The 248507-nt window shown below is 40.6% G+C and overlaps 4 protein-coding genes and 4 long non-coding RNA genes across 20 annotated transcripts; 5 read left to right on the top strand and 3 right to left on the bottom strand.

The window, feature by feature from the left end:
- Positions 1–33715: 33715 nt before the first annotated feature.
- LOC140705622 (uncharacterized) lies at positions 33716–51015 on the bottom strand. 2 transcript variants are annotated; one of them, XR_013543300.1, is made up of 3 exons: positions 50877–51015; positions 38689–48776; positions 33716–37105 (listed from the first exon to the last, which is right to left on the bottom strand). It is a non-coding gene; the product is annotated as an uncharacterized LOC140705622 (long non-coding RNA). The 2 variants fall into 2 exon arrangements; XR_012085056.2 differs by having other exon boundaries at positions 33716–48776.
- Positions 51016–51139: 124 nt separating this feature from the next.
- Positions 51140–150799, top strand: PHLDB2 (pleckstrin homology like domain family B member 2). Of its 9 annotated transcripts, none has more exons than XM_078389838.1 (20): positions 51140–51270; positions 71332–71438; positions 75617–76953; positions 105199–105582; positions 109147–109290; positions 110329–110466; positions 125296–125424; positions 128946–129101; positions 129636–129746; positions 130197–130286; positions 132011–132154; positions 133729–133902; positions 135965–136099; positions 138327–138426; positions 140906–141113; positions 142174–142264; positions 143790–143936; positions 145842–146061; positions 147125–147210; positions 147900–150799. In XM_078389838.1, the coding sequence occupies exons 2-20, from the start codon at positions 71393–71395 to the stop codon at positions 148038–148040; spliced, it is 3981 nt and encodes a 1326-aa protein (XP_078245964.1). In that variant the 5' UTR covers positions 51140–51270; positions 71332–71392; the 3' UTR covers positions 148041–150799. The 9 variants fall into 9 exon arrangements, with proteins under 9 accessions (XP_078245964.1, XP_078245965.1, XP_072850042.2 ...); XM_078389839.1 differs by lacking the exon at positions 51140–51270 and adding an exon at positions 51566–51826 and having other exon boundaries at positions 130197–130262; XM_072993941.2 differs by lacking the exon at positions 51140–51270 and adding an exon at positions 51566–51826.
- LOC144588004 (uncharacterized) lies at positions 84449–85805 on the bottom strand. Its single transcript, XR_013543299.1, has 2 exons — positions 85343–85805; positions 84449–85209 (listed from the first exon to the last, which is right to left on the bottom strand). It is a non-coding gene; the product is annotated as an uncharacterized LOC144588004 (long non-coding RNA).
- LOC144588003 (uncharacterized) lies at positions 94234–95590 on the top strand. The gene is made up of 2 exons (XR_013543298.1): positions 94234–94696; positions 94830–95590. It is a non-coding gene; the product is annotated as an uncharacterized LOC144588003 (long non-coding RNA).
- A 3181-nt stretch (positions 150800–153980) lies between the features above and the next one.
- LOC140705624 (uncharacterized) lies at positions 153981–161414 on the bottom strand. The gene is made up of 5 exons (XR_012085058.2): positions 160990–161414; positions 160561–160682; positions 155156–159932; positions 154727–154848; positions 153981–154120 (listed from the first exon to the last, which is right to left on the bottom strand). It is a non-coding gene; the product is annotated as an uncharacterized LOC140705624 (long non-coding RNA).
- A 1054-nt stretch (positions 161415–162468) lies between these two features.
- Positions 162469–167987, top strand: ABHD10 (abhydrolase domain containing 10, depalmitoylase). Its single transcript, XM_020810037.3, has 5 exons — positions 162469–162637; positions 164620–164803; positions 165018–165129; positions 165612–165749; positions 167302–167987. The coding sequence occupies exons 1-5, from the start codon at positions 162538–162540 to the stop codon at positions 167632–167634; spliced, it is 867 nt and encodes a 288-aa protein (XP_020665696.2). The 5' UTR covers positions 162469–162537; the 3' UTR covers positions 167635–167987.
- A 13383-nt stretch (positions 167988–181370) lies between these two features.
- TAGLN3 (transgelin 3) lies at positions 181371–193961 on the top strand. Of its 3 annotated transcripts, none has more exons than XM_072993948.2 (5): positions 181371–181466; positions 183158–183339; positions 184313–184487; positions 190101–190203; positions 193385–193961. In XM_072993948.2, the coding sequence occupies exons 2-5, from the start codon at positions 183160–183162 to the stop codon at positions 193524–193526; spliced, it is 600 nt and encodes a 199-aa protein (XP_072850049.2). In that variant the 5' UTR covers positions 181371–181466; positions 183158–183159; the 3' UTR covers positions 193527–193961. The 3 variants fall into 3 exon arrangements, with proteins under 3 accessions (XP_072850049.2, XP_078245970.1, XP_020665709.2); XM_078389844.1 differs by lacking the exon at positions 181371–181466 and adding an exon at positions 181507–182551; XM_020810050.3 differs by lacking the exon at positions 181371–181466 and adding an exon at positions 181507–182821.
- Positions 193962–213666: 19705 nt separating this feature from the next.
- On the top strand, positions 213667–248139 carry LOC110088636 (transmembrane serine protease 7). 2 transcript variants are annotated; one of them, XM_072993954.2, is made up of 18 exons: positions 213667–213917; positions 216016–216217; positions 220416–220546; positions 223231–223298; positions 224103–224296; positions 225840–225878; positions 227472–227700; positions 228404–228534; positions 235278–235390; positions 237302–237408; positions 238797–238933; positions 240947–241054; positions 241167–241277; positions 242254–242370; positions 244002–244179; positions 245738–246006; positions 246760–246896; positions 247780–248139. In XM_072993954.2, the coding sequence occupies exons 1-18, from the start codon at positions 213867–213869 to the stop codon at positions 247948–247950; spliced, it is 2493 nt and encodes an 830-aa protein (XP_072850055.2). In that variant the 5' UTR covers positions 213667–213866; the 3' UTR covers positions 247951–248139. The 2 variants fall into 2 exon arrangements, with proteins under 2 accessions (XP_072850055.2, XP_072850054.2); XM_072993953.2 differs by lacking the exons at positions 213667–213917; positions 216016–216217; positions 220416–220546 and adding an exon at positions 220756–222449.
- The last annotated feature ends 368 nt before the right edge of the window (positions 248140–248507 follow it).

Below are 248507 nucleotides of genomic sequence, written 5' to 3'. Positions count from 1 at the left end.
GGCATGCAAACACTTCCTGACATGAATGCCTTTATTAATCTCAGTGCCATGCCCTACAGAGCTTAGACTCCATGCATTTAAAACCACCGGTCTCATTTTAAAGGAGTGCAGTGGGAAGATCAGTTTGTTTATTTCCCTGCCACGGAAATGATGGATTGAGTACTGTTCCCTGGAAGTCATTTGAGGGCTAATCCAGGAACAAGGGCAGCAGGCAAAGAAGAGAGATTAGATGTAACTACTGTAGTTACAAATAACACAACCTCTTCTAGCTTCTTATTTTTTTGTGTAGCAACTAATGTAACTAGTAGATATAATGTTATATCTAGGTGTAAGTAATAATACCCAAGTGAATTAGATGTAACAGTTAGTTACTATACAAGGGAATTTTAGAGGCATTTTGACAATAATCCAAATGGACTGCTGACTTGGGGCCCATTACAGGGAGCATATAATGTCCCTGCTACAACAACTGCACCGGCTAGCAGTCCATTTCCGGATCCAGTTAGAAGTGATATAAAACCTTCTACAGTTTGGGTCGAGACTATCTGAAGGACTGTATTTCCCCATATGAGTCTTCCTGTTCCTTAAGATAATCAAAGGAGGCCCTTCTTTTCGTCTGTCTTGACCCTTTTATATTTCCCCACTGTGCCCTGGTCCCTTACCTCCCCAGAAATTTCAGCTCTTAACGGGCTGCTTCTTGTCCTTTGAAAAACCAGAACTTTGTCCTTCAATGGCTATTCCAGTGCAAATGTATTCACTCTTTCATAATTTCAAAGTAATGCAGAAATGTTCAGATTCTAAAGAACAAGTTCCTCCCCATTGTCCCAAGGTTAAAAGTAAACCTGCTAAGGATGAACTGTGTCTATAGTTCTAACTCAGACAAAACCATGTTTCAGATCTCAGAGTTTCAGGAACACTAACGTTTAAAAAATGCGTGCAGGAAATGAAATCAGAAATGGCTAACAGGAAGTAATCCAAATTCCGTTACAGTGGAAATAATTACAAGACTAGTGATGATACATAAATGTGCAAGCCATAGCCTTGGCCACCCTACACTGGTCCAGTAGATTGGACTGCAGGATCCAGTGATCCATTAAAGGAAATAAGACTTTCCTGTGATCCCTCCAGGCACCCCATTCTTTTATGGCTCCATGCCTGAGCAACTGTATTTGCAAATGGAGCCTGGGCTTCCCTCCTAGTGACCAAAAACAAAAGGTAGCAAACTAGCAATTTGAAGACTGGGTCAAACTCGCCTTGGGATCAACAGATGTCCTCTATCTCTTATGAGAACTCTTCTCCTATTGAGGTGTTAGCTGTATCACCTAGTTCTGCCCTACCAGCCTGATTTATGCTGTGGTCTGTAGACCTCCCAGAGCCAGGAAAAATGTTTTGGAGTGGATTAAGCAGGTGGATTAAAATTCTAGGGCCTGAGAAAGGTCATGTTCTGCAGGGCAGCACAAGTGCTAGCCTTCTGTGTATAATCTTGTTTTACGTCCAAAATGCTTGGCTCTGAGACAATTGTTGGCCACCTCAATGCTTTCCATTTTCTCATGCGTCTTTTTTTTTTCCTTTTGTAGCTGCCTGAAACAATCTCACAATAAATAGTTTTTCCTCAAGGGCAGGTCAGACTAGGAACCCTGGTATGAAGGGAAACATTTCTGAAGTCAGATATCATTGGCACAATGGAATGGCCTGTAGATATGAAGAAGAAGAAGAAGAAGTAGTAGAGAGAAAGAGAAAGAGAGAACAGCATGCCCAATGACAGCTTTTTACTCTGCCAACACTCCATTGCTGGTAGAACTCCAAGAAAGGGGGAAAGTATTGGATTGAATATGCAGAACATAAAAGAAAGTGCAAATACATTACTTTTTTGTCAGATTGTAGGACAGTCAGTCAGTCCACTGGTTATGGCTGTCACCAGAATATCAACAGCATAATGTATAAGGAGAGCCAGCCAACTGCCATTCCCCTGATAGAGTATTCATGTATTCCAGTGGTCTTACAAAGATCCATGGCTATGTAGAATAAGTCAAAAGAAAGGGAATTATGTCTTCCTGTGAGTACAAGCTTAAATTACTCCCAAAGCTCCATCCCAATTCACTTAAAGATCAAGAAGAATTAGATAAGGGGGAGAAATGTGTAGATACTGCCAGAAGCATAGGTGTTCTGATATTAGTGATAATGCTGTAATTATAAGCAGGGAGAGGGGGTAATTAGGGAAATAAAAAGTACACCTGGAAATATGAGGCAAACAAGATTGAATCAATGAAATGTTCCAGCCAGACATTTTAATAACTTGCCTATGTTAGAGTCTAACTACTATTAACAAGGTTTAACATAGTGGCTGCTTCTGAACAGCCAGCTTCCAGTGCCATCAATTCTGTGATGTCATGCACATATGAATAGGCTGTGGCATCCACCCAGGTCATAGTAGGCATCCTTCAGTCTCGAGAGACTATGGTAACGTGCTCTGAATAGAGGTCTTGGAACAGTGTCTAGTGTGGCTGAGAAGGCCAATACGAGAGTGAAAATCCCTTCCACACTGAAGACAAATACAATCTGTCCCCTGTCCAGGTCCCTGATTTTGCTAGTTTCAGGACTGCCTCTTCGCCTCAGCCTGCTAGACAAGTGTCTCTTTGAATTGGGAGAGGCCGTGACGCACCACCTGCCTCCAGGCTGAATGCTCAGATGTCAAAGTTTCTCATCTGTTGAGGTCCATTCCTAAGGCCCTTAGATCCCACTTGCAGATATCCATGTATTGCAGCTGTGGTCTCCCTCTGGGGCGCTTTCCCTGCACTAATGCTCCATACAGGAGTTCTTTTGGAATCCGACCGTCAGCCATTCTCATGTTGGCTTGTGCCAACATTTATGTTAGGAATATTCATATGCTATCTGCATAGACCTTTGAGATTGATGCGGAAGCTTCAAATGGTGCAAAATGCGGTGGCCAGACTTAGTGGGATAAGAAAATACCAGCATATCTCTCCCACTCTGGCTGCCTTGCATTGGTTGCCCGTGCGTTTCTGCATTGATTTCAAAGTGTTAATGATGACATATAAAGCTCTAAATGGTTTAGGATCTCGATACCTAGCGGAACACCTTCTCCCACCTAGATCTACTTGAGTCACTTTCTATAGCCGGGAAAGACAGCTGAGGGGCCTAATGCTGAGGGAGGAAAGAAAGAACAAGAAACTGGGCCTTCTCAGCAGTGGCCCCTTGACTTTGGAACAGCTTGCTGTCAGAGATTTGCCTGGGACCCTCGCTGGGTATTTTTAAGAGCCAGTTAAAGACTTGGCTCTTTAGGCAGGCTTTCCTTCCTGTCAATAGTTAACTTTTACTTCTTACCTTAGCTTTTTCCTCACATTGCCCATTTTGAACAATACTAATACCATTGACTCAAATTGTTTTAATTGTTTTATGATATGTTTTACTGTAAGCCGTCCTGGGTAGACATTGTCTGGAAGGGCGGGATATAAATAAATAAATAAATAAATAAATAAATAAATAAATAAATAAATAAATAAATAAATAAATAAATAAATAAATAAGATAGATAGATAGATAGATAGATAGATAGATAGATAGATAGATAGATAGATAGATAGATAGATAGATAGATAGATAGATAGATAGATAGATAGACCGACCAATGGGGCAGAGTCAAGAGATACATATAAGAGACTCAGCAGGAGGAGGGAAAGTTTTAGTTAGGGAGAGAGGGAGTTTGAGATTAGTTGAGGAAGTTTAGGAGTTTGGTGTGGTTTTGGAGTTTGGGTGGGGAGAGTGGTGGTTGAGAGTGGATAAAGGAGCATCTTTGTTTAAGAGTTAACAGCATTGCTTGTCCTGTCAACCTCTGTAAAAATAAACAATTTCTATTTGATTCTTTTAAAAATGGCACATTGCCTGGACCTCTATTATTAATATTAAACAATGTTGAGGCAATCAACTAGTGGCAGCTGAAAGACATGTAATGTGAGCTCTTAGTTTGGTGAAAGAAGCAAGGGGCCACGTGTGGAATCGTGGCATAAGCATTTTAATGAAAATTAAAAGAAGAGGGAACACACAGTGAAAAAACACAAGAGAGTAACAATGTCCTAATATCAGTTCATGAAGAAACAGAATGATTGTACAAGAAAAACTTCATCTAGAAGCACCTTGCATCAACAAGCAAAGATTATGGTAGTAACTGGGTCAGCTTAAGAACACAGTGACGAGAATACGAGAAGCCATAAGCAAGAATAGGCAGGAGGTGGAAGAACATCCCAGTGTTTAGGCACTGTCATTAAGCAAGGATCTTACTAACATTATGACCTGAATCCCACTGAGAGTCTCATCTAGAGTAGACCCAGTGAATCAATGAGAGTTATGCAAGTGTTGATTTATCAAGGTCCTATTGAATCAGTGGACTGAAGAATAATTGTATTTAAACCTAAATGGACGTTGCAGCAACCTGAAATTGGTTGTAGGCAGGACCCTTATTCACCGGATTTATCACTGAGACTGTGGTTGTCTTACCCATTCTCTGATACTCTACATAAAATATTCCTCAATGAAAGAACATTACAAAATAATTCATCCACTCAGCCTTGACACAGGGCATGAAAAACCAGGCGGTCTGTAGAATGGCACTTGAAAGACTGGTACACAGAAAAGATCACAGAAAATAAAGACATTATTTCATTCACAAGCAAGAAATGCTGGTTCAAAGCTTGCTAGGCAAGAAAAATGAAGAGATGGTTTAAGGCATTAGGCAGCTCCAGGTCATCCAGGCTAGCAGCTGAGATGTCACCTAGGGAAAATGTCAGGAGGAGACATTTTTGCTGCTTTTTCACTACTGACAACATCTAATACTATATCAAGGCTCAACCTCAAGATCTTCAAAATGGCTTGACCCAAAACGTGCACTTTCTTGTTTTTGAATACCACTCTTTAGCACTCTTTGGGGTGCTTCTGTGTGGTTTAGACAGTGGCCATACCATGTACAATGCAAAACAGCATTTGGAAAGGCATCAAGAAATTTAAAACAAATTATACTAAGCACAGGAGGACGGATTTTCGTCTTCATGATAATGTATAGGATGGGGAGATTTATCCTATATCTGTCCCAGTCTGATTTGACTGAAGATTGCACTGACCCCATACACTATTAATCTTAGAAGAAGACAACAACGGGGTGAATTAGCAGACAGGAAAGTCAGAAATAACCACTCCCTCCCTGCATGATGCAGGCTCATGACAATTGTCTACTCTGTCTCCTTTCATACATTTGGAAACAAACAGCTCCCTGAGATGCTTCCAAGTGTCCCTTTGAGCATTCTATATAGTTGAACCCTGAGGCTCTCAAGTGATATGTGGATTCAAAAAAAATCAAGAGGGTTTGTCATTTGTTTGTTTCCTTGGTTGCTTGTTTGACTATTCTGTAAATTGCCTTGCGTTGCTGGGCACAGAGAAAGGCCTAAAAATAAAATAAATAATAATTCTAAAGGTGTGATTCTTTCTTCCGGGGGCCACTTCATAAAACAGAGAGTCACTGCTTCACTTCATCAAACAGGGAATTGGCAAGGAGCAGAATGGATTGTACACTTATAGTAGTACTTGATGCTTCTCGATTTTCCACAGAAGGCCCCTGTTGACCTTCTTCTGACACCAAGAAAGAAGATGATTGAGCAATTGTGAGATATACATTGCGGCTTTCATATCACCATCTGTTGACAATATCCACATTATTTGGATCATTGATTGGGGACATCAGAGATAATTGTGTCCACTCTATTTATAGAACACCCTGCATTTTAAGCATTCAGAACTGCAGACCTTCTCACTGTTTTTTTTTTAAACTTTTATATGCTATATCCTTCATGAGGCAATCTATGCTAATCTCTAGTCTCCATTAGCAACTAACTGGAACACTTTCTGAGAAACAGGAAAGCCCTTCCCAGTATTGTACATGCAAAGAGGGCAAAGTAATTTCCCCTCTAACTCCTTGGTGATCTGCTTATACCATGAAGCATGAAATGTGATTACCATTAGCCAGGGCAGTAACTGAAGGGTGGAGGGCAAGCATTACCGCTTGGTTCGAAATGTTGAAGAAGAGGAATAGACAGGAAACAGACACACTCTCAATGTGCCGTCTCAACATTTTTCAGTATTTTATCTTCCTATGTGCCTCATTTTCCAGAACCTGCTATTAGACTAAAATAGGAAACATTTGTAGCTTTTTTGCCAACCAGTTTCTGCTTACAGCCATGCCTCAGTCTTCTTCGTCTCTTCCCTAGAGCTGACTCAACCATCAGGCAGAACAGCTGCCTCAGGTGGCAGATATGTAATATTATGAAAGAGCAGCAAATTGTTAATTATGTAATTTCACAATTACAAATTTAATTTGACTGCCAGGGACTGGGAGAGGCTCTTCTGGGATTTTCTGTCTCATGCGCTAAAACAATTTGTCTGGCTTAATTGAGCCGATAACATTAAGCACTTTCACTTGGGAGAATGTGAGGGGGCACAATTTGCTGCTCTGTCTCAGGCAGCAAACTATATTCGGCCTGCTCCTTCCCAACAGAGGTCTGTTGAAATGAAGGTGTGAATGTTGTATTCTGTTCTTTTAAATGAACTGCAAGGAAAAAAATGAGCAAATGTAAAACCAAAACTAATTTTCTTTCCTACACCTAGTAGTAGTTTTGTAAAACGTTTCTGTCCTTGAATCATAAAAAGTTGGTAATTATAGAAAATGTGGATATGCTGAGAATTATTTGTCTCTATGAACAAACAACAAACATTCATCCACTGTAACTTTTTTGTCACCCCATATTGTCCAGTGGCAATGCAAACACTTTCTTGTTTCATTCACATGGGAGAACAAGGAACTGCAAAATTCTTCTTCTCACCCCACAAGAGTGGGGAGACATTTTGTTGCATGCTTGGTGGATAAAAACATGAGAACGAGAAGGATCTTCCCACAAATTAAGCACAATTGTGCAAAAGGATGTTTTAACAAATAATGCAGCTTGCCTGGAAGGGTAATGATTGCTACTTTCCTGTGCAAACTTTTGAAGATTAGAAATATCAGGGTTGCTTTAATACATTTTTAATATAATTAGCCAATCATTCTGTGCTGGCTTGGTGTGTTGGTACTTTGCTTCTGAAAGGGAGAGGACTCCAGTTTTACATAGACAGGTAAGACGAATTATGGAGACTTTGGTGAAAAGAAAACAGTCTTGCCTCACTCTTTGCTTGGAAGTAAGGAAACTCACAAGTCTCAAAGCTCCATACCAAAGTGTCTCATCATATCCAGGCAGCCTAAATAGATGAGAAGAAATAATTTAGTACTTTTTACATTCTTAAGGGCCCTGCAATACACAAATGTAGCTGTACAAATCTTCACTAGTACTTTCTTTCCTTGTGATGTTGAAGAAGGCATGGAGCAGAGGCTTAGGTATGGGAGGATACCCTACAACAGTGGTCCTCAACGTTGGACCTCCAGATGTTATCGAACTACAACTCCCAGAAGCCTTTGCCACCACCTCTGCTGGCCAGGATTTCTGGGAGTTGAAGTCCAAGAACATCTGGAGGCCCAAGGTTGGGGACCACTGCCCTACAAGAAGGCAATTGCAAAGGCTTTGCTAGAATACTGGTCAGTTCAAAACCCTCTCACAAACTATTTTACAAACTTCTATTTATAGCACGGCTGGTGAATCTGTGCTTTCAGATCTTGTTGAATTCTTTAAATGTCAACAGCCCCTTCCAGTTTAGCTTGTGGTGTAGGATAATGGGACTGAGCATTCATCCATATCTGGCAAGCCGAAGATCTGCTCCTTCCTTGGTTAGAGGAGAAGCTCTTCATAATTTACATTTTTGTAAATTATTGTGAAGTTCTTTATGATTTACAATTTTGTCCTATCATAGACTGTGCCATTTCTGAACTAGCTTCCCCTTCACATTCTTTCCTTTGAGTTTTGATTTCCTTGTCCCTGCTAAATCTGAGATAAGAGGATACTATAAATTCCAAGCCATGAAAAATTTCATTTGCTTTGAAAAAGAACAAGAAAACACTACAGTTGATTTTCGAGACTTTTAATTGGCAAAGGCAAACTGACCCTTAATAATATGCTCTGAATTATCAGAGTTTGCTGTCAAAATCAGAGAATGTCTGCAAAACAAAATCATGGACCAAAACACATATACATATCTGCATAATTTTTAAAAATGCACTATGTTGCAATAAAATTTCCCCTAATATGGTATGATACATTTATCATTGGTGAAAGACTGTTTCAAAGAAACATACTTCAGATCAATACAAGGGAGGGATGATAATGCTGTGGTGGGGCACATCCTCCAGAAACAGGAGGTCCCAGGTCCAACCCTCAGCATCTCCAGTTAAAAAACTTAAGTATCATCAGTTCAGAAAAGGCTCTAGAACAGATATATAAACAAGCAGAGCTGGTACAATGCAGACGCTTGGATTAAAGTTTTACCCTTTATGTAGTATTTTTGAACATATACTTTTTAAAATATTCTGCTACATAAGCAAGCAGATCTGGTACAAGGCAGATGGTGGGATTAAGGTTTTGCCCTTATTGCAGTATTTTTAAACATATACTTTATATGTTTATATTTAAACATTCAGCAGAGAAATATCTGAAAACAAAAAGGAATAAGAAAAGTAGGCCACCACAGATACTTTTCTCAAGGTAGCTTTGCTGTTTGTGGCTAAATGTTTCCTCCATATATAGTAGAAATCCACTAGTGATAGTATAGGAGCATCTTACTTTACAGTGGTGCCTCACTAGACAGTTACCCCGCATGACAGTTTTTTTGCCAGACATTGACTTTTTGCGATTGCTATAGCGATTCACAAAACAGTGATTCCTATGGGGGAATTTCACTGGACAATGTTTGGTCCCTGCTTCGCAAGCCAATTTTCGCTAGACAACGATTTTGACAGCTCCCTCCACGCTTGCAAAATGGGTGTTTTCGGGACCTAAGCTTCGTAAGACAGCTATTTAAACAGCTAACCGGCTGTTCACAAAGCGGCTTTCCTATGGCCGACCTTCGCTAGACAATGAAGATTCTTCCCCAGTGGAACGCATTAAATAGGTTTCAATGCATTCCAGTGGGGAAATGCTTTTCGCTAGACGATGATTTCGCTAAACAGCGATTTCAGTGGAACAGATTATCATCGTCTAGCAAGGCACCACTGTATCTGTTTCAAATACCTTATTCCATGCTCTTCCAAGCCCAAGTTAGAGGCTGTTCCTCTCATTACACTTAATACGGCCTATAATTTTCTGTGACTTAAGGCAATACAATATAGTAATTCCTGTAGGGATACTAGCCATATACTGCATCAACACTGCTAGTGTTTTGATTTAAAAACAACAAGAAAGTCCCATGCAGAAGGCTAACCCAGTATGACCGAGAAATGCACCAAACAGTTTACCCTCCATGGCTGAAGGATCATAGCTTTGGTTTTGTGGGTGCCCAGATGTAACTTTAAAAAACAACAACATTATGTTTCAAATACCATAAAACTGCAAGCTTAGGGTAGAAAACCAAGCCTTCACAACTGCCAGGCTTGGAGCATCCAAGCAATTCCTTTGGCAGTGGTAGAGCATGTGGTTGACCTTATGAGCTAACAGTAATAAAGACTCATAGCCCACAACATTCATTTGTGTCATTAAAACCTACATGGAACAATGATCATGTAAGTAAAGGAAACATTTCTGTATACAGTTGGTAGTAAGGACTGGAACCATTGGCACTGAGCAGGAATTCCCTGCCTTCTGTTACAAATTGCTGAGGAGGATTTGGCAAGATTTGGAAGATTCTATGTAGACAACGGCAGAAATCTTGTCATAGCCAAACAACAAAGAAGATCCCTCAATGGGACAAAAGTCAAAGGTCTTTCCAGCTGAATTTAGAACCTGGACAGCCTTTGGTGGGAAACTCTCCCATTTAGGGTACAAACCCATTTGCCAAAGGTTTAGCCCAACTGTTTTCAACAACAACAGACTTATTTATTTTGTGGCTGTGGCATTTGCTTTCTCTGTTTCTACAGATAATAAACCCCCTTTTTTTCAGGAGTGGGGGAAAAGTTCCTTTACAGAAACTGGTTATTAACTTCAACCTTCCTAGAAGGTTTAATAATAGACTGTGTGCAAGAGGACAGCTGTGGTTTTGAACAGGAAAAGGCAATAGGAAAAACCTCATTCTGTATTTGCATTTTAAACAACATTTCCAAAAGAGCATGTGAGGTTGATAGGGATTCAAAAGTTATTTGGCAAGCAAATTTAGCATGTAAAAATGAGCTGCCTTCATGGGGACAGACATTTAATAGTCAACATGGCTTCATTTTCATTTCAATTGGTGTGCTTCATAGATTTTTGCAGTTGTAAACCTACAATATACAGTACACACATATAAATTATAGATTTGTTTTATGACAGCCTCAATAAATGCTTTATTTATATCAACTATCGGAAATGCTGAAAATATTTTTTTATTTACTTACCTGAAAAGGATCTTACTTATCTGAAAAGGATCTTTTTTACGAAACTACTTGAAAATTGGTTTATGGCCTTGATCATTAACACATTTTTGTACATGCAGAAGGGTCCAGATTGAATGCCAGATTTATGAATAAATAAACTAAGACTAAGGGCCTAAGATTAAAGAGAGCCCAAGAGATGCAGTCAAAATAGCCCAAGGTAATACAAAGCAGAAGAGTCACAGCCAGGGCCAGACTGCAAGAAACACAAGATCTGGAACTCAGAAGAGTTACTATTTCCAACAGTGTGATAGTCCCAAGACTGAGGCTCATGTTTCTGAGCTGGGACTACACCTTGGGCTCAGCTGCAGATACTCTGGGAGGAAGAGCATTCCCTCAAGTAGATGCTTTCGGTTGAAGGAAGCTTATGCTCATGAATTGTCTTCCCCTGCAGCTGAACCTTTCACCTGAGGGTCTCACGTCAAGCTGATGACTTTAGACCACACCATTCTCATGGGCTGGGAGGGAGTCCCGTTTCCTCTTTTGACTCTAAGGCAGAGCTTTGTCTCTCTGTACACCAGCAGTTCAGGACCCATGAGCCAACCACGACTTGGTTTGTGAAGGTTCCAACTCATCCTTAGTAGAGAAGTCCCCCAGCAGGCCTTGAAGAAGATCTTCTTAAGACATGTCTTAATGAGTCTTTTGTTGCAGGCTAGTTGCATTTTTCTAATTCTGCATTAAAATACTCTGTCAGCTTTAGATATATTTCTGTTCTAGAAATATAGTTTTAGGTGCTTTAGCTGATCTGTAACCAGTTTTCAGCCATTCATAATTGTCCTAAAGACTTTCAGGTTAATTTACAAGGAGGAGAATCGTATATGTAATTGGTGCAATTTTAAGTAAAGGTTATTTTTGAAGATTACCATTGTGTCAAATTACAATAGTCCCATCAAAGACTCACGTTAGCTTGCCCATCCAAGTGTTTTTATTGTAATCATCAGTAATATGAAGGTGGTTACAAATGCTTGTTTATAGTATTGGTGATGCTTGAAAATTGCCCCCTACCAACCCTGCAGGACTCTAATTGCATGACTGATGAGTTGCTCAGATGATCATCACTACACTTGCTCAATGGTTTGGAAATCTGACATAGGGAAGCACTGACAACTCTTGCGTCAATAGATCTGGTTCCATACACGACAGCAATCTCACCATGAATTTTCAAGTGTACATCATATAGCAAATTATGGTAGTCATCCTTCCAGCTCCACAAATCTTCTAATCTGTATTTTGGTTTGGGAGGAAACAATGGTGAGATAAGGGAGAAGACAGAGAAAAAGAGAACAGGAGAATGATCTGGTCATATACAATAAACTGTGTTATACAACCTGCTTTTATAAGGAATATGGACTAAAAATTGATCCCATGAGAAAAAAGCTTTTTGTCATCGGTAAAATCCACTGTAGCAGTTCTCAGATGTGATCAGACAGAGGAAACCATTGACACTTTATTATTTCTCTGCATGTTCTGCAGTTATATGATGTAATCATCCTTCTGAAGCTAAGTAGGCTTGAAAGTGAGCAATATTTTGGTTATTACCTTAATTATTTACTGTAATTTCCTTATTGTTGTTTTTTAAAATAATGTTCTCATTTATTTATAAGCTCAATTTCATATCCTGCTTTTCTCTAAAGCATTCAGAGTGTCTTGCAATCCAAATGAATACCAATAGACACTTTAACTTAAGAGCTAAACTGCAAGATCTAAACAAATTGTTAAAATAAGGGAAAGAAATGTGCATTGCATAGCTGATCAGGAGGGAGCCCTACTCAGGCCTTCCATTATGCAAAGTGAATCAGTGCCTCAAGCAGCAGGTTTCGGGTGTGTAATCAAATAAGTATATGATGGATTACCATTCTTTTTTTTACTGCCAGGAAGGAGGAGAAGTTCATGTAAGGTTTTCTGCTTAGGTGCCAAGTGTCAAAATAACTTCCCTGGAATACTTTGCATCTTGTCTTTGAGACGTTATGACAGAATATCTTGAACAGCCGTGGCTCTCCTGAGTTTAATGGAGCTTACTCCTCTGTAACTGTGTATGGTGATGCAGTCTAAAAGGTGAAAAAAGTGTAAAATCAACTTATGGACAATAATTGATTGGGGTGTGTGTGAAATAAAGCAGTCTTTCATGCCCATCTGAAGGACGCTCAAAGCCCTGCAGAGGCTGTTCTAACTCCTACGTGCCATGGTTTCAAATGGCCTGTTTCAAGTCTCGATCAGTTCTGTGTCTGCTGGTGGGAGTAAGGTCGACAGATTAAATTGCAGTGTGATTCACCCCCAAAAAAGAATAATTGTATCATCAGAGCAAAAATACAATATAAAAACAAAACATACAGTAACCGTTTGTTTATTGTACTGGAAAAAGCCTTCAAAATGTAGCCAAAAATAACAAGAAGCAGAAGTTTTCTGCCACCTAGGAACCAGAAAAGAACATCAAAGGTTCTCTTTAAGAGAAAGGTTATATCTCTTTTTCTTATCATAGGCGAGTTCAGCCATCTGTGAGCTCCACTGAGTTGGAAGATCCACAGCGAGACAAACAAAATACAGTACACAGCAACCTTGGATTATATGTATTGATTATACTAAATAACCATATCCCCGCATAACCCTAATTTTAGATTGTTTCCCCATCTCCCTATTCCAAAACATCAGTTCTGTTTGCTTTAAGGCACCTCTCTGTTTTTGGTAAACATATAATATTACTAGAAAATAATGACATGGCTTTCACATTTAGTTTAGGTTGGATCATTCATTTTCCCCAATGGAACACAGAGGAAGTTTGTACATCACTTCCCAGTGATGTTTAGTGGGCTCAGTCCTAAATACTTAAAAGATGTCACGAGCCCACCAGCAAAGCATTTCCTCTCTCTCCCAAACTGTGTAATATTCTTAATCCAGACGGGACACTTACATCATACAGTAACAATCTCTGATGCAGATGTTCAGAGCTGTGAACAACTGCATCCCTAAAATATGCTAAGATAATACGATTGGAAATGCAATGTAATGCTTCACACTGTGCAGTCTTCCACTAGATTTGATTTAGAAAAGGTAGCCACGTTAGTCTATGCTAGCATATCAGGCAAAAAGAAAAGAAAAATAAAGGATAATGAAGACAAAAAAATTCTGGCATCTTAAAAACAAACTGCTAATGTGAACTTTTGGGAGCAAGTCTACTTCCTCAGACACCTGAAGTCTGAAGAAATGCACTTGTTCACAAAAGCGCACATTAAATACACAAGATTTGATGCTAGCTATCCCAAATGCCTTTACTATTGTCTGTTATTGGGTAAAACGTATCTGACATGCTTCTCTAGGCTTTACAATTTTAGGGTTTTTTTTGTTTGTTTGGTTTTTTTGTTTTTGTTTGTTTGTTTGTTTTGGTAGCTGAAATCCTATTGCTTGGCCTGGTAAGTAGCAAGTACAGTTGGGTGTGTTGAATCAGTGGAACATGGAGATGAATTGATTCACCAAAGCCCTGCTGATTCAGTGGGCCAGCTCTATTTGCAAGTTACTATGCTAAGCAACAGGATTTCATCCATAGAATGTTTATATACAAGCAATTTCTCTGGATTTATATTGCATTCAGTTAATTATATGGCAGTGCTTATGGGTACATTTTTATTTCAGTGTGACATTGTGGATGAAAACAGAAACTGCTCAGTTTCTCTGCAATATATTTCTCCTCCGAGTGGTCATTCACATTCAATGGAGCAAACAATGGATCTTCTAGTTATATCCTTCTTTTATTTAGAAACTGTGTTTAACATGTATATATGTTGAACAGCATATGACAAATAATGAAGTGGAGTGTCTGATGAACAATCATGTAGTGTTTACATGAATCGTAGGTGTAATCCCAAGGACAGAGTCAGCCTTGTCAAAATGAGGAGGCAGTTCAAACTTAGGCTTGTTTTAACACTGGCTTTTGTGTGTCGAAGGACAGCACTCCCGTCAGCCCTAGCCGGGCTACTCAATGGATGTTAAAGTCCTCAGAAGTAAAAGGGTGGAGGACCTCATTACCAAGCCTGAAATGATTCTCACAGTTTGCCACTTGTGTCAATTATGATGTTGTTACCTCGTAAACTGGTCATTGAAATTATTCACAGCCTGATCGCCTAATTGGCTACTAACATCCCATTGTCACTTTGCCCATTTGCTGTATTTCCATTTGCTCATGGGGCCATGTATAAATACGACAGTCCTATAATCTTACTCCTTTGTCTAAGGAAGTGGACTTGATCCACAAAAGCTCACAAAAAGTATCGTAGCTAGTCTTTAAGGTCCCACAACGTTTTTGTCTCTTGTTCTTTTGTTTTTGTTTTTGTCTTGTATGCTTGTGATATGGATGCCAAACAAATATCAACCTCATTCTTAAGTACTATGTTTGTTCATCTGTTTTTGTTTTGCCTCATTCTTAAATACACATACTGTATCTCCTGCTGTACATGAACTTTTGTTAGAGTTCATGATGCCTCTCATGATTAATACTATCAAATTCCAAGTTCAGAGAATTTTCCTCCCACTATCTGTAGGCTTTTAAATGTCACTAAATGTAACACTAAAGCTCAGAGTGTGGGTACGTAAAGACAGGGAAAATGCACAGGGGTGTTGTAGTGTCATGCAGTATTTGTATGCATTATCACACACACATACACGATCTTGCAGATATCCTTGATGATGGATTTCTGTTTCTATCCTTTCTGGTTGTCGTAGTTATTGCTGTTTTAAAGATTTATTTGCTTTCAACTTATTTTAATCCCTTTACTTCAAATTAGTCAGTTTGGAGAAGTAAAAAAAAGCAATGAATGTGTAGAGCTGTGGGCTGAATATTTAATAGACCCAACGCCAGTGGTGGGAATTAGACAGCCAGTTGTTTTCCGGGGAATGGATTAATTTCCATAGGAATGATGTAATGGTGATGAGAAATCAAGAGGCAAATGTGGGGTAAGGGTAAAAGAAGTAAGTGGTAATGGTGGAAGTAGATCAGACAAAGTTTTTGAAAACCCACAACGTAAGATTAAAGTTTAAAATGTTGCCTTAATCCAGTTTTCAAGGAATATTAAATTCCTCACATCAAAGACAGATCTCCTGCTAAATTGTAGCATGATCAAAGTCTTTCTCTTTCCCTGTCTCTCTCTCTCTCTTTTTCATATGCATCTTTCCAGGAACGGCTTTATAGGGTCCTTGTTCTACATCACGTCACTTTGTTCTGATAGTGTTTAAAACATTGCGGTTAAACTACATATGCACAGTCTTATGTGCCTTGAAAAAGAAGGAGAAAAAGGCACGCACTAACTTACGTTTTGAAGTTAACCTCTAACAATGCAGCCTCAAATTAAGGGAGTAAAATAAGAAACATTTTGTGTCCCTGTGGGGCTCTATAAATCTTTTTGGCAGTTATTTAAAACCACAAGACATCTGGGTACCCTATTGCTGTGTTTTGACGTGCTCTGCAGATGACATTTGCTATTAGAGAGTACTGGCAGTTTGGGGAGGGGTGCAGAGAATATATTTCAATCCAATTTAGATTAGGCATCTCTCTCAAAAAAAGAAACTTGCAACTTTTCTACTGGCCTGGACAACAGCTGACAAAGACAGTCCAAGATATGTATGAAAATATAGGCACAGCTTCCAGTTTCATGCAGTGTGATGCAAATTATGTCTCTGAATGTTTCCATGCTCTCAAATTCATGAAAACAGTTTGTGCTGACTAGCCTTCTCTTATGTTAATCATGGATGGATGGAAAGTTTGACAATTCCAGGATTTTACAATTACTAAACCATTTTTATGCAACTTTAGTTAGAAGACAGAATCATGAGTCAGTAAACACGTTTGCCTATTTAAACATACCTGTCCAAGAGCTAAATTCAAGAGCTAAATCCATCATTATGTAGACCCATTGAAATTCATGGGACATGCTACTAAAGGCTAACAAGTCCCCTTCATATCACTGGTTCAACTCAAAGTAATACCCCTGTTGGTTTTAGCCCTTGAAGTTGAAATACAACAATATGATATACAATGTACAGCATTAAAATATAATGTTACAAAAACTAAGCACAAGAATCCATCAAAACAATAAATGAAGCTTGCTGTGGCTGTTTTAAAAATATTCAGAAATGACAGTAAAATTTAATTAAACCAACAAATTCCCAACAAGCCTAGGAAGACATGTGTGCCTTTGTCTGAGTCTAAATGATGCTGGTTCAGATGCCAGGAAAAATAAATACCAATGGCAAAGAACCTCACTGAAAACTCTCTTCCCCTGGCTGTCAAGGGCACCTGGGGGGAAACTGCATGGCAGAAACATACAAATTTTCCATTTAGAAGGTGATAAAGCTATATTCCTCCAAACAAGTGCTCTTTAAATTCTCTGTCTGTGTAGTCAGCCTGCAAACAAATCCTATGTTTATCTCCCAATGGCAAGCACTAGAAAGAAAGAAAAAAAAGCAGCAAAGTAATTTGCAGCTTGAGAGCTGCAAAAACATGAGCTTTTTTTCTTAAAAAAGCTGTGCTTCTGATTTAGAAGCTGGAATCCTATTTGCTCCTACCTTGAAATGATAATGCTTTGCAAATTTATAAAAGGTACTGAGTAATAAACATGAGTAAATACTCCCTGAATCCTTATAGCATTGATATGAGTTTGTTTTCTTGACCGCCTACTCATATGTGTGCTATTTGCAGTTTCTGCTAAAACAGCAATTGCAAGTGAAAACACAGACCAAAGTACAGTACATTTCTTTGATTTCTTGTTTTCCTCATGATTTAGGAAATACTCATAGAGTTGTTTGTGGCAGCTAGGTCAACCACCCTTTTTTTTTAAAAAAAGGAAAAGGATTATATTCTTCTCAAAGAAGTGTGGGATTTCATGTTAAAATGTGTTTCCTGTAGGTATCTCAAGCTTGTGGGTTTTTTAAATGTTAATTATAGAGGCTCTGACCTCATGCCAGAAGTGAAATTTCCCTTTACCACAGGAACCGGATTTCCCTTTTCCTTTTATATACTTTATAAATAGTACTCTCCCAGTGGAATAGGTGTTATTAATGAAATATAAATGTTTATGTGCTCAAAATCATGTTTTTAAAATCTGATCTACTTCCAGCTGTGCTATATATACGTCTTTCACCTGGGGGTAGGTGGGAAATCTATTCAGGGCAACCCTGTTCTCTTCACATTCCTTGCCTTTCCAATTTAACCAAGATCATCCATGGAGATCTTTTCTAAATGCCACCTAGACTGGAAAGGAGAAGGTGATATTAAGATCATTCTAGCACTTCCGTAGTATGTTTATCTGTTTACTTCCTTGAGTTCTAATTCCTTTTTTAACAATCTAGAAGGATTCCCTGAAACAGACACAAGATCGATGGGGCTGCTTTTTGTAAAGCAGGAATGGGGAACATCTATTCTTTCAGATCTTAGAATCTTAATCTTAGAACTAGAGAAACTTAGACAGCACCTGGCATATATCCTTTGATTTGTATTCCTGCATGGAGCAGTGGGTTGGTCTTGATGGCCTTATAGACCCCTTCTAACTTCACTATTCTATAATGATGTGGTTCTAACTGCAGAGTTGGAAAGGACCCTGTGGATCAACAAGCCTAGCCCTTGGCAAGGATGCACAGTGGGGAATTGAACTCCCAACATCTGGATCCACAGCCAGATGCCTAAACCTGTTGTTGAACTCCAGCTTTACCAACTCCAGTGTGCTCCAACTTGCATGGCCAGTTGCACGTTCTCTAATAACTTCTCAAAGGTGACTAGCACAGCTTCTGGTGGGTCCAGAATGGTGAGAGAAATGGGGATTCTCCAAGATTACCTACTCCTGCTTTAACTCATGTTGCACCCTTTTATTACATTCTGACTTGCATTTTAAAAAAGTTCTTAACTTTTTCTGAAGTATCACATAACTACATTGTGATTTTTAGTTTTTCATTCTGCTCTTTGTCAGATTTCCAAGTCTTTTGTGTATATCTGAGGGTTTTGGAAGTGGGATCTTCTTGGGAAGATTTGCAACATCACTCAGTGGACTGTAAAACTTTCTAGTGAAGACATTCAGATACTTTTGTAGAAGCAACACCTTCCTCAGATGCTTCAGTTTATCACCCACAGGAGATAGACTAAAAATAATGAGTTCCACCTGAACCATGAGGGTTCACCTGCTTCACCCCAGCTTCTTGCAAATAATCGTGCTATAAAGCAATCAAATGAAAGTAACCTGACAGTCATGTATACATTTTATTACTTGTTGTTATGATTGCTGTTTGCATTCTGGCTTACATCGAGCTGACAACAGGGAGAAAAAGATTCAAAGAGATTTTTTAGAAGTCTGATATAAAAGTGGAGAGAGAGAAGAGCAGGCAGAAAGGGAGAGAGACGATGACAAACAAGGTTTTATGAATGAGCAGCTGGCACATTCCTCCTTTTCATCCAAATGATACCTTAAATGGAGTTAACATGCTCAGCTAAGCAGCAGACATGTGTTCTAACTGGCATTTTTGTGCATTGCTTAAAAATCTTTCAGTATGTATGTACACATCAAGACAAGATTTTAGCAGTGTCTCACATCAGTACAGACACAGAAACAAGTCCCCAAGCTGTTTGTCCACATCTCTTCTTTGGTTTAGTGAAGTCTCCCACTTTTGAGTCTCTGAAGAGCAGAGTCAACTGAAGACATTTTACTGTCTGAGGTAAAGCAATAAATGGAACCCTTCAGCCACCTATGGAAAGCTGCACGCAGTAAGTAAAGCCAACCAAGTTATTGTGGCATTTAAGGCTGCCAGTCCCATGGCAAACTCTCTCCTTCCCTGGCAGTACAATTACAATAACAACGGATTGAATAACTACTTGTTTGCTTTTCATAAAGACACCCAAAATTTGATGCCAATGAAAGCTGCCACACTGTCCTTACTGCTAAGACTTGCCCTGCTGAAAGAATACATTGACTATCTTCTGGACCCACTGTGGAAGAAAATTTACCACCAATATCTTGTATTATTTTTCTCTTTCTCATACTATTGTATTCACAATCACTTGCTGCTTTCTTTCTACCCACTCTCCCAGAGTTCAAGAATAGAAAACATGACATGACATACAGCATTAAGACTTACTCAAACCACACAAGAAAAGTGCAAAATGGCAGGAAATACACTGGGATTTCCCAAATCCACGCCCAGAGCATTGTGGCTGAGGTCCCCTCAGAGATTTGGATTACCTTCCCTGGAAATATTAATAGGAAAATATATGGAAAGCATATGCCTGTGAGTGTTATGTGTTTCTAACTCTCTCCAAGTAAGTTTACACGGCTAAAGCAATGATTCAAACCCAGCTCTCCTGAGTCCTAGTCTGCCATTCTGCTCACTAAACTACTGGGTGTCTGTTATGGAGAGCATATCCGATGGCAAAATTAAAGGGGAAGTGGGGTGGAGAGGCAAACTTCATGGTGTTTTAAGGACTAGCATTTTTATTTCAGTACAAGCCTTTGTGAGTGCAAATACTATGTCCTCTAAATCTGTACACATCCTGATAATGGTAGGGGGTCCTCACTAGGTGAGAATACAGAAAAAGTGACATTGTCGTTTAGTCATTTAGTCGTGTCCGACTCTTCATGACCCCATGGACCAGAGCATGCCAGGCCCTCCTATCTTCCACGGCCTCCCAGAGTTGTGTCAAATTCATGTTGGTTGCTTCGATGACACTGTCCAACCATCTCATCCTCTGTCGTCCCCTCCTCCTCTTGCCTTCACACTTTCCCAACATCAAGGTCTTTTCCAAGGAGTCTTCTCTTCTCATGAGCCTCAGCTTCAGGATCTGTCCTTCCAGTGAGCACTCAGGGTTGACAGGAAAATTAAGAGGAATGAAACTGTTAAGATGTTACTGTATTTTTCTGTGTATAAGACAATACTTTTGTCTAAAATCTTTAGACTAAAAATTAAAGGCTGTCTTATACATGGAAGTAAGCCAAGGAGAGAACTGCACAATTGCAAAATGGCCCATACCTTGCCTCTGCAAACAGGCTTCCTTCAGTCATGAGGCTTAGCTGCCTCCAATCACAAGGCGTAGCTTCCTACAGTCAGGAGACTTAGCTTCCTCCAGTCACGAGCTTTATGTAACTGACATCAGCTGATGGTGGACAATCCAATTGGAACACACTTTGTTGGAGGTGGAGCATGTAGGCAGTGCTCAGATTCAACAGGGACTGGTTATGTTCAAGCATTCTGAGCCCAGAGGCTTAATAAAGTGATATGCTCAAAGTTAAGTGTGATGCATAATATGACAGTACTGGTATGTAAATGTTAAGGTAAAGGTAAAGGTTCCCCTTGACAATTTGTCCAGTCATGTCCAACTCTAGGGGGTGGTGGTCATCTCTGTTTCCAACCCATAGAGCATTTGTCCAAAGACATTCTTCCATGGTCACATGGTGAGCGCGACTAGGCACAGAATGCCATTTACCTTCCCACCGTGGTGATACCTATTTATCTACTCACATTTTGCATTTTGCATGCTTTCGAACTGCTAGGTTGGCAGGAGCTGAGAAAAGTGATGGGGGCCCACTCTGTTACATGGATTCGATCTTATGACTGCAGGTTTTATGACCTTGCAGCACAGAGGCTTCTGCGGTTTAACCCACAGCACCACTATGTCCCAATATGTAAATGTTACCTAATTACTAAATTAAAATGTGTTCTCTTTTATGTTTAAAATACTGATTTTTAAATTTTGGGTTAGAAAAGTGGAGGGGCATCTTATACATGGGGGCATATTATACACAGAAAAATATGTGTGTATAATAATTAGTTGAAGTTGCAAACAACAGCCAGTATGATGACCTGTATGCCAGATTTGGCTGCCACAGAAATGCTTAAGGTTGTTTCCAGAGACCAAAGTATGTCAAGGGAAGCAACTATTTTATACCCATAAGGTATTATAGAAAGCTAGGATATCATTGTACAAGAGTGTAGTAATACTAGTGTGCAGCAAAGCAAAGCAACATTCTATAAGGCAATTGTGAAAATGGGGGAAGCCCAAACAAAAATGTATAATATTGGAAGTGGAATTTGGAGCAGCACAAAATTTGGCACAGATGTAGCAGAGAGTCTACTCTTGTTTTGTGCCAAATTTGAGGAAGTGTGGGGAAATAGTTTTTGAGATAGGATTTTTTTTAAAGTAGAGCTCACCCAGGCAGAAGCAAGTGATCCCAAATATCCTGATTTAAAACAGAGAAAAACTGAAAATGCCAATCTTGCTTATCTTGAAAGAGAATCGTTGATGCCATTTTTTAAATTTGGAAAGAATCCAGGCTTCAGGGGCTGAAATACTGATCCTCAAAAAAGATATTTCAAAAGGGAAAATTTTGACTTACCTTGTAGAATTGCTCTGCTGCACAATAACATCATTGCACTCTCATGCAGTGATAATATGGAGGCACAACTGGCTTCTAGGTTTGTGGCAAGGACTTGTTCCTATCTCACTATCTCTGTTTTGTTGCCTGTTGTGTATCAGTAGTTGTCTAAGACTGGGTTGCCTATGAAGAAATCCTGCTCAGCCACCCAAAGCCTGGGAGAGGAAAATATCCAAAATGGGCTGATATTGATGATATCTTTCCCTATCTTAGTTGAGAGCAGTAGGTAATTACTAATGTGTCTTGTTGCAGGTTGCTGCTAAGAGTAGTATGGATTTGTCAATTTTTTACCATGTTGACTGGTTATTGTAGTGTAAGAAATACCTGCTCTAAATTAATGAGTTTGAGCCTCTGTCCAATAATTCTGAACAAATCTGAACTTGATGGTATGTTATGTGTAGGAACTGGAGATATGCAAGTATGCATAACAGTCAGTGAGTTTTTTATATGACATGGTGCTGATATGTCCCTTGTGCAGTATCCAAATCAAATTAGACTACTCTTGCCACCTACCTAGAGTCAGGTAATGGGACTGTCCTACCTGTAGTCACTCCATGTGTCCACCATGTGTCTGGCAGCAGCCTCCTAGGCTTTCTGACAGAGGTACTTTCTAGCCCTCCCTAGAGATACCAAGGAGTGAAACACTGACATTCCTCTGAAAATGTGTGATCACCCAGTGAGCTGCATAATTTCCTCTTACACCATAATAAAATACTTTTATAGGTGAAATGTCTTGTTATCATTATACAAACACTAGCAGTATTTGTCTTGCAGCATGCCAATATTGGACTTGGCCAAGGCAAAGTTAATTGCCAGAGAGCTGCTGACCATTTCCTTTTCAACTGAGAGCTTTGCTGTCACCTTAATGTAGAAACAGAACAAAGCTAAGGAGTTTTGACTTGACGTGGGGACTATAGTAAGCTGATGTGATGTTGTGATAGAGTGGCAGACTAGGAGTCAAGAGACCCTGGTTCAGATCCCTGTTTTTCCATGGGAACTCATGGGCGGAGTCTATGTGTCAATGCTAAAACCACTCCTTAAACATCTCACATACCTTGTAAACTTGAGTAGGGTTTCCGTTGAGTCAGGTGCAATGTGACTGCACATAACAACAACTGGAGAACTACAGTGAACCAGATAGTTATTGTTTAGCATTTCCTAAGGCCAAATTTTCTCTTATACTTATGGACATACAGTATGACTTTCAAATTTTTGTGCATAATTTCACATCAAGCAGCTGAAATCTCAGTTTTGATCTTAAAAGCCTCATAATCTACTGAGCTAAAGTCTGATGAATCTGAAAAGGATGTAAGTGATCACATGCTCCTGCAGGTACACTGATGCCTTTTTTGAGAAGTATTTTGGAATTTTTCACTTCATTACATAGGTATATTGCAAAAAAGTTCAGTGAAAGTGAAGTGCAAATAAAAAAAATTATAATTTAAAATGTGAATGTACAAGCCAAGTTGAATTTTTCTGGAGAGGCATCCTCATTGATTGTCCTAGGTAAATGCATGAGCAGGGTTCAATACATTTATATGATTTTTTTTTGCTCCAGAGTTTCATTGATTTCAGCCATGGATAAGTAACACAAATATACTATAAATTTCCACTTCTTAATATATTCAGAATTAAAATTTCTTTTTAAAAAAGTGAACTCAAGCATGCAGAGGGTTAAAGATCCAATGCCTCAGTGAAGTAACATTTGCTTTCCAGAGTAGATGAAATGAGATATCATTTTTGTCCATGGCCAGCATGGAAACCATGGCTTTGCGGTAATCTTCCTGAAGTGCTGCTGTTCATATGTATTAGGCTATAACTCCTGTAACAGGCCACTCTCAAGCCTTTACCCATCCAGGCCTCTAAGAGTGCTCACCACCTTTCACCAAAACTGCTGCCACCAATCTATCCTTAAAACTGAAAAGGACAAGTATTTCTTTCAAAACAAAAAAATGTTTATTGATTACATAAAAATAAAAAGGGTGAATTACTGTTATAAAATCAAGTTGTCAATCACTATTTATAAGACACTAGTTCGCACAGACTTTTTCCTCACTGACAGGATCTTTCTCACTCTCTATCAATCTCTCTAATCACTCATCTTCCAAACTCAATCTGATCTCCCCTGCTCTCACACATCACACACCTTATATTAACCCAGCTCCTCCCACTTCTGCACCACCCTCCATCCTCTCATTGGCTGAGGTTCCCCTGCCCAGCAGTGAAGGACAGGTGAGAGCAGAGCTGTACGCCACAACTCCCATTAAAATTTTGGAGAGAAGGGCTACCCATGTTTGGGCCATGGGCTACCTATCCCTGCTATTAATAATAATGAATATATGTCATCAAGTAGATTCCAACCTATGACCACCTTTTCCAAGGTTTTCTTGGTATATTCAGAAGTGGTTTAACCATTCCATATTTCTGGTAGTGCTCTGAGACTGAGCAGCTTGACCAAGGCTACTCAGGTTTGTTCTTCTACAAGGTGCAGTGAGGAATCAGACTCCCAGCCCCCATTGCTCTAGTTCATGGAGCTATCTAGCCATATTAGACCCAAGGCCTGTTCAGTTTTTCATTTCAGAGTGACAAGCCAAATGCCTATGAAAGCCTGTGATCCAAATCTGAATACAGCAACATCTGCCCACTAGTTCAGAGCACAGAATGAAGCAACAAGCTACAAGTAGTGCAGTCACCTGCAGCTAATTACTTTTGGGGACAACCAGTGAATAATAAACTACATTTCAGAAGTAATATGCTAAGTAGTATCAAAGGTATTTTACTGATATAATGTATAATATTGTCCAATTACTTTTAGCAATTACTTTGTAAAGACGTTCAAAGGTGCTTTAAAGGCATTTTACAATAACTTTTCAAGTTTTATATCATTCTCAGTCACTTTTTTTATGAGTAATAGAATCATAGAAAAGTGAAGTTGGAAGGGCAATCAAGTCCAACCGCCTGCTCAATGCAGGAATACAATCAAAGCATATCTGTTAGCATCCTTCTTGAAGTCTGGTGTCTAGAACTGGGCATAGTACTCAAGGTGAGGCCTAACCAGTGCTGAATACAGGGGGACTTGCACCTTGTGGGATTTGGAAACTATACTTCTATTAATGCAGCCTAAAATAGCATTTGCCTTTTTTGTAGCCACATCACACTGTTGGCTCATATTTAGCTTGTGATCTACGCCAATTCCAAGATCCTTCTCACTCATGGTTTTGCTGAGCCAGGTATCCCCCCATCTTGTAACTGTGCAACTGATTTCTTTTTCTGAGGTGCAGTACTTTGCACTTATCGCTGGTGAATTTCATTCTGTTGCCTTCGGCCCAGTGTTCCATCCTATCAAGGTCATTTTGAATTTTGTTTCTGGCTTTTAGGGTATTAGCTATTCTGACCAATTTGGTATCATCTGCAAATCTGACAAGCATTCCCTGCACTCCCTCATCCAAGTCATTAATAAAAAATACTGGAGCACCGGGCCCAGGACTGAGCCTTGGGTACCCCAGCAGTTAGCTCCTCCCAGTTAGAGAAGGACCAATTAATGATCACCCTCTGGGTACAATTCTGTAGCCAATTGTGTATCCTCCTGACACTTGTTCTATCCATCCAACACCTAGTTGCCTTGCTAATCAGGATATCATGGGGCACCTTGTCAAAAGCTTTGCTGAAGTAAAGATACACTACATTTACAGCATTCCCTCTGTCTATCAGGGAGGTTACCTGATTAAAAACTACATCAAATTAATTTGGCAGGATTTGTTCTTGACAAATCCGTGTCGGCTTCTAGTTATTACAAATTTCTAGTTATTACAAATTATTAATTTGTTCCATTGTCAATTAGAAAGTTAATTGACAATGCAGCAAATAATCCAGTGAATTTCTTATTTAGCACTGGAATGAGTAGTGAGAACAAGCTGCTCTTGAAATGTTGTAACAAGTAATGGAAATAAATTACTTTGGAAAAAAGTATCTTTCCAAGTTCTGCCCAGAAGCAAACCTTGTTCAGTTCATGAAGCTTGTTCCCACAAAAGTGTATACTGTACTGTATAAGGTTGCACCAAAGCCTTAATTCTGCATGTAGAGGAATACTTTTCTTGATGACATGGTAAGCTGTCTTCTCTGTATAACAAAAATTAAATAAAAGAAATGCCTTAGCCACAGCATCAAAACAAGTTTTTGACTTTATTTTGAATGGAAAAACTCCAACATTCCTGCCAAATGTGTTCCAAATTTCAGATACTCCAGCAAGTTTGTCATGCCAACTGGGTCACCGAAAGGCTGCCTCTACTGTGATCCAGAACGGCATCTGTCCCACACATTTATTGCTGTTGTTCGAAGCACTTTGGATAAACATAAAGAAGGCTAGATGAACGCATATATTGATCTCTCCATTAATCAGCCTGTATGTAATCTGTACTTCAGCTTTATTGCTTGTTTGGCAGTCTGACTGCTGTTTTTGTGTAGAGCTTGGATTTATATCCTCTTTTGTAACACAAGTACCAGTGTGCCTTTTTTTAGTTTTCTTATAAAGTCCTCAAAAAGACGGGTTACTTACCTGTAACCATGGTTCTTCGAGTGGTCATTCTGTGAATTCACACAACAAGGGTTAATCAGCGCCAGCGATGATCTCCTCGGAACGTTCTAGAGCTTAAATAAAAGAAACAAAGTTGTAGGTCATTCATACTGCGCATGCTCCTCCCACCCCCTCCTCAGTTCCATTTATCCGCCACTAGAACCTCAGTTATACTGAGCAGGACAAGAAATGTAAATACCAGTGACGGATAGTGGGGAGGCAGGGTGGGATTGTGTGAATTCACAGAATGACCACTCGAAGAACCATGGTTACAGGTAAGTAACCCGTCTTTCTTCATCGTGGTCTTCTGTGAATGCACACAACAAGGGTGACTAGTTAGCTAACTCACCAGGCGGAGGGACGTCACTGGAGTACAGATGTTAATACCGCTTTCCCGAAGGACGCCTCTTTCCGAGCTCTCAGGTCCAGTCTGTAATGGGCAACAAACGTAGAGACGTTAGACCACGTGGCAGTTCGGCAAATATCAGGGACATCAATGCCACATAACAGAGCGGTAGATGAGGCCACTGCCCTTGTAGAATGAGCTCGAAGTCCATCGGGAGGAGTCCGGTGCGTGAGCTGATAGGCTAGTGAGATTGTGGAGACTAGCCACCTGGACAAGGTCGACGATGAAGCTGGTAACCCTTTCTTTGAACCAAAGTAACACAAGAAAAGCCTATTGGATAAACGGAATTGCTTTGTCCTTGAAACATAAAAGGCAAGGGCTCTCCTAACGTCCAACATATGAAGGATGCGCTCAGTATCATCAGAAGGATTCGGAAACAAGGTAGGTAAAATCAAGGGTTGATTCAGATGGAACTGAGAAACAACCTTAGGGAGAAAAGACGCATCAGTATGCAAAACAACTTTCTCCTTAAAAAATTGAAGATAGGGTTGATCCACCCGAAGCGCAGCCAATTCACCAGCCCTGCGGGCAGACGTAATGGCCACGAGAAAAAGGGACTTGAGAGATAAAAGTTTTAAGTCACAAGTAGCCATTGGCTCAAAAGGAGGTCTCATGAGGGCATGCAGCACTAATTGTAGGGACCACTGAGGTACAGGCAACTTAGTTGGAGGCCGAAGATTCACGAGACCCTTTAAAAAGTTCTTAACAGTCGGATGTGAGAACAGACGAGAAGCCGACGAACCAGGCGGCTGAAAAGAAACAATTGCCGCTATATAAACCTTCAAAGTAGAGACAGAAAGGTTAAAATCGAAAAGATAACGAAGAAAAAGGAGCAACGTAGACAAACTGACTGGAGATGCAACGAGGCCTCCAGAAGCTGCGAATTTCAAAAAATCTTTCCATTTGTAACTATACAGCCTCGTGGTGGATGGTTTTTTGGACATGGCTAGAACCTCCCTGATCTGCGGGATATCCTCCACGCAGTTAGGTGTAGGGTTTCTAAGTCCGGGTGAAGTATCTTGCCCGCATCCTGTGTCAAAAGTTGAGGATGAAGAGGGAGCCGGACAGCCTCGTGGGACATCGACATCAACCTGTGGAACCATGGCTGGCGGGGCCAGAAGGGTGCTACAAGGATGGCCTCCGCTCCGTCGTACTGGATCTTGAGTAAGGTCCTCTGAACTAACGGGAACGGCGGGAACAGGTAAACTAGACCCATGGTCCACCTTATCATGAAAGCATCCCCGGAGGACCCGACTCCCCGTCCGGCTCTGGATGCATAAAGAAGACACTTCTTGTTGTGAGTGGTAGCAAACACATCGATGACCGGGGTGCCCCAGCGGCGACACAGGAACTGGAATACGTTGTCGTTGAGTTGCCACTCGTGTGTCTGCGCTACGCGGCGACTCAATTCATCTGCTATCGTGTTGTCCTCCGTTGCAATATGCACAGCCACTGGAAAAACATGGTGCTTGTAGCACCATTCCCACAGCATCACCGCAAGTAACAGCAGGGACTTTGAACGTGTTCCACCTTGTTTGTTCACATAGTACATGGCCGTGGTGTTGTCCGTGGCTATCTGGACACCACGACCCTGTACTAGGGGCAAGAACATCTTGAGTGCCTTGAGGATGGCAAGGACCTCCAAATGATTGATGTGAAGCGGTCGCTCCTCTGAATTCCACAACGCATGAATCCTGTGGTGGCCACAATGCGCACCCCAACCCACAGGGCTCGCATCTGTGGTCACCTGTACAGTTAGTTGAAGCTGCCGAAAAGGTCTCCCTATTTTTAGGTGTGGAGGGTAAGTCCACCACTCGAGCTGTGAGGCAAGCTCCTGAGTGACTTGAAGTCTCTTGTGTGGATGATCTGTCTCCGGGTTGAACAGTGACAGGAGCCAGACTTGAAGGGATCTGAGTTTTAGTCGGGCGTGGGCCAACCCTGCTGTTGTTGACGCCATGAGGCCGAGCAGATGTTGGACATGTCTTGCTGACACGGTTGTCCCTGGGCGAAATTTCTTTATTGCCTTGCGTATCTTTCGACGTCTTTCTGCCGGAAGAAAGATGCGGCCTTTCCTTGCATCGAGCCTGGCTCCGATGTAACTTATGACCTGAGATGGAGTAAGATGCGATTTTCTTAAGTTGACTGTGAGTCCTAGATTGCGTAGGACATGAAGGACGTATGCTTTGTCTTGCAGGGCATGACGTCGGGACTTGGAGACCACTAACCAATCGTCTATGTACGGGAACACCTGGACCCCGTTGAGACGAAGGTAAGCCGCGACTGTAGACATGCATTTTGTGAAAGTTCTGGGAGCCGTAGCCAAGCCAAACGGGAGGGCAAGAAATTGGTAAATGACATCCTGGAATAGGAACCTGAGGTACTTCCGATGTTGAGGGTGAATCGTAATATGAAAGTAAGCGTCCTTTAGATCTATAACAAGAAACCAATTGCCCTTTCTTAAGAGGTGAATTATTTGTTTATTTTATTTATTTATTTATTTATTTTATTTTATTTATATCCCGCCTATCTAGTCACTTAAGACCACTCTAGGCGGCTTACAACAAGCATGATACAATATAATTAAAACAATTTTAAAAAGGGGACAAACTTTGGACAAGATGGAACAGACACTAGGAGAGAGGAAAAAAGAGGGAAAATCAGGAATTTATTGAGGGGAAGGCCTGCTGAAACAATAATAAATAATCTTTATATATGAACAGGGATAGAAGTTTGAAGCTCAAACTTAGGGCAGAGACTCATCCTCAGAGGAAGAGCCTGAGAAAGAATTTCCCATTAGTCTCCAAGACTTCAGCAGTTACACAGATGCTCCCACAGAGTCCTGAAGATGATAGACCAGGCAACAACAGATGTTGAACTACCCTCCCGCAGTGTCCCTAAGAAACTTGCCTTGTCCATTGAATCAGAGAAGACTGAGGTCATCAGTGCCTGAGGACACTGGTGGAAGTGGGCTCCTAACAGCAAAACACATGCTTAAGTGCCAAATATACTAAGCCTGTCTAGAGAGTTGGAGCCTTTTCAAGATGCTCACAACCAATTTGGGTTTGGATCTTGGAAAACTTGCCAACTTAAACTTTGAGCGCAGACCTTTCTGATGGAAGAACAGTACAGATCCTAACTATGTGGAATCCAGCTCCTTGGTGAACTGGAAGTTGAGTTATGGCAACTTCTTATTAGGTTGAAATGCTTCGCTACTCATCCAAGTAGCTTCTACAGTCTGAGAAGAGTTGGTAGGAGACCCCTTTTATATCCCTCACCTTAGGTTTGCTTCCCACGGCTCATTAGATGGACAAAGGATGTGGGCAGGGGAGTGAAAATTTCACCTCTGCAGTCCTCCACCCATTGACATGAGTCATTAACAGTGGTCTTTCTGGTGGGTGTGGTCCTGATCTTTCTGGGGATGGATGAAAGGGCAGCGTGATAAACAGGAGGCAGATTGTATCTAAGGCCTCCACCCCTGTTGAGTGAGGGATTTGTTCTAGAGTGACCATCCGGAATTTTCGTGGACAGAGGTAAGTATTCAGCAGTCGTAAGTCCAAAATTGGTCTGATGCCTCCGTCTTTCTTGGGAACGGCAAAATACTTTGAATAAAAGCCGTTCCTGACGTCTCTTGCTGGTACCCTTTGAATGGCTCCTTTTAGTAGAAGAGAATGAACTTCCTCCTCTAGAGCAGGATCGGATGATGTAGAAAGAACCTGCCCTAGAGGAGGGTAGTCGAGAAACTCCAGCAGATATCCGTACTGAACGATATTTAGTATCCAAGAATCGTTTGTAATAGCGGACCAATTTTTTAGATACGGAGAAAGTCTTGTTGTATGATAAAGTGGAGCTGAGACGACTGGGTCAAAGGTACTGTTTTGATTTCTTGACAGGCTGTTTGAATCCCTGACGGCGCTGGGAATGCTGAGAACGGTAAGTATTAGAAGAAGAAGCAGTATTGGAAGACCTAGCCTGGGACTGAGGCTTAAACTGTTTGAACTGAGAACCTTGTCCATATTGGTTATAAGGTTTCTTCCACTGGTACCTGTTATATTTCGGTTGAGGCTGAATATAATAAGATTTGGCAGTCTTTTTTGCCTTGTGTAATTCCTCCAAGTGGGAGTCGGTCTTTTCATTAAAAAGACCAGAGGCGTCAAATGGCAAATTTTCAACTTTCGCCTTGACATCATCCAGAATATTGGCAGCTCGCAGCCAGGCGTGCCTACGGAGAGTAACAACCGACATTAAAATTCTAGCTGCAGCCTCTACAGAATGTCTAGTAGCTATACGAAGATACTTTGAAACAGTCTGAGCTTCCTCATAGGTATTGAGAAAATCTTGTCTGATATCCTCAGGTAATAACCGCAAACCTGGCAAAGTTTTTAGCCATAATTGCTTTTGATAAGCTCCCAGAGCAGTTTGGTAGTTCGCTACTCTGAGAATAAAAGCAATCAGAGAATAAATCTTCCTGCCAAGGACTTCAAGCTTTTCCCCCTCCTTATTAGTGGGAGTGACATGCGACTTCCCTGTTGGTCTGGTGCAACTAGTCTCAACAATCAAGGAATTGGGTATAGGATGTTTCAGGAGAAATTTGGAATCCTCCCCAGACACACGATAAAGATTCTCAGTACGCCGAGATAGTGAAGGCGTAGTAGAAGGTTGATCCCAAAAATCCTTGATGATAGTGGTAAGAACAGAAAGGTAAGAGAGAGTGGGAGGAGGGGACCGCTCACTATTAATATCTCCAAAAATGAGATCCTCCTCTGGAGGAGCTGGTGTGTCCATTTGTAGTTTAAGGACTTTGGCCATTCGTGCGAGCATCTGTGAGTAAGATGAGAAGTCTTCCGACGGAGAGGATGCATGGGGGTCACCCGTGTCGGATCCCACAGTTTCACCCACTGGCAAATCCTCTTTGTCCTCTGGAGGAGGAGGTTCCTCCTCAGAATCAGAGAAACTGTCCGAAAAGGGAACCCCTTCTTCTAAGGGAGAATGTCCTCTCTTGCGAGCTCGAAGCTCAGGTCGGAAATCCGCTGTAGAAAGACGCTGAGGGCCGACAGCGACAGACGTCATAGATGAAACAGGGGCAGTAACACCCTTGGGTTGGTCGGTAAGCACAGCAGGTCGCGGAAGCTCCTCGACGTCGAAGTGGTGACGGCGTCGGTGCTTCCTCGGTGGAGACGAAGACGAGGAGGAGGAAGTGACATAGATGTATTTCGCCTTCCTTCGGCGTCGACGCCTGTCCTGCGAGGTCGAGGGCGATGAAGAGGTGTATCGCCGTCAATGTCGACGCCGATGCTTCCTCGGTGGCGAGGATGACGAGGAAGATTCATCTGATGACGATTGACGCCGGCGCCGGGAATGGCGAAGAGGCGATCGATGTCGGCGTTTGGAGACATGTTTAGTTTTGCGAGACCTCTTCCTCGGCGGCGGCGGTGTCAAGGAAGCCGAAGTGGAGGAGTGAGCCGAAGACGCCCGCCCGATAGACTCAGGGCTGTTGGGCGGAGACACCAAGCTTGCGGTGGGGGCAGCAAGCTGAATCGGTGTTGGGGATACGGTCCCCGGGATCCTGGGTGGCTCAGGCTGTCCTGGGGGTAGAGAAGCCGATACCCCAAACAAGGACTCTTTATCGTGTGAAGGCTCCTCCAATGTAGGGGAACGTAGGGAGGCAGAGACAGAAGTCCTCTAGCGTTCCCAAGCGTTTAACAGCTCTCTTTTTTGTCTGCTTCACAGGCTTATTCTTCGCAGACTTAGAAGAGGACGGCTCCTTGGATGAGTTTTTAGCAGGTTTGTCTGTAGCCTTCTTAGAAGCCTTAGAGGCAGGAGGTTGAGGCAGATTACTTGAGGTGGACGGAGAAACTGCCGTACGGGGAAGCTCCATAAGGGACGGCTCTGAGGCAGCCAACGCAGCGCTCCAGAGATGAAATTTTAAGCGCTGCTGGTGAGCACGGAGGGCTGGCTTAGTAAAAGCCCTACAATGCCTACAATCCTGGGGAGAATGGGATTCCCCGAGACAAAAAAGACACTTTTTGTGCCGATCCTGGAAGGGGAGCTTTCTATCACAGCTTATGCACCAGCTAAAGGGACCGGAGGGGGACATAAGCTGAAACCGCAACAACGCCTTGCAACGGAAGACCGTTGAAAAGGGCGGGAAAAACCCGAGCTCGCCAAAACAAGGGAAAACCAGAGTTCAAAGTCCACAAACCGAGCCGGGTCAGGACAGGAGAGAGTAGAATAGTCGAATTGCCTTGCCAAGGGTCAAAAAAGCCAAAAATCAGAGAATAGTAAGCGAAATAACAGAGCTCTAGCCGAAGAGAACCAGTTTGTCCGGCGGAGAAATGGAACTGAGGAGGGGGTGGGAGGAGCATGCGCAGTATGAATGACCTACAACTTTGTTTCTTTTATTTAAGCTCTAGAACGTTCCGAGGAGATCATCGCTGGCGCTGATTAACCCTTGTTGTGTGCATTCACAGAAGACCACGATGAAGAATAAAATTTTTCCTCTTTTTTTCTGTTGCTGGGACATGTACATACAATTATTCCATACTTTCCTGGTCTTCAGAAAGGACAACAGGCCACCACACACAACTGAACTGGCATGGGACACAGTTCAGAGTACAGCGTGTGGTAAAAAGATTAGCTTTCTTTAGAGGCTTGAGTTGCTTCTTCTGAAATGTGTGTGCACAGGATTGGTACCTTTGCAGCATATGGCTGCATACACACTGCAAACATGTGGAAGGAGATCTGTACGGCAGCTTGCCAGTGAGGTTATTCACTGCCCTACAGTGAATAATTCAACGTAGTTACTTGGGCTGGCTCCTGTGGGCACAGAGTGAAAGAGTCCACCATAGCATCACCTTCAAATGTCATAGTCAGAAGCAGAGAAAGTGTAATGTTAAGGGGGGGCACAGGGCATGGGGCTCAGGACTGCAGTCAATGTTGCAGCCTTTGGCAACTGCCCCAATACATCAGTTGTCCCCAATACTTGTTACCTATAGTAGGCCCCCTTTCTTTTTTCCTTTTTTCCTAGAGCAGTGCCCTGAGTAGCATCAGGCTTTCAATTCTCCACTCTTTTCTGTTTTTCAGTGTCCCTGACCAAGCATTGCTCTGGGGTACTGACACACTGCATCAATGAAAAGTTGGGGGTGGGAGAGGGATCAATTTATATTTATGCTAAATGATAAATACAGGTGCAAATTTAGAAATGATTTTTATAATTTAGCAGAATTGCAGTACCTTTCACCAATAAGGAGACAACTGTGACCAGCTGATCTGTGCACCCACCAAAGCTGTTGTCCAGGTGCTAACTACGAATGGGCAGCTTCACAGTCCTTTTCCTTTTTATGGTTCTTTAAATGACAGGGATGAGATGGCCTTTCCTACAGAATACATCTCCAAACAGAGGGCTGTGCTCTGTAGACAAAAAGACACGTGGCCACCCTACCTTTGGAACGTTACCTCCACAGCCAGGTAAGCACTGTGGGTGGCCACTGCAGAGGATAGGGACTCACAATGGAGCACAGAGATAGATGGTTCAGTGGGGCAATTACAAAATGAAATATTGCTGAATCAAATAAAGAGCTTTTGTTATATAAGCAGCTGCAATTGTAGGTCTTTTGAACAGAACCCCCTAAGATGTCCCCTCCCAAATGAACTGCAAAACTAACTGAAGGGGCACAGATGTTAATTCTCCAAAAGATGCGACTCTGCCATTTCCTCAGTTAGATCAGAGACCAGCCAATATAAATCTGCCCAAGATTTCCTTTCAACTCCCAAAAAAGGCATTTACAATTTCAGAAGAAAGCATCTGCAAAAGACATTTCTTTGAGAGAAAGAGAAACCTGATGTCTCCGTCCAATATATGATTGCTATGATTCTTACATATATTACAACCCAGTCTCGCCAAAGCTGAAAGCAGAAACTCTAAGCACTTCTGAATGAAGTTTGTAATGATCAATAACTGCATCAAGTGACTTGCCTGTCAATACTTCACTCACATTGTAAATGCTTTGGGTACAATATAATCAAATTTGTTCAACTGAGCTGCAGACAAAACAACCATCTTTGGACAGTTTAATGGCATACATATTTGGCATATAATTGTATGGATTCCAGTTCATCTTGTCAGATGCGGGAAACATTTGTTTGATCTCCAAGCATACGTGTGTGTGTATATATATATGTGTGTATATATATATATATATACACACACACACACACATATATGGCTGAGCTAGCCTTGCCATTAGCTGCCTTGATGTGGTTGCCTCAAGCAGCAGGGGAGTAGGGTGGCCAATGTGTTTCTCCTCATCATCACTGCTACTACCTGAGCTGCACTCTGCTTTGGAGAACAACTGTTGAATGAAGCTCTCTCATGCCTGGATGCTGCCAAGCCCCCTCTATGCTTTCAGGCTTTTCCTTGCACCCAGCCACTGAAAAGGAAAATGCAGGCCATATAGAGTGTCAACAGGATGGACTTAGAGCCTGCTATTTTTTAAAAAAAAAAAACAGTCCTGGCTCTGAAGGATCCACCTGGAACCAAAGCAAATGGGAATGACGACCAGATAAATCACCAGGGCTACATTTTCTCTGGATGTCTACCATCTGCTTTGTCTCCGAAAAGATGCCTTAGAACCAGGATTTATTCAGTAGTCTCTAACTCAGGCAACCTGCAGAGCCACACTACCTACCTTCTCTAGCAATCACACAGGGAAAACTGGGTAGGCCACCAGTTGATGTGTATGTCTCTGTGTGTGTGAGAGGAGGGTCTTTTTCATCTTCATGGCAACAGTGATAATGATGGGACAGAATTGCTTGGGTCACCCTGTACACGCAGGGCTGTAATTAGGGCAGTTCAACTGGGACTTTGCCTGGGGGAGGTGCCTAGTTTAGAGGATATTCCCCTTCCTACAAACCTCCAAGGCTGACTTGGTTGCCTGGTCTGCTCTAAGAGAAGAAAATGGCAGCTGGCCAAGCCTCTGGGGCGAACCGGAGAGACTGGTGTCAAGTTGCAGAGTTAGAAAAACAGGCCATGAGGGAGAAAGCAGAGGAAAGGTGGTCAGTATCCTGGGCCCAGAGGAGGCAGAGCAGGTCTACCCGATGTCTGTCTGTCTCTATGTGTACATATACACACACACATGCATATGAACACACAATAAATGCACTTTTGAGCTGGTTTTGCAGCTCTGACAGTAATGCTGATCCCTTGTGAAGCAGGTTTGATGCTGGCAATATGTTCTGTGCTCAAATTACTTATTGTATTTTTTTTCATGTCATGAAGTACGAAGTTGATTTAGGGTCACATTTTGTACTGCGTGCTACAGGGGCCAAAAATGCCAGTTACAGCTCTACATAAACAGCTAGAGAAGAAAGAAGTACGGCTGGGGGAGAATGTCATTGGGGCAAGCTCAGAACAACCCACTGTTTGGAGAGGAAAGAGCATCCTATTGGCCTTTCTTGTTGTATTTTAAATTGCATTTTTAAATATATATTAAATATGATTGTGCTTTAATTGCTCATTCTTCCTCTTGAATCCCTTTTTAAGAGATATGTACATCCAGGGAAACTGCAAAGAACAGGGACAGATGGATCTAATAAAATGGACTGCGCTCCATGAAACCATACACCAAACAGAAGTTGTTAATCTTGAAGGTACCACCAGACTCTTTTATTTAAATGGCAATTAGGTTACTAATAATAGCCATTCACCAAATTGTTGTTACAAGCATGGCATGATTAAGAAGACAAATTAACACATGTATGATTTACAGCAGTGGTTCTTAACCTTTGTTACTTGGATGTTTTTGAACTGCAACTCCCAGAAACCCCAGCCAGCACAGTTGGTGGTGAAGGCTTCTGGGAGTTGCAGTCCAAAACTCCTGAGAAACCCAAGGTTAAGAACCAGTGATTTACAGCTCAAAGAGATATCATTATACATAAGGTCTGTCATTTCCATATATCAAATTGGTCAAGTGCAAAGGTGTTCAAAATAAGCTAAAGATAGATTTTGTGCCTCAATTGCATTTCGTTCCTCTCAAACTTGTTTGCAATGTCTAAATGGAGTCTGTGAATCTTCTTTATGCAGATTTGGAGCTGCCTTCATAATTAGAGCAGTCACATACCCCCAGAGGATCTCAGGTAGGAAATAGAAAAGAGTTTCAACATCTCAGGTTTTGGACATAAACCTGAAAAACACAAGAGGAAGTATAAATACTCTTGCACTTCCACATACTTCTGGCTGAGTTTCTAACCCTCTGAAACCTGAAAGGAACTTTAGGTATATTCAAATAGTCTCACACCTTTGTATATTTTATTGATTACAACAATATCACACAATTTCCATGTGTAACTGGGCTGCACCTAGCTTGTGTCCCCTAATATGAATCAAGGAAAAGTGAACTAACAGCCTTGATAACAATGGGTCAATAGTCATCTTGATGGCTATTCACTCTCAATGTTCACAGTCAGAGGTATGTCAGAATTATTGTCCCATTGCAAACCCCTTGTTCTTAAACAAGGCTCTTGAGAATATAGTGGCTGGGCAGTTTCAGATGTTAATGGAGGAGTCCCGTTGCTCAGAATTGTTTCAGTCTGACATCAGGTCAGTTTCAGTAAAAAAAAGAGACTCAACCACCCTGATGGAAAATCTACTTTGCATTCTCCTACATCTCTCAGTGGCTTTTGATACCACAGACCATGGTACGTTCCTGGACTGGCTCTGTTGTGACTCTGATAGGTCAGAAAATAACGAGACTTTATGACGGATAACTTCTGGATTGTTCTTTTCTTTTTATACATATTTAGCCAAGTGTAAAACTCACTGAATATAGCAGAAATTTCTTCCAAATAAACATGGATGAGGTGCTTGTATCCGCTGTGATATATGCACAGCCACATGATTTTCAACCATATTTATGATTTATTTATTCTTTCTCCTTAGCTTACTTTTGGTTTGGATTAATCCATAAAATGCTTTGTGTTCATGTCACTCAAGATTCACAATACAATAATACAAATCCCCAAACTACTGTAGAGTAGCCATAAAACAGCATCAACATTACACTCACCTTAGCACTGAATGTGCTGGCTGAAAGAGAGATAGTGCATAAATAAGAAATAATCTGCACATTATTGCAAATAACACATTGTGTGAAATCCTGTTGCTTAGCATAGTAAGTCACAACTAGAGTAGGCCCTTTTCAATCAATGGAATTTGTGGAGCAGTTGACGTAACAAATCACCTTTCATTCAATAGGCCTTCTCTAGTTGCAACTTACTATACTAAGCAACAAGAAAACAGGATTTCAGTCCCTATATTATTTGTTGACTACAATTATATTTTGTTTTATCTTCCAAGAACTTTATTTGCATTTAACAATATCAACAAAAATAGCCTTTTTGTCCCTCTTGAAACTTCTTGCTAGAAGACACTCATCATGCTTTTGGGTAAACCTCTCCAAGGCTAAAAGGGCATTTCAGTCACACAAAAAATGAGCATAAGATAGCGCACACATTCTGAAATGATAAATGGTCCAATTGTATTTAATATGAAAAAATATGCACAGCAATCAAGCATGACAAGTTTTGCAAATGAGAGAAAATGTGAAAATATAAGCACACATTATGAAAAATGGATGAAAATTTAAACGTAGGAAAAAAAAGGAGTGAATAATCAGACCCAAAACAGGAAAGGAGAATTTGAGAATCACAACAAAACAGAAACAAAGCTTTTCAAGTCCCTATTTTGAAGGCATCCAAGATGCATTACCATATAATCCACTTCAACCTCATAAAAAGTCCATGAATGAATGAATCTGAAAGACAATGACTGGCCATAGTTATCTACTGCACTCCATGGCTGTAATGACTTTAACCAAACTCTTCTTTGCTCACATCCAGCTCTCTTTATGCGCTTGTAAAATACTCCACAACAGAAGTGCAGCCCTGAGGACAGATGTGAAGAATCTGTGCTATAAATGAGAAACAAATGTACACTTAATATTCTATAAAACGGATTATGTGAAAAGGCTCTCAGTCTCCATCAGAAGAAGAAAAACACCCTGAAACACAAGAATGTGCATTATGGTCTGCTTATATAAAAATGAAATTTAATTTAAAACATATGTTCTATTTTTCTCTGTGTCAACATAAAAGAATCTTGGCTACAGGGTAGCCTTACAAGATTTGAAAGATATGCTATCTGACAAACAGGTGGGGAAAAAGCTGATTAAAATGTGTAAAAAAAAAAGAAGAGGGAATGTTATCATTACTATTCCAAAAGGATGAAGAACCATGGTCGAACATTTCTATGTCTTACCTAATCGATGCTTTACAATGCTTTAAAAAGTTTAGCTCTTCACTGACAGAGCTTATCTCTACCAATTTCTATTCTAAATATTAAGAGTGTAGCTCAGTGAACATACAGCTATATTGGTAAGCACAGCTGGTGAATATATTCTTGCCTTCCCCACTTACCTAGGATGCCTGCCCCACATCCAGTGGTCTCACAAATTCATGTATAATTCTAATGCTCAGACAGACTAGAACCCAGCATCCAACTATACAATCCAGGTTTGATGAGTTGATTTTTGTGCGTTGTTTCTGTTTGCATACAGGTTAGAGATGGGCATAAACCATGGTTCAGCAGTTCAACAGAGCCCCTGCACTGGTGTTCCGTGAGCACTGTGAGCTTCCCTTCACCACCTCCTTGGGAAATCATCCTCTCATTGGCAGCAGTGTGGGCTTCCCTGCTCCGCCTCCTTGTCTGAGTGGGCGATTGCCTGAGGAGGAGGGGAAGCCTGCACTGCCGCAGGTGAGTTGGTGACCGCCCACAGGAGGTGGGAGAGGGAAGCATGCAGCACCTGTGGAACACCTGCGTGGGCACTGTGCCAGACCATCAAACTGTGGTTAATACGCATCTCTAATAGGCACAGATAAATGGTGTGGCTCCATGTGACACTGTGCTGATCCCACATTGGTGGATAGGGCAAATACATTCTCACTTCCTTCTACATATATGGAAACAGATTGACTACATGAATTGTCCAGTCTGATAAATTTTATTTGACATGAACATCCATAGATATAGCCTGCTTTGTTATGTCGACAAAAAGTCATGCCAAGTAGTACTTGTTAGTCTTAAAGGAGTCCATGAGACTCCGTTGTTTCAGCTACAGCATAGTAACACAGCTACCTCCTTGGGGGGAAAAAGTCCTATCAAAAGATCTCATCAAAGTATGAGCATGGGGATGGCACTACCATTTGGAAGAGTGAGGCAACTGCCTCAAGTGGCAGATAGCAGGAGGTGGGATGAAACTGTTGAAGGACAAACCTGTACATGCTACATAGTCCTGTGCCTCCTACCATAATCTGCTCCTTTCAGTTGCAATAGAAGGTGATATTCCATCACCATATGTTGAAGAAATATTCAGTTAACAGTCCAGTCGACTTTCATAAATGGAATGGGTGCTGATGTCATTTTCTTCTTTATCTCAAACAGCAAATGACTGGCTTAAATTAAGCTCTAATTTAAAGTTTCCATATTATACAGTACATATTGATATGTCAGTAAATCCCACTGAATTTTGTGTACATTGTTTTAGTGGATGTGTCAGGTTTTGTTTTAAGCCGTCCTGGATTGTGTCCTAGTAAAAAGTGTATTCTGTAGAGAAGGTTGGTCTGGTAGATTTTGATGGATATTCTCCTGCATCACGTGCTGTTAGTGACCTTGGGAACTGACTGTGTCCTCTACTCCTGAGCCTTTTTTCTTCACCAATGCTGCATTCTGCCTCTCTTTAGTTTAATAGACACGTAAGACAGGAGTGTACTACACAGTAGGAAGAGCTAGTTGAAGGAAAGGAAATCAGCAAAAGTGAAGCATTTGCTATCTATTTGTTCCCTATTAAATGTTGTGACTCTAAAGCCAGTATATTGACAAAACACTCAAAGTGCCATTTTCCACAATGTCTAATATTAATCCTCTTCCTGTACATATGTTAGAATCATCTGGGGCTTACTCCTGTGCCCAGGTCTGTGAAAGCCTCTTTGAGTTCAGTGAGGCCTTTGAATACATTAACAGGATCGAAGCCAACAGTTGTGTGCTCGTTCTTGACAACAGCATAATAAAATTCTGTAGCGAAGCACTTTTGAATTATTCCCCTTTCCTTTGCCATAAATAGAAATACACTCTCAAAAGTCAGAAACAAAGGGAAGGGAAGCTCAGTTTCTCTCCACAGACCCTCATCCTTGTCTAGTGATACACTTGGCTTAAATTACAGTGGACCCTTGACTTACAGACGGCTTGACTTACAGACTTTTTGAGTTACAGACTTCTCTGGCTGCAAAATTTAGATTTGACTTGCAGACTGAGATTTGACTTACAGACCAGAAAAAAACCAAAATGGAACAAAAATGGCCTGTTACGGGATTAATCGGTTTTCAATGCACTGTAGGTCAATAGAGACTTGACTTACAGACTTTTTGACTTGAGAACCGCCTTCCAATACGGATTAAGTTCTCAAGTCAAGACCCCACTGTATCAGCTTACAATCTCTGTCCCACATTGCTGTAGAATTTCAGCTGCATGCTTACATTTGCAAACATTTATTTGAAAACTCTCTGAGGAAAAGCAGCTAGGCAATTCTGAATGAATTGCTGGTAGATGAACTGCTGGTAGATGGTGTCCATATGGCTGGTAGGCTAAGGATTAGCTAATTTCTTGTTCTCTGCAAGACTAATTTCTTTTCTCAAGAGGTAAAAAGTTTGGTGCTTCATTTCATTTCATTTTGGCAAAACAGAATCCCCGAACCAAACCATGAACCAGCCGAGTTTTTTTTTCTAGTTTGTGGTTTGGTTCATACCCATCTCTAGTCAATATCAACGAATACATTTTGTATCTTTTGTGAAATTAATGGCTCTTCATTGCCCATTCAAGACCAAAACCATCCTCCAATACTTTCCAGTATACAGTACCAGGGATTGCTTGTTACAATATGCTGCTCCTGGGAGGGTCTGTTTCACCTCCAGCTGCTGTGAAGATTGCAGATAAGCTCAGAGACAACAGGGAATTCTCAACAATGGTAGCATGCAGTGTCATAGTCAATGCTAATCAAAAATTCCCAAGACATTGACTATGAGCCTTAGCTCCACTGCACCATTAGTAATGGATACGGATGAATTGACCTTCTCTCCTGCATTGTCCACGTCTGAGCCAGAACTTTGCTCTTGCATAAGTGGGCAGTTTCAGTGCTATATTTTTATGCAGGTAGCATATATTGTCCCAGCAAATTCAGTAGACTACAGCTAATGAAACATGAATATTAAATTCCACCTAGAACCGATCTACTGAATCAGTGGAACTTACATAAGTGCTGACTTATTCACTTTCCCTTTATTCAATAGTGTCAAACTAGGACTCTGATGAACAGGGTTCGAATCTCCACTTGGCCATGGAAATTGCCTGGTGGAGTGGAACTGGTAAAACCTTAAATATCTCACTTATCCTATTGCCCTATTGGTTGCTATAAGTTGGTTCTGACTTGAAGGCACGGAGCACATACATTTTAATTTAATATACTTATATGTGGGCTAGTTTTGATGTACCTTTACTAATATGTCCTTATGGCCTGAATCTTTATTTGAAGCAGCTCTGTTACCTAGAATAGTTTACATATTTGATTTAACAGACAGGAAAAATATTTTTCTGTCTGTGAAGTAGTTTTTGCCCACTTGGAAAAACTAAAAAGTCAATACTGGCAAAGGTTCTTACTTGTTTAGATCATCTCAAATTCCTGTTTTAATGAAAAAAGAAAACCTCAAGGCAAGCAATGAAGGTTTGCAGACAGTTTGGTTTAAATATATAAGTGTATACACCCACCTTACTCAAAACATCCTCCTGTACATTCTTAGCAGCTGCAGACAATGACTATCTGATAAGATAATTAATTTAATTGAATTTAAGGATTTTTTTAAAAGTAGACTGGGTTTGAGAAGGAGCAAACCTCCATCAGAAAGGAGGAGGGTGAGCCAACCCCTCAAACAACTACCACAGAGGTTTATGAGACTGTCTATATGCTGTTACCGGCAATGACTCAGCTGGGAATACAGGAGGCAAAGAGCGGGAAAGCAACTGTCGGGGCAGAGACACCAATGGAAGAGGGGTATCTGGCGACAGAGGTGGAGGGAGAGATAAAGGGGGAAGTAGACTGGGAGACAGAGGTAGAACAGGAGGAGAAGAGAAAGAAGTGTGAGGAAAAGGAGGAAGACATACCCTTAGGATGGGTACCCCTGATCATGAATGCTTTGGGGTGAACCCCTGTTGATGAAGTTTTTCTTAACACCCGAGTTTAAGAAGGGTTGGCATAAAAAGGACATATCAGGCAGACCCGTTGTTCCTACAGAAATTGTTCATGGTTCTTCATTGTCAGTTAATAAAAAATTTATGTAGCTTGAAGAGTCATCACCACTTTTTGAGGAATGAAAGGGAGGATGGAGAGAGCCCAAGCTTGAATCCACTTACACTGGGATACATACATTACTGTACTCAAAATAGATGGTAGGAAAGAAAGAGAAGGAATGAGAAAAACGGGAGAATTCAAAAGAGCATCTGAAGAATGTTTAACCTTAATGCATTGTGCATATGAAATATGCTTTGAGTTACCAAATTAACTTAATCAAGGGCATCTAAGCCAATTATGCAAAGTGCTTCCTGTTAGATAAAATGCTTATTATCAGATCCTGTGCTAGACCATCCAGCTGTCCCCATGCTGACATAGGCTAGTATCCTGTTGTTAGTCTTAACTAGAGTTGAACAATTTAATCAAGTGGAATTATACGTGTTGAGTTTCCATTCAACAACTGATTTATTCAATCTTCTCTAAAAGGCAGCTCTTTAATTTGAAAGGCATTTGGTCTTACTAAATTTTATCATCAGTACTTTTGAGATTTCCTATTTATTTTAGTTTTTTCTTTTAGTACTAGTTGTTCTTGGCAAGAAAAACACTATAGCATAAAACTGTTGTGATATATGTAATGTGCTGGTTATTGGGACACAGAATTAATTACAACTATTTGTTTATGATCAAGCTCTGTTACCAGGAGTTGAAGAGTTTAAGCTTATATACTAATACTATTTAATGGACTTTTGATGACTAATGACAATTAACCATGATTGATGTGGTAATTTTTGAAATGGGTGTTGACTTGTAGCAATAAAACTAAGCTTAGATCCCAGACCATTTGGGTCTGGCACCCATCAACTCAGCCCACTTCAGTTCTCAGACCACTTGAGGTTTGTGGATTGGATGTCGAACTTCCCTGGTATTCCCCTTTTACTGAGCCATGCATCGTTCTCCAGCAGGGTCTGAAGGGGCTAGGCCCACGGGATTTCTCCGGACTCACTACACATCTCTGCCTTTCTCTCCTCTGTTCTTACCTCTTTACCCATGCTTTGTACTCCTTGCTTTTGCTCCTCAGTCTCCCCTCAGTAAGGCGGCTTTCTCTACATCTGTCATCTCCATTCCCTTTCAACGTACTCATGGGGCACCTTGAATTCTACCCACTCTCCTGTCCAAGGGTCTTCTTGGATCAATTCTACAAGTTCTTCCTTTCTCTTCTCTTCCCCAACGTGCTTCTGCCCTCACCCCACCTTCTTCCTCCTCCTTTCCCACCTGATTTGCACCCCCTTCAGTCTCTTCTTTTATTTCTAGTTTACTTAATTCCTTTTCTATCACTACTGTCTCTTGTGCTTCTGTCTTTATTTGAGAGTCGGATGGTACACTCTCCTGATCCTGGGCGAGTTCTTCGCCTCACAGGTAGTCAGTCATTTAAATTAATCAGGACTCAGACTTTCCTATTTAAAATAATTGTAATCACTGGCAGTTCTTAAATGAATGGCATACAAATAAATATATGCCTGCTGTAGCAACACAGACACTAACTGGTTCCTTGTGGCTCCAGCGTTGCTTATGCAAAATAGCCAGCTTAATCAGTTTCAAGTTAATGGATCAGCTATCTGTGTGAGCAAGTCAGCAGGAATCGTTTGCAACACTTGGCTTCTTTTTAGGAATTCCTTTTGTCGCACAACAAAAACACTCTCATGTTGTCTCCCCCTCCCCTCCCCCTCTTTATACAAGGTATATCTTTTATTGTTTATCATTGTCATCTTGAAAATATATAGCATAGGGATCAAGAGAACAGTTATTTAGTGGAATGAAGGGTTCCAGACTGGAAGTGCTTTGATCTTTTCATTAAGGAAATAAAGACAACATGTGCCACTCCCCCTCGGGCATCCCTATCCATTCTGAGTGGAGTGACAACCCTCGAAGTAGCTGCAGGAACTATTTACATCTATATCCACAGATACAAACCCACATACAACACAGACTTATATGTATGGTTATGGATCCAGACCGTTCCATGAATTTTTAGATTCTTCTTGAAAGTGCTGCTGTGAGGAATGTCAGGATGAACACTGTCACTTGCACTGCTGAATGAGACTGCATAGTGAATCAAGAAGTCACCGATTGAATATTTCTTCTGCTAAGTCTTGAACTAAGACACTCCTTTCTGAGACACGCCCCCTCCCCTAATCATACACATAAAGTCCAGTGTAATGTAGGGTTAGAATATCTGATACGTTCTAATCATAGCTAAACCATCACTAGGATAAATACATGCAATCCTTAATATGAAAACTCTATTATCTCTGTATTTAACATGACTAATTATAGATGTGCAGGAAAGAGCAATCTTCACTGGTGATCCTTATATTGGGAAGAAATGCTTATTTGTTGACTTGCTAGTTGCACTTGTAAGTATCCTTTCTCCATTGTGGGAGATTTAGCGTACATGGCTTTCTCTCCACTCTAGCCTCTTCAAGGTAGATCAGGCTGAGACCTGACCTTCAGCCATTCTCACTTGGGCATACTCACCATGCATTCCAGTCCTCTCCCTTTCGTCTCCTGGTCTATTGCTCTGTATGTGTGGCAAGGGACTAGTCAAGTTTTTATACACCACAGCAGTTTTCTGTGTAAATTGGAAGCTTTTAAAATCAAGGTTCCAAATGATGTGGATAGTCCCTATGGTTACAGTTCATACTTCTCTTAAACCTATGGTGAGTATACCGAAATAATCCCTCAGTACTGCTAATGTGACTGGTTCATGTGTAATTTGCTTATAGATTGTGAGTCAGCCAGTAAGGTTCATGGCTTGGCACTTATTTGAACACAGGTCTCCTGAGTCCAAACTGGCTTTCATACTACAGTACACTGGATTTCACACTACTGACTTATATTTTCCCTTCTCAGTCAGACGGGAATTAAAGCACTCCCCCCCCCACCCCTATTATGTGTGACTTACAAGATTTCCATGGAGAGGGGATCTCAGCTAGAATGGTGTGACCACTCACTGAGATGCCAGCATGACTGGAACACACAAAGCTGCCATCAGCACCAAAGATAACTTTCTCCTCAAGTGGTCCAGCTGTATCAGAGAAGGGGAGATTCTAAATCATGGCGTGCACTTCCCTCAGACTTCCTGTCTTGTGCCCTAAAGTGCTTTAGCTTTTTTGGTAAAAGTTCACTGGCAGTAGCAGGAAAAGTCTATATTGACACCTTGGGAGAGAGAAATAAACTTTGTTCACTGGGAAAAACAACAGCAGTAGCCTCTTTCTCTCAAGTAACCTAAGGGATACCAAGTATTTATTCACAGTGCTTGTAATTCAGGAGGCTTACCTTGCCCTTCCACCTAGTGACTCAAGAATGTGGATGCCCTGAGTCAGAACCTAAATCCTTTCCTTCAGGGGTTGATTGTGGACAAAAGAAACCTGGGTTCTTTCTTCTCCTCTAAAAAAAATTCCCAGCAGAACAGTCAGAGGGAGGAGGAACACAAAAAGATGACACATTTTCACAGGTATGCATTTGGTTGAACATTCCCGCCCTGCCTTACAGGATAATATTAAGTATCACATAATAAAAAACTGTACATGGAGCAGTTTGGATATCTTATATGCTGACAGTGAACTCATTCTCACAGTGTAGATCTTTATGCAGATAAGATGTCACCACCCCCACACAAGTAGGAAGTAACGGCTTGGGAGAAAACCAAGATTTGCACAAGTACATTTCTCCAATTTCACATTTGTAGAAGGAAAATAATCAAAGGGAGAGAACCCCCCCCCCCAAAAAAAACATAGTCAAGACATCACAATCTCCATGAGCATGGAATGATGACTGCTGTGAGTTGCAGGCTGCTGGGAATGTAATAGAAAGGACTATCTTGAGAAAGAGCTTGACTTACATTGCATGTCTCATTTGTAATGTATAAATATGAAGTATTATAATTAATTACACACACATGTTCTCTTCCTTTCTTCCTTAAGAAAATATGCATGATTCTTAGGTCATATCCCAGCTCTGCACTAATTCAACGTAACTATGCTCAACATTATCAATATTATTATCATATGCCCTTGCATCATGCTGTCATACGCACTGGCATCATCACTACCATACTGACAGCATCCACCTGATCAAATGAATAAAGTCCTGTTTAAAGGAGAATTCTGTGAAAAAACAGTTTTAAGTCAACATATACATACAGCTATAAACTTGGCATTTATACAGAATACAACCTGGAGCATTCATTATTACAAAATCTGGGCAAATTCCATCATGGCTGCTTCACAGAACATTGCCTTTGTAAGGACTGGTTACACTGCCAATTCTTCAGGGTTTGCATCATAGCCAAAATCTATTCTTTAAACAAAGTTTTATTTTTGAAAAATGACATTTGAGAAGAAGACAGAATAGTTTTTCTTATTACTGAACCACATAACTATTTTAATTAAGCAGACTAGACAGGAAAAAACCCACAGAACAAATGTTATATTTTATTCTTATGAATATTAAACTGCTAGGCATTCATGGAATTTTTAGGGGGGAAAGTAAGATATTTGAGCTTTGCCTGTTATTTTCCATATCGGGCACCTTTAACATCCCTATTTATAGAACCACTATAAACATTGTGATGGCTGTAGTTCTTTTGAGTCTTCAGTGCAGTCAAGACGCTAGAAGTTTTATATAACTATATTAAACATTCATTTTATACTATTTCTTGCCAGATTCAATATCATTTTTAGTTACACGTCACTATGAATTAGACACAAATTACAAGACATTTATGGAAAGACTAAACACCATTTTTCCCAGCAGTTAGAAGCATTTTTGCATTTAATGAAACGCTGAATGACTTCTAATCAAAAGTATGCAGAATATTACTATGTGGCAGATGCTTGCGTATAATATTGAAAAGAAGGAAAGATGAAGGGGTGCATAATGATTCATGGCATGCAGAGCAGAAATTTCTTACTGTCAGCATAGTGCTGGCCCAAGACATTATGCTAGGTCAGGAAAAGGCCAGGATGATAATCCCTCCACTGAGTGTCCAGAAATGAGGTGGGCCAGCAGTTAAATCTTATTTGAACACAGATAATGGGACAGTTTCTTCCACCACATCTTGGGGGCAACAAGCCAGATTAGAAGAGGGAAGACAGGCAGTACGTTTTTCATGAAAGAGGAGAGGCCCAAGGGCTAAGGAGGAATACTTCTGATGCTCTCATTGCTGCTCGGCACCACTTACTGCTTGAGGTGTGTGCCTCGCTCTGCCTCATGGTGAGGCTGGTCTAGCATCAGTTCTGTGACCAATCATAACATGTCAGATCCTCTGCATAAATGCATCGGGACTTTATGCAAAGCAAGCTCCTCCTGATTTTCATTTCCAGTTGTATCCGTGGAATATTTCATCTATAGAGAACACCTTGGAAGAGTGGAAAGATTTTCATGCTGCAGTTTGCTCTTCCTAGAAGAAAACAAAACAAAACAACCGATTATGATATCCCCACAGCTCTACCTGAAACCAAAATGCAAAGTTTTATAGTGCAAAATTTTCAAAATGCAGTTTTATAGTGACAGGAGAATTTGGCTGTATAGCAGCTAGAAGACAAGGAAACAGTGTGACCTCGCAAGACAGAACAACAGACCATAACAAGTTCTGGCTTCTGCCTGCCAGGCGCTGAACATCTGCTAGGTATTTCCTGATACTTCCTCCCACCCCACCCCCATCCCCGAATAGCTGCATCCAAATCTTTCTGTTATTCATGGAGGCAAGCTCATCTCGTAGCTACCATAAAGAAATAATAAATATTGAGCTACTGCAGGTACACAGTAGATCAAGAGCGGATCACATGGCAATGGCAGAATCCTGATGGTATTCACACAAGGTTTGCATAACTTGTTGTAGCTAACAGACAACATGCTGCAGAACATATCAGTCACATGCTTGACTGAGCAATTGAGATGCTCCCTGGTACCCCGTCAATTAGCTATATAAGCAAGTACAGTGGTGCCTCCCTAGACATTTATCCTGCATGACAGTTTTTCGCTAGACATTGGCTTTTTGTGATCGCTATAGCGATTCGCAAAACAGTGATTCCTATGGGGGAATTTTGCTGGACAATGTTTGGTCCCTGCTTCACATAATGATTTTCGCTATATGATGATTTAGACAGCTCCCTCTGCACTCGCAAACAGGTGTTTTCGGGACCTAAGCTTCGCAAGACAGCAATTTAAACAGCTCATCGGCGGTTCACAAAGCGGCTTTCCTATGGCCGATTTTCGCCAGACAACGATTATTCTTCCCCATTGGAACGCATTAAACAGATTGCAATGCATTCCAATGGGGAAATGCTTTTCGCTAGAGAATGATTTTGCTAAACAGCGATTTCAGTGGAACAGATTATCATTGTCTAGCGATGCACCACAGTACTTTAATGCAAAGCTTATGTAAGCATCAGTAATATTTGGACTGTTTTTGCATATTCCTACTTTTCATTAGTGACTATGTTTGCGATAGAAGCCTAATCAAAGGCAGCTCAGAAGTGAAGCCAAGGAACACACCTCCCCTGTCCTATTCTACAAGTTCTACAAGTTGACCTAATGTTCATTGCATTGCCATGTGTCTGGGAAATTCTGCGGCACGTCTCCAACAGAAGCACACCTCCGACATGCAGGTCACATCTTATAAAAGCAACCAGATGAATAATAGAATCCTAGTGCATAAGAGAGCCTCGGGGTTTGCCTATGTAAGGGCCACACATGGTTACTGCAAACCCTCCTCTCCTAATTATGTGCGTCCTATTAACTTAGTGGCTGGCTGGATAGCTCAGTGGTGTAGGAGAGGTTGAGGATTCAATTCCCCACTGTGCCTCTCAGAAGAGCCAGCCTGTGTTGCCTTGGGCAAGCTGCAGAATCCCAAGGCACCTCCTGAAGAAGGGAATGGTAAACCTCTTTTGTGTTATCTCTACCTGGAAAACCCAGGAAAGGATCACCATAAGTCAGAATCGTCAGATTTGACTTCCTAGAAGGCTATTATTATTATTATTATTATTATTATTATTATTATTATTATTATTATTATTATTATTATTATTATTATTATTATTATTATTATTATTATTAGAACAACTTAGCAGGGGATTTGCACTAGACCTCTTGTGATTCTCAAGATGAACTTGTGCCAAACTTTTTAAAAGTGCTAATGAAGGGTCAGCCCTCCTGAGTTTCAGTTGCCTTCTGTCCAGCAAGCTCAACATGTAGACTAAGCAGGCCTCTCTTTACAATGTTCTCAAGTCTCTGTGAAAGAGAGGGGCAAATAAACACAGCTGGATTCCTTCAAGTGTCCGGCTGCAAGGAGCCTTTTCCTGTGTGTCTGTTTGACTGCGGGCCAAACTCTAGAGAGAGCACGAGGAGGAGGGGAAAGCCTTCTTTCTGAGGATACATAAGTTTTTTTTCCCCTGCCCTCGGCCCCCCCCCCCAGAAGCCTTCTGGCTCTCTTCTTCCCAAAGCCCAGCTCTGATTTTTGCTGATGTCAGAGGCAGGAAGCTGACTCATGATGAATAACCTATCTGTTATCCTCCGACGGCAGCCTGCCCTTCGCAGCAAATCTATGCGAAGTTTACAAGAGACGTCTTTCTCGATGTGAAACTTCCCGAGCTCCTAAGTCCCTCCGGGAGGTACGGACAGACAGCTCGGGGTGAGGAACCGCGTGATGTCAACGGGAGTTGCTCTGGAAAAGGAATTGTGCCGCGATCCAGAAGCGTAGCTTGCGCCTCGGTCGCCCGTCGAGTCCTCTCTCTCTCCTGCTGCACGTCTGAAATCGCCTCTCAAATGTGTCCGCCCGCGCGCTCGTTAAACTCTACGGGGCTGAGTTTCCCAGACACAAAAAGGAGGAGAATCTTTCGGCTGGCGGGTCCAGACGTAAAACCCATCGAGTTCAATGAGGCTTACTCCCAAGTGTAAGTGAGTGCAGCATCGCTGCTTTACTGCGCTAATGAGAGGCAAGGCGAAGTTCATGAAAACTTAATGCCGCGCGCCCCGAGCCCTTTCGGCGCCACGAGAGCTTTGCTTTGCGCTTACCACGCAACTTCCCCTGGAATTCATTTATTCCCAGGGAGGCAGGCGGAGCACTGCAACCCCCGAGCTCTACCCTGAGACGATAAAATCAATCCCTCCATCCTTCCTCCCTTCCTTTTGCTCTCTCTCTCTCTCCCTCCCTCCCCCCTTCCCGTTCTCCCCTCCTCTCCTGCCTTGCTAAACTTCGTCCCCCGAGGGAAGGCGCCATTGTCGTCAGAAGGGGCGGCAGCTTTCTTCCGTGCAAGGACCGAGGCGGTGGGATGCCTTGATGGGCGGGGCCGATTGTTCCTTCGGCGGTGTCTGCAGGAGGAGGAGGAAGAGGAGGAGGGTCCTCTCGGGGCCGGGAAGGGCCAGTCCGAGGCGGGAGGGGAGTCTGTCTGGAGTGGCCGAGGAAGGCGCAGGATGTGCGGCTGGCAGGCGGGCGGGCGAGGCGAGGCGGTGAGTGTGCGGGCAGCTTTTATCCAGCGGCGGGCGCGCAAGCAACGGGGGGGGGTGCAAAGGCTTTGGCGAGGTGGGGGGAGAGCCCCCCCCATAGGGATCGGGTTACGGCCGGTGTTGTGGGGCAAGGAGAGGGCAGCCGGAGAGGGCGGGCGGGCGGTGCGCGCCAAGTCCGGAAACCAAACCGAAAGGGAGAACGTGAAACTTTGCCCTGGAGTTGGCGGCTTTTAAAAAAAACGTGGAGAGGCGTGAGCGATAAGCATCTCTCGAAAAGGAAAGCACTTCCAGGGGCGCTTCAATGTTCTCCCCTCGTTCCGGGGTCTTTTAATCTCAAGAAGGGACAGATTTATTTTTCCTTTCGGGAGACAAGATCTGTTCTACTGGTTGCGTCCCGTGCGTCAACTCTTAATGTCTTTTTATTTAGCAATCTGTCGCGGTTTTGTTCTCCGGCTTGCCGCTTTTCTCGACGATTAGGGTCGGGGGTGGGGCTTAGATTGCCTGTAGCAAAACGAGGATCACACTCCCGTTTTGTTTTTGTTATTTTACAGCCTAGGGACTGTGGACTTCATGTAAACTCTTCGCTTCCGCTGAGAAGCAGTCACCCGAGCTTTGGTTAGGAACCTATTGTAGCTGGAGGGGGATTAGCCCTTGCCTTGAAACGGATTTTATGAAAACAGCACTATGCAGTTTCCTCTCCCCCTTTTATTATGTGATTTTAAAGTACTTCCATGTGCGGGGGTTCCCTCTTCTGCATGTTATCCCACTTGATTTTCACTTTATAACTATATCTGCTGAACAAAGCTTTTTGTGCTCCATTGTCTCTCACTCTGGGAAGCCGGAGCACAGCATCTGCGCATTCACAAATTGGATCTGGCTGGTGATGCTCTCTTCAACTTAGCATTAGGGAGTTTCTCTGCAGGAGGCGAACGCAAATGAAGGTGCAATTTTACTGCTTGTATTTGAACACCAGTACACTAGTTATTGTTATTATCAGGAGAGTTCAAAACGGGAGATAGAACCTGTGCTTCAGATCCAGAATGCAATCATCGGTGTTTAACATGGGAATACATTCTAGAGGGGTTGTTTTAGTCTGTTGCAGCAACAAATACACACCCAGAGAGAAAGTTCTGTGTCACCTTCCTGACTAACAGATTTAGTTTGCCAAATCATTTTGGACTCATCAGATGCATGAACAGCTATTCTTCGTTGTCCCTCCTTTTTGCACCCCTGCCACTTCCACATAGGGTAACATACTGCAAACAACTTTGGGGCATGACAAATCCATTATTTTTTAAAGATATAACTAAGCTCTTCTTTGGTAAAATAACAATCAGAGTGTTTTTAAAAAAGGGTGCCATCTTCCCAACCCTCTATTTATATCTAGTGGATGGATGGCTGGACTATGATCTGGGAGAGTGGAGTTTATCACCATCAAGAACATAGGATAACTGGGTGATAGGCAGCTTTGTGCACTCTCTTGACGGCCCGTATCCCAGCAAGTGGCTCCCTTAAGTGGATACACAGAATTGCAACTGCTTTTTGCTCTTCTGATGCAGTGCCTGAAGAGGAACTGGGGGCCTTAAACAGTTTACACATTTCCAGGCAAAAAGTACAGTTAAGTGGAAGCCAGAGAGATTTGTGCATCTGCTAAAGACAGCTTCTAGTATCTTCCAGCGTGACTTTTGGAAGGGGAAGGACTTGCAAGCAAGCTTGCAGGGTCTACTTTGTTTTTTTCCCTATAAACCTAATATCCACCATCTGGAGCAGAGTGCAAAAGAGTGGCTTAGAAAGAGGGTTGGATATACATTTAGAATTAAAGGATCAGGGCGCATCTGTGTGTATATCAGCCATATTTATTTATTTACTTACTTACTTACTTATTTTTATCACTGTCATTTCACAAAGAAAGAGGAACCTTAGGAACCCTTTTTATTTTTGCAGGCTAATTTGGGGAGCAGTTTTGGCTAGAGGACAGAACTCATTGGTGATCAACTGCAAATTCCCCAGTGATTTATCAGCAGATCTTGTTGTGTCCTCTTCCCAGCCCTGCTGGAGTTAGTGGTATCTTCCACTAAGAAAGACTGAAACATTGAACAGCAGCCTTTGCTGCTGGGGGATGTGCCTGGGGGATTGTGGGAATTTTACAATGCGATCTAAACTCAAAGATGCACCAGCTTGAGTGGGATTGTCAACACAGCTAACCCTGTGCTGGAACAACTGCCCTTGTGCTGAAACAATTGCCTTATGCTGGCTGATCTCAGATCTTTTGGCATAACTGATCTGCTGAAACAACTGCTGTGCTGGCTGAGATCATCCGGAAGAAGAGCCAGAAAAGGGGTGGAGAAGGAGAGGAGTGCAGGAGGGACTGGGTTTCACCAGATCGAAACCTAGCTCGGCCCAGTCTCACAGCCACTGTGCAGGTAAAGAGTTAGTCCAAGATGGAAATTGCCCTAAGTCATTTCCAACGGGAGGGTGTGGGATTCAGCAGAGGTTTTAGTTGGCTTGGTGTCAGGTCAATCGCCCCTTGACGATCGTGGCTATTTAGGATTGTCTCCTAAATCCAATTTATCAATAGAGAACCAAGTTCTGGAAGGCCACTTTGCAAAGTAGATGCATTACATATATTTAGTGGTGTTGAGCAACTCCCCTGTGTTTTCCTCCAGTCTCGAGCTTTGACTTTCCACAGCAAGAGCAACAAAAATAGTTACCTGCAAAATGTGGTAAGGTGGACAGTTGTACGGTTCTAGCTATTTTTTTTATTATGCAACCTCATCTGATCCCTCCGGTCTTGTTTCTGGTTTTGGTACACCAAGTCAGAAACAAGACCATGTTGCTTCAATAGTCCCACTTTAGAAATCAACCAGGAGGCCTTTAGCCTCTTAGCACCATGCTTCAAAGCAGATCTCCACCTGTTGCTACACTGTTTTTTCCATTCGGAGAACACACAGGTTTTTGAATTGCTCCGAATGTATTTGCTGGCCACACTGAGAAAATAATGCTGTATAAATTTCCTGGCTGCTAACCTGTGAGATTCTTTCACGAACTGCCCTCTCCAGGTTTAGTGGTTAGTGGTTCCTTGTTTAGAGAGAAACTGTCCATTGCTTCAAACCAAAGTGTTCTCAGTGGACTAAGCACACCTGTCTCTGTTCTCCATTTTCTATTGCTCCAGGACCAGTGGAAGACTCTTTGAAACTAGTGTCTGGTGGTTAGGGTCATATGAATGGAGCTTAAGCAATTGAAATTGAATCCATACAGAGTAAAGTAATGATGTTCAGGAATTTTTACACAGGGATAGAGATAATTCTAGTGGATGGGGTGTTTTCCTACTTGTTCATGAGTAATCTGGATTTATTGGTATCAAAGTTTGTGGATGATGCCAGATTATTCAGGTTGGTGAAAAGTATGACTGCATTGCTTTTAGATCTAATACACTCTGGTTATAACCAGACAACAAAAAGGCAATTATGAGCCTGCTTGGGGGTGAAGATCATTAGGACAGGCCTTTCTCTTCCCAGGTGGGTTTGGTGAGGACACAGGAGAAGGTCTTCTCATTGCTGCTCCCAGACTTTAAAACTCCTTCCCACAGGAGACCAGGCTGGCCTCATCTTTATTATCATTCTGCAAGCAGTCAAAGACCTTTCTCTTCAGGCAAGCTTTCATTCAGTTAGTGACTGCCAAGTGGAGCTTTTAAACAGATTGTTATACATTACTGCATTGAATGTGTTTTGGTGTGTGTTTTTTGCTTTTGTTTACAGTTCCTCAGAGTAGAATTTGTTTGATCCTTCTTAGTATTTGTATACTTTTTTAGTTTAAAATATTGTCTTGTATTGATGTAAACAGCTCTGAGTTCTTTTTAAGAGGAAAAGTGGGGTTGAATGAATGAATGAATGAATGAATGAATGAATGAATGAATGAATGAATGAATGAATGAATGAATGAATGAGATTTGGCATAGGAAAGTTAACTTTGTCTTCACATATATTCTGTCAGGAGATGAACTGCTTATGATGACTGAAGAAAGAGATCTTGAGGTTATGATGAACAAATTCACCAAAAATGTTTATTTAATACGTGGTGACAGAGAAAAAATAATAATGCTGAGAATTATTAAGAAAAGAACTATGAATTGATTTGGTGCAGCTCCAGTTGGCATATTATGTACAATTTTGATAACTGATAGCAAGAAGGATGTAATAGAGATGGACAAAAACCAAAAAGGGGGTAATTTCTGTTTTGGTCAGATCTGACTTGGATATTATGTTTTACGTTGAGCACCCCAATTTGATCAGCATATTAACAAACAAACATGTCGAGAAAAGCGCAACCAAGATGGGAAATGGTCTGAAAGCCCATCCTTGTGAAGAACATAAGTAGGACTTGGATGTGTTTAGCCTGGAGAAGAGAAGAGAAAGAGCTGAGATGCTTGTTATCTTCAGATATCTGGAGGGCTATCACAACAAAGATGAAATGTACTTTGTTCTCTCCTGCTCCAGAAGATGGGTCCTAAACAAATGGATTCAAATTGCAAAAAAAAAAAAAAAGAGAGAGAGAGAGAGAGAGATTTTGATTATCATTAGAAAGAGCAGTTGCTCTTCAACCGTGGAAGGGATTATCTCAGAACGTGGAAGGGATTATCTCAGAACGTGGTGGATTCTTGTTCCTTGGAAGCTTTTTATTAGAGGCTGGATGGCTATATGTCAGGGAAGCTTTGGCTGTGGATTTCTTTCATTGGCAGAGATTGGACTAGATTATCTTGGTGGCTCTTTCCAACTCTGCATTATTGTGATTCTTTGTTTTTATGATTCTGTGTTAAAAAAGTGATTGAGGGATGGGAGCACCTTCTGTATGACAAAAGGCTGAAGAGTTTTAGTTCTCTTAGCTCAGGACAAATGACATGACGTAACAGAGCATTATAAAACTATGCATGGCATGGCAATCCACGCCTCCTGTCAAACCTCTTGATGAATGATTGTCTGTATTTGGACTGTAATCGGTGGCTGTTGAAGAGAAGTGAAATGCAGAAATACAAAAAGTACTATGACTTATTATCATAATACCCACCACCCAGACATGTGTCTGACAATGTGCTATGTGACGCAACCCTCCCTGTATCTGATGAAGTGGGCTACCATCCCTAGATGGTGAATCTGATGGAGCTGGTCATCTTTGAAGAGAGAGGGCTGACTGCTGTTCATGAAAGCTCACGCCAACTAATATTAGCTAATTTTTAAGGTGGCACAAGAGGGTTCCTGGGTTTTTCTGCAACAAATTAGAACATCTCCTCACTTGGGAGCAAATGTGATAGCATTCCCTAGTTTGGATAGCTTTCCAAAGAGAAGAGCTGGCAGCCTACAGAGGTCTAAGCGTAACGTACACTCATTTGAAAATCTTGGAGGGCTGCTCCCATAACCCCCATCCCCATTTTTTTCTTACAAAATTGGGTTACTGAAAATATGCCATGTAGCGCCCCCCCACCTTATTATTATTTTTTAAAAGATTGATAGGAATGGAGGAGTTGTTGAGGCGCCCTCAAAACATAGTGAAATTGCCCCCATGTGCATTAAATGATACAGGAGGGATTTCTCACCCCCTTTTGTTTCTTGCCAACATTTTAAAAAAAGTTTAGAAGTTGGGATGCTGGGAGACTGGAGTCTGCATTTGGACCCCGGGGGCATACATACTTTCCACCCCTGTCTTCATGAAGAGTTAGTGCTGGCAACAGGATGATGCATATATGGACAGTCAACATAATCAGAGCTTGGGAAAGTTGCTTTTTGGAGTACAGAATCCCCAGCCAGCCATGCTGATGGGGATTTTGAGAGCTATTGTCCATAAATAACTTTCCTAGCCTCTAGCTCTGATCAATCTGGGCTCATAGGGCCAGAGAAGTAAATGTAAAAATGGACTAGAGTACTTTTGGGTTTAGCTTGACTACCGGTAACATCGTTGGCAGATATATGTGCAATATTTCCTATTAACCATGTCTTTTATGTTGGATAAGCCATGGTTTGGATAGTGGATATCTTCAATTTTTGTTATTAAGGCCTTCACAATGTAGAAGATTGACATCATCAGTTATTTGTAGATAGCTCATTTGAACAATACAGTGGTGCCTTGCAAGACGAATGCCTCGCGGGATGAAAAACCCGCAAGACGAATGGTTTTTGCTATTGCTATGGTGCCTCGCAAGACGGTTTCTTCTATGGTTGTGCTTCGCAAGATTTTTTTTTCAAGACCGATGCCTCGCAAGACGAAAAAAAATTCATTTGTCTTTCAAGGTTCCCATAGGAATGCATTGCAATGCATTCTTATGGGAAACCGCTTTTTGCAAGATGATTTTTTCGCAAGACAGCGCTACTCGCGGAACGAATTACATTCGTCTTGCGAGACACTACTGTATTCAGATTTCAGTTGCTGGAAAGTGTGGCTGTCCCTGTGTATCATTTTAAAAACAAAACAAAACACACAACTGGCCTTTTAAAGAAGGATACACACAACTGGCGATTTCCAAATGATTGTACTAATTATTGTACAATGGAACCTCTACTTACAAACTTAATCCATCCCAGATGATGTTCATTAGTTAAAACGTTCATAAGTAGAACCTCTGTTTCCCATAGGAATGCATTGAAAACCGATTAATCTGTTCTGGCTGAAGAAAAATACCTCCCCCCAATAAAATAAAACACTGCAAGTCACTGGTGCTGCAAAAAACAAAACAAATCCCCCCCAAAAAAGAAATATAACCCCACCTGCCCAATCCCACCTGCAAAAGACAAAAAAAGTTTTAAAAAAGCAAAAAGCAGCACCTTACCTCCATTGCCGAGACCACCGCTGCCAGGAGGCCTCCCGGGCTCCAGCCACCGCTGCCGGGCCAAGGCTTCTCTGCTGCCATCAGAGGCATTCCCGGGATTCACAGCAAGCACCACCTTTCTCCCGTGCTGCTCTGCTTCTCCGCCGTCATGGGAGGCTTTCCCAGGGCTCGCCGCAAGCGCTGCCTTTCTCTCCCACCATCTGCTGCCAGGCCAGAGTTTCCTACCAGGCTTCCCCTGATAGGCCCGGTCTACCCCAGGAAAGCCTGGGGCAGCAGCACTGGAAGCCCAGGAGGCTGAGCCCAGCCAGGATGGTCCAGTGGCTCGCCTCCCGGAGGCGGTAGCAGCAGCGGTGGAAGCCCAGGAGGCCAAGCCTCCCTTTTCCTAACTGTTGGGGCAAAAGAGCTACAAAGAAGCAGCCTCTTCGCCTCCAACAGTTAGCAAATTTAAATGTCCTGCCCTTTTCCCCTGCCTTTTTTCATTCGTATGTTGAAGCTCCGTTTGCAAGTAGAAGCAAAATTTTGCGAATGGAGCTGTTCATAAGTTGGATTGTTAATAGGTAGGGACGTTGTAAGTAGAGGTTCCACTGTACTAATTATTCATGCTTTGGAGCCCCTTTCCAGCATCTGTCTGTTACCTTATCTGTCCAGTTCAGTACAGGTACTACTGCATATCAATCTCTGGATGAGCTTAGCCCAGTGTATCCCGTCACTTTTTCTTGACCAATACAGTGGACCCTTGACTCACAGATGGCTTGACTTACAGACTTTTTGAGTTACAGACTTCTCTGGCCGCAAAATTTAGGTTTCACTTGCAGCCTGAGAATTGACTTACAGACGAGAAAAAAACAAAAATGGAACAAAAACGGCCTGTTACGGGATTAATCGGTTTTCAATGCACTGTAGGTCAATGGAGACTTGACTTACAGACTTTTTGACTTGAGAACCGCCTTCCAGTACGGATTAAGTTCTCGAGTCAAGACCCCACTGTATAAGAAACAAAGAAATGTTTCAGTGTTTTATCTGAAAATCCTGTTGGAATGTAACCTATGAGTATTCACAGCAAGGAAAGAGTGGTCAAGAACATATGTCTACCTGCTATTATTGTAGCCTCTTTGTTTATTTAATAGCTTGTTGTGTATCCTGCCTCCCCCCCCCCCCCCAAAAAAAAGGACCCAAGGCACCGGTAGGATAAAATTAGAAAACAAATGCATTGTTCACTTAAAAAGATAAATCTGTTATTGTATTAAAGATGAATGCAGTGAAAAAACATAATAGAAGCAAACAACAGCCAAACCAGCAATTGTTAAGCATTCTTCCATCCGTGTATTTTTAAAGTGATATCACAGACTTCATGTATCAAGAATATTTCTGTACCATGTACACTATGCTAAGCAGACTGTCTCCGAACATGAGAATAAATGGATGCAAATAAGACATTAAAAAGGGTAACACTTTGTTAAGGATGAATTTCAGTCTTCCAAGACAAGGAACTTGTCACATTTTTTAAAAAAGCTTTAAAGGGATGTTCTGGCACATAATTCCTTAGTAGAAATTCATACGTAGATGTGACAGTTACCTCATTCGGGATGAATAGAAGTGGGAGTGGATTGCTGTCTACAGAGAGTAATAATGGCTCTTCAGGAATAGATGATTCATCATCTTGCTTCGCCTGTTCCTTACAAGTTGGAGGTAGATCATCTGCTGATTAGATGTTTTACCCTTTCCACTGTAGCTTATTATTAGCCTTTGAGTCTTAATTGTAAGAGACATGCTTATCTTTTATATTGCTAGGCCTTCTTGCCCCACTTTGCAATAGTGTCGTTCCTCCTTGTCCTTTGTGTATGTGTGGTGTGCCTTTGCCATAGAGTGTTATGCTTTGTGTATGATTCGTTGGTCCTAAAAATGCGTGGCACAGGACTCATATAATTTTAATGTAAAAGCACAGGAGCATTAGCATATCTTATTTGTTTTATTTACAGTTTATAAATCGCTTTATAGCATTATAGAATAATTGAGTTGGAAGGGACCTATTAGGCCATCAAGTCCAACACCCTGCTCAATACAGGCATCCAAATAAAAAGATATCTGACAGATAGTTGTCCAATTTTCTCCTGAATGCCTACAGTGCTGGAGCATTCAGTACCTCCTGAGATAATCGATTCTATTGTCATACTGTTCTAACAGTTAAGAAGTTTTTCCTTATATTCAGCCAAAATTTGTCTTCCTGTAATTTGAGCCCATTATTACATATCCTGAACTCTGGGATAATTGAGAACAGACCATGCCCTCCTCTATAGAGTTACAATTCAAGTATTTTATATTATATCTCTCCTTAGTCTGCTTTTTTCAAGGCAAAACATAGCCGGTTCTTTAAGGCCTTTCCTCATAGGACTTGGTTTCCAGCCCGCTGATCATTTTTGTTTTAAAAATGTAGCGCAGCAAACTTGTTTTTCTGTTTGAAACAAAACATACAAGTGAAATAGCAAAATAAATATAAATATGTATCTTATGCTAGCTCCTTCTTTCATGGTTTACTTTTAAGAGGGTAGTGTATAGCTCGTAATCCTCAACAGAGGTTTCAGGGCAGTAGGCCTCATTGAATACAGTGAGATTTACTGCTGTAAAAACAAGCATAGGAATGTGTTTTCATGCTGTAGTCCTATTGGAGTTTACATCTATTGAATGCAGGTGAATTAAATGCCCAGTAAATATGTGTAGGATCTTACTATAAATTGTTTTGCTGATTTAACAGTATTCCAGGGTATATTGACTTTGTATTTTTGAAAGCTTTTGTGTTCCTTGAATGGAATACTGTAATATGTTCCGAATTAGAGATTAATTTCTTCTTTTTTTGTCTTTTCAAGAATACAGATAATTCCATAGCAGATTTATAAGCAGATATGGAAAAAACAAGTGTTTATTAATAACAGAATCTCAAAAAGCAGCTATCTTTTTTCTTTGGATAGACATATGTTTAAATGTCTTGCAAACCAGCAAATGTTTTCTGTGAAATGCATGTATACTTTGAGGAAAACAAAACTAGCAGTGAAAACAAAGTTTAGGAAATATGACGTCTTTGAACTGCATGCTGGCAGAGAATTTATGGGAGTTGGAGTTTGAAAAAAGTTACTTTTCCAAGGTCCAGTTAAAGATTATTTTCTTGCTACAAAATGCGATTGTGAGACGATTAGAAATGCATAGTGTTACATTTTGTTGAAAGATACTGCTTTTGCAGCGTTCCACATGGTTTCCTTTGAGGAAAAGAAAAAATCAGAACAACTTCCTTTGCCTGTCTTTTCCCACACCAGAAAAATCAGTATTATCAGAACAGTATTTTCCAGTGATAAGACATGATTTACATATAGTTGCTTTAACTGTCTGAGTGTTGTTGTTACTTTTAACTGGCCTTTAGTGTTAAGTTGCTACAGAACTTACTGGTTAATCAGTGTGTCAGAACACAACCTCACAGCAAGCTGATTATAAACCAGATAATGCACATTTTTTGCTTTTAAATTAATAGTTCTAGGCCGCAGTCACAATAAAACCATTCAACCTTTCTGTGGAATTTCTGCACCTTCTGGTCTTTAGAATTAAAGATTTCTGATATAAAGATGTGTTTTGAGGTGGTAAACTTTCCCAAACTAGCTCATGACTTTTCTGTGATCATTAAATACATATTTGGAAGCAGAAAGACATATTGCAGTGATCTTTGTCAAAGTTTTGCATGTATGCCATATGGGGCGTGTTTGTCCTTTCCATAATTGTCAGCTCCTTCTGGCATGCTGCTTGCATTTATATGCATTTATATGTTCTGTGCTGTAAGTTAAGGATTTTGTTTTTTGTGCTGTTCCGGTATGAACGTGCCATGTTTTAATTGGTAAGTCTTCTTAAAAGCAAGAAAAAGAAGTAGAATGAAATAGAGCTTTATAGAACACAGTATCAAGAATACTTCAGCATTGCTGTGGGCAAAATGTGCAATGTATATTTAAAACCCATATCTCTTGCCCTGTATTTGGACTCCTGCTTTGACCAGTTCTCTCATTTTAAAGTCCAAGAGTTAAAAGTGGAGGTAAGGAAGATATCCCTCAGTGTGATAACTGGGGAAGTTGGGTGCTTCCCCTAACAAAAGTATATCATTTCTATTTTAATGTGCTGTCTTCTGTTAGTGGAGAGCTACATAGGAACATTAGAATCCAACAGGACTCTGCTTCAGGCTAGGCATTACTGAGGTTGAGGGGGTGGGGAGAGAGAAACAGAAAATTCCAAATTCCAGTTTTTGGATTGTTTTGTTTCTTCCGTCATCAGCATCAACCCTGGCAATGCCAGCCTCAAGAGGATTACTGCTGGACTTGAAAGCTGACTCTTTTTTCTGGGGCGATATTTAGGTGGTCTAAAAAAGGTACCGTAATACCCCTCTTAGCCCTCAGGATATATTCATAGAACATGGGGTGCTAACTGAAACAGGGTCATTATAACATGATACTTTATTGGATAGGGGAAAATGCAAATGAAAGGCTGAGCTGGTTCCAAGTCTTTGACTCTAGAGGAGTGGAGGAGAGAAAGAGTGGAAGGAGAAACACAAAAGAGGGAGTACGTGTTGTGTGTGAGGGAAAGTAGGGGCAGCAAATGAAAGAAACAAGAGAGAAAAGGAACTACAGCAGCAGCTCCGTATACATGGTGCCTTTGCCACTTGTATCACATAGGTAGGGGCCAGCAAGTGAAGTAGGGCTGCGGGAGAGATCGACTGCTCAATTGCCTGCTTTGTGCATGTGTGAGAGTGTGTGTCTTGATGTGTGGGAGAATGTGTGTGAAAGGAAGTTGAGAGAGAAGGATAAGCAGAGAGAAAAGAGAGTGGGGTAAAAGGAGGACAATTTGCCCCAACCAAATAACAACTGAACGACTCTTAAGTGGGTGATGAAAATTGTGTTATGACAAAACAGTGATAAATGTGTAGTGTTAAGTGCGTTATTGCTGTTTTACTTACCCTTGTATTTGGATTTTGTTTAAATCTTGTCAAATACTATAAAAACTTCTTTTTTATAGGAATGTGTCACATTCCATAGATTGCTTAAATCAGGGGTCTCAAACATGCAGCCCGGGGGCCATTTGCGGCCCTCTGGATGATAGTTGTGGCCCCCGACTTGCCTGCCCCCCCGAAGCACCCATGTGTCCTCTGCTGTCAAGAGTAAAAAAAAGCCTCACTTCGCTTGCCAGCTCTCTCCCAAGACAACGCCTCTTGCACCCTCCATCCGGAACTGCATCCGAGCCCACCTGTCTGTCGGCTGGCAGGCTGCAGTTCCGGATAGAGGGTGTAAGAGGCACCGTTCCCGGGGAGAGCTGGCGAGCAAGGCACGCTGCCGTCCCTTTTCCCTGAGCGCCCGAGCTGCCGCCGAGCAATGCCTGAGAACGGAGCTTGCTCCCAGCCAGTCCTTGAAAAGCGCCGCCAACAGCAGCTGCTGCCACCTCTTCCAGGAAGTGGCGTTTTGGCTCTCTTTCTCTCTCGGCACCCCCAGCACCAGCCTGGCCAGCGATTGCCTCAGCGCCCAGTGGTGCTTCCTCCTCCTCCTCTTCCTCCTGCTTCAGCCGCCTCGGCTCTTTCGTGGTGACGGTAGCTGCTGCTACTGAGTGCACCTCTTTTTGAGGAGGGCCCTCAGAGGAAGGTTGCCAGACCTCCGTGCGTGTGTGTGCATGTATGCATGCGTGCACCTGTGGGGCCCCGCCCCGTTCTGTTTAATTTTGCGGGTACCGGTGGGGGCTTTTCTCCTTTGGCAAGGAGAATTCTTGCCCTCCTCCCCACCCCACTAGGCGGTCGCTGGCACTCCCTCCCTTCTCCGCTTCTTCGTCCTGCTGCTGCTGGTGATGGTAGTGAAGAAGGAGCAGGAGGGGGTTGTGGCCAGTGAAGAGGGCTCTCATGCCCCTCTTCCTCCTCCTCCTCAGAGCCCCAGCTGGGCTAAGGAAACTCCTGGGTGGCTTCCTCGGGCTCTTGCTCCACTTGGTGGGAAATCTGATGCGGCCCAGCCTCACCCAGACTCTGCCTCCAGCAGCCCCCAGGTAAATTGATTTTGAGACCCCTGACTTAAATGAACTAATAGCTAAACTTATATCCTAACCCTCCAGAAACTGAACACATTTACTGTACTTAGCAAAATGCAGCCTGAATGTTGAAAACACCAATGGCAGCAGTCAGGATGGTCTACAGCAGAGGTCCTCAGCCCCCAGTCTGCAACCTGGCAGCGGTCCGCGGCCTATCCAGGACCGGGGTGTGGACACAGATCTCCTATCCCCCTGTGAGTGCCATCGCACGCATGCACCTGAGCACATTCTGCCCCCTGCGAGCATGCTGTGTGCATGCACACGAGCATCTCCCCGTGAGTGTGACATGCACATGGGCACAAGCAAGCTCCACCCCCCCCCCCGCAGGTGCACCACACACACCCAACCAATCCGCGGTTGGGAAAAGGTTGGAGACCACTGGTTTACAGGATACCCTCTTCTGCTCACTTCCATTCACACTTGTCAAAACACAGCCCTGACAAGCCCCTTTTCTGGTATCAAAAACTTCTGTTCTATTAAATTGCTGTTTCCCATCCTGTTACACCCTAGATGTTTTGTACTACAATTGACTTTTGCCCCTAACAGCTAGGTCTGATGGAAGTTTTAATGCAAAAGAGCTGAAGAGCAACAGGTTGTGGAAAGCTGCATCAATCTATTCTGCAATAAATAGTAAAGGTTTCTTTCATATCCCTCTCTCTTGTGAGTACACACACACACTTCATCATGTTAAGCTATACACATATCCTATAGTAAGGTAAAAAATGGGGGCAAATCAGTATTGGAACACATGATGGTTATCAAGGGAATTCAGAAATCCATTTGTAACTCTTGAGTGGTGTAATTAGGAGGCACTTCACCTTGGAGTTACAGGGTAAGGTTCACTTTTTTCTTTGACCTTCTTCTTAAACCATAGCCACCCATGACTGAACCCTTCCTAAAATTTTGTTTTCAAAGCTGAGCAGTTGCAGAATAAAAGTTGTCTGTAAGTACCCCATTGACAAAGGTGCAAATATTTTCCAGCGTAGCAAAAAATGATATTTCTGCTCTAGTGAAATGAAGATACTGCATTAGTATATTTAATATTAGTTCATTTAAGCAATCTACAAAAAGGTGCACCTATATTAGGAGAAAAATATTTGAGCTTTAAGTCCCAGGAAATCATCATCATAAATAAAAACTGTGTACTGTCAAGTTAATTATGACTTATGGTGGCCCTTTTCTGGGTTTTCTAAATAAAGAATACTCAGTAGTTTACTGTTCCCTTCTTCTGGGGGCATCCTGGGACTGTGTAGCTTTGTCCAAGGTCACACAGCCTGGCTATTCTGGGATATACAGTCGGAAATTGAACTCCTAAATTCTGGTTCCACAGCTAAGCACCTAACTTATTGACTTACCTAGCCAGGTAGGAAATTATTGTTGACATATATTTTAATGGTGCTGCTGGTGGTATACCTAAAATAAATAACACATGCACAGAATTATTTGTTTTTGATATTCTTGTTTTCTGCAAATAATGTAAGGCAGTAATTTCAGTGTATTTATAATTTTGTTGTAAAACCAACAACAACCCAATACTATATTTAATCCTGTTGCAAAACTTTGGCCGTTATACACATATCTTTTTGTGTAGTCGTGTAAAGGTAGCATCCCATGAGTGCTAATTCCTGTTTGTAATGTTTACAAAGCCAACTTCCCTATCAGTTGTTAGACATTATTATGTCTATTATAGGATGCAGAATAATGTTTTCATAGCAAAGGGGGCCCAGGATAAGGGACCAATACTTTATAAGCTATGAGTTGCTCTTGGAATAATGCCAATTCTAATATTACTATTCTGAGTGTTTGCATTGTTCCTGGGAGGTAGGTAGCATTGAGTGGGACTTACATCTGTGAATTATTCTGTTTCTAGAAAAAGAGATGTTTGTTTTATTCAAGCCTGTCTCAAAACAAGTTACAGTATAATGTTCTTAAATAGGAACAGAGGGAGATATGCTGAGATAGTCTACCACTGGTCTAGTTAGCTCGGTATTGTTGTCTTGCAATTGCTCAGGGTTTGTGACAAAAGTCTTTACTAAGTCTATCTGATGATGATGATTTTAGAACTGTATTCGTGAAGGCTTTCACGGCCGGGATCTAATGGTTTTTGTGGGTTTTTCGGGCTCTTTGGCCATATTCTGAAGTTTGTTCTTTCTAATGTTCTTCCTAACGTCTCTGTGGCCGACATCTTCAGAGGACAAAGTGCTGTCCTCTGAAGATGCCGGCCACAGAGACTGGCGAAACTTCAGGAAGAACAACCTTCAGAACATGGCCAGAGAGCTCGAAAAACCCACAACAACCGATTTTATAACTGTAGAGCTGAAAGGGACCCTGTGGATCATTGAGTACAGTCCCTGTTGAGAAGGCACAGAGATGAATTGAACTCTCGCCCTCTTTAGCCAGATACTTAAACCACTGAGCTATCCAGCAGATGATGAGAGTCAAACCTGGAATCACATGGTATGCAAGGCCCTTTCTCTGTTACTGAGTAATGACCCTTCTACAGCTGTTTGCCAATAATGGGTTGGTTTGTATAGAAGGGAAAATCAAAATTCGGCATTTTAAGAATAAGTGGAGCCTCCCTTGGGCTTACCTCCCCGCTCCTGCCAATCCTCTGGTGCAGTTGTCATGAGGAGTATATTGCTTCTGTTTCTCCTATGTTTGGCTATGCTGTTTGAACTTGGATGAATACTGATTATTCTGAACTAAGATTAATTCAAACAGGACAAGTTCAATAGAGTTGCTGAGCCAGCAGCATTTCATTCCTTGAGATTACAGGAACAAAGCCTGAGACCTAGTGATGTATTACAGGTGGGCCATCCTGCAGCAACTGCAAAATGATGTGTCTGTGACACAGGCAGTGGTAAATTTAAAGGCCAGTGTTTGAGTTTGAGCAAAAGCAGAAACCGCTTTAAGCAAGGTAATGGGAAAAAGACAGAAGTGCTTCTGAGCAAGGTTACATGGCATGTCCTAGAGGTGCGAGAATAAACCTCTCAAACCTCAGAGTTTTAAAAATGCATTGAAAAAAATTACAGTGGACCGTCTACTTACGGAATTAATCCGTATTGAAACGGTGTCTGCAGGTCGAAAAGTCTGTAGGTCGAGTCTCCATTGACCTACAATACATTGAAAACCGATTGATCTCGTAACCAGCCGTTTTTGTTCCATTTTTGTTCCATTTTGGTGTTTTTCTGGTCTGTAGGTCGATTCTCTGGCTGCAAGTCGAACCTAAATTTTGCAGCCAGGGAAGTCTGTAACTCGAAAAGTCTGTAAGTCGAGCCGTCTGTAAGTTGAGGGTCCACTGTATACCTGAGTCATCAAAGAACAAGGAAGAACCTAAAGCACATAAATAGGCGAAATAACGTCAATTAATGAATTAGAATGAAATTTTGCGTTGTCAGGCAGGCGCCATTTCATCCCAGGTCCAAAGAGCTGCAGAATGGCCCGCTGGACCTGATTCTAGGAGTCAGAACTGGAGACCTACAGTAGCAGCCTTTCACACCCCACAGTGTATGAAACTGGCTTGTTTTCACTATCATTCGGATTAACTATCATTTAATATTTAGATGATTCATGACACTGCAATTAATTTAAAATGGAAGTGGACATGAAGTTTCAAGATAAAGGGGAGGCTTGGGTGCAGGACATAGCATTATGTATGAAAGCAACCTTTGCCTCGAATGCTGTTAGTCCTATAACACCACAACAGATATATTTTTTAAAAAAAATATGTTAATATTCTTCAGGATCACAGAAAAAGTGACTTGGCATTTGCTGTTTTTCTTATAATTTGTTTACCTTTGTTCTAAATTTACATGCTAGTATTTTCCTTCATATAAGGCAATAAAACTAAGCTAGTGAAAAAAAATAATCTTTATTTTCCATTTAGTACAATTCCCTTAGAAACTTCAAATATAAATAATTCTTGTACTGTGTTTTCTGCAGCTTGACTCTTTCATTAAATTAGATGAAAGATTGTTTGTGGAGGCAGAGCTGTTGGAATTAAATTTTTTCCTCATTTTTTTATACCAATAACATTTATATTTCACGTTTGATCTTTTCTTGAATGACCTTCAAACATTCCTGTCTTAAAACTTTGACTCAACACTCCTTGTTGAGATAAAAAATATGTTTTGATACTGGAAAAAATGTCTGTTCTGAGATTGCTTGTCTCTGTGTGTGGTATGTATTGGCGATGGAATGTAGTGGCAAAAATAAATATGAACTTTCCTGCATTATGATCCTTTCTTTCCATTTTTAGCATCTTTTGGAACCAGCTTGTACTGATGGCTAGCCTGTGATAAGTACTGGTACTCGCGTGGAACATGTTTTCATGTTTATTTATGCCTATTTCACATCATCTGTCATCTGCAATGTGCCTTTTGCATAGGGCAGACTAAATATTTGGATTTAAAAAAATTGAAAAAGAGAACCAGTTTAAAAGGTTTTGTTGAAGAACATCCTCTTATGCAGTAGTTGCATGGCTATAATCCAAGGGAAAATATAGTCTTAACAGACACCAGTGACTTGGTGCCCTTCTGATCATTGGGCTTTAACTCACATCAAACCTGTCAGCATGGCCAGTGGTCAGAAAGGATAGGAGTTGGAGTCAGAAGTATCTAGAGTGCAGCAGGTCACAGAGGACTCGTTTAGCAACATAGATCCTAATACTTCCTTCCTCAAACTAATGTCCTTGGGGTTCTTTCCTGTCATCCTAAGCCAGCATTGCTACTGGTCCCATCACCTCCTGGCAAATAGAAGGGGAAGATGTGGAGGCAGTGACAGATTTTTCCTTCTTGGGCTCCATGATCACTGCAGATGGTGACAGCAGCCACGAAATTAAAAGACGCCTGCTTCTTGGGAGGAAAGTGATGACAAATCTCGACAGCATCTTAAAAAGCAGAGACGTCACCTTTCCAACAAAGTCTGAATAGTCAAAGCTATGGTTTTTACTGTAGTGATGTATGGAAGTGAGAGCTGGACCATAAAGAAAGCTGACCGCCGAAGAATTGATGCTTTTGAATTGTGGTGCTGGAGGAGACTCTTGAGAGTCCCCTGGACTGCAAAGAGAATAAATCTATCCATTCTGAAGGAAATCAACCCTGAGTGCTCACTGGAAGGACAGATCCTGAAGCTGAGGCTCCAATACTTTGGCCATCTCATGAGAAGAGAAGACTCCCTGGAAAAGACTCTGATGTTGGGAAAGTGTGAGGGCAAGAGGAGAAGGGGAGGACAGAGGATGAGATGGTTGGACAGTGTCACTGAAACTACCAAAATGAATCTGACCCAACTTCGGGAGGCAGTGGAAGACAGGAGGGCCTGGCGTGCTCTGGTCCATGGGGTCATGAAGAGTCGGACACGACTAAACGACTAAACAACAACAACAACAACCCAGGAATTATGTGAGTTATATCCTAATACAGTGGTGCCTCGCACAACGAGTGCCTCACACAACGATGAATTCACACAACGATGCCTTTTTCTGTTAAATTTGCTGCCTCACACAGCGATGTTTCCTATGGGGGATTTTCACACAACAATCTCCCTTTTCGCTCCTGTAAAAGTGTCTTACAATGTTTGGACGCTGTTTTAAATGATTGCAATGGTTAGTCCACCTCCTGAAACCTATGCAAACTGATTTTGGTGTTGTTCTGACACTTCGTTAATTTATGATGATTTTTTGTTTTTTCCATTGGAAACCATTAGACAGACCATCCAATGGTTTCCTATGGAGAAAATTCAGGTGATGGTGTACATGTGAGCTCTTTGTGTTCATCAGAGTGAATGGGAAAGTGCTGGATGATATTGTTTAAATTTTAAATTAAACACATCTCTGTGAAGTATTTTTTGTAATCTCCCTGTTTTATATTTTTTAACAATAATTTAAGGATTCTCATAAGGGTAATATGAAATTGTGTGATATAGTACAGATAGACAAAATGTTAAACTAGGACTTAAATCCAATCTCAGCCATAGGAACTGGCTGAGGGGTAGAAATGGCAGACCACTTCTGGAAAATTGTATATTAAAAGCCAAATAGGGTATATGTTGGCAGCAATCTGATGGCTTACAAGAACAGAAAATATATCCATGTACTTTGGGTCCCTTGTTGAGAAAAATGAGGCATATAAATGAAATGAATAATAATAATAATACTTTCTCTTAAATTTGCTGATTGTTAGATTTTGTTTCTGCTTTACTGTTTATTTATTAGGGTTACATATATTCGTTTTGGTTACAATGTGTAGTTCAGTTTTAAACATAAGCTGCATTGTAAACTTTTTTAATTGAAGGAGGTGTGATATAATATTTTAGTAAATCAGTATTTATTTTAATCTTATGTTGCCTTCCTCCAGAAACTGGAACCCAAGGCATCTTATAATAAATATTTTTAAATGATGCACTTAAAAAAATAACTAGTACAAATGGAAAAATTAAAATATTAAAACATAATGAAATTATTTGTTAAATTAAAAAAGGGTTCAGCAAAAACTACTTAATGCAATAAAAACCATTACAATGGAAACCATAATTGTTTCTAAACATTTCTTGAGACTTTTATTATTAGTTCCTTGAATAAGCCTTTGTGTTTTATTTGCAGATAACAGAATTTACATGCTTCAGTCTAATGCGGTAAAGCAGTGTACCTTCCAGCAAACAACATGATGTCAAATAGAAATAATCTCTCTTACCAGAGTCTTGGAACAGGTATGATATGTGTTATTTATATTTATAAGAATGTGTCCTTAGTATTTAATGCTTCTAGTACTTTCCAAAACATTTTGCCCAGGTTTATGGGATAATTCAAGTTACTTTACTGATATTCCCAAGATCAGCCAGTGCAAATATACAAAAAAAAGTACATTCTGCAGTGTCCACAGGAGCTTGCTCTTGAGTAAAGGAGAATGCAGCCTCTGTAGCTCTAGTATCTGAATCTACTTTATGCAATAATAAACTTTATTTTGTTCTTCTGACAGTTAAATAATGCTGAGTTTCCAGTTATCTGCTGTTTTCAGAAAATAGACGAGTTGTATTTCAGTGTAGATTTAATCAAGAAAACCTTGCATATATACAGATGAATCAGTGAAAGTTAATCAATTTAAACTCTGGATGACCTCCAGCTGGAGAATGTTCTTCTTGCACCTATGAAAACAAACTGTTTCATTTGTAGTAATTTGAAAATGCCTGTAAAACTGCTTCAGATGTCATCCTTCAGGAAAAGCACCCAGAAGCAAAAGTAGCTTTAAAATCCAGTGCTCCAGGTACTCATTTGAACTAGTTGATGATGGCAGTTGATTCATGACTGGGTCTCCTCAAGTTTTCTTTGACGTTTAAATATACTTGTGAAGAGCTAAATAGGCTCAGGCTTATAGTTGCTGAATGTGTGCTTGTGCAGTTTAGATCAGAAAAAATGTATGAGAAAAAAAGGATTAATTCTCCCTTGGAAGTATTGGAAGCTGGCCGGACAGCTCAGTGGTTTAGGTATCTGGCTCTGGAGCCAGAAGTTTGGAGTTTGATTCCTCATGGTGCCCCCTGTGAGAAGAGCCAGTTTGTGTGGCCTTGAGCAAGCGGCACAGTCCCAGCATGCCCATAGAAGATGACCAAAACGAGTCACCATAACCCAGAAATGACTTGATGCCCCATTATTATTAAGTATTGGAAGATCTGATCACAGTTCTTTGTGATCCGTCAATCTAGTTTAGCCTAATTAAACAACGGAAGGAAAAGATAAGCAAAGAACACACAGAATATGTCATCCTAGTTGAGAGACATATACCACAAACTCAAGTCTAATATACCAATGTTTGTTCCTCAGTGTAAGAGGAACTAACAAAGTTAGTTGCAAAGTCAGGTTAGAGCAAAGATCTGATTAATATAGACATCAGTCTTGATCAAAAATCTGTTCAGAATCCCTCCAATGTGTTTGGTAAGGGCATCAGCAGAGAGGAGAATCATGACCACCAGCTACAGCCCTGGTGTGACTCCCTCTATTGGTCATTCTTTCAAGCAGTACTTAGTTTACCTTAGTGTTAAGGGGCCTGCACACTAATGCATATATGAGCAGACTCCTGTTTCACATAAATTCAGAAAGTAGAGTTGCTGGGTGGAAGAGTAGCCAGCTTGTTGATTAGTTAACAGGTGCAATCTTATTGCTGTTATCAGTTTTCCATATTCCTTGAGTAGATTGTAGGAGGTCATCCAAAGAGCCATCATTTAGGGATTGAGGGAGGAAAAAAGTCTTCCTAATAACTTACCAGCTCAAGAACATGGCATACTTGGTTGAGTCACTCCATCTCATCTTAGATCTTACTCTTTTGCTGCTCCCTTCAACTTTTTCTTGTATTATTGTCCTTTCCAGTGAGTCTTGAGGGTCGTTTTATACACAGAAGGCACCGCTGCTTTTCCCTGCCTTTTGTGAAGCCATAAGGCTTAGCAAAGACGAAGGGAAAGCTCCCTTCGGGTAAAGCAGCCATGAAAGGGCTGCACAATCGCAGCCCTTTGATCCTGAAGCCCTTTCATGGCTGCTTTCCTAAGATCCACGGGGCTTAGGAAGTGGGTAAAGTAGACATGAAAGGGCTTCAGGATTGTACAGCCCTTTCATCGCTGCTTTACGCGAAGGGAGCCTTCCCTTCCTTGTTGCCACAAAAGGCAAGGAAAAGTGACAGTTACTTTGACAAGCCACTTTGAAGCCACAGGGCTTAGCAAAAAAGCCCTGTGGCTTCACAAAAGGCAAGGAAAAGCAGCGGTCAAGGGGAGCCCTTTGATCCCTGCTTTTCCCTTCCTTTTGCTAAGTTCCGTGACTTAGCAAAATGAATGGAAAAGCAGGGATCAAATTTTCTAATTTGGGGTTAGAAAAGGGGGGTCATCTTATACATTGGGTCATCTTATAAACGGAAAAATACGGTAATCAGAGTCTGATCTCAGTCCTGTATATCTGTCCTGATTATCTTACTGCAGCTGTGTAATAGTAACCATAGAGAATGCTTCACAGCCTACCATCTTTTTTACAGATAAGTGGAAAATTTCCCATTTCAAGGAACTTTGCAGTTCATGTTTTGCAAATATGCAGTCTGTGGTTGGCATGTAACAGGGCAGTGGATGTTTGGTTGAAGACTGCTATGATTCTGATGGTCCAGATGGGGTGCCTGTTTATTTCTGTGTGCTATAAGAATCCATGAAAGGTTGTGTGGTGAAAACCCTTGAACTAGAATGCTCAGTTGCAGATATCAACTCTAGCAACTAAGTTATTGTATCTGTTGGGTGGAGTAATAAAAGATTCTTGCCAGTGCATAATATTTTCCATGTGCTTCTCCTCCCTAGTGCATATTAGTAGTCCTTTGCATCACCACTGATAAATCTAAAATGTGCTCACTCTTGCAGAAGGAAAAAAAAAGTGCAATTTTTTAAATTAAATGCTTGCAAATTTGGGTCCTTATCTCTTCTTGAAAAGATAATGTTCTTTTGGAAGTAAGCATGCAGAAATTAAACACGTGGACACCCAGCGCCCTAAAAATGTGTCAAAGCTTTATTATTCTAGTGATAGAATGATTTCTAGAATTGGGAGCCCTGCTCATTCTTCTTACAGGATGTAAATATGGACACTTCTGTTTCTCTCAGTCATTTAGTTTCTGGCCCTACGAACTCTTTTTGGCAGTTCAAAGAGGGACATGTTTCCTCTGCTGTGCCATTGGAAATCAGCCTCGAGCTTCAGACTACTTCGAGCTGACAGCATACCAGACCATACGACTTCAGTGCCATACCCACTTGCCTGAGATTAAGCTTCACTGAACTCAGTGAATTTTTCCCCGAATTGACATGACCGGTATTCCACCATGGAGCATGTTTTAAAATGTTATTTTAAAATCATTCTCATGACTTTTATCCAGATTCCTAGTGTGGTGCTATATACCAGTAGGCAAGCCCCATGATTTCAGTGACAACCCCTTCCTGCCTAGTCAGTGTGTTGGGCTCATAGCCTCAGTCTTATATACCTCCTAGGATTGTTTGGGGCCGTGTAAATCAGCTCAGTATTTCCAGATTCTATTTTTTGAAGCAGCTGCTGCCATGCCTAATAAAGGCACAATTGAGCTGCATTCTTTCTTTTTTTTGCTACACCACTTATTAGACATGATATCCTGTGAGCATGAGAAACTTTGAAAACTTATGTACATCTTGGCAGGCAGGCAGGCAGGCAGAAAATAAAATGCTTTTTCATGGCCGTGTTTGCTTGGAAGAATGTTCATAGCCTTTTGCTCAAAGTCAACTTCCTAGCTTTTGGGCATGACCTGCTGAAAGACCATGGGTCTTTGGAACAGACACACATGTACATCGTGAACAACTCTGTGTGACTTGAATGCAGGTTTTTTTTTTCCACATTAATTCCATGTACAACTATATTTTATTGTGGGGCACAATGGATGTGAAAATTGGGGAAGATGATACAGTGTGGTTTGATCAATGAAGATACTGTAGGTTAAACTGGTTTGTAATTACTCTGTAAGCCAGTTCAGGCCACCAGCTCTTCCCTAATGCTACCTTTATTCAATTTTAGGTTGATGCCTAAGAGAGGAATTTATTGCCCACCTAGGAAATTACAATTGATGAATCCTGTGTTGCAGACCTGATGTATATTTTCTTTCCACTGATCTACTTGCCCGCTTGGATTCCTTGCTTATAAGATGGTTATTTGAAATTTCTTGGGAACATCTTTGCTGAAATTGGTCATAACTACTGGTGTATATTCGTAATCTCTGGAAAGTGGAAATGAAGTTACAAATACTAAACATTTGTTGTTGTGACCCTGCTACGGGTTAAAAAGTAACCAATTCATTTGTTAACACTTCTCTTTTTCTTTCTCCCTCTCTTCCCCCCCCCTTTCCTTTCAGACTCCAATAAACTGTTGGAAGAGTACAGTCACTTGCAAGGCCAGATGGAATTACAAAATACCAGTTTAGGAAAGGAGATGGTGATGAATTCTCTTGAAAATGATCTCCAGGATATAATGGACCGGCTGAACCAGAAGAAATATTCATCAAGTCTGAAATTGAAAACAAATGGTGACTACCCTGGTTCTTATTTAACACTCTCACAGCCTCTGTCGCCACCGAGGTCCAGCCCTACGTCCAGTGTTAAAAGTGTGTCATCTGTTACCAAAATTCAAGGAAATAAACCGTTAGCTTGTGAGAGCTCTTATCTTTCAGAGAAGAATGTCGCTGCAAAGCATATGGGCTCCATTTCAGCCACATCCCCATTCTTAAGTGGGTACAGCCTAGGAAGGCGGGAATTCGATATTTATGCTACGAGAGAAAATGAAAAACATTTTGAACATCTGGATAAGTCTCCCTATTCAAAGTACAGTCAGAAGAATAAATCTCACGATAATGTCTACTTCCCAGGAGTTCTGGATGGGCGGAAAAACTCTGGATCTCTTCTTGCGATGTGGAATGGAAGCTCAGGGAATGAGGTAATGCGTTCACCAGTCAGCAGCTCTGGCGCCGCCAGTATGCCCTCCAGTCCAAAGCAAGGCAGGAGAGTGAACACGCAGGATCTCTTGTCACTTCAATCAAGGGTAGCTAAGCAGAAGGACCCAACAATGGAAACTCTAGGGTCTAGAACCAGGAAGTATTCTGGTAGTTCATTGAGCCACATGGGGGTTTATAGTCGTTCGTTACCTAGGCTTTACAAATCGACAGAAAGCCAGCTCATGGCACTAAGTTTGCCCCCAAGAAGCTCCCTTGGGAATTCCAAAAGAAAAAAGACTCTGGAAAAAGATCTTCTACCTCAAAGTACGCTGGATGCTGACAATTACCTTAATTGTTCTTCTTACACCTCAGGGGTTTCACCGTATACAAACCTTGCATCTGAAAGTCATTCCTATGTGAATTCTACTCTCAGTGTTCCTGCAAGCCCTCGTATAGCTCGGAAAATGCTTCTGGCTTCTTCTTCTTCTTCATATGCATCTGATGACTTTGATAGAGTCTCAGGGACCAGCCCCAGTAATTCTTTTATTCCTGTAGACTCTGAGAGATCATTTCCTGTCAGAAGGAAGATTTCTAACAGTTCCATGGAGTTTGATGAAGCAGAGCTGGAAAACGTGAGGCAGGCGCCTTCTGTTCGGGAGAGGAAGAATAGCATTAGTTCTGTCTCTGGAAGTGATGACCTAATGGACTACCACAGGAGGCAGAGAGAAGAAAGGCTTAAAGAGCAGGAAATGGAGCGATTGGTAATTCTTTTATCCCATTAGCATTTAACAACGTTTGCTACTTTTTTGTGTTCAAGTTTTTTGTGTTAAAACTACTAATGGTTATTGATGTGGTTACCGTGTTCCTTCTAAGTGTCTGGAAGGAAAATATTTATTATGTCAGTATCTAAAGTTAATTATTTGTATAGCATACTGTCTTAATATTAGGGCAGGGTAATAATACCATCCGTATGGTGTAGGAAATGGATAGAAATTACAGCGGGTACATCCTTTGCGTTCTTCCAAAATGACCAGATATTTAAAAGCCACAAATTATATATTTTAAAAATCCAGTACTTAAAGAAACAAAAAAAAGTTGATGTCATTATTTTGTGGCAGCTGGATAAGTAAGCCCATGTCTCCAGTCTAAGCTAGTCGAGGGCACATTTCTATTCGTTTTGCTGAGACAGATCTGATAATTCCGTGATGACACATGCAACCAAAGCATATTTCCATTTTTGGGTCAGATGTATTTATTTATTTGAAAAGTATATTATCATCTAGAAACGCTTTCTGGAGATCTTAAAATATGGCCTCATTTTATTCCCTTTCAACTCATAATATCATGTGTTTTGTGGTGCAGTGGTTTAAACTGCTGTACTGCAGCTAAAACTGTGCTCATGACCTGGGGTTCAATCCCAGGTAGCCGGCTCAAAGTTGACTCAACCTTCTATACTTCCGAGGTTGGTAAAATGAGTACCCAGCTCGAGGGGGAAAGCAATGTGTAGCCTACATAATTAAATTGTAAACTGCTCAGAGAGTGCTTGAAGCACTATGGGGCGGTATATAATCAGCACACTTTGCTTTTGCTTTGCATGTTTCCATCATCTATGATGTCCAGCTCATTCTTAGAATTCTGAGTTAGGGTGTTTATCAAACTCATGATGTACCATTGTGGGTCTCCTCTCCAAAAACGAAAAGAGGAGAAGGAAAAGAGATACGAAAAGAAGAAAACACCAATCTGTTAATTTATCTGTATTCAGTTGTTTCTGTGTTTTCATTTGTAATTTTCTTTTACAATTGGATTAAGACTACTTTTCCAGTTTTTTTTCAAAAAGCATTGTAGTAGAAATGCTTCTGAGAGAATAGGTAACTTTGGGGCCCTGGAAGCTGAGAACATCTCCTAAAAGGGCCACTGATACAAAGTGAAGACATTTTTTGGCTATCACAGAGAAGCAGATGGCACTTTTCCTTAAGTCAAGGTACCTAGTAGTGAAGGTCAGCCATGTTAATTTGATACCTGAGGCACCACCCCTTCTGTCTAGCAGTATATACACATTTATATTTTTTTTTTTTACAAAGACATATATGTTTGCTGTCCTTTCACAACCCAAACTGAGCTTACTTCGGGTGGCTGCCTTCCTGTGTCTTTCAGTAGAGCTGCCTTTGCTGGGCAACGGTGATTAAGGTAATAAAACTGGTAGAAATCATAAAGGTTGCATCCACATTTAATTATATTTGCAATAGATTCATTGAAACGAGGGCTGAACGAAGTCTAAATTAAGTGTCATTTATTTCATTGGGTCGAGTCAAAGTATGACTAATTCTAGACTCTAGATTTATAACCACCTCAGACCTTGGTGTTGAAGGGAAGAATATAAATGAAATAGATAAAATATTTGTAGGTGTTCCTAGAAGCGCTGGAAGATTCTGCTACTGCTTGGGATGTGCTAATGAAAACCCGATTCATGCATTCCAACTTAGGGCTAGAGTTAAATTCACATTTCATACCGAGGAGGTGGGGATGCACAGAAGCCTTTCATGTCATGTGCTTGACAGCACTAGAGAACTTTTTGCATTGAGCAGGAAGGTGAAAAAGATTCTGCCATATCAATATTCCTGATTAAGGGAATCTTATGTCACTGCCTTCAGCTAGATGCATTTGCAGAGTCCTCTCCATAACTTCCTATCTGTTGTACAAAGGGTGAACTGTAATTATGCGGCATCAAGCTGAGGTCAACTTATGGCAACAGGTACAGAGTGGTCAGAAGTGGGTCATCACGTGCTTCTTCTCAGGGCACCCTGGGGTTGTGTAGCTTGCCCAAGGCTACACAGAATGGCTCTTCTCTTGGGATTAGTTTTGTTTTTTTTTTTAACATTTGTGTTCTGCCCTGGATTTTATGGATCTGAGTAGAGTATAGCTCACACTCTCACTCTCTCTCCCCCACATGTCTATTTTTTTTCTATTTTCCTTTTGTTTTGGGGGCATGCACAGAGGGATCAAGCTTCTAACCTCTGGCTCTGCACCTAACTCCCTGGGCTATCCAACCACCTGCACAGCTGCTTAGAAACTAAACTTTTTTTGGTTATCGAAAAGCGTTGTGTAGTTTGAGCCGGGCTCCTCTTAGATATGAAAGATAGCACTCCAACTGACCAAGCTTCAAAATTCCTTCCCCCCAAAAAAGTTCACATACATATGTTCATCACTTGTAGTATCAGGTGATCATGAGTTGAACGTGTAAATGAGCTGTCAGTGCCACACACAGATAAAATGCAGTTCACGTATGCAGCTATAAGCCATAAAGCCCAGAGCTACTAAATGGTGAGAAACCAAATCATGCATTTTGAACCATTAGCCTTAGTCTTTTGTAAACCTCTTTTGAATTTAAAACTATCAAGAAGCATTGTGTTGATTCTGAGTACCATCTGCTTAAAGAAAGGAATAGGAATCACCAGAGGAGCATGTTTAAGAAGCAGAGCAAGATGCCAGCGAAGCACACCAGGTGATCAGTAACCTCAAGTAAGAAGACATAATTAGGACAGTGTCAGAATTGCTGATTGGTGCATACAGAGCTAAACACCCCAATTTCCTCCCCAACCCCTTAGTAATCTTCATCCTGTAATTGGATGATAAGCTTGTTGGTTTTGCAGCAGGTAAAACAGTAACAGACTGAATGTTTACATATGAAGGAATTTGGTCCACTAATTTATTTTTTTCTCCCATTTTTAGTTTAGCATTCAGCAAGGCTTCAAGTCTTTCAAGCTAGCCAGAGAGATGATTGGACATTTACGTGTAGCCTGCATGATAAAAGGAGTTGGAGGCATGAAAAACGAAAATAACTGTCCAACACTGCCCTGGAAGGAAGTGTGTGTGTTTATAGGACAGATTCCTTCCCTCCTTGGCTTGGTGTTTCTTTTCAAAAGGTCAACGCCTCTGCAGTTCTGCTGTCCTTCAAAGAAGCCTTTTGATATTGTGCTTTGCGATTGCAGGCTACGATGCACGGCCCACTCTTCGTGCCAGTCAAAGTGGTGTGAATGAAAAGAGCAAAATGCAGTTGCAGGCTATTCCCAGTACAATTGCAGTCTTCACATCTATTTAGTGGAGAGAACTGTATATGCCATTGATGTCAGCATGACATCAATGGGCATAAATTAAATATAAATTAAATAAATAAAAATGACTTGTTTCTGAATAGGCATGCATAGAGTTATTCTGCATGTCACTACTTCTGACATGGTATCATTAATTTTTTCAGAAAGATTGTTTCAATAAGCCTGCACTTGTCTCAGACGACAGTCATTTGTTCTCCTGAAAACAAATTCAAACTTGTAACATTTACAGAAATTTTATAGTGAAGAGCTGGAAGAGTATTTTCAGGGGTTAGGCAGATGTTGAAATTTGGAGAAATGTTGAGTTTAATCCAGTGCTTACTCTCTTATATTAATTTAGTCCTTAAAGACTACAGTCCATTACACGCTTGCTTAGGAAACAATCCCACTGAACTGTTATGTCATAGTAAGCATGAACAACATTATGCTGAAATAAGGCGTGTTATGTTTAACGAAGCACATAAAATGATGCTTTTCACCAATTTGTGAACTTCAAACCATTTTTATAGGCTGCTAACAGCATGATTTAAAAACAACAGCATTGCTGTTCATTGCATGTACATATACAGATGCACATATGCACACTCACATAGTTCTGGATCTTCTGTAGCTATAGAAGCAATGCCTCCAATTAATAGATCCAGTAGATTTATCAGAAGACGACGACTTTGGGCTGGAAAACCTTAGGCTATCATGAATCTGTTCATCCTAAAAGTGACACAGGCTTTTTGTAGTTTTAATCAATAGATGGCACTGTTCCACATCTTTAGTTCCTCCGTGAAATTCTGCTATCTTGTCTTCTTGTTTTGCTTTCTCTTGTGTTGTTTGCTTGTCTTGAAGTCATGAAAATCGTGGATCTGTGCCAGAAGCCTATGCCATTAGTGTAATCTCTGTCCCTCTAAGTGAATATTATGCCTTAGAATAACATGTCAGTTTCACAAACAAGTTTATATATGTTGGTAGCCCATCGAAATGTGTGCCAGTTTGCCTTCTCACACAATGCCAGGCTCATAACCTAGGGGCTTGCCATGATTGCTGTCTGATCTGCCTCACAGAGTTGTTGTGAGGGTAAAGTAGTGAGAAGAACCATACACGCTAACTTTGAACTCGCTGGAGTTTATAAATGTAACTAACAAATAAAAATAAATATGGCAGAGTTGTCATAAGCTCAACCCCAAACAGCACAAATTGAAGGCTAGCAAGCAAATGGTTTTTCTTGCTTCTTGAAGTGTGAAGCTATAACAAACAGATTTAAATCAAGAATGCAGATGGTCCTCTCATTTTCATAGTGTGATGAAGTACCGCAGAATGATTCTCTTGAGAAACGTTTGGACATGCAGACATAAAATATGGATACCTAGTTTCTCCCAGTTTTATAATTTTATTTCTAACCTGTCATTAGCAAGCTGGAGATGCTTTGTGTCTGTTTTAATTGCTGTTTAGTCACATATCACATGTGGTGATCCTGACAGGTTTTTCAATGTCTATGAGATATATAAGGAGTGGTTTTAGCATTGCTAAAGTGACTTTCTATGGCTAAATAGGAATAGAAATACTTCAGCTCTTTTCTGTTTTTATGGCTCATGTTGCTTGACATGTTGAAGCAAGGATGTGAACAGTAAGTGAGGAGTGATAATTCAGCAATTTTGCTCTGCTGTCAAAGTTAAATGAAATCATACAGTGCACACTAATTTAAATAAATTCACAGTTTTACCTCTAGGTGGTGCTATTTAATATTTTTAACAAAATTGTTAATTTTGAAGTACAGAAGCTGATTTCATTCTACCCCCACCCCCACCTCTCTATCCACCCTTGACATCTCATATTAGTGGTTAAAACCAGAGTCTGCAATTAATGAGTTCCAAATACCAAAATTATTCTTAGCTATTTATTTTAAGTGTACCAATGGTGTGATGAAGTTCTTTTTTTAAAGCAACAAAGAAAGTTAATGTTACTTTAATGGAACAAAGAGTAATGCTTTCCAGCTTTTTCAAAAGTTAATTTTAAGAGTCCTTTTGGAGATTTTTTTCAAGTTTTATGCCATTTTCTCACCACTTTCTTTAAAAAAAAGCAATAGAAAGTTGTTGAGGATCACAAACAACATAATCAGTTATTTTTCAACACTGTAATAAACAATGACAATGTCTCACTTTCCACTGTCGTGAGTAATTGGAATGAATTAATTTTGAAAAGCAATTTCTCATCCTATAGTTAAAATGGCAAAGAGTTATCCTTGTATCATTTTTCTGCCACCATATGAGTAGTAGGATAGTGGTAGCTCTCATCAAACTCAATTTTGACAGGTGCCACGCCCCCTTTTGGGACCCTGGACCGGAAGGGGAGGGACTTCCGGCGCCTAGGCTGGACCCAGGCCCCTTCCGGCGGAAGGGGTGGTCCGAACGGTGACGTCAGGGGTTGTGGGGGTCCCCCTGGGCCTATAGGGGTCTTTCCCTAGAGGCCGGGGTCCCCCGTGACCCTAGGGGTGCCTGAGGATTGGACCCCGAGGGGTTGTGCCACCCCACGACCCCGTAGGCCAATGGGGAGCGGTTGGAGGTCCTTGGCTAGAAAAGGGGTGGTCGTAGACCATGTCTCGGCTTGCCCCAGCCCCCTGCGTGACGTCAGGGATTTCGGGGGGGACCGTGAGCCTATAGGAGCCTTTTCCTAGAGGCAGGGGTCCCCCGTGACCCCAGGGTGGCCTGAGGATTGGTCCCCGAGGGGTTGTGCCACCCCCACAGCCCTGTGGACCAATGGGGAGCAGTTCAAGGGGTTTGGCTAGAAAGGGTGGCCATAGGGCATGCCTCAGCATGCCTTTAGGCCGCTGGGGGCTGAAATTCACACCAGGGATTTTGGGGCCCTTCTGATATGCTGTAACAATAAATTAAATAATTAGACCTTCTAAATGGGAGAGAATTTTAAATAAATGGTTAAACAACAACAACAAGCCTCTTCTCTTATGAATGATTTTGTGGATCTTCTGATATACTATAACAGCAAATTAAATAATTAGACCTTCTAAATGGGAGAGAATTTTAAAGCCGTGGTTAGAAAACAACAACAAGCCTCTTCTCTTATGAATGATTTTGGGGACCTTCTGATATACTGTAACAATAAATTAAATAATTAGACCTTTCTAAATAGGAGACAATTTTAAAATAATGGTTAAAACAAACAAACCTTTTCTGTTACGATATAGCTGTTTAAACCTTTTTCACGATTTCTACTTTACAGTTCAATCTTATGTTACATAGAAACTAGGATTTCTCATTGCAGCAACTCAAATTTACCCCAAGGGTTTCACTAGAGAATGTGCAGTAACAAAGGTTGCAACTTAAAGACCTGTTTGTAATTTACAGAAGGTTGGGCGAGGCTGAAGGGGGTTTGGCTAGAAAAGGGGTGGCCGTAGGGGCATGTCTCGGCAAGCCCTTAGGCCGCCTGGGGCTGAAATTCCACAGCGGGGATTTCAGGGACCTTCTGTGCATGCTCACAGCTCTTTGCAGAGGTCGTGTGGCTTTGTAGACATGGCGGACAAGGAGAACCAAATTCCTGAGACATGCCAAAAGCTTACGGGGAAACCCAGGAGGCGTTTGAGTCCCAAAGGTTACTACTATGGGCCTGCGGGTTTTTCCCAAACCTTGTGGCCCTTAGGTCCCCCTCCAAGGCTCAGGGAGAGCCTGCCTGAAGACCCAGAAAAGTTAAGAAAAAAATTCAAGTCTGCAGAAGACCTCTCTGTCTTTACTGCAAAACCCAAACAGAAAAACAGAAGAAAGATGGCCTGTACTCTAATGGGGGATGCTGAGGAAGATGATGGAGGATCTTTATTTTATTTATTTATTTGATTTATACCCTGCCCATCTGGTCTAAAAGACAATACAAAAAAACACATACAAACAGAATACAACAATAGAATAGAAAATACATAAGGAGAGAATAAACAGAAAAGTCAGATATTAACTGGAGGGAAGGCCTGAATGTATAGCCATGTTTTAATCGACTTTTAAAAGTGCCCAAAGTGGGGGCTGCATGGATCTCAGGAGGGAGATTGTTCCAGAGGCGAGGAGCTACCGCCAAGAAGGCCCGGTTTCGTGTCCTTTCCTTCCGGGCATCCCTAGGCATTAGGCTCCTCAACCTCACCTCCTGGCTCGTGCGGGTAATCCGAGTAGATCCACCATATTTATGTGTGGCTGCTGTTGTACCTGGTCACAATAAATGAAATAAATATACCTACCTTCTAGTACCACTATCAAAAGCATCAGTGTTTCTAGAGTGTGTTAAGTTGTATTTCCACAATGATGGGTGATCAAAGATATTGAAGATTTACCAAGTAATATTTCTACATTGTCACCTTAACCAATTTCCATCCTCTGTGGCTCCTTCTTCAAATTACAAAAATAAACCCCACTTAGCAGTACACATTTATAAAAAGTTAAAACAATTATTTATTACAAAGATTCAGCGCAGTTTAGCTGTGAGGTGAAAAAATAAGTCATTTCTGTTTCCCAATGAAAAGCAGTGGACAGCAGTATCACTGAGATTTCAGACGCTTGAACATAAATTTAGTAAGTAGGCATGAAATAGTAAGGAGCAATAAGTAGAACAGTACAAAATCCCCACATTTTTTAGTAAAATGACTTTAATACTCTCCAAAGTAAAAATGTTTTCCACATGTTTAGACCCAAGGAAGATTCCTAGAATCTCTCTCTCTATGTGTGTGTGTGTGTGTTAAAGCCCCTTTTGATTTTCCAGGCATCCCTCATAGAGCTTTGAGCCATTGCCTTCTCAACATCTTTCACAAACAGAATCATCAAGAAAGTCAAAGTGACCATCCGCCCTCAAATGCCTAGAGACTTTTGAAAAAAGTTTGCAACTTAAAGACCATGGGCCACCAATCTTCAACCTCTGTGGCTCCTTCTGCAAAATACAAAAAACACCCACTATGAAGTGTACATTTAAAAAAAAGTTAAAACAATTATTTATTGCAAGGAATCAGCACAGTCTGGCTGTTAGGTGAAATTTCACTGAGATTTCAGACGCTTGAACTCACATCATAATCAGGACAGCTCAGAACCAAATAGGTCCAAAGCCGAACTGTCAAAAGGGTGCTCCAGAGAGAGCTGCGAGGGAGTGCTAATAGTTTATGAATTAAACTCAGTTTCAATACTCAAAATCCTCAGTGCTGAAAAAAGTGTTAAGAAATTCAAAAATGTTGAGCTTGCTGAGGATGTCTTGCCTGCCTGGCATAGTTAGTCCATTTTCCTGCAACACAGAAAGGGAAAAGAAGGGTTTATTTCTTTGCACATCTAGTATAAGTGAAACTCTAACCATGGCACATGTAAAGCAAAAGGCTACATCGTTTTTGTTTTTTTGTCTGAATGCAGTCAGAGGGTTAGAGCAGGTCAATATACAGCTATGGTTCTCAACCTTAGTATTGGTACACCACAAGGAGATGTGCTGAGGCCTCTGCACCATGCCCAATATACATAGGTTTGTATTTCTGCTTCTAACAGCCATACCAGTGTGAAGTTCACAGAGGATACCACAGTAGGGTGCCTCATACTGGAGGAACTGTACAGGGCCCGTTGTCTTTCAAAAGCACAAAATACTCTAAAGGGCACCTCCCCTCCTGGACATTCTTTGTTTGAACGACGGTCATCAGGAAGACGATATAAATCTATTAAAACAAGGACAAACTGATTTAAAAACCATGCATAATGGGAACTTGAGTGTCTTGTTATGCCCAACCTGTAACAAGGTTCCTAATAATTTAGAAGGGATGGTTTCCAGGGAGGCCGGCATGCAGGGGGGTAAGCTCCCTAAGAGCTGTCCCACCTCTCTTCTTTTCTATAAATATTTTCATTTAGGAAAAATTGCAGGCTGGGGCAATGAACCTAAATCTCACCCTCCCTGAAACATCAACCATGTAGTGCCCAAGGTACACAGCCCTTCTCCCCTACACCCTGTTCTGTGCCATTATTAGCATTTTTCTACCACAAGCAGCAAAGAGATGTTTATAGTTTTGTTCTAAGTCATGGTTTCTATAGTTTCATCCTGAAAAGAGGTTTGAGACATTTGAACCCACATCAGAATCTGGTCAGCTCAGGACCAAATAGGTACAAAACCGACCTGTCAAAAGGGTGCTCCAGAAAGAGCTGTGAGGGAGTGCTAATGGTTTATGAATGAAACTCAATTTCAATATTCAAAATCCTCAGGGCTGGAAAAAAATGTTAAGAAATTCTAAAGTGTTGAGCTTGCTGAGCCTGTCCACTTTCCTGCAACACAAAAAGGGCAAAGAGGGGTTTATTTCCATTTTTTTTTCCTGAGCACAGTCAAAAGGTCTATCTAATAGCAGCAGCAACTTTGAATTTCCTGTTTGGGGATACAGATCCCAGAGACCCCAAACCAGCGTGGCTGTTGTTCTGCGAGATGTAGTCTAAATTCTGAATTAATATAAATAATAGTCACAAATACCTAAAAACTTCAGCAGCAATTTATGTTGGAGTTATTTTAGCCTCATATGCAGCCTTTAGTAGATATGATGGGAGATACCTTTCTGGGGGTGAGGTGACTATCAGTAACCAAATATTCCTGACCATGTCTCCAATATCAAAGAGGACATCTCTTTATGACCAAATGTTCCTGCCCTGTCTCCAATGGCATCTCTTTGTTTAAGTGACTTTCCCCCTCTTTTTAGTCATTTTTGAAATTGTAAATAGTCTGTTGAGGCCCTGTTGTTCAAAGCAGGCTTGTTTTTAGTTTTCTGATAGCTGTTCAACTGTAAGTAAATTAAATCTTTTTATTTTGTCTCCTGCTAATGTTTCAATGTGGGTTACTGCAGTGGGGGTTACTGAGCCTGTAGGGGCCAGCTGATGAGCAAAAGGGGGGTGTACTAACCTTGGGGGAACTTGAAGCTATTCAGTTTTGTCAAACCTTACAATTAACCTGAGCAGATAGAGTAATTTAACCAAAAAAACATTGAAGCTGCAAAATACAAAACAAGACCAAATTGATTTAAAACATTGCATAATGTGAATTGAGTGCTTTTGCAGCCTGTGGTAATGCACCTGAAATTCACCATCCCTGAAAATATCTACAGTGCAGTTATAGTGTGCCCTGAGACCTGTTTGCTAACCTGAATATTCAGTTATATAGCAGTCACAGCAAGGAAACTTCATTTTCATGACATACAATACTTTTACATAACTAAATGTATTAACTAATTGTATCATAGTTAACTTACTCAACAAATGTCTGCTAGACATAACCTGTCTTAACTAATGTGGGTTTTAAGTCTCAAAGGACAAGCTTCTCCCGCTTCTGAGATTATACATATTAGTTTGCTTTGTTTGGCTATTGGTCTTCAGAATTTAAGCATGCAGCTCCTTGGAAGGCTAGTTTCACAAAGTGTGTAGGGAAATGCCTAGACAGTGTCTGGATTCAGGAATGGTGTGGATTGGGGCATTTTCTAAAGAACACAGGACAGGTTGGCCCCAATCTGTATAATCCCTTTATTTGTGTACAGCGGGGGTTGGAGGCTTCTACACAACATAACTCAAAGATAAAATAACACAGAAATCATTCAAACAGGTATTACAGCTATTCTTAATAATCTCTTATTTCTTAATGTACATTCTGTTAGACTAGCATCCCTGAAAGGTAATGGAGAATGTTAACACAGGACATGTCCAATAGCTTTAGGAGACAATGCTGTGCTGAAGATCCAGCGGATGAGAAGCAAAAGAGGCTGGCAGATATGATGGCAAAATGTCTGAAAATAGACAGGGTCGAGCACAAAGAGTAGCATGCCTATCCTATACCCCCATCAGACACAAGACCTCCAGACAGGACTGTTTTGCACCAGCCCTGAGACTAGGCACCAAGAATTTCTGCCCCACTCATTTTAAAGGGATGCAGAAAATATTAAAACAAACACAAAGCAAAACAAAAACCTTCCACTGTGCAGAATGTTACTTTTAACAGTGGAACTTTTGTGTGTTATTATATTGACAAAAACAATAGAAAAATTTAAAAAAGATAAAAGACAAAAACATTGTGGCATTGTGGCCTCTTAAAGACTCTCTGCTAAAGTTGCAGCATGGCCCTAACAGAACTACAAAAAATATCTTTTGATAGGGGGTGCATTTCTTTCAAAACATTTAAAAAACAATAGGGGGCACAATTAAATAAAGCAAAAAATGTTTCCTCATGTTCATTTGTGTTATCTCAGAGAAACAGACCACCCCTCCCCCACGTGCTCTGTTGGGCCATTTAACCTTCACTATGCCTTTGAAAAGGGAGGGGGACTCTTCCTTTGAAAAAGCAGGGACAGGCATTCTAAAATCTTAACATTCCCCCACCCCCACCCCCCTTCCCAACCATTGCATAATGCTAAAAAACTTATTTTTCCAGTGGCCCAAATAAAATGGCTGCTCTATTTCTTCCCAGCCCCCCCCCCCCCCCCAATTCAAAAGCACGGATCTTACCTCAGCCTCCAACAGCCATGTGGGGAAAGGAAAGAGATGAACGACCCCGGGTTTTTTAAAACCCACAAGGCCCCTTAGAACAGCCTATCAGCAGGCTCGTATCCATAGGCTGAGGAGGAGGAGCTGAAACAAACAGTTAAACTACTACAAACAGTTTTTGGACTACAGATCCCAGAATGCATCTGGGCTAGACACAGGGACTAGCCACTTTCATCATTACATTCAAGACAGCAAACCCCCCTCCCCCCAGGTTTCTCAGATAGACATACAATAATGGAATAGTGAACATGTTGTAACAGGCCTTGCAGCTTAACTGAACTGTAGATTGGAACAGGCGAACAACTCACTGGGTTTGCATTAATTATACAACATTAGTTATGTGGTAGCCCTTGGAGGGAGAATTTACATCCCATTTGCAGAGCACATGGATCTGATGTAGGTGGTTCTGTTCCTAGCATCTCAGGGTATTTAAAGAACGTGTATGGAGAAATGGATATGTCGAGAAAATGTACAGAGATAGGCTTAAGGTCAGCAGTGGAAAATATTTATTTTGAAACTTACATGGAAGTGCATGTATATTTCTAATGAATTAGACTTTACAGGTTCACATATCCTAATTGTGGTTTCAGTTGTCCTATATAGACTAAAAAGCCAGAGATATTTTCTTGTATTTAAATTTTTATTGCTTTAAATTCAGTCTAAGATTTAGACCCCTGAACGATTGTGCAAGTAGATAGCAATTAGAGGGATTGTTCTTTTTAAGATTTAGTAGGATAGGAAAAATTTGAAGGACAGCTGTATTGATATAAGGAGGATGAATGGAAAGAAGGGGATTTTGGTCATATACTGCAAGATTCTGCATGGATTGCAGAATAAACCTTATATTTAATATATTGATGACATCTCCGCATCAAATTGTGTATCTACTGTCTACCGTAGGTTTCCCAGACACACACATTGCATCAACCTCGAGAAAAGTCAAACATTAACGCCGTAGAGAAGCTCTATTCATTCAGCAAAAACAATATTGTGGCGCTGATCATCAACTTCTTATAACAAAACTCTGGCAAAGAAAGCTGCAACTACTGTACATTTACAATAATTTCATACGCTAGCAAGATTATGCTCAAAATCTTCAAGGAAGGCTTCAGCAGTATGTGGACTGAGAAGTCCCAAAAATAAAATATGGATTTGAAGGGAGTCTAGGAACTATAATGCTAACATGCGCTGAATTAGGGAGAAAGTCAGAGAGTTCCAGAAAAACAGCTACTCCGTCATTGACTACGCAAAAACCTTTGTGTGGACCACAGCATACTATGGGCAAATCCTTAAAGAAAAGGGAGTGTCTGACTACTTTATCTAACTCCTTAGAAAGCCTCTATGTGGGGTACGTGCCAACAGTTAGAAATGGCTATAGAACAACTTATGGGGTCAAAACGGGGAAAGGAGGCCGACAAGCCTGTATGTTGTCCCCCAGCTTATTTAACTTATATACAGAATACATCGTGTGAAAGGCTGGACTGGATGAATCCCAATCCGTAATTAATATTGCTGGAATCAACAGCCTCAGATAGACAGATGATACCCCTTTGATGTCAGAAAGTGAGGAGGAATTAAAGAACCTCTTAATGAGGGTAAAAGAGGAGACCGCAAAAATGGTCTGAAACTCAACATCAAAAACCTAAGGTCACTGCTGATTTTTCCAAACTGGCAGGCCTGTTGAGTATACCACCTTAATAGCTTCATCTTTTAAGATTTTAAATAGTTCCAATGGCATGCCATCACATCCACTGTCCTTGTGGTTAGCCATGCTTTCTAAGTCCCACTTGACTTCACTCTCCAGGATATCTGGCTTAAGGTCAGCAATCAACCTATCTGGGGTTGTCCAAGCCATCCAGATCTTTCTGGTATAATTCCTCTGTGTCTTTTTGCCACCTCTTCTTGATGTCTTGCTCTGTTACCGCCCTACCATTTTTGCCCTTTACCATGTCCATCTTTGCATAAAACTAACTTTTAACAGCTCCAATTTTCTTGAACAGCTTTCTGGATTTCCCTTTCTATTATTTTCCTCTATTTCTGTACACTGTTTGATTAAGAATTTCCTCTTGTCTCTCCTTGCTATTATTTGGAAGTCTGCATTCATTTTTCTGTAACATTCCCTATCTCCCATGGCCACAAACAAACTTCAAAATATTGTACAATTCATTCCATTATTGTATGTCTATCTGAGAAACCTGGGGGGAGGGGGGTTTGCTGTCTTGAATGTAATGATGAAAGTGGCTAGTCCCTGTGTCTAGCCCAGATGCATTCTGGGATCTGTAGTCCAAAAACTGTTTGTAGTAGTTTAACTGTTTGTTTCAGCTCCTCCTCCTCAGCCTATGGATACGAGCCTGCTGATAGGCTGTTCTAAGGGGCCTTGTGGGTTTTAAAAAACCCCGGGGCGTTCATCTCTTTCCTTTCCCCACATGGCTGTTGGAGGCTGAGGTAAGATCCGTGCTTTTGAATTGGGGGGGGGGGGGGCTGGGAAGAAATAGAGCAGCCATTTTATTTGGGCCACTGGAAAAATAAGTTTTTTAGCATTATGCAATGGTTGGGAAGGGGGGTGGGGGTGGGGGAATGTTAAGATTTTAGAATGCCTGTCCCTGCTTTTTCAAAGGAAGAGTCCCCCTCCCTTTTCAAAGGCATAGTGAAGGTTAAATGGCCCAACAGAGCACGTGGGGGAGGGGTGGTCTGTTTCTCTGAGATAACACAAATGAACATGAGGAAACATTTTTTGCTTTATTTAATTGTGCCCCCTATTGTTTTTTAAATGTTTTGAAAGAAATGCACCCCCTATCAAAAGATATTTTTTGTAGTTCTGTTAGGGCCATGCTGCAACTTTAGCAGAGAGTCTTTAAGAGGCCACAATGCCACAATGTTTTTGTCTTTTATCTTTTTTAAATTTTTCTATTGTTTTTGTCAATATAATAACACACAAAAGTTCCACTGTTAAAAGTAACATTCTGCACAGTGGAAGGTTTTTGTTTTGCTTTGTGTTTGTTTTAATATTTTCTGCATCCCTTTAAAATGAGTGGGGCAGAAATTCTTGGTGCCTAGTCTCAGGGCTGGTGCAAAACAGTCCTGTCTGGAGGTCTTGTGTCTGATGGGGGTATAGGATAGGCATGCTACTCTTTGTGCTCGACCCTGTCTATTTTCAGACATTTTGCCATCATATCTGCCAGCCTCTTTTGCTTCTCATCCGCTGGATCTTCAGCACAGCATTGTCTCCTAAAGCTATTGGACATGTCCTGTGTTAACATTCTCCATTACCTTTCAGGGATGCTAGTCTAACAGAATGTACATTAAGAAATAAGAGATTATTAAGAATAGCTGTAATACCTGTTTGAATGATTTCTGTGTTATTTTATCTTTGAGTTATGTTGTGTAGAAGCCTCCAACCCCCGCTGTACACAAATAAAGGGATTATACAGATTGGGGCCAACCTGTCCTGTGTTCTTTAGAAAATGCCCCAATCCACACCATTCCTGAATCCAGACACTGTCTAGGCATTTCCCTACACACTTTGTGAAACTAGCCTTCCAAGGAGCTGCATGCTTAAATTCTGAAGACCAATAGCCAAACAAAGCAAACTAATATGTATAATCTCAGAAGCGGGAGAAGCTTGTCCTTTGAGACTTAAAACCCACATTAGTTAAGACAGGTTATGTCTAGCAGACATTTGTTGAGTAAGTTAACTATGATACAATTAGTTAATACATTTAGTTATGTAAAAGTATTGTATGTCATGAAAATGAAGTTTCCTTGCTGTGACTGCTATATAACTGAATATTCAGGTTAGCAAACAGGTCTCAGGGCACACTATAACTGCACTGTAGATATTTTCAGGGATGGTGAATTTCAGGTGCATTACCACAGGCTGCAAAAGCACTCAATTCACATTATGCAATGTTTTAAATCAATTTGGTCTTGTTTTGTATTTTGCAGCTTCAATGTTTTTTTGGTTAAATTACTCTATCTGCTCAGGTTAATTGTAAGGTTTGACAAAACTGAATAGCTTCAAGTTCCCCCAAGGTTAGTACACCCCCCTTTTGCTCATCAGCTGGCCCCTACAGGCTCAGTAACCCCCACTGCAGTAACCCACATTGAAACATTAGCAGGAGACAAAATAAAAAGATTTAATTTACTTACAGTTGAACAGCTATCAGAAAACTAAAAACAAGCCTGCTTTGAACAACAGGGCCTCAACAGACTATTTACAATTTCAAAAATGACTAAAAAGAGGGGGAAAGTCACTTAAACAAAGAGATGCCATTGGAGACAGGGCAGGAACATTTGGTCATAAAGAGATGTCCTCTTTGATATTGGAGACATGGTCAGGAATATTTGGTTACTGATAGTCACCTCACCCCCAGAAAGGTATCTCCCATCATATCTACTAAAGGCTGCATATGAGGCTAAAATAACTCCAACATAAATTGCTGCTGAAGTTTTTAGGTATTTGTGACTATTATTTATATTAATTCAGAATTTAGACTACATCTCGCAGAACAACAGCCACGCTGGTTTGGGGTCTCTGGGATCTGTATCCCCAAACAGGAAATTCAAAGTTGCTGCTGCTATTAGATAGACCTTTTGACTGTGCTCAGGAAAAAAAAATGGAAATAAACCCCTCTTTGCCCTTTTTGTGTTGCAGGAAAGTGGACAGGCTCAGCAAGCTCAACACTTTAGAATTTCTTAACATTTTTTTCCAGCCCTGAGGATTTTGAATATTGAAATTGAGTTTCATTCATAAACCATTAGCACTCCCTCACAGCTCTTTCTGGAGCACCCTTTTGACAGGTCGGTTTTGTACCTATTTGGTCCTGAGCTGACCAGATTCTGATGTGGGTTCAAATGTCTCAAACCTCTTTTCAGGATGAAACTATAGAAACCATGACTTAGAACAAAACTATAAACATCTCTTTGCTGCTTGTGGTAGAAAAATGCTAATAATGGCACAGAACAGGGTGTAGGGGAGAAGGGCTGTGTACCTTGGGCACTACATGGTTGATGTTTCAGGGAGGGTGAGATTTAGGTTCATTGCCCCAGCCTGCAATTTTTCCTAAATGAAAATATTTATAGAAAAGAAGAGAGGTGGGACAGCTCTTAGGGAGCTTACCCCCCTGCATGCCGGCCTCCCTGGAAACCATCCCTTCTAAATTATTAGGAACCTTGTTACAGGTTGGGCATAACAAGACACTCAAGTTCCCATTATGCATGGTTTTTAAATCAGTTTGTCCTTGTTTTAATAGATTTATATCGTCTTCCTGATGACCGTCGTTCAAACAAAGAATGTCCAGGAGGGGAGGTGCCCTTTAGAGTATTTTGTGCTTTTGAAAGACAACGGGCCCTGTACAGTTCCTCCAGTATGAGGCACCCTACTGTGGTATCCTCTGTGAACTTCACACTGGTATGGCTGTTAGAAGCAGAAATACAAACCTATGTATATTGGGCATGGTGCAGAGGCCTCAGCACATCTCCTTGTGGTGTACCAATACTAAGGTTGAGAACCATAGCTGTATATTGACCTGCTCTAACCCTCTGACTGCATTCAGACAAAAAAACAAAAACGATGTAGCCTTTTGCTTTACATGTGCCATGGTTAGAGTTTCACTTATACTAGATGTGCAAAGAAATAAACCCTTCTTTTCCCTTTCTGTGTTGCAGGAAAATGGACTAACTATGCCAGGCAGGCAAGACATCCTCAGCAAGCTCAACATTTTTGAATTTCTTAACACTTTTTTCAGCACTGAGGATTTTGAGTATTGAAACTGAGTTTAATTCATAAACTATTAGCACTCCCTCGCAGCTCTCTCTGGAGCACCCTTTTGACAGTTCGGCTTTGGACCTATTTGGTTCTGAGCTGTCCTGATTATGATGTGAGTTCAAGCGTCTGAAATCTCAGTGAAATTTCACCTAACAGCCAGACTGTGCTGATTCCTTGCAATAAATAATTGTTTTAACTTTTTTTTAAATGTACACTTCATAGTGGGTGTTTTTTGTATTTTGCAGAAGGAGCCACAGAGGTTGAAGATTGGTGGCCCATGGTCTTTAAGTTGCAAACTTTTTTCAAAAGTCTCTAGGCATTTGAGGGCGGATGGTCACTTTGACTTTCTTGATGATTCTGTTTGTGAAAGATGTTGAGAAGGCAATGGCTCAAAGCTCTATGAGGGATGCCTGGAAAATCAAAAGGGGCTTTAACACACACACACACACATAGAGAGAGAGATTCTAGGAATCTTCCTTGGGTCTAAACATGTGGAAAACATTTTTACTTTGGAGAGTATTAAAGTCATTTTACTAAAAAATGTGGGGATTTTGTACTGTTCTACTTATTGCTCCTTACTATTTCATGCCTACTTACTAAATTTATGTTCAAGCGTCTGAAATCTCAGTGATACTGCTGTCCACTGCTTTTCATTGGGAAACAGAAATGACTTATTTTTTCACCTCACAGCTAAACTGCGCTGAATCTTTGTAATAAATAATTGTTTTAACTTTTTATAAATGTGTACTGCTAAGTGGGGTTTATTTTTGTAATTTGAAGAAGGAGCCACAGAGGATGGAAATTGGTTAAGGTGACAATGTAGAAATATTACTTGGTAAATCTTCAATATCTTTGATCACCCATCATTGTGGAAATACAACTTAACACACTCTAGAAACACTGATGCTTTTGATAGTGGTACTAGAAGGTAGGTATATTTATTTCATTTATTGTGACCAGGTACAACAGCAGCCACACATAAATATGGTGGATCTACTCGGATTACCCGCACGAGCCAGGAGGTGAGGTTGAGGAGCCTAATGCCTAGGGATGCCCGGAAGGAAAGGACACGAAACCGGGCCTTCTTGGCGGTAGCTCCTCGCCTCTGGAACAATCTCCCTCCTGAGATCCATGCAGCCCCCACTTTGGGCACTTTTAAAAGTCGATTAAAACATGGCTATACATTCAGGCCTTCCCTCCAGTTAATATCTGACTTTTCTGTTTATTCTCTCCTTATGTATTTTCTATTCTATTGTTGTATTCTGTTTGTATGTGTTTTTTTGTATTGTCTTTTAGACCAGATGGGCAGGGTATAAATCAAATAAATAAATAAAATAAAGATCCTCCATCATCTTCCTCAGCATCCCCCATTAGAGTACAGGCCATCTTTCTTCTGTTTTTCTGTTTGGGTTTTGCAGTAAAGACAGAGAGGTCTTCTGCAGACTTGAATTTTTTTCTTAACTTTTCTGGGTCTTCAGGCAGGCTCTCCCTGAGCCTTGGAGGGGGACCTAAGGGCCACAAGGTTTGGGAAAAACCCGCAGGCCCATAGTAGTAACCTTTGGGACTCAAACGCCTCCTGGGTTTCCCCGTAAGCTTTTGGCATGTCTCAGGAATTTGGTTCTCCTTGTCCGCCATGTCTACAAAGCCACACGACCTCTGCAAAGAGCTGTGAGCATGCACAGAAGGTCCCTGAAATCCCCGCTGTGGAATTTCAGCCCCAGGCGGCCTAAGGGCTTGCCGAGACATGCCCCTACGGCCACCCCTTTTCTAGCCAAACCCCCTTCAGCCTCGCCCAACCTTCTGTAAATTACAAACAGGTCTTTAAGTTGCAACCTTTGTTACTGCACATTCTCTAGTGAAACCCTTGGGGTAAATTTGAGTTGCTGCAATGAGAAATCCTAGTTTCTATGTAACATAAGATTGAACTGTAAAGTAGAAATCGTGAAAAAGGTTTAAACAGCTATATCGTAACAGAAAAGGTTTGTTTGTTTTAACCATTATTTTAAAATTGTCTCCTATTTAGAAAGGTCTAATTATTTAATTTATTGTTACAGTATATCAGAAGGTCCCCAAAATCATTCATAAGAGAAGAGGCTTGTTGTTGTTTTCTAACCACGGCTTTAAAATTCTCTCCCATTTAGAAGGTCTAATTATTTAATTTGCTGTTATAGTATATCAGAAGATCCACAAAATCATTCATAAGAGAAGAGGCTTGTTGTTGTTGTTTAACCATTTATTTAAAATTCTCTCCCATTTAGAAGGTCTAATTATTTAATTTATTGTTACAGCATATCAGAAGGGCCCCAAAATCCCTGGTGTGAATTTCAGCCCCCAGCGGCCTAAAGGCATGCTGAGGCATGCCCTATGGCCACCCTTTCTAGCCAAACCCCTTGAACTGCTCCCCATTGGTCCACAGGGCTGTGGGGGTGGCACAACCCCTCGGGGACCAATCCTCAGGCCACCCTGGGGTCACGGGGGACCCCTGCCTCTAGGAAAAGGCTCCTATAGGCTCACGGTCCCCCCCGAAATCCCTGACGTCACGCAGGGGGCTGGGGCAAGCCGAGACATGGTCTACGACCACCCCTTTTCTAGCCAAGGACCTCCAACCGCTCCCCATTGGCCTACGGGGTCGTGGGGTGGCACAACCCCTCGGGGTCCAATCCTCAGGCACCCCTAGGGTCACGGGGGACCCCGGCCTCTAGGGAAAGACCCCTATAGGCCCACGGGGACCCCCACAACCCCTGACGTCACCGTTCGGACCACCCCTTCCGCCGGAAGGGGCCTGGGTCCAGCCTAGGCGCCGGAAGTCCCTCCCCTTCCGGTCCAGGGTCCCAAAAGGGGGCGTGGCACCTGTCAAAATTGAGTTTGATGAGAGCTACCATTATCCTACTACTCATATGAAGTGGAGAATTGGTAATTCAAAAGAAAGCACTGAGTGCAGTTACATCTAGTCGTATGGACTATAGACATAGAAGTGAATATAACTAAATTGAGACAACTGTAGTTTGAGCATACCATGACAAGTAGGGATAGGCATGAATTAAGTTGTCCCTGTCCAGGGAAATTTTATCATTATGCCCACAGAGGTTTTATGCGGACATGGTGCCTGCTTCCACTGCCCATTACTCAGCAATATGCGCCTCCATTCCTGCCTCCCTAGCATGACTGACCACTCAACGTTTGCAGCGTCCTCTTTATTCTTCTGCCTTCCTCAGCCTTTTACCCCTTTGTGGGGCCAGCTGATGGAGAAGGTAGAAGACGGAAAAGCAGGCTGCCAAAGGTAAGTGGCCAGTGTCACTGGGGAGGTGGAAAGAGAAGCGTGCGTTACTCAAGAAATGGGCAAGTGTGCAAAGGAGGCAGGCACCATGCCCACACAACAGCTGTGTGAGCACAATGACGATTTGCCCTGGACAGGGACGACTTAATTAGTGACCATCTTTAATGACAAGACAAGTAGGCGAAGAAACCTAGTTATTCCTTGCTTCTGCCTGGCCAGCAAGAATCTGTCATGCTTCTCAAAGATGTCTGTGAGGCTAGCGTCCATCCGTCCATCCGTCCATCCATCCTGTGCTGAGTTTGTCCCAATAAAGGGACTTGAGACAGTTTGCAAATTGTTTAAAAAACAAAGGATGGCAACTAAAAATAAACAGATTCTGCTCTAGAGGTGTTGAATAAAAGCAATTTAAAACAAATTGAAAGCACATAAAAAAGATAGGAGGCAGATTATTCCCCATAAGATCTAAGTAGCTTTTCTGACTAGTAATTTGTTCTGTGAAAGTTAAGCAATGAATTAAAGTACTATTTGAGGTGATTCTTTTTATATGGGATTATGTTTTTTTTTGCCCCTCATTCGTTCTGAAATGTAGAAATGAACTTTTGTGAGATAAAGTTGGAGGGGTTGTGTCATAAGTTACTTCACCACAGTTTGCTTTATATGGTCTGTTTTTAAACATTGTTGTTTTTTAAAAGAAAGTTTATGATCTGGTGTGCATTACATCTCTGTAAAGCCTTGAAGGATGCTACACTAGCTACTTTGGTTGGAAACATCTTAATAGGCTTTGGAATCATGTGAGATGTTGCTTTTTGGAAGTAGGTTCAACTTTGCCCCTTGCTGACCCTTAGCCCAGAGATGCTTTGGGCTGCTAGAGAAGTTAGGTGGAATTTCCCCATCACAGGAATATCACATCACATGCATTCTACTCGTACGTGCTATACTTTTAATACTCTTCCTGGGAGAAGGAGAATATATGTTATGGAGAAGGAAGAACAGATCAGGTACCAAAAACAGAGGGGAATGATAGAAGGGGCCAGTGTTAATAGTGGAGGAAAATGTCAAGAGAGATGTGAAGATGGACTTATTATAGGTAAATCAGGATTGAAGCGGAGATATTAGTGAGCAAAGAAGTGATAGTAGTCATTAAAAGGGAATGGGACAACCTTCGTATTTCTCAAAATAAAACTGGGATTGGAGGTGAAATTTATAACTACAGGACAATCTAAGATTATGTAAAACTGAAAGAAAGATTTGCACACATTCAGTGCTTCTTCAGATTCTGAGTGCAGTTGTTTCTTCCAGTCTGTGGTGTTATATAGGATCAGAATATGTATGGCATGCATATCCTGCAGTTTTCAAGCATGATAGGTTTTGTAGCCTCCTGTACTCTACATGCTACAGAATTGTGAGGCTATGGATTGGTCTTAACCACAACAAGAGGGATATATGATATGTGATTGAAAGGAATTCCAAGAGCAAATCAGGTCCAGAAGCTTCTGTCGTATTGCTATTTAATATAGAAAATATGGTGACTTTCAATCCACATAAAAGTAATCAATACTTACTTCCTAAAGTCTTGGAACATGTTCTGACAATAGCAGTGGGTCTTAACCCAACCATCTAATTTTCTTTGAATGTTGGAAATGCTGTAGAACTTGCAAATAAGAATTTAGATGTATGGCAGCCGGTAGGATAGTAAGAACAGGCAGCACAAAATAGCAGCCAACACAACTTCCTGTGGATAAGCTCCTTAATACCACGTTGTGTGTATTGAAATAGAAATGAGGCAACATATTCTATTACCGCTCAGGCAGTGATGAGAGCGAAGGAAGCTATATTAGATACTTAGATGGTGAGGCATTCTTGCAAATATAGGCGATAAAAATTTTCGGATTTTTTTTACTGAACTCAGAGGCAAATCTGTTTTTCAGCTTTGACAGTATCATATTTATAAAGCCATTTTTTAAAAAAATTGCCTAGCATTAGGCCCCCTGTGTTTTAAATCTGAATAATTGACAGTTATATTTGGAAACATTTTTTGCATTCGCTGTAGATTAAAATTAGCTGTTAAAATGCTACCATCCCTACATTGTCTCAGGATTTTAAGGGTTAAAGTATTCCTTTACTCTGAGGCCTTTGGTGCAGATTCAGTCTCCTGTACATTTCAGCCAGACTGAGGTAAAGTCTTGTTCTCTGGGCTTCCATTCGATATGCCCTATGTCCCAAAGAGTGCATGAGGAAGGATGCCAAAATGAACATATCCTGTCACTGTATGTGACGGGGGGGGGCGGGGAGAGTGAACTCGGGAGTCAAGTATTGTTTATTCCAGCTCTTAACTGTTGCAGGGAAGGTAGCAAAAGCCGCCAGCAAAGTGCCCTGTTGCAGCATCAAAGGATGGATAAACATTGGAGTTCCTGGCCAGCAGTCAGACGGTGCTTTCAGAAATGGATTGGCTTCTCAAAGAATACAGGCTTGAGAGGAAGAGAGGAAACACAAACTAAGCAGATGAAGAGGGAGCTGGAGGCTTGTGGAGACAAGGCTTGGAGGGAGCAAAAGAAGTTTGAGGTGCAAGGATTTTGCTGTAATTTTGCCTTTCTGGTGTTACTGTCTCGCCTGACCTGAGAGGATCAGAGAATTTTGGTTAAGAATTTTTTTTAGGAAGAATGCATTTGATTAGTAACACTACACTTACAGCTCAACTGTGTTAATGTTTTGCCTATGCCTGGGAGGCAGAGCTCAGCATTGGGTCCTTGTCACATGCATTTGCATTTTGTTTTTTCATTTGTATACAGAACACTTGGTTTGTTAATCTCCAATGTCCTTTTTTTTCCTGGATAGAACAAAGAGGTAAGCAGGTTCCTTTTGATGCCTAAGCATTCAGAGATTTAAAAGTAGCCATAGACACATTTACCCTGGTGTGCATTGCATCAGACTCAATGCGTCTCAGTTCTGAATACATGCATTGCTACAATACATGGGTTTTGGGGGGAGCAAGCCCTTTAAAGTTCAGCAGACTGACTTCTGATGAAACAGGCTTGGGCTGCGTGCATCTAATGGCTTTATGATTTTGCCAATTCTTCCTTTTTGATATTCCCCCGCCCCTCAAGAAAATTATTCATTTGAAGAAGAGAGTTGAAAGTATGACCGATTATTCTTACTGCTTCTGAATGCAAAGAAGTTTAGTTTGTATCTAGGAAAACCATCTGTTTAAAACCGTGACTGTATTGTACTTGATAGTATGCTGTTGCTCATTCTGTCATTGACTGTGATGCTTTCACCCATCCACGATGCAAGACATTCCTGGCTTCCGTCTTACAATTGCATGCACTGCAAAGTTTGAAGTATTTATATGTCACAATAGAGGATGTTAGTAGAATTTCTCAACAGCTGTGGTTCAGCATCTCTTGCATTGGTGTGCTCTTACAACCAATAGAACTATTCCCCCATAGTTTGCTTAAGAGTCAGCATTCATTTCCGTATATGTTCAGAATCCTTCTTTGTAAAAAATCTCCTGTTTACTTGAATATTATTTTCCTGCGGTTATTCGCAGTTTAACTTTGATAATTGATATAAAAATACCATGTGAATGATCTCTTCTGTAGGAAAAATGGGGCAGCTGGGGAAAGTACATTGAAAATTGATCTGCAGAATAATCCAATGCATGCCTGTCCCATGTTTTAAAATAAAAATCGCTGTCGGGTTCAGTTGACCTAGAAAAATATTTACATATATGTAAGCATATTGTAAAGAATACTTTGGATGGCACTTACATGGAGGTAAGCATTGTTGAATACAAGTATATTATTAAATGTGCAGAAGGTTGCACTGCTGCTTTTTCTTTTTTTCTTCTTCTTACTAATAATAGTTTATTTTCTTCTTACTTTTTGCTGGCTTACACTATATTCTGTAAATCTGTAATTCAATACTAAATATATTTCAAATGGCATATGTAACTCTTGATACTTTTTAGCATGGACTGTTCTTGGAAAAATGATGTATATCCTTATATCAAAAAAGCTATTTTTAGTCCAGGTACTAACTTGCTAGGTGATATGCCTGCAGTTTGCCAGTCTTTCAGTGTGGGATAATCGAGAAATGTTGCTTTTTCATGACATTTTGTAGTTCTAATTTCTTTGTTGTTTAGTCATTAAGTCGTATCCGACTCTTCGGGACCCCATGGACCAGAGCATGCAGGCCCTCCTGTCTTCCACTGCCTCCCGGAGTTGGCTCAAATTCATGTTGGTAGCTTCGATGACACTGTCCAACCATCTTGTCCTCTGTCGTCCCCTCCTCCACTTGCCTTCACATTTTCACAATATGAGGGTCTTTTCCAAGGAGCATTCTCATGAGATGGCCAAAGTATTGAAGCCTCAGCTTCAGGATCTGTCCTTCCAGTGAGCATTCAGGGTTGATTTCCTTCAAAATGGACAGGTTTGTTTTTCTTGCAGTCCAGGGGACTCTCAAGAGTCTTCTGCAGCATCACAGTTCAAAAGCATCAATTCTTCAGTGGTCAGCCTTCTTTATGATCCAGCTCTCATTGCCATACATCACTACTGGAAAAACCATAGCTTTGACTATGCGAACCTTTGTCGGCAAGGTGATATCTCTGCTTTTTAAGACGCCGTCTAGGTTTGTCACCATCTGCTGTTGCCATCTGCAGTGATCATGGAGCCCAGGAAAGTAAAATCTGTCACTACCTCCATATCTTCCCCTTCTGTTTGCCAGAAGGCGATGGGACCAGTGGCCATGATCTTAGTGTTTTTTATGTTGAGCTTCAGACCATTTTTTTCGCTCTCCTCTTTCACCCTCATTACGAGATTTTTTAATTCCTCCTCACTTTCTGCCATCAGAGTGGTATCATCTTTATACAAGTTAAATAAATACATAAATAAATATCTGAGGTTGTTGATATTTCTTTCGGCAATCTTAATTCTGGCTTGGGATTCATCCAGTCCAGCCTTTTGCATGATGTATTCTGCATAGAAGTTAAATAAGCAGGGAGACAATATACAGCCTTGTCGTGCTCCTTTCCCAATTTTGAACCAATCAGTTGTTCCATATCCAATTCTAACTGTGGCTTCCTGTCCCATATATCTTTTCCCTTTATATTATTTCCCTCTCTTTGCACTGTTCACTTAAGAAGGCCCTCTTGTCTCTCCTTGCTATTGTTTGGAAGGCTGCATTCAATTTGCTGTAACTTTTCCTATCACTCTTGCATTTTGTTTCCCTTCTCTTCTCTGCTATTTGTAAGGCCTCATTGGACAGCCACTTTGCTTTCTTGCATTTCCTTTTCTTTGGGATGGTTTTTGTTGCTGCCTCCTTTAGAAAGTTATGAGCCTCCATCTAAAGTTCTTCAGGCACTCTGTCCACCAAATCAGGTTCCTTAAATCTGTTCTTCACTCCCACTGTGTATTCATAAGGGATTTGGTTTAGATTATATGTGACTAGCCCAGTGATTTTTCCCACTTTCTTCAGTCTAAGCTTGAGTTTTGCTATAAGAAATATAGCAAAATTTCAGCCTCTTAAGCATCGGTGGTTGGTGCATAAACTTGGATTACTCTGATGTTGGATTCGTATTGAAATCATTCTATCGTTTTTGAGATTGTATCCCAGTACAGCTTTTCCCACTCTTTTGTTGACTATGAGGGCTACTCCATTTCTTCCAAGGGATTCTTGCCTACAATAGTAGATATGATAATTGTCTGAATTGAATTTGTTCATTTTAGTTCACTGATGACCAGAATGTCAATATTTATTCTTGCCAACTCCCGTTTGACCACATCCAGCTTACCAAGGGCCATAAAACTACAAAATGTCATGAAAAAGCAACAGGTTCCTATGCAGTATTTTTTCTTTGCAGCATCCGACTTTCCTTTCACTTCCAGGTGCGTCCGCAGCTGAGCATCCTTTCGGCTTTGGCCCAACCACTTCATTAGCTTTGGAGCTACTTGTACTTGTCTTCCACTTTTCCTCAGTAGCATGTTGGATGCCTTCCGACCTGATGGGCTCATCTTCCAGAATCTTATCTTTTAGCCTTTTGTTTTTGTCCATGGAGTTTTCTTGGCAAATATACTGGTGTGCCTTGCTAGTTCCTGCTCCTGGTGGATCGTATTTGGTCAGAACTCTCCACTATGAACTGTCCGTCTTGGGTGTACCTGCATGGCATAGCCCATAGCTTCTCTGAATTACTCAAGCTCCTTCGCCATGACAAGGCAGCAATCTGTGAAGGGGTTTAATTTCTATATACTGTATACTCAAGTATAAGCCTAGTTTTTCAGCACAGTTTTTTTTGCTGAAAAAGCACCCCCTTAGCTTATACTTGAGTCAGTGTCAAAATTACATGTTCTCCCCTGCAGTGCAGGTGTTCTCTGGACTCCCTCGCTCATCTATGGGCACCTGCAGCCTCTGTGGTTGGTCTGATGTCCCGGGTTAAGTACACTGCATTTCAGCTTCCAGGACACTCCCATCCTCCTCCTTCTGCATATTCTATGTACCCACCCTCCTCCTCCATCCTCCATCTCCCTCCATCTTGTTACACAGCAGTAGAGCAGTAGAGGAGCGCAACATCTGGTATGAGTCCTCCTTCCGCAGGCAGTGAAGTGTGTCTCGCAGCTCAGAAGGGCAGTATCTTCAAAAACATTTAACCTACTGATGTCTCAATGTAATTTTTTTATTGGTATCTTTTATTTTTGAAATTTACCAGTAGATGGTGCATTTTCCACCCTCGGCTTATACTTGAGTCAGTACGTTTTCCCAGGTTTTTTTGTGGTAAAATTGGGTACCTCGGCTTATATTCGGGTTGGCTTATACAGTGGTGCCCCACAAGACGGGCACTCCGTTTAACGACAAAACTGCTTGACATGTTTGCGATCGCAAAAGCGATCACAAAATGATGTTCCCTATGGGGGAATTTCGCTTTGCGATGATCGGTTCCCTGCTTTGGGAACCGATTCTCGCAAAGCGATGATTTTTTTAACAGCTGATCGGCGGTTTCAAAATGGCCACCGGGTAAACAAAATGGCCACCCGCTGTTTTCTGGGACAGATTCCTCGCTGCACAGGCAGCGAAAATGGCCGCGCTATGGAGGATCTTCACTGGACGGTGAGTTTCCAGCCCAAAGGAACAAATTAACTGGGGTTTAATGCATTTCTATGGGCTTTTTAAAATTGCTTTACGACGTTTTTGTTCTACAGCGATTTCGCTGGAACGAATTAACGTTATAATGCGAGGCACCACTGTACTCGAGTATATACGGTATATATAATTTCTATATATATATATTTCTTTCCTTCAATTTTAACATTTTTCTTCCTTTTTTAATTTTATTTTTTTTACATTAGGAGCGCCAGCGTCTGGAAACAATTCTTAACTTGTGCGCAGAATATTCCAAATCTGACAGTGACCCTGCCACTGTTACAACTGTAGCTGATGTTCAGAAAATTAATAAAGAACTTGAAAAGCTCCAGCTGTCTGAAGAAGATTCAGTATTTGAAGACTCTCAGATGACACCGGAAACCAGATTCAGAAACCACTTCCACCCACCTGCTGGAGAGTCTGATTTCTCTGAATTCAGTGATTTTGGGCAAAATTCTGTTGGCTTTTTTTCCCCTGGTGGGATTAGGACCAATAAACATGTAATTGATAACAGGACAAGTTCACCTCTACCTTCTTCTCCCTTCCTGATGAATGTCAATGAATCTTCATACCTAAGCATCATGTCAAAGGTAATGGCAATGTCTTCTGTAGGAAGAGCTAGTTGTAAACCCTGTTCTGTGTTGGCACAATTTGTTTTTACTAAGAGAAAAATTACTCAAAGCTGTGATCATCTGTGGATGTAGGATGATGTTCTAAGTTCTGTCTCAACAGCTGTCTGTTTAGTATCCTCACAATCCAGAGACTTTGTACCTTTTGCTTCTCTGTATAGTAGCCCATTTCTCTTAATGGTCAGGTTCCAGAGTAGTTTATACCTGAGTACTAGCACTAAAGAAGGAGTGGAGGAGGCTCTGTGTGATTTCCAACTATTGATATGATTTGGCCAAATACCTGGCCTTCCACGGAAGGGAGCAGCAACAGAGAAGGCTCTCTCTTGTTTCCCCACCAAACATGCCTGTGAGGGTGGTGGGACTGAGAGAAAGGCCTCTCCTGATCACTATAATATCTCAGCAACCTCAGAAAAGGAAATACAGTCTTACAGATAGCTTGGACCCAAGCTGTTTGTGGCTATATACACAGATAAAACCAGCACTTTGAATTGTGCCCAGAAGTGGAACAGCAGCCAACAGAGCTGCTGTAACACACGGGTTATATGACCCCTGCAACCAAACCCAGTTAACAATCTGGCTGCAGCGTTTTGGATGTGCTGGAGTTTCTGAACACCTTACAAAGGCAGTCCCATGTAGAGCACATTACAGTAATGCAGCCGATAAGATGAGACCTCAAGGAACAGCTGCAGCTGGCACACTAGTTTTAACTGTGCAAAGGCACTCCTCCCTGGCCGATGCTGTTTAGGGCTGGTCATCCAGACTGAGAGATGAATGCAGAAGCATACCCAAGCTGTGCACCTGTGTTCTCAGAGGGAGTATAACCCCATCTGTCACAGGCGGGATCCCTGTTCCTTGAACTACCCTTTGGCTGACCAGGAGCACCTCTGTCTTGTTTCAGTTTATTTGCCCTCATCCAGTCCATTACTGACACCAGACACTGAGCTATAACTGAAAGAGCTTCCTTGGATTTAGAGAGGAGAGATAGAGTTGGGTGTCATCTGTATACTGGTAACAGCGAATCCCGAAATTACACACAACTTATCCCAGGGGTTTCATGTAGATGTTAAATAACATAAGGGGTAAAGCAGAACCCTAAGGGACCTTAGAGACTAGCAGCCTGGTGTCAAACAGGAGTCCCCAGCACTATCTTCTGATTTCTCCCCTCCAGGAAGAGCCACTGTGGAACAGTGCCTTCAAGATCTGTCCCAGTGAGACAGGCTAGAAGGATGCCATGGTTGATCATATTGAAAGCCACTTAGAGGTCCAGCAGAATGAACAGAGGCACACCTGACCAGTTCCCAGTACAGTGGTGCCTCGCTTAGCGATCGCTCCGTTGAGTGACGAAATCGCTTAGCAATGGACTTTTTGCCATCGCAAAAGCGATTGCTTAGCGATGGTCCCTATGGGGAAAATTCGCTTTGCGATGATCGTCGGGAAGTGATCATTGCAAAGCCCCCATTTTCGGCCAGCTGATTGGTGGTTTCAAAATGGCCACCGGGAAAACAAAATGGCCGCCCGCTGTTTTGCCTCGCTTAAGAGGCAGCGAAAATGGCAGCGCTATGGTGGATTTTCACTGAAAGGTAAGTTTTTAAGCCCATAGGAACACATTAAACACGTTTTAATACATTTCTATGGGCTTTTAAAAATCGCTTAGCGATGAAATTGCTTAGCAACGTTTTTCCGGAATGGATTAACGTAGCTAAGCGAGGCACCACTGCATATGTCATCAGCCAAGGCAACGGAAACAGTCTCTGTCCCATAGCCAGGCCTTCAGCCAGATTGTAATGGATTTAGATATTCCATCTCATTCAGAAAACCCTAGAGCTCAGAAGCTACAACCTACTTTAGCACTTTGCCCATGAATAAAATGTTAGAGACTGCTTGGTAGTTATCCAGTACCGTGGGGTCCAAGAAGACATTTTTTTCACCAGTGGTCTTGCTAGTGCCTACTTTAAGCATGCTGGAATCCTACCCTGCTGCAAGGAGGCATTCACTACTCCTCCTACCCACTCAGTCCAGCTTCTCTCTGGCAGCTTTTATAAGCCAGGAAGGGCACGGGTCCAATAGATATGTGGTAGCCTTCACCTCTCTAAGGGTCCTGTCCACATCATCAGGCTGCAAAAACTGAAACATATCCATTATCACAGGACAAGCTGTGGCCATAGTTACATTTGTAGGACCTGCATGAACAACAGCATCCAAGTCAGAGCGGATCTGAGCAATTTTGCCTGCATCAGTTTAATTTGAGGGTGACGGAGCAGGGGCATTGTCGCGATTATTGACAGTTGTTAAACTCTCTGTAAATCACCCATAGTATTTCCGGCAGCTCTAAGATCTGTTTGTCACAGAACTGGAATGACTTTTGAGGTGCTTTCCAGTTCCTTGAATTCAAGGACTGCAGTCTTGCATCTCTATCATTCATACTCCTTCCCTTTGATTAAGTGGGGGGGTCCTGTTTTAGCAACTAGGAAGATGAAATTCAAGATGCAGGATCGGTATTAGCTACACAAGATGCTTGTGAAAAGGCAGCTTTCCTGCTAGGATTACTAGGTCTAACGAGGAATGCAGTTCATTAGAGAGGGCCCTCTGTCATAATGGTGATAACAGCAGTAACAACAGTCACTTGAATGAGCTCCATTACTTGTTCTAAAATGCCATGGGTTCCATACAAATTGTATTGGTTAATTAAGGCCTGATAGAAGGACATATGGTTTAATGATATAAAGCATAGGGCTGAGAACAGGAAGGAAGGCACAGATGTAGCTGTAATACTGAGAATGTTGCTCCTGACCTTATGAAAACAAGTTGAACTCCAAAGAGCAAAACTCATATTCTGTTAGTCTCTACAAGATTAAATCTCATGGAAAAAGTCTCAGAATGGAGTTTAACTCCCTAGAAAATGTACTTCTGAGCATGCATAGGTTTGCAGGATCTGTTTCTGTGCTACATTTTAAAGGAATTTAATACAGTAAATATTTCTCTAAGAAACAAACTCTATGCTTGTTGGTGGTTGTGGGTTTTTCGGGGTCATTGGCCGTGTTCTGAAGGTTGTTCTTCCTAACGTTTTGCCAGTCTCTGTGGCCGGCATCTTCAGAGGACAGCACTCTGAAGATGCCGGCCAGAGCACAGAGTGCTGTCCTCTGAAGATGCCGGCCACAGAGACTGGCGAAATGTTAGGAGGAACAACCTTCAGAACACGGCCAAAGAGCCCGAAAAACCCACAACAGCCATTAAATCCCGGCCATGAAAGCCTTCGTGAATACTATGCTTGTTGTTTTGTATTTGTTAATATTGCTCATTAAGTAAATGAAGGACACAGACGAGGCAGGTAGAATACTCTTGAGAAACATGACACGAAAAGATTAATTTGGGATATTATTTTAAAAATATGATTATTTTTGTTGGTTCTTTGAAAAACTGTTGACATAAATAGAGTTGATGCTGGCATTTTTTTTAGGGAAAAAACAATAAAATGTGATTTTCTGAGAACTCTTAGTGTAATATATATATATTGATTTCTTACAGACATCAGACTGCATAAGTGATGAACAAAGAGCACAGCAGCTCAACCAAATGGAAGAGCAGCGTATTATAATACTGAACAACCTGGAAGAACTTGAACAAAAGATCAAGGATTTAAATGATCAGATGGATGAGTCCTCCAGAGAGGTACATATTTTTTTTCCTGGCTATTTTTATGACTTGATTTCTGAATATAAGAAACATACATATTCGAAATGCTTATATAGATTATGATTTCCTTTAATGCACTTGTAGGCTATTGAGACCCAACATTCTCCTTTGTTCAGTGAACATGTGAAAGCGTACTAAATGGCACTTGCTAGTTGTGCCCTGACACTGTTGGACCTGTATGGTACATTTGACATTAATGTTAGACATTAGTATCACACATACAAGAATCCTAAACTATTGCTCTTCTTGTCATGTGTGTTGGGCAATAGGTGGTTTTTAGTATAACAAAAGCTTGGATCCTAGTGTTTAATCCAGCCCTTCATATGTTACCCTTGGTCCTCAGGTATAGACTATCCTTTTTGTATATGTACGAGGCGATCACATAAATATTTATTTAAAAGTAAAGAACACAGTGTTCAGCATTTTCTAGTAAATGTGTGTTATGGACCACAAACTTTAGGAAATTATAGAACAGATTTTCAGCCTAACTTCAGGAACTAGTTACTTTACATTTTGCAAATATGAATTGCAGAACATTACTTCAGAGTATTACAGAGTCATCATTAGGAAATAAAACTCCCAATTCCTCTTAACCCATTTTTCATTATTTCTTGGCATAATTATCAAGTCTTTATTGACTTCTGCTTTAGTTGGGGTCTTAGATTTGTAAAACAAGCTGAAAATTCATATTAAATTTAATCAGGGAGGGAATGAAAAAAAGTCCAGTGAAGTATCCTGCTATGAGGAATTTAGAATACCATAAGGAAGAAGAGGCAGCCAAACTGGAAATAAAGTCTTCAGGAGAGATTTTAAAGTTCAATTTTGGTTTTCATTATTTATTCCGGTCATTTCCTCTTTGCGTAACATATGCAAAAATCTGAAGAGAAGTTAGTGCGGCTTGGCATCAGCTGAGTTTTTAAAAGTATGTGTCATGCATGAATAAGCCTTCCAAAACTGTGTGTCAGGACTTCTTTGTGACTTGGATTGAGGTTGAGAATTGTTTTGTGTTCTTAGATGGATATGGAATGTGCTCTGTTGGATGGAGAGCAGAAATCTGAAACAGCTGAACTTCTCAAGGAGAAGGAAATTCTAGATCATTTAAACAGGAAGATAGCCGAGCTGGAGAGAAATGTTATTGGCGAAAAGACTAAGGTAAATAAAGTATATATATATAATCAGAGGTTTTGCACATTTTGAGGTAATGATACTTGAAAAAAAAAACATAATGTCCCATGATACGGTGTTTTAATGTGAAACAATGATCTTCTGAACTAATTAGAAGCCATTTGTAGACTGCCCTCAAAGAATTCTTAAAAAACAAAACATAAAAGTACCTGAAAGCTGGCATGAATTATATCAATGCATATTTACATGACAGGTGTTATTCATTGAAGAAATGAACCGTGAATTGTTGTTGTTTCAACTTATATACCACCCCATAGTGCTAAAACACTGGGTGGTTTACAACATAATTATGCAAGCACACTTCTGGTATTCATTTTACCAACCTCGGAAGGATGAAAGGCTGAGTCAGTCTTAAGATGGCTACCTGAGCCTGTTGGGATCGAATTCAGGTTGTGAGCAGAGACTTGACTGCTGTACTGCAGTTTAACCATTTCATCATGGGGCTCTCTTAACAGAATGCAGAATTGTGAAAAATGAGGAGTGAGTGGGGAATCTGTTCTTTATTGCAGTGTCTGCTGTTTTCCTGTTCTACTTGATTGGTAGTTTTGTCAGATCTTAGCTATTTTCTGGACTAAAGGATTCTATGAAATGTAAGCAAAAGTAACTTTTGCAAGTTATTTTCTACTGTCTTTTTTCTTTTCTGTAATTTGCAATGACAATCCCACCTGAATTTAACAGTTTAGCTTAATTTTTGTTTCATTTTCATGTTGCACAATAATTTTAGACATGTACAATGTTTATACTTGGGATGTGATAGTCATAAACATAACTTTGATAGGATATGTAGGCTGGAGCACAACAAAAACTAAAGCTTGTGCAGTAAAGGCATGAAACATGGACTTGACATGCAGAATTTTTGTGTAGTAAACTCTTTGAAAACCAACCATGCAGACATGGATACATCTTAAATTTTGAAGAATGCCTTTTGAACTAAGAAACCTACCATTGTACAAAACAGAAATCTTCATAATTATTAAGGTTGCAGCTGCACAATAGCAAAAATACAGATTGATCCTCTGTGAATTCACATTTTGGAAGCCAAAAAGAGAGAGGAGAGAGGAGTCAGAAGAGCAGAGGGAGGAGGAAATCACCAATCGGCCCTTGTTTGCAGCCTGTTAAGGCAGTTTCTGCTGTGGCTATCTAGATTTGCAGGAGGCACAGCTACAACAGAGATTTTATATATGTGTGTATAATTTATGAAAGAAAATCCAATTCATACATAGAAATGTGGCATGCTAGCCAACAATGTTTTTTAAACATTTTCTGTTTGTTACAAGGGATTTTCTCTCTCTGGCACATTCCTCTTTGCACAGTGTGTTCTGTGACTGATAGCAGAACCAGTTTTGTGATCTATACTTGTCTGTTCATACAAACATTATCCTCCAAAGGGTAGAAATACTTATCTGATTTAATAGCATTTTAGATATTGTTGTTGTTTAGTCGTTAAGTGATGTCTGATCCTTCGTGACCCCATGGACCAGAGCACGCCAGGCCTCCTGTCTTCCACTGCCTCCCGAAGTTGGGTCAAATTCATGTTGGTAGCTTCAATGATATTGTCCAACCATCTCATCCTCTGTTGTCCCCTTCTCCTCTTTCCTTCATACTTTCCTAGCATCAGGGTCTTTTGCAGAGAGATTTCTCTTCTCATGAGATGGCCATGAGGATCTTCAGGATCCTTCCTTCCAGTGAGCACTCAGGGTTGATTTCCTTCAAAATGGATAGGTTTGATCTCCTTGCAGTCCAGGGGACTCTCAAGAGTCTCCTCCAGCACCACAATTCGAAAGCATAAATTTTTTAGTGGTCAGCCTTCTTTTTGGTCCAGCTCTCACTCTCATAGATTGCTACTGGAAAAACCATACTTTGACTATGCGGACCTTTGTCGGCAAGGTGATGTCTCTGCTTTTTAAGATGCTGTGTAGGTTTGTCATCGCTTTCCTCCCAAGAAGTAGGAGTCAATTTCATGGCTGCTGTCACCATTTGCAGTGATCATGGAGCCCAAGAAAGTAAAATCTGTCACTACCTCCATATCTTCCCCTTCTATTTGCCAGGAGGTGATGGGACCAGTGGCCATGATCTTAGTTTTTTGTGATGTTGAGCTTCAGACCATTTTTGCACTCTTTTTTTCACCTTGATTATGAGGTTCTTTAATTCCTCCTCAATTTCTGCCATCAGAGTGGTATCATCTGTATATCTGAGGTTATTGATATTTCTTCCAGCAGTGCTTTCTTCCGTCTTGGGATTCATCCAGTCCAGCCTTTCACATGATGTATTCTGCATATAAGTTAAATAAGAAGGGAGGCAATATACAGCCTTGTCGTACTCCTTTCCCAATATTGAACCAAACATGTGTCCCATATCCAGTTCTAACTGTTGCTTCCTGTCACACATATAGATTTCTCGGGAGATAGATAAGGTGGTCAGGCAATCCCATTTCTTTAAGGACTTGCCATAGTTTGCTGTGATCCACACAGTCTAAGGCTTTTGCATAGTCAATGAAGCAGAAGTAGATGTTTTTCTGGAACTCTCTGGCTTTCTCCATAATACAGAGTATATTAGCAATTTGGTCTCTAGTTCCTCTGCCCCTTCAAAATCCAGCTTATGGGAGCTCTCAGTCCACATACTGCTGAAGCCTACCTTGTAGGATTTTGAGCATAACCTTGTTAGCATGTGAAATGAGTGCAATTGTACAGAAATTGGAGCATTCTTTGGCACTGCCCTTCTTTGGGATTGGGATGTAGACTGATCTTTTCTAATCCTCTGGCCACTGCTGAGTTTTCCAATCTTGCTGACATATTGAGTGTAGCACCTTAATATTGTTGTCTTTTAAGATTTTAAATAGTTTGACTGGAATGCCATCACCTCCACTGGCCTTGTTGTTAGCCATGCCTTCTAAGGCCCACTTGACTTCACTCTCCAGGATGTCTGGCTCAAGGTCAGCAACCACATTATCTGGGTTGTCCGGGACATCCAATTCTTTCAAATATAATTCCTCTGTGTATTCTTGCTACCTCTTCTTCATGTCTTCTGCTTCTGTTAGGTCTCTACCATTTTTGTCCTTTATCATCTCCATCTTTACACAAAATGTTCCTTTTATATCTCCAATTTTATTGAACAAATCTCTGGTTTTTCCCATTCTATTCTTTTCCTCTATGTCTTTGCACTCTTCATTTAAGAACGCCCTCTTGTCTCTCCTTGCTATTTTTTGGAAGTCTGCATTGAATTTTCTGTAACTTTCCATATCTCCCTTGCATTTTGTTTCCCTTCTCTTCTCTGCTATTTGTAAGGCCTCATTGGACAACCACCTTGCTTTCTTGCATTTCTTTTTCTTTGGGATGGTTTTTGTTGCTGCCTCCTATACAATGTTACAAGCCTGCATCCATAGTTCTTCAGGCACTCTGTCCACCAAATCTAGTTCCTTAAATCTGTTCTTCACTTCTTCTGTGTATTCATAAGGGATTTGGTTTAGATTATACCTGACTAACCCAGTGGTGTTTCCTACTTTCTTCAATTTAACCTTGAGTTTTCGTATAAGAAGCTGATGATCAGAGCCACAATCAGCTCTAGGTCTTGTTTTTGCTGACTGTATAGAGCTTCTCCATCTTTGGCTGCAGAGAACATAATAAATCTGATTTTGGTATTGCCCATCTGGTGATGTCCATGTGTAGAGTCGCCTCTTGTGTTGTTGGAAAAGAGTGTTTGTGGTGACCAGCTTGTTCTCTTGACAAAACTCTATTAGCCTATGCCCTGCTTCGTTTTGAACTCCAAGGCCAAACTTACCTGTTGTTCCTTATATCTCTTCACTCCCTATTTTAGCATATCAGTCCCCTATAATGAGAAGAACATCTTTCTTTGGTGTCAGTTCTAGAAGGTGTTGTAAGTCTTCATAGAATTGATCAATTTCAGCCTCTTCAGCATCAGTGGTTCGTGCATAAACATGGATTACTGTGATGTTGAATGGTCTACCTTGGATTCGTATTGAAATCATTCCATCATTTTTGAGATTATATCCCAGTACAGCTTTTCATACTCCTTTGTTGACTATGAGGGCTACTCCATTTCTTCTACAGGATTTTTCCCAAAGTAGTAGATATGACAGATATGATAATCGTCTGAAACTTTAGCCATAGCTGGAATCATATTCTCACTTATTTGAGAGAGAAGATCATTAAACTCAGTGTTGCTGTTTGTTGAGCAGGACTGTATAGGATTGCACAGTTAATATTCTATAGTCTAGAAGTTCATATATATCATTTACAAACTCATATTCCATTTCATGATATTCATGTTCTTTTGTGAACAGCTGTCATGATTTACTTCATCACTATTTTGTAAGTAGTGAAATGGTATATGTTTACGATTTATGAAAGATAAAGCCTATTTCATTCATAGAAATGTAAAAAAAATGATGGCTCTGTTTGTAACAGTGATAGCTATGTTTATGGAAACAGATAAGTGATGGAATTAATTCTTGATCTGGGCACCTGTTTAACAGGAAGTCTTGTGCAGATTCTGCTGAACATTGTAGAGCAACTGTTTCAGAAGCCTGTGAAATTCTTAAAAAGAGATATCATAAATGAAAATATAGTTTTCCATCTCAATACTTAAAATAGACTAGTAAGAATGTTCCTGTTACTTGTATTGTTTTTATGCCTTTAAGGAGTGACAGTACAATAAAAAGGATCAAAGAAATTTGAATTATTCATATACTTGCAATAAAAAATGTTGATTTAGTGCAAACTTCACAGTTCTTCAGTTATTGAAAATACACAGTCAGAGCAACCCAAACAACACATATTAAGATCTGTCCAGATATTTTGAGGAAAACCCCACAAATTTTGTTTATTTTGGGCATTAATTCCTCAAAAAAAACACACATCTATATTTGGCATCAATAAAATGACAATATCATGAGTTTCCTATTTAGGTCAGGCTTTGTATTCCTGGCTAGGATGGAATAGAAGAACGATTCATGGGACTTTGATAGATACGAGGAAGGTCCATCTAATCAATACAGTGGCTATTCAGAGACTTCCTAAAATCTGCAACTTGGAAAAGTTGCTTTCCTGGATTATAATTTGCAAGATCTCCCAAACACTGGTTACAGTGGCTGGAGGATTCTGGGAGCTGCATATGATGATGATGATCATGATGACACTACTACTACTACTCACCTGCAGGGAAAAAAATACGTAAGAGAAAAAGTCTGTTCCTTCAAGCCTTGCTTGTGAACAAAGGTTGGAGATGATGATGATGATAACAGGAACAACAAGAACAACAAATCATCATCATCATCATCACCCCCTCCTCAACCTTCCCTCATAAACAAGGCATGAAGATAACTTTTAATTTTTCCTGGAAATTCTAGGAATTCTAATTTATGTGTTCCTCCTCCTTATGGAAACATAAATATAGGAAGCATCTTACACTGAAACACAGGCTACTGCTCCATCTTGTTCACTACCATTTACTAACTGGAAGTAACTGTAGGCTTTTAGCTTAGGTCTACCAGAATGTGCCAGAGATTGTATGTGAAACATTGCCATCAAAGTACATATTTTAAGATGGAGATATGAAATCTGCCTCGAGTGCCAGTTCTGGGAGAAGGGCAGGATGTATATCTGATAAACATTCATCCAGCAGATCAAATTTAAAGAACCTCTAGCTTTCCAAATAGGGTTGAACTGTGCATCCTATTAGTTCAAGCCATCATACTAGTCAATGATAACAGGAATTGTTGACTTCCATCTTTCTGGCTGGTTGTGTGCACGTACATTCACGTATGTGTGTATGTGTTTTGTTTTTTAATCTTGCCAATAGTAATACTGAAAAGTTTTGGAACACTAGTTCAAATAAACAGGCTTGAATTTGTGTTTGACCATCACTGTGATCAAGGTTTGGTGCTGGGTTTTCATGTACGTAAGGCAGGAATAGCTTTTTGAGTGCATTTCCTATGGGTCTATTAATACACTTTCCCCCCCAGCTTCATTGCAATATAGTGACAAACCGTTGATTTAATACTAAGAACTGGTTGAGTCTGTTGGACATAATGTATGCAGTTACACAGTGACTTTTGGGTATAGCAGGAACTCTGCCTTAATGCAAACAAAGGTATTTTGACTCAGAACCAGTGTGCAGTGGTAAGGGGCGCAGGAAGAATGCAGAACCATTGTCTTTTCCATCGGTTGGTATGCATTGGTTTGTAAAGCCTTAATTTACAAAGCTTTGAATCAAATGCAGTCTATGTGTAGTTTCTATTTTTATAAGCCTATTTAATGTTTCATTTGGTGTCGGTTCACATATTGCACATAGGAATTTACATTGTTAATTTGATTTCAGCCCTTTCACTATGGCAGGAGGTTTACATGTTGCTTAATTCCTCTGTTACAGCTTAGCTAGAAGATTTTTAAATTGGAATTTTCAAAACCTGTTTGCAATCAGATCTGCTTTTCATCCTTGAGGAAAAATACCTTCTTAAAATTATGATTGACTATTTGGAATCCTATACAGTGCTTACCTTATGGATGCAAAATTCCTTTTCCCATGGTGCTGCTTATATCAAATGCTCAATATATTTGATCAAATATCCCAGTGGAAAAAGGCTTTGATAGAAGATGAGACTGGTGGAAAGCAGGTGTTCTTGGTGGAATTTCCCTTGGAGGAAGAAGTACCTTGCCTTGTTTGTGCATGTGTGGCAAACAGAGAGGATTCACAGCCTCCGGCTACAGCTGGGAATCCAAGCAGGGAGCCTTGGAGGTGATATGTGATACAAGCCACAGCTGCCAGAGGGGAAGGGAAGTTTATCCAGGATGGGCTGTGGCTCTTAACCTCTCCCTGCAGCTTCCATATCTCTGTTGCTGCTTATCTCTTGGACAGGATGTGCAGACTTTCCTAACAGCAGAGATCCAGGGGAAAGGAAAACAGTGAGCAGCAGTCTCTCTATCATGCATGTTCACCTGGGTGGAAAAAGACCGATCGTGAACAGAGGAAGGAAATGGAGAACATTAATAGCAGCGCTGAGAAACAGGAGTTTAATCTGGGGCAGTTCCCAGCTGGATTCTTGGCTAAGCTTGTGGGTTCCTTTCAGGCATCAAAGGGTATGTAGTCAGTTTGGGATTGGCTGTTCCATCATGTCCTCTAAATACATCGGTGTATGCATCTCAGGACTTCCCAACTATTAGAGAGGGAAAAACATGATTCCCTGTTGGCATCATAGATAATTATTTAGTGCTTGCACCACCAATTTATGGCTTTCTGTGTTGCTTCCTTATAATTACCTAGTTTGTCTTTTTTTTTTTAATCTTGCAAATACCTAAAGGGCCAACTTTCATAAAGATCCACAGATGAAAGATTTGGTAAAATATATATATATATATGCTGTAAGAAGAAAGTCTATCAGATTGTTATTTTATTGTTGTGTATTGGCATCTGTAAACAAAGAGGTGTGTGAAGATTATCTCTTGTCTTAAAAGGGGTGTTCTCCAAATTGCATTGTCGGATCAACAGAAGTCATTCTGTGGGGTTGATGTGAATCATTCTGTTGTTCTTTTCCTGGGACTGTCATGATATTCAGCAGGACAGACACTTGAATAACTTGTGGAGTTAATAGCTGTAGTCATCTGTTCCTGCTTTTATCTCTACTTTTCTTCTCTACATAAGCTGTTAGACACGCTCACCGTAGAGCACATACTTAGTTTAAGATTAGTGCAAAATATGTAAAATGTTAAATTTATAATCATTGGAAATGATGGGGAGAGTAGAGGAGAGTAATGAAGTAGCTTACAAACAAAATACTGTATAGAGAGTACATGGCAGTGTGTATTTGTAAGAAAATCTTGCAAAATTTAATAATACAGTTGCAGTAGTAGCTGTATTTTAGGACTGCAGTCTAAATGTATATTAATGCTTCCATGGCTGTATTTGTGTATGTTTATTTTAAGAGCTAGGATTGCATTCTTCTTGTTCTTAAACACACACAATAATTTGTTTATAATCACAGTCTTCTTCCATCAGAGTTGCTGTTTTCAGTCCCATAAAAAGCATTCCTATTTTTATTGAGACACTGGCTCTAAAAGAAAAAGGAAATTGCTCTTCCATTTGGTGTCAAGTTTCCTTCTCCATCTGTAGCATGCAGCTGTTAGTCTTCTATATTAATGGCTTCCCGTGTACAATGAGCTTAATGATAAGCAGCTTTGTATTTAGCATCATTGACTAATAAACTGTGTTATTGTTATTTTTCCTCAATAGCCTTCTTGTTACCCTAGCAAAGAAAAGTATAACAAAGACTTTAGCAATTCAGAGAAACATTTAAGATTGTGCTGTAAAGTTATAGTTATTTTTCACATACCTAGATATGACATTTAGAACTGTCATTGACTCTACATATGTTCGTTTTTCATTCTGTATTCTGGGATTTTTAAGCTCTAGCTAACAGTAGCTAGCTACAGAAGCAGTGTGCTGCTTGTATACTACCCCATGACACTTAAAGCTCTCTCTGGGCAGTTTACAAGTTAATTACGCAGCGTTGCATCACGGCCTCTCCCAATTTGAAGAGACCCTTGTCCAGCAGGCCGAGGCAAAGAGGAAGTCACAAAAGCAGCAAAACCAGGGAGCTGGACAGGGAACAGATTGGATTTGTCTTCAGTGTGGAAGAGATTGTCACTCTCGAATTGGACTCCTCAGCCACACTAGACGCTGTTCCAAGTCCCCCATACAGAGCACTTCACCATAGTCTTTGGAGACTGAAGGTTGCCTAACTACGCATGCTACACATGCTTCCCACCCCGTGCTGGGTACTCATTTTACTGGCCTCGGAAGGATGGAAGGCTGAGTGAACTTTGAGCCGGCTACCTGGGATTAAACCCTGGGCCGTGAGCACAGTTTTGGCTGCAGTACAGCAGTTTAACTGCTGAGCCATGAGTTTAACAAGTTTAAAACTGTGTTTAAACAAGTTTAAAACAGTGTTAAAGTAATCAAAATGATGGCCACAAATTAGATGAAGACCAAAGTATGATCAGAGTGTTTCCACAGTTTGGATAAACAGCCAGCCAAACTTTGAACTTGGAGGCAAAATAAGGCCAGGGTTTTTGTCAATCAAACATCAAAGAGAGGATGTACCACAACAAGGGTGTCACCGCCAAAAAGGCCCTTCCCATTTCTTCACAGATTGTTGCTCCCAATTGTAGGACATTATGTGGTTGGCTTTCCTAGCATATTCTAGAATGTTTATTATATTGTCCTTAAGTGCATTTCTTCAGAATAGAAACTATACAGATGCAGTCTCATGTATTTTATCATTCCACAGGTCTGCATTTATGTAAACGGGAAACTGTGATAGGGAAAGAAAAAACAAAAATATTTAGTTATCTGCTAGTGGTAGTGCAAGGCTAGGAAGTCTACAGAAACAATTGTGCTTGGCAATGTGCCCTCTAATTTTCAGCCTCTTTCTCTCTGTTGACTTTGCCCTTGTGTGTGTTTGCCCGCCTCCGCCCCACTGCGCGCTGTGTTCCGTCACAACCGGAACCTAATGCTATCACTGCGCAGAGAAGACAGCTGTACGGAGGGAAGTTGAGTCATGCATGCGCACATGCCCAGCTTAGCAGGAACCTTGATGCTCGGATAGATGTATAGACTCTTAGCCTTGAACTACCACTAGTAGTGTATATATAGTTATATATATTCTTAAAAAACCCCAAATTGTTAATGATGCTATTCAACATGGTGAGTTGAGTTATGTTTTTCTGGTTGTCATTTTTAACTTTCGAAATAGTTGTATTTAATACAGGGGTGGGCAATTAATTTCTATAGGGGGCCACATGAAAAATCTGAATTGTGTTCGGGGGCCAACTTTACTTAAAAATAAAATGAAATTGTAATTTGTTCACTGCAGGGGGGGAAGGAAATAAAAAACCTGACACTGAGCTAACTCACCTGTCCTCCGTTCCCCCACAGCCTTCCAGTCCGACTGTCTTCTATCCCGCGCAGGTGATGTGATGTGTCATCACGTCAACTGCGCAAGGATCGCTTCCGGCCTCTTGAGCCACAGGCTCTGCAGCCTGCGGCTCAAGAGTAACAGTCAGAATTCGTGAGATCCCAGTATTGGATCTCATGAGTTTTGTTTACTGCCGTGCTAGGTGACTGGAACCAGGGACATGGTGGCACTGTGGGCTAAACCGCAGAAGCCTGTGCTGCAGGGTCAGAAGACCAAGCAGTCGTAAGATCGAATCCACGCGACAGAGTGAGCTCCCGTCGCTTGTCCCAGCTCCCGCCAACCTAGCAGTTCGAAAGCATGCAAATGCAAGTAGATAAATAGGGACCACTTCGGTGGGAAGGTAACAGCGTTCCGTGTCTAAGTCGCACTGGCCATGTGACCACGGAAGATTGTTTTCGGACAAACACTGGCTCTATGGCTTGGAAACGGGGATGAGCACTGCCCCCTAGAGTCGAACACGACTGGACAAAAATTGTCAAGGGGAGCCTTTACCTTTACCTAGGTGACTGGAGCCGGAGCTCCGGCTCACTCAGCGGCGATGGGCAGGCCGAACAGGAGCGGCGACGGGTGGGCCGGACAGGAGCAGTTCGTAGGCCGTATGTGGCCCATGGGCCACACTTTGTCCAGGTCTGATTTAATGGAATGGCAAAAATAACAAAATATTGAGACAAAATGTGACAATCTATTTATTTGGACAATCGCTGCTGTGAGCCAGCAAATGCAGTCCATGAGGCAAAGTCATTTTACAATGAAAAACAGTATACATTTTGTCAACGAGAGCCATTTTCTGTTATATAGATGTAATTTATCATTATATAAATCCGTGGTAAAGACTCTTTGCCCTACTTTGGAGTTTGTACTCTTTTTGAGTAAATTTTATCTTGCAATTTAGTGATTGAACATGGAACAATTGTCACTGCTTTTGCAGTTTAGGCCCTTCAGCCCTTTGCTAACTCACTTTTTGCGTTGTAATAATTCATGGCACTGCAGCAATCCAGTTGATAAAGTTATTAGTTTTGGAAATTGAATTACTAACTCTGTGGGTCTTCATAATCTCAGATATAAGTAAGCTGATGTTAAAAAAGAATGCATTTATATTTCTCTTGTTTAACTATTCTCTTGTTCAGCAAACTAATACATATCACATATCATTGGTTAAGATTAAATGCTTTCAGAACACATGACATAGATTGTTTTCTAATGTATCTCTTCCTGCTCTGTTTAACAAGAACGTTTTGTCTTAGATATCATCAGCCTTTGCCATGTGGTAAATATCAAAATAGGAACAGCATCTCCCTTGAAGGTATAAAGAAGTAATTGTTTCTTGACCAAAGTAATATAGCTATCTTTTTCTGCCTGGAGCAGTTAATGCAAATCTACAACTCTTGCACTTTGCCAGATTTGCTAAGAATTTAGCCACCAGCTCTGTAAAGATAAATGCTGGAATTTTTTAATCATCCCACCATGGTAGTAATTACACTGAACAAGGACAGTGGTTTAAATGGTATGATAAACAGGTATAGATTTCAGATGTGGGAAATACACGCCTCACCTGGAACCTTCCAGAAATGTTGGGTTTCTGTTACCGTAATCCCTACCCAGCATGGTAGCAATCCAAAGATCTGTGGAGGGTACCAGGTTGGGGGAGACGGCTTGCTGAGAAACACATGTTCATGAGATGAATTAGAAAGGGAAGAAAGAAATACTGGTGTGGTTGTTGTGGGTTTTCTGGGCTGTTTGGCCATTTTCTTAAGGCCGGAAAACCCACAACATCCATTGGATCCCGGCTGTGAAAGCCTTCGCGAATTCTAGTGGTAAGTAATCTTTGAATGAACCATAATATGTGGACCTGTTTCTCTCAGGATGTTGTGAATTTATGCATATTGCACACAGAAAGGCTGCATAACTGCACCAGATATGTCAGGAGGGTAGTAATATAAGACTATATTTTGAAGATTAATAATGGTTGAATGAGTGACTTTACTCTTTGTACAGGAACTATGTGGAGCTGCAGCAACAATAGCAGCACAATATGTATGCCAGGGAATCCTATTGTTAATATCACTTGCACCTACTTCAAAATTCCCAGAGCTTTTTGAATTTCAAAAGATGGAGAGTCTTTTAATTGTTTATTTCTCATAATTGTTTGTTGTTCTTTTAACAAGAATGGTTATTCCTGTTGGTTCATAAAAAGGATGGGTGAATGAAAGGGTGGAATTTAACTGGGCATCCTGAGTATTATTAAGAATAATGCTTTAATTGTATGAAGCCTGGCAACTGTTAAGCAAAGCAGTGAAAAAATTGATTAAACCAATGTGAAAGGACATTACTGTGATAATGTTCTTCTGTAAAGCAGTTAGAACAATTTGGGTATTTCAAAGGAGTCTCTCAGAATAAGAACATCTTTTTGTACATCAGTGTGTAAAAATTTAGTAACAGTGTTGTTTCATCAGTGAACTGCGGGCTAAACCGCAGAAGCCTCTGCTGCAGGGTCAGAAGACCAGCAGTCGTAAGATCGAATCCACGCGACAGAGTGTGCTCCCGTCGCTTGTCCCAGCTCCCGCCAACCTAGCGGTTCGAAAGCATGCAAATCGAGTAGATAAATAGGTACCACCTCAGTGGGAAGGTAAAACGGCCTTCCCTAGTCATGCTGGCCATGTGACAACGGAAACTGTCTTCGGACAAGTGCTGGCTCTACTGCTTGAAAACGGGATGGGCACCACCACTTAGAGTCAGACACGACTGGACTAAAAATGTCAAGGGGAACCTTTACCTAATTTTGAAATGGCCCATGCCCATACGAAACATGATAAAGTAACTATAGAGATGAAACAGCAGATGTTGGTCTGGTATAGATTATGTATGAATACTTACCAAATAACTAAACAGATTGAATTATTATTTGCATTTCTTTTACAAATGTGTATATATCTTGAGGAATGGTATCCTTTTGGTGACTTTGCACTCAATAATGATAAAATAATATTTGCCTTGCAAAATGCTGCACTCTAATATCTGTTGTTTTACTGCTGTAAAAGGCAATGCTTTTTTAAAAAAACTGAAGCAGCATGTTTGTATGAAGCCTGTTTTTGAAAGTACAGTCTAGAGCAAGGGTCCCCAGGGGTTGCTGGACTAAAACCCTTAAAATTCTCCATTTGTGACCCTGCTGACTTCAAGTTCTCAGATTTGTAGACCAACAGCATCAGAGCACACATTGTTTGGAACATTGGTCAAAAAGAATGGTTCCCAGCCTCGGGTAACCCAGGTGTTCTTGGACTGCAACTCCCAGAAGTCTTCACAACTAGCTGTGCTGGCTAGGGTTTCTGGGAGTTTGCAGTCCAAGAACACCTGGGTTACCCAAGGTTGGAACCACTAGTCTAAAAGGATGTACACTGCAGTTGATTACATTTCATTGATGCTTCTCTAGGCTTGTGTGGCTAAATAGTTTCGTTATTCTGAAAAAAATATTTACAGTGAGATTGTGAGAAACACAGTAAGTGGCCAAAGACAAAAATTCAATCTACTTGTTCAAAGCCTGAGAAATGTGTGTACTTTGAGAAATGACATACTACTATTTTTGAAATAGGGACTGACTGTACGAAAGCCAAATCTATGTCAAACGTCAAGGTATCATTCTTTCGAAAGAGATTTGAACCAGTTCTGTGAATTGTGTCTTGTGTTTGGCTACTGAAACAGAATTTCCTGCATCAAACCACTTAGTCTCTGTGCTCTGCTACATATCATCCTTTCACTGCATATAAGCAATATTTATGACCATTATGCCTGTGCCACTAGCTTTCTGCTCTGTGCCACATCCTGATTGGTTTACATTGTAAAATTCTGCTATTTTCTGTCTTTACATCATTTGGAAACTAACTTGCTACCACTTCTCTTCCTCAGTAGCTAATATACTCCTGATCATCGGAGCAACGACAGATGGCATTTCCTCTTTTAAAAAATACTGCACTAAGTGCTGTAGTCAAATTATAAAACTCTGACTAACTAAATTAGCCACAAATAAGAGTATCATTGCTTTTGCAACATAGATAATATAAATTATGTAATAAAATTGACCATATGGGTAGATATGCCCACAAACTGCCTATGACACTTAATGCAGTATCCTATATCTTTGCTTTGCTTTAAAAAAAGTAATGATCCAAGAATTGCTCTGTTCTGATTGGTGGCACAATCCCCATCTTGGTTGGATTGGGTTACATTTTAACTATTCAATTTATATAGTGGTTGAAATAATTTTGAAATATTTGGAGCTGAGGGGACATGTATTTAACTAACTTTCATTGGCTGTGATCCAAAAACAGATTCTGATGATGACCACATATTGCATGCTTGCTGCTGCCACTTTTACCCCTAATGATTATAACCTCTCGTCATTCAATAACCTTCAATCATGGTTGCATAATCACCTTTCTGCCCCTCACCAGGAGGCTGGGAAGTCATCAGAATCTTCTCTTTAGAAAGTCAGCTTCATAAGAACACAATCTACACTCTTCACACACAACAAAACGTTTGGCACATATGCATGCAATCTAACCATCATTGGGTATCCATGAGGTTAATTAAATTAGAATGTAGATTACTGTGCTTACTTGTGACAGAATGAGTCACATAAGTGCAAGCTCGCCACCATGTGGGACATTCATGCTGTGATCTTTCGTCTTAATCAGATAGATATCATCCCATCTGTGCCACGCAACTCCATTCCACTTAGTGTGCCATTATAATCACTAACCACTGCTTGGGTTTGAAGGTAATTCTGTTCTTTATTTTTCTGGTTGAAACTCCAGGAAAAATTAAAGCTTGATGCTGAGAGGGAAAAACTAGAAAAGCTTCAGGAGCTTTACTCCGAGCAGAAGACCCAGCTTGATAATTGCCCCGAGTCCATGAGGGAACAATTACAACAGCAGCTAAACAGGGTCAGTAGCACGGCTTCTATGTTTGTTTTAGTTAATTGCAACGTGATCAAGCACAAGTGTCCAAAGTTTATTTACCAACCGCCTGTCATTTCAAAAGTTTAGGAGTGATTTGCTGCATCATTAATAAGAATATTGTGTGGTGTCGAGTAAGCAGAGTGAAGAGAACTGGATTAAGTGTTGCTTTGTACTGCATACTTTAAATGTTGTCAACTGGTTAGTTACTTAGCACTTTTGGGGCATTGGCTAATAAGAGGTGGGTGTATGTATATGTGTGTCTGTGTGTGTGTAACTGATATTTAGCTGGGTGTTATGGCATCTTGCTATAATTGAGATACATTTTCATATTTGCAGTCAGCCATTTTATACTTGTCTCCCATTACATTTATGGTTGATTTTAAGTTACTTTTTTGTATTATCTATATAGTACCACTATACTTGTATATGACTGCTAACATAGTATGGATTGGAATTTTAAAAATTGTTTTTACAAGTACAGTCTGTAAATATTAGAATACTTTAATCACACCCCTGTTTAGCTTATTTTTACAGCCTTTGGGATCTTATATTTTTAAAATAGAAGAAGAAATACAGGATTGTATCCAGTAGTGGTTTTGGATAGCAGTTCTTCTTGGATGGGTCAGGACTAGACATAGGGATGAATAAAAACGGATTGCAATATTCATCAGAATTCTCTGATTCATTAAATATTTGTCTCTTCATATTTGTGGGTTCTGGAGACCGCGACAAATACAAAGGGACAAATATTTTCCCATTTTTATTTGTCCTATGGCTTTCCCGTTATGCCTACAGGCCCACCAATCAGCTGATTGGCAGGCCAATAGACAGTCACCCACCCCCACAGCCACCCACCCCCACAGCCACCCACTCACACAGCCTAACCCGCCCCCTTCCTCTCTCTACCTTAGCCGCCCCCACCCACCCCATCTTAAGGGAATCCAGGCTGCCCTTTGCCAAGATGGCAGCTGCAGCTTCCCTACCCTAAATGAAGCCGCAGCCACCATCTTTGCAAAGGGCAGCCAGTGTCCCTTTCTGCAGGCCGTGGCTGTGGAGGCCACTGGAGATGGCAATGGGGGTGGCGGGGGGGTCAGTTTTTTTAAAATAACCCCCCACAAAATGACGAATAAATTTGTGCTTCGTCAGTTCATTGAGGGGAGCTTTGTGCTTTGTCAACTTTGATGAATCACGAAGCAGGTCGCCTCACCAAAATGGTGAGTCCATCTCTAGTCAGGACACTCTTTCTTTCACCAATCCACCCCCTCCAACCATCTACACCATATCCCATTCTTATTAATCTTTTAAAAATAAAATTGTTATAAACTGCCTTGGGAGTGTTCTTGTTCTGAAATATAATATAGGGTGTAACATTTTAAAGTACATACACAACTGTTCTGTTCTGGAGGATCCTTGACCTGCAGGATCACCTTTAAGGGGTAATGTGAGAAGGAGGAGAGCACAAACAGGTTAGGGAGGATAGACAACAATTAGGTGTCCCATTGACTTGTGTAGAAGTATTTTCTCTTAAGACAGAGTCACTGCTGATTGCACTTACCACAGTATCAACAAGTATACAAATATTCCCTTTTAGGTTGTCTGTCAATTTTTGTATGAATACATCTCAGTTTGTCCCTATTCAGATATTCAGCAGAAGAGTTAAACTTAATCCACAGACAGAAGCAGCAGGCTAGCCATACCTTCCTCCATCTTAGCTCTTGTGTGTGGAGAGTTAAATTAGTGTAGGGGCTTTCCGTGTGATCAGAAAACGGGAAAAGTAAGGGTTCCTGATCATGTGAAGATATTCCACACATAGAGATGACTGTTTCATGATTTAGTTGTCCATATGTAAGAGCTAGGATGCAGCAAAGTGAATACAGATAAACTGTATTCTCAAAGGCTTTCACAACCGGGATCTGATGGTTGTTGTGGGTTTTTCAGGCTCTTTGGCTGTGTTCTGAAGGTAGCCAGTCTCTGTGGCTACCATCTTCAGAGGACAGGAGTCAGAACTCTGTCTGTGCTCTGGTTAAGATAAACTCTTTTATTGAATGCCTAAGTAGGAATCAAATTGTCCATGGTTAACATGGCATTTCTTGAATGGACAACTTTGCTTCTGGTTTGGATTTTTCAAATATTTGTATCTTCCTGAGAAAAGCAAACCCCTCTGATTATTAACTTGGTCCGAAGACTTGTGATTTTCTTCTCCTTGGACACTGGTAGTGATTTTTCGTATGAATATGCACAAATGTTGCATCTTTTGATTTGCAAGATGGAATTTGTTGCTGATTTTTCAGAACTCTGGATACTTCATGATCTGCTTCAAGATTTCCCCTTTCTTCCCCATGATTCCAGTTTCTGGTGCTACTTCATAATTACCAATTGGTATATAGTTGTACAGTTGCACCTACACATTTCAGTAGGTTCTTCATTTTTGTCTTGTATTGTTGTTAGGGCACTGAATGTAGAATTGAGAAATAAAAAAATAGATATATGGAACATGTCTAAAGGTTAGTTTTGGGACAGTGAGGATAAGCTGGAATAAAATGCAACAAGGACAATTTCTGTTTGTGAAGCATTGCTTTTGTGTTTTCATTCAGAACGAATTGTTGTAAATAGAAATCTTAAAATATTTGCGACATACAGATAAGTTACAGGGATACACAGCTTCATAAATTCAAGAAGCTTATCAACAGAGCCCTTCTAATGCCAGTGAATGAGACTTGAACTCACTTTATAACTCTGTTGCAATGATGGCTCATGAAAATGCTCACCTATTAATCTAGGATCTGGGGCATAGTTATGAAACATTTGGCTTTGATGCACATCCCTGGGTTGAACCAAGATTTTTTTTTCTAGTTTTCCATTTGGATCTGCTACTCCTTTTAAAGATGAAACTTCCTTAATGGAATTGAAGGAAGAGATCAATATTTTAAACAGCCTCTACTGAAGTTTCCAGTTGGCAGTATTTTGTTTAGGTGCCAAAGTCTACTTTATAGAGATATTTACTTCTGTATAAATGTCATTTGACTTTCCAATGAAAAGCAGCCCTTGGAGGTTACAGTGGAAGATGGGCATTTCACTGACATTTCTCCCTTCTGCCTTTCACCCAACTTGCAGTCCTTCTGTCTTTAGTGGAAAGAGGCTTCAGATGAGCAGCCTGGGTGAGGTCATTGCTGGTGAGCCAGCCTTCTGTCTGCTGTTTAGATTCTAAATTACTCTTCCACCTGTGTAGATATACTCATTTCTTGATCACAGTAGAATGTGAAAAAGAGATGAACAAGCAGGACAAGGAGACAAATATTACTGTTTAGTTTGAGGAGGAACATAAGAATTTAATTCTCAAGTCAGCAGCTGCTTTTAAAAATTATAGTTGATTTTACTTGTGATTCCTAGGCTGTCTCATTGAACCCACTGGGAGTTTTTGTTTTGGATTGAGCTGTATGTCTGTTTTCATTAAATATAAACAGTATGAGCTTTTCAGTTCATATTTTTTTTACTGGTCACTGAAGGATGCAGACCTGTTGGAGGTAGAAAGCAAACACTTTGAAGATCTGGAGTTCCAACAGCTGGAAAAAGAGAGCCGGCTAGATGAAGAGAAAGAGAACTTAACACAACAGCTTCTGCGTGAAGTGGCTGAATACCAGCGCAGTATTGTCAGTAGGAAGGTAACTTGTAAAAATCTGGCTCAGATCATTGGTTTTTCATGCTTTCGTTCCACTTGCTGACATTCTGGATCAGTAGAATAAGGATTCAAGAAATTGTTCAGGAAGGGAGAGGTAAACTGTAGTCCATGTTGCAGTACTGTTTAACAAAGGGATGTTGTTAAACTGTTCACAGAGCAATTCCAGACACATTTGCAGAGAAGTGAGGTCCTCCGATTATAGCATGTCTTATTTCCATGCCTAGGATTACAGACTCAATTTGACTTTCCTTTTATGTAGCTAATGATTTCATATTGGAAAATAGAATACTGGAAAATTATTTCATTTTGCAGTTTCTGGGGACATTCCGCTTAAGCCCTAGAGATACAACCTTTAGGACATTATTCAGTGAAGAATTCCAGATTTGTGGACCCTTAAATCAAGGACTAGGAGCAAGAATCTTCAGGGCTGTATTTAATGGGTGATGTAAGTCTGGGAGGGCAGCCCCTAAATTCCCAAGCTTATACTGAATATGAATTTGTGTTACCTTTATAATAGGAAAAAATATCTGCTCTAAAAAAGCAAGCCAGTCACATTGTCCAGCAAGCACAAAGAGAGCAAGATCATTTCGTCAAAGAGAAAAATAACTTGCTAATGATGTTGCAGAGGGTAAGTACTTGAAACACTACTTTTCCTGAAAACATTATTTTAAAATGATAGCAATATAATAAATGTATAGCTGTCTAGAATTCAGGAATTTATGTCTTCAATCTTACCAATTCCACCAATACTGTTATTGTGCATACTATTTACTGTGCTAAATTGTGGCAGATCTGTTTGAGAAGTTCCCTGGCAAACAGAAAATAAGAGTCCCTCATGATGTGTTCTTGTAATGCAGGGTCAGCAGGTAGGAAGGAAAGAAGAAAGAGAAAGGGAGAGATGCTGTGCAAGTTGCTTGTGAACAGTTCTCAACTGAAGCAACTTTAGATTTCATTTGTTCCTTCTTTAATTGTGTTATTTATGAAGATTTTAGGCTGTTTACAATCTTTATGACTATCTTTGTATAAGTAGCCGTCAAAATTTGTTTCTGAACTATAATTCAGATTTTTTTAAAAACAGGAGAAAGAGAACCTTTGCAATCTAGAAAAGAAATATGCTTCTTTATCAGGAGGAAAAGGATTTCCTGTAAGTCCCAGCAGTTTAAAAGAGGTAAATGTGAAACTTGGGAGGAGGAAAATAAAAAGTTGTTGACATATTAAATGGTTATCTGTTCATATTAAATGGTTATCTGTTGCAGCATAATTTGTGACACTTGCTATGAAATGACATATGATCACAGTTGCCTGTGTATGTAAAGGAGTTACCTTTCACAGTGGAATTTTAATTCTAAATGTTTTAAAAATGAGCAAATTCCTGAGCAGGAATTTGATAGAATTTGACAGTAGCTGTATCTTTCACTTATACATGGTGTGGGAGCAGCCAAACAGATATTTACTAAAATTCTTTCATCAGTCATCTGTTCATTCAATTATGAGCAGCCCACAGCTTGGCAGGGGTACCTGTTCTGCTTAGACCATGAGCTTGCACCTGTTAACTGTTAGGTTCTGTCCTTGCACGGTACATTGTTCACATTGTTCCAGAAATACAACACCGAGGATGGGAACCTCCTGCCTCAAAGCTTTGCACCTTTTTCAGTGTTCCAGAATATGTAATGTGTGGTACACAAGGACCACAAAGCACTTTTTGTTTTGTATGAATTGCACTGTGCAACTCATAAAAAACATTCTCTGTCTACTTCGTGGTGGAACAGGATTCCAATGTAGTGAAAAATTATAAAACATGTACACATAATGTAGGTCACTGCCCATGCAAAATAATATTGATAATAATGAAAGCCAAATCATATTTTAAGTGTGTATTTGAATGCTTTCTAAATGAGATTTCATTTCTTCAGAAGCAAAATGAAATGTCCACATTTTTCCATCTTGCCTAAACTGAATGTTTCATAGTATACAAATGAAGCAGTGAGGGTCTAGGCTAGGAAAACATTTCTGACAATTTTGCTAGAATCATGGTTGTGTTTCAGGAGTTGTATTCAGAATTTCCCAGGGTATTTTTCTGGTGCTTGCTTTTGCCTAAAATTCTTCTACTACTATGGCTGCTGCTGCTGCTTTTGCTGCTAATGAAGCCTAAAGTTGTATCTGCTTCAACTGAACATTGCAGCTGCTCTGAGAGTCTCAATAAAATTAACATGAAACCCTGGATATACTGCAAAATAACTAGATTGTGGTTACATCCCTACAGGAATTTCTGCCAAAAAATAAGGTTAGGCCCATGTGGATAAGAGAGAGTTGGCAAGGGCAAAATAATAGTTCCTGCATCCAGTTGCAATATAGCAGCTCATTAAAATGCAGTGATGCAGAGGTAGCCCAGTATTTAAGCAAATACATGTGAAATGCCTCTTTATCACCTTTTTGGAGATTTTTGCCATGATGGTTCAATCCCTTTCCTATCTGTTTAAACTTAAAACAGTGGCAGTGTATAGTCTGAACAGAAGAGGGGTCACTTAACCCTGAAATTCTAGGGTGGGGCTTCCATGTCCAATCAAGAGCTGACTGTGGGAAACTATGCAGACGGACATATCTCAAAAAAGACATATCTCAAAACGGAAGTTGCTGGTTAGAACAATTACCTTGGAAGATCTTTGGATGACCATTTTCATTGCAATAAATAAAAACATCCAGAAGTTTATTGCATATGATTTTCATGATTTGCAGGTATCATAAAAGAATGTGTCTTTTAATACCACAGAGAATCAGCTGTATCACCTGTAAACTAACTGGCACAGCAAAATGAAAACCTTAATACTCTTGCATGCCTTTTGGCTTCTGCTTCTTTTTTTATATATATAACTTCTGAATTCCTCCTTTTAGGGTTATATGAGTGTAAATGACATTAGTGAGCTGTATGGCAATTCCACGACTATATCCCCTTCCACTCCACCCCCCACTGCTGCTGATGCTGTTCCCACTGAACCTTCCACAGCTGGCCCGATGAGCCAGCCGCAAAATAAAGAGGTTTGTTTGAGAGACATTTGCCATTTGTGTATACATTTTGCTTCCAGCGTTTTGCTGTCATGATGTTTGCAGGTTAATTGTAAAACTGCATTTGCTCCTCTCTTTTTTCAGAAGTAAAAAGTTGAAGGGTAGACCTAGATTAATTGTAAATACCAAAGGTCTACCTAAGGGAGAAATCACAGGAATAAATCTGGGAAACATTTACACCTCTTTCTCCCCCCTCATTAGAGTGAAGTAGGAGCTGTGGAGTGGCCACCCTTATTTCCTCTTTCTAGGGAACAAGAGCAAGGTCAAGGAAATGGAAAATAAACCGAATATTTTCTTGTAGTATATTTTGCTGCCTGGGGTGTGGCAAACTTAGTTACTTTGGCACAGAAGTACAATAACCAGTATCTGTGCAAAAATTTGAATCAAAGAAATTTGGTTATACCAGTGTACAAGCACTCTGGAATTTCTTAGCATGATAAACTATAGTTAGGGTACACTGCCAAACTCTGTGCTTGTACTATGAATATTTACTATTATGTTTGTTGATTGAGCTTAACAATACAGATTTAAGTACATCTCTGAAAGGTTTCCCAGCATTTACTTTGGAGTAGTTTTTTTCCCCTGTCATTTTATTTGGATGTTTTCTCCTGCTTCCTTTGTTCTCCCTTACTTGGAAGAGACGGGAAATTATCTCTCTTCCCTATGAAAAAAAGTAATCATATGCACAGAAATAAATCTTCTGCTTCTAGAAATAGTAAATATATTTGTACGTAGAGTGCAAAACCGTGGTTTAGTGCTACGTTCCAAAGCAGAAAATACCCTGTGCAAAACGCCAGACTCACAAGCTCTCCCCACCTGACCAGGATTCCAAAAGAGGGTACTAAAGCAGAATTCCCTTTAAAATAAAATAAAAGGGAATTATTAAAAATATATAGGTTCTTTATGGCTTGCCTATTATGTAGGAAAGGAGGTATGGATTTAAAATGGTGACTAGCTTGTTAAGGAAGCCAACTTCATAATCCATGGTTTAAGGATGGATTGTTAGCAGTTTAACCCATTCTTCCCGGTTCTCAAGTAATGAAAATCTGGACAAAGGGGAACTGAATTCTAATTTGTGCTTCCTCTGGGTTTGCAAGAAGAGAAGTAGGAAGGCCGTGATGGGGATGATGTATGTGTGGGCCCAGGGTTTCGTCCTGTGCTTAAGCAAGGTTTAGTGTTTAATTATGAATACCAGGAGTTAAGACCCTTAATTTTAGCCTAAACAGTTCAGTTGAAATACATTTCATACATTTATTTTATTTTTGTAACTTTGGGTGACCAGAGACCTGTTTTTACCATTCCAATGGCATAAGTCTATTATCTGAACTTCTCAAAAAAGTGGGAAAACTGCAGTCAGTCTTCTTCCCCCACACACACACCTCGTTTGTCAGCTCTTAACAACATTACATGCATCTCATAGTCTCTAGTCTACAAAAGCTTGTGTCACCGTAAGCCTGTTATTCTTCTTTTGTGCTTGCAGCTTATATGTTTTAAAAAGGCATTTTTTTAAAAAAATTCTGAATTTGATTTCTCTCTTTCCTATAAAGCTAAGATCATCTCTCTGTTCTGGATTTGTGTTTCCTCACTCCCTCTCTCCTCGCCCTCTTGCTCCACTTTCACCAGCCCACTGGCCTGAGGCCAGGGCTGCAAATGTAGAGTCTTTTCCTTTACCTGACACACCACCTCCTCTTCCAGCTAAGAAGCACCGAAGGCAATCCCAGGTAAAAGGCCTGAAAGCAGATAGCCTTGATAAGAATAAGGTTGCTTTGGCATGGAATTTTCTCCCCCAGTTTGATGAAATGCATGCAGAGTAACCACAGTTTAAGGTGGATTAATGCACAGTAAGCAGCTGTTTGGTGTGGAAGAGGCAGAGCTTGAAGAAATTACTTTCCTGGACTGTATCTTCCAAAATCTTGGGATTTGCAGCCCAAAAAGTCACATTTCCAAAGGTCTGTGTCTCTCAATCCGGTACCACATCCCCTTTTCCTTTTGGCTGCTGAAGCTACTATTTACTTGCATGTACAACATGCATCCTGGAGAGTAATATATACAATTAGCAATCTGCCCCTTGTATCTATTGTCCCTAGTTGAATCACTGTGTTCATCTTACATTTTTTTGGTAAAACTTCCATAGCTTGGTTTATAATAAAATCGCACACATCTGCAACCTTCCTTATTATGTGGACAGTGGTAGCTAAAAACGATGTATAATTACATCGGTGTAATTGTTTAGAGCTATCACTTGTATAAGATTTAAAAGGCATTTTGATCTTTCAACATAACCTTTGCCTTTGGATATTTTGTGTTAATGCAATCAGCTCCATAAATACAATTAATTCTGAAATGTTTTAAACCACGGTAATGAACCTCTAGCCCATGGGACCAATTCAGGTTCCTAAGCATTTTCCTCCACTGGAAAATATTTTGCAACTTGAAAAAAACCGCACACACATCTCAAGTTCCTGAGGGATCTCTTTCATCATGGGGGAGCTGTTGGGGGCTGCAGAGTGTGAGGGAGTTTTAATTTCTGAAAATTGCCATTAAGATGATTTTACCAGCAGCAGCAATTTGGAAATTAACCCCCTCCATATCCCAAGGTCTCCAATGGCCCCCCAATGAAAAGGATCACACAGGAGCCTTGAGAATAGGAAATTCTTTAATTCAAAAAATCACCATGGCTTTGTGTGGTGTAAGTTATTGAACAGGATTTCAGCCAGCGTTAGTGTACTGTAGCACTTTTTCAAATCCAAAATCCTTTTCAGTTGCTTTATTTTTTGAATTAAAAAAATAATGGACATGTCATGTATTTCTGGTTATATTTTGCCATCATAAATTGGGACTGCAAATTCATAATGAATATTATCACAAAATATATATGCTGTTCAAATCACACCAATTTGATTGGTATGTGTTTGGGGCATTATCCTGCTAATTTTCATGTCTATGTTACTTGCATAAATCAACATAATTTTGATAAAAGGTTGAAATAGCCTTTTGCCCTTCCCCATGCTATAAATTCTATACACAGTAAGATACAGTGGTGCCTCACTTAACGAGTGCTTCGTTTAATGACAAATTCGCTTAGCGATGACTTTTTTGGAGCGATCTTGCGCTCCGTTTAACAATGTTCCCTATGGGCGATTTTCACATAGCGATGTTTGGGACCATGCTTCGCATAGCGATGACAGTTTGGGTCCCCCTGTTTCACTTAACGATGGTTTTGACAGCCTCATGTTGGCTGTTTTTATATGTTTAAAAATGTTTAAAAATGTTTAGAATGCTTGAAATCATAAGTGCACTTAATAAACCCTTTGTTAAACTAATTTGACTTTGTTCCGACTCTTTTTAAATTTGTTGTAATTTTTCCCTCCATTCAGATGCATTGAATAGGTTTCAATGCATTTCAATTGGGGAACCATGTTTTGCTTAGCGATGTTTCCTATGGCAATTTTTGCTTAAGGACGGCAGTCTGTTCCCATTGGAACGGATTATCCGGTTTTCAATGCATTTCAATGGGAAACTGCATTTCGTTTAGCGATATTTTCCCATAGCGATGATTTTTTTGAACCAATTAAAATCGTTAAGCGAGGCACCACTGTATCTAAAAGTTGTAGATTTCAGTCTATAGAGATAAAGAGTTTTCCTTGCCCAGTTTTGTCTAAGTTTTAAAATAGTACTCAAATTTTCGAGAGGGATATACAGACATTTATTTTTAAGCCATTATGGTGTTTATAATCTTCAGTATAATCATTGTGGAATTGTTTTTATTTTATGTATTTTAAGCATTTCCGAAATCTGGAAGAGAGGAAGAAACATCACAAAGAAGGCCCTTATATGAGTGATACTTTGCCACGCAAGAAAACGGCACCCTCCATTTCACCCCATTTCAATAGTTCTACTCTTGGGCGAAGTGTTAAGGTAAGTAATGTGATTATAAGATGACACAGTATATACTTCATGTAAGGCAGCAGGCCTAAAGCCTGTTTTAGTCCTAGCTATTCTAGACCTGTTCAGTGAATGGGTTTTATAAAAGGGCTGATTTAACCATTTTGCAGTTGATTCCGTGGATCTCTAGTTTGGGACAAGCAGTTGGGTCTAGGCCATAGTTTGTCAGAGGAAGCCAGGCTCCCTTTGAATCTGTTAGACATTGGGCAGAGTGAGCCCATAATTGCACTGTCACTGATCCATCTTCATTCCACACTACCCACCCACGTGACCTGGCATGACCACACCCAGTAAAAATGACCCTGCCCTTTTTTGACCTAGAGCTGGCTCACCTGTTCACTCTTTATCCCAAATCTACTTGGAGTTGGTCTGCCCAACATGATTACCATAATCAGAATCAAGCTAGTAGAGTGTCCACATGAAACGAAGGACAGGTTCCAGTAGCTTCATAGTTTCCTAGAAGCAGAAATTTCAGCAGTTGTAGCTTATCACATGAGCTCCATCTAGTGAAATATCCTCCTCCATGCAACTAATCAAGGTAGAAGGAGCCTGTCTTGAATTTCATAGGAAACCATGTTCCCCATTTCATATGAACACCCTAATCAGCCAATAATTTTTTTTTTAAAGTTACTATACTTCCCCCAACACAAACACATTACTGTCCTCTCATTCAGCTGACAATGAAAGTTAAATGAATGCATTCTGAAACTTTTATCTGTAATGCATGCAGTGCACTGCACTGAATTTGTAGAGCAGTCCTTGGTATGTTTATGCTTTGGTAATTCTTCCTGAGCTCCAGCTCCATACTGAGTACAGTGGTGCCCCGCATAGTGACGTTAATCCGTTCCAGGATTAACGTCACTATCCGGATTCTTCGCTATGTGGGGGGGGGGGGAACCCATTTAATGTGTTCCTATTGGGGAAAAACTCACCGGTAAGCGAAGAATCCCCCATCCGGCTGCCATTTTCGCCGCCTCGGTAAGTGAGGTGTGAAAACGCTGCGGGCGGCCATTTTCCCCCAGCTGCACAGTGCTGGCTTTGGAGCGACCGCCAGGTAAGCCTCCACCGCGGTCGCTCCGAAGCCTTCTCCCCCCAGCTGGCCGGCGCTGGCTTCGGAGCGACCGTCCGGTAAGCCTCCACCGCGGTCGCTCCGAAGCCCTCTCCCCCCAGCTGGGCGGCGCTGGCTTCGGAGCGACCGCCCGGTAAGCCTCCACCGCGGTCGCTCCGAAGCCCTCTCCCCCCAGCTGGGCGGCGCTGGCTTCGGAGCGACCGCCCGGTAAGCCTCCACCGTGATCGCTCTGAAGCCCTCTCCCCCCCAGTTGGGCGGCGCTGGCTTTGGAGCGACCGCCCGGTAAGCCTCCACTTCGGTCGCTCCAAAGCGCCTGCCGGTCAGCTGGGGGGAAATGGGGTCAGCTGGGGGGAAATAGGAAACATCGCAATGCGATTGCTTTTGCAATTGCAAAATCTGCATCGCTATGCAGATTTGTCATTAAACGGGGCGCTCGTTATATGCCACCCTGGCTTCCTGTCTCACTCCTGTATTTTCTGATATTAACTAATAATGAAGTGACTATCTCTGAGCATGTGTAGGGTACCTTTTTGTTACATTTTTTAACTTACTGTTATCCCTATTCCAAAATGAAACACACTACTGAATAACCACAGTCAGCCCCAGCACATGCTTTCACTTTAGAAATTACAGTCTTGCTTGTATGAAGCAATCAATTCTGATCAAATGTATCTCTTATGTTTTTTAAAAAATGAACATACAACATTTTGACTCATTTAGATGACCAGTAATATTTCTTATGCAGTGCCACGGAATATATGGTTCTTGGATTCTTTAAGCAGCTCCAGGCATTCCTAAATGCAGGGAGGCTGGAAGAGATGGCCTGTGCTTCTATTTTCTCGTCTTCCCTGCAGTTTCAAAAGCAGACATTGCTTCTATTTTCTCGTCTTCCCTGCAGTTTCAAAAGCAGACATTGCCCCACATTGAATTTGAGCTTTTTCTTAAGTTCCAAATGCAGAGACGGTTTGTAAACGCAGTAAACGGAGGTGCATCAGTTCCATTTGAACATATACAAAGAACTGTATGGGATTGAAAACAAAGATCACTCGTGAAATTTATATGAAGAAATTGACTTCCCTACATGCCGATGTAGTTTTTAAAACTTGACTAAAACTGCAACATTTTATGCAGGGCCATGTGCCTCTTGGACAGAGCAATAGCTGTGGCAGTGTCCTTCCTCATTGCTTGGGAATGACGACCAAAGAGTCTGAATCAAGGAGGGCCCACAAAGGTAAGAGGATTTTAAAATTGTCCATATGTGCTTCTATGTGTATGATGAAAAAGAAACCCCATTTCACTCTCATATGCTTAGGCATTCAACTCCATTTGCCTATCCAATTCCATCTTCCCCATTTTTCTCTTTTGCTCCCTTCTTCTTTCTCTTTCCTCTTCTTACTTTCCTTCTACTTTGCCGTCTTCCCCCTCTTCCCAGCTACCTCTTCACCTCAGCCCTAATCTCCATCTGGCATTTAGACTTAAAGAATCCTTCAATTTATGCCACAAGAGGGTTCTTAGAGGCTGTGGAAAATGGATTGGGATGGATTTCACTGCACATGGCAAGGGTTTTCCTTTCGCTTTCCAATTGTGAGATTCATCCCAGAATCACACATCTTCCCCCCTCAAAGCATGTCAGTTTTTGAAAAAAAAATGCATTGAAATAATGTGAAGAGGGCAGTGGGAATGGCATACCAAGACACTAATTGCTATATGGAAGGAGGTAGAGAGATCCAAAAGAAGGAAGGTTTCTCACCCAAGACTCTTAGGGAACTCATTGTAATATAATGTAAATTAGATTAATACCTTAGACCTTACAGATTTGTATTCTCAAAGGCTTTCATAGCTGGAATTCAATGGTTGTTGCAGGTTCTTCGGGCTGTTTGGCTTTGTTCTGGAGGTTTTTCTTCCTAATGTTTTGCCAGTCTCTGTGGCCGCCATCTTTAGAGGACAGGAGCTAGAACTCTGTCTGTGTTCTGGTGTAGTATGTGGGATCACAGATGGAATTCTAGCTCCTGTCCTCTGAAGATGCCAGCCACAGAGACTGGCAAAATGTTAGGTAGAACAACCTCCAGAACACAGCCAAACAGCCCAAAAAACCTACAACACCTTACAGATTTCTTCCTCCATATGGCTGGTTGAACAGCTGTTCTTTCTGCAAGCACTGTGGAAAGGTATTACTATTGTATCAGTTATTTCTATAATATGTAACATATTATGTTCTAGTAACAAGTCTTCATTAAATATGGCTTATTTATAAAACTTATGATTGAAATCAACTTCAGTTGTAACTAGTGTTAGTTATACGAATAAATCATCAATGTAGAAAAATATTGTTTGATAGTTGAACAATTACAATCCTTGAGAGAAAACAAGGAAAAGACAAACAGGACATTATAAACTTAAAAAGTGTTGTATTCCTGCAGTTGCCTGTTTGCTGATAGATTCAGGCAAGGCTTTATTGACATAAAGTAGGCTCAGGCAAATAATAAGTACCCAAGATTTCTCACTGCAAAAAGAAAAAAAAAGGTCTACCTCCTTCAGTTTTGCTTTGAGAGTGAAGGTCTGAGATTCACACCAGACAAATTCCAGTTCCCAGAATCCCCCAGCTAGCATGGCTGTGATAACATTTATATGCACTTTAGTTTTTTTCTTACAGATTGTTAAATGGTAGATTAATTTTAAGTTTTCCTGGCATGTAAGGAGGGAGCTGACTGATAGCTATTGGCATGTAAAAACTATATTTTAACCCAAATCTGCAAAATGGCAGATGGTAATTTCTCTCTTTTTCTCTTTCTTTTTCACACCATACTTACTTTAAAAGGAACTATTAATCATTCCAAAAGTGCAAGTAATAAAGGTAATTTTAATCTGTCATTGCAAAATGCTTCTTCATATTATTTTCCATTCCTCTAACAAAATCTTCCTGTACTTCTGTACAGAAGTGTTTGTCTCAAGGTTTCATTTCATCACATTAATGGCTTCATATGACATTGTTTAGATTGCAAAGTCATCTAATAAAATGCTTTGAAAATGTAACCAGTAGTATGCACTGAGGAGTACAAGTGGCAACTCATTAACTAGCAGTAATTTGCCACTGTTAATTAGACTGTTGTCCTTCATACTGTCATATGTATGCAATGGGATTTTGTTCTTTATCAGCAGGTAATTGTTTGCCATTTTTCCCCATTAACAAACTATGACTGATTTGGATCAGAAATGAAACATCCCAAACTATTCCTTATAGTTATTCTAGGGGCAAGAGGGGAGTACAAGCAGTTGGAATGGACAAAATACATTAGTTTGTTACAAATTTTGACTTAGGACTGGCTTAGCATTATATCTGAATCAACTCTTTATTCAAGACCCATAACAGACTACTAATCCCAAGTATGTAAGGTTCTGCTGCATCAGTTGCAGTACCCTGTTCCTAGTCCCAACTAGAAAAGACCCATTGAACCGATTGCTAAATGAAAACCCTGTTGTGAAGCTCTTGAATCAGTGGAACTGCTCTAGTTAGACTAGCAATAGGATACTGATCAGTGTCTTAAGATTGCACTAATACAAAGATAGCTAATAAAAAGCTGTATCGCTTCAGACACAGAACAGAGCTTGGAATGAAATCACATTGCAAGTTTTTGTAATGCTTTCCATATAACAGTACAGTATTTTAAAAAATGGACAAATCAACTTATGTTTTCTGCCTGTCATTCTAGGTTATAACCATCAACACACATGTGAAGACCCAAGCCAGAAATCTCCTGAATTCTACAACAGAACGGCTTCTGAATCTAATGTATATCTGAATACCTTCCATTATCCTGATCATAGTTTCAAGGACCATACCTTTGACACTCTGAGTTTAGACAGTTCAGACAGCATGGAGACCAGTATATCTGCCTGCTCCCCTGATAATATTTCAAGGTAACATAGAACATTTTTTTTTGCAGTAACGGATATTGTCTTTAAATATAATAAAGGTAAAGGTTCCCCTTGACATTTAGTCCAGTCGTGTCTGACTCTAGGGCACGGGGCTCATTCCCATAGAGCCAGCATTTGTCCGTAGACAGTTTCCGTGGTCATTTGAGCAGCGTGACTAGACACGAAACGCCGTTACCTTCCCACTGTGGTGGTACCTATTTATCTACTTGCATTTACATGTTTTCAAACTGCTAGGTTGGCAGGAGCTGGGACAAGTGATGGGAGCTCAGTCCGTCGCATGGATTTGATCTTACAACTGCAGGTCTTCTGACCTTGCAGCACAGAGGCTTCTGTGGTTTAACCCGCAGCACCACCACATCCCATTAAATATAAAATACACCAATTGCTTTTTAAAATACACAGTTATTCAGATGACACCAGAAATACGTTTTATTTTTCAAGAGAGCCATAAGTCACATTCAGGAGATTGCTGGGGGACATACAGAACAGCGGTGTGTATGCACATATAGTGTCATTTGTGAAACAGGGTAAGAAGAAAATCAGGGCTTTTCCATCCTTTCAGATGCTGGCTGCATTCATTCCTTTCTCAAGTGCCACTTGGTTTCTCTCCCAACTTTCTTTATTAAAAATTCGTACTTCAAGAAATGGTGCATGAGTGCATTTTTCCTCCTACTTTTCCACCCCTTTTCCTTTTTGTTGTTTCATTTAGGTTGTATTCGCCTGTTCTGTGTTCTCTTAAAACAATCTGGAAGCTGCTTTAGAAGCCTTCTGAGTTTGAAGAGCAGGGTATAATGCTTCAAAATTGTAAATATAATACAGAAATGAGCAGAAGAAAGACTACAAGCTATATTTTTCTCTGTGGTTTTTGCTTTGGAGCATAAATATGTTATCTGTCCCTGTACTATACAGATTTCAAATTCTCTACATCTGTTAATGGGACTGGGATGTTATATCATTTTTATATCTCATATTATTCATGGAAAAGACTAGAATGACACCTCTAGTATTCAACTGTTTTCTCAAATATTTTTTCTCCTTGCAGTGCTAGTACTTCAAATGTTGCAAGAATAGAAGAGATGGAAAGACTTCTGAAACAAGCTCAAGCTGAAAAGACACGGCTGCTCGAATCCAGGGTAATCTAAGCATTGTAGTTGTTGTTTCGTTGTTGTGTCTGACTATTCGTGACGCCCTGGAGCACAGCACGCCAGGCCCTCCTGTCTTCCACTGCCTCCCAGAGCTGGGTCAAATCCATGCTGGCAGCTTCAATGACACTGTCCAAGCATAGTTACAGCAAATTAATATAGTACAGACTGAGGTTGTGTTGTGACTAGGATTCTGACATTGTCATTTCTCTTTTATTGAACTAGTTAGGAATGTTTTATTAATATTATTATATTAATAATATAATATTAATATTAATTATATTAATATTAATATGGATATTAATTATGGATATCCATATTAATATGGATAATATTAATTATAATAATTGCATTATGTTAGTTATTTTTCTACATTGTTTTAATGTGTTTTAATTTTTGTAAGCCGCCCCGAGTAGACGTTGTCTAGAGGGGCGGGGTAGAAATTGAATAAATAAATAAATAAATAAAATTTATTTGTTTGCCCCTCAGCTCCTTGCAATGTAAAAGGTTTACAGTGATCTTTTTGAAGAAATCAAAATCAGTAAGAGAATGAGTAAGCAGTATGTCCAAGATTCTGTGCATTCGAGGTTCATATTCATTCATAGGCATCCTTCAGTCTCGAGAGACTATGGTAACGTGCTCTGTATCGAGAAGTGTCCTCTCCAGAGGTTCATATTGAGGCATAAGAAAATCAAGCTGTTGCTTGAGGCACCAGTCTTTTCAGGGGAATTAACGAAGTAAAATGACAAAACTGAGGCTTTCATACTTTAGACGAATCATAAGAGAAGACTCCCTGGGAAAGATAGTAATGCTAGGAAAACATGAAATGAAATGAACTTAGTAAAGGAAGCCGCAACCTTTCATTTGCCAGACCTGAGTAGGACTGGTATTGAAAATACCTGGGTATGTATAGGGTCACCATAGGCGAGAGGCAACTTGATGGCATATAACAACAAAAATGAATTAGAGCATGGTCCCAGAAGCATTTGCCCAAACACGCACCTGAGACATCAAATAGCTGTACACTGTAAACTTATGATGTGCGTTTTATTCCAAATTAAAAGCCCAACACATTTCAGCTTAGCCTTTGCAGCCTTGTCCAAGGGCTATATTACATGAAGCAAAATGGGGGGAAAATTTTGACATCATTTTTCTAGGGGACAACATTTTAAGCATTTCTTACAGTTGAATTATCATATTGTGCAACCTCTAGTCAAATAAATATATTTACATATATATATATAATGTATAATTTAAACAATTCTGTTTGCACAGCACATTCCATATTAAAAATAAAACCTGTATATGTCATTTGATGCTCCACATCAGTCGCATGACTGTGCCAAACAGCCAGGGCCTCCACTGACTTCTCATATTCTGTTATTTTGCTGCTGAAACGTATACTGATGGCTTCATGCCAGCTGATTTTTTTCCTGTTGGGTTCCAGCTAACATTTTGGAGAGTTATCTGCATTTCAGAGTAAAATTTGCATTATTTCGTATGGTATGGCTTTCAGGAGAGAGAAATGGAAGCTAAGAAAAGAGCGCTAGAAGAAGAAAAGCGTCGCAGGGAACAGCTGGAGAAAAGGTTGCAGGAAGAAACCAGCCAGCGTCAAAAACTAATTGAAAAAGAAGTTAAAATACGTGAAAAACAAAGGAACCAGGTATGTAATCTGTAGGCAGGAAAGCAGGTATTGATCAGCGGAATAAACACTGAGTTCCAGTTCTAGGAGAAGGATGGTGTAGAAATCTAATGCCTGAATAGGTAAACAGAATAGGGAAGTAGGAAAGTTGGGCAGGAAACCCAGTTGCATTTATGCTCCATGCTGATCCTCATTCTCTGGCAAGGTGGGCAAAGGATGATGGTGACCTGCAGTGATCTCTTCTGCGGCTTCTGGCCACATGCACACAACACCCTTAATGAACACACAGCTTTTCCTCAGACACATGACAGTCTATCCCATACATTCTTTTTTCTTCTTAAACAACACACATACTGTTCATTCTTTCGGAGGCCTAGCACTGGGGAAAGGCTAAGCTTCCCTTTCATATATGCCAGCCTCGCCATCACAATCACAATCCTATTCTCCATTCAGATAAAAATCTTTTGCCCCTTATTTGCTTTTAATTATGTGCTAACTTTATAATCTAGTTTTGCTCTCAGTTGCTATATAAATGGGATGGATAGTATGTGGTGCCCTCATTTCTGCCTACCCCACCGCCTCTCATGGTGTCCTCAGCTGTAAACAACTGGGGGTGATTTGCAGAAACCTGCATCCGTGTGACATAGCACCCTAGCCCCCCCCCCCAAAATAGAGGGAATACTCTATTTTTAATATATTGATTTTTCATTAATAGGCAGCATCTGCCACTTGGTACATTTCCTTCTTTTTTTCAATTCTCCCCCCCCCCATTTTTTTAACTTAAAAATGTTTTTTAAAGTCTTTGTGGTCCTAGTGCAGTGTAGTGGATAGAGCAATCGATTATGACTCTGGAGAATAGAGTTTGGATCCCCATTCAGCCATGGAAACTGACTGGGTATGTGGAACTGCCAAAAACAATCCTTAAATATCTCACTTACCTTGAAAACCCCATTAGGATCACGATAACTTGATTCCGACTTGATAGCACAGAACACACACATGACTGTGGAAGATTTACAGGACATATAGTTGCCCCCCTCAACATATTCCCTATTTATAAGGATTTTAAATCAAGGTTTTACGGGATTAACAGTAATTTATCTTAGATTGAGGACCTGATTGATATAATTCTGAGTATTTGGTTTATATATGAGATACATGTGATCCAATTTTCTTTTTTCATGTAAGAGCCGATCCTTTGTAAGTGTATAAAATTCGATAATGTTATTGTATATGGTGAATGACTGATGAAACGGTCTGTAGACGTCTTCAATAAAACTTGACTGACTGAATATTCCCTAAGTGAATGCTGAAAATGCATGTAGAAGACATGACTCATTTGCACACTTTCTGATTAATCTCATTTAGCAGTACAGTGGTGCCTCGCTTAACGATTACCTCGTTAAATGATGAAACTGCTTTACAATGAAGTTTTTGTGATCACTAGTGCAATCGCAAAACAATGTTCCCAAGGGGGGAAATCGCTTAACGATGATCGGTTCCCTGCTTTGGGAACTGATTTTTCGCTAGACAACGTTTTTAAAACAGCTGATCGGCGGCTCTAAAATGGCTGCCCGCTGTGCAAAATGGATCCCCACTGTGCTTTAGGACGGATTCCTCTCTTTACAGTCACCGGAAAATGGCCGCCCTATGGAGGATCTTCGCAAAACAAGCAGGTATTTCGCCCATTGGAATGCATTGAACCGGTTTTCAATGCATTTCAATGGGTTTTTTTAATTTCGCTTGACGACAATTTTCGCTTAACAGCGATTTGAACGGAACAAATTATCCTCGTCAAGCAAGGCACCACTGTATAAAAAAACAGGGTGAAGAATATCATAACTTGTTTCAGATTTTGAATGCATATTTAACTGGAAGAAGGGGGAAATCACACTAATATTAATTTGTATGTGTTTTTCTAATTAGTCTCGCCCCTTGACTCGATATTTGCCAGTAAGAAAAGAAGATTTTGATCTCAGGAGTCACATAGAGACAGCTGGTCACAACATTGAAACCTGTTACCATGTCTCGCTTACTGAGAAGACATGCAGAGGCTTTCTTATTAAGATGGGTGGGAAGATTAAAACATGGAAAAAACGATGGTTTGTGTTTGATAGAAACAAGAGGACATTTTCTTATTATGCAGGTGAGTTGTGTATTCTACTTGACACTGCTTCTATTCTACAGCTTGTATATTAAGGCTCATCAATTTTGCAAGCTGCTGTTTTACGTTGACTTGTCTTAACTGCTTGCGAAGTCTTGGCTTTTCATATTTTGTCTCATAGAGTTCCCTAATTCTCTAGTGCATCCAATCAGATTTACTTAGGACTAAATTCCCTTTAGTTGATGTCACATATTGAAGCCAGGCTCTGAAATCCAGCTAATCCAAAATTGGAAAGATCCTATAATTGAATATGTGGGTGGGGTTGTGACCAGTAATTACAGATGGGGGAAAAGAAACCTCATGATCAACTTGAGGTCAAATGACACAATAAAGGAAATGCATATTCCCCATGATCCTTGTAATAGGGTTTCCTCAGAGGTGTGTGCTTCCAGATTCAGACTTGCAAAGTAAGCCTATGTTTATCTTCCAGCAACCAGTAACAAAACAAAGAACATTAAATGCAATATATGGAAGTGAGGAAAAGCCCATCTTACACAAACTGCCAGGTATCCCAACTTGAGGGAGCGTTGATTCTCCATATGTACTGAGTGTATCATTTAATTTGATCCTGAGAATAACGAGCTATGAATATGGCAGCTTGCAGTAGTCTTTGAATAGTTTTAAATTCACAGCTGATTAAGGATTGCTCTGTCTTGCAAGATTCTGCTTGCAACCATATGCTAGACAGCAGCCAAAATAACTAATGGCCCTGAGCACCACCCACATATCTCTTTCTTTGCCAATTAGTCTGTGAACATCAGAAACAGTCCACATTTGTAGTGTTCTCCTTTGTCCTGTGTTAAAAGATACTTCAGATAAGTAATACTGCACCTTTATTTCCATTAAATCTATGCTTTATTTAATTTATTTAATTGAATTAGCGTGCTATATAAAAATAATTCTGCTGATGAAAGAAGCCAAGATTTTCCTTTGATAATTTGTAGATAAACATTTTATTCTCATCTTCAAATTATTCCTGAGAGATAATCCTCTAATCCCTATGATGGCATATTCATTTCAACTCAGTGTCTTTCCATTATTGCAGACAAACATGAAACTAAATTAAAAGGAGTAATTTATTTCCAAGCCATTGAAGAGGTCTACTATGATCACCTAAAGAATGCTTATAAGGTAAAAAAAAAAGTCCCTTTTTTGTACATGCTTTTTAAAAAGTTTATGAATGTTACAGTTCCTGTGCTAAAGCTAAAAACTAATACTGTAATGGGGAAAGGCTGTTCACTTCTAAGATCCTTCTGTCTGAAATGACACTAGTTGTGAAATCCTGTGGTCCATCAAAGGATATCCTGGGGCAGGGACAGTTCTTGACCAAGTCAGAGGGTACCTCCTCACAGACCCATGACTCACCCGTGCTCTGCTATACACTTTTATACTCTTTAAGTTACACTGCATGCCCATATGGAAGGAGTAGGTTAATCAATCTATTAGAACCTCCAGCATCTACACAATTATAGTAGAAATTGTTACTTTTTGGACCACAGCTCCCAGAATCCCCCCAGCCAGCATGGCCACAGATCATGCTGGCTTGGGAAAGCTGTAGTTGAAAAAAGTAACTTTTGCACATCCTGACAGAGAGCTTGCAATTCCTGTGATTATAGGAATTTCCTTGTCTATAAACAACTGATTCAGAAAATTTTTACATTTTTGCATCTGATTAGTGTCCCACTATCAGCTAGGCAAAGCAAATACTTACAAATGTACCCATTCTGGGAAAGCACATGGTTATGATCACTTGCTTAATAGTAATATAAGAATGGTCATATTATTCCACTGATTGCATATATTTCTTTCTTTCTTTCTAGAGTCCTAATCCATTACTTACCTTCAGTGTTAAGACTCATGATCGAATATATTACATGGTGGCCCCAACACCAGAAGCTATGCGGATATGGATGGATGTAATAGTTACAGGGGCAGAAGGCTACACCCATTTCATGTTGTAGTAAAATGATGCAAAGTGACAGGGCATAATGCAATGATAGCCTCAGATTTGGGAGTGAAAAGCCATATTTAGTTACATTTGACAAACCACACAAATTTGAAGATACAGATCACCTTCCGTTATGCTCCCAAATGAAACACATACTTTGGAAGGGGGCATTAATATTTAGATTGTTTTAATCACTGCTATAGCAAAAGAAAAGAAAAGCTGCTTAAAAGATTGTAGTGCTCCAAAATGGATAATCAGATCACCCTAAGCCTAGCATAGAGATTTGGTGGCATTTTCTTACAAATTCTATCATGCAGAGCAGAATGTTCCTAATAAAAAATAAATAAATCATAGTTTTAAAGTATTGGTATACCCTTCAATATTTCAGTATTAAGAAGTAAAAGGGAAAAGTGTGATGCCTTTGTTTAATATACAAGATTTCTGTACAATATAAAATGTATTTTCCTTCTAGATATTTTATAACAAATTGTAGAACTGCAGTGTGTGGTGTTTTTGTCTTAATTTACTAGGGAACCAAAGATTCACTGTATGGTGAGATTTAGCGTCTAGAGAATAGGAATTCTGTAATTCTTTATGAGTGCTAATGGATGTTTGAAATTGTATTAGCATTTCCGTATTTTGAAAATACTGGTCAGGAGGTATCAGCTGAGTCTGGAAGTGTTGTTTTTGGGGGCAATTCCCAGAACTTCACAGTCAATTCGGTCACTGGCATAACAATGACTGGAGGATTCAAAAAAGTAATATTTCCCAGTTTCATATAAATACAGAGTCTGCTTCATTTTGTAAACACTTTTTCTTCCAAACATCAGGGCTATGCCTAAGAGAAGCCCTTCTCAGAGAGCAATATTAGAAGAAAATCCCTATGTACAAGACTCTTCTTTATTTTCTTATTAATTCTGCCTTGTACTTAATTGCTTAGAAGATCAAAACCTTTCTCCTTTAACCACTACAAATTCATACTCTACACAGCATTTTAACAAGCCCAAATGCTAACATTTCCTTATTCCCCCAAACACTACAGTTTTTATTTACTAACAAACTACAAAAAGAAAAGAAAAAAGAATACCAACAAGGATTCAATAAAGAAAAGTTTTATAGTATTTGGACCTGTTCACATAAAGATATATAATAGGCTTGGAGATGAGCAAGGAAACAATGCCTTTAATTCTCATTAACAAGGTGTATGTACCCCAACCTTGCACATAAAGACCATAAAATGATTTTAATGCAACTAAATGTATTCCCAGGTCTAAAGTGTACGTGGCTCAAGAACTGGGCACTGGGATAATTTCCTTGGGTACAGATGAAACAGTTCTCAGTTGAAGTCTTTGAATCTTTAGAATTATATATCCCTTGCTGATGAAAGGAAAAGAATATTTCTTTTCTAGCACCTCATCCATCCTGGTCCCTCCAACAGCAGTGGCTGCACTTTGATGAGAAACCACGTAAAGTCACCTTTGCACTGAAAGCAAAGAAATGGCTGCTGACACCATCACCCCCTTAATCTATCATATACATTTTGCATGAATCAAGTGCAGGGAATCACTTATACTGTATTTCTTTCTATGCCCTGTAGCATCCAAACCTTCTGTACTCCATGGCAGAAAAGAGAATAGTATGTCTCGTTGATAGAGGACACAATATGCATCCATGTTCAGTCCTTGGCATCTTCGGCTGAGAAAAAGGATAAGGTAGTCAGTGATGTGAAATGTCACTGCTTGATACCCCAGAAAGCAGCTGACTGCCAAAGTAGACAGAACTGAGCAATGGGGGACAAGAGTCTTTCCTGATGTAATAAGAAGCAGCTGATCAATTACAATTCGGTGGTTTGGAGGTTGGCCACACAGCCTCAGCCTAAGAAAGCCTGAGATTTCTGTTCTATTAAGGGATTTACTACCATACCTCTATGGTAGCTCTTTAAAGTCTTTTTCCATTTAAAAAGTATATTTTTAGTCTTTAGATGTTGTACTCAGATGGGTTATTCAATTTTGTTTGATTCTGTATGTGCCATATGTTATCAATACAGTAAATGGAAATTATTACTGCTGTTTTAAGAAAATTTTAAATAAGAGCTCACATTTGCCAAAATGGCAAGTTAGAAATGTATCCTGCATGAAAAGAGCTGAAACTTTTATAATATGGTGTGCCCAGTAATGTGGCTGCAATCGTTCACAAGCGTTACACAGTCCTAAATGTACTTGAAAGTACCTCACGGAAAGTATGGAAATTTACATACAAGTGTCAGGGTTAAAAAGCTGTATTCACTTATACTTCCAGATAAATGGCTTGAAGAATAATATGAAGAAATAAATCCAGTATATAACTTATATCCAAAACATGCTAACTTGAGAAGTAAGTCTTGTTTAACTCACTAGAACTGAGGCATGGCTAGTCAGTCATAGAAGAGTACTGTGTCATTGGGTTGTTTGGATCCATGACCATGACAAATTTTTGTCCCATTGATTTCAATGAGATTACATTATGTATGACAAAATCTGGGTCTAACCCATTATCAACTGCAGTAAGAGGAAGGAGCTATCATAAAATGTACTTTGTATATTATAAGGGTGATTTGATAAATGATATTTGCAATATTTGATAATTGCAGAAATGAGTGGCTTTGTTTTATATTATTTCTATCATGTATTTTCATTATACTTCTGTGTAATTTTACAAATTTTCTAATTGTTTTGTATCTTGCATGTTGTAATAACATTAGAATAAATACCCAAAAGTGTCTTTATTTTCAAATACTGTGTCTGATTTCTAATAATGGATTTTATTATAGCTACGAGCTTTCATTAGTGTGTAGCTGAATTCTGTACAGAATTAAATGCACCTAACATCATTAAATTTTTAACATCATTAAAATTGGAAAAGTTCAGTATGTCTAATTAGATGCTTACAGATTTAGCATACATAATATTGGCTGTTAATCTGATTATTCAGTTTATACGAGAGTCCTAACCATATTTATTAAGAACGGGCAGTACAATCAAAACTAAGAGCTGCACCAGCTGTAGTGGATTTGATGAGGAATGGGGAAAAAGCCACTTGTGGCAGCAAAACTCTTGGGGTGGCTGGAATCAAGAAGAAGAGCCAAGGGAGGGAGAGATGGTCAGAGAAAAAGAGGAGCAGTGGAAGAGCTGAATTATCCCAGCTTCAAGCCATTCTCAGCCCAGGCTCACAAGCTGGCAGAAAGTTAAACCAAGATCAGGACAGTGCTGATTTCCAACATCCTTAGAATGTTTTAAGTTACATTCTGAAATACAGGAACTCTACCATAATTTCCCTTTTTCTTCCCCTTTACCCCTTTGAATTTGCCAACATGCTCACACACACACACAAACATGGCAACCACTCACACACACACAAACTGAAGCACGTGTCTTCTTTTAGGACATCAGTCCATCTTGTATATGGTCTTCCTCTTTTTCTCTTGCCTTCAACCTTTCCCAGCATTATTGTCTTTTCCAGAGAGTCCTGTTTTCTCATGATGTGCCCTAAGTAGGACAGCCTCTGTTTCATTCTCTGGCTTGATTTGATCCACTTGTTTTTCTGGCAGCCCAGGGTATCGACAAAGCTATCCTCCCGCACCACATTTCAAATAAATCTTTTATTTTTCCTGTCAGCTTCATTTACTGTCCAGCTTTCACACCCATACATGGTAATTGGCAATCCAAGAGTATGAATGGTCTTAATCTCCAGTGACATATCGTTACATTTGATTATCTCTAATTCCTTCATTGCTCCCCTTCCAAGTCTCTGTCTTTTTCTGATTTCTTGGCTGCAGTCACCATTTGCATTGATGACTGAATCAAGGTATACAAAATTTCTAAGTGCACTATTTCAGTCTTTTCATTGTCAACATTAAAAAATTTTATTTCTTCTGGGGTCATTATTTTGATCTTAATGTTTAACTACAATCCCGCTTTGGAACTTTCTTCTTTCACTAAACGTTTTAAGTCATTGCTGCTTTCTGCTGGCAAGATGGTGGTACCTGCACATTTTAAATTATTGATGTTTCTTCTGTCAGTTTTCACTCCTTCATCTGAATCTAGTGTGGCTTTCCATATAATACGTTTGTGTACCGACTAACAGAAAAGGAGATAAAATGTAATCTTTTCTGACACCTTTGTCTATAGGAAACCATGCCGTACCACCATATTCTGTCTACAATGCAAGTTGCGCACCGGGACAATCAAGAGCTGAAGCACACCCATTTCTTTCAGAAAAACCCAGTTTCTCATGGTCCACATAGTCGGAAGGTGGTGTTGTAGTCTATAACAGGAGTCCCCAACCCCTGGTCCACAGCCCAGCGCTGTTCCATGGCCTGGGCCAGACCAGGCCACACAGACAGATCTCCCACCCACATGCAATCCCCCCCCGCAGCCCCTTTGTGCATGCGTGTGAATGCCCATGTGCACACCCCACCTTTCGTGCATGGGTACAAGTGTCCCCCAAACCCCCACTCCTTTGCACATGCACGCATGCAAGCGCCCCTTCACACATGCACCCGCCCTTTCGCTCATCCACGTGAGCACGGTGGTGCCTCGCCTTCCCCAACTGGTCCATGATGTTAAAAAGAATGGGGACCACTGGTCTATAAAGAAAAATGATCTTCTGAAATTCTTTGGTGTGCTCCAGTAGCCAGCATATATTTGCAATAAAATCTTGAGTGCACCTTCCTTTTCAGAATCCAGCTTGAACATCAGACATTTCTCACTCCATATAAGATAAAGACCTTTGCTGCAATAGCTTGGATATCACTTTGCTTGCAATAAAAATAAGAGCAGTGGCCCTATACTTTTTCTTCTAAATAAAATCAATGGTCCTATGCACTCCTCAGCACCTTCTTTCTTAGAAAATGGAATGTATATTGAACTTGGAAGGAATTGTGTAGAAGCTTCAATGCTAACACTGACAAGTAATCATAGAATAATTGAATTCGAAGGGGCCTATAAACAAAAAGATTTACTAGCAGTTGTTAGAGGAATTGACTGCTCGGCAACATCCACATCCTTGGTAGCAATTTCCACTCCCCATGGTTGCTTCCAGTTCCAATACACCCACATTTTCCTTTTTTCCCCCTCTCTACAGCTGGTATCTCTATGTCAGTTTTAATTAGGGAAGTTGAGAGATAAAATCAGGATTTCTTGAGTCTGGCTTCCTTTGCCCATGGACAAAATGCCTGGTAGCTTGCAGTGTCGTATATACTCCAGCCATGATACACTAGGCATTTCTATAGAGGCAGCCACTGCCTTCGAGTAGTAGATTTTGCAGCACCAGTGTATTTTTGCCATCCATGGCATGGATCCTCATTAATTTTAACGTATGCTCATCTCCTAATCATGGCCCTTTTCCATTTCCTCAGTTGTGGCACTTTCATGAGAGGTTGGACTATAAGCTTCTTTGAAGTGGCAATTTTTCTCCCCACTTGTACTCTTGCAAGAAGCTGTCCATGGAGTGCTCACAGTGTTGATGATGAAGATACGGCTTGCCAGGTCTCAGAGAAGGAGCTGCTGTGCCAGGAAATGGTTGGGCCCCCTGAATCTCCAGGGCATGCAAACAAATGTAAGGAGCAGTGGTGGAAGGGAAGGAGCGAGTCTTGTTTATTGTTGCAGGGTGGCCATAGTGTTTGGGTACCCAACTCCAACCCTGTCTGAATGGCAGCAGGGTTCACTGGCTTCCTGTGTCCAACATGACATGTAATATACTTGCTTAGGAGCTCAGGTAGGGAAGCCACTGCCTTAGCTCACTCCCTCACACATGCTTAGAGAAATATTATGTTCCCAATTCCTGTGACATCACAGGGCCCCACACCATGACTTCAGAAAGACCCACCCCAGGCATTGGACCCCAGATATAATGAAGGGATGGGGAAGATAATCTCGTGACAGCCCCTGACAAACACGACAATACTTCAAAACCATTCCGCAAAAATGCTTTTATTGGTTTTGGGAAAGAGGCTAAACGGGTATCCTCAGCGGAGACAAAGGCCTGGTTCAGCTCCAGCAGGATGCCTGCCTTCAGCTCCCTCGCATCCCCCTGGGGAAGACGAAGCTTCGGGCCCTGCAAGAGAAAGAAAAAACAGCTAAGGGGCGAGCTCGTCCACGGCCGTCAACTGGTTTCAAACCAGGCGTATTCACCAACCAATGTTCTGGCAACTTCATCCCGAAGTTCCACCTGCCAGCATCCACTGGCCTCCACCAGGAATATCTACCCATCTCTTCCACTCCGCTTCTGAACCCAGCCTCCGTCAGCTCCCAAATGCTTGGGTCACACACATGCCCCGGCGACATTCCCACAGAACGCCAGCCAGCCCATTCACACACACATTCATACAGACAGACACAGGCACAAACCAGCCCCCACAACACACACACACCTTCACTCCACCAGTCATTCACACAAACACCCATGCTTCCATCCACCGATATCCACCAAGCTTCCCCAAGCTGGTTTCAAGAGGCTAACGTCCACCACCGGCCTCCGCCTTGTGCCCTTGGCCAGCTTCCGCAGGCAGATTCCACCAGCCTCTGTCTGTCAATGGCCACCGACTTCCTCCCGGTCCATTGCCGACATCAGTCAGCTTCAAGCCACGGATCTCCGCCAGCCTTGAGCTGTTAACTCGCAAGCCCACTTAGCAAGTTCCTCTGCTTTCGGGAGGGAACTTGCCTTGGGTAGAAGGGCTGGGTCCCCTCCAGTCGCTCCAGCTGCCTCTGCCAGGCAGCCATCTGGCCACTGGCTTCCCTTCTGGTCAACAAGCCCCTTTCATTTGCCAGCAGAGAGGTGAGGCCCTGCAAGAGAAAGAGAGAAAAAACAGCTAAGGGGCGAGCTCATCCACAACCGTCACCCAGCTTCAACCCAGGTGTATCCACCGACCAATGTTCTGGCAACTTCATCCCAAAGTTCCGCCTGCCAGCATCCACTGGCTTCCACCAGGAATATCCACCCATTTATCTCTTCCATTCCGCTTCTGAACCCAGGCTCCGCCAGCTCCCAAATGCTTGGGACACACACTTGCCCTGGTGACATCCCCATGGAATGCTAGCCAGCCCATTCATACACAGGCACAAAACAGCCCCTGGCCCGAGACACACACACCTTCACCAGCTATTCGCACAAACTCCCGTTCTTCCATCCACCGATATCCACCAAGCTTCTCCAAACTGGTCCGCCAACCTCTGCCGGTCTCCCCCTTGCGGCCTCAGACTGCCCTCTGGCCACTGGCTTCCCTTCTGTTCTCCTGCCCTGCCCAACAAGCCCCTTTTATCTGCCAGCAGAGAGGTGAGGCCCCTGTGAGGTGACAAAGACCCAGGAGTAAAGGGGCTGGGTTCCCAAGGCAGCAGCAGCAGCACCTTCAGGATTGGCTGAGTCCTGAAGATGATGTCAACAGTCCCTCTGATCATGTGATTCACCCACCAAACCATGCATTTTGCATGTTTTTTTAAACATTTCTTATTAGTGGCTTATAAATGTAAGGAAAGTCTGATGCTGCAAAGAAAAATACTGCATAGGAACCAGGAATGTAAGATCTATGAACCTTGGTAAGGTGGATGTGGTCAAACAGGAGATGGCAAGAATAAACATTGACATCCTGGGCGTCAGTGAACTAAAATGGATGGGAATGGGCAAATTCAATTCAGACGATTATCATATCTACTATTGTGGGCAAGAATCCTGTAGAAGAAATAGAGTAGCCCTCATAGTCAACAAAAAAGTGGGGAAAGCTGTACTGGGATATAATCTCAAAATGATAGAATGATTTCAATACGAATCCAAGGCAGACCTTGGCTAATTGAAAGGTGCCTAGTAGTGTATGGGTCACACGCCTGATCACGTGCCTGATTTTGTACAACCAAGATGTACCCCAGCACTTCATCAATCAGCTGCAGCTCCATGGCAAGTTACTCATATCTTATGCAAGTGCCAATAGGATTGCAATTAAAACGTTTCTAAATAGAAAGTGCTTCCTTTCTGTCTCCCTTTCAGCATTGAGCACATTACTGCAAAAGTACTTCAGACAGTTGGGTAGACATCCATTTCTCTCAGTAGGACCCCTGTATCCGCTGGATCAGTATCCACAATTTCACTTATCTGTAATCTGAAATTTTGAAAATGATTAAAAGAAAAAACTAGAAATGGGTATTTTCACAATGTGTGTACCTGAACTGGTCACTACAGGGAGCCCGAGACCATACTAGGTATTGTTATTGTTAAATAATACATAACATGGTCTCTGGCTCCCTTGGTTGGGCAGTTCTGGTGATATAGGTGAAAATACATATTCTTGGACTGTGCTCTTTTACCATGCTAGTTATTATTACTGTATAGTGTTCACTCTTATCCACAGTTTTCAGCATTTGTCGGGGGCTTGTAACCAATCCCCCACAGATATGGGGTTCTGACTGTGTTTTCTGATTCAGAAACTGTGTTTTCTAGTTCCCAAATCACTCCCTGTGTCAACAGTTGTACATACATAGTGTGTCATGCATACCCGTACAGATTGCTTCCTTATGCTGAAATCAAGTCACAGCCAACTGAACTCACACACCTGCTGACACAAGAAGGGGGATACACTATAAAATTATACAGAAGATGAACAAAGTGGATAGAGGGAAGCTCTTTTTCCTCTCACGCAATACCAGAACCAGGGGACATCCATTCCAATTGAGTGTTTCTGATTCCAGAACTGTGTTTTCTAGTTCCCAAATCACTCCCCGTGTCAACATTTGTACATACATAGTGTGTTACGCATACAAATTGCTTCCTTACCAAAATGCTGAAATCAAGTCACAGCCAGCTGAAGTCACACACCGGCTGAGACAAGAAGGAGAATACATTATACAATTATGCAGAAGATGAATAAAGTGGATAGAGGGAAGCTCTTTTCCCTCTCACGCAATACCAGAACCAGGGAACATCTATTCCAACTGAGTGTTGGGAGAGTGAAAAAAGACAAAGTATTTCTTGACCCAGCATGTTGTTAGTCTGTAGAACTCCTTGCCACAGGATATAGTGACGGCATCTGGCCTAGATGCCTTTAAAGGGGGATTGGACATATTCCTGGAGGAAAAGTCCATTGCAGGTTACAAGCCATGATGGGGATGTATAATCTCCAGGCTTAAAAGGGAGGTACCTCCAAATACCAACTGCAGGGGATGGTATCAGGAGACAGGTATCTCGTTGTCTCATGTGCTCCCAGAGGCATCTGTTGGGGTGACTGCGAGATACAGGGAGCTGGACTAGATGGGCCCTTGGCCTGATCCAGCAGGGCTCTTCTTATACGTTTTTATATTAAGGAGCTGAAATTCCCAAAACTTCCCAATATAATATTAATAATATAAGTGTATTCAGTGTTAACACTTCTGGAATAAAACATTAATTACTTTTGCAATATACTTCCTGTCATTGCAAAATGTGATACATGTGATTGTGGAATTCATAGAATCAAAGTACCATAAAGTAATTGAGTTGGAAGGAGCGTACAAGGCCAGCGGGGTCCAACCCCCTGCTCAGTGCTGTAGCCCAAGTCAAGGCAGATCTGACACAAGGTTGACCAATTTTCTCTGGAATGCCTCCAACACGGGTGCACTCACCACCTGCCAAGGTAACTGATTCCAATGTCATACAGCTCTAACAGTTAAGAAGTTTTTCTCTATATTCAGCCTAAATCCGGCTTCCTGTAATTTGGTCCTTTTATCATGTGTCTTGCAGTCTGGGATGAGTGGGAACAGATCCTGCCTCTCCTCAGCCTTTCAAGTATTTAAAAAGTGCTATCATATCTGCTCTCAGTCCCCTTTTCTCAAGGCTAAACATTTTCAGGTCTTTCAGCATTTCCTCATAGGGCTTGGTTTCCAGTCCCCTGATCATCCTCAGGTGAGTAGAAACCATCATCCTGGACATGAATACAACAGAACTCTTCCAAATCTTGAAAAAAAGAAAACACCTTGCGGCCTGGTGGGAGACGAGTGAGCAGAGTGAAAATCTGAATTAGCCCCAGGAAAAGACCTGCAAGGGGAAAAAGTGAGGTGGGAGAGAAAAGAAAGAGAAGAGAGAAAGAGAAAGGGTAATTTTTTGGGAATTCGGGAGGAGGAAAAAAGAATCACAACAGCTGAGCGGAGAGGAAGACTGGGTCACTGTCTGGGTCCATGGGAGGAGCCAAGAACAGGTATGCTTCGGAAGATAAAAAGGAAGAAGCAGCAGTAAGCACGAGAGATTTGAGGGCTCCTAAATCATGCAAGGAGGAGCACTGGTGCTAGTTTTGAATTAAAATGAAATACACAAGCAACAACAACAACAACAACAAAAGAGAGCAGAATAGAAAATGACTGATAAAGGAGGAAAGCACACTTAATTCTAAATACTGTATGAAAAAACACACATACAGTGGTACCTCGCAAGATGACCCCGCTGAATGACAAATCCACATTACGATGACTTTTTGAGATCGCTATAGCGATTCGCAAAACAGTCATTCCAATGGGGGATTTTCACTGGACGTCGATCAGGTCCGTGCTTCATGAACAGTTTGTTCGCAAGACGATTTTTCTGGCTCCACAAAATGGCTGCCCTGTTTTCCGGACCCATTCTTCGCAGGGCAGCCATTTTTACAGCTGATCGACGCTCGCAAAATGGCTTCCCTATGTGTGATCTTCACTGGACAAGATATTTTCCCCATTGGAACGCATTAAAGGGGTTTCAATGCATTCCAATGGGGAAACCAATTTCGCTAAACAGCGATTTTCCCAGAACGGATTATTATCATCATGCGGGGCACCACTGTATTTTAAAGACGACGAAGATGTGGGGGAGGAGGCATGGAGCCATTGGAAGCATTGCAGGGGTGCGCCTGTTCTCGCCTCAATTTTAGCCTTCCAGTGGACAAGCTAAACCCCTACACAGTACTACTCTTTATGTTTCTTTGTAGATCATGATTAAGTTTGCAAAGTAAGGAAAGACTTACCAATGATTAATAAGAGTCTGGACAATAAATTAATGCCAGTGGCTATGGTTTGCAAGCCTATATTTTCATTATAGCTGATTTTGCAGGCAGGTGGCCCAACCGTCTTGTTCCTGGGGCCCTATATTTTAGGTAAATTCACATTGACCTATTTGCCGGAGGAACTTCCTTTGTAGCTAGACATTTCCAAAGCTAAACATGTGTCCTCATAGTCCAACTGAGCTGAATGGAACATACTGCTGGGTAAGCAGGTACAGGACTGCCTCCTGTCACCGCCCCCACTTGTACCCTTGCAAGGAGATGTCCATGGAGTGCTCACAGTGTTGATGAAGATGAGGCTCGCCAGGTATCAGAGAAGGAGTTGCTGTGCCAGGAAATAGCTAGGCTCCCCTGAATCTCCAGGCCAGGCAAACAAATCTGAGGAGCCATGGTGGAAGGGAAGGAGCGAGTCTTGTTTATTGTTGCAGGGTGGCATAGTGTTTGGGTACCCACCTCCAACCCTCTCCGAATGGCACCAGGGCTCACTGGCTTCCTGTGTCTGTCCAACATTACACATTATATACTTTCTTAGGAGCTCAGGCAGGGAAGCTACATTGCCTAGCTCACTCCCTCACACATGCTTGGAGAAATATTATGTTCCCAATTCCTGTGACATCACAGGGCCCCACACCATGACTTCAGAAAGACCCACCCCAGGCATTGGGTCCCAGATATAATGAGGGGACGGGGAAGACCATCCCGTGACAGCCCCTGACAAACAAGACAACACTTTAAAATCATTCCGGAATATTTCTTTTATTGGTTTCAGGAAAGAGGCTAAACGGGTATCCTCTGTGGAGACAAAGGCCTAGTTCAGCTCCAGCAGGATGCCTGCCTTCAGCTCCCTTGCATCCCCCTGGGGAAGACGAAGCTTCGGGCCTGCAAGAGAAAGAAAAAACAGCTAAGGGGCGAGCTCGTCTACGGCCGTCAACTGGTTTCAACCCAGGCGTATTCACCAACCAATGTTCTGGCAACTTCATCCCGAAGTTCCACCTGCCAGCATCCACTGGCTTCCACCAGGAATATCTACCCATCTCTTCCACTCCGCTTCTGAACCCAGCCTCCGCCAGCTCCCAAATGCTTGGGTCACGCACATGCCCCGGCGACATTCCAACGGAACACCAGCCAGCCCATTCACACACATATTCATACAGACAGACACAGGCACAAACCAGCCCCCCAACACACACACACCTTCACTCCACCAGTCATTCACACAAACGCCCATGCTTCCATCCACCGATATCCACCAAGCTCCCCCAAGCTGGTTTCAAGAGGCTAACGTCCACCACCGGCTTCATCCGCCAACCTCTGCCGGCCTCTGCCTTGTGCCCTTGGCCAGCTTCCGCAGGCAGATTCCACCAGCTTCTGTCTGTCAATGGCCACCGACTTCCCCCCGGTCCATTGCCGACATCAGTCAGCTTCAAGCCACGAATCTCCACCAGCCTTGAGCTGTTAACTCGCAAGCCCACTTAGCAAGTTCCTCTGCTTTCGGGAGGGAACTTGCCTTGGGTAGAAGGGCTGGGTCCCCTCCAGTCGCTCCAGCTGCCTCTGCCAGGCAGCCATCTGGCCACTGGCTTCCCTTCTGGTCAACAAGCCCCTTTCATTTGCCAGCAGAGAGGTGAGGCCCTGCAAGAGAAAGAGAGAAAAAACAGCTAAGGGGCGAGCTCATCCACAACCGTCACCCAGCTTCAACCCAGGTGTATCCACCGACCAATGTTCTGGCAACTTCATCCCAAAGTTCCGCCTGCCAGCATCCACTGGCTTCCACCAGGAATATCCACCCATTTATCTCTTCCATTCCGCTTCTGAACCCAGGCTCCGCCAGCTCCCAAATGCTTGGGACACACACTTGCCCTGGTGACATCCCCATGGAATGCTAGCCAGCCCATTCATACACAGGCACAAAACAGCCCCTGGCCCGAGACACACACACCTTCACCAGCTATTCGCACAAACTCCCGTGCTTCCATCCACCGATATCCACCAAGCTTCTCCAAACTGGTCCGCCAACCTCTGCCGGTCTCCCCCTTGCGGCCTCAGACTGCCCTCTGGCCACTGGCTTCCCTTCTGTTCTCCTGCCCTGCCCAACAAGCCCCTTTTATCTGCCAGCAGAGAGGTGAGGCCCCTGTGAGGTGACAAAGACCCAGGAGTAAAGGGGCTGGGTTCCCAAGGCAGCAGCAGCACCACCTTCAGGATTGGCTGAGTCCTGAAGATGATGTCAGCAGTCTCTCTGATCATGTGATTCACTCAAAAAACCTTGCATTTTGCATGTTTTTTTAAACATTTCTTATTAGTGGCTTATAAATGTAATTCTGATGCTGCAAAGAAAAATATTGCATAGGAACCTGGAATGTAAGATCTATGAACCTTGGTAAGCTGGATGTGGTCAAATAGGAGATGGCAAGAATAACACCACATGCAAATCTTAGGAAAGGAAAATAAAAGAACACAACTAGGGCTCTCTCTCAAACTGACAGAAATCAAGGCTTGCACTCATAGACACCTGAACCACTAGAGACTAACACTGCAAGCCAATCCATATTTTCTCATGAAATGTTCTTGCTTTCCGACTCATAAATTCCCATGGATGTGGCCATAGATTGCCTTCTAAATTCAGATGGGTGTGTGTGTGTGTGTATGTGCTTTTTCGGACTCAAGATCCAACAACACCCCAGTGACTCCGTATTAACTGAGCAGGGTAGGGACACTGATGGGGGAGGGAAATTTCTTTTTAAATTGCAGTTCAGCCTTAAATTAAACAAATTTCTCCCAGCTTGCTCCAGAATTAGATGTGCGCCAGTGGACCAGTGTGCAATTGTTGGGTCTTCATTTTCCACCCTGCACTGTTACTAGCGCACGGTTGTCACGTTGTCGAAATCATTGTCCAAAATAATATGAGTTATTCCTGAGGTCTACATAAGGCTGGCGAAAAATAAAAATAAAGGGTCGCCCCTGACGATGCCCTGAATTTGCGTTCGCACCATGTATTAGCGGCTGAAGAAATTATAAATCAAGAGCCGTTGCCTTAGAAAAGTTTATCTGGAGAACCCTTTGGATCCTCCTTTTCTTTGCTTCCAACTCTTGAGGTGGTTTGAGCCTAACAATTGCACGATTTCTCCATGTTTTCCTAATCACCCCTGCGAAGTTTATGTCGCAGGTGGCAAAGGAAACAAAAAGGAGTCAAAAGACAGCTAGTTTCATTTCCAGGAAAAAAAAATCACTCTACAAATTTTTTAAAATAATCTACATTCCGCTTTGAGGACTTGTTATATAGAGCGGAAAACATCACGGTTAAAAAAAAAAACCACCGCCCCCCCTTTCCCGGGGAGAGAGAGAGAGAGAGAGAGAGAGAGCCGCTTTGAGCGCATGCGTGGAAAGCCGTTTCCTCTTCCTTCCCCTGCGACAGCCAATCGCACGCAGGCTGGCCTGGGCTGCGGAAGGGGGTGTGCGCGGTTGTCGCCTCTCTAGGTGCGCCGGAGGCATGGCGGTGGCGGGCGCTGTGAGGCTGCTGTGGCGGGAGAGGCTGAGCTACGGTCCGGCCGTCGCCCGGAGAACGGGACTGGGGCTCCCTCAGTTGTTGGGTAAGGGGCTCAGAATCCACTTCTTCAGACACAGGAGTACAAAGGCATGCCCCCCTCTCTTTATTCCGTGTTGGTGAAATTCCTGTCTAGAGGAGGATACACGTTATAAGCATACAGTAGTGGCAATTGCTCGTTAACACAGGAATGGGGCTTTCAAGCTGTTAATTAGCAGATCCTAGCTGGGGTGATGAGCTAGATAGACTGGACGGTCACACTGGACTGCTAAGATTTATTGCTGAAGCAGATGTCAGAGTCGGTTAAGGAAGACTTTTATGCCCGTAAAATATTACAGAAGACTGAGTTATTAATATATCTAGTATATTAAGAAGGATTGATCTCTATTGAAGCCCTTAGAGATGCACTTTTCCTTATCATCCTCATCATTTTAGGACTGCAAAGCTGGAAGGTACGCTGTGGATCATGAAGTCCAGCCCCGTCAAGGAGGCACTGTGGGGAATCGAACTTCCAACCTCTGAAAGCCAGAGGCATGATCAACAGATCTGTACATCTTGAAAGCATTGGCATATGCTTGTGCTGTGTGGAAATATAGTTCAGGGCCAATCGTGGGGCTTTTGTAAACTGCTTTTTCCCAGCTACAATAATAACTCCAGAAATGTGGGGACTGTAGATATGTGTTGTATTCTTATGTAATCACCATTTAAATACTTAAATAAAAGTAATGCAATCTACAAAATAATATTTGTCTAGAATAGATGTCACCTTAATTTCTGTCTTTGTTGCAGCTGTTGAAATCAGTGCAGTGTACCAGTACTGACTGGCGCCACTTTCTTTGTTGACTGCAAGCCTCACACTTATTTTGAGATGTCTTTTATTGCAGCTTAGTTATGGCTAATAAACACACCAATCTTGTTTGTAAGCCCCTGCACCATTTACTAGCCTGTAAAATATTTTTATTTAACTTTTTTACACATGAAAAGGATTTCAGAATACAGAGGCCATGTTCCTCCTTTGCTAGCCTCTATTATCAGGAAAAATGGGCTGACTAGAAATACAACACTGTTCCCTACAACAGAGGAGTGGAACAATTCCTGGTTGTATCCCACTTCATTCTTTTGTTGGGGATATAGGGAGGATGTCAGCCTCTGTGTCTCCAGTTTGCTCACTGCTATACTGATTCATGAGGAAAGAATTTCAGTTGCCTTACGGGAAACACAGAAATTGAACAGCATACATGAGAAATGAACAGTAAAACATTCTGTTGTTCCTGTGCCAGACAGCTCATTTCTTGGATGACATTCCATGCACTCACCTGTGTAGGATTCCTTGTTGCTTTTGGGTACCAGGCAAATGGCTAAATATGTTCTGGAATACATCCTCTGTCATAACAGCTTTGCATAGTCACAAGCTACTGTTACAGGGAAAACAAGCAGATTGGTGATCAAGATGGTAGTACAGTTAAGCCATGTACTGTTATAGAACAAATGTGTGTAACAGGCAAGCAAAATAATACTTATTTAGTCCAGTGTTTCTCAAATAAATATTTTAACAAGATGTAGTTCCTGCATTATTTTGTATGATTTATATTTCTCTTTTAACTAATAGGACTAATCAGCTTGGGCTATGCACCACCATAGCACCCTGAATATATCTGTGTTGTCATATTTCAGAAGTTACGCAAGGCTGGCTTTGATTAGTACTTGGATAGGAGTCCATCAGGTAATACCAGGTTTCTCAAACAACCCTGAAGCTCCTGAAAACCACTGCCAATCCAAATTGACAATACTGGGCTAAACAGTCCAGTGATCTGTCGAAGTCTAAGTTGTGTCATGACATGTATACTGTGCCTTTTGGTATTGGTTTGGAGATTTTTATGAACAGCAATTTAAAATAAATAAATAAATGTAGCTAGAATAGGCAAATAAGTCAAGATTTTAACCAGATGTCAAGTCCCTGCTAACTCTCACAAAGAGCATGCATCAAACAGGCAAAGTATAAATGGCTCCAAAACATTTTCTGTTTAGGTTGCAGACAGAAATCATCGCCCAGTTTTCTCAACCGTTCTGATCTTCCAAAACTGGCTTATCATAAGCTGAAAGGCAAGAATCCTGGAGTTGTCTTCCTCCCAGGTCTTTTTTCAAACATGAATGGTGACAAGGCACTTGCCCTAGAAGAGTACTGCAGATCAGTTGGTCATGCTTTTGTAAGGTATGTTTTAAGACAGCCTGCTAGTGCTGAGTGAGTGAGATGTGTTCTTTTTATTGAGTCTTCAAAATTATGTTAACACTGTTCCTGTTATTTCGGATAGTAAATTACATTCCAGCTGTCTTGCTGGACAGTATTTTCATCTAGTGGCCTTGTTGAGTGTGATTTGTACAAAGAGAGTAATATTTGCATTGTCATTCCTTTTTTTTAAATGCAGGTTTGATTACCGAGGCTGTGGAAGTTCAGAAGGCGATTTTAAAGAAGTTACGTTGGGAAAGTGGCGGAAGGATGTCCTTTCAATATTGGATGAACTTACACAAGGACCACAGGTTGATTGTCTTTAGTTTATAGCCTAGCATAAAATACTCTTTCAGTCTCTCAGTTTATTCAGCTAAAGTATTTTTGAAGAGTTTATTTCTTTATAATAAAAAAATGGGAAAATGTTTAATACAATCAGATTTCTTTTAGCTTGAGCTTTTATGGATTGCAGTCTGCTCAAATATACCAGAGGAAGCAGATTGTAATCCACAGACATGCCAATTAAAAAAAATCTATTAATCCTAAACACACCCTGAATTTTTTTCTTTTTTATTAAGCTTTTGCATTATCTTCTAAAAGCAGCAGCTATAATTGTTGATATGCTTGTACAGTCACCTGATATGTATGCTCTAATAAGTCATTTTTATATCACTTAATCTTAATTATTATATGGTAATACAGTTCTTCAATAAATACACAACAGACATTTATAGTTGCTGTTTTTTTCTTTTTTAAAAAACAACATTAATACTAATACTCTTCTTCTATTAAGATTTTAGTTGGTTCCAGTTTGGGTGGGTGGCTGATGCTTCATGCTGCTATTGCCCGTCCAGAAAAGGTGGCTGCACTGGTTGGAATAGCAGTAGCGGCAGACCACTTTGTATCAACCTTTCAACAACTTCCTGTAGAGGTAAGGAGAGATGTTGGCTTTCCTGACCAAAAGCACATGTTCTGGTGTGTTTTTTAATGTAGAACTCAGTGTTGTGGAGAAGCATTGCAAAGGACATTATTTGCTCTTGACATTCCTCAAGATTCTTGCAAAAAGCCAAAACCTTTCCCATTATTAAGATATGTTCTGTAAAACATTTTACAATACCATGCAAATTATTTTACTTAAAAACTAGCTAAAATCTATAATTGGAACAACTGAAGTGTGGTGAAGAATGGCCTTTACATGGGTAAGGGACTGTTGTTTGGCGTGGTGGCATTGATATCATGGGGTTGTTGCACAGTCCCATTGTGTTCTTTGTGCTATTCAGTATCTTCAGGAAGCTGCAGAGTAAGGTCTTTGGAGACCTTGATGCTTGGTGTCATCAGTGTGTGGATGACACAGGGGAGTACATGTACACCCATGCAGGTACATGTTTGGATGAGACACTGGAAGTATTGAATTGATAGAGTTAGCAAAAGAGAAATTAAGAACCAGTGCACTGAAGCTAAATCCCAAAGATAAGCATTTGACTGTTAGAAGTTGATGGTCATCCTATTCTAGATAAAATTGTGATTTCCCTAAATCATAAGGATTTTTTTATGGTTGAGTTAATTTTTGTGTTTAATTTGTTTTGTTTCATTATTCTGTTGCTGTTTGCTTGTAGTTTATTTCATTTTACTATGCTGTGAACTTCCCAGAATAGTGCCTTGCTCTAATGGAATGGCATATGAATTTAATAAATAAATAAATTTAAATTTTGGAAGGGTGGTAGATCGATTGAACTTCACCAGCTGAAAAAAGCTGTAGCTTTCCAGGGTAGAGAGAGCCTGGTTACCATTATCAGTGCCTGGGTAAAGACAGGATCACTGCCATGTATTGGATATGGGCCTCCTTTCAAATAATGTTTTTTAAAAAGCAAAATGTTCAGTTAATCTAAAGTGTAAACATCAGGTTTCTAATCAGAACTAAACAAAGGGAAAGTTTTATGCCACTTCTTGCAGAACTTGCTACATTTCTATACACAACTCAAAATGCTGGCACTTTTTTAAAAAGCTATACAATGCTTGGAACTAGATAGATGGATAACTTTTCCTCCAGCCATGGATGGTGAGCGTGAGAGAGATCCTTTTTGAATTGGTGTCCCAGGGTATCTAATGAATTCATAGCAAAAGCAAAGCTTCTTATCCTGTAGCTCAGTTTCATAGTTGCTACCCTAACTCAAGCTCACAAGTGTTTCTTAAGGTATTGTAACATGTGCTGTCTCAGGTGTGAGAAGGGTGTATAGTCCAGTTATAGATAATGCTGTTTGAACTTTCTCTACTGATCTCAGTGTTCATTTGATGTAAATCCATGACTTAAATCCTGTTGTTTAGTGTAGTAAGCGGCACTGGAATAGGCCCATTGAATCAGTGTGGATTTGTTGAGTTTACTCCTCCGTAAGTCCCATTTATTCAAATGTGCAGGTGAACACTTCAGTGTTATCCCTTCTGCTAATTAAGTCTTACAATCTACGATATGTTCAACTTTTTAGGTTAAGAAGGAAATAGAAGAAAAAGGTGAATGGAAACTGCCAACCAAATACAATGAAGAAGGGTTTTACACTGTGCCCTATCAACTAATCCAGGAAGCAGAAAATCACTGTGTATTGAGTAGTCCTCTCCCCATAAAGTGTCCTGTGAGACTTATCCATGGCATAAAGGATGAAGATGTCCCATGGCAGATTTCCATGAAGGTTGCTGAGAATGTTGTCAGCACAGATGTGGATGTTATTCTCCGCAAAGGTGGTTTTCATCGAATGAAAGAGAAGGATGATATCAGACTTATCATATACACTGTGGAAGACTTGATTGAGCACCTAGCATGAATTGTGCAGCAATAGCAACAGAAGTTTACACTTGGCCTGGTTAGGAAAACGTTATTTCAAAAATAGACTCAACTAGAAACAGCTGGAGATTTACAGTTATTTTCTTACCCCTTTTTTGTAAATACAATTATCTTCTTAATGCTGCCTTTGCACAGAGGATAAAATGTGAAGAAAATGCTGCTGTTTCAACACCTTTTGCCCTATACAAATCACCACTGACCTTTATGCAATATGTGTTTCTTGTATTTTCATACCCAGGTATATTTGTGCCAATAATTGCTGCCTTTTATCTTGTACAGTATGACTTTTTGCCCTTTTTTACATCTTAAATAAATATGCATTATAATATTCCACCACTTGAGTTGTGAAATGTAACGAAGCAATCCAGATCCAATAGAAGTACACCTGAAATACTGATTCCTTAACTCTGGTGTGAATGTGTATAGTTGATTTATCTTAGTGTTGCATATTGAAAGTTAAAGGCAAATGTGTTTCATTATTTACCTAAACTGCCTGAATTATGTATGTACTTTCAGAATGACATTTGGAACTCTTTCTTATTTTAGACCCAGGCTGTTACCAAAGGTCCTCACATCTGTGCACCAGAGAAGGAGTGTGTGTTCATTATAGTTCACTTATCAGAAGCCTAGATGCAAGGGAAGCTGACCTTTATTAAATGGAATTGGGTTCTTTATTCCAAATGTGTTTTTAAGTGATCGTGTAGGTGGTCTTACGTTGTACATTGTTCAAATATATTACAGTTGTGTTAGGGTTTGGTCATTCCGTTGAAATCAAGTGATAAGTACAAATTAGAGCTCCCTCTTCCCCCAGGTTTCTCTTTTCTGGGAAGAGCATAATCATTTTTGTAAGAATGATGTAATCAACTTCTGGCCTACTTGGTTTTAAGGAAATGGGAACTGATGTCAATACATGAAATATATTTAATGTCACATATAGCTTGGCTTGACAATTAAGTTACATGATGTATTAAATATGTTTTTCAGCCTATAACTCTTCCCCCCCCCCATAGTAATGGGTAGATATGGGGATATCCGTATACAAATATCCACGCACAGGTGGAAATAACGAGGGTCCGGCCCCATGGGACTGGACTGTCCACTCATGATTTCGCCACTGGCTCCGCAGAGACTTTCTATCGTGCTGTTGTCAGCAATTGATACCCAGTCCTGGCAGGAAGCAGGATGACAAGCCTCTGTGCTAGGTCAGGAATGGCTAATCCATTGTAGAGAACAATGCGATAGGAAGCCTCCGCAGAGCCGGTGGCAGCAGCGAAATCGTGAGTGGACTGTCCAGCTCCATGCGGCCAGACTGTCGTTATTTCCACCTGTGCAGGGATATTCATATACAAATACCCCCATCTCTATGGGGCATAATCCTTATCCAGATGGGAGATGTTTAAAGCTTTCTCCTTATCTGTTTTTTATCTAAAGATCTAAGCCTGTGGTGCAGAGGTAAAATAGTAACTCTACACTCTGTAGTTGCCATGTGTATGTGAATTTTTATATACAAAATATTTGAGATTTAAATCTCCCAGACCTATGTATACTTTGGATCCAGACTGGATCAAAGTAAACCAAGGGTGCTGAGTTATAGAGAGTAGACAAAGTCACTTAATGTTTGGCATGCAGAAAAATTAGATATTTCTATTCTAGTCTGTTCTTTTTTCATCAGCTTCTGCTGGTGGTTTCACAAATAAGATTATATTTGTAAAATGGATTTCTCTGTACACCATAAGCTTCATAAATTCAGCCACCTTGTTGTTGTAAGAACTGGTCCTCAGACTTTCTAGTAATTGGTTGGGTTTGGGAGATAAGTGTCTTACAGAAATGTGTGTGTTCTAAATAGAGCTAAACTTACTGTATTAACATAAAACTGTGTTCTGTTAATGTCTTGAAGACATGCTATTCTGGGGAAAGTATTCTTTGCAGTTTTAATGAAATTTTTCTCTATAACATGTATCCTTCCATAAAGAGGAAGTGGGTCCTATGCCATTGTAACTGAGTCCTTAAAATAGCAAAATACCATCTCAGCATAGGACATACAATTTTAAATTGCAATTATTCATACCAAACCAAGTATGGGTTATGTTTCTGCTGTAAAACTAATGGTTCACTTTTTTTGCAATCCATGGAAGCAACCTGAAGTTTTTCATTTACACGCTGTACCTGTTAATAACCATTTCACAAAGAAATTTCCCAAAGACTGGACACTTCTTTAAAGAACAAGATTGCTCTATACGTGGTGTGTTGCCTGTCTGGAGCCTGGCCAGTGTGTGAAGACCAGTGCTAACTTTTTTATCTGAATAATTCACTGTACAAAGGTCTAAATTATCTACCATGATTTTGAGACTGATGGCTGACAATAGTTGCTGACTATCAAATTCTTGACTTCTGAAAAATCTCGCTGTAGGTGCTCTATGCATTAAGGCTTCTGAGCAACTAGAATCTGATGAAGTGCCTTAGGGACTCTCAGCACTCCATATTTTACATTTTTAATGAAACCACTGCCTTACATTGTTAGGGTAGCATATATGGTGTAACAGTTTTATGAATTATAATGCTGCATGTCTACACAAGCATGGATGACCTGATTATACTTGGGCAAAGGTAAGCACAAGTTTATGTTTCACTTGCAATATTTTGGATCACAATATGACTTGAGGATACTGTTTTAAAAGCACTGGAGCTGAGTTCAGTGATGGTGAATTTTGTGTTAACAAAAACCTGCTACCAGATTCTGTCTTCGTGGTATTTCTGAATATGAGTTGAGAATGTTGTGTTAATGTCAATGTAGTATCCTCTACGTCTCTTCCAGTATTTGACTGCAGACTGCCCCCCACATGCTGTTCTGTGTTGAAAGAAATAGAAGAAGTCTATCTGTCATAGTGAATTTTCCACATTCCACTTTTGTAAAGGAGAGCTGGATAGCTAGAGTATCTTTTACATGCTGATATTAAATGGTTATAATTCAGCTATATTTCAGAGTGAATATTCTCTCTCAGTTGTATGCATCCATATCTCTTTGTGTTGTTTGCCAGCGACAGAAATGTACAGAACAGCCATACATAGAAAGTGAGACACTCTCTATGATTTACAAGTTATTGTACCAAAAGGATTATTTAAAACTTTGAAACTGATCTGCTGCATGTCTTTTCAAAAGAATAAAATGACTGTGCAAGTGATGACCTGACAATGAACTATAATGATGCATTTTTCCTAAACTGAAATATTCTTATGCAGTTCCTTAGCATCTTTAATAATAAATGCCTCCTTTAAATGTCGCTTTTTTTTGCTAATTTTGTTGCAGTCTTATCTAACAGAAGCCATTGCAGAATGTCTCAAGAGTGAACTCTCCTTAAGGTGGTGACAATAGCTGCAGTATATAATTCACTGCCCTGCATTAAAGCAAGGATGTTTTTCTTGTGTGGCCAAAAGCAAGGTCGATTTGATTTAAATCAAACCGATTTTAAAATATCATTGGTTTTTATCCACTGGTCAAAAAAACATTCAGATTTACATGGGTACAGACCTAGAAGAGTGAACAACACAGACTACATAGAATGCTGTTTACTGACCATCACGACTCATTGTATAAAGATCATCTTAATGCTAATAGCACACATAGATTGTGCATTAAACTGGATAACTGTGATGTCGGAAGTGTTTTTTTTAAAGAGAAGCAGAGTTTAGTACCTATGTCCCATCATTTTCCAGTTAGTACTAAGTATAAGCGGCTAAATTTTTCTCAGTACTATCTGCCAAACACAGTTTCTGGTTTCTGGTTTGTGATATAAAGACATGGTACAAGAAGGGATGGGGGAGGAAATCGAAGAACAGTCTGGCACTGAATCTTCAGCTAGTGACATCAGTGCTTAATGATCGGGTGGAATGGCCACCGAGGGAGTCACTTGAAGAAGGGCCAGATGGCACTTTGTCCCAGCCAAGCTCATGGGAATAAGCCACTGCTGTCCTTCCTTTTCCTCATCTATAGCAAGGTAGAATAACTGCTAATGAAGAGCCTAGATTACTCCTCAATTTAAAACTCATACAAATTGTAGATGATATTTTAAGTAGCTTTAGGCAATATGTTGTAATTAGAAGAATGTGATCGCCTGTGAACAAATATTGAGTACACTCTTCGACTGAGCAGGTAAGTGACAAAGGTGGGGACTTAATGTCTTAGTGGTGAGTCTTAAGGGTCTGCTATCCCGTATCTGTACTGCTCCCGCTCCTCATCTATATTGCGTGCATAAGAATACAAGCCTTTGATCTATATTTATATTTGTATGCATCACTCAGGTAAGAATGAGAGACTGGGACATACCAGAGGCCTGGCTACTCTGACATTATAATGCACAAAGGCAGGACATGGAGTTACATATGCACAGTGTTATAGATGTGCAAAGTGTTACAGAAGCTTAATTATTACAGACTTAACCCAGGACCAAATGTGCTGTGTACCACTGCAGCAGGATTGAGGGGGACAAATCTTTTGCTTCCTTTGTTCCGTAGAAAATAATATGAAAAAAATCTAGAAGCTGGTGTTTTGACATCACTTCAAATATGAAAATGCAGAAAGCCAACCATAGTTTCTTTTACTGTCCAATCTGAGGAGTATACCATCGTAATATTGTTTTATGAATGTAAAACTAATTTACATTTTGAATAATCTGAGCACTGAGGAAGATTACCATGGGCAAACATTTCCCTGACATAATAGCAACTTTAAATAAAGATGACTGCTTATTCAAATCTCTAGGTCCCAATTAATTTATCTCAGTGCGGGACATGGTGGCGCTGCAGGTTAAACCACAGAAGCCTCTGTGCTGCAAGGTTGGAACACCAGCAGTCATAAGATCAAATCCACACGTCTGAGTGAGCTCTCATCGCTTGTCCCAGCTCCTGCCAACCTAGCAGTTCGAAAGCATGTAAAATGCAAGTAGATAAATAGGTACCATCATGGGAAGGTAACGGCGTTCCGTGCCTAGTCACGCTGGCCACGTGACCACGGAAACTCTACGGCTTGGAGACGGGGATAAGCACCGCGCCCTAGAGTTGGACGTGACTGGACTAAATGTCAAGGGAAACCTTTACATTTACAATGCTACTATTCATGACAGGTTTGGTTAGGCTTTCAACGCTCAATTCTTTCATTACTGTCTCCATGGGACATAAATTTTGTCACAGCTGTGAAGACTGAAATAAGCTGTAAAGTTAAAAATGAAGCAACTATATTTTGATTTAAACTGTTAGATCACTGATTCAGTTGCAATAGATATAGATAGTGTGATGAGATGGGTTTTTGAGTTAAAATCTTTTAAAGGCATATGGGTTTTGTAATTAAGAAATAAGCCAGAGAGGTTCCATCTTGGTTCTTTGTATAAAGTATCTTTGCTATGCTGACAAGTGTTTTCCAGACGAGCCGACAGAATGTTATTCTGAAAGCCTGAGAAAGGACTCTGTGTGATTAGATAGATGGGAATTGTTGTGACTCTTTGAGAAACCACAGTTAACCCAAATAACATCTGCTGTGTATGGGAAGGAAGTCATGTGGTGCAACAGGACTGTTTGCCTAGTAACGAACTCTGATTGGATGACATCGTGGGAAGGTGCATTAAGCCTTGCCAGTTACTCTTGAAAAAGGAACTTTTTGCCTATAGAAGGGAACTTGAGGAAATCAGCATCGAACGACGCAAGGGAAAACTGCAGTGCTCCAGAGAATTGCAGTGCATTGGAAGTCAACTCAGAACCAACCTCAGCTCCTTTTCAGAGCACAGGACAGGTGAGAAGTTCTGAAATAATTCGGGATGAGACTATGGGTTTGCCAGGACTTGTGTCAGCAGATCTTGATGCATGTCAGATCTCAAACAACCCCCCTTCTCTTAGCCCAGAGGGAACAGCGAAATCAGACACTGTTAGGTTGACAGGGACCTCGTGTACTTCATGGCAGTTCGGAAGTAAAGAAATATACCAAGGGGGTGGCCTACTCAAGGTACCGGAAAAGTCAGCTGTGGAAACTGGAGGAGTGAAGGTTTTCTCAGAGTCTTTGCCAAGGGCCAGAGGAGGTGATAGTGGAGCAGTTTTGCAGCATGGACTTTCACATTGTTGCAATAGTACAAATGACTCTGTAAACTTGATTAAAGATAGAAAGCTGCATTTGAACCTGTCAGATTGTGAGACTGTTCCTAACACAACCAATGTAGGGGGAAGCGCTAACTTTTTGGGATTACAAAGTACTGATGTTTCTCCAGAGACTGAAATCATATCTGAAAACTTTGGCCCAGTACCACAGTTAATCTTCTCAGGAAGATCTTTAGAAAGAGAAGCAGAGGTTTGGGACCATTCTTATTTTCAACAGCCTATTTTCCAAGGAAGTGGTGAGAATGCTGATACTGTTTCTGAGGCTATGCAGAGTACTCCCGAGGGAACTTTGTTGCAACAGCGGCCTCTTGTGACCAAACCTGATAGCACAGCTAATTCAGTGATACATGTGTCCAGGGGTGTGGCATTTCTGGACCAAGGCGTGGAAGGCATTGATCAATTCAACCCAGGACAGATATTGGAGCCTGTGTTAGCTAATCCTAAAGTGGAATTGGATTTTAGCCAGTTAAATAAGTTCCCGGAGAGTGAAACACTCCTTACAATCAATGTTGAGACGTTGGTAGAAATTGTTACAAACGCTGAATACATTTCTGTGATTAGAATAAAAGGAGGGCTTTATCAGATTTTAATTAAAGAGGAACATCGCCCTTATACATCATTTACTTGCCCTCAGGGAATTTACCAACTCAGAAAACTAGCACCTGGAATGGAAAATACCTATGTTACTTTTCAGGAATTGGTTGATGAATTGTTTGGTGATTTATATTATGCGATTGGCTATGTAGGCACCTTTGTAATTTACAGCCCTGGTCCAATTCAAGCAGACCAAAATGCTTTGTCATTCTTAGAGAAGCAGAGACATCGAAGCCCAAGATTAATGCAGTGGTATTTCAGATTGCAAAAATATGATTTTGATGTTAAACATCTACTTGGAAATGGGGCTTTAATTCCCCACTGTTTATCTCGAATGTTCAGTGCAGATGCAAGGGGAGAAAATGGCTAGAATTAATGAAGCTCTGATGTTTAATTTTCTTGGTATTCTGTATGACTATGTTCCTGAGCATACATAGAGTGTTTTCACTATTATTACTTCATATCAGTATATTGGTTTAACAAGTTATTATGATGTTAACCCTGGTTTCATTATTTTACTGTTTGATGACTAGAGTATTATCTGAGCATATGCAGAGTGATATATTTGATTAATTATACTAACTTGTTTATTCTTCTGTTTTTCAGACTAGTAGAAGTGTCTAACACAAATTTCTCTCATGTATGGTAAATACTGTAATTATAATAGTTCTCATGTATCAATTGTTTTGCTATTTTAGAATCATATTTGAAATGTATTACTTTATGCTCATGTTAATATCTTTCTCTATTTTGTTACTGCTTAATTATGACATCTCATCTTATTCAGTTATCAAAATTAAAACTTAGATTGTTTAGGAATTTTGTTAATCTTCAGGGGGCTTGTGATGAGATGGGTTTTTGAGTTAAAATCTTTTAAAGGCATATGGGTTTTGTAATTAAGAAATAAGCCAGAGAGGTTCCATCTTGGTTCTTTGTATAAAGTATCTTTGCTATGCTGACAAGTGTTTTCCAGACGAGCCGACAGAATGTTATTCTGAAAGCCTGAGAAAGGACTCTGTGTGATTAGATAGATGGGAATTGTTGTGACTCTTTGAGAAACCACAGTTAACCCAAATAACATCTGCTGTGTATGGGAAGGAAGTCATGTGGTGCAACAGGACTGTTTGCCTAGTAACGAACTCTGATTGGATGACATCATGGGAAGGTGCATTAAGCCTTGCCAGTTACTCTTGAAAAAGGAACTTTTTGCCTATAGACATTGTCTTTCCAAGACCGACCTTTCAGTCTGGTGACCTACCTACATGGACTGGTTTCTATGCTTTGCTGGATTGCTTTTGGACTTATGGGATTTTTCCTAAGGACTGTGCAAGGACTATTTTCTATGGACTGTTACCTATGGAATATTCTTTATGGACTCCTTTTCTTGGAATACTCCATATGGACTATGCTCTTGTAATTTTATAAGGACTATGGTATATTTACTGGATTTTACTTTTCTAAGGACTATGGGACATATAATGGATTTTTACTTTTGTTAAGGGATTTTTATTCTATAGTATCACTGAGGACTATAGCCTTTTCATAACCTACTTGGATTATTTTATTTTACTAATGATTTCCTGGACTGGAACTGTTTTTATTCTTTTTAATGGCTTTTTGGGTTTTTGAATACTTTTATATTTTTCATGTTTTCTTTGCCTCACTACATCTTTGTAACTAAACAGCACAATGCTAGTTTATTTGTTTTGGTTTAATTTGGCTTAGTAACATGCTTTTTCTTTAATAAAATAAAGATTATAAAACTCATTTGGTTTCCTGAACAGTACACTTGCCATAGGGTCATCTGAGAGTGCTGCCTCGGCCTAGCTTACTTAGAGTCCTGTCAGTGGTGCAAGTTAAGTCTAAGGACTACAAAGCCCACTTGACCTTTTCACAATAATATCTGAGAGTACCAGGGTGTTCTTATGTGGGCAGACCTGCGAGAAGGAATGTTGTATCATGGCTGGCTGAATTGGACTCTTTCAGCCCATTTTAGCATGTGCAAACTCCTGATTGCTCTCTGTCCAAGCTTACACGTGCGTTTTCGAACCCGTGTTCGCGACAGATAGCTGCTACTCTCACCTCATTTTTTATATTACGAAATCTTGCAGTATATTGCATTTGTAGTTTTATTTTAGAATAACTTGTTCTGAAAATGACATAATTTATTTCCTTACGAAAACATGCCCATTTTCAGTTTTGGTTTTTACCTTGCATTATTCTTGTTATGGATTTGTAGCAAGAGTTTGGAAAGTTAGTGGAAAAGTTATTTGTAAATAAATTTTAAAAATCTAATCAGATTACTTTTACATTGCAAAACATTGTAAAATTTTAAATTGTGTTTAACATGGCATTTAAATTTATGTTATATTACTATGCTAAAAACCTTATCAGAATGAAAATGAAAAATTAGTTTTAGTCCTTACTCCCCTTCATATCTCTTCTGAACTTTGGAGAGAAGAAATTTTGCAAGAAAATACAATATCTTACCCAACAGAAATCCTTTCTCTGGCTTCTTCTTCCTTCCTTCTGTATCATCTCATCTTTTTAACCTTTCTTTACTGAAATACTTCATCACATTTGACAATGCAGATACTGAATGGGAGGCTAAACTTTTTTAATGTCATCCATTGATTATTCTGTCACCTGGCAACAGCTTTACAGTATTTAGAAGCAAAAGTAATGTGCATTGTGCATCCATGAGAATAGTCTTAAATTGACTGTACATTAGGAAAAGAAAAATAGTTATGGAATAATAAGCACATAATAATTATTTCTAGTAAAACTATTGCTTGTGTGCTTAGAATAGCAGCTTTGCACTGAATAAGAAAGCATGTGCTTCTTCCACCTCTTCATTGAAAAAAATATCTTGTATTTTCTCCTACTATAAATTACTTTGACACTCTTTAAGCTAATAGCAGCTAACAACTTCCTTGAAAACAATAAAAATTATATATTGTAGAATCATAGTGACCGACATTTGATTCTTAAATCTAGCCTTTGTTTTAAAAGGGATGATTTGCACCCATTTTCTTGAACGTTTTAATGTAAGACCTCTGATCGTCAAATAAAGACGCGTACTTCAAACTCCATTGAAGTTACCACTTTTTTTATAAGCAGGGGGCAATAGAGCCAGGGAAGTATATGGATTGATACAATTATGCATAGTAGAACTAAATAGATACTAGAACTATAGAATTAAAGTGCATCACTATTAAATGTCCTAATGTAAAATAATTATTTAGAAGAAAGTACCATGGACTTTCATGAATGTATCAGGATGCGAAATGATGAACTGATTTATTTATTGTCTATTTATGTCCATAGAAGGATTGACTGCAGTTGCTGAAACAGCAGCTGGGCTGCATATGCCTGCTGATGTCTGAAAATCAGGAATTGTAATGATCAGCTGTTGTGGAGGGAGCAGATGGAACTACATTCAGAATCCAGTGCCCCTTCTCCTCTTAAGTTCTCCTAACATTGATTGGTTGGTCTGGTCATGACTGTGTGATCTTATTATACACCTTATTTAAAAGAATCAGCTGTTTGAAAGTTTAGGCAGAATACCAGGTGGTCAGTTTGCATGTCCAGATCTAATCTCTCTGTTTCTTGGCAGATGGATTCTTGCGCACATAGGACCTCCTGTGCTCTGGGATATCAGTAGCTGGAGAGATTCTTCTTCCACAGTCGGCTATTCCAAGCTATAAGCAATCTCTGACACAAAATTTCCTAAAGAACACAAATTAAGTTGATACTGATCAAATTATAATTCAATTGTAAACTGTAATTCCTACAGTAAGAATAAGGAATATTGTTCTTACAACTTTCATCATCCCTCACCACAAGCTGTAGAGCTAATAGGATTTGTAGTTGTCTGTGTGACTCATTCCACTGAAAGTAGATGCTAAAGTTAATGATGGAGACTTGAGGTGCTTCCACATATGTTTTGTATTGTTTTGTCTGAATCCAGCACCTCATCAATTAGTGCAGTTAGCTACAGCAAGTTAGGCAAACATTACCAATAGGTATTTTTAATTTTTGTTGGCAGAGTGTTTCAGACAACGTGTTCCATTTGTTACAGCCCCATGTTTCCTCACCATTATTTCTATTGCCTTTCTTATCTCAGAAAATCTGTCAAGAAGGGAAAGACAACAGAGCCACAATCACTTTTGATTCATAGTTGAACTATTTTTTCCACAGCTACAAAAGGTACACTAATAAATGAATTCGAAGTGAAAGTTGTGGATTAATATCTATTTGTTCTGGAGAAACAGTATTTATGGACAGCAGGATTTCTGCTCATTATTTTCTGTTTCAGAGTAATTTCATCTCTTGCTGTTCGTATATATTCAAGACAGGTTTTGAAGGGAAAAATAATTTACCTCAGATGCTTCCTGTTACTTCTGAAGCATGGTGTATGAACTGAGGTAAAGGTAAAGGTAAAGGTTCCTCTTGCCCATTTTTGTCCAGTCGTGTTCAACTCTAGGGGGCGGTGCTCGTCCCCATTTCCAAGCCATAGAGCCAGCGTTTTGTCCGAAGACAATCTTCCATGGTCACATGGCCAGTGCGACTTAGACGCGGAATGCTGTTACCTTCCCACCGAAGTGGTTCCTATTTATCTACTTGCATTTGCATGCTTTCGAACCGCTAGGTTGGCGGGAGCTGGGACAAGTGACGGGTGCTCACTCCGTCGTGTGGATTCAATCTTACGACTGCTTGGGCTTCTGACCCTGCAGCACAGGCTTCTGTGGTTTAGCCCGCAGCGCCACCACGTCCCTTATGAACTGAAATGAGCTTTAAAAGAACTGGATTATGGAAAATAAAGTATTTGCGCCTTTTAAAAAATGTATCAGTACGTAATGCAGAAAGCTTGCAGGCAAATGAGGTCACCCACTGAATTTTTGATATGTTCAAGCCCAGGAGAGACTGATAATTATATAATAACCAGGAGAGCTCATAGTGTAGCATCAGATTTCCGGGGTAGGGGAAGAACCATGTGGAGGAGGTTTGACTGTGCAAATCTGAAAATGGAATGAGAAAATAATTTTTTTTTTGCTGTTGTTTTCTTAGGCAGTGTCACAGATTTGAACAAGGGAACTTTTTAATTAAAAGGCTCTGTGCAGCAAAATGCTAGGTATGTATTGAGGTCAATGAACCGAACAATAAGTGTGCTTAAGTCTCAGCCTTACGAGTTAATGTGTTATTTTCTTTCTATCTCAGAGAGCTTTTGATGAGCAAGATGGCAAAACAAGTAGCTTTTCTTATGTACCGTCAAGTCGCCTTCAACTTATGGTGACCTTATAAATGAGAGATTTATGACATTTATCCAAAATGTGCTGTCCTCACCAGTCCTGCTCAGCTCTTGCAAACTCAAGCCTATGGCTTCCTTTAGGGAGCTAATCCATCTCGTATTTAGTACAGTATTCTTCTTTTCCTCCTTCCTCCAACCTTTTCCAGCATTATTGTCTTTTACAGAAAATCCTCTCTTCTCATTATGTGCTCAAATAGGACAGCATCATTTCAACATTTTTGCCTCCAGAGATAGTTGAGGATTGATTTGATCTAGGACCCACTTGTTCATCTTTCTGGAAGTCTAGGGTATCTTCAAAGCTCTCCTCCATCAGTATATTTCAAACAAATCATTTCTTTCCTATCAGTTTTGTTTACTGTCCAGCTTTCCACCCATATGTATCCAGCTTTCACACCCATACAAAAATGCAAGTGTGTGGATGACCTTGGAGATTATCTCCAGTGACACATCTTTATACTTTGAAAGTCTTTTCTAATTCCTTTATTCCTGCCCTTGCCATTCTTAGTCTTCTGATATCTTGGCTGCAGCTTCCATTTTAATTTATGGTGAAACCAAAGTACTGTATACAAAATCTCTATTTCAGTTTCTTCATTGTCAGCGTTAAAGTTGTGTATTTCTTCTGTAGTCATGATTTTTTTCTTAATGTTCAACTACAGGGCTGCTTTGCCACTTTCTTCTTTAACTTTAACTAAAAGTAGTTTCAAGTCATTGTTGCTTTCTACCAGTAACATGGTGTCATCTGCATATCTTAAATTATTAATGTTGCTTCTGCCAATTTTCATTCATCCTGCATCTAAATCTGGTCTGACTTTCTGTATGATATATTCTGCATACAGACTGAACAGATAAATTGGACCCCTGTCTGATACCTCTGCCTACTTGAAACTATTCTGTCACTTCATATACCTGTTCACATTTATTTATTTATTTATTTATTTATTTATTTATTTATTTATTTATTTATTTATTTATTTATTTATTTATTTATTTATTTATTTATTTATATGCCACCCATCCAGACATAGTCTACTCTGGGCAGCTAATGGTACAAACAGCTTACTCACATGATTAAATATCAATGTGTAAGGCATTGTGTTTTTGAATGCCTGCTGTAATAGATAGAAAATAACCCTCTTACACCTATAAAACTACTGTAGACTTCCTCTTGCTTTGCCCATGTTATATGTAGAGAAGGCTTTTGTTGTTTGTTTGTTATGCTTCAATAATGTGGAACTGGAAACTTTGAAGATATATTTCCCTAGCTTAAAACAGTGCTGACCAGGGGACTCTTTCACATTATTTGAAAAAAAACTATTTTAGACTACAGTTTCCAGAAGCTGAGGGGATTCTGGTAGTTCTAGGTTGAATTCAGATCATACAAACACATTTGCCAAGCTCAGCTTCCCTACATGTGATGTATCAGCACGTTCTCGCCAAAATGCTTCAGGAAGCAAAGGCAGCAATTGATGTTCTAGAATGGGTGGGAAAAGTGTGGCTCTTAAAATGTTAGTGAACAACTCCCATCACCCCAGTTCAGCATAGTCAACAGTAAGGGATGATGGTGTTGCAGGCCAAAAGCATGTACTAGAACTCAACCTGTTGTTAGAAGGAGGATCTCAGCAAACAATGCATAACAACAAAGACTACAGTAGTATAAAGATCACAAGCCTGCAGACAGAGTGGGCCATTTGATTGGCCACTTACAACAACAACAACAACTAATGAGAGATGCCTGTGGAATTTTCTGTCAAAGTGTCCCATCTCAGGTACTGTGTATCCTGACTGGTGTGTGCATGGGGGTGGGGAGTGGGGTGGGGGGGTTAGTGCTAAAATGTTTGAGAGCTTACATACACAGCGGATCAAGTGTAAATATAAAAAAAAGCCATAGATTCTCATTTGGTATACATTTATAGTTTGTAGTAACAGTTAAAATAATATTCATTTAGTCATGGGAAATCTTTAAGAATATTTAAAAGTTGAAAAAAATAAACTAACAGTATTTGAACATTTTACTTGGTACAGATTTGTGCTTGACAGACTTGTAGGAGTTTCATAATAGCTTCCTTTTGTAATGTATTAATACCAGTCAAAGCCTAGATGCTGACAAACAGAAATAAACCTCACTTCTATCTGCCAGTTAACCCCTTCAAACATCCATTGGCTAGTACTAGACAGAGTCCGATTGGCTACAACCTTCTAATATGTCACTTACACATCTCAGTTGTTATTATAGACATATATGCACATAAATACATGCTGCACAATTATATATTCTGATGGGGGGAGGTGTTTGTAGCTCATCTTAGCATTGAAGCAGGCCACTTTCCTTTCCAAAAAAACCCCAGCCCAAACAAAAAAAAAGTATTTCTGCTTGCTTAATACCGAATAGCATAAATGTGTCCACCTTCAGTAAAATTCAAAAGGTTCCAGAGAATATAAAATTGTCTGTACTGCAGGGATCTGTTGCCTCATATTCGGAGGTGGTGGTAACCAGCAAGGAATGGCATTTTGGAGTGAAGACACATTTCACTAATTTTTCTCCATTCTGCCATAGTCTTCCTCTCAAGCCTAGAATATGCAATCTCTGCCCCCCCCCCGGGCATTATTTGTCTTGAGTGAAAAGAAAAGTCTGTGTAGGGGAGGGGAAAAAACCTGCACTGATGGATATAATCCAGAGAGTATTTTTAACAGCTTTCTTCTTGGGCGCTATGACAACGGCTGCAGTATAAGTGCAGAGAACAAAATCACAGCCGAAATGACAAGAGAACTGACAGCAGTGGAGGTGTACACAGCAAAGGAGCTGGTGGCATCTGATTGAGAGGAACAGGACTCCCTTCCTGCCTACGACAGAGTAGGAGGGCCTCTTTAATAGCACTTAGCAACGCCCCTGCTTTGACCCTCCTCATCTGCGAGGAAAATCAAATCAATACATCTTTCTTCAAATCACGATGCTTTCACAGCAGCAGTACCAAGAACAGCCAAACACTGCAGCAGCCTTCTCCATCTCTTCTTAAATAGGATCAAAATTATCTCGCTTCGATGCTCTCCGCATTTCCAGACCTGGATCAGTGCTGAAGAGACCTTCGCCTGCATCACTGATAGGATCTTCCAAAGTTGTCCTGTATTAAACCTTTCTGTTCTTCTCTTTTTTCTTTTTTTAAAAACTATTTGGATTTGCTGATGTAAATCTGAACCATCTCTTCTTAGCAGCAACAGATTTTTTTAAACAATCTCTATTAAGCTTTTCAAAATAATTGTAAGGTATAGGCAAAAAAAGGGGCAAAGTCTGATTTTTATTTTTATTGGTGATGCTTACAGACTTTCTTGCAACACTTTCTTTAGAGTCCCCTTTCCAGGATGCTTTGAACAGATGCTCAGTAATGAACTCCCAATAGTATCTGTCTTTTGAAAATTAAATAAAGTGGTGTGTGTTTTTTGGTTTTTTTTTCCTTCCCAGAGATGGCCAACAGAGGACCAAGCTATGGCTTAAGTCGAGAGGTCCAGGAGAAAATTGAGCAGAAATATGATCCAGAACTGGAGGGTCGGCTGGTGGACTGGATTATTATACAGTGTGGTGAAAATACAGAACGTCCTTCTCCTGGAAGACAATATTTTCAGAAATGGCTAATGGATGGAACAGTAAGTAATCGTCATCACATCTTATGTCTTTAAGATGTAGTAACATTTGTGGACAGTAGCATTTGCTTCTGACCAGTTTGCATCCAGACCTACACCGGTCAAAGCAAATCACTTATCTCTAGAAGATTGGTCATGAACACAGCATTTGGATATAAGTCATGTAGAAATCATTAAAAGTAATGCTTTAACTGGAATATGATCATACATTGTGCAGTGTGTATTGCGATGTATACTTTACTGTAACTAGAAGCCTGTAGAACGAATTGTTAGCATATGTGTATACAGATGGATGATTATGTAATAGGGTAACTATAGATTGCTGTTTCTCCTACAATTACAGCAGATGTCTTTTTTAAAGGCAAGCTTTTAAATACCTGGTTTATCTTCTTTCTGAAGGAAACAGTTTTCATTCTTATTTTTTAAAGAAACCAGCAAGAAACAAAATTGCCTTGTCCAGGTCTCTCTTTGTGCAGAAAAAAAAACATTCTAAAGCCCTTAATCTGTAGTTTATTCATTTATTAAATAAACATTATGCTGGCATTTGTGTGGAAGGTGTTTGACTAGGAAATTATTTAGCTGGTGACATTCTTTTTAACAGCATACCAAATTGATAGCACTAACAGTTGAGTTCACTTTGTGTTCTGTTCTCCCACACAACTGTCAATTGTTATATAACCTTTTAGCAAATGATTTGATGTTGTCCGCTTGAGTACATCCATACATACTTGTTCTAGCTGTGGAAATAGAAAGTTCAGCTAGAGTACTTAAGCATATTTTCTGTTTAAAATGTTCAGAATGGGTCTAATTTATATATCGTTCTGATATTTTATTATTGACTTGAAAAAAAGAAATATTTATCTGTGCATGGCAATCAGACCATCCACACTGTAAACTAAGTAACATGCACATTCTGTGTTTTCTGAGCTGGAACTAATTGGTTTTTATCCTTTCAATTCTATCGTTAATCTCCCAGCTGCTCTGCAAGTTAATAAACAGTTTACATCCCAAGGGAAATGAACCTATCCCAAAGGTCACCGAGTCAAAGATGGCTTTCAAGCAAATGGAGCAAATTTCTCACTTCTTGAAAGCAGCTGAAATCTATGGGGTACGAACGACAGATATTTTCCAGACAGTGGATTTATGGGAAGGTACATATGTCTGTATATATGAAATTTTACTGAAGCATGTTGTTGTTGTTGTTTTACTTATATACCACCCCATAGTGCTAAAGCACTCTCTGGGCAGTTTACAGTGTAATTATGCAAACAATTCTTTGCTCCTGCCCCCTCCCCCGGTGAGCTGGTACTCATTTTACCAACCTCAAAAAGATGGAAGACTTAATCAACCTTGAGCCAGCTACCTCAGGCCATCTGGACCGGACTGAGGTCATAAGCAGAGGCTTGACTGTAGTACTGCAGTTTAGCCACAGCACCACAGGGATATAATTATGGTTGCCTTTTTTAATAGTACGCTGCTTGAATTGAAGTTAATCATGCATTTCTCTAAGGAGGAAATTCCCTAATGTCATTATCTTTCTCTCCTGTTCGCACTGTCTCGCTATCATGTTTTTCCCAGTGACTTGTTATCTTCTCTGGGAGATTTATATTCTTCTAGGATTTAATTGAATCTTACTTGCTAATACATAACACTATACCTATGTACTAGTCTCTCCTCTTCAGATCTGTCACTTTTGTATGAATGAAGTCATGATGGATAGGGCAGAAATGAGCATGCTCCACTTCTCATGGGTTGAAAAAAACATGTGTCTCTAATGTCTGAAGTCACAGCAGAAGATGGGTTGGGACTAGAAGCCAAATCAACTTTGCCTTCTACCTCCAAAGAGATAAAGCAGCCCACACTTAACATCTGAGAAAAACATGTGCCAAACCCCTATTGGTTATTGTAGTAAACCTCACTAGAGCAGGACCATAGAATTAATGGGTGTTTGGTGAGTCAACTCTTCTATAAGTCCAATTGGTTCAAATGGGCCTATGCTAGCTGCAACTTACTCTAGCATACTAAGTTGCATTTATGTACAGTAAGCCTATTTGAATCAATGGAGCATATGAAAGAATTGGCTCCTAATTTATTCAATGGTCCTACTCTATTGTTATTTACTACACTAGGCAACATGATGTTGGTCATGGTATTTCTCCAGGTTTTCCCCTTAGAATCTGTGGGGGTTTTTTTCACCATCTTTGTTTTGTTCTATCCTCTGAATGTTTGTGTTGTATCTGAAATAAGAAACTCATTTCCATGTCACTGTTATATTCTAGAGCAGTGGTTCCCAACCTTGGGTTCCTAGATGTTTTGGGCTAAAACTCCCAGACATCTTCACCACTAGCTGTGCTGGCCAGGATTTCTGGGTGTTGTAGTCCAAGGACATCTTGGGACCTAAAAATGTAACCACTACAAGACATAATTTTAGGTTCAAATGTCACAACAAGCCACAGTTTAAGCAGACCATTGTTTGTATGCCAACAAACTATAGATTCAGATTGTGAGTTTTGCAGAGTTCACAATACTGATCACATCTTCATTTCTCAAAAATTTGAAATCTAGGATTTCACATTGCTTATTGTGCTGGCAACTGAGTTTAAAGGTCTAGTTGCTATTAGATGAGATAAAATGTAATTTGATAACTGAGTTAGCATAAAGAAACCAGAGAAATTTCTGCTTGTGGCTCATTAGGAAATCATAGCTTGTTAGCAGATGCATTTTTATATATCTCAGCAAGCCAGATTACAGAAAATCACAGTATGGTTTGTCATGATGTATGAATGAGATTATTAAGTTATGGGAGATGAAGTAACCCCCAGTGGAACCCTAAACATTAATACCTATTTTAAAAACATTCATTGCCAAAATACAATCTTTCTTTCAACATCTTATAGATTGGTGACTAGCTCTTTTTATAACATAAATGAAAACCTATATCGTTAGCCTTTTGTCCACTATGAATAAGATGTGTGAGAACCGAAGATTTTTGTCTACTGAACAGTAGGCAATAAATCTTCAATTCTCAAATATATTAGTATAATACAGAACTTCAAGAGAGCAGGGAATGAGGAAAGTTTACAAAGAATTATTGAAGGAAATGTTTCTAACACTTCAAGCTTTGGTTTGAATTTTGAGTTGAGGGAAATACGGAATCTTGTCTGCAATAGCATTTCTTTAAAGAACCGTTGTCAACACAGGCCTGCAACATTTTGCATTTTCATCATCTGATCCAGAAATGAAATGAGATTTCCTATCACCCATCTTTGATTTATTTCCTGCATATATTCTTCTCTCTCTTCAAAACCAGAGTTAGAGTCAATTCCTGTAATGTTTTCTGTCCACTGTGCAGTGAATTGTTCCACATATTCAGCACTTTGTATCTGTGTACAGCATCCAAAAAAGTAGCCATTTTAAAACCTTTTTTCATGAGTCACATTTTTCTCACAAGGAGTTAATCTCCGTGTAGGAAAAAGCATGTGTACAGCAGCTGTCCATTCTGCGGTTGTAAGTCAAAATAAATTCTTGCAGTGCACACTATATGAATACAAATAACTTCTTGCAACCAACTTATTCTTCCCTTTCCCCCATTACTTTTAATTATCTCTCCCCAACCCCATTTCTTAGGCAGCAGTCAGCAAAGATTTGTTTTTTCCTTTATGTTCTTATTATGTTTTAAATTAGATTATGAGCCTGCAGGCTTGTCTAACCCATTTACAGTGCCTGTTGTATCCGAAGTACATTTTTAGATGAGAAACAATGGCGATGGGCCGGAAGCAAAGAGAGAGCTCAGGCTAAAAGCCCTGCAGAATGTGGCTACATGCTCTGAGAAGAGAAAGATAAAGCAGTTTCTGCTCCCTGCCACAGAGATCATTTCCTGTGCTGCCCTAAGAGACAAGATGGGCAGGATGGAGACTCTGCCATCCTTCCACAAAATTACATTTAATAATACTAATATACCAATTCCTCCTTGGAAGAAATTGTTCAGCCATGGCTAACTAAGTATGACTTCTGATACAAGCAATGAAATCCTGTTTCTTATAGCATTTTGATTTATTCTTCATCGATGACCATTCTGAATTCCTAGATTATATAGGGATCAACTACTTGAATAGTCATTTTAAAACTTCACTCATATTTGCTCTTTGTAACACACTATACACAGAGGGAAAACTAATCTGGGAAGGCTCTCTGCCAGAAGCCTTTGCATTTGTCATGGGTTCAAAGGGTGTACACTGAGTGTGCGGGACTGGGGAAGGGAGATTCCATTTCTGTGTTCATTAGAACATCTTGCCATTGTGCGCACAACAGTAGCCTATGTTGGGAGGTGGAGTTTGCTACTGTGCTGCTCTTTGTACAGACTTTGAACTCCTGGAAGGGACTCTTGATCAGCAGGCAACAATGAGTGACATGACTATATCAGTAGCGACTATTATATTTTAGTCACCCAATATCGTGAGATGTATCTTATTAAATATCACTTTACAGTCACTTTACTTTTTTCAGATTTCCACCCATTTCCAAGCAGTCATCACAAAGTAGTCAAAATTCTTTATACTGTATACGTTATGTCTGTAGCTTTGTTACTTCAATGTCCTTACAACAGCTCAGTAAGATAAGTCAGTAATCTCATTCTGTATTTCAGTTTTGGAACTGGCCAGGGCTGGACCTACTATTGTTCAGAATGCTCAGAGGTTGCTCAGATGGGCAAATGTGAGCTGGTGTATTGGGTGCCGAAGCAGCCCCATGACTACGTCCATCTCTTGGCAAACAATATGTTGCACTCAACCAGCCCTGCATGTCTTAAGCTAGCCAGCTGCCCTGAGGTGAGGTAGATCACTGGTTCTCAACCTTGGCTTACTCAGGAGTTGTGGACTGCAACTCCGAGAAGCCTTCACCACCAACTGTGCTGGCTGGGGTTTCTGGGAGTTGCAGTTCAAAAACATCCGAGTAACAAAGGTTGGGAACCTAGGGGGTAGATGATGTCACATCCCCAGTAAGATACAATAGCCAATCCAGTTGACTTCTGAAGGTGGAATCGGGTGGGATAATCATCTTTTGCTTTACCGCAGGTGGCAGAATGTTTTGGCAAGGCCCTGAAGCCAATGAAGTGGCTTCCTTAAGACTAATTAGTATGTTCATGGCTGAGGTGAAATTTCAGTTAAAGATGGCCTCTCCAGTTCAGACTCTTCACTCCTATGCTGTACTAGTTAATTTTAGAGGATGTTCTTTGGAAAACAGTCTCTACATGTGATGGTTTGAACTCTGTGGTAGTTAATAGGCCTAAATCAGCTCTAGCTTCTTGTTCAGAAAGGAAGCTGATTCACTGCTACCTGGGAACATCCTTTCTGAACAGTAAGCTAGGGCAAAGTTACGCCTATTTTAGGTCAAAAAGCCTTCTCAGCTAGGCCTTTCCTTCAGGTGAGCCACATTTAGGTGTCCGTAGGTCTGTGGGTCTATTTCCCAGAGTGGCAAAATATGTAGTCCTAATATTCCATGCCTATTCTCTGCTTTGTTTTTGATCTTTCTCACACACCCTGGCCTCTTTCCCGCATCTGAAATTGGTGGTGCTGCCATCACAAGAGTTTGATGATTTAATCAGTGACTTTACTGCAGGAGAGGCAAGGCAGTTTCATTTCTAATGTAAACAGCATACTGTTGTTACTTACCCAATGTTTTCCTTAGATTTTATTTCGATTTCCCCACATTTAATTGTAACATGCCAAATTTGACAGCAGGGTCTATATGGGTACTGCTCCCCCTGTTCATGCCGCTAGTCTCTTTGTTGTGCCTCACAGTTGTCCTGGAAATGTATAGTACACCTGATTTGTCTGATATTTACACATTTGTCTGACAGTGCATGGTCCTAAGGCACACTGAGGAAAAGTGTCTGGGACCATGTTTTGCATAGGAATATAACTTGTAATGAAGATTGTCTTTAACAGATTAGTATATTGATGGGCTGAGGGAAGGATGGAGAGCTTGTCAGAAAAGGAAGGCAAAGAATGTTTGCACAACAGCCTAGTGTCCCCTGTGGTAGTGAGAATTTCCATAATTGACTTGGGGCAGAGTTGTGAGGTGTGACCAAAGAATGTGAGGGAGCAGAACTGGCCCTGCAAACATTCATGAGGCAGATGAAACCTTGGTTGCCTCAAATGACAGATGGTGGGAGGTGGCAGCAGGATGTTGGAGAAGAGGAATGTGTCCTACACAGCTTACTCTGTGCTCCCTAAGCTTGCCTGATGCCTTCAGCAGCAGTGGAGAGCACTGTCCAGACATTCGTGTCAAAGAACAATTAAACTGTTTGTATCTAGAATGAGTGGGGGAGACATCTTGTTCTTCACTCCAGACAGGAAAATATCAATTGTTGATCCTGTTTGGACCCACACCTAAGGCTCTGTGGAATGAATGCTTATACTTTTAGGAATGGAGTGGTAAGAGTGTTGAAATGGCTGGACTATCAAAATGCCCAGAACCATCTCCATCCTCCTGACCTATTGTAATACCTTCAGCGCCATAGGCAATGTTGCCAACTCTATTGTAACTTAAATGCAAACCACACAGCAGTCTGCAAACTGATCCTGAGTGAGGGAAATCCTGATAATGCCCATGAGAGAAGTGGAAAACCTATTACTGTAATAAAGCCTTGAGCATTTTGAGACTAAATTTGTGTCTACAGTAGCATCCAAAATGCAACCAAGCAATAAAGAGCAATAAAGAGCGTCTCTCTTTCTCTCATTCTCTCTCTCTTCCCTTTTTTAAAGGAAAAGATATGGCTGCTGTACAAAGAACCTTAATGGCTTTAGGCAGTGAAGCTGTAACAAGGGATGATGGATGCTACAAAGGGGATCCTTCCTGGTTCCATAAGTAAGTGTCTCTTACCCTATTCCTTGGTTGTTTTGAGATCTCTTTCAGGAACTAGAGGAAATATGTGATTTAAATGAAAACATTCTAACATTCACTGCATCCACCCCCTTAAGTCTCTGAGCATTGTATGGACTTTGAAAATACTGGGAGACGGGAATTTTTCAAGCATTTCATTATGGTCCTAGATCTAGAGGTCACAATAAAACATTTTATTGTAAGCAACCTCTTGAACTTTTTGGCAGATTCTGCAAAGCTGACTCATTGATACATTCAGTATTAAATGGCAAAAACATTGCAGAGATGAAGAAATTGGTTGTGCTGATTTCATTTTTTATGTTTCCCAGTGTGTATAAAATTCTATGTGGAATGCTTCTCTTTTGAATGGGACAGGGAAGAAAGCAAAGAGATTTTTTTTGCAAAAGACATAAGTGCTCAGGACAATTAAATTGCATGTGACATGGAAATTCTCAGAAATCTAAATTTTCCATGAGGGTAAAGAGTTCTTCACAGAATTCTTTAGGCACACGGATATGGGCAGTATAGATATGCATATACATGTTGCAAGCTGCTGAGGCAATATTCTGTCAAATCAACTTGCTTCCAATTGTAACTTGCAAGCAATTGTCCATTGAAGCTTCTAAACCTCAGAAGCATTTCCCACTACACTCCAGTGTGAAAGCGGGAGCAGGTTCTTCTCATCTACCAGATGACTGAATATTTGAATAAAAAGGAGTATGCTTTTAAAGACATGCAGAATATATCGGTATGAATGAACTGCTAAAAATGTGGCACATAAAGTCACCTTCTTGATGAGAAATGAACATTTCCTTTTAAAAGTCTTCAAAATCCTAAATTAATAAATACATTGTGTCCTATACATCGTTTTTCACAGTACTGTATCTCCTCCAGGAAGTTATAAGGACACTGTACTGAAGGGGTTTAAAGTTATCTGAGGGTGTGATCATATGGGGAAGTAGATCACATGTTGGACCACTTGTGGAGTAGGCCAGTGTGATCTATTTCCCAGTGATCACACAATGTACAGGAAAATGTGCTCCAGCTCAACTCAGATCCATTCCCAAAATGGACTTTTTTAGTCCAGCTACTGTATATGACTATTACTTTCTGGGGTTGGGCTGGAAAGGTTTCCTGGCAATTGGAAGAGGCACTTTAAGGCAGATCACTCCCTCTAAAGCAGTGATCCTCAACCTTGGGCCTCCAGATGTTCTTGGACTTCAACTCCCAGAAATCCTGGCCAGCAGAAGTGGTGGTGAAGGCTTCTGGGAGTTGTAGTCCAAGAACATCTGGAGGCCCAAGGTTGGGGATCACTGCTCTAAAGCACCCCTTTCTGGTGCAATCAGGAACTTGACTTCCCAGCTCCCTGGTCTCACCCAAACTTGTGTAAAAATAGATAATCCAGAACCTGTAATGAAAGCTAGTCTTTAAGACTGGGATTTAGGACTAAATTTTTGAAGTACAGTATGGGAACTTCTCATGCCAGTCTGTGTGGTTGAACTGATCAGTAACTGCACACACTAGTTATGGATGGGTAGACAGATGGACAAACCAACAAACAGACAAAGAGCAATAGTGTCTGGAATAGTAATACTAATACCCACTTTATCAGGATCAGCTGAAAAAATGTGCCAGAACTTTGTTCCTCCCATATTTCTGCTCCAGTATACCACTGGTTTTTAGTAAACACAAATCAAATTAAAATGGCCAGAAATCTTGCCAAAGCTGGCATTTTATGCATTTTGTAACACCAGCTTCTGGGACAATAGCCCTCAGTATTGCACATTCTTGCCTTAATCTAGCAGATCATTTGGACATTTACTTAAGTATTTTGCTGGATCGTAGCCAGATTACTTAAGAGCTCTGCCACTGAAAAAATGTTGCATCGATTTGGCTACGCTAAAAGAGCTCCCCCCCCCATTTGTTTTGTGGGTATGGCTAATGCAACAATAGAACCATTCCAAGGTGATCTGTTTTTCTAATCTTTAGAAATTTCAGTAAGAGGAAGCATAATTTGACCAGTGCATGTCTCTGTTTAATTGTTATATTATTAATTTTATCTTTGCTAGATGTCCTATGGTTCTCTATGTCTGAAGACAGAACTAGGGTGAATATTTTGAATTCCTCTCTGCAAATATGTCCCCCTGCAAAATATTGAGAGAGAGATTTCTCTGGAGTATTGAGGTGGTTTCTGCTTCTCTCATTCAACATTATATGTTCAGCTGAGGATTTTCTATCTATCTATTGTTATGGTCAAGAACCTTAAGAAAAATCTGCACTGCTCATAACAGTGCTTTCACACCATATGCACTTCTTTAAATTTCCTGGGAATGGTGTTGTATCATGTCCCAAGGCATTTGGGGAAGCCAGCATGAGGCTCCGAGACAGCCTTCTTTCACTGGCAGAGAGTAAAATAGCAAGCTCTTAGCTACCTCATAAGGTTGAGCAAGATAAATACCACCCCCTTGCTCCCACAAAACTGTTTCAGAAACCTCTCCTGAGTGAAATCAGTAGGAAAAAAACCTGCTTCTTTTCTTTTTCCTTCTCTTCTTTTCTTTTCTTAATGGAGAGGGATGTTTTGGGTGAAGCAGAGAGGAATTTGGGCTTGGAATTATTCCAAGATAAATGAATAAGGTAAAAAACATAAAATTGTTATTTACCATTTGTCTCATTATGGCTGAAATCCTGTTGGTGTAAATTTACTGAATTAAATTTTAATTAATTAGATTAGATTAAGTTAAAAGCCCCACCCTTTCAGGTTTTGAGGCTCCATGGCATCCCTTTTGTCTTTGGGAGCCTCGGGACAGAACAGGAGCCTTTAGTATAGGAAACTGGTAGCAATCTGGTGGGGAATTTCTGATAGTAAAGGCTCCATCCTCCATCCCTAGGCTCCCAAAGGCAAAAGGGATCCAAAGAGTACCACAGCACCTGAAAGACATAGGCGGGGTATAAATACAATAAATAAAAATAAAAATAAATAGGAAGTTTTAAAGTTAATTGAACTAAAGATATCTATTGCTAGATCATGACATCATACGGCTAGCATAACATACATTTATGGCAACATGGTTCCAACTGACATGTTACTTAGTTTAAATATTTTACAGTGGACAATTCTAAATAATAGGCCTGTCGTCTTTTTTAAAAATTGCAATCTTCTTTCCAGAAAAGCACAGAAGAATCGTCGAGGATTTTCAGAAGAGCAGCTTCGTCAAGGACAGAATGTCATCGGCCTCCAAATGGGGAGTAATAAAGGGGCATCCCAGTCTGGAATGACAGGATATGGCATGCCAAGACAGATCATATAAGTCACTCCACCTTCAAATATACACTCACACACTTTAGAGCATGGCCTGACTGAGGAAAGAAAAGTATAACTACTTTAACACTCATGCTAAAATCTGCTTCTAAGTTTTTCCCTCGTAAGATTTTTGGATCTAAATATATATATTTTTTTCCAGCTGCAACCTTTCAACTTAAAATGTGGATTGATGTGCTTGTTGTGTGCCAGTTCACGCAGCACACTAGTGCCACATGATGTTCATTTCTGAACTATGCAAAGACTATTTTTCTGTATTTATTTGGAATTTGTTACCTTCTGTACTTGGGTCTCATTGAACTTGCTCTTGCACTTCAGTGATCTTGTTCTCAACTATACTTATGAAATACTCCTGTCCGCTAAAACAAATAAATTTGGGGGCTAAGGTCAGCAAAGGTTTACTCTATAAAGAGAAAAACACAAATAACTTGTGTTATTTTTTAAAATACACTTTCGAGAATCCTCCAACCAGCATAAAAAGGGCTGTTAACTTTTCCCAAGTTATTTTCTAAATTAATTGTTAGGAAGGGCATGTTAAGGCAATCTCATTTACAGAATGTGATACAAGTACTGTTAGAGAATGAATTTTGCCCAGGGGGTTGTAATGGAGTTGAGGATGGCCCTGATCTTTTGAAAACATATCCTGGCTCCAGCAGTCAGAGGTCTGACTTAGCTACACCAGTTTGCTGCATCACCACAGAAGTTGGTTGGCTAGAATGTAATTGGAGAGATATTGTAAGAGATACCAAGGAGCAGGGATATATAAAGAATATATAAAGAACTGGTCAACTAGGAAGCCAGTCAACACAATGGTCAGAAATATACTGTACTTGTTTGTTTCACTTACACCCATCACACTGAAGAAGTTGCTGGCAGCAAATATGAGCTCCAGACAGCAGTCATGACTCTTTTGCCAGAAAGACAGATTGACAGAGAAATACTTGCCCAGTATTATCCAGTGCTAGCATTTCTGGGCATTTAGTTGGCATGGTGGGACCTGCCTAGCCCTACAGATGCTGTAGTGTAGACTCTCAACTGGCACATCTTTAGTACAGAGATGTGCATTCTCTACTTCTCTTCACCTTACCATTTGTGCCCCAATCCCTAAAGCTTTCAAGAGCTAGTGGTTTTTTAAAATCAGAATTGCCAAAGAGAATTTTCTGCAACTGAAAAATAGAAACATTTGTGTTTGCATCATTAGGGTCTTTAATTAGTAATACCCCTGATGCTTGCTTTGACTGAGATCATATGGCTCTCTCTACCTTGACAAAACTAGACCCATTTTGAAGGGGATTATTTTGTCAACACAGTTATCGTGGACTCTATGCATATGCTACATGTGTATCACAAATGTGTCTATTAGTGATACCATATCCAATGGTAAGCTTAAACTGATAAATGATGATATACCACCAGCTGGTTAAAGTGAATGCAGATCTCACAAATAGGGGCCCTAAAGATTCCCTTTGCACTAATCACTGAAGTCGGAGGATGCTCTCAGAGCTGGCCCTGAAATTAGGCACAATGATGCATTTGCCTCCAGAGTGGATATTGGTGTGCAAGAAGCAGCAACACGATGTTGGGTGGTCAAGTTATCTGTGCCATGTGCCCTGCCCCTAACCTCACCTTCTGCTCTTATGTACAGTGAATGACACCATTCTGGCCAGCTTCTCTGCAATATGGGATGGAGTCAGCACCATCTTATATTTTGCCTTAAGCAGCAAAATGTCTTCATTCAAAAGGTCTTCATGTCTTGGTTTTGCTGGATAGCCTCATTTTAAAGATCAGAAGGTAGTAATGTAGTCCTTTTTTCCTATGCCCAGCTTGCTCTACTTCTTTCTGTACTGAATTACTTTAATCACTATATCTAGGAAATATAATAAACTGAAACTCTGGCTATGCAGTTAACCAGCCCAATTTAATCAGTGCTCAGGAACATTAGAGTAATACAATATAATTAGCTTTAACTTATAGTATGAAGAAGAAAGGGCTAGAGAAGAAGGATAAAGAGAACAGAAAAACACTCAACACAGCAAGAGTTTGTTCAGCAGCAAAGGATACATTTTACTTTTTGCTTTTACTAAAAAAAACAAAAACAGAAAAATAAATGAACTTTACCTTTCCATCCCTTTTTTCAAACATACATGATAGGTGACGGCTATAGCCACAAGTTTTAACAGGTATTCAAGTCTCCATTATATTTACAGCTCCTTTCCTTCCCCTCCCTCCCCTTTTAAGTAGTAATAGAATCATACAGCTCAAAGAGACCCCATGGCTTGCTGAGTCCAACTTCTAGCGAAGTAGGAAATCAACTAGTAATGTATCCCTGACTAATTTATTAATTTATTAATTTTTATTTATTAATTTATTTATTAAATTTGTATCCCGCCCATTTAGACAGTGTCAACTCTGGGTGGCTCACAATAAAATAGAATAAAATCCAACAAATAATATCAATTTAGCAATAGCAAGAATATCATTCAAGATGGAAGAAAGGGATAAAGGAAAAAAGAAATAAATCAAATAGTGACTGGAAGGAAAGCCTGCCTAAATAGCTGGGTCTTAAGTTGGTCTTGAAAATACCCAGCGAAGGGGCCAAGTGGATCTCGGAGGGGAGATTATTCCAAAGGTGGGGGGCCACTGCTGAGAAGGCCCAGTTTCTTGTTCATACAACCTCTTTTCTAAATTCCTCTAATGAATGAGATTCCATTGCTTTCCAAGGGAGACATTGTGGGGCTTGTGTGGGGAGGTGAGAATGTTGGGGGAGAGACTAAAGGGGACAAAGGCGGAATGACAGGAGGATAAATACTTTACATATATGGGTCAAATGGAGATAATCCGATAGAACAGTGGTCCTCAACCTTGGGCCTCCAGATGTTCTTGGACTTTAACTCCCAGAAATCCTAGCCAGCAGAGATGGTGGTGAAGGCTTCTGGGAATTGTAGTCCAAGAACATCTGGAGGCGCAAGGTTGAGGACCACTGCGATAGAGGACATCCATATGGAATCTGTCATCTCAGCACCCTCTTGTTTGGTGTCCCAGGTTTTACTGATTTCAGCTTTTCTCAATGAAGAATCCACAAAAGACTCTGAAATTAAAAGAAGGAGCCACTGTAGTGTGGGTTTTCATTCAGATTAACCTGAAAGTCCCACCATAGTAGCCACTATCAATCAGCTCTTCCTGATGTTTATGTAAAGTCTCCTTCAATTCTTCAAATGGGCTAAACTGAATCCTTTCATTCAGGTTCTATGATCTGGAACCACAGAAAACCAGCTTGGTCCATCCACCATGAGGCAGCACTTCAAATATTTAAAGATGCCAATCAATCACCTCTCAGCCTTCTCCAGCATACTCCATCTTCAGAGGCTTCCAGATATTTTACTATCTTGATCACCCTCCTCTGGACACAATTCAACTAGTTAGTATCTTTTTAAAACTGGAGCCCAAAACTGGACTCATTATTTTAAGCACAGTCTGGCCAAAGCAGCCCAGAATGCAAGTAGCTTTTTCTTTCCTTTTTGTTTATTTTTGTTTTGCTGCTGCCACCTCACACTGTTGATTCATGTTTGGCTTGGGATCTACTAAGCCACCTACGGTAAATCCATTTTACTCAGGGGGGGAAAAGAAGCTCCACTGAGTTTCATGGGACTTACTGCCAGATAAATAGGAAATGCAGTCGCAACTTAAATCTTTATGGCAGAAGAGAAGACCTTCCAGTCTTCAAGCCTAATCTGGTCCACAGAATTTCCCATCTGGCCTATAAGGGATGGCTCGGGAAGCACTTCCCAAACCCTAACCTCAGTCCTCTAGTATGGGAAGATTCCCTTTGCACTGCTCACCTTTTGAGGGGAACAAAACAGCAACTCGCAAGAGAATCCTGCTATTGTCTTTGATCAGTAAGCAAAGAAAACAGGAGGATTCCCAGCTCTGCCTGACTTCCACTTCGATTTTTCTGACTGGGGAGGATTACTTCTTGAACTGCTTGTCTCACTTGGATTTTGGTCTTGACTGTCCCTCCTTGATTAGGGCGGCTGCAATCCAGACAAAGCTAGTTCCTGCCTGAGCCAAGTCTCTTGAAGTCCACTCCTCAAGCTGTGCACCTCCTTTGGTGCTTTGTCCATGGTATGTCCTCCCAGGTCTCTGGGTGGCAGATGGTCTCAGTTGCTAAGGTTCCTCAGGTCTCCAACAGGAGACAAATTTTATAGCAAGCAGCGCCTGGACAGTAGAAACTGAATTTTCTGTGTGAGTTTGCTTTAAAACCTGGGTACCCACCCATTTCCCAGATGGGATGGGAAATATCATTCCTTTGTCCCAATTTACCTAGAATGTCCCATTCTCTTCTTCATTATTTTTAGTTGCTGTCTAAGTTGTGGAGCAATGATGAAGATTTAATTGGTGTTGTACTTGTTTTGTGCTACCCAACCATGGAACAGGGCAGAAACCTCAGGCCCCTGTAAATACATAGTCTGTGACCTTAAACAACACTGTAAAATAATGAATCAGTGCCGTGTTAGTGCAGCAGCATTAATGGCTACAGTTGTGATGAACTGAATAATGTATACAAGAGTGCACTATGACGTTTATTTCTAATGAGATTTCTCAGGGATGGCTCCTTTGAAAGATGCCTGTCCTAGCAGAAAGAATTGGTGGCTGCAGATGGACCAGTGTGCTAATTGACTCTTTTGGACCAGAGAATTCCAATGAGCTTCCATTCTTTGAATTCTGATGAAGACAGAAAGGCACTTGTGCCTGAGAGGATCTATTGCATAGCTTGATACAAGTCCTACATAATAAGATAACAGCAAGAGGAAACACTCAAGTGCCTTCACATGTTGGGCGGCCTCCCTGAGTCCAACTGGTTGTGGCCTTTTAGGGCCTGGCACTACAAGGGTGGATGGCCCTCTCTTCCATGGCTGACACACTATTACAACTTGGGGAGCCAAACTGTCTTTACAGTCCAGGGGAGAGAAACTGTCACATGTAGAGCGAATCATCATCATCATCATCATCATCATCATCATCATCATCATCATCATCATCATCATCATCATCATCCTTCTCTGGCCATGTCAGCATGTTATCACCTTGAGAAAATAAGCTACTCACAGTTTGACAGGTTTGTAAACTCAGAATCCTACGTGGTTTCGCTTGATGCTCATGGCTCTCACTTAGCTGATGTGATGACATCCATGAAATGGCATATTAATGTGTTTGTATCCAACGAATTTCCCACCACACGTTGGAACCAAACTGGTAACTACATATATAAACTTCATTGCAAGATAGAGTTCAGCTTTACAATATGACCTATAGTTAGGCTTATATGCAGTAGTCACTTTGTCTTACTGGAAAGCACTTCAGCTCACTTAACGTGCAGTTTATAACCAATCCTTTCTGCCTACTGGAACTACATACCAATTTTTCCACAGGGTCTCTTAATCCTCACAAGCCACTCGCAGTGATGAATCAGTGAAGAATGCAAGGGCATAAGTGGGCATGGCTGAGCTGTAACTGGCAATTTTGGCACCTGGGGCAAGCAGCACTGTGTGAAGCATGGACATGAACAAGCACCCCTCTCGGCAAGAGAAAGAAGGTGGAAACTAAGATTCCTCCCCAAAAGAAAGCCAAAGTTTATGCTGTCAAGAAAATGAAAAGTGCAAGAGCTAGGAGGTTTTGCCATTTATTTTCATGATGCCCACCAGTAGAATCACCACTAGATTTCACTGCTGTAAAAATGTTGATGCCCTAACACAACGCCCAATTGCCCTGCCTTAGATACAGCCCTGGAGCATGGTCATGTTTAACTCAAATGAAATGCCTCCAGTTTCTGCAGGCAGAAGCACTTTCCATTACAGGGTACTATCCTTAATTTGCCTTTGTCTAAAACTCATGTACCTGTCTTATAAAAGACAAGAAAGTTGAAAGTAAGGAAGCTGAAAGAAAGAAAGTTCTCTTACTTGAAGAATTCACAATTCCTTTACTTAAGGTTGTAACAGATGGATAACAGCAGTAGTCCTATATAAATTGCTAATTTAAAATACATATAATTCAAGACTAGCCCTACCATTAGTCAGAATGAAGTGGATGTCTCAGGTAGCACATGCAGTGAGGCATAAACAGGTAAGCAGTTACTTAAAGACAGAGCTGAATGCATCATCCAACCTTCCATATAAGCCTAACGTGATATCCTCTTGTCCAGTGGAAGATGCAGACACTTTATCCATGTTGTCTAAGCCTCAATTTCTGATGTTTTTTGTATGGTTGGAATGGAAGTCATGGCCCACCAACTTGTCATTCACATCAGGAAGCAAAAAAAAAGTAGCAGCTCTGGTTTCATTCAAATCTCAGAAATCATGTGTTTCCTAAATCTACTGGAGTATGTCATTGAAAACAATAGGATAGTGAGGATACAGTCCAATAATATATAAAAAGAAATTCCCAATAAGTTTCCATGGTGGAACCAGGGAAATGAACCCATATCTCCTGAGTCCTAGTTCATTACAGTACTCTTTCCACTATACCACACTAGGTACCCCTAAGCTGAATGTTAAGACAACAAAGAAGACAGAAATGATGACTACAGAAGACTTATGCAACTTTGATGTTGACAAAGAAAAAGATCAAAATTGTTATGCATTTTCTGTACCTTGGTTCTGTCATCAATTAGGAGACTGAATTCAAGAAATCAGAAAACGATTGAGACTTGAGAGGACAGCTATGAAAGAGCTAGAAAAGAGTCTTAAAAGTAAAGAAGTGTCACTGGAGACCACGGCCAAGATCATTCATGTTAGAGTATCACTGACTACCATTTATGAATACAAATGCTAGACAGTGAGGAAAGTCTATAGATAAAACATGTATGTATTCATCCAAATTACGATGTTGGAGGTGAACTTCACAGAAACCGTGTATTGATGGAAAGACAAAGAAGTGGGCCCTAAATCAAATAGGACCTGAAATCTCTAGAATTTAAAATAACTAAACAGAGGCATCATACATTGGCTATGTCATGAGAAGACTCACTAGGAAGACAATTGTGGTAGACAAAGTTTAAGCAGTAGCAAAAGAGGAAGACCTGGCATGAAATGGATTGATTTAATGAAGTAAGCCTTTAGTTTGCAAGACCTGAGCAAGGCTGCTAATGATAAGACTTTCTGGAAGTCATTAAGTTTAAGCGTTATCATAAATCAGAAACAACTTGATGGCATTTCACAACAACAAATAATTTAAATAGCATCGTAAAATGCACCTAATGTGCCCTCATTACTTAGGGATTCTCTGTTTGAACCAGAAATAATCTGAATGAGAGTTACGAGTATCATATGAATACGAATACAAATACTAATACTATCATTACCACAGTTGCTCCAAGTCATATAGTCACTCATCCAACAGTGTTCATAAAATTTCATATTGGCACTTCTAGGGTGGAAGGATCGGGAGACAGTGCTGTTTCATTCACCCAAATGTATCCATATTCTTCAGGGAGCTTCCTTCCATATCCCCAACACACCTATATTAGAGGACTCTGTGTCCCCATGGAAGGTTTAATGTTAGCTGCCCCAAATATTCTTGATATTGCCCTCTATTGGCTAAAATTATCAGTTGTATGTACTAATAGTACTGTGGTGCTTCTGATGCAAAGAAAGAAAGGAGAGAGAGAGAGACTAATTCTTATTCAGCAATATTTTTATTTTATCGACTTCAGTTTATTGCCCAGCTATGACCTTATTTGGATAAGAAATGTCTAAAAACAATGGCTCATGCATTGGTAATTTCTAAAACAGATTGCTGTGATGGTCTCTACATAAGGCTGCCCTTTAAGTCAGTACAGAAACTTCAGCTGGTCCAAAAAGTGGCAGTTATACTGATTACAGATATGAACACATATCCACAGTTTTGACACAGCTTCACAGTTTCCTGGTTAGTTTCTGTGCTCAGTTTAAGGTGCTAGCCATAAATTATAACACACTTAATGGTTTAAGACCTTGTTATCTGGCAGAATGTCTCTCCCACAAAATGGCTACCTCTTCCACATGCTCTTCGTAGTCCTTGATGTTAAGAAGTATAATACCCAAGAAGCCAAAAAAACTTCCCTCTGAAATAAGCTTCCTGCAGAAATTCATTAGACACCATCGCTCTCTGTTTTTAGGAAGCTAATTAATTATACAAAGCTGCCTTCTCCTAGTAGGAATATTGACCTGAGATGCTCGCACGGGTTTTAATTTGTATATTTTTATTTAAAGGTTAGTTCATCGTTTTAGCTAGTGACAGGATTTATTAACAAATTATTTTATTGTTGTTTGTTATATGGCATTTTTATTGTATGATTTTATTGTTTGTTGTGAACCACACAGGGAATGATAACACTAATGGTGTGATATAGAAATGGAAATAAATAAATGAAGGAAGGAGGGAAATAGTCGATTGGCCTGGGAAAATATTCACAAATTAGCTGTAGGAAAATGGCAGTCTATTCATAAGTGTTCTGTCTGTAGCACTGTAAACTAGGTACTGATTAATGTTTTCATTTAGAGGACATTTTCTAAAAGTCATGTATTCATGTCTCGAAGCTATCTCTTCCTGAAGTGGTTGCTCAGTCATGTGTGAAATGCAATGCAGTTTGATGGGTTTGCAGATGAGTGCTCAGTTTCTGCAGATGGATGAAGAGAAACATCAAAGCATAAACAGAGACCTAAATGCTAACTCAGTTCATATTTATAGTTAAGTAACTATGTAAGATATTAGCTTATTGTTTTAGGTGCATGTAGAATTCTTCCAGAGCCTATGAATGAATCATAGCCCGTCAGTCCCACCTCCACAGCTATGTAACTTTGTTTATAAAACTGCTATCAATATTACAATCTGTTCTATTGGTATTCCAGATTTTGTGCAGATCATATTCTTAGTTTTGAGCTGAATATGACTGGAACGCTTATGTGAATCTTAGCAGATTCTGATGGTGCATTAGTTCTCTCACATCACCTGCTTGTTAGCCCCTGGAAATTTAAATGATGCAAGGGGCAGATATATTGTGGTTCCTTCCCATCCTTCCTTCCTTCCTTCCTTCCATCCTTCCATCACTGTGTTTCTGACCTCTCCCTTACTGCCAAATATCATATTTTTCTCTCTACATTCTAGGTTCTTCACTTGCAACCCTTCTGCCATTTTGATCCACACACCTCTCCTATAACTTACCCAAAAATCAAGAGAACAGAAGGTTTCTTTTACCCTCTACTTACTCAGGTGAAATGTAGCCAGTCTCAAATTCTGCTGCTGTGCTTTATTGGCAATGGCTGGGCTAGAGTGGCCAGTCCTGCCACTGCCAACAAAGAGGCTAAAAGAGGATGACAAACTACACACATTTAGAAGTTCCCTTTTCCACATAACTGCCTAAGGTATAGGAGTCTTGTCTTTTTCTTGTTCTGTTGTTGTTGTTGCTGCTGCTGTTGTCATTGTGTGCTGTCAAATCACATCCAACATATGGCAACCCTAAGATTTAGTAATGTCCAAATTGTTCTATCATTAACATCCGTGCTCATGTCTTACAAACTCAGCCCATGTCTTCATTTTCTGAGGCTGAATTTCTAACTTGGGTGTTTTATACAGTATGCTCAAGCTCTATGATTAGTATTTTATTTCCCTTATGGGAAGCTCCTATCACAAGGGTTCAAACCAAGAAACAACAAAAAGCACTTCAGATAATGGCTCAAGAAGCTGAGATGATTGTCTCTTAATGGAAAAGATAAGAGTTTGTATGGGTGATGTAGACTAGAGGATATGGCAGTTTTGAGCCTACAGTAACTACTTTAATGTTCCCTATAGTTCATCCTTGGGGAAGAAGCTAACCTAGCTTCTGCAAGTCAATCCATCTCATATTTACTCTTCCTCTTTTCCTTCTATTTTCAGCTTTCTTTTTACATTTTTACTGTCTTTTCCAGTAAATCTCCTCATGATGCACCCAAAGTATGTTAGCTTCAGTTTTAGACAAAGGTGAGGCTTTGCTTTGAACTTGGATACACTTCTTTGTCTTTTTGGCATTCCAGGTATCCATAAAGCTCTCCTCCAATACCACACTTCAAAAGAAACATCCCTCCCCATCAGCCTTCTTCCCTGTTCAACTTTCACATCTGCATGCAGTAAGCTGAAATACCAAAACATAGACAACCTTGGTTATTTTATCCACACAAAGAATACACCCTTATCTTGTGCACACAGACCACACATATTAGCACTGCTGTCCTAATGCAAACATGGACCAAAGGTACAAACTATTCCCTTCTTTCCAGATCTTTCCCAGATCTGTTGATATTCTAGTCAGCATGCCCAAGAATCTAGGCCTTCAGCTATCTACAGCAGCAACATAGGTACTTATGGGGATTCTAGGTCATGGACCTTGTATTGCCTACATAATCTGGGCAACAAGAATGAGCTGACTTTCCAAAACATCTATTCTGCATTTTCTCAGGTCATATTAGACATTAGAAGAAGGCATAATCTATGCTTGACCTGTTTTCCCTCCCACAAAGAGATTTCCTCAGAGATATGTGCCTCAGCAATCACTGTATATTAAGCTCATATTTTTCTTTGCATATCTGATGTTTCAGTTACCAGCTTTGAAAAAGTTGCATGTGCAAAAGGAAAATGTTGTAAGAAGGGGAAATATGTTATTTCCTTTAACATTATGTTGTGAGCCTTCAGTTGAAGGAAATTGTGAGCTAAGAGAAATACATATTTTTCACAATTAGAGACTTCTTCTAGAAAGATGTTTGATATATTTTCTAGTTTAACCCTAGAAATCCAGGCAATGAACCATCACTTGGAAAGGTAGCAGAGTATGTTATTATCTCATTATTCCTTTCACTGTCATCATTTTCTTATTAGGAAAAAGATTTGTCCTTGACTTAATTTTACTTTTAATAATAAATCAAGGTCAGCATTTTAAAAATGCAGAAACAGATGGCTTTAAAAGAATTAAGATACACCACAACAGTCTTGTCCTATGCTTCTAGTTATGAGAAGTTTAATTACTAATTTTGGGAAATTGTAGGTGACTTGTGAAAAGATTGAAAGGGATTTGCCAGAAGAATGCAGGTAGCTGAAAAGGCTGCCATAACGTTTAGATAAGAAATAACCAGGCTGTGATATCCCTCTCAGATCCTAGACTTGTTGAGTCTGTGTCAAGACAGGACTAAATGTGCAAAAGACAGCTAGAAAAATTGATCTAGTGGTAACAGCTTTCCTTTATCACAAAAATCCAAAAAATATGCTTCTGTGTCTATAAATATAGTAGATCAAACTGTCATTGAGTCTATATATTCTTCTTGCACACCATTCTTTAAATGGTGTGTCTTTATGAACAGAGACAAATCGTGGATGGTCCAACATTGGGTGGAGCAGCAAAGGCCTTGGGCAAATCGTGTGGGCCACTCATGACATGTTTTCATCATCTCTTCCCAAAAAGGGTTTTTAAAGTTTGTTGATAGTTACCCTAATGCATTTTTAAAATGGCACCGAATTTTGCAAAAAGAGGTTTTACTTTGCCCTGTACTGGTCTAGGTATTTGTGACTAGTTGTTGCCATGCTTTTGCCAAAGGATGGATTAAGAATTCTGGCAAACATCTCTGTGTTGGGATTTATGCACTTCAGACAGCTGTTCAGACACAGAAGCCTTGCCAAAACTGAAGAACTAAGTGGTCCAACTCTATAGAACTACAGAGCAGCATTCCAGTGAAATCAGAAATCAGTGTGAAGATATGTGTGACAATGAGCTCCTGTACAAGTTTGGCCCCTTCAAAATGTACCGTTGCTTTGAATGTAGTATCTCCCATAGGCACGATGGGAGCACTTATAATAAATTACGTCTTGCGAAAGGAAGTGGCATCATAGTGCGGTATAGAAAATTTGAGTGTACCCTAAGAAACCTCCATTTCTGATGCATCCCCATTTTGTATTACCTCCCAAAGAATCAATCTAACCCTTTAGAACGGGTGGGCAATACATAGCCCACACAGGCTGCATATAACTCCAGTCTTTTTTTTTTTTAAATGTCCTCAGGTTTCCCTACTGCCCCAGCCAGATTTTCTGTTTGGAGCATAAAAGAAACCTGAGTAAAAACCACCGCTTGGCCATGGAGGAGTGGTGCTGGTAACACTATGCCATTAATATTTCTACTATCTTGGAAATGCTTTAGGATCATCATAAATCCCAGTTGACTTCATGGCACATAACATACACAGTCTATTTAATAACATTAATATATGAGTTGCATATCACAAACTGTACTTACCATATAAGATCTTTAAACACAAGGATCTGTAATCAGTTTATTCATGCCATGTGAAATTTTCTGATTGCTTATTTATGCTATTGAGTCCTTTCTTTTTGGAAAAAAAGCAAAACAAAGTAGGAGGTTCCTCTTCCTTTTCAGACAGGTTTTTCCTTAATGATTGACTGCCTGGAAGGGATTTTGTTTACCATTTTTAGTGTGGTATTTGATTCTTTTTAATATCTGTACACTTACTGCTTTCAGCTTTTAAATATTGTTATTTACTGATGTAAGCCACCTTGAGTTCTTTTTAAGAGATATAAACAAACAAACAAACAAATATTGTGTGTCACTTAGTATTGCAACCACCAGCATCACTGATAACCATTTAGTATTTATTCTGGCACAGAACTGTGAGAGCTATCTTAAATGGAGTCTTGTACACATGATATGCATTCTGCACTAAACACGATTTTCTGGTCGAAAGCTTGGGGAAAAAAAGAATTGTATCACACATTGTTGCAAGGTCACTGCTAGAAGTGTCACATGTGCCTCTTTTCCACAATAGGCGATGCTGTGAGAGCAGTCCTTGTGTAATGTGAGGAGTCCCTGAAGAACCTGCATCTACAGTTTTCTGTACCTTGAGTTCCCAATGGAATAAGGTTGATGCAGGCAAACTGGAGCCATAGAAAAAGATAAAGGTGACATTTCATAAAGGGATGAAGGAGTGCTTGGTCCAGCTGAATAAAAGCAGCTTTAGGGATTTATATGATAGAGAGCTCACTCTGGTTGACTTTCTGAAACTGTTGTCTACAGAGATGAACCTGGTTAACATACACCTAGCAAACTGCTTTTGCATATTCAAGACAGATCACTATCTTCTGCAAAACTTAACATTCACATAGATCTCTTTGCCTTTTTAAAATGCGAAATTATTCTATTCTCTTTTCAAGTTTGAATACTTCTAGTTTGCAGATTACAATAATCCAATAGAGTTTTTTTAGAATTATTCTCAAAGATAGCTGTTGCATGGTAAGTTCATGGTTGAAGACACAATCCTTTCATTCTGGAGCTTTCAATAATATATATATAGAGAGAGACAATCAATCTGTCTATATTCACCAGTCATGATGTTCTCATGCAATTACAGACTTCCTCTACACCTCAGATATCAAATATCCCTCTCCCCAGAGACTGGAACCCAGAAAGGTGTTTTGAGTTGATTAAAAGTACCTCCATTCACTGGTCCTGTGGCTAGAAGCTAATGGAATATATAGTTCAGCACATCCAGATGGCACCACGTTGAGAAAAGGTTGATTTGCTGAAGGCTGAATTTAGGCCACTGTCAAGTGATGGGCAGCTAATATGTTTACTGACAATTATATTTGGTTATTTGTTCTTATACATTCCTGGCATATTTTGGTCCAGTTATGTACTCACCATAGTTATAATGCAATGCAAATATTTCAGTTCAATCCTTAATCTGTACAAATACGATCTAAAATGAAATCCTACAAATGTCTCTTCTTCAGTAATTCTTATTGATTCTGTGAAGTCTACTGTTGCCTGCAAAATGATTGGGGTTTATGCTGGTCTTTGACTTTAAAAATAATAAAAAGATAGGATTTTTTGTTTTGTTTTGTATTCCTGCCTCATCTGGTGTGGAATAACTACAACCATAATAATCACATCCTTTTTCTGTACTGTCAAAGACCTCCAGGGAACAAAAAAGAGGGACCAGGTGTTTTGCTGAAAGAAGAAATATCTGCTTTATTATAACTATATATTAAAAAGTGACAAACATAAAGCTGTCAAGCAGAATCATATCAATACATGCTTTCTAGCATTACCTTCATTCCATTTTCTTCTTGATCACAATTGGTAACTTTCTTACTACAGGAAAAATACAGCTATTTCTTTATTAATTTTCAACGTATGGGGGAGATCAGTCCTACAAAAAATAAAGTATGTTTTGTCTGTTTTATGGTGAGAGGTAGAAACTTTATAAATACAAGGGGATAGACAATTTTAACAGAAATAACATTGTTGTGTTTACCTCTATATCTAAAAATAAATGACTGAGCTGATGACCGAGCTTCTTTGTGCCTTTAAGAGCTTTCCTTTCAATAACACTGTGTTTTAATATTGGTTTTGGAGGACATTATTGAGTGAATGGAACTGAAAGCCATGTTCTAATTTTAGCTTTCTTCCTGTCAGAATTGCATAATAATACTGTTTGTTTTCTTGAAGAAACGTTTTTAGATGTTTGTTTAAGAAAACAAATGTCTAGAAACAAACATTTGTTTTCTTGTTTTATTGAAAAGAAAAACATACAAAAAAACCATATCTTGCAACAAATACTTTTTTGGACCACAAGTCCCAGAATCTATAGTCAGTAGGACCTTTGGAAAAATCAACTGTTGCTATGCTACCCAGACTCAAGCACACACATAATGGCATTTTGTGACCGAGAGGTCACAAAGCCACAGAAGAGATACAGTACATCTTATTGTATGCCTCTGCAGTGGTTCTCAAGTAGAGATGGCCAGATGTGTCACCTCAGGAGAAGTTGTCTTGTATCCTGGGTGTACCATTTTGAGACCTATCAGCATGGAAAAGGTAACACAGTACAATGTGAGTCAAGGGGCCATTACATCTATATGGCATAAGAAGTTACTATAGATTTATTGTTTGCCACTGAAGAGCTTTGACACAGCATAGGCAACAGATCCATCTGCATCCTGTCCAATGAATTGCCATCCCCCAGTCTACCTTCAGGGGAAACCTATGAAAGTGCCATACAAAAGATTTGACCTGAGAGAAAATGTCTCTCTTGCAACCTTCTCTGAGGTCGACATGTGTGAGTATATAAACCCAGGGAGGGCAGATGGGAAATGGGGCTGTTTGACAAAGAATGATTGATTTCTGCAATGGATGGAGCAATTACATGTTCCTAGGGGACCAAAGTGAAAATTGTCTCCCTTCAGTCCATTGAAGAAAGAATTCCTGGTCCCGCCTCAGCCAAATGTGGTCACTGAGTCATGTGGTTGCTGAGATCTAGCCACATGATTATGGCAGTCCCTTCACCTCCTTCTTGCTGCCAGTCAGACTGGCCATTCAGATGAGTTGAGAACTCTTGCATTTGACTGAAGAGTGAGAAGAATTTAATTTCAACACTGTGCTCCATCACACTAACGGCAGTAGGAAAGCATGTGAGGAGGTTTTGCATATAGATTATGTGGCACAGTTCTGTCCTCCAACACTTTCACCACCTGAAACAGTCTCCTCACTCCGACTAATAACAGCATTAGCCCTGTTTTGAAGGGAGTCTGCTGTGCAGCTTCTCTCTCAACCTATATTGATTACCCAGTGCTTTTCATTTTCATTCTGGCAGCAAGTGGGCAGAAGCAGCAGTACTCATGAGACTAACACAACACAAGCTATTTTTTAATAGCTTGGCATTGAGTCCACAAAAACAAATATTTCTAGAAATTAGCTCAACATACCACCCCTCTATTTTTCAAACTTTTGAACTGGTAAGAAAAATGGGTTGTATCCTTATAATCAAGGGCTGCTTTCCTGAGTGGTTATAGATGCAATGTGGCAGCAGGGACGGCAAATCTCTCAATTTTACTTTTGATAGCATTTGAGATTTGCAAATGTTGGTAAATTCTCATGAAATGTGAATTGAAATCAGACCCTTACACAGCCTCTGATCATATGGCTAAGGGGAATTTTCTGACCAGGGATTATTAAAAATGGGAACGGAAAGGGTGATAGTGTTAAGCTTGATTACTTGTGCTTGTGTGTGTGTGTTTTGTGAGCTCAAAGCCATGCTGAACAAAACACAGAAATGCTGCTGTTGTTCCCCATATGCTTTAAGAGAAGTTGCGGATCTGTGGTAAGAACATGTTTTATATGCAGAAAGTCCTACGTATAATTGCTAACCACTTCATATAGGGCTGGGAAATTTCTGCCTGAAACTGTGGGGAGAGGCTGCTGATCACAGTTGGCAATACTGGACTAGATGGACCAAAGATCTGACTTAGCATAAAGCAGCTTCTTGTGATCCTTATGTTTACTTAGATGAGGTACTGACTAGAATAGGAGCACTGGACAAACCCAGCCATTCCATGCTCTAGATTGGCCATTCTTATCGAAGGCCATATGGGGGCTGGAAACAGTTTTTCCCACACCACCAGATGCAATGTATACAATCCTGATTTCTTTCATATTCTGTTTATGGCTGTGGCCAAAAAAAAGGTTGAGAATGGCTGCTCTAGATAAATGTGGGATGTAATGTGTGAAAGAGAGAGGTTGTGAATACTGCATATCACATATGTGAAAAGGGAAACCAATAAGGGCTTGGATTTGATCAACTGGATGAAAGGTTAATGAGCCAAAAAGTTGGCTAATATGAATTGGCACAATTATTTTTCCTTAAAATGTCACAGGGAGACGAATGGTTGATTAGCTGCAATACATGCCTGACTTATCTTCTATATTCATTGCAAATCATGGAGAGAAAATATACAAGGTACATTTTCCATCTATATGAGATCACTTCAGTTTGCTGGACTACACTCATTGCAATCACAACATAAAATGAGAAATCTAATCCAAAAAGCCCTTTTAATAACAATTATGTATTGAATCTGGATTTATAACAATAATTTTTAAAATAAAACAAAAAAGCCTTTCATTATGCCTGTAGAGATTTTTCAAAATCTGTCCATTAATTTCAATTGCAATCCATATTTCAGTCAACAAAATAACTTTAAATCATTGGCAGCTGTATATATTTCACATTTGAGAGGTCAGTGAATCTAGATGTAAGGAATGTCCATTGACAAAAGAAAAGAAATCTAATAGTATTGTGAAAAATTATGGTTCTCTGCTAAGTTTGGACATCATGTATCACATTAAATCTATGTCTTTCTGTATGATGGATTTACTCTAGACTACTATTTGAAAGATAACGTGTTTCATATAAAGACAGCAAGGAATAAACTGCAGATATGGAGAAGTAACATCCATCCATGTGCAGAATTAGGTCAATGCACAAAGTTCTAATGATCTAGTGTGCAGCATCCTGGAGTGCTGGAGACATGTGGCAAGGACATTAGTAATAACTGTCACATGCCACCTAACAGACATCATTATAGAGCACTGTGTACACAGGCATAACTATGGGGACCTATGTGTATGTTCTTGAGATGATCTGGTTTAAGATATATCTGTCTAACCAGTGATGGTGAACCTATGGTACTCATGCCACAGCTGTCATGCAGAGCCCTTTCTGCCGGCACACAAGCCATAAATCACTGGATCGCTACTCCCCGCCTCTGCTGGCACTTTGACAGGCAGATCCAGAGCAGCTGGTGCTGGCAGCAGATCTGGAGTGGGGTCTCGAGGCACCTCCGTGCCCAGGATTCCCCCTTCCACCACCACATCCAGTTCTGTCACCACCACTTCTGGTTCCCCCACTGCACTGCCACAGCACACTGTCCACTGGTTGTTCCCCCCTCCAGTTTGGGCATGTAAGACCAAAAGGGTTCACCACCACTGGTCTAACCAATTAAGGCTATAGTTCTATGTACTTGTCCATGAGAGAAGGTCCAAGGATAAAAGCAGGCATTAAAAAGAACAAGTATTCACAATGATTACTCTGTTCTGAAGAGGTAACTCCTCAAAGACATATGTGCTGTAAAAATGTGCTGTAAATTTCATGCACTCGTAATCTCAAGATTAGACCACTGTAACGCGCTCTACATGGGACTAACTTTGAAGTTGATGTGGAAACTCCAAGTGGTGCAGAATGCAGTGGACAGGCTCCTTAGCAGAGCGAGAAAGTTCCATCATATTTCTCCTATTTTGGCTGCACTGCATTGGCTGCCCATTCAGTTCCGCGTCGACTTTAAAGTTTTGATGCTTACGTATAAAGCCCTAAATGGTTTAGGGCCTCAATACTTGATGGAATGCTTACTCCCACCTAGCTCTACCCGTGTCACTCGTGCGAGTCAGGAGGTGAGGCTGAGGAGCCTGACGCCGAGGGAGGCCCGGAAGGAAAAAAAACAAGGAACTGGGCCTTTTCGGCGGTGGCTCCTCGCCTCTGGAACAATCTGCCTCCGGAGATTTGTGCGGCACCCTGACTGGGTACTTTTAAAAATCAATTTAAAATGTGGATGTTTAGGCAGCCCTTCCCCCCCAGTTAATTCCTGACTCTCTTCCCTCCTCTCTCTATTTGATTTATTTTGTATTCTTCTCATGTTGCAGAATTATTTAATTGTGTAATTATTTTTTCTTATGTTTGTTATGTTTTAGGTTGTAAGCCGCCTAGAGTGGTCAAAATGACAAGATACAGTAGGTGGCGTATAACTAACTAACTAACTAACTAACTAACTAACTAACTAACTAAATAAATAAATAAATAAATAAATAAATAAATAAATAAATAAAATCTGTGTTTACTTTCTAAGGACCAATCACAAAATAGGACGTGCCACATCCACACATCAAAATCCAAACATCAAGTAACCTATTTGGCCTGCCTCCCATAAGAAAAGAAACAAACCTATTTGCCCCCTCCTGTCTCCTCCTCCTTCTTGGAGGGAGCTTTTCATTCCCTCCCCCTTTTTCCCCTGAAAGCTACAACACATCAGTGATGCCTTAATAGGCTTTTAAAAACAGCAGATTTGCTTCTTCACTTGCCTTTCCACAGAAGATTGGAGATATATTTTTTATTTTTATGTATCATGAAGTGGCTAAGCTGTCTTCTTAACCTATATAAAATATTGTGAAATTGAAAATGGAAGGGAAATTTAAAGGACCAGAGTCCACTTTGGTTCTATCCCAGAATCACACATACTGGAAACAAACCAAAATGGAGCATTCCTACTTACACCTAAAAACATAGCCCTTGAGAGGGACCCAGAACCGTGTGGGTAGGAATGCTATCCCCACAGTTGACCGAACAGTGGGACAAATCCCATGTAGTCACCTCTAAGTGTGTGATGTACATATGAAGAAAATCATGGGCTAAGACAAACAGACAACCTCCACTTGGGAAAGCACTTCTGCAAAACAAAAAGTGGTGAACATATAATCTAGTTCAAACCTCAGTGGGAATTATATGCAGCTTATTATGGTTGGATAGCTCAGCAGTTCATGTATCTGGTTGCATAGCCAGAGATTGGGAATTCGATTCCCCATTGTTCCTCCTGGGAGAAGAACCAGTCTATGTGGCATTGGGCAAACTGCACACTCCTGGGGAACCAACAGGAGGAGGGAATGGTAAATCACTTCTTTGTATTCTCTGTCTAGGAAATCTTGGAAAGGGTTGCCATAAGCTGAAATTGGCTTGACAGCATGCTATTATTGGTGGTGGTGTTGTTAAAAATACCAGGCACAGACAATCAAAGATTGTCTAAAACTTGCACAGATTACAAAATTAGACATGATAAAGTAGCAAAATTAGTGCACTGATCATTATGCAAAAAATATAACTTGCCAGCCTGGTGTTTTTGACTACTATTACTACTACTACTACTACTACTACTACTACTACTACTACTACTACTACTACTACTACTACTACTACTACTAGTAGTAGTAGTAGTAGTAGTAGTAGTAGTAGTAGTAGTAGTAGTAGTAGTAACAGTAGTAACAGTAGTAACAGTAGTAACAGTAGTAACAGTAATAGTAATATATTGATAGCATCAGACTGTTGGTGATCCTGTTGCATGCCCACAACTTTCAAGTTAAAATGTGAATAATTAAAATACTAATTTAGAAAAACTATTTTGGCAACCATGTCTGGAAGCTAGATCTTCTTCACAGTGCTTTTTAAAATGTTCACACACAGCAACAGAAGGAGAGAGCAGATGAAATTACCAATGGAAATTCTGGAATGTAAATTGATGCCACAGCTTGCAAGTCCACTTGGACAATATTACTAGTCCCTCTTCAAGCATCATTCTTAACAGTCTGTAGCAGTAGGTACCTGTCACTCTTGCAGTGATATTGGTCTGATACTTTTTTAAAAAAAATCCGCCTCCTTCAATGGATAAACAAGCCAGTGACAGACCTGCTAAACCTGAAGATGAATTAAGTGTAAGTATTATTTTTGAATCTGCACCAATATGTTAAGTTTATCATGTATTTGTTCAGCTTGTGAATTAGGAAAACCATTTTTGGGATACTGCCAGGGTAAATATTGCATTTGATTTCCACTGATGTTTACAGTTGAAATGAGGGGATGCATCTATGTACACAGAGACACAATTATCAGAATGTGATTTTTCTTGGCAGTGGATCTGTATCAGGAGCTGAAAGTCTTTCTTTTAGAGCAAATTTCAGCTCTGGATCCACCTCAGAAAGAAAGAAAGAAAGAAAGAAAGAAAGAAAGAAAGAAAGAAAGAAAGAAAGAAAGAAAAAGTTGAAGCAGTGTATCTAAATATAATGAGCCTTGAGTTAGTTGGCATAGTAACTCTTATCCTGCAGTGCTGACATACAGTAAAAAGGAAAAGGAGGATTTAAATAATTCAGTGTTCAGTGATACTTAAATTGCTTTATTAATGGGAATGAATTCACCAGTGCATAATTAGAGCTGGCACAAGAAAAAAGATACTTTGTTCTCTAACAGGTTAAAAAAATAATTTGAGGCACTTAAATGGGAACTTAAATAGCAGGGAACTATAAATATCACTGCTGCTCTAGAAGGTATTTGTGTTGAAGATAAACATTTCTTGCAATAGCATCCAACCAAATAGTTTCATGGAAGAGAAAGCAGGATGTCTGAGAGGTTTTTACATATTCGATTCACATACTCTGCAAGGCATTTAAAATGAAAGAAGGCTGATCCAGGAGAATTCAAAAGAGGAATTCGAATATCTTAAAGAGTTGTAGATCTCTTAGATACAAGTGTAAGCATCCTCTTTGAGAAATGGTCTGTGTAGAGTTTTTGTTGTTGCTTCTGCTCAGTATTAACATACGTTTACATTTTCCTAAAGTTTGTTTGTTAACAAGATTTGTCCAATAAGCTGCACATTTACTTTGGCCTAAAAGTTTGTAGGCTGGTGAAAAAGAAGTTCTTGAAGTGATATGGGGCAATTCACTTCAGGATTGGGGTAGGGACTGATAAGTACATGCCACATGCTTTGGGAACCACTGCTACTTTACAGACCATTGTTATAACTTGTTTATGACCTAGTGCCCCAAATGTATATTTGTAAATCAACAGAAGTACTAACAGATATCGACAAAATACTGTGTTTCCCCCAAAATAAGACAGGGTCTTAGATTAATTTTTGCTCCTGAAATGCATTAAGGCTTATTTTCAGGGGATGTTTTATTTTTTTTTTCATTTACAACAATCTACATTTATTCAAATACAGTGGACCCTCTACTTAAGGAATTAATCCGTATTGGAATGGTGGCTGCAAGTCGAATCTCCATTGACCTACAATGCACTGAAAACCGATTAATCCCATAACCAGTGGTTTTTATTCTATTTTTATTTCATTTTGGTTTTTTTCTGGTCTGTAAGTCAATTCTCTGGCTGCAAGTCGAATCTAAATTTTGCAGCCAGAGAAGTCTGTAACTCGAAAAGTCTGTAAGTCGAGCCGTCTGTAAGTCGAGGGTCCACTGTACAGTCTTCTGGTTGCTGTACAATGGTGGAGGGCGTGGTTTCACTTATCTGGGACTTATTTTTGGGGTAGGGCTTATATTATGAGCATCCTGAAACATCATACTAGGGTTTATTTTCAGGTTAGGTCTTATTTTCAGGGAAACGGGGTATCGTTAAGATTCCTGTACTTTTCACCACAAGGAAACAAGACTGATCTTGAAACCTCTTTGCTCAGGGGATTAAAGAACGATAAATATAGTTTATTCATTTGTCCAGTTTCAGTGAAAGGAATCTGAAGAAAGGGAGTAAGCAAGTTTCTTGAATATTTGGGGTGAGCTGGCTCATAACACAATGGCATGTTTGGACAACTATAATAGCAAATTAAATGCTGTGAGATGAGTTACTACTGAAGCTTTCTTTGAAGCATTTCCTACAGCAGCTCCAGCCATGCTCTTAAAAAGCACTCCTCCATAGGAATACATTTATCTTTTGGTGAAGAAAAATAACAGCAGCACAGATTTCAGTTCAGATGTAGTGTAGATATGTCTATGCTGGAGTGCTGATTGCCCTTCTCTTTCTCAGGTATCAAATGTATCTGTTGAAATGGCGGAATCAGAAGACAAGTGGGAAAGGCTTGCAAGAAAACTCAACAGGGCATCAAAACCAAAGAGGAAAACTAAAAGAAACCAGTCAATCTGGAATTTTCAAAATAAAATAATCCTTTTCACGGTGGTCCTCTTCATTATAGGTGTTATAACTTGGACATTACTATGGCTCTTTATTGGTAAGTTCCTACATCTTTTTTCTAAGTAATGTTTTCTAAGGGCTTTTCTCACATTTCCATTTAAAGAGTTTCCCATCAGCAAAGCTTGGGTAACCCATCCTGGCTGAGGGATTCTGAAGTTGTAGTCAAACAACAACAACAACAACAGCGATGACAATGAGAATGACAACGACAATGATGATGTTTGAGAAGCTCTGCAAACAAGCAATAGTTAGCAAGTTTGACATTCTATATTTGTTCAGAACAAGGTTTGATGTTCACAGGTAAAGGAAATTGTTTTTCTCCTTTAGACAATATATATCCTGATGTGTACTTATTTAAGTACACGAGTATTGGGAACTTCATCTTCTGAAGTAAGGATACTGGAAGAAGATAATGGATGAAACAGATGCCCTGGATCCATTCCAGTCAGGCTTCAGGCCGCGTCACGGTACAGAGACGGCATTGGTTGCCCTGTATGATGACCTGCTGAGGGAGGCTGACAGGGGTAAAAGGTCTCTGTTGGTCCTCCTCAATATTTCGGCGGCCTTTGATACCGTTGACCATGGTATCCTCCTGGGGAGGCTCTCCAAGCTGGGAATCGGTGGCTTGGCGTTAGCCTGGCTCCGTTCCTTCTTGGAGGACCGTCCCCAGAGAGTTCAGCTTGGGGAGAGTGTCTCGGCCCCGTGGAGCTCCAACTGTGGGGTTCCACAGGGGTCAATTATCTCCCCAACGCTATTTAACATCTATATGAGGCCGCTAGCTGGGGTCATCAGGGGGTGTGGAGCGTCGTGTCACCAGTACGCTGATGACACCCAGCTCTACATCTTCTTTTTACCAACTGCAGGTGATGCTGTCCTGTCCCTCCAGCGCTGCCTGGGGACTGCACTGGAATGGATGCAGGAGAATGGCCTGAGGCTGAACCCGGACAAGATGGAAGTCCTGAGGGTGGGGGCCCCCATAGCTGGTGACTTGGTCGGCTCTCTCTCGTTTGGGTGGCTACCCTGGCTCCGGTGAGTGGGGTCCGCAGCTTGGGCATACATCTGGACCCGACGCTCACCATGGAAACACAGGTGGCATCGGTTGTCCACTCCGCCTTTTTCCACCTTTGGTGGATTGCCTGGCTGCGGCCCTATCTCGACACGGGGGCTCTCACTACCTTAGTGCATGCGCTCGTAATCTCAAGATTAGATCACTGCAACGCGTTCTACGTGGGGCTGCCTTTGAGGTTGATACGGAAACTTCAGATGGTGCAGAATGCAGCAGCCAGACTACTTACTGGAGGGAGAAGATTCCATCACATTTCTCCTATCCTGGCTAGACTGCATTGGCTGCCCATTCGTTTCCGTATTGACTTCAAAGTTTTAATGCTCACTTATAAGGCCCTAAATGGTTTGGGACCTCGATACTTGGCGGAACGCCTTCTCCCACCAAGATCTACCCGGACCACCCGCGCAACCCAGGAGGTGAGGCTGAGGAGCCTGACGCCGAGGGAGGCCCAGAGGGAAAAGACACAAAACCGGGCCTTCTCGGTGGTGGCTCCTCGCCTTTGGAACAATCTCCCTCCTGAGATTCGCGCGGCCCCTACGCTGGGTACATTTAAAACTCAACTAAAAACATGGCTTTATGTTCAGGCCTTCCCTCCTGCCAGCATTTAATCTAATTTAATTTACTTTCATCTTCCTTATCTATCTATCATTTATGATTTTTGGTATGTTCTGTTAATAACCGATGCTTTGGATCTATATTATCATATTTGTATATATGCTGTTGTTAGCCACTCAGAGTGGTATAAATATACCAGATGGGTGGGATATAAATCAAATAAATAAATAAAATAAATGGTTCATTAGTTCTGTGGAGGGGGAATCTTTCGTAAATATAAATTAAATTCTTTTGCTGGATAACTGAGAAATGTTCAATGTTTCTCAGAGCCCAACTTTGAGAGTACCCACAATATTGTGGGTGAGATTTGTTTTGTTTCTCTAGTTTTGTACTATGTTTTCAGCATTTGGGGGTAAATGCCTTTGACTACCAGCAATGATGAACTTATGGCACGTGTGCCACAGCTGGCATGTGGAGCCCTTTCTGTCAGCACACAAGCCATAAGTCACCAGATTGCTATTCCCCCCCCTCCCCCCCCCCACAGCCAAACCTCAGCAGGCAGCTGCAACCGTGGTGCTGGTGTCCAGACAGGCGGCGGGTCAGGATCTGGAGCAGCTGGTGCTGGCAGTGGATCTAGAGTGGGGTCTTTAGGGATTCCCCGTTCTGCCACCACTTCCGGTTTCTCTCCTGCCGCAGCTGCGGCACACCGCCCCCTGTTTTTGTTTTTTCCAGTTGGGCATGCAAGTCCAAAAAGGTTTGCCACCACTGGTCTATATACCGTCAACTAACTTCCTCACAGCAACTTTATAACTCAAAAGGAAAAAAAATAAACACTTTAAAGTGACGGATGAACACATACAAGAACCTATACTTGTCAGTGTTAGTAGGTTCCAAATATCTGTGGATTAGTTCCCAGCAAACATTCTTTTTTAAAATGAAGAGTTATTATTTGTATAGAATCCAGATAAGCTCAACAAAGGCTTCTGTATATCTTTCATAAATGTGTTGTAAAAGCCATCTCTTTTTTTGGGTTTGGAATATACTCGTGCTACTATTTTCTTTTATTTTTATTAAGCAAATTTATATCTTAAGTTCAGAGTAAAAATCATTCCATGAGTATAAAAATATTAATTATTTCAAAAATAGCCCAAAATAAATATTTCAGCCACATTTTATACTCCGGCACCACGCAGCATTGGATCGGCCATTTGCAGTCTCGCAGCATGCCCACTGCCTCATCACCTCCCTACCTGGTTCTGCCACCTTCTCCTCTTCCTCCTCCTCCTCCTTCTCCCCCACCCTGCCACCTTGAGTGACAGCAGCTGAGCTTCCCTTCCAAAAGCCAGGCCTGCTGTCTCTGCATATGTGCCCACCTATCAGCTGATGGGCAAAGGAATGCACAGAGACAGCAAGCCCAGCTTCCAGAAGGGAAGCCAGACCTGAAGTGGAGAAGTGGAGGAGATGGCAGAAGTGGAGGAGACAGTAACAGGACTAGGTTGGGAGGTGTGGCTGAATGAACCAGGAAGTTTGTTGAATTGTAAAAAAAAGTTTGTGGTTCGCATCAGTTCAGGTTTGACGGTTTTGATGAACCCAAACCATCTGAACCAACAAACCAGCAATTTTGAATGAACTTCCTGGTTCATTTTTTTACTTCATACCTGCCTCTATTTAGATATAATTTCTGTTCATACACTGATTAAATTGGACATGGCCTTTTGGTAAACATTCCATTATCTAAAGGTTGGGGATAAAATACTTGAAAGATTCTCCTTCAATGACTCTTTAACAATTACTTTTTTTAAATGGACGTGAATTCATAGATAATGAAGGCAGGAGAAGTTTTTATCTCATTTGGCTGTTTCCCATTTCTTTAAGAAATATGTTTTTTGATAGTTCTGTATTTTTCTCTACTTCTAAACAGTTGCCAAGGGTTTTTTAATAGGCTGTACTATTGTTGTTCAAGGTCATACAGCTCATTATTTTTCTCTTTAACAAAAACAGCTTCATTGCCAAGGCATTTACAGTCAGATTGCTTTCTTTTAAATTTTTTCCATTGGATATCAGAAACTTTTGATTCTTTGATTGTCATTTCCATTTTTGTCTTTGACACATTCAAATGTCATTTAAATTTGTGTATCAAATCAGTGTCTGAAATCCTTTTGCCCAGCTCAGTGCTTACAAAAGGTGTGGCATCATCACAAGAAGCAAACTGCTTCTGATTAAAGGCAATTTTGTTGTGTACTCAACTCATCACCATTGTGCATGCAGAGCTCCACAGCAGGATTTCAGCCACTATGTCAAAAGTATTGGTTGAACAGCATGAATGATAGTTGGCTCAGCACTCAGTTTACAAAGTATATACATATTAAAGGCAAGTTAGAACAAGCTTTTATGTTCACAGGTAAAAGAAGCTTCTGTTCAAGCTTTAAAAGAAGCTGGGTTCAGATTGTAGGTGAAGAATCTTTTATCATTATTAAAAACATTTGGCTGGGCATTTATTTCCCCAAAATTTGGGAATATCTTTATTGTCCCCAAGTTGTTTTCCAATTTTGGGTTGTCATAATGAAACAGAAAGAAAAAGTAACAGAAACATATACCTCATTTTGTTTTACAGTGCAAGCAGAAAACAAAGATGCTTTGTACTTTGTTGGATTATTTCGTGTTGCCAACATTGAATTTCTTCCAGAGTATCGGCAGAAGGAATCTAGGGAGTTCTTCTCTATAGCACAGAATGTGCAGCGAGTGGTAAGAAATACTGTACACTGATATATATATCTATACACTGCCGTACCAAGTTATTAACAAATTGCATGAAGTATCATGCTTCCAGTCAGGACTTCCATTATGCAATAGTCTTTCTTGTTCACGGAATACGATAAGAGAGTCCATCCAATGTAATCTTGCCATGGTTTGTCATAATTCTTTTGTCTCTTTTCTTATCAGAAAAAAAATTATTAAGAAGAGGGAAGAAATGGAATAGCTGTGCAATGTGTTTTCAATGGTCGGAGTCCTTCTGGAAGCATCCATAACCAAAGGGATATCTACTAGATTCTGCAAAGGCTTTCCCCTTGTGTCATGACAATAAATAAAAATCAGTGCTACAAAGTTCTATTCTATTCCCATGTTTCTTGGCTGACAATAACATGTAGTTCCAGTTAGACAGGGCTTCTGAAGAATAATAAAACACAACTTTCAAAGAATTAAAATTAGTGAAAATGGAACACTTTGCTGCCCAGGAATGGGGTGTTGATATCTAATAGGGCCTCTCAGTTACTAATGTCTAAAAATGTTTTTTAAAGGTTTCCAGAAGAGTCACAGAAAGGTAAAAGATGAAAAGGGATCATTGCTTAGTTTTATTTTATAGGCAGTTATCACTGGTGCCCATTGTGGTTGGTGGGCTGGACAATACAGCAGCCAATGCCTGACAGAGTCAAGGTGACAGGCAAAGCCAGGGGTAAACTTGGGTATTCACACATACACAAATATTTACATAAGAAGGCTGGTGTGCACATGTTCACACTTATGTACACATTCACTCAGTTTGCAAATGTGTACACTTATGTACACATTCACTCAGTTTGCGAATTTTCTGATCCTAAGTGAAAGGGGTTTCTCAACATAAAGAGACACAATGTAAAAACCACATGCAATTGCTTACACCAAAGTAAAGAAACCAGCACTGGTATTTGTTAACAACAACATTCATAAGAAAACTGGTGGGTTTTTTTTTCATTAACAAGCTGCATTTTAAAAATCAACAACCTTGGGGCTGTATGTGGGGCCCAAGGGGATACAAAATGACTTCAGGATTGAACACATCCTATAAGCCACCCTTTCCCCTACTTCATATACTTTTTCATACAGCTAAAATACGTCCTCCCCAAAGGTACAGCTTGGGAAGGTGACTGTTTTGGAGTACTACTCCCAGAATCCCCAGTGGTTTCTAGGAGCTGCAGTTAATTAAGAAATTAGCTTCTCCAAGATCACATGAATGTCTAAATAGTACAATATTGTGTCATGATCTCATTGTTTCACTGTTCCCACCAACTATAACCACTGCACTGGGCAAGGAGCTAATAGGGAAATGCTAGCACACTTGTCTAATGTCAGCTGTGTTTCTTCAAAAAAATATATTTCAAGAGAAATATGGAAGGAGAAAGGGGCAGCTGAAGCAACCATACATATCCAAATAATGGGTACTTAGAGCCTAGATTGAGACCTTTTTTTTTTTTTTTTTTTGCTAGTACAGTCTCATCACTCACTGACTGTTGATACATTTCTGTTTTGAGCAACTAGTTTTGAAAACTTTCTTCCTGGAAATATATTGTGGAATGGTTGCCAGAAGAAGAATACCAATGCAGCTGCAAAAATCAGATTAACCCAACCCAACATAAACTTCTTAGTATAAGCCTGCTTGCCACTTATATTTTTGTTTGTTGAATAAGCCTCATCATTTGAGAGATAGCTCTGATTCCACATTTTGATTACTCAGGTTGGGCAATAGCACTTTGAGGCAAAGTTCTCTCCCTACACAACTGTTTGAGCAAATATTTACAGGACTATAATTCCATTTGGTAATAGACATGGGAATGATTCCACCTAACTCTTACCCCAGTTCAGTGTCCCCTGATTCATCCTGTTACCTCAGGTGAGTAATGCCCTGGGCCAGCCCTACCTGTAGACAGAGGGAGGCATTAGATGCTGGGTGATACAGAGCTATGGCAGTGTTTTGCAGGAGAAAAAGTTCTGTGAAGTAGAGCTGTGTGTCTGTGACCCTTTAGGTGGCCTGCTGTCCTCAGGTAGGATGCAGATTTCTTCCCTTCAGAAAAGTCAACAGTGACCAGTCCAGGTGGAATAGGGGCACCATCTTGTCCCTTTGCCTTTGGCAGCAAAATATCTTTGTCTAGTCCTCAAAGAACTTCACCTTTCAGGCAAGAGCAACTAGTGGACTGGGATGGGGAGGCACTTCACCATAGTTACAAGCTATCCTGCCTTTCAGGTACACTTTTAAGAGACAGCTAACCAAGAGCTAGAAGAAAAGCTTTATCAGAATTTGAAAAAGAAACTGTATACAGTACATCTTATGTACCATTAGTCCTTATCTAAAGGACTAAAATATGTCCTAAAAAGTAACTTTGCAGAGTTCTGAGTGTAATTGCCAAGCAAACCCAGACTGTCATATGCAAGCCTCTTCTACATTCAAAAATAAGCACATTTATGTACAGTAATGATACAAAGAGCCTCCTACACTCCTTCTTTCACAGAAGATTAGGAACAAAATAGTTCCCCACTAAATTTTTAATGATTATTAGGAATATACAGGACAGTGAAATTTCTGATACTTGTAGATCAATACTCAGCCAAGATGATCCTCAGCAATGTCATGTCTCTGCAGGATTACCAAAACTTTTGTGAATTTTCTTTTTCAGATGAACTTGGTATATACCAAATCGGCTTTCTCCAAATTTTATAAGCAATCCATTGTTTCAGATGTCAGGTGGGAGACATTTAATTTTACTTCTGTTGCTTGAGATCTTAGAGAAAGTAATGTCACTAATTTTGCTGTCTTTATTACCAATGTTTAAGGAGCATATCTTGTTGTAAGGCAAGGATCAGCTTGTTCCAACACATGGCTCACTTCTATTAAAAAAATCTTACACTTATCTTGGATTTGTAAGCAGATTGAGGAGTGAGTTTGTTTCTGTAATAATTTTAAAATGTAAATGCTAATGAGTTTTTTCAAAGTTATGTATAAAGAGAACTTTATTAAGACATTTTTTCAAAGCATTTTGCTGTAAGTTGGAAAGGAAGTATGGTTCTTTCTTTCTTTCTTTCTTTCTTTCTTTCTTTCTTTCTTTCTTCCTTCCTTTCTTTCTTTCTTTCTTTCTTTCTTTCTTTCTTTCTTTCTTTCTTTCTTTCTTTCTTTCTTTCTTTCTTTCTTTCTTCCTTCCTTCCTTCCTTCCTTCCTTCCTTCCTTCCTTCCTTCCTTCCTTCCTTCCTTCCTTCCTTCCTTCCTTCCTTCCTTCCTTCCTTCCTTCCTTCCTTCCTTCCTTCCTTCCTTCCTTCCTTCCTTCCTTCCTTCCTTCCTTCCTTCCTTCCTTCCTTCCTTCCTTCCTTCCTTCCTTCCTTCCTTCCTTCCTTCCTTATTTGAAAAATATTGTCAAGGTACAGTATCATGATTGGTCACCAGAGAAAATCAGGGAACATTTTTCTCCCATGTGGAAACAACAATGCAAGGTGATAAAATGTATGATGTTTCTACCCTGACTATGACACAATGTGTCTTTGCATCTTATTTCAGTAATAACAACCATGGAGGACTTCTTGTCCATTTCTGGATTGTATTCGTGGTCCCACAAGCAAAAGGTCAAGTGTTTTGCGAAGACTGCATAGCAGCTATTTTAAAGGACTCAATTCAGACAAGTATCACTAATCGAACTTCAGTAGGGAGCCTTCAAGGCCTTGCTGTTGATATGGACTCCATAGTGCTCAGTGGTTGGTATTTCTGTTAAACCTGGAATGCATTTTATCTTATGGGCTGTGTCTAAAAAGAATGGCAACCCTTGTGTGCAGCTGATAGCTTTGTTGCATTAGAATAATCATGATGCTTCAGATGTGTACTAAGGATTCCCAGTGTGATATTGCAGAGTGATAGATTAGGACTCTGGAGAACAGGGTTCAAAACTCCACTTAGCACAGAAACTCACTTGGGGAGAGGAACTGATAAAACCACTCCTTAAATATCTCATTTACCTTGAAAGCCCTATTAGGGTCGCCGTAAATCAGTTCCGACTTAATAACACAGTAAACATAAGATGTGTACAAATTAGAGATGGGGGTATTCATATTCGTATACAAATATGAATACCCCCACACAGGTGGACATAATGAGGGTCCAGCCTCCTGGGGCTGGACTGTCCACTTACCTTCCACTGTTGCCGCGAGCGCTGCAATCCTTTCCTATTGCTCCGGAGCTCGCGGCCTGCAAACCACTCCTGGCAAGAGGCAGGAGGACGAGCCTCACTGCAAGGTCGAAACTGCGAGCTCCGGAGCGATAGGAAAGGATCACGGAACTCGCAGGAACAGCAGAAGGTGAGTGGACAGTCTGGCCCCAGGGGACTGAACCCTTGTTATGTCCACCTGTGCAGAGGTAGTTGTATATGACCTACCCATACCCCCATCTCTAGTACAAATGCATTGGAGACTCACTGAAGATGATTCTTGAATCTGAAAAGGCATTATGATAGCTGCTGTTTCTTATTTTTGAACTATTTCTGCATGGCTCTTAAAATTCATTTAGACCTAAATCCAATTGTTAGTCCCAGTTAGAGAAGACCCATTGAATTAATTGCTGAATGTCGGATCAGTACTGATGGAAACCCCACTGATACAGTGGGTTGACTCTAATAGGGGCTAGAAATTGGATTTAAGCCTCTCGGGTTAATGATGGGTTCCATTCACTGAAACGACTTCAAGAAGCCAAGCACTTATTTGGACAATACTAGCACTTCCTCTGATTGTGGTATGACATTTAGAAATACTTGGTTTGTCCAGTACTATTTTGTGTTTAACCATAAGAGGCTCTTCAAAGCCTTCAGAAGAGTAGTTTCACATCAGCTACTGCCTGAAGTGAATGAAGTTTCAGCATAGTTTACTTTTTTTGGACTATAGCTCCCAGAACCCCTAAGCTAGCAAGGGCAGTAGCCATGGTTGCCAGGTGATTCAAGGAACCATAATTTAGAAAAGTTGCTTCTCTGAGCTTTCAGTATGATCTTACTTCTCCCTTTCTGTGAGTGTTCGTTGTAATCCATGCATATATTCTCCCTATTTGAGTATGAGGAAGTCAATTAATCTTTGAAAATTGTAGATTTTGGTGTCTTCACAAATTGACATGAACTTCTGCTAAAGTTTTGAACCAGTGACTGAAATGCTGAAGGATATTATTTATTTATAGCGTCCACTGGTCTTTTTTTTTTTTTTTTGGCAAACTTTTAAAACTATGGGCAGATTTATTTTGTATTTTTTCCCCCCAATATAGTTGGGCTACGATCAGATTACTCTTCAACAACAGGAACAGGTAGGCAACAAATTTTCTTAATGACCTCATTATAACTGATACATGAATATTGTACAACCCAAACTATATTTTGGTACAGTGCTAAATGTAGGATTTGTCTCTAATCAGGTAATTTAATCATAATATCTGACTTTTGCTAAGGGCTTTGGAATGTTCAAAGTGCTATATAAATTGTAAGCTTTGTAATAGTCCCAGAAGGTTAATTAAATATTACAAAATACGCCTTCTCAAAAAGTTCCAAGCCTCAAAATCTCAGAATTTTCTTCCTTCAGAACAATGGTTCCCAACTTTGGGTCCCCAGATGTTCTTGGACTAAAATTCCCAGAAGCCTTCACCACTACCTGCACTGGCCAGGATTTCTGGGAGTTGTAGTCCATGACATCTGAGGACCCAAGGTTTGGAAGCACTGCTTTAGAAGAGTAAGCACTTGCAGTTTGTGATGCTTTTAAACTTTAAATGTATGAGTAGAGCATCATCAGAGATTAGTAATATGTCCATTCTTTCTAGGCAGTAGATTTAAAGTTGCTTAATGTCCAGAGGCAAAAGCCCTGCCTCCACCCATAAGTGGCTCCCAGCTTCGTTTGCTTAGATCAGTGGTTCTTAACCTTTGTTACTCGGATGCTTTTGAACTGCAACTCCCAGAAACCCCAGTCAGGACAGCTGGGGGTGAAGGCTTCTGGGAGTTGCAGTCCAAAACTCCTGAGTAACCCAAGGTTCCCACATGAGGATTTCACCCTCTGTAACAGATAGACATAACTGAGCGATCAAGGCCAACAAGGAGGACTGTGCTCTTACTCTAGTGTAGTTCTAATAGTGTGGCAATGAAAGCCCACCATGGATTTCTCACCTTCTGAACAAGGAAGAAGGGCCCTCCCCTGCTCAGACCATAGGCCACTAGAGTAGTCCACCACGACTAGATAGGCGGGATATAAATTAAATAAATAATAATAATAATAATATGTCAATGGCTGATGCTTGTCCCAAAACTGCTGCTTCTTTTGTGCCTTTACACCTTTTTTTTTTGCCTATCATCCTGTCTGGTCAAGTTAGTGAATCTCTGGCTCTCGAGATGTCAAAGAATTCCTGTCATATGTCAACATGAGTCAGGTTGACTATGGCTGATAGGAACCAAGGTTCCACATATTCCCCAGCCCTGTACTAGGTAATGTGCAGTAAATATTGTAAATTTCTGCTGATAAATTAGTAAATCTGTAATAATTTATAAGGTACAGTATTTTGGAATGGTACTTTTAAACACTTCTCTTATTTATGCAGTTTGGCAGTTTTTCAAAGAGGTACCTCATCATGATTAAAATCACACACACAAAAAAAGAATATTGTGGTACCTTATAAACTAATCAACATATTTCAGTGAGAGATTTTTGGAAAACTTGTAATCCATGAGCTGACATTGGGATGCCATTTGGCTGTTTGCATGCAATATTTCATAAATTAATGTTGCAAATGTGCACCACACTCATATTTTATCCTTAACATGAGGGCAAGAAAACAGTCTTCACTAACTTTTATTCCTGTCTTTTTGCAAGCATGATAATACAGGGCCAGAGTTTTTGAACTGGGTTGTTTCCACAGGTACGAATTGCATATATGATCTTCATGCCGATCAATTGCATCAGCACTTTCCACTTGACATTTCAAGAACATCAGGAAGAATGCTCTGCTATTTCAAACTGATTGCATTGGTTGGCTACCTAATTCGTCTCTCCATAGCAACCATTCAGATGGAAGCAGATAACTGTATCACTGATTCGTTGACCATTTATGATGCCCTGATGCCAATCAAAAGTAAGATACTGTATCGGTAGGTATGCCTTTTCAACAGGATCTCTTTCTAATAACTTTAGCAGAAAACCAGAAATCAGGTTTGATTTGATCTAGCTTATCTGGGACAACAGAGGATGAGGTGGTTGGACAGTGTCATCGAAGCAACCAACATGAATTTGACACAACTCCAGGAGGCAGTGGAAGATAGGAGGGCCTGGTGTGCTCTGGTCCTTGGGGGTCACAAAGAGTTGGACACGACTAAATGACTAAACAACAACAAAGCTTCTACTTATTTATCTTTCCAGCAGTTCACAGTATTTTTAAAGGTTGAAATTAGTCTATTGTAATAAAACAATTGTCTTCTGGCAGTTTGAAGACAAACTAGTTTTACTTGACATAAGCCTTTGTGGATCTTAGCCTACTTATTTTCATCTGAAGAAGTGGACCACAATTCACAACAGCTTATGCCAAATAAAATTTAATGCCTAGTAATGATACCCAGTGTGGTGCAGTGGAAAAAGTGATGGACTAACAAGGCCTGAGTTCAAATCCCTGCTTAACCATGGAAGCTCACTGAGGAGTGGCACTAGTAAAGCCACTCCTTGCATATCTCACTGACCTTGAAAGCCCTATTAGGATCGCTATAAGTCAGTTCCAACTCGACAGCACATAATAATGAAGCTGCAAGATACTAGTCTTTTTCATACACTTTACATACAAAAAAATTCCATTTGTTTCAGAATTTGTGAACCAACTACTTCATTCCTGTCTTTTGTTTCTACTAATAATCTCATGCTGGTTACAATGAAGTCCACACAAGGAAGGAAGGTGAAAGAATTCCATGGCTATTTTGAAGTCATTCCACAAGAAAGTGAGTTTTCTCCTTTTCAAAATGTGTTCATTCTGGTCATAGCTGTGCCATTATTTTTTTGGAAACAGCAAACATCCTTTCCCAGATAAAACATGCCAAATTTACTTTATCAAATCTATCAGCCTTTTACCATTTGTCCAATTGTTTTCTCATTCCGTCATCTACCTGTTGCCAGTTCTTGTTATTACTGTTCACCTCTCCCCCACTTCTAAACCGGTTCATCAGTGTAAACACTCCAAATAACCTGAAAACATGTTTAGTCCAAGAAGTATCCTCAATATTCTAGGTGATATTGCAAGGGATTTGGGGGGTATATGGCTCAGTTTATTTGATAGATCCACTTGGAGTGCAAAATGACTTGGGATTTCTTTGCTAGCATCTCATCTATCTAAGAAAAATCCAGCTAGTGATCCAGCAAAACAATACTTATCATGTGTTTAGAAGCAATGCTGTCTTCAGTGATGAAAGGCATATTTTTGTCTTAGCGGTTGAAATCCTGTTGCTTAGTGTAGTAAGTCACTAGAGTGAGTCCACTGAATCTGTGTGGATTTGTTAAGCCAACTCTTCTGTAATTTCTATTGATTCAAATGGACCAACTCTAGTTGTGGTTTAATTTAATTTAGTATGTTGCACCTGAAGCATGCCTAATACAAATCAATGGAACATATGGAGGAGCTGATCTACCAAATTCCCACAGATTCCATGGGTCTACTCCAACTTACTACACCAAGCAACAGGATTTCAGCCAGTACGTACTGTTCATCATCTGCCTGCTCCAGGAGGATTTGTATTATCATTTGCCATTAGAAAGTAAATAGTGGTTTAATTGCAAGTCTAATTTCTGAGGCACACAGTTTTGAAGGAATCTTGTGATCAGAGGAAAAAATTGCCAATTGCTGGGTTCTAATTACATGGTAAGGGCAAAGCACTAATTAAATTTTCTATTATAGTAGCAAACTCTATACGTTATACTTTGTGGCACCAGTAGATGGTGCAGTTGTCATATACACACAGCACTTGATACATATTTTAAAAACTATTTCTTACATTTAATGTTCTACTTGTAGCTAATAAATTAATTTTAGAAGTTCTGGCGGGGGCATTCTAAAATAATGAAGATGCTTACTTTGTGCAGATACAAATAGATAAAAATTAGAGATGAGCATGTTTGTCAGTTCGTGCTGGTTCATTTTTTGGCCAAACAAGTGTTTGGTACTTCCCAGCGGAGGAGGTCGAACAAAGTAGCTGGGGAGCTGTTTCTGAATGGTACATGCATGTGGGGGGAGGCGTACATGTGTGCGTCTGTGCGTGCAGCCGTGCATACATTCCTTCGGCCCTCAAAAATGTTGAAAATATCTGGTGTGGCCCTCACGGTCAAAAGTTTGGAGACCCCTAGCCTAGAAGGATGTTGCTGACCTGGCATGGAGGAACAGACCAATAGTTTTGCTCCCCAAGGAAGTGCAACCCATCTCCTGTAAGAATACTTCAAAGTTCTACTCCCAGGAAAGAGAAAGAAAATGCACAGTCATAACATGGAGAATACTTGGTTCAGCTATACCAAGCATCTGAAGGGTCTTGTTGTTGATCACAAGCTGAATATGAGCCAACAGTGCAATGTGGCTGCAAAAACAAACAACCCCCCCCCCCAAAAAAGAACACAAATAGCTATTTTAGGCTGCATTAACAGCCGGGTCTAGAGGCGCTCCACGTGTCGATAGGGGCCAGGGATGGAATTGGGATTTTGCTGGGCTACCGCGCTCCCTGCGACCCAGCCACTTCCCTTCCGGAGCTGGCCGACTTTGTCTCCGCGGCACTGTTGGTCTCCCCAAGGCTTCTGGCCTTGGGTGATTTCAACGTGCACGCGGAGGCAGAGGTTACTGGGCCAGCTCTTGAGTTCCTGGAAACCATGGCTTCCTTGAACATGTCCCAGCATGTCAACGGCCCCACCCACGTGGGTGGTCATACTCTGGACCTGGTCTTTTCCTCCAATTGGGGCGAGAGTGGTCTGATGGTGGCGGACCTGGTGTCAGTCCCCTTGTCATGGTCAGATCACCACCTGATTAAATGTAACCTCACAGTGGCCCTCCCCCTCCGCAGGGAGCAGGGGCCTATTTTAATGGCCCACCCTCGAAGACTACTGGATCCGATTGGTTTTCAGGATGCCATGAGAGGGATTACGGCTGAACTGGCTAGTGCTCCTGTCGACGTCCTGGTGGACTGCTGGTCTACCGCTGCCACCAGGGCAGTAGACACGATCGCGCCCAAACGCCCTCTCCGGCGCAGAACTCGTCCGGCGCCCTGGTTTAACCAGGAGCTCCGGGCGATGAAGCGAATAAGGAGAAGGCTAGAACGTAGATGGAGGAAGAACCCGACGGATAATAATTGGATAGCTGTCAAGGTCGCAACTAACCTTTACCTGAATAAGGTGAAGGCTGCATGTAGATCATACTTCGCTAACCGGATAAGCGAAGCATCCAATCAGCAGGCGGAGCTCTTCCGTATAGTGCGCGACCTATCCGGAGTTGGCCCGGGAGATGGGCCTCCCCCTAGTTTTTCTCCGGACCAATTTGCAGCATTTTTTAAATCTAAAGTGGAGGCCATCCGCCGGGAGCTCTCTCCCTTTTTGAACGCAGTGAATCGAGCTGAGATGTCCAGCGCTCCGTCTTGCCCGGTTATTTTCAATTCTTTTCAGCCGGTAACGCCTGACTCTGTGACCAGGGTGCTTGACCGCTGTCGGGCCACCACCTCCTCCTTGGACCCTTGCCCGGCCTGGCTAATCAAAGCAGCCAGGCCGAAAACAACTGAATGGGCCACAGCAATAATAAATGGGTCTTTCCTTGAGGGCAGGTTTCCGCCTGCCCTCAAGGAGACACTCATTAGGCCCATTCGAAAGAAACTCAACTTGGCGGCGGACGAAATTGGCAACTATAGGCCCGTCGCCAATATTTCTTTCATGAGCAAAGTGGTGGAGAGGGTGGTGGCAGACCAGCTTCAGGCTCTCCTGGATGAAACAGATGCCCTGGATCCATTCCAGTCGGGCTTCAGGCCGCGCCACGGTACAGAGACGGCATTGGTCGCCCTGTATGATGACCTGCTGAGGGAGGCTGACAGGGGCAAAACGTCTCTGTTGGTCCTCCTCGATATTTCGGCAGCCTTTGATACCGTCGACCACGGTATCCTCCTGGGGAGACTCTCTGAGTTGGGAATCGGTGGCCTGGCGTTAGCCTGGCTCCGTTCCTTCTTGGAGGATCGTCCCCAGAGAGTTCAGCTTGGGGAGAGTGTCTCGGCCCCGTGGAGCTCCAATTGTGGGGTTCCACAGGGGTCGATTATCTCCCCAATGCTATTTAACATCTACATGAGGCCGCTAGCTGGGATCATCAGGGGGTGTGGAGCTTCGTGTCACCAGTATGCTGACGACACCCAGCTCTACATCTCCTTTTTACCAACTGCAGGTGATGCCGTCCTGTCCCTCCAGCGCTGCCTGGGGGCCGTACTGGAATGGATGCAGGAGAATGGCCTGAGGCTGAACCCGGACAAGACGGAAGTCCTGAGGGTGGGGCCCCCCGTGGTTGGTGGCTCGGTCGACTCTCTCTCGTTTGGGGGGGCGACCTTGACTCCGGTGAGTGGGGTCCGCAGCTTGGGCATACACCTGGACCCGACGCTTACCATGGAAACACAGGTGGCGTCGGTGGTCCGCTCCGCCTTTTTCCATCTTTGGCGGATTGCCAAGCTGCGGCCCTATCTCGACACGGGGGCCCTCACTACCTTAGTGCATGCGCTTGTAATCTCAAGATTAGACCACTGCAACGCGCTCTACGTGGGGCTACCTTTGAGGCTGATACGGAAACTTCAGATGGTGCAGAATGCAGCAGCCAGACTTCTCACTGGTGGGAGAAAATACCATCATATCTCTCCCATCCTGGCTAGACTGCACTGGCTGCCCATTCGTTTCCGTATTGACTTCAAAGTTTTAATGCTCACTTATAAGGCCCTAAACGGTTTGGGACCTCGATATCTGGCGGAACGCCTTCACCCACCAAGTTCTACCCGGATCACCCGCGCGAGCCAGGAGGTGAGGCTGAGGAGCCTGACGCCGAGGGAGGCCCGAAGGGAGAAGACACGAAACCGGGCCTTCTCGGCGGTGGCTCCTCACCTTTGGAACAATCTCCCTCCTGAGATCCGCGCGGCCCCTTCCCTGGGCACATTTAAAACTCAGCTAAAAACATGGCTTTATGTTAAGGCCTTCCCTCCTGCCAGCATTTAATTTAATTTAAGTTATTTTTCTCTTTATTTGTTATTTATGATTTATGTTATCTTTGTTAATCGATATTTTTATTTTATGTTCCTATAATTGTATTAATATTGTTGTTAGCCGCTCAGAGTGGTACAGATGAATCAGATGAGCGGGATATAAATCAAATAAATAAATAAATAAATAAATAAATAATAGCCACAAAATCACATGAAGTCCTGGTTCCTAAGATGTCAACAAACTGGAATAAGTTCAAAGGATGAGGATGATCAGGGGCCTGGAAATCAAGCCAAAAGAACTGGGCATGTTTAGCCTTGAGAAAAGAAGACTGAAGGGAGATATGATAGCATGCTTCAAGTACTTAAATGGTTGACATATAGAGGAGAGTCAGGCTTTGTTCTCAGTCTTTCCAGAGTGAAAGGCAAGTAATAATGGGCTCCAGTTACAGTAAGGTAGGTTTCAACTGAATATCAGGAAAAGCTTCTTGTTAGAGCAGTATGAGAGTGGAACCAATTGCCTTGGGAAGTGGTGAGTGCTCCAGCACTGGAGGCATTCAAGAGAACGTTACATTGCCATCTGTCACCTATACTTTGATTTGGGTTTCTGCATTTAGTAGAGGGTTTGACTGGATGGCCTTATACTTTCCTTCTAACTCTACTATTCTGAGACACATTCTATGTACATTCTAACTGCTTAGAATTGTACAGTGGTACCTCGGTTTGTGAACGCCTTGGTTTACGTAGTTTTCGGTTTACTAACTGAAATCCATAGAAAATAATGCCTCAGTTTATTTTTTTAATTTTTTTCCTGCAGTACACAAGGGGTTTCCCAGGGCGCATTGGGCCTGTAGTCCCTTTCCTAGCGCAATTGGTGTTTTGGTTAACAAAATTTCCGCATTACGTAACATCATGTAGAATGGATTAATTTTATAAACCGAGGTACGCCTGTATGTACATTTCTAACTGCTGAAGTACTGGAGTCACTGGGCTTTATTCCCTGGCAGCTGCTCTCCACAGCATTTAATTTCCCTGAGAATGAGGGGTTACTTTGGTGTTGTATGGCTCCTAGGCCTTTCCTGCTTCGATCTTCATCTTAAACCTTCTTTTTACTTTAGTTATTCTAGCTAAATGTGCAGATGAATGCTTGCATTCTTGTATGGCTTGATGGCCTGATGTTAGGAAGGCAGAGGTAATTGCCTCAAGCACAGAGTTATGGAGGTGAAAAATCATGACCATACCCCTATGCTTCAGTCACGATACCTAGTCACTTCAGGAAGACAGGGGACTATCTGAACAATGCTTGACCCCACTAGAGTCCTCAGAGCCAGGATGCTGCAGGAATGCTTGTTTAAAAACAACAACAAATGAAGCTAAAGACAAATTACCTGCGAGCTAGTGGAGTTATGTATTACTTAAATAACAACCTTGCTTCTTTCATTAGCAACACAACTGAAGTACAATAAAGTAGTGGAAGACAGCATCATTGCTGTTTTTCCTCACCTTTTTTTTCTTTTTGGTATTGTTAGTATTGTGAAGTGGAGAGAGCAGAACCATTTTGCTTCTTGCTTCAGGTGGGCGGAAGGCCTGTGCCATCCCTTGCTGCATATCTTCACTTCTGGAGGTGAGGCAGCTACAGTGGTGCCTCGCTTGACAATGTTAATTCGTTCCAGCGAAATCGCTGCAGAGCGAAAACGTTGTCAAACGAAATTTAAAAACGCATTGAAAACCCCTCAGTGCGTTCCAATGGGCTGAAAACTCACCATCCAGCAAAGATCCTCCATAGGGGCGGCCGTTTTCGGGTGCCTGTAAAGCGAAAAATGGCTCCTAAACACAACAGGGAGCCATTTTGTACACCCGGTGGCCATTTTGAAACCAGACGATCAGCTGTTTGCTGATCATCGTAAAGCGAAAATCGGTTCCCGAAGCAGGGAACCGATCATCGCAAAGTGGGAAAACCCCATTCAAACCATCGTTTTGCGATCGCAAAAGTGATCGCAAAAACCTCACCATCAAGCAGATTTGTCGTTAAATGGGTAATCACAAAGCAGGGCACGACTGTATTCTCTGTCACCATTTCTCTGACATACACATTTCACCTCTATCATTTCTGATGGTCATGGCATGTTTTTAATTCATTTGATGCTATTTCATAGTGATTTGTTTGTTACTTTTTGTACTTGTGAAATTTCCATTGTTTTTCTCATTCTCCTTGACATTTGTTTAAAAAAAGGAGGGAAGAGTATACATTCTAAAATAAAAGTAAAAGATAAAGAGCTGTAATCCCATGCATGTTTATCTAGGTCCTAGATTCTAGATAACCCTAACCCTAACCCTAACCCTAACCCTAACCCCTAACTTGTGAGTAGGGAGGTATAGGATTGCAATGCACATTCAAGTACAGAAAGAAAATAATAGCTCGTCTTCAATGACTGACTCTTGTTTTTTTGGATGGTGTGTTAATAAATTACAAACATTCTGCTTTTTCTTGTCAGAATGTGAGAAAACTATACTCGCATTAGGAAGTGCTGGTTTTGAAGGGAGAATCATGAGTCCCTACTACCCAAGCTACTACCCACCAAAATGCATTTGCACTTGGTCTTTCCAGGTAATTTTAAATCTTATTGTAATGCATTTGGGTTCATCTAGAAACAGGCCTCTTCGTCTGTACTGTATCTTTCTTTTGGTGAGATGAAGTTGCAGGCCTTTGAGCTCTTTGATCTCGGGACAAAGCTTGCGTATCTTTTTTCTCTTTTTGGTCAAGTAGCTCTAGGAGTAGATGAAAGGTTTCCTTGTGAGGCAATGGAAAACTGCACCTGCTCTTAGCCTCTGCCAGCCTGGGCATTCTCTCCCTAGGCGCTCATGTGTTGGCAGCTGAGCTGTGGCAGCCACTATCGCTCCTTGTAGTCTGGCACACGGAAAGCAGAAACTGCTGCTGAGATGAGCACCCTGTGGAAAGCTTTGAACCACAGAAATGCTGGGGGGAAGGGCGTCCAGGAGGAGATTTGTAAGCCAGTTCACAGGCTTGGCAGAAACCCTTTCTCTTACTCCCAGCCATATTGGATCTGGAACTGTTTTGGAACCCACTTGTCAGGAAGGGGAAAGGATTCTGTGCTAAAGGTGAGGGAGAAATAGATTCTGTTCACGTTGTATCATACCTCAGACGAATTTGCTATGTGAACAGAAACAGTTATTCTTCAGTGCTCACAATCTACAGATTTTTCACTGCAGCTCTCCTGTCACAACATGTGCAGAAAATGCAAACAGATACCTGTATATATCAGTAGGGTATTAAGCATTAAAATACATTGTATTGGGGGAAAGTGAATTGCCCCAATGTATCGACTAAAGGAAAAGTGTGTACAAAAACCCACATGAGCTTTTTCAACCTCTCCTAAATTTGCAAAATGATAAAAGAAATGAGATACGAGGTGGGATATAAATAAATAAATAAATAAATAAATAAATAAATAAATAAATAAATAAATAAATAAATAAATAAATAAATAAATAAATAAATATGTTAATCTGGAAAAATGAGAAACTAAGCCTCTACTTAAACATTATACATCTGAGTGTAATGAGTACACGTGAAAGGGATTGCACTGGCCTCATCCCCTTATCTACCATTCCTATCACACTATAACACATGGAAGGTGGTTTTCTGAAGTGCAGAGTGTCTTCTATGAATACAGGCTGTTCCTATGAGAGAAATAGTGCCTTTTCAGGGTTTAAAATGCTGTGGGGAGCCAACATGAATGCAGAAATCATTCCCTTTCAAAACGCTGCCCTTTGTGACCAGAGAGCTATGACAGAGGGACAGGCACATTTTTCTCATGTTAATTATAGCCCCTGATTCTGAAACTGATCAGCTTCATGCCCCTTCATGTCCATTCACAATTCTTGGGGGCAGGGGAAACACACACACACACACACACACAGAGAGAGAGAGAGAGCGTTTGGGCTCCAATGATCTAGATCAGTGGTTCCCAACCTTGGATAACCTAAGTGTTCTTGGACTGCAATTCCCAGAACCCCCACCCAGCACAGCTTGTGGTGAAGACTTCTGGGAATTGCAGTTCAAGAAGCCTGAGTAACCCAAGGTTGGAAACCACTCATCTAGGTGCAACATACTTGAATTAGGCCTGAAAGAAACCTACTAAATGAAAGCTTGCTTCCTCAAGCCAGGTGCAGCCATGGTAGTGTTGCTGCAGGTGACTTATGAAGAGTCACCTTTATAAGTCACCTGCAGCAACACGGCTATGACTTGTGAAGGGTCACCTTCATAAGTCATAGCAGGGGAGGGAAGTAAACTGCATACCATATAATTTTTTCCTCCTTGGGTGTTTTCTTTCATCTTTATTATTACTAGCGTTTAATATGACTACTAATTAGTATTTCCTGTCCCAGATGAAGCTCTCATGTGTATTTTAAAAAAATTAAAGTTGTAAAATTAAATTTTCCTTAGTTGTAAAAAAATGTCAAATATATTCCTTCTTTCTTAAAAAAAAAACCACAGACTCCGCAGAAGAATCTTGGTGTAGCACTGAAATTTCATAACTATACTATCAGTGAAAAAAGCATGAAAGGCTGTGAGCATGGATGGTGGAAGATTAATGAACATATGTAAGTATATTGATGCAGTCTATACAACTACACAGCTGATTAGCATTCCCCCACGCAGAGAGAGGAAGCGAGCATACTGACAAAGCAACATATCTTCTATCAGTTCCTACATATTGATCATTATTTGGATATTGTCTGGAATGTGAAATTTACTGTGTTTATTTCCTATTCTGCTTGATGTTTGTGCATCATAGGCATCTGTGAGGCAAACTACACATTACAGACAACTCATCAATAGAAAAAGAGTTGCCTCAAATGCTGAAAGACATGTGGCACTCACAGTAGGAACTTTTTGCACCTCCCACAGTTTTCAATTTAACTTCTTTGTTTTTGTCATTTTTCTTCTACCCATAAACATGGGCTTGGGTTGCGAGAATGACTATTCATGTTTCTGGAACAATAAGAGAATTTAGCTTCCAGTGATGCCCTTCGCTATCAGATCATTTGTTTGTGTGATAGGCAAATAAATCAGTGCAGAAGGAATCACACTAAAGGTTTTGATAGAGTTGGTTGCAGATCTGATGGGAAGTGGTAATGGTTTACTCCTACATGAAGCATTTCAAATGTGGATCTCAGAAACGTTATAAAATGCAATTCAGAGGGCATGTCCTCAGTGGCAGAATAGTTCACTATTTATATCACTTTTGGTGTTTACGGTGTACCCATGTGTTTTGATTTAGAATTATCTATCCTATCTCTTTTTACAGCTGTCCTGCTTCTTTTTAGCACAGTGCTGTGGCTATTGTTGTGGGGGTGTTGGTGTGATTCAGAGTGCTCCTAATTGACCCCCTCTGTAGTCCGTGCTGATGGCAGCAAAATAGATCTGTGGGTGGTGTTATCTGAGGTGACAACCTTGTGATGTGTTTAGTGGGTAGTGGCATGGAACGGGGTGACAGAGCACCCCCTTCCTCTATTTTCATCTACTCTAACATTTTAATTAGACAGACACACAGACCTATCTACCAATTGGTACAACACTATTCTAGGTAAATGAAATAGATTGGTGATATTATGTGTACCATCCTAGAACCCAAAACATTGCTGTTTTGCCATGTCACTTACTTTATTTAACAAAAAAAGGAAGTGAATGAGACCTGCTGAATGGCGGATGTGGGAAAAGTTTGGGAAAGAGGCAGGAAGGGGAAAGTCATTAACCGAAAGGTGGAGAGATTGGAGCATTCTAAAGACCTGTCTGGATGCTTCCCGTAGGAGAAAAAAAAGTCAGTCAGTGTGAATAGAAGGATCATTCAACTGAGAGATAAAATAGATCACACTAAATAAAGATAACATTTTAAGCGTGAACCAGAAAGCTCCAACTTCCACTACCTGGATGTGTCCTGTGACTCTCCTTGTTCCACCTCAAAAGCTAACATGTTTCTATCTTGCAGGTACTGTGGCTATTACATTGATCATCAAACCATATTCAGAATTGCAAGCTTTCTGGTTAATGTTGAGTTTCAGTGTAGTTCCAGGCTTTCAGAGCAGCCATTTCTTGTGGAATATGGAAGCTACAATATCAGCCAACGTAAGACGAGCTGTCAGTTTCTTTTGTGCCTTGTGAAAAGCTATCTGAATGAAAACACAGGAAGGTGTCACTGACATGTAGGATAATACTACATCCTCTGCGTGGCAGCAATTAACTTATATTGGCCGGGGTCCAATTTTAGATGTGTACAATGGGCTAACAAGAGCTAACTTATGCACATTCTTGTCATCATTGCAGTCCCTGCAGCCTGTTGTACAGATGATTGTGTGGTCCTTATGAATAGGGTGAAATTTGGTGCATATTGGAGGTGGAGGAAATGACTCATTACATGTTTAAATAGTTATATACAGACAACTACCCAATGTGGTGTAGTTGATAAAGTAATGGACTAGAACACAGGGGGCCTGGGTTTGATTTCCTATCGTCGAGTAGAACTGGTAAAACACTCCTGAAATACATCACTTGTCTTGAAAACCCTATTAGGGCCATTATAAAATTAATTGGTTCTGACTTGATGGCATGTAATACAGCTCAGTGGTTTAGGCATCTGGCTGCAGAGCCAGAGGTTGGGAGTTTGATTTCCCAGTGTGCTTCCTTGAGCTCTGCAATTCATTGCACTAGTACATACATGTTTAATGTGCCTATAGATAGCACAAAGCTTATGTGTTAGGAAAAAATGGACAAACGCCATATTCTGCAGATTTTACTACTACAAAATACTGCTATAAAAAGCATATCAGGCAAGGTTAGAGATTACATAGCTGATAGTCCAATGGTACTGGAAGGGCCACAGATTCCTCAGTCTTATATTTGACACATACAATGTTCATTGTAGTGAAAAACTATTGTTGATATTAAATATACCAAAAAAAGGTACATTTCAGGTTTTTATTCATATTGTTTGATTTTTGCATGCATTGGCTATATTTGAATATGATTTCTTTGCATGGCTGTGTGGGGACATCAGTGGTGGAGCAGATAAGGTGAAAGGTTCGGAAATCAGGCATGTTCACCCTTCCATTGAATGGGTCACCTTGGAGAAAATGATGTTCAGTCTGTACACCCCCCATCAGAGAATCAGCAGAGAAATAACCAAAATGTTAGAGAAGCTCCAAAGAATTAGACCAGGCAAATTCAAGTGTTTGGAAGTGCCCAGTGACTTTCTGACTTCCCCCCTCTGATCAGCAGACCTCTCCCCTCCCCCCATGTTGTATCACACACTTAAATTCCTGTCAGTATCAAAAGACCTTCCCCATAAAGCACAGAGAATGGTCCAAACCTTGACGAATGTAGAATACATCATGTGGTTCTTGGGCTCCAAATCCATGAACCCAGGAAAAAGAAGAGGGGTGCTAGCTTGCACTGAATGCCTCTCATAATGTTTAGCCAGATACAATTTATAAGAGTTAGTACTGGGGTTCTGGTATCTCTTGAAAACTTCTAAAATTTCCTGTGGAAAAGCCAGAGATGGATCCCTTATTTAGGAATACCACACAGGAATAAAGGAGAGATGGAACCAATTCTTCCCACTATAATTGTAGAACATATCAGTAAGAAAATTCGAAAGCACTTGTATCTTCTGTTATCTTTGGCACTATTCCTCCAGAAAATTCTTCTCTTGATGCATGTTGATATTTTTCAAAACATGTTAAAATTGTTGAGCAGCTTTCAAAATAATATTTCAAAGAAATTTTATTAAAGAAAAAAATGTCAGTGAACTCTTCTGCCTCTTTGAAATGAATAGAAGCAAAAGCTCACTAGTTTTAAGGCTCTGGCTGCAGATCCAGATGCTGGGAGTGGGGACCCCCCCCCCACTGTGCCTGCTAGACAGGGGCTGGATTTGATGATCTGTACGGTCTCTTCCAGCTCCTCAGTCCTAAGATTTAAAAAATAAAATAAAATAGAAAAGAATACAGACATTCTTGAAGCACTTAGCTTTGGGACAAGTACGTGACACATCCTTTTTCATTTCTTTTGTTTTGTTTTGTCTTAATAGTTTTAGTACAGAGAACATGAAATTATAGTAATAGCTGTTTTCCCTCTTGGTTTTAGCTTGCCCACTTGGATCATTTGAATGCCACACCGGTTTATGCATCCAGCAAATCCGGCGCTGTGATGGGATCAATGACTGCTTTGATGAAAGTGATGAGCTCTTTTGCGGTTAAGTACCAGCAATGTATTGTGGGCTGAAAAAAGAATAATAGTCCTTTTAGCCACACCCTTAAGTGTGACTCCTTTTGGTGATTACCTGAAACTCTTCTTCATCTTTTAGATGTGCCTGAACAAAACTGTAGCACCAACTTCTTAATGCAACACCATTCCATTTTCTGTGATGGAATAAGTGACTGTGAGGAGGGTCAAGATGAACAAAACTGCACTGAAAGTAAGTCCCATTGAGAAAGTGGAAGCAACTATTTACAAAGAACTGATGACCGTTTACAAACAACCGACTGATGCAATTTTACAGCTAAGGCGTAACTACCTTCTGTTACATGTGTAACATGACATGGGATAGCCTTATTCCCTCGGTAGTTTAATTGTAACAGTTGAAAAAAGTGAAAGGCATAGGGAGTCTACTCAGGACTCCCTGGGCAAATGCATCTAGCCAGACAGCCCTTCATTTCCCAAAGCATTGCACTGTTGCAACTCTCTGAAATGAATCAAGAAAGAAAGAAAGAAAATTGTAACTTTTCATGTTATTTCCATGTGTGTGGAAAGTTACTGTTTTAGACTGCCACTCTCAGAATCCCACAATGGGCACAACAGGGTTATGGCGGGGGAGGCGTTGACTTCACCAAATGGGGTATGAGGGATATCACACGGGTTAAATGTTGGTTTAGGCGATGCCTGTCATTGCTGCCTTATGCTCTCCTGTGGGTGTTGTAATGGCAATGAGATGAACAGGGGAAGAGAGTAGATTATTCCACAGGCCAAAAGTTTGTAGCATTTAAGTTTTTTTAAAGAGACTAAAAAGATAAGGGCCCGAATCCAGAATTTAATTACTTTTGGGAAATGGGAAGTCAAATTATACTATTAAAAATTATAACCATAAGGATAATTACCTATGGTTGTTGGTTTTGAAACTATTGCTACAAAGAATTCCTTTCAAAAAAACAAAACCTTTCTAAGCTGCATTCCCTTCCTGTAAATATATGATTCGATGGTGTTATCACATCTGTCTGTTCAATAGCCGCCAAGAGTGCAAGCTGTAAACTCTGGAGCCTTGGTTCCAGTTTTCCTTCAGCCACAAACTCAAAGGCCACTCATTTGCAAGCCACTTTTTCCTCAGCTTGAGACCTGATCTGCAATTTTTAAAAAAGGGCCCCTTGTTAGAGCATCTATTGGTTGTTCTCTTTCAGGCATACCATGTACCAACAATACTTACAGATGCAGCAATCATGTTTGTTTCAGAAAGCAAAACGCAAAATGTGATGGAATCACAGACTGCCTCGACCAAAGTGATGAAAGCAATTGTAGTAAGTCTACCTAAAGCTGCAGTCCCAAAAGGAGTTGTAAAAAGACTCGGCCTTTTTCATCCCCCAGATGCACAGAAGATGGTGCCATTTGGTCTAGCTCTTATCATGTTCCTGTAACACACCCAATGTTATTTTTCAACCATATCTATTTAGGTCATGTGTTCACATTCATAATGGGCAAGTGTGTCTATCAACCTACACTACTCAGACAAAGGCACCTAAAGAGATTTAAACCATGCTGTTTGTAACATGTTGCCTGAACTTCTTCTCTATTTAGGTCAGTAACTAGTTACAACACTGGAATTTCACCCATCAGTTCTTTCTGGCTCCTAATTAGAGATGGGTATGAACTGTTGGTTTGGCAGTTCATAACGATTCATTCTTTGGATGCACAAGTGTTCCATGGGGACCCCAGCTTCCCTCTCCCATCTCTTCCAGCAGGCACCCTCTCAGAGGTAGTGTCCCGGACTTCTGTGCCCTGCCTCCTCCTCTGAGTGAACACCCACCAGGGAAGGAAGCCAGTTATAGTTATTGCATCATTTGGCTAACTCATTCCCCAGAGAACATTTTGTGGGAGAGGGGATAGGAGAAGGGTATGGCTAGAAGCTGCCAAATGGATGCTACCTCCCTGCACTTTTTCAGCAGGTGTTATGCCTTCAGTGTTTTGTTTCCAATCTTGAAAGGAAAGCACCTCTGGCTCTGTCTGCTGTAGGACTCCGGTTTTCCCTGGGATTTCACATTCTTCCCCATGTATCTTCTGTCTGACTCATAGAATGTGAGCTGCTGATAGAGAAGCTCCCACAGGAATTGAGCTCATCGCAGATATCACCAGCAGATATGACACTTTGGTTGGTGACAGATTATGAAGCAAGGCTTCTCTGGTCATCTTGGAAAGTCCATGATGCTCAGATGGCCATGAGTTCTGTCAAACAAAGAGAAACTTATCTTTTTCATGCCTCAGTTCCACCACATCGCAGACAAGTTGGGTATAATCACAGACAGAAGAAAACAGAATACCACTAGAAGGGCTGTTCAGAGACCCTACCCAAACAGCTTACCAAGCATTTAGGCCTCAAAGCCACTTGTATGCTTTGAGGGTAGAATAGCTATATTTATATCAGAGACCTCTGAAGCCCCTGCTTCTAATATTTGGAGGTACACCATATAGCCACTGACCTGAAGCAAATGAGGCTTGGGTTTGGCCAGTTTCTGGTGTGGTGAACCTAAGATATCTCCACAAGCTTCCACTAGTGGCTGAAGCTGATATGAACTGGAGTTCATCAACATCTGGAGGGCCACAGATTCCCCAGCTTTGCCATATACAGCTTATATTTACCACTGATTTTTAGATCTTAGCTTGTTAATTTTTTCATATAATAGGACAATTTAGGCATGCTAACCTGAAATGAAGACATTGTATGCAAGTTTTAAGAATGAATAAATATATGGCTTGAGTTCCAAGATAGAAGAAGCTAGAAATGTAAATAATGGAGGGGGGGGGGGCAAACTATTTAGTGAATTATTCAGCCAACTGTTTAAAGCAATGTCATTTTATATCTGGTTTGCTGGAAGTGCTCTATTCTATCATAGTTGGTAAGATAAATGTCGAACTCTTTATATTCTTTTAAAAGGCTGTGGTAGCACTAAATACACCAGTGCACTCCATCGGATCGTTGGGGGTACAGATACACAGGATGGTGAATGGCCATGGCAAGTCAGTCTTCATTTTGCTGGTGTTGCTTATTGTGGTGCTTCGGTGATATCAAAAGAGTGGCTTCTCTCTGCCGCCCATTGCTTTCAAGGGAACAGGTAAATAGTCCACCTTGAATTCAGCCAGAGCCTTTCCTTTCATGATTCAAAATGAAACGACATACATAGTATGATACAAAGTCAAGCACAATGAGCTTGTTGTTCTTCCATTAATTTGTAAGGGTCAATCATGCATTTCCAATATTCAATTAGACAAATAACTGGAACTCCTTTGCATGTGCTAAGGGTCAATGCACAAAGCAGCCTGGTTCTTGGCATTTTCCTCTCTATACATGACAACTCCCTACTCACGGGTAATTTGACTTGCTGAGTACAAAATAAATCTACTTGTTATGTGTGCACCAGCTTTATCCACCACGTGCTCAAATTGGGAGCTACTGCAGCCAGAAGAAAATGTGCTCCATTGTTTTGGGCAGTCATGTTAATTTATTTAACATGTTGTTTTTCTTCAGAAAACATTTCAAAATTGCCTCATAATAAACGTAGCTTAACAAAATACTTCACATTTGAGAAACTGGGGAAAAGAAGCAATATGACAGTTTATACAACAATACATTCAATTTTTTAAAAAAATTCAAGAAATACAGAATATGCTCATTATTACAATGAAATCATCAAGGTTTATTTTTTTTTTTTAAAAAAAATAAAGAACATCAGCATTAATAGGCCAAAATAACACCACCGAACTCTCACTGCTAATACTACTACCATGTTTTCCCTAAAATAAGACCTAATCTGAAAATAAGCCCTAATATGATTTTTCAGAATGCTCGTAATATAAGTCCTACCCTAAAAATAAGCTCCAGTTAAGAGAAACCCCACCCTCCACCCTTGTGCAGCAACCAGAAGAAGATGAGATGACTGTATTTGAATAAATGTAGATTGTTATACATGAAAATAAAATAAAACATCGCTGAAATAAGCCCTAATGCATTGTTGGAGCAAAAATTAATTTAAGACCCTGTCTTATTTTTGGGGAATAGGGTAGTACTGAAAAATACTTGCTAAACCTTCATCTTTGTCATTTATGAGCTGTCAAGTCAATTTAGACTTATGCCAACCCTTTCCAGGGTTTACTAAGTAACAGAGCACGTACTCAGATGTGGTATATTATTCCTTTGGGGGGGATCCCCTGGGGCTGTGCAGCTTGTCCATGACTACACAGGCTGGCTCTTTTCCAGGCTATGCTGAGGGATACTATGAGCTGCAGGCCATCAATATCTGAAAAGCCTCTGGTGCTCTCCTGCTCTGATTCAGCAGGTTAAATGGGAAACAATAATAGTAGTAGTATTATAGCACAATTATTTGCATACTTACTTATGAGTAAATCTAGCTTTTGAAGGAACTTGCTCCCAAGTAAGTATAAGGGTTTTAGGCTTAAAAGAAGACAGGCGCCATGCATTCTCTTCAATCCATCTTTCTGGTTTAGATACCTCAGCCATTTTTTTTAAAAAAAATTCCCATCCACTCACTCACCCAGGTTGCCTTAAAGAGACAAACAGATACAAGCAAACACAAAAAGCACAACTAGAGTTTTTATGCTCATGTCTCAGAAGTTCAGCAATTGATATTTATCATTTCTATCACTTTGAATTAGGTTATCAGACCCTAGAATCTGGACGGCACATTTAGGGATGCAAATTCAAGGAAAAGCCAAATTTGTCTCTACTCTGAGGAGAATTATCATCCATGAATACTACAATAGCAGGAATTATGACTATGACATTGCCCTACTGCAACTAAGTACACCATGGCTTGACACAATGCGAGGAATTATTCAGCCAATATGTGTACCTCCCACCATGCACAGAGTGCATCCTGGGGAAAAGTGCTGGGTAACAGGTTGGGGACAGAAGCAAGAAGCAGGTAAGCCCAAAACTCCACTTTTTGCCATGTGAACCAGCAGTTGAAGTGTCAGGGTGGGGAATGAGATACATGTTGTAGCCACCACTCAGCTATGAAACCTATGAGTGATGACTGTGAATTATTCACTCTCTTAGCCTGACCTACCTGACCATCTGGTTGTGAGAAGAAAGTAGAGAAGAAAAGAGTCATATATGCTGCCTTCAGCTCTTTAGAATATAAATACAAGTAATAAATAAAACAACGCACATGCACAGATTGCATTCATCTGAAGTACTACAAAAAGAGACTCGCTCTGTTCAACCTAAATAAGAGCTGAACTTTGGCAAACAGGATGGAGCAATCTGATTTCCTTCTTTAGGAAACCGTGTGTGTGTGACTAAATTGATTTTCTTGTCTATCTTGTGGCAGGTAGCCCTGCTACTGTAGTGTAGGCAGTAAGAATCTGAGTCACTAATCAGGAAATCCAAGAATTGCTCATGTGCAAGTCATTCCTCCTTCTCTATAATTTCTCTTCTCCATCTTGCATTATGCATAATTATATTCACTTTATTGGGGCTGTATAGTGTTTTGAACTCTCTGAAATGCTATCCATAAAAGGCTAATAAAGACAGGACAGAACTTCTGTGATTGAAGAAGAATCACACTCAGCATTATTATGATCATAAAGATTATTGTTTAGATCTGGAATTAGGAGTGCAAGAAAATTATCACTTTTATCTCATTAAACTTCCTAGATACGTACATTTATTTCAGATGATGAAGCTCCAGCAGTTCTACAAAAGGCAGAGGTGGAGGTTGTTGACCAAACATTGTGTCACTCAACATATGGGCTTATCACAGCTCGCATGTTGTGTGCTGGAATGATGTCAGGCAAAAGGGACAGCTGCAAAGTAAGTTTTCTTCCATTGCATTGACATTCAGGCTTGTGCTACACAACCTAATGCCACTAGTACCATCAATCCTTAATTTCAGCTAGCATGTCATGAATTTGTGAAGACAATCAAAATTTGCATTATGGCAATACTTTTATGAGATGAACCAAGAAAGACCCAACATATGTGACAGCTTTAGGCCCATCTCTTCAGTAGGCAAAGATATCACAAAAATCAGCCAGGAGAGAAGGGAGGGTCATTTGAAGTAAAGTGGGCATCATCATGCTGTCTGCATGTGTATTGAGATTTTGTGGAAAGAAGAAACTGAACACTTTCAAATGGGATTCATTGGCTATTAGATTTTATCCTTAATGGCCACAGATGTTATACACTGAATACATGGAAGTTGAGTGGAGATCAAGTAAGATGGGTGACAATTACATTGGTAATGAACTTTCAAAGTGAGATTATATGTAAATTATGCTCTCTGGTCATTATCTCAACTTGGGTGGGTGGTAGAACCACTTGGTATAGAAATGTGATGTTGTGATCTTCAGGAAAAACAGATATAGAGTTGTTCTTACTGTAGCGATGAGAGATGGGTGGTTATGTCTCAGTGTACTGTCTGTTATGAAGACTGATGGGTGATAAAGTTGTTGAATTTTTCCTTGAGCCAAAGCTAATGAAAAAAAAAAGCCTTAATGGGATAAAAAGACAGGCCTAGTGAAAGGACTAATTCTCTTACTTGTCTTAGCATATGACTGGATGGATTTATAATATTATTCTATAAATTCAGAATAAGTTAGAAAAATTGTTAAAATTGTTAAATTTTAACAATTATTTCTTATTAGTATTCTATATCAAATATGTCAACATAGTTCTTCTTTTGGTATCTTTTTAGGGAGATTCAGGAGGGCCCCTGTCATGTCGAAGCAAAGGAGATGGAAAGTGGTTTTTGATGGGCATCGTAAGCTGGGGCTACGGCTGTGGGAGACCCAATTTCCCTGGAGTATACACAAGGGTGTCAAATTTTGCTACATGGATACACAAATATGTGCCTTCAGTTTTTTAATTTAGCACTGACTATACATTTGAAACAGAATTTACTCTGAAACATCCTAATTAAAATTAGATTTAATAACAAAGCATTTTGTGTGTTCTCAGTTTTTCATTTAACGTGCCACGCGCATATCTTCCATGAATGTCAGAGCGCTCATGAAGACACAGGCCAAAATCCTGTTCCTTAATTATTCCTACAGAAGACAAATGGTAATAAAATACATAAATGTTGGTATGGTATATTCTGGTGTCATCTGCAGACAGGAATGGTAGGAGTCTATAATTTTTTTCCTTTCTTTCAAGATCTCTGTGTAACTCTGTGGCCAAAATCCTGTTGTTTAGTTACACCCACAAAAGGCAAATAGCTAATTCTCAGAGGCATGTTGCAGGCAAATAATGAATTCCCACTTGTATTTTCTGGTCAGCAAGTTATACAATATTTGCCTTTCTCAGGTGTAACTAAACAACATGATTTCAGCCACAGTTACACAGAGGCCTTGGGGTGGGGGAAATTAGGCTCCTACTTTTCTTGCCCTCAAATGACACCAGAATGCACCATACCAGCATTTT

The sequence above is a fragment of the Pogona vitticeps genome, chromosome 3, assembly GCF_051106095.1.
Source record: "Pogona vitticeps strain Pit_001003342236 chromosome 3, PviZW2.1, whole genome shotgun sequence".
NCBI lineage: Eukaryota > Metazoa > Chordata > Lepidosauria > Squamata > Agamidae > Pogona > Pogona vitticeps.
The sequence above is the reverse complement of the archived record's forward strand: the minus strand, read 5'-3'. Positions and strand labels throughout refer to the sequence as shown.

Coding starts and splice junctions, on each gene's coding strand:
- PHLDB2 (XM_078389838.1), top strand. CDS start 71,393: ATGATGTCAAATAGAAATAATCTCTCTTACCAGAGTCTTGGAACAG. Junction 132,155..133,728: donor GCCAGCCGCAAAATAAAGAG/GTTTGTTTGAGA, acceptor TTTCCTATAAAG/CTAAGATCATCTCTCTGTTC. Junction 143,937..145,841: donor GTGAAAAACAAAGGAACCAG/GTATGTAATCTG, acceptor TTTTCTAATTAG/TCTCGCCCCTTGACTCGATA.
- ABHD10 (XM_020810037.3), top strand. CDS start 162,538: ATGGCGGTGGCGGGCGCTGTGAGGCTGCTGTGGCGGGAGAGGCTGAGC. Junction 162,638..164,619: donor GGGGCTCCCTCAGTTGTTGG/GTAAGGGGCTCA, acceptor TTTTCTGTTTAG/GTTGCAGACAGAAATCATCG. Junction 164,804..165,017: donor GTTGGTCATGCTTTTGTAAG/GTATGTTTTAAG, acceptor TTTTAAATGCAG/GTTTGATTACCGAGGCTGTG.
- TAGLN3 (XM_072993948.2), top strand. CDS start 183,160: ATGGCCAACAGAGGACCAAGCTATGGCTTAAGTCGAGAGGTCCAGGAG. Junction 183,340..184,312: donor AATGGCTAATGGATGGAACA/GTAAGTAATCGT, acceptor TTAATCTCCCAG/CTGCTCTGCAAGTTAATAAA. Junction 190,204..193,384: donor GATCCTTCCTGGTTCCATAA/GTAAGTGTCTCT, acceptor TCTTCTTTCCAG/AAAAGCACAGAAGAATCGTC.
- LOC110088636 (XM_072993954.2), top strand. CDS start 213,867: ATGGATAAACAAGCCAGTGACAGACCTGCTAAACCTGAAGATGAATTA. Junction 237,409..238,796: donor TGGAAGATTAATGAACATAT/GTAAGTATATTG, acceptor TCTATCTTGCAG/GTACTGTGGCTATTACATTG. Junction 244,180..245,737: donor CATTGCTTTCAAGGGAACAG/GTAAATAGTCCA, acceptor ACTTTGAATTAG/GTTATCAGACCCTAGAATCT.